General features: G+C 40.6%; 5 protein-coding genes across 7 annotated transcripts in view; 1 reads left to right on the top strand and 4 right to left on the bottom strand.

The window, feature by feature from the left end:
- The window catches only part of Frk (fyn related Src family tyrosine kinase), a 101,470-nt gene extending 6,061 nt beyond the window's left edge, over nt 1-95,409 (bottom strand). The window contains exons 1-5 of the mRNA XM_041654675.1: nt 94,510-95,409; nt 46,476-46,597; nt 11,285-11,448; nt 10,049-10,217; nt 4,174-4,332 (exon numbers count right to left, since the gene is read on the bottom strand). Coding sequence (XP_041510609.1) covers nt 4,174-4,332; nt 10,049-10,217; nt 11,285-11,448; nt 46,476-46,597; nt 94,510-94,874 — 979 coding nt within the window. The 5' untranslated portion in view covers nt 94,875-95,409. The remainder of the gene's footprint in view (nt 1-4,173; nt 4,333-10,048; nt 10,218-11,284; nt 11,449-46,475; nt 46,598-94,509) is intronic.
- Nucleotides 95,410-140,057: 44,648 nt separating this feature from the next.
- Nucleotides 140,058-252,849, top strand: Nt5dc1 (5'-nucleotidase domain containing 1). 3 transcript variants are annotated; one of them, XM_041654767.1, is made up of 12 exons: nt 140,058-140,245; nt 144,384-144,475; nt 147,310-147,381; nt 149,891-150,015; nt 153,122-153,201; nt 154,922-155,003; nt 220,526-220,700; nt 222,466-222,563; nt 239,675-239,793; nt 241,654-241,806; nt 245,226-245,394; nt 251,378-252,849. In XM_041654767.1, the coding sequence occupies exons 1-12, from the start codon at nt 140,153-140,155 to the stop codon at nt 251,506-251,508; spliced, it is 1,389 nt and encodes a 462-aa protein (XP_041510701.1). In that variant the 5' UTR covers nt 140,058-140,152; the 3' UTR covers nt 251,509-252,849. The 3 variants fall into 3 exon arrangements, with proteins under 3 accessions (XP_041510701.1, XP_041510700.1, XP_041510702.1); XM_041654766.1 differs by having other exon boundaries at nt 154,919-155,003; XM_041654768.1 differs by lacking the exon at nt 251,378-252,849 and adding an exon at nt 248,525-248,666 and having other exon boundaries at nt 154,919-155,003.
- On the bottom strand, nt 156,988-162,574 carry Col10a1 (collagen type X alpha 1 chain). Its single transcript, XM_041654765.1, has 2 exons — nt 162,421-162,574; nt 156,988-158,858 (listed from the first exon to the last, which is right to left on the bottom strand). The coding sequence occupies exons 1-2, from the start codon at nt 162,572-162,574 to the stop codon at nt 156,988-156,990; spliced, it is 2,025 nt and encodes a 674-aa protein (XP_041510699.1).
- A 2,705-nt stretch (nt 252,850-255,554) lies between the features above and the next one.
- On the bottom strand, nt 255,555-259,322 carry Tspyl4 (TSPY like 4). Its single transcript, XM_041654030.1, has one exon. The coding sequence runs from the start codon at nt 259,241-259,243 to the stop codon at nt 258,029-258,031; it is 1,215 nt and encodes a 404-aa protein (XP_041509964.1). The 5' UTR covers nt 259,244-259,322; the 3' UTR covers nt 255,555-258,028.
- Nucleotides 259,323-271,864: 12,542 nt separating this feature from the next.
- Tspyl1 (TSPY like 1) lies at nt 271,865-274,458 on the bottom strand. Its single transcript, XM_041654135.1, has one exon. The coding sequence runs from the start codon at nt 274,357-274,359 to the stop codon at nt 273,250-273,252; it is 1,110 nt and encodes a 369-aa protein (XP_041510069.1). The 5' UTR covers nt 274,360-274,458; the 3' UTR covers nt 271,865-273,249.
- Between the last annotated feature and the right edge of the window lie 13,900 nt (nt 274,459-288,358).

Raw genomic sequence — 288,358 nt, 5'->3', positions numbered from 1 at the left:
TGAGGAGCAACAGTTAAAGTGCTCCTGTTTGACTGAGCGGGGCACTGATGAAAATAATACACCCGCAGCTTCGATCCACTTCGGCAAACAGTGCATGAAAACCACAAACCAGGCATGGGAACCCAACTTATAAAAACAGAAAATGTTTGCTACTCCTTAAGGGGTACATAGATGTCTGATATTGCTAGGATTTTTGTAAATATTTATTGAGAAAAAAGGAAGCTCAACATACTAAATCAAATAATGATATTTCCTTCCCTCTAGTTTCAGAAAGATGTTATTAGTGAACTATGTATGTAAGTCCACATATTTCACTGTATTACCTGAATTGCCTGAAATATCCAGTTTTCTTAATTGCTTTTTATTAAAGGGCCAATAAATCAGTCGTTAAGTATTTATTTTGCCCCCACATGTCACATTATTCACTTTATGACTGTGCATACAGTTGTTTTTCACATGACTCACAAAAGCTGTGGCCGAACATTGGAAAGAACACCCCAGCTCACACCGATCCTGTTTGTCACATAAACTATCTAGTTTCAGTCTATAAGAAACCTGCGTAACTCAGAATATACTCAAAATATAACTTCAGTAGGAAGCAATATAAAGCTAATATCCATTATAGCTTCTTTTCCTCACAGCCTGTATAAATGCCCATGTTTGTTTAAGTTTCTCTTACTGGGTAGAGTAAAAGCAAGCGGTCGTTTTTTCCCCTGAGTTCTTATCAATAGAGCAACTCAGCTGCTCATACTTGAAACCAGAAATCCGCCTCCCCATCTTCCATTTCAGTGCCGTTACGCGACACTGTCACACAAGAGAAATGCTGTCACTTTGTCATTGTGTGAATGTGTAGTCTTCATCCTCCCCTTCCTTTGATTAAACGTGCAAGCTAAGAATGAGAATGTTCGTGTGTTTAGAGTTTTTTTTTTTTTAAACAAGCCAAGTAAAAAATGGAGTTCTGAAATACATTCTTCTACAACGGTGATTCCTTCCTCCTTTACGCTGATGGTCGTTTTCTCATACGAAGATGCAAGTGTGCCACTACTCTCTTGCATAAAAGGTTTTAATTTTGATTTCTTTCATTACTATGTTTATTGAGATATCTGACTGACATGAAATTTGGTACTTTAAGATATTCTTTTTTTACAAAGTATATTTAATAACAATGGCGTATATTTTAAAAATAACAACTATGAGAAAGATAGATATGTATATAGAGATATAAATACTCTCAATGCTAAAGTATTTTAATAGGCTGCTCCCATTTTGAATAAAGTCATTACCAAAACAAATCAACTAAGATTAGAGACTACAAAGATTATTATATAGAAAAAAAATGTGCATGTTTTTTCAAACATACTTTACACTGTGATCCTATTACAGAGGGCATGGGAAGTTTTCATCAACAATCCCAATACTGCAAGACTGGCTAATACGCTTTTCTATTGTGAAGGACTCACAGGCCTAAGAATCACCTAAGGTCATAGAACTTCCATAACCTCCATGCATCAAAACTAACGCAAAGTTCACAAACCTGCAGTAGTTTTCTTCTTCAGAGGAAATCTACTACATGCGATCACTGAAGAGTCTTTTGGCTCATCAAGAGGAGCCAAAATCCATTCAAGCTTATTTTATTGAGCTTTTACCTCTTTATTGGTAGAGACTTAGATGTAATAAATATACATCTATTATCCCTCCTATAAGCAAAATACCTTTGAACATGAAGGCCTTAGTAAATTTGCCCCTGATGGACTAATTCAGAAGACAAGATTCATAACCTTTAGTAAACCACATCAACAGGCACAAGAGATTCTTGAAGTCTGAATTTTCAGTTTACCAACTAGAGCTTTTCCAGTTGGTGCCTCAGCCTCAAAGCTAGGTGATCAACCTTATTAATTTACAGGTGACCTCAACTTAAGTCTTCAGACAGTAACCATGTGTTAGCAAACATGCCCCTATGCATCAGACATTGCTCCAACACTGAAATGGAGACAGTTTCCAGTCCTTGGGAGTTATGTGTAGGAGACACTGCACATAAGCTACATACACAAATCAGTCATGTGCTCAGATGATTAACAACTATGGAGTTAAAGCAGAGAAGAGGAACATGAAGAACCAAGAGAGAAATTAGGTTTCAGGACCTCACAGTTGGCCAGCCAGCACCTCACTTAGATAGAGACGACTGTGCAGATTTCCAGGAACAGAAAAGCAAGCATGGTCTAGTCCCATCCCCTGGAGGAACAGGCAGAGTACTTACTGTGCACCTCCTCCAGGCAGCCCTGTGCAACCATACTGGAATCCAGACTTCAGTCCTGGCCACTTAAGGGTCACAGCCTAGCGAGCCTCCCCCAGTGAGTAACACTCCTCCTGTCACAGTCCCAGCCCCTACCACCTGAGACTTGTATACCTCCCACAAGAAGCACCAACCACTCCCACTATGACTTAGCCCCTGCCACCTAAGGACCAGCTACATAATGGTACAAGTCTTCTATAGACTCCTGAATGTCTGCAGCAAGCACCTGCTATTTCTCTGGAAGGTCTGTTGCTTGCTATGTTCAGAAGCTTCAGCCAACCCTTGCTGAGCTAGCACTACTTCTGATACCTTACTTGCCTGTCACCTGAATGGCCCTGGGACTGAATCTCAGGCACCATTCAACTGGCCCATAACCTGACAAGTTTGGGTAACAGCAAACAGGAATCTAAACAGTCACTCAACAAAGTGGGACAGATACACACACCAAAAAACACTAACAACAACCTCCAAGTGCCCAGGTCCTACCCCAAAATAGAATGTGAAAAATTAACACAATATGTCTTCTGAAAATCGGGTCTATCTCAGTAGTGTTCCCCAGGAAAACAACTCACATGATATGCATGACAATGATTTCGAAATAACAATCATACATATGTTCAAGGAGATCAAGGGGCTACGGATGAACACGGGCATTTAAACACTGAGAATAGGTGACAGTTATAGGAAAATAAACTACAGGAGGAAAACATCTTAGAGGAAATCTCGTTTGCTGCAAAGTCACAGAATGAGATGAATCAAAAAGAAAAGATAAGGGAGACAAAATAAATTAAATATTTAAGTAGGCCTAAATACTGGGAATGCACAATTCCACATAATGTGGCTGTTATAAGCGACATTTGCAAAATACTTTCTTGGCTACCACAGAGAATTGTTCTTTTGCTCTGTTCTAGGAATAAGACAGCGGGCATCAGAGGCTGAAGCTGATTCTTCTGCAGTGGGCCCGCATTCTGAAGCTGCTAACTTTGGTCAGTGCATGCAAGGGAGCTGAGAATATTCTGTTTTTCACAGCACTGTGTAAGACACCTCATGATCTCTGTTCTCTTCTTGTTTCGCAATTTAGAATTCCCAGTTTCTCAAGTTCCTCTTGAAAGCAGAGGGTGCTCTTATCTTTCTGAGTCCTTGGTTCCACGGTTCTCACCTGCTCATAATCCTATCAATTTTACTGTGATATTGCAAAAAGTCAGAGGGAAGTCTCTGTTTTTAAGGCATAAATTATTCTTTCAGTACTTTTGAACAACTTGTTTCAACACTTACTATTTTATTTTTTATTGAATTATTTGTTAGTGATAAACATTGTGAAGCCCTTTTCTATGACTGTAGAAATCAAATGGAACAATACAACAGTACTATATTTCTTATTTTTAACCTGAAAATACTAATGGTGACTAGCCCTAGATGTAGTTTCAGACACACACACACACAACACACACACACTCACACATACATACAAACTTAAGAACAAAAAGCCTAGGGTACTTTTCTATCTTTCTCCAAAGCAACCCATGTCCACAAACTCTTCTCTACAGAAAATGTTGGTCCTTGACTAATAATATTCAATTAGTTGGTTGAAGCAAATACACAAAATATCCATTCACCAGTTTCCCCCACTATACGTAACACTCTGATATGTCTATTGTGAACGATTTCATCCTTCACTCAAATAGTTTCTCTCTTTTGAGTACACAGAACATATTCCATTACATTGTAGTTGAGCTGGTCAATGTTACAACATTCATCCTTATAGATAAACACATTGTAAACATCGTTTGGGTTATAGACGGCTTGCTAAATTGACATTTATGGGACACTAGCTAAACTAAATTCCTCCTTTTCTTTCCTTTATTAAATCTTCAGCTTACTTTGGAGATATTCCTGTAGACTTCCATTTCTCATCAACTCTGTAATAATATAAATTGGATCTTCTAAAGTGCAAACAGCATAGAGCTGGATAAGCTTTGGGTGTCTCAGGCTCTTCATTATCTGTGCCTCCCTCAGGAAGTCATTTGGGTCCATTGAACCTGAAACAAGAAGAGGAAGAAATCACTTTATGCCATTGAGGGCTTCCTATCCCCACAGCAGCCTGGTGGGTATCACCAAGGTTGCCTCCTGCCTCTCGGTAATATGAGGACATCAATGTCACAAATCTTCAGAGTTATCAGAGAATGGAATCAGTTCAGCCGGAGCAACCTAATTACTCCATGCACCATTGTGTCAGGGGTTTGCAGTTTATGTGTAGGTGAAGAGCAAGTGGAGTCAGGTCCATATGAAAAATGAGAAGACAAAGACACACTGACAGTGTAATTGACGGCATGAGGCGGGCATCTTCACAGGAAGAACGAGTGCCTAGTAACACAAACACAGGCAGATGTAGAATGCTTAATTACTCTAGGCGGGGCACTTGGTTTCAGATTCAGAGAAGACTGCACTGTCCTTGGTGTTCACTGTCCTCTCTGGAGACAGGTGGAAAACACCTTAATACCATGACTTTGCCATGTCCCATTTTGGAGTATGTCATTGTGAAAACATAAGGTATAAGCCAAGTAAGAAATATGTGTGGAGATTTCTAAAAGTGAACAGTTGTATTTTATCAGCTTCTATCTTTAGTGTGAAACTGATACCCAAACTTTTCTCTTGCATTACCCAGTTCCTCCATCGGAGCCCTAAAGGTTTGAGGGCCTAGAGCCTCCTTTGAAAACACATTAACAGTTAAATTGATTTTGAATGACCCAACTCTAACTCATATACAATGTATTAAGGAGTTAATATCAAATAAATTGGAGAAGGAAAGATGCCTGGAGTTTGCATTTCAACAGTCATTTTTAAATCTCTGATTTTTAAGCTATAACATTCCAGAAGTATTACTACAACTGATCACACCTTGATATCCACTCAGGACATCATTCCACTCATCATCTGCACCAGACAAAGATGTCATGATTGACATCTGAGGCCAGGCATAGATACATTTTGTAATGTACGTACTGGAAGGGTTGCACTGTGACTTGTTTGTCAATATGATGTTATTTCACACCAAGCAGAGAAACAGTCTACTCTTCCAAAGTCTAGTCAAGCATCCAGGCTCAAACTTGAGCTCTGAAACAATGTCAGCTCTACTACTAACTCGCTTTGTAGTCTTAAGCAGGTTGGCTGATCTCTCTAAACTTCAGGATAATAGCAGCGCCCAGCACAGTTGAACCCAATAGCTGCTGTTACTGCTGCTGCTGATGATGATAATGATGACGATGACGGTGGTGATGGTTTTACATACTCTTGGCAAAACCAAACACATCAACTATATTTATTGTTGGCTGAGGAGAAGAGGAAAGGTCTTAAAGAGGAAGAGAAAAGAATCTGTTCTCGTCTTATCACATATTTCTGAGCTACCTCAATGTCAGCATTACCACTGATCAAGAAGATTAAAATGTGGAATCATAGTAGAAAATGTAGCTCAGAATAAAAGAGACACATATGTCATAACAAATCACTTTGTTCTCAGTGGTTAAAAATAACCTATATCAAATATATAGATACAGTATGAACCTCTCTTCAAAAAAAATTAGGAAAAACATATCTGATTTGCGAAGGGTCAAGTGACAGCAGCGGTTATAATCATCATTTAGACAGTTTCTGCAGGACATCTAGACCATTCCCAAGTCAGACTATCTGCAGGAGCTGAAGTTGCTGCATTCTGGAAGCTGCTGCAGCCAAGGGTTGCTAAGATCACTCCTTCATGGCCAGGCTTGCTATAGCTGACCAGAAATGGAGTCAGGGAATCTCAATCACAAGTCAGCTAGTAATGCAACATTAAATATTAATTTTTGCCTGTCAAAGCCAGCGTGGGAGTTGATTTCAGGCTCATCTTTATTGCGTGGTAGTCTGCTAAGCAATAAGTAGCTGCTAAGATTGATTAATGGCCCCAGTAAAGTGAAGACATTTAACCAATCGCCAAAGCTGTTTGCTGCTATTAGACTGTAAATCAATAATAATTATTCCTGTTGGGGAGCAAACTATCGTGGCTGTTTTTGGCATAAGAAATATGACTTTTGTTGTTATTGCTCTCTTTTAACCTCAAGAAAGCCTTCTGTAGAGGGCAATGTTAGGAAGCATAACTTGCTGTTTACCTTTGGAAAAGAATAATTAGATTAGACAATAAAGTTTCAATCTCAGTTGCCAACAAGATTGGCATTGAGAAGTACATGTGCATGGTGACTCTGAAAGTATAAATGTTAGAATAGGTGTCCTTACTGACAGCCATTGGGTGCCATCTAGCCATGTACAAGTGTCTCTCGGATGTTTCACCTTGCAGAAGTGAACGCTGGAAATGAATTCTTTGTGTTCAAGCCTGAGCTTTGAGAGCAGCATCTGTCAGCAGCTGGAAGATAGCACTTTGTTAAGAACCTCTGCCTAACCATTGTGCCCACTGACTTAATCTGTCCTCTTTAAACTAGACCCAGAGGACCTGTTATGATTCCCAAATCCCAATGAGGAACTGTAGATAGTTTAGTGAACTGTGCAGAGGCATAGAGGGACAGAGGGACATAGCCAAGTTTGAACTCAGGTTACTTAACCTCAAAGTTCTTGCTCTTATCTGTTACACCATCATACCCCAACACTGTCAGTTCACATCACCCTTAGTATCACAGTTGGTTTCCTTCACAATGCCCCATGCCACAACCAATATTTAACACTTAATTTGATTGTCAAGTTAGATCCAAATAACTGCAAGTTATTTTCATAGGAAGCTGATAGCTATCTGAGATAGTGATGCAGGGGAATGAAAAGGAAAAGGGCAATCTATATTTCATTCTTTTTTTTTTTTTTTTTTTTTTTGGTTTTTCGAGACAGGGTTTCTCTGTGGTTTTGGAGCCTGTCCTGGAACTCGCTCTGTAGACCAGGCTGGTCTCGAACTCTTAACTACAATTACTTTCTAAAACGGCACAATCAACATAGGATACAACATAACTTCTTAAATGTTACAATAAGATTGGGTGATGTTACCCTTGTGCCTCAGTCCACGTTCATTTTTGTGTGGATTTTGCATTGGAAGATGGCAGTCATCAAAACCCAGCACACAGAAATAAAACTGGAACTAAGTTTCCTCCACTTGTTAGTTTTCAGAGTGTTGGGGATGGGAGAGGGTGCTGCAGTGCAGGCTGCTAGGGGAAAGAAGCTGCAGACTCAGTGTGCTACAATGCTGAGCTGCCAGGTAAGATGTCCCCACTACTGCAACAGTGGCCAGATTACTATGACGATAATAAGATACTCTTTAAAATTAGATTTGAGGCTGTCTCCATGGGAGAAAATCCATGGCTGTACTGGGTACTGGGTCATAGCCCTAGAGAGGAACCTACTGCTCTTGTTTACTAAATGAACATGCTGTCAGATTGCCTTCTAAATATTTACATCTGTGCCCCTAGATTAGTGCTGCTCCTAGATGCAGGGAAGCTTCTTCTTGCAGAGACTCATAGAATGTCAAAGGACTGAGAATTAGTGACTGTTGAGAGGTCACACCTAAACAGGACATCCATATTACCCTCCACACCAAGGCTCAGGGAGATTCGAGAAGAGGAAAGAAAGAGTGGATGGAGGCAGGAACCCTGTGAACCACTGCCTTATAAACATGGCTTGGCTGTTGCCTCACCCATGAACTCACAGTGACTATGGATACCTGTTTAAGACCTGCTCATGATTGGGCCTCTCAATATTCTATTATGTATGGAAAAGCTCACAAAGCTCCACCTCTTCCTGGGGAGCTACTACTGGCTTCTGGAGGAGAAAGAATCATTTTCTTCAGTGGTGTAACCACTGGTCCGTTTCCCGTGTTCCAGGAAACATCACCCTTACCAGTACTTTTGCTAACAATCCTGATTAAATGAGGCTGACCATCACTCACAGACACCAAAACATACACACACACACACACACACACACACACACACACACACAAAAGACTTGAAACTAGGAGAAGTGCTTGTGGAAAGAAGAAATGATTCAATGGGAGTAAAGAAGGAAATAAGAACTTAATGGAGGATGTGAATATGATAAAAATACTTTATGTACATGTATGAAATTACCAAAGAATATACCAAAAAAATGTTGTTTCACAAAAATGTAGTGTCAACAAAAGGAATATAACATTATCAAAAGCTGAAACTGAATTTCATAAATGCAACAATTTATTGTTATATTCAAGATGTTACTTCAAATGTCCCTCAGCTTCTCTGGTCAGTTACTTGGAGTTCTGCAAAGTGTCTTGGCACACAACTGGGGAAGCATGGCACTATACGAACTACCATCTGAGAAATGCCAAATGTTCGTGTCTAGCCACAAGGAGGCCTTTATTTTAAGCACTGTGGACTAGGCTATAGTGGAGGTCCACAGGGCACTGTAGTCTAGCCAGTAATTAGGATCCTTGCAGTGCTATTAGAGGTAGATATGAGGGGGCCAGAGCCTCGTGTTGTTCTTCCACAGAATGTCACTTCTATGGAGTGTGATACAATAACAAATATGGGTCAGAATTTCTACCATTTACTCATGTTATAGTAACAATAACAGTATATTTTTTTCATAATTGGCTTTGAACCAGGCATTATACAATGTGTCGCTGCTAATGACCCAATTTAGTTTTTGTAATAACTTTCTAAGAGTGGCCTTAGCACTATCTTAGCATTATAAAAAGAGAAAAGAAAAGAACAACTGCATGACTAAATATTGATCTTAGGGTATTCTCATTGCACTGCAGGGAAAGTAAAGGTGGAAGAAAAAGATGGTTTCTACACTTTCAAATATGAGGTCTTCTAAACCGTGCATAGAAGCAAATGCATGTAATCCAAGCACTCAGGAGGCAGAGGCATGCATATTTCTGAGTTTGAGGTCAGCCTGGCCTACAGAGTAAGTTCCAGGAAGTCAGAGCTACAAAGAGAAATGCAGTATCAAAAAAAAATTTTAAGGTCTTTTAGATGAACCATTTTTATTTTGTCCTTAATCATGTACAGTTTATCTTTAATAAAAAGTTCTTCTTTGAATAACACTGCTTTTCATCTGATTGTGTATATGCATGTATATCCCTATGCATGTGGGTGTGTTTGCGTGTGTGTATGTGTGTGTGTGTGTGTGTAAGTTGGAGGCCAATATCAAGTGCGTTCTTCTGTCACTCACACCTTGTTTTGTGAAACAAAACTTTCAGTGAACCTTGAGTTCACAGATTCAGCTAGACTGGCTGGCCACCAAGCTCCAAGCGTACTAATGTGTCCACCTACCCTGTGTACTGCCATACCTGACTTTACCCATGGGTACTGTGGGTGAAACGAAGGTTCTCATGCTTGTGTGACAGGTACTTCATCAACTGAGCAGTCTCCAGCCACCACATCCTGCTTGTAAAGTATGTCTAGTCAGAGATTTAAAAAATAAAATAAAATAAAAAAGGAAGATGAACTCCTAACTTTTCAAAAGACATACACTGTCAGGGTCTTAAGATGGAGGTGTTTTAAGCTTCAGTAGCATGAGAGCATGCCCTTGCCTTCCTATTTAAAAGCTATCTATACGTTACAGACGCCTAAGGTAGACTGATGACAGCATCTGCTTGCTGTCAGCACCGGCTGTCCTACGAAGTCTGTGGCATTTGCCAATGGGAATATCTCTCCCCCCCCCATCTCTCTCTCTCTCTCTCACACACACACACACACACACACACACACACCAGTGTATGCCATTTACTATTTGATGTTCTCATACCTGGTTTTAATGTTTTTACAGCCACTGGAGTGGTATTATTCCACAGGCCTTCCCAAACTTCTCCAAACTGGCCAGATCCCAGTCGCTTCAGAAGCTGTATGGAGTTGCGGTCTATCTCCCAATGGTCCGCAGTTTTATACGACAGATCAAAAGGAGTTGGGACCTGTATCTGTTTCAAAGAACAATGGGAATACTTGTCAAAACAAAAGATAAGGGACTGACTTAAAGGGTAAAGAGACTTCTCACGCAGTGTGATGACATGAGCTTGACTTGAATGCCTGCAGAGGTCTAAGGAGAGAAATGACTACACACAACTGTCTTCTGACTGCTGTAGGTACACTATCGTACTTAAAGTGTGTGTGTGTGAGAGAGAGCATGCGTGTCCACACACACACACAAATGCACCAAATATAGAGAACATTTGGATTGAAAACTATAGCTTTGGTTTTGGAATTTTAAAGAAAAATACTGATTCTTAAAACAAAACAAGGTAAATTAAAATCTGTACTGTTGACTCTTTAAACCAATCCTCTCTCCTATCCTACAGCCCTATGTCCATCCACCCCATGAGCACCCAGTTTCCTCCTCACAGGCGTCTGCAGTAACTTTTCTCTGCCTCACTGGAACCACTCAGTGGGAAGCTGAGCTAGAAATGCTGCCGCCCTCACCTGACTTTCCTGCACACTTGGCTGCAGTATTTATAATATACCTCAAATCTTTTTGCAAAGTGGAATCATCACTTTTCAAATACATTTTTATCATTTCCTTTTCCCCATTCACTCATTTACTTTAGTTAATTAGTAATTTTTGGGCTCAGACTAGGCACCATTCAGGAAATAAAACTGGCAAGGTCTCGGAGCACTGTGATGGTTTCTGGGTAGTCACAGGAACACTGTGGATAGTAAAACTCACTGTCAGGCTTACAGAATGCATTATATATATCTCTATTACAACTATCAAAGGCTATCTAACAAAAGGGAATGAAACAAGTAAAGATAGTAAATGAATTGGCATGGCTTCCTGTAAAGTAAACAAACAAATTTCCTTTAAAAAAATGAGGATGGATTAATAAAAAAAATTAAGGATGACTCACGGACCATAATTTCCTTGTTTCTGCTCTAAAGGAATCAAATGACTATTTTTTATGAACTGACAGCGAAGGACAAATGCTCAAATGTCTGAGAGGAAAATGCTAACTTTAAAGCTAAATAATGAATTTAGCTAAAATAATTTCACCTTTAAGCATGGTTTTTCCAGCTTGACACACAGGCCATCGCTTATTGTGGTGTAGTAGCTCACAAATTCATTCAAGGTTGAAAAGATTTTCCTTCTGGTAAGGAAAAAGCCACCTTCGTCCAGCCTTCTGATTCTGTAGTGTTTTACAACATTTTCATCTAAAACTGGAACACAAAGCAAACTCTGTCAACAAAGGTATCGACCCGCCCAAACCATTTTGCAGCCATTTACCAATGTTTGGAAAGAAATTTTCACAAAACAGTATCTTTCAACTTCACCACAAAAAATATGAAATTTACAAATGACACACACCCAAAATTTGTGGTAGAGACATAGGGGCACTCAGAGATCAGACTGAAGGAGAAAGAGGGCAAAAACTAAAGAGTGAGATTAACCCTAAACTATTCCAAGCTTGGAAGGCTGGCACACATCCCTGAGGGAAGCCATAAAATTAGGTCTGTCATTCTAGCCACAGAAGGAAGAAAATTCCAATCTAGCTCAGAAATCATAACATCCAGAAGATGTGTTTTCTACACAAGGTATGTAGAAAAGCTCAACTCATCCTGGTCTTTTGCCCCCAGGAAATCTCACAATGGGAAGACCGAAATAGAGTAGAATGAGCCTTTGGTATAATGTCTTACAATGTGTAAGGGACTCCACAGTGCTACTTGGTGTGTAGCCATGCTTCACTGTGGACTGATAGCAGAAAGTCCCAGAACAATGCACAAGAGCGGCTCCACCGAGCCTAATGTGAATTATGTGTGCAACTCTCCAGCAGTCCTGTTTCATCAATGGACCAATCCTACCATGTGTAACAATGAACTGCATTGCTTTCTGATAATCTGAGTTGCAAGGAAAGCATTGTTCTCTTGTTGGCCACTACCCACTGTCTCTTGCTAACATCACTCCTGTGTTTCCCAGGAAGTCCCTGCTCCTGGAGATCATGAGATGCAGAAAGAACCCAAGCCTATCCTGAGCTCAGGAATGCCAAGTCAGAGAGAGCTATCAAGGAGTTTCAATTCTGGAATATATAAAGGAGCCCAGTGGTGTGGAAGGTCCTTCTGTCTATGTGTTGCTTTTATTAGTTAATGAATAAAGAAACTGCCTTGACCTTTTAATAGGGCAGAACTTAGGTAGGTGGGGAAGATGGAACTGAATGCTGGGAGGAAGGAGGTAAAGTCAGAGCCACCATGAAGCTGCTGCCAGAATAAGACATGCTGAATCTTTACTGGTAAGCCTCTGCCACAGATTAATACAGATTAATAGAAATGGAATAAATTAATAGAAGAGTTAGCCAATAAGAAGCTAGAGCTAATGGGTCAAGCAATGTTTTAATGAGTATGGTTTCAGTGTAATTATTTCGGTTCTGGGCAGCCAGGACAAACAAGCGGCCATCCTCCTACAGCCCAGAAAGGCAAGATGGGTTTTGCAGTTTGATGGAGGAAGGTCATTGGCTAATAAAGGAACTGCCTTGGCCCATTTTATTGGTTAGAGGATAGGTGGGAGGAGTAAACAGAACAGAACACTGGGAGGAAGAGGAAGTGAGGTCAGAGACTCGAAGGCTCTCCTCTCAGGAGCAGACGCCTGAGAGAGACGCCATACCCTGCTCCCAGGATGAAGCTCCGACCCAGGATGGACTAGGCAAGAATCTCACCGGTAAGCGCACCTTGGGGTGCTACACACAGATGATTAGAAATGGGCTAAATTAATATGTGAGAATTAGCCTAGAAGAGAATGGGCCAAGCAGTGTTTAAAAGAATACAGTTTGTGTGTTGTTATTTCGGGGCATAAGCTAGCCGAGCAGGCAGCCAGGGTGCTGGGGGTGCAGCCCCGCCGCCGCCCCTACTATTACTACAGCAGTTACCATTTTTCTGGAGTTGTTTCTGTTTTATTTTTGCTAAGGAGGTTTTGAACTATTGATATAATTTGTATGTCCATCAGGAAAGAAGCTGACCTGAAAGAAGACGCCACCCAGTGGAAAGCAGTGTTGACTGAGAAAGTAAATCTTTGTCCTTGCAGTCAGCCACGCATGGCTTTTCAACCACAAAGGTAGGACACTTTGGGCTGAAATTAATTTGAGTCAGGTTTTCTACAATTGTGTTCAAAACATTGACCGATACAATTGCTTCTTCCTTGCACTTCTGACAGGTGTTGACAACCATTGAGGAGAGAAACACATAGCTTTCCTGAGTTTCTTCTAAGTACAGAAGCTAGGCTTTGAATAAATAATCAAGTAGCAGCAACGTTCTCATGATAGGACAGAGGCATGGAGGTGTGCTGGAGGTATGCAGTGCCTAGAAGATTTGTTCAGAAAACAATTGGCTCACACAAGATCACCTTTCAGTTCAAAGGTTTAAATTCAAACATATCAAATGTTGTCAAGGAGGTGATATATTTTCTCAGACACACTGATGAAAGTAGAATTTTTACAGCCATTTTGGAAACTGCTACTATCTAAGAAAAGCAACCATAGTTATAATTAACTTCTAAGCATCATATCAATAAAAATGTGAATGTTTGGAACTAAAAAACATCATTTTGAGTATCACCCAGACCCAGAAAGACAATATCACATGTACTCACTCATAAGTGGTTTTTAAACATAAAACAAAACAAAAAAAAAAAAAACAAAACCTAAAACAAAAAGACAGCCCACAAATCACATTTCCAGAGAACCTAGACAACAATGAGGACTCTAAAAGAGACATACATAGATCTAATCTACACGGGAAGTAGAAAAAGACAAGATCTCCTGAGTAAAATGGGATCATGGGGACCTTGGGAGAGGGCTGAAGGGGAAGGGAGAGTCAAAGAAGGGAGCAGAGAAAAATGTAGAGCTCAATAAAAAAATAAAAGAAAAATGTGGATGTTCTCACCCAAGCACATGTGTAAAAATTTTCTTGGTGCATCAAGAAGCAGCATTTGCTGCCTTTGCAGGACCAGAATTCAGTTCCCAGCAGCCCAAGTGGGCAGCTCACAACTGCTTCTAACAGCAGCTCCAGGGGTCCAATGCCTTCACCTACACCCGTGTGCATACACACACATATACACATAACTAAAAGTAACAAAAATAAATATTTTTAAAAGAGCCTATATCTCAAAATAATCCAAACAGCCTTCAACCAGTAATAGAATTAACTAAAAAAATATTGTATTCATTTTCCCAGTAGAATACATACAAATTTATAATTAAAGAAATAAGAACTATATATTCAATATAAGCAAATATCACAAACATAAAAAGTATGGTTCCATCCTGAAAAAGTCTAAAAACAAGGAAAATCCCTGAACGAGAAGTCAGAGTGGGAAATGAGGGTCAGCAAATTCCATCCTATGACCTGGTGTTGGTAACATAGATCTATTCTCTCTGACAAACTGATTTATTACTAATTATGTACTTTTATTATGTGTATCACACATTAATTTAAATGAAGTCAAGAAACGGTTATCTGTGCCTGTTCACATTCAAATATTCCAAACTACTGTGTTCTGGGCATGCTAAAATATCAAAGTCTGGAAATTTCACATAACAATGACCTAACTTTAACCTTAGATATAAAATTTCTCAGCAAAGTGCTTAGAGAACATTATTATTATGCAAATAAATTTTGTGGTAAACACTGAGGGAAGCTGGTTACAAAACATCCTCGTTGGTCACTGAAGGAGCTGGCTTGGAGTGTAGGGTCTTCATTATAAGTTAAAATTAGCAGAGGGACAATGACACAAAATGAAAGTGTATGAACACAATACTAGAGCTGAAGCTAACCCCTCCTATACTACCATTACCGGCAGTGATGTCACCAACACAGTGGACCAGCGCACCTGACAGAGATGTCACCAACATGCAGGTCAGCACAACTGACAGAGATGTCACCAATACAGCAGGTCAACGTAACTGACATAGATGTCACCAATACGGCCGACCAGAGCAAATGACAGAAATGTCACCAATACAGCAAGTCAGCATAACTGACAGAAATGTCACCAACACAGCAGGTCAGTGCAACTGACAGTGATGTCACCAACATAGCAAGTCATCACAACAGACAGTGATGTCACCAACACAGCAGGTCAGCGCAACTGATGCTTGTTCATATGCTTTCCATTTTCTTCCTAACACACTTAAATTTGTATTCAGCAAGGACTGCATGACTGAGTCCCTATGTAAAACTCTGGAAAGTCTCTCTGCTCATTTTTATTTGTCATAAAGTTCTACTTTCTACTTAAACACAGTTTTCATTCCTTGATGTCCATCTGTCTCCCCTCCCACCTCACAGGTCTACTTCAGGCTGAAAGCCAAGTGGAGTGGGAGTGGCTGCATTTCTCTTATTCTAGTTGGAGCGCCTCCCTCCTCCACCTCCGGGAGCTCCAATGGTCAGGTTGCAGGGAGTGGAGAAGGAGAGAGTGAAGGAGGACCCTGGGTACCACATCAAGGATGATGGGCTTCACAGTTAACCCAGTGGCTCATTCCTTGAACCATTCTCCTATGTCCTCTGAATGTCACTCCCCTTCATGCTACCTCACTGCAGCAGAAGGGCAGGCATTCCTTAGGCATCCCAGAGTCCATAGGCTCTCAGTTTCTTTCTTTGATCATCTCCTGAATGTGACCACCCATCTTTCAGGAAAATCCTATTTAGATGGAACTCCAAATTTCCTCCGGACCTATGGTCCCTGGAACCTTTATTCATGGAAGAAGATCATTTGTGTTTCTAAGAGAGTATTCTCAATAAATGAGGGGGTGCTTGTCTTAAGGGGGGCAGTAATGACACAAGGCACTTCTAACCATGGGAACAGCCTGTGTTCACTTCTCAGCCTGTGTTGTGAATCTGTGTTAGGCACTGCCAACTGTGCAGAACATGGAGAAGCTTCAGAGTAGCCTTTCGGAAGATCTGCCACTTGGTTTGGGATCTCCGTGTTCTCTGGAAAGAAAGGAAGAATGTATAAGGTACCCCTAGCTATCCCCACAGCTAACATGCCCTCATCAAATCTCTCTTTCACTCTGGGTACCATTTTTCAAGCCAAAGGGCCCAAGAGCAGCAATACCCATCTTTGTCTTTAGTCAATCCCTTTGTGAGGGCTGACTGGGAGTCTGACTTTTGAATTTTACTTCTATATTATCTGACAGCTTGTCAAAAATTTCATTATAAGAACATTCACTGAATCACTCACTAGGGTAAGTTCTATTTTACATCATGGGGTGTCTCCCTCACAGGCCTATCAGGTAGATTTCACTGTAAGTCATGAAAAAAAGCACAGCTAAGATTCAGATATGGGACCTTGACCCAAAGATCCAATATATTTGAATAGTAGGAAGGTTTCTCAACCTTCCTACGGCAGTGATATTTTAATACAGTTCTTCGTGTTGTGATCCCCAACCATATAATTATTTCATTGCTACTTTATAACTGTAACTTTGCTACTGCTGTGAATTATAATGCAAATATCTGATATACATGGTATTTGCTATGTGACTTCCCATAGAGGTCATGACCTACACATTGAGAACCACTGCTCCCATGCAGTATTCACCAGGCCCGTCCCTGCTTAGCTTCCAAGATCAGACGAGATCAGGCACGTTCAGGGTAGTATGGCCATAGACATTTCTCAGAAAACTAGGAAACAACCTACCTCAAGACCAGCAATACCACTTTTGCTCAATCATACCACAAGGACATGTGCTCAACTATGTTCATAGCAGCATTGTTTGTCATAGCTAGAACCTGGCAACACTCTAAATGCCTCTCAAACAAAAAAATGGATAAAGAAAACTTGGTATATTTACACAATGGAGTTCTACACAGCAGAAAAATAATGATATCTTGAAATTTGCGGACAAATGGGTGGATCTAGAAAACAACATATTGAGTGAGGTAACCCAGACCCAGAAAAACAAATATCACATGTACTCACTCATAAGTGGCTTTTAGACATAAACCAAAAAAACCTAACCAGCCTACAATTCACAATCCCAGAGAATCTAGACAACAAAGAGGACCCTAAGATAGATAGATAGATAGATATGTACATATATATATATATATATATATATATATATATATATATATATAATCTACATGGAAAATAGAAAAAGACAAGATCCCCAGAGTAAATTGGGAGCATGGGAATTATGGAAGAGGCTAGAAAGGAAAGAAGAGGGAGGGAAGTGTAAAAAGATATATGGCTCAATAAAATTAATTTTTTTTAAAAAAAGAGAGCCTCTACTCTACTCCTATAGGTTTCAAATAGAAGATATAATTGTCTAAGTCCATGATAATGAAAGGGCATCATCTGAATTTGGAGAAACTTGATTTCAATTCTTTTTATTAAAATACAAAAGGAAAGTGCACAATTAGCTCTCTTACAAGGAATATCAGTATATTAAATTACAATTTTTAAGTGTACATTATACATCCTTATACCATGATCTGTCAAATTACCAGTGCTACTGACTGACTCTTGGGTCAAAGTTAATTGTCCTGTATCATTGTCTCTGAGTAGAAAGCTTTTAATACCATGGAGAGCTTAGCTCATAATAGATTCCTGTATCTGGATTAAAAGGCTAACAAAAAAAAATCGAAAAGAGTTGTAAACAATACCACGTCAGTCCCAGTTCATTTCTCCACAGTGTAATAAAAAATATCAGAAGTGGAAGTAAAATATAAAGTATAGCTCCAATTTATAGAACTTATTGGCCTGCAAATTTAAGCTTTGCCATCTATCAAAAAGGAAAGTGCATCAATTATAGCTATGATGTCTAGCAAATCAACAGATCTGTAGCTGGAAATGATGAAAAGCAATTCTTTTAATTTCCACTTTTAAGCAAGATGGACCATCTCATGGCTCCAAGTTGAAGTGGACTATGTGTACATTAAATGCAAATTTATAGATTTCTCTTTAACGGGCCACAAAAGATCGAAAGGTTTCCAAGCAAGAAATTTAAATCAATAGATAAATAAAGACTTCAAATACTCTATTTTATTTTCTCAATCAAGGATGAAAATCACCATGATTGATACAGTTGAAACAAATTCTATTGATTATAAAGAGAGCCTAAGAAAATATTTGCCGGATTGTTGTTAATACAGGTTTGAACTCTTAGCTAACATAACCAAATACTAATATTTGTTAGTACAGGTTTGAACTCTTAACTAACATAACAAGATACTAATATATGGCAATACAAGCACAATGAGAATAATTTTATTTCATCATATAAATCATCACTTTAAAAGAAGGGAGATCCAGATTAAAATTCAGTACACAAGCAAGATGCATGCCAGTCCCCATGGACCTTGATGTCATCAACACTGAATTAAACATAGACTTTAGAGACCTCCAGGCTCCCAGATGTCTCTGCATTCATCTTCAAATCTTTCTGAGGCCGGTTGCTTTCTCTCCCTGGATATGTGCTTTTTTGTTTTTTAGCAGTCTTTTTGTGAAACTTAATTCATATCTTAAACTTTTTGAACTCGAATGCCTTTTTATATGAATGGCCTGACTGATGCTTCTCCCTCTAGACTCCATTTAAACCCCTCAGCAAGCCTGTCCTGCACACTCAAGCTCCTGGCTTGTGTCTGATAAGCTGTGTAAACGCAGTGCGTTGTATCCCAGGAAAGGCATTCCCTTACGGGCAGAGTCTCTGCTGCACATATCACCTAGCAGAGTTTGAGACGGAGTGACGACTCACATAAACATTTCTGAAATGAACAATGTCATCAACCTGTGAATCTAAAGTGAAATATAAGTGACCGAGAGGTCTGATGCAAGCTTAAATGGGAAAGCACACACATACTTTCAAAATATGAGAAAACTTTCCTAGAATCTTATTATGTGTGCATGGATGTGTATTGTCTGTCTGTGTGTGCAGATGCATTGGCCAATGTGTGCACATTGGCCTATCTTCCTCTTTCCCTCTTCATCTTATTTTTGAGATGTGTTAGGTTTGTTTATGCTGCGGAATATATTTTAATGATGCAAAGATGTGTTACATTCTTTTATTCTGCATTTAACTCTGTGAAACTGTGTTACTTTGCCATCTAAAACACCTGATGGCCTAATAAATAGCTGAATGGCCAATAGCAAGGCTGGAGAAATGATAGGCGGAGCTAGAAAGCAGAGAGAATAAATAGAAGGAGATGAAGAAGGAGCAAGAGAGATCATGGAGCGAGAAAAGAAGACTTCAGTCACCCAGCCATACAGTCAGTCACAAAGTGTGAAAGTAAATCACTGAAGTAAGAAAAGGGAAAGCACAAAGGCAAAGGGTAGATGGGATAACTTAGGCTAAGAAAAGCTGACTAGAAACAGGCCAAGCAAAGGCTGGGCATTTATAAGAAAGAATAAGACTCTGTGTATGATCTATTTGGGAGGAGGGCGGTGGGGTTCTCAACAAAGACAAGAGTCAAGAATGAAACAAACAACAACTTGATGTCTCTCACTGAGCCTGGAGTTTGTTGTTTCTGTTACATTGACCCGGGAGCAAAAAGGATCTCCCTGTATGTATCCTGCTCCACCCAGAACACACACACACACACACACACACACACACACACACACACACTGGGTGGGGAACAGATTCCACTGCCATCCCTGAGTTTTACACGGGTGCTAAGCATTGGAAACCCGACCTTCATACTCGTGCAGGGATCACTTTCCACGCTGCACTGGGACACCGTTCCAGCCCTGAAATCTTATTTTTAAAAGGAAAGAAAACAGACGAATAAAATGCCACTAAAAGAAAGTTATATTCAAGACAACATCTAATTTCGGGCTTTTTGAAAATCAGTGATGATGTATATTTATTCCTCTATTTTGAGGCAACATGGGCCATGTGACAACTCAGTGTGAACCTTAATTCAATCTGAGCAGAACTGAAAGACATATGCTATTTAAAATTCAGGCTACAGACATTGTAGCAGGGAAATTCAGTACATTGTAGTCAGAATGAAGGCACTTTTGATATTATATCATATATTCATATTCATGAGGAGTCAAAATGAATTAAGTATATATAACTGATTTCTATAAGTAATTTCAATTTGCTAGAGTTCCAACACTTACTAAATTTCATTCTAAATGACCATGAATCAGGGGTCTGAGAAATAGGGAGAAATTAATTTTATATTCCTTTTGTTTCCTATGATTTGTCTTATGGAATCTACTGTACTCTCAATTCCGGTGTCTATAAGTGGAGAATCATACTTGTGTTCTTTTCAGTGTGCGTTGCCGTGGATTCAAAAAATTAAGCACTCTAATAGGTGAACTGAGGAAAATATAAATAAGGCCAACTATAAAGTATAATGGAATCATCCATCAAAAAGTCAGTAGCATCATGATGGAGCAGAATGATTACAGATCCTGTGTTTACCACTTTGCTCTCATCTGTGCTACTAGACCTGGGGGGAATGTGCACCTGTCAACTGATTAATCTACCAGAACATGTCTAAGAACTGGGGTCCACTGACGTATGAGAGGTAAATGTATGAGAAGTATAGTGCAGACCGCTTAAAAAGTTTTATGTCTTTACCTTGCTACTGTGTGGACCACACCTCAGACTGCCCAGCTGCCCCCTTCCCCCTCAGAGCACCTGGCTCAGGTGTGTGGGGTATCCCTGTGATCTAGATCATTGTCAAGCCAGATTCATTGACGTGCAGTTGCTGACAGGTCCAGCTCCGTTCTGCCCTAGCAGTGTGGTCTTGTTTTACCAGTCACAAACAGAAAACAAGGGTAGTCTCATTCTAAAGGAATGTTTGGGGGTTGAATAACTTAAAACTTACAAAGAATAATCTGCCCCAACTCCGTCACACAGGTAACATGGTATTCGAATGTATCAAATAAGTATGAAAACCAAGATACTCCAAAACTAGGTTTTTTTAAAGATAGAAGCTCCAGAAATGAAATTTGGAGCAGAACATAGAAAGAGTTAGGGGCACAAAGACATCTTGTCATTTCAGCGAAAAATACCAGCGTAGAAAGCTGTTTGCTGTTTTATAGATAAACGAATGGGTGATTGAACAAATTCTTATTTTTCAGCCCATCTTCTGGCATCATGTGGGTGCAGCCTTATCCCTTCTGATGATAATAATCAGTTCCCACACTGAGTAAAACAATATGACTTCCTCGACTGAGCAGAGGATTGAAAATCAAGAACTCTCTGCCCTAATCTCATTCTGCCAATGATTTGTTCTCTGACCTTAGGCAAAAAATTTCATTTCAGTTTCCTTATCTATAAAATGAGAATAATGATCTTATCTCTATACCCCCACAGGGCTAGTTCTGGTGTCATTGTTCACAAAGAATGACAGATATTTGCAATGTGCAATGTATGGATACTGTATTACAGTATCAGTAATATTAAATCACCTTGTCAACATATGAGAGACACTTCTCGAGTCACGTTTTCTACCCTTTGCACAAGGATAGCTGCAAAGCACAGTGGCTACCAAACAGATTTGATGGAAAAAAAATGCTATTAATTCAAGGCGAAAGAATCCTGCACTTAGAAACTGTTTATTTAATTTGACTACAAAAGGCTTGTCTATGAATTTTCAAAACTATGCCAAAGGCAATCTTGATTACTCTCCCTGTAAGATTGCCTCAGAACTTAGGCTAAATTAGCTCTACAATAATAAGTAAATAGCATATAACTGAGTTATTGTGGTATATCTCCCATTAGACAGAAATCAAAATACACAGCCATTGCTCAGGGGACCTGAGTTTGGTTTTCAGAACCTATATTTGGTGACTCTCAGCTGCTTGTAACTCCAACTCCAGGCGATCTGACACCCACTTCAGGCCTCCGCCAATACTCCACGCGAGCGCACACAGACACACACACACACACATACACACATAGACACATAGATCAAAATAAATTTAAAAATAAAAATCACATTCATTGTATAGTGAATCCTTACTCTACAGAAAAGAGGGCTTGGGAATGGAAAAATATATTTGTCTTAAAATATTAAGTGGGATCATGTAAAATAATTTTTCTCTCTTTGGGGAAAAAAAATTATCAACCAAGACTGAATAGGATAGTGACAACGAGATTGTATTATGAATGTAACTTACTAGGTCCCCAAAACACACCTGAGCTAGGAATTCTCAGAATGGACTTTAATCCCGAAGTTGTCTGGCTCATCTGGTAGACTGAGTTAGGTGAAGATTCATTTTAAAAGCATCTGCATGAGGTGACCCAGAAAAGCTTGCTAAGAATGCTCTTTAAGGAAACAGGTAATCACTCAGACATCCGGGGACCCTCCAGGATTATTCTGGTCTATGGCCTTGCCTAGGTTGCTACTGATCTTCAAAGCCAGTGACCTAGTCAATTACATAGCCAATGACCAGTGCAGTCAAGCTCAGCTTCCTTTTCAAGATTGTGTAGCACAGAAATCATGATCCTAAGTCAACTCAGCTGCTCAAATGCTTTTCACATGTTGAGCCTTATGCTCGAGGCCCCTGTAGACCAACCCCCTAACAGAAACAGCCCAATTTCCCGCTTAATTTTCTGGCTCCTCAATTTAGCTGACTCTTCTACTTTAGAAGAGAATGCTAGTTTTATTGTTTGTATATCTTGCGTCTAAAATAAATGAGTATCTTTTTAATTACCAATGTATAATTTTAATATTCACTATTTAAGGTAATTTTAATGAAACTTATCTATTGCATAAAATGTCACACGACAGTAGCCTTTGTCATGTCTGGTATGGCAATGAAACCCTCTACAAAGCAATGTGATTCTTTATTTCTCTTGGGATTCTGACACTTCACTTGGTATTATATCTGCAATAAATCACCAGATATTAACATTCTTGCATTATATCACACCAGTTTCCTGCAGAAACTCTTTCACTAGGTTAAGATGTCATAGGACATAATAGCGAGTGCTTCTCCTTTTAAAAACTTACCCTAAGGAAATGATTCAAATATTGATATGCTTTTATGCAGTTATGTCTCTTTCTTGTTTCAAAAAGGGTCAAAGTTTTACATCTCAAAATAAAGCAAAATTTAAAATAAATGCATAGGGGCATAATATCTCTGTTGGTAAAGTACTTGCCTAGCAAGCATAAGCCCTGGGTTCAATCTCTATCACTGCCCCAAGATGAATAAAGAAATAAAGAGCATAATATTCCAATTACTAAAACAAATATGTAGGTGAAGGAAATGGGACAAACAAAAAGGAAATGCCATGATGACTCTGGGAAGAAAGTTGGTGTGGTACCTTCAATAGTCCATCCACATCCTTTAGTGGCCCTTCCACATTCTTCAGTGGCCCCGTCCACATCATCTTTCAGTGTCCCATCCACATCCTTCAGGGGCCCATTCATATCTTTCAGTGGCTCATCCACATCCTTCAGTGGACCATCCACATCCTTCAGTGAACCATCCACATCCTGCAGGGGCCCATCCACATCCTTCAGCGGCCCATCCACATCCTTCAGGGGCCCATCCACATCTTTCAGTGGTCCATCCACATCTTTCAGTGACCCATACACATCCTTCATTGGCCCCCATTCACATCCTTCAGGGGCCCATCCACATCCTTCAGTGGTCCCATCCATTCGTGAAATCTGGACCAGAGATCTCACTTTGTTCCTTTCATGCAGATTACACTAAAGGCAAAAACGCATCAGCTACATGATTCCCTAAAGTCTTAATAAACTATTAATCCAAAAGACAGACAGAGAGAGAATGAGCTAAATATTTCTGATATTAAAATGAGAAATCAGTTTCTAGTGCAGATCTCATAAAGCAAGCATGAAAAATATGACAATCAATAACATCAAAGACATCCTTAATAGTAAGTACAGCGACACACTGCAGAGGAAGTTCTTATAAATTCTATTATTGTGGACTATTTTGAAACCTGAAATCCAATAAAAGTATGTGTACGGGAAACCTAAACAACAGTTCATCACCCCAAAGAGGAAAACTAATATGAACGAGAATGTTGACTGCATCATTTTATAGGACTAGAAGGTTGTGAAATTGTAGTAAGTCTGGGAATTGAGACTTAGCTATAGAAACTGAATAACTGTAAAAGATATAGCGGGGGGAAGATATCTATGTACTGTAATAAGTGAAATAAATGGGATATACAATTAAGAGAAAATCATAATTACAAACATAAGGATACAGCTGGCAGCTCACATGTTCCAGAACTTCTCTACTGCTGAAGGAATCCAGCTGAGGTTTCTTGCAGAAATCATAATTGCATATGGACAAAGATGATTAAATTTGCCAACATGAAGATTACCCTTTGATTGGCAAATTCGTGGGTGTTTTAGTACATCTGTTTTTCATGTCAGCTATAATAACAGTACACAGCTTTTAAAATAAGAACATACACACAATGCTTCCAGACTCTTGGTTTTTTTTTTCTTTTTTAGAAAAACAATGTAAAAATTCATCGCCTAAAGCCAGTATCTATGTCTATTATTGTCTAGTGTGACATATAATGTTCTTTACAGAAAGAAACAATGAATCCATTTTTCTTTTACATTTAAAAGTCATAATCCGTTTTCACTTTAAAAAGCACAATATGTTTCCCTTTTCGTCTCATCTCCCAGAGACCCCCTGGCTAAACTGATTTCTAAATTCTTATAATTATCTCCCATTGGAGACTCAACAAGAGCCAGGTCTTGTTTCTTCTCCATTGATTTCATTCATATTTATCTGTATTTTAAACTGTTAAAGAACTATAGCTTAAATTTATGCTCTTTGGTAAGTCCTTGCACAAGTTAAATGATAAACAATTAAGTGGCCCAGTACACTTACTAATGTCAGGAAGAATTTCTTCTGGACCACAGTGTGCATCATCGTGCTCAACAAATGATTTTCTAATGAAGCAACTGCCTGGTGATTGAACAACGTGTTTATTTCTTTGTTTGTTTAGGATTTCTATTCGTGGAAGCTTTGACACTCCAAGGTATGAGTGAACCCTTAAAAAGACAACTTTAGCTAAATAAGTTTTGAAATTCTAGCATTCCATTAGAGATGAGACATTGGAGAAACAGAACCTAAAATGGGAAATAAATTTTTATTGCGTTAGTGGATTTTTAAACTTTTAATAGTGGAGGAAATGTCTAGATGTGTAAAGTAATGCCCAAATGTCTAGAGGAAAGTGTCAGTTGCTTGCAGGGCTGGGATCCAAGTCTACCCTACAGCATCGTCTACAAAGGTCAGCACAGGCAAATAAATCCACCAACCGTCTACCACCCATGTCCTGAGTGAAGAAACTGCAGTAACGTAGGAATTTCCAGACTGTGTTACATGTTCCGCAGCTCTCGGAGTGATTTCAGATCTCCCCCAGAACACTCAGAAAACTTTTCCCACGATGAGGAACTCAGACTAATTCTTATTTGCCTTTAGAACTCAAATTTTATTGCTACTTATTCCCTCGTTCCTTGCCATGATTCAGAAACAGAATGAACATAAAAATGTTGAGGGAAACGCAATCAATGAATAGTAAGAAAAATACTTGATCTCATTAATAAATGTTTCTATCCTTCTGGGTTTTGATATAAAATGTCCCCCAGCAACTCATGTATTAACACAACTGATTGGCAGGAGCACAATGTACAGAGGTGGAGACACTGGGTGGTAGCTGATCATGAGGGCCCAGACATCATCAGTGGATTAATCCTTGGTTAGCTATTCGGAGGAGGTAGTTGGATGGAGTAAGTCACCAAAGGTCAGACTTTGAAGGATGTTGTTCTGTCCCAGTCTGCTCCTGCCATTCTCTCTGATTCCTGAGGGCCAGGATGAGACCAGCTTTTCTCTCTCTTGTCTGTGGACCGCATGATCATGGGCTGCCTCACCACATCTGGCCTGAAAACTCTGACACCAGGAGCCAAAACAAGCCTGCCATCCATTGTGCTGTTTTTCTTGTGTGTTTTATCACAGCAGGAGAGCAAAGGCAATTTCTTTTCAAAGGATTCATTTGGTCACTTTAGCTCATTTACTTTCACACTAAACTATTGCCCTGCTCTATCTTCCAACCTTGATTTTTCTATAGTAAAGATAACTGCTGCTAATTTCCTAATTATACATCTAAAAGCATATATGTAAGACATTATTTATTATGGACCTTTTAGAGTCAAACCGAAGGAAGGCTCTGGGGCCCTTGAAAGATGCACTGGCTCCTGACCTATTCAGGGATCTCTTTGCTTCCCAGATGCTGTAAGGTGGGTGGCTTTGCCCCAGCACATGCTCCCCACAGTGATGCTCTGTCTTGTACAGGGCCCAAAAACAATAAGAAACAAACATCCACGATGAAAACACGTGAAACCATGAGGCAAAACAAACCTTACCTCTTTTAAGTTGATTTGTTTTCTATTGTTTTATGACAAAGACAGAAAAAGAATTCATACAGACAGTAAATAACTTGTTTCTGTATCCAGAGCAGATAAATTTTAATTTTTGTAAGTTTGGTTTAAAACCAGACAGGAAGACGCTGACACCCACAACCTTAATCTGCACTATTTTGCCCTCTTGGGAACGGTAAGGATTTTAACTTGCTCTCTCCCAGCATGACTCCAAGCTCAAAACAAGTATGAGTACTGCTTGAGAATCAGATGATGCCCAGGTGAGGTGGTGTTTACCCTTATTTCCAGCACTCAGGAGGCAGAGGTAGGCAGTCTACCTACCTCTGTGAGTTAGAGGCCAGCCTGCTCTACACAGTGAATTCCAAGATAGTTAGGGCTACACAGTGAAACTCTGTATTGAAAATTAAAAAAAGAAGGAGGAGGAGGAGATGGTGATAACGTCCATTTCTACAACTGGTAAAAATGTTTGTTTCCTAAAGGAAACAAAGGGGTATCAACTGAGCACTGTTTGAAACACTGCAACCATTTAATACCAGGATTCTACTCTTTGTTTAACATCTTCCGCCACTGAAAAGCAGACTTCATTCATCTTCTGTATTCTTTCCCGGAGCTCAAATAAAGCAGGTAAATGTTTAATGCAAAGGAAACAATCGGCTAAAGAGACAGCCTATAGAATGGGAAAAATTCCTGCCAACTGCACGTCTGACAGGGAATTAATATTGAGAGTACATAAAAAAACTGAACACCAAGTAAGCACATAATCCAGCCAATAAATGGACTAGTGAAATGTAAAAATAGCTCTCAAAGGATGGAATACAATATTTTCATGCCAATAAGCATGAAAAAAAAAGTATTCAACCTTAAGCAGCCATCAGGAAAATAGAAATTAAAACTGTATTGAGATTTAATTTCACCCACTCAGAATAGCTATCATTAAGAAAACAAATAAGAATACATTAGTGAGCACAGAGGTAAAAGGCCACGTGCGATGCTGGTAGTAATGTCAGCTAGACCAGCCGCTGGGGAGAGAAGGCATGCAAATGGGACTATCACACGACCAAAAGTAACACTGCTGGGTGACTTACCGTAATGACAGCAAGTCAACATATCACAGAAATATCTGTACATTGATGCTTACTACAGTTCTATTTCAGTTACACAGTCGGTCTATGTGTCTGCCAATGAGAAAAGGGTAAACAAGATGGGGCGTGTTCCATAATAGAGTTTTATTGAGTCGAAAAGAAGAATGAGGTTGTGTTGGAGTCAGGAAAACAGAAGCAATTCTACATTGTTTTGGTGAGTGAATGAGTCAGACTTGGGAAGGCAAATGTCACAGGTCTTTCTCACTGGTGGTTCAGGATTTTATAAGATACGTAAAACCTTGTGTGTACACAAGGCCTAAAAGCAGAAATTAAAAAGTCTAGAGGTATGAGTGAGGAGAGAGCAAACCAGGACAGTGGTATGGATAGGAATGTGGTCAATGTAGTTTATATACTTGTATGAAAACATCCTTTGAAATCCATTCTGGGGCCAGTATGTACCAACAAAAATTAATTCATATTTTCTTTTCTTTGGGGGGAGGGGGTTGAGACATGGTTTCTCTGTGTAGCTCTAGCTGTCCTAGAACTCATTTTGTAGACCAGATTATCTCCCACAAAGATCTACCTGCCTCTGCCTCCTGAGTGCTGGAATCTAAGGCATGCGCCACCATCTCCCGGCAAATCAGATTTTTTTATTCTCTAAGTTTCCTCTTAGCTGGATTTCCTCACAATCATTCTAAAAACTATACATTCAAGCTAGAGACATAGGGATGAAGGCTCAAGCTAAAGGCATGGCATCATCTTTGACTCCTGTCTCTTCCTGACCTTATAAATCCGTGGGCCCTCTGTTCCCTCAATCTGTCTTTCCTCCTCTCACAGTCTTGCTAAGGGCTCATCAGAACTTTGTTCCTGACTGTATCTGACAAAAGCAAGTTGTTTCCAGCCTCATTGCGCATCTTTCATTATCAACACAGTTGTCTTTCCAAATGCAAATATTAACTATTTGCTCTTGTCCACAATGCTCAACTGCTTCCCCATTGCTTGAAGTTGAAACCCTCCCCCTAACAGTAGTCTCTCCTGTGTTCTCCTTTCAAGGTTCTCTCCCTTCAAGGTTTAAATGCTTACTCAAAATTCCAGAAGATAGTGTTCTATGTAGTCTCCCTGTTCATATACATAAACTATTAGCTACAATTAGAATCTCTTTTATTTATACATTATATATTAACTAACTTTTCAAGGTGAGGTGCAGGAATCTCTTTCTTCCTTAAGTTCCCTAGCTGGCCTAAATTAACAGAGTGGCTCCCTTGACTCTGAGTCTTCCACTACACACCAGCCTCTAGGACCTAAAGGCTAGGCATTCCACAGTGTTGCTGTTATGTATTTTCACTGTATCTGTCCTGAAAGGCTCTGAGTCATTGGATTGCAAAAATCCTGTCTTCATTGCTTTATTGGCCTAGTACAAAGCACAGAACTCTCTCATCGTTACCACAATCAGTGTTTATTGGACTTTTACTATACATCTAACTTAGTGCTATGAGCTTTATGTATGTGCTCTCAATCAGCCCAGATGTGGAAAGATAAAGCTAAATTGGCTTTAAGGATGTGCTCAAGGTCACTCAGCAATTGCGTGCCAGACGTGAAACTTAAATCCAGATAGGTTCAGATTGGTTGATGTCTTAATCCTTGTACCTTAGACCAGTCAGATGTTGGAAAAATTCCTCTGGCTCAGATTCACAAAGACCAGAATTACAGGGGAGGGCACCACACCTAGGAACTTAAATCACGCTCTAAACTTGGGTTACTCTTTTACATTGTTTTTTTTCCCCAAAGTTACTGCAATTGCCTAATATAACAAACTTTCCAAGATATCTAAATAGCATTTAAAAAATCAATCAAATTAAACTGAATATTGGTGAAGTTTAAGTTACTTTAGGTAACTATGTAAACAAACGAGTTCTTAACCCAATTGAGAACTAGATAGGTGCAGAAATGATGAACTGATAAGAGACCCAAGTGACTTCTTATATTTATTATTCTTTGTTGCAGTCCAACTCAGACAAAGTCTAAGTGGCTAAATCCCCAAAAGCTGCTGACTCGTTCTTCAAACCACAGGGCCAGCATCCAATCCTACTGTGAATGCACCAAAGGCCAACAATGAGTCTACTTTTTGAAGAACATTGTTTTAATGTGTTGACTCTGACTCAGGGTAGTTTAGAGATCCTCGGAGAGATCACTCTGATACCTGGTAAACTCATGTATTGGGATCTGTGAACGGAAACTACTTGGTGAAGATGAGGAATTCACCCTGGCTTTGCATGCCTCTTCTTTATAAGGCAGTTTGGGGGTAAAGACAATCTTGGGCTTGGTCTCCAGAGCTAGGGTGGAAACCACCTCTCCATAAGCTTGTGGAGCTCTTCATTCATGTCTTCCAACTTCCGTTTCCTCCTCGCTAAAGTTAAAGATTCTCTGCAGGGCCATTGTGACCATTATAATAAAGACACAAATTGGACCATGTTTCTGTGCATAATGGCCACTGTATTGCTTCCAAAACCCCAGGCAGCTGACCCCACTCAGGCTGCCCGGTCAATGGGCACTCAAGTTGCTTCTCTTCAAGTCCCCTCCAGAAAAGGGGAATGGGGGTAGAAGTGATAAAACACTGATAAAACAGACATTGCTGCTCTGTTCATATTTGAAGAACAACAGATGGAATTCCTCACATTACAACTAAAAATGCATTTCTGCATCTTTTGTATTTTACTGTGGAATATATGTCATAGAAAGCTCTGAATTCGACTACCTGGCTATGTATACCATTGAGATTCTTGCCTTTCTAGCAGCGTGGCTGTGGACAGGCTACTTCCATCTCTCTATCCCTCAGTTTCTCCATCTGTGAATTGGTAACGAAGTGCGCTTCCCAGAGCTGTGAAGGCCAATGGTGTTCACACATGAAATATTAAAGATGTGTCTGCCATGTGGAAACTCCCATATAGCTCACTATCATGAAAGGCAAGGCAGGGGAAACCCAGCTGAGGCTCTAACAGCCTTCCCCTTCCAACCGGGAAGATTTGATCACACACTTCTGCTTTCCAGTTTCTTCCAGATTCCCAATGTAATGAAGCAATCTCCATTTCTCCTCCAGCTCAGTATTATGATGTAGAGAAAAATACCTTCCTTGACTCAGATGATTTGCTTACTGAGCTAAAAGCCCCGAGGAACTCAACAAATAAGGAGGTGCCTCTCCTACACGAACAAGCCTCTTCTGTTTATTGTGCATCTCACCTCGGTTGCCAACTAGGAAGTAAGCTCATGAGTCAGGGACGGTCTCACTTTCCATTGTTGCTCAACCCTCTTAATGCTTAGAGGGACATGAAAAGCTTTAAACAAATATTTGAAGAATGAAGCACAAGTTCTTTAAGACCTAAATCTTCTCTTCGCTCGGGATGACTTACAGTGCAGCTACAGAAAATGCCTCTCACTGGAATTACCTAAAAATGGAAGTATAATTTTTGCCTATTTATTCTTCTGTAATGCTTTTGCCTTCTCCGTGTTTTAGCTTTCATAAACTGTTTTTTTTATGAGCATCTGCAGGTGGTAAGAAGATAGCTCTGCAAGGAGCAGGGGCTGAATGGAAGCCCCTACCCTGCTAAACAATAAGGGAAGTAAATTTAGTCTGTCAGGAATAGGCTTTTAAGGCAACCAAAGGATATCTAAGAGCCTAGTTCCTGTGCCAAAAACTCTGATAGATGAATGCAAATCATGTTCTTAAAACGCATTAGGAATTACTTCCTGATTGATGGGTTGTTAATAAATAGCTATAAATTATCTGATATGCATGTATCACTTTAAATACACCACTTAAAATTAGAACTACTATATTATTAAATTGGATTGTTTTTATTTTGTTCCCTTTGGACATAATGAACATATGTTGCATAACAATCACAATCTAGACACTAGACGCCATAAGAAAATTTAAACTTTGGTCAGTCTTTTGAGATGAATAAAAGCAGCATTGCTACCAACCAGTTGTGTTTTCATTTACAGCATAAGTTTGTAGAAATATTTTTCTTTTTTTTTTTTTTTTTTTTTTTTTTTTTTTTTTCCATGAACATAGTATCTCTCTTTTTATTCTGTCATCCTCTCAGATTCTTTGATTTTTATTTTGTTACTGTTTTTCAGAGGAGTTTTCTATCTTTTGTTGGTTTTTTTTTTTTTATTTTAATTTATTTATTTATTAAGAATTTCTGCCTCGTCCCCACAACCGCTTCCCATTTCCCTCCCCCTCCCCCGATCAAGTCCCCCCCCCCATCTGCTCGAAGAGCAATCAGGGTTCCCTGACCTGTGGGAAGCCCAAGGACTGCCCACCTCTATCCAGGTCTCCTAAGGTGAGCATTACTGAGAACTCAAGAACAATTGCAGTGGGTTTTTGATCCTACTGCACGTACTGGCTTTGTGGGAGCCTAGGCAGTTTGAATGCTCACCTTAGAAATATTTTTCAAATAACACCAGGTAATTTTGACCTTCCGATAAACTACTGGGTCAGGAAGACTGAACATATAAATAAAACACTTAATAATAAAACATCCATGCACGAGCATAGGCGGCGGTTTATGAACGACACTAGGGGTGGCTTTTTTTGTAGCTATACCATGGAAGAAAATGACACTAACTCTGGTAATCAGTCACACACAAAAAGATATAAAAGTGGTAAGAGATTTGTGGGAAAGGGAAAAGAGGGGAATGGATAGAGTGATAGAGCTGAAAATAGTATACATACTTGTGAAAATAATTATTTTCAATGTCATCTGGGAATCTTATTACAATAGAGGTTCAGTAGCTTTTTTAATTTTGACAATTCTCTGTGTTTGTCAACTATCAGTGTGGCTATGTTTTCTCATTCTAAGAATAACGATAGCATTGCTGGAGTCGGGGTTAAAAATAAAATAAAATGTTTCCGTTTTCCATCTTCATAGCATGGTATTTCCTGACACACCACAAGAGGGAGTATGTGGTCAAAAATCGGCCAATGGCAGTTTCAGAGGGGGAGATGAGGAAGTTTGCAGAGTTTGGGAATTTTGTTGTCTTTCTGTTTCTTCCTTTTTTTTTTTTTCTTCTTTTTTTCTTTTTAATGAGGACTTCTCATTCGTAGACTGCATACAGATTAGAGGCGTAACTGGACAGCGTGCGGCTGTCATCTGCTTTGGCTGCTTGTCCTTCTCTTTGCCTCTGTCCGTCATTCACTGCTCAAAACTTAGATCCTCCAACTTTTCACCAACGCGAGATGGTTAAGCTTACAATGAGATGCAGGTCTCCAAACTAAGGAGACTGTTCGTTTCAATTTCCTCTTGTTGTTGACAAGTACAGGCCACACTGAACTCATCATGGCCACATTTATAATATGCATAATATAATATCTTTGTAGTTATTTAAATGTGTGGGTGGTAATGGATAAACAATACACTGATCTATATTTTCTTTTTTGAGGGTTTGAAATGGGTTGAAGAAATCATTTTTCCATTCTCAGTTTCATGAGTCTGATACATATTTCAATAGTAAAGAAGTTCTTAGGAATGAACATCATCTAAACAGAAAAATAACTTTTGTTTTTGTTTTGGTTTAGGGAATTTTGTTTGTTTTTGTTTGTATGTTTTTTTCTTTTAAGACAGAGACTCTTTACAGATGCCCTGCAGTCCTGAAACTCACTATGGCCTCAGACTCAAAGATTTGTCTGCCTAGTGCTATGTGCTTTGTTCAGAGAAAGTAAAAACATTGTGAAAACCAGACTAGAAAGTTTAATCACAGTAGAGGGTGTAACTCCGTCAGGAATCACAGGATAATTTAAGGTCACATGATGGATTACCCTAGAACTGTAAATACTTCTACAAAGGTGCAGCATCCTTATCCATCAGAGGATGGATGGAAATGCAAGAGAAAACTACTGTGGGATTTCTCCCCACCCTTGTCAGAATGGCTATAATCCGGAAAAGAGTCAAAGCAAACACTGGTGAACCCTTACTCACTGTTGCTGGGAATCAGTCTGGAGGTCTGTCAAAAAATGAAGAGTAAAGTTACTCCATGACAAGTTATGCCACTCTAGAGCACTGAGAGGGCCCAGTTCCACCATGGAGAGGCTCGCACATCCATGTTTATTGTGGCTTTATTCACAATAGCAAGCAAATAGAACCAGCCTAGACACCCCTAAACCAATGAGAGAATGATGAAAATGTCGTATATAACAGTGGTAGGTTATTCAGCTGTAAAGAAAAGTGAAACTTGGAGAGACATGGATGGATCAGTAAAGTATTCTATGTAGCAAAGGTGATTTAAACGCAGATACATAAAAATCACATGTTCTTGCTCACAGGCAAACTCTAACATATGGTGTTCATACTCATGTGTATAACTGGGGTGTGAGCACAGGCTGTGAAATGAGAGGGGGGGCACAGAGGTGGCAGGGGTGCAAAGCAGAGCTGTCGAAATAGAGACATGAAGGAGAAGAGCCGGCAAAGTACTGGGGTGGGTTGGTGAGATGAAGCGCAGGGGCGTGAGAATCAACACAACAAACTTCGTTTTGAAATGCTAGAACAGGACTGGAGATATGACTCAGCATTTAAGAGCACTGGCTATTGTCCCAGAGGACCTGGGTTCAATTCCCAGCACCCACATAGCAGTTCACAACTGTCTGTCAACTCCAGTTTTAGAGGATCCAATGCCCTCACAGAGATACCAATGCACATAACATAAACACTAAACTGCTAGAATGAAACCTGATATTGTCTGTGCTAGTTCAAAAGTAAAAAGCAACACAGTAATAATGAAAAATATCAAGTGTGAGATGCACTGCTTTCAGTGAGGCCATGAAAGGCAAGCTAAGTAGGATTGTGTGTGGCTGTAAAGTGGGGCTACTAAAGGCCTTTTGGGGTCCTAGACAAGATTTAATAATGCGGTAACATTCATAATGCTCTGTTGTATCCAAAGCAAGTAAAGAACTTAAGAAAACATTTGAAGATATCAGGATATGCATGCTATCATAGATGACATCATTTCGTCACTATAAAAACCCCAGAGTTAAATCAAAGCTTGCAGTAATGAGGAACCCTAAAGCTAAAGGGGGAAGAAACAGATACACGCAGATAGACACAGAAATGGGACAGGCAACTGTTTCAATGTCAACAGCTGGAGAACGAAGGTAAAACTATGCTGTTTATCAACTTTATTAATAAAATTGACCTGAAGAGTTATGTTTTTGAAATCAGAATTATATCTTTATAGTCATCCTTTCCATATTTAATGGTGAAAGGAGAATTCTGATTTTTTAATCTTTTGATATTATTTTTCTCCTAGATTTTCATGAATTTTTTTCACTTATTTTTGATATAAAGTATTTGGAAAGGGTATCATATCTAGAGAGATTTTCACATATTTTACATGTAATAGTCATTTCTCCCTGAAGACTAGGATTTTAGGCAGTGGGGTTTAAATGCTAGGGAATTTTTCTTCTGTTACTTACTTACGATCACATCCATTTACTCTAACAACTTCCGGAGATATACCTGCACTTAGGTGACATCTGTCCTCACGGCTTCCATCTGCTTCCTTTGCTTTCCTCTGAGCTCTTCAAGGAGACGCTTTACTCAGCAAATGCTAACCACAGGGGCAATTTCTGTCCACCATCCACCATCATTTCCTGGTGCTTTCTAGGCCTTGTTGCATAGAAGTTTCGCATTCTTGTATCCCAGGATTTCCAATCGAATGCTTTCAAATTTTTCTTCTTCTCCTTTTAGTAAATATTTTCTCTGTACCTTTACATCGTTACTCACCATCTCATATGCTACTATTTTTCTTCCTAAACCTTTTTTTTTACATAAAAAGAAATTATCCTATGGCCAAGAAATTTGAAAATCTTTACCCTGAAGAAGTTTCATTTTGTTGCTAGAGATTTCCCTTACCAAAAGCTCTCGTGTTTGTTTTAAATTGCTTTACTGCATGCTTATTGTCTTTCTCCTTTTAAAATATTTTCTATTTTAGAGATTACAATATTATCATATCATTTCTTTTTTTCCCTTCCTTTTTCCAAACTCTCCCACACATTCCTTCTTGCTCAATTTTAAATTCATGGCCTCCTTTTTCATTCATAGTTGTTATATACATATATGGCTATGTATGTCCATATATGTTCCTAAATATAACCCGCTTAGTCTTCTAAAGCTACTTGTATGTCCATTCCCAGTACCTTTTGGAAGTGGACAGCCAGTTTGTGTGCTCTTCCCCGAGGAAGACTGCTTCTTCCACTCCTGGCATTCCTTAGCTGTCTTTAGTTCTTTGGGTCGCGTTGTGGCCTTGTGTACTTTTCCCATCCACTTTGGCATGTCTATTGTAATCCTCCTTCAGCTTGTGTTTAGGCAGTCATGTTGGTGAGGCTTTATGGGCACAGCATCTGACGTTAGCAGGAGACACAGTAGCACAGCAAGCTCCCTGATCCTCTAGGTCCTACAATCATCCACCCCTCCTGTGCAATGTTCCCTGTGCCGTAGGTGCTAGAGCTGTTCTATAGACGGCTCCACTGGCACCGGGCTGAACGACTCTGAGTTTTGATTGATTGTGGTTTTCTGTCATTTTCTCCATCTCTTGCAAAAAGAAGTTTCCTTGACAAGAGATAAGGACTACTACACTTATCTGTGGGCCTAAGGACAAATATTTGGAGTGTAGTTTGGGATGCTCAGAAATTTGTGGTTTGGTATTCTCAGAAATTTCTAATATGATTTGTCTATCCAGTATAAAGGGAAATAACGCTGATCTGTGGCTCAATAAAAGTATTGGCTAATCAAATCTTAGGGCAGAATCTCAGGCAGCTGTTCCTATTGAGTGAATTAAAAAATCTGAAATTTAGACAAAAACATAGTCCTCTTCCCATGAGATGCGTGTACAGTTCCTCCATGAGCACAGGCAGCAGAGCACTAGAGCCCCCAACCTGCTGACATGTGTCAGAGGAGTAAACATCCAGTCTCACTTTGCTGGGCAGGCGGGTCTTCTACTCACTGCCATGACCACCAGCAATAAGAGGGGTTGAGGATGGAAGAACAGGATCAAACCACATTGTATGAAACTCTCAAAAACTAATGAAAAATTAAAGGGAAATATAATTCAATACTTGGCAACAAATATGACCCGAAGGTTTGCCTGTTCCAAATCAAAAATTTGTACTTTGCAGCTCTAATTCCCCAAGTGATGGATTTGGAGGTGAGGCCTTCAGGAGATAATTACATGAACTCATGAGCATGGAGTCCTCTAACCGCTGTGGTAAAAAGAACTTAAGGGCCTTGCCTCTGTCACATGAGACAACCATCTGTAAAGCCCTTTCTGGACAGTAAATATCCCAACACCTTTATATCAGATTTCCCAGCCACAAGAACATTGAGAAACAAATGCTTTGTGGTTTAAAACCACCTTAAACTGACTGTGAGAGCAATGCTCAAGGGTTAATGTTTAACCAGACGAATGTGTAAAAACAATCACCAGAGGCCGGAGCTCTTACTTGCTCTTTTCCTGAAGGGCAGCTCTGCAGACCGGTGTGCACAACACTAGTGCCACTTCTCTGTCTTGAACGGGAGTCCCGTTTGCTGGGATGAGAACTGCTGCACACGCAGACATAGGAAAGGAGGACACTACACATAGACAACACCAGGGTCATGGAGTCGCTGCAACTGAAGCAGAAAAGCAGCAGCTGCCTGGTCTTTGCAATGTGTTGTTCCTCTCTAAAGCAGGCAAGGGTACATGCGGACTGCAGGTTAAGCAATCCTCCCACCTTCGTCCTGCCTTGCCCTCATCTGCAGCCACTTACATAGCAACTTATCTACACTCTGGTAAAAAGGGGGTGGGTGGAATCTAGCTAATATAGTGACTCTCCCTAATCACTATGATTGGGCAGAGTTTACAGGGCTGCTAAGATTCTGTCACTCTTAATGTGTTCCTGAGTAGATGAATGGGAAGCAGGGCAGTGCTTCCTTCAGAACCCATTAGCTGGCTACTATCAACCTATGAAGGCAACACAAGACAAAACGTAATAAAGGAACAATTTAATTTTCCAGAAATAAACATTTTAAAGGAAAGAGGTTCATTGTATCATGACCTACAAGAGCATCAAATTCACTGAACTCCGTATGACATCAGTTTCTACTTAGTTAATAATGGAAGTTGTTTCTTGTAGAGTTCCATTCAAAGAGCAACAACGTGGAACATTTCTGACATTTTCCTTCAAGTAGCTCAAAATGACACCATGGAGAGTCTTTTCAATAAACATGACAGGGTATTCAAAACCTTCTGGTTTGAATCAATGAGTCAACTTTATGGCTTCAGAAAAAAGCGAGAGAAGGAAAGATAGAAAGTCCTGGAAAGAATGCTGCAGCATCCAGAAACACAAGAATGAGTCTCAGTAAGAACTTCTCCAGGAGCCAGCACTCTAGAGAGAAGCAGGGCGTTTTGCCTGTATATCTATATGTGGGTGCACACCCGCACAAGCACAGATCCATGGACGGCATAATAAAATGCCAATGTAGCTTTACAGAGTATTTAAAGCATTTGAAACACAACATAGCAGCAGTAACGTTCAGGGAAGGCAGCATGCAGCATAACTCACAGGAAAGTCACGAGCTATTACCGTCAATGATATTTGCAATTAAGCTGAACACAACTAAATTACGACTTTAATTAAAAGGCATTTTCTGAGATGGCACCAACACATTTAAAATTTAATACATTCTATATGAGATAGTGGAGTTATTAACAGAAGAGTCCCTTTCTGCAGCGCGTGCACTTTTTAAAAAGCAAAATATCTTTAAGCAGCATCAAACGCTCCTAGAATCCATAGAAGTTTCATTGCTTAATAAATTCAAGGAACAATTTTTTTTTCCAAGTCGTTTGAAACTTGCTCATGCTTGGTATATACAATTGTATTTACATTCGTGGTTAATAGTAATGGAATTAATGGCAAACTCTAGTGGCCATGGGGTTCACATTAATTTTCAATGAAGAATGAATAGATGACCCAGGAGACTGTTAATGAAACATGGAGCCTTTCACCGTGGGGCAAGAGTCAGTCTTGAGTGACTCAGCATATCTGGAAACTTTGGGAGTAATGACAGTGGCCAAGAAGGGTGTGTGAAGTGGGTTTGAGTCTGGACTCTGGCTCTGGCAGGGGTGGGAGGCAAGGCACCGGTCACACTAAGGAATTACATTTTCCATTTTTCTCTTATACCACAGCCACATTATTTGGAAAATGCTGACCTTTGGATATGAAACCATGTTTCTAAAATAATGTAAAGTATAAAAGGCAAGAGGATTAACTGTGATCTTACGAGACCCAGGCTTGCTGGCTTAAGGAAGGGTCGCTGGCCTTGTTTTTCATTATTCCCAGAGACTACAGCATGAAGAAGAGCGTACCTGAGTGTCTACTGACAGTTCTTTATAAACTATTAGGAAAGTGTGGAGGGACAGAAGGATCACGAAAAAGAAGCAACAACAAAGTTTCTCTGCCCTTAGAATTCACTGGGAAAAGTGTGGTTTTTTTTTACACATAGTGGAATGGCTGCTCATAAATAAGAAAGCCTTTATGTATGTAAATTCACTGTGAAGAATGCACACCAGGTCAACAGAAAAGATAAAGACAAGGTCAATGGGAATAAAACACACAAGGTCAAAATGAAGGATTCGCATAAGGTCAACATGAAGAACATGCAAGGTCCAGTCAAGGATATGTACAATGACAACATGGAGGCAACACAAAAGGTCAACATAAAGGATGTATATCTTTTCTAGAGGGATGCTGTTGTCTCAATTCTCTTTCAATCATCTTTAACATTAATGTGTAAGGTATGTATAAATGTATACTATGTTAGAATTCGAAAGCATCACTCCGATTATTCCCCTGTTTCAGTATTCAGGAACTCACTTCAGATCATGCTGGCCTCTTCCACGTGTGGACATTATTCTCAACGAACAGACATGAGGTGACACTCTTCTTGAAAAGGCAGTTTTGGCATTAATGTGATACTTCTAGCAATGACCACCAAATATTTTGGAGGATAAAACTATCTGGTTCTATGAATTCTACAATGTGTGTGTCTGTGTGTGTGTGTGTGTGTGTGTGTGTGTGTGTGTGAGAGAGAGAGAGAGAGAGAGAGAGAGAGAGAGAGAGAGAGTGTTTGTATTAAAAATAGGTAGGTCTCTGTAGAGCGGTTAGACCTTATAGTCTCACAAAATAGCTTCACAGTGACCATAAATAACTCTTGCATACTCCATGGGACCAACGTGACCAGAGGAACGACATTTTATCATTTTATCATAGAAAAATGACACTCAAAGTTTATTTTTTAAAAAAAAGTCTGAACCACTGTGGTTTTGAAAACTTCTCATTCTCAATTATTCTCTACTCAATTAAAATGACTTAGTTCTTTAGAGAAATAAGAAGAAGAAAGGAGGAGGAGATACTGTGAGCTGGAGAGACGACTCAGTGGTTAAGAGCATTGTCTGTTCTTCCCAAAGACCAGGCAGCAATTCCCAGCACACACAAAACAGCTCTTAGCTGTTTGCAACTCCAGTCCCAAAGGTCCAATGCCCTCTTCTGGCCCCCTCAGACATCAGACACACAAGTGGTGCACCAGTACAAATTCAGAAAGAAAGAAAAAACATGCCTACACATAAAATAAAATGAAAATGAAAAAAAAATTGAAGAAATGATGGTTATTACTAAGTTCACCCCAAATTGCCCACACTACCTATGAGGTTACCCTCCTTTTCTCTACTTTCTCCCTAAGAATCTGCCTTCCCAGATCAGGATGTGAAGGGGTAGCTTGGCAACCTAGGACTCTGCTACTCACAACCCTTTACCCAACACATTACTTAGAAACTTGGGACCAACACCTGCATCAAGCAAGCTTCACACACCCTGCTTTCCAAACAGTAACCGAGCACTCCCATTTAGAGCTGCTTATAAATCTTCAGTAATTCTCCTTTCATGGCCTATGTTGAAAGCATATCCTGGCTGTTGGACATATGTGAGCAGTACGGCAAGCTGTGTCCTCTGAGTGAACTCTTAGCTAAAATTTCCAATTTGCCATCTTATATTCTACACATGACTGGGTATACATGAGCATACATATCCTGAAGATCAGATGCATTGTGGGAAAGGAGATATTTGATGAACAAAGGCTTACACAATCCAAGTCTACCAATCAAAATACAAACAATCTAGCAATCAATTCTTCTTCCAAGACCTACAAAGGGAAGACACTCAGGACAGTGACCAGATTCTTGAACTGCTTGTTATGCTAAGGACCTGCAGTTCCCTTGCATAACATCTCCTCTGCACTTTGTTTTGCTTCTGGATAAAATCCTGGACTAGTCTTCTTTCTGTGTATGCTTCTTCAGTTGTTCAAGCAGAGCACAAAGAAACTACACTCAGCCCAGATGGAGACCACTGGACCACTCCTACAGAATTCACTTAGCTTGTCAGACATGGGACAGGCATCATTCTGCCTTTTTTCTCCATGTCTGATCAATCACCGATTCCTGTCAGCTCATGTATGGGTAGACCCATTTCTTTCTTTCTAGTTTTCCTAACTATCCTGGTTCAGGCTGGTATTTGTGGAAACAAAATAGGACTGCTTTGATTACATCACAAAGAGTCGACTGGGAAAGACTCAACATCAAGATGGGATACACTTTAACTCAGTTTTCTATAGCCCCATGGTTACCTCCTCTAAGCCAAAAGAAACTGAAGCATGGAAATAGTTGGCACTAAATCAGACTGCTTAATACCAAAGTATTTTCTAATCCCTACTTCTAGGTCCACACTCCTATACTCACCCTACAAAAAAAGAAAGGAACACTGGGAGATTGCTGTTTTGAGAGTGCAGCCTAGAGCTTAGTGTATTGTAGTAGAAGCTGCGGGCTACATTCCTGCCACCTGGCTGCCAGCCGCCTGGCTAGCTTATGCCCCGAAATAATTACACAGAAACTGTATTCTTTTAAACACTGCCTGGCCCATTATATCTAGCCTCTTCTTGGCTAACTCTCATATCTTGTTTAATCCATTTTTATTAATCTGTGTAGCACCACGAGGTGGTGGCTTACCAGGAAAATTCTTAACCTGCTTCCATCTCAAAGAGGAGAGGCATGGAGTCTGCTTCACTTCCCTTCTTCCCAGCATTCTGTTCTGTCTACTCTGCCTACCTAATTTTCTGTCCTATCAAAGGGCCAAGGCAGTTTCTTTATTAACCAATGAAAGCAACACATAGAAAGAAGACCCACCAACATCAGTGTATGTCACCCACATCCGCAAAATGCTAGTGGCCTTCCACCTGTGACTTCAGATAGCAGCAAATGATGCCACTGTGCTCACTTCTTTCATCTCCAGACTGCTATCTATTATAAACATTTCCTGCACACGTCTCACCAAATTCGCTGTGGAGGTTAATTTTCATCAGCCACTTAGCTGGATTCAGAGTCACCCAGCAGACATAGCTCTGGGTATATCTGTGAGGTCTTTTCTAGAGAGATACAAATGCAAAATAAAAACTTGTCCCGAAAGATGGGGCTGGAACCATCTCATAGGCTGAGATGACAGACTAGCTAAAAGGGAAAAGAAAGAGAGCTGAGGGGCAGCAATCATTTCCCTCTCGTGCAGACACAATATGAGCAGCTACCTCACACTCTGGCCACCAGGCCTTCCCCATCATGATGCACTGCCGTTTCAAACTATACAGCAAAACAAGCCCTCCCTTGCTTAAGTTGCTTCTTTTTATGTATTTTTGTCCTGGCAACAAATAAGAAGTAATATGCTCTCTACAACACAGATTGGGTCACTCATCTTCTACCTAAAATATCTCTCTATAGAGTAAGGTCCAGAAGTCCTCCGCATGCATACATGACCCTGAACAATATAGGTCCATCTACACACACACACACACATTCGACGCCTGTACTACTCACTCTCCCAAAAATAGAACTTTGGCATCTGGCAGTCCTTCCTCCATTGCCATCTTGTAATACAAACTGATAACGAGCACAAGGGCAGCCTCCGTGCATCAAACAAGACAATGAATGTTTTATAAGACACCAAACATCAAATTAATATTAATGGCAATAGCAATAATAATTTCCTTTTAAGTAATTGATTGATGTGAAGAAATAGCCAAGCCAGTTGACATGCAGTCAGAATTCTATATTTTTCTTCAGAAAAAAAATTCACCACCAATGACAAATAACAATAGAGCCACTAAAACTACCTGCCATGTGTCTAATGAAGACAGATTCTCTGGCTACCATGTATAATTTGTAATATCCAAAAGTGCTGTTATAATTCATAGCTAATTAGTGTCTCACTTTTATGAGAGGTGTCATGGCCCTAAGTCTCTTTTCTGATCTCCTCAGACCTCACAAGATCTGACAACCATGTGTAGATCACAACAACCCAATTAGCACCCACCCCAACCTTGGGCCACTGCTTCCCAGAGCTGCCCCAGCCTCAATAAATCATGCTCTGTCATGAAGCTCTTCTCTGACAGCTGCAAGCCATTGCTGCCCAAGGAATAAAGACAATGCTTGTAAAGAAAAGTCATACAGGGGAGAAAAAGATAGAAAAAGGAATGTTGTTTACCTTCTTTTAATGGCACAGCAGTCAGCAAAATTGAAGACCATCAATTCCCGCTGATTAAGAAGACAACTGCACTAAGAAATCAATCTATGAGTGGTCCATCTGACGTTCCTTAGTGATAATCAGCTGTCAGCAAATGGATGGTTTGTTTGTCTTATGTAGATCTATCGAAGCCCCTTTTCTTTCCATTTCTCCATTGCATAGCCTTCTAACTAATAAGAGAATTTCCCTTTCAGCAGAACATAATCAGATGCATTTACTTTATCCCGTGTGAATACACAGCAATCAGATAATTTGTTCAAAAGACTCTAAATTGTTTGACTTCATTGAAAAAGAATCTATAATGATTTGCTGGTCTCTAAAGCAGTTCTACAGTGCTTCCTAAGACCATAAGCAAGCTCTGGAGTATTCACGGCTTACAGCAGCCAATATCCTTCTAATTCTCTCCTAAGCCTCTCAAGCTGTTTTGTTCCAGAATACTCGCTGTAGAGAATATTCTGAAGAGTCACTGTAGCCCCAGTGTTATTCAAAGATATGTATGAGTCAGGTGACTCTACTTTCAGTTTGCTTTCCCCGTGGAAATATTCTTCTATATCTTATGCTTATATGAAGCATTTAATTTAAATTTAATAAGCAACTATGACCAAATTGGATATATAAATAATGAGAAAGTCAAATCAACAAATATGGATACACTTAAAGAGGGAATGCTCTTATAGCTCTTTTTATTCAATATCTAGATTTCAAAAAGATTTGATTTGTCCTACTGTGAAAATGGTATTTCAATGAAAACATTTAAATATTAATCTACAGAGACTCCATGTGAACCATTTTTATAATAGAAAAATAATTGAAAATAACAACAATGTATAGAATATGAAACAAGTCAAAAAATGATTTCCCTCATGCAAATGTAAAGTTATGTAACTTCTAAAATGTTAAGGCAGAGTAATAAGAGCATGCAGAAACATTCATAAAATATCACAAATCATAGATGACTTCACATCACACACATATAATTATATGTGTCCATATGTTTATCGTACACATACATGTTTGTGTTATAAATATAGATGTACATAGGTATGTATTTCATTGATTACATGATCATTTCTGTTTTATTTCCTGTGTATGGAAATTCCATGCATAAATATGTATACATAAATAAATATAGGTTAATTATAGAAAAAAACAGTAGAAAGAGTTTTTCAGTGTTGAAAATGTATCCCCAATAGGTAACATTCAAGACTGCTCTTTTAAATGTTTTTCTGTTTTTATATACATTTGCTTCATTACCAAGAGTAAAGCTATTATATAAAATATTGGCTTCTACTTCTACCACCTAGATTTACACAGGCATCTACTACTGTGAAGTCCCAACCTGCCAGGGTATCTCTTCTGAGTGAACAACCCCAATACTAAATGATTTTGTTACTGCTTTAAGAGTCAGCAACATCTCAAAAAAAAAAAATCTGGAATCATTACGCTTAGGGATATCTCAAGAATAAAAATCAGAAAAACCCTCATCCTCATCCATGGCGCTGAGCAGGAATAAGGCTCTGTTCAGCTGATCCTCCAATACCATATCAATTCAGTTCCAGATCCCTCTGGAACTAAGTACAGACCCAACACTGTGGGAGCCCACGGATGTGGATTCCTTCCACCTTGAGCGAAGGTCAGAAAGTTCGGGCCTATTCTTGCTTCTTCAGGGATATTGACAGGTGGTTTGACCCAAGGTGTGACTACTAACAGGATGTTCTGACCTAGGGTGAGGTTACGTGATGCTGTGGGTATTGAGAAGGTGATTACTTTGTTTGTTCCTTGTATCATGGTAAAGAAGCCTCTTGTCTTCCCCTTCCTCTTTGGATTGAGGTATATAAAGTCTATGAGACGTAAACAAGGAACAAATTTCAGTATTCACACTGGGTTGCCCTCCCGACTCTATCCTGTGTCTCTGTCTTTTATATCTTTAACTTTTGTACCTTCCATTTCTTAATCCTCATGCTTCCCTTCAAGCATGGACTAGGAAGCCAAGCAGGACCCAGCTGATGTGGTCGTCTGGATGGACACGGATACGGCACAACATAAAATCTGTGTCTGCATCACCTGTATCAATATATCAATGCCCATGAATCTTCCTAGTGCCAACCCGTGTTCCCAAACTTTGAGACCACAGGATTGTAGAAGGATGAAGGATGCCAAATTTACACAACGTGGCCAGAGTTCTTGTCTGAATTCTTAAAAGGTGACATTGTGAAGGTCACCGTAACTTCTAAGGAGCCAAGAAGACATCATGAAAAACACAAGATCATCATTAACATAAAACAGGGAAACAGACACAAAGGGAAACAAAATCTCTCTGAACCCCCCTAAATAGGTTTTATCTACTCAGAAAAACTGACCACATGCTTAAAAGGATAATGACATATACGTGTGTGTGTGTGTGTGTGTGTGTGTGTGTGTGTGTGTGTGTATTAGACATAAAGAGATCTAGACAAGGCAAGAGAGAGAGTTTCACACCCAGAGGCAAGTTGGTGTGGCAACTCTAAGTAAGGATACTCTGCATTGCTGCATCTGGCCTGGAACATAGTCTCATGAAAGCAGACATGTGTGTCTGCAGTTGTAAAGATGCATCTTAAGTCCCCTAAGTTTCTGTTTTTCCTTAGGGCATCACAGCGATGCATTTTGCCTTGAACTGAAAAACCATATTTGGCAAAATTATGCATCCAGTAGGTTGACTAAATGAATTTTCATCCAACATTTCAGTTTTTCCTACTTATCAGATAAAGACAAGTGAAAACATAGAAGGGAAAATAGGAAGGAGGAAAGAGAAAGAGAAATTAAGTTTTCACAAGGTTGGTTTGACAATTTTTCTTCCTTCTAGTCATTTCTCCAGAAGGATACTAGACAATGCGAACCCCAACCATGTGACTCTGGGCTTTTCATTTCTTATCAATGGTTCATATATTGGGAACTGTTTGTAGAAAGGTCTAGTCATAGGGGCTCTTATCTAATCCTCGTTACTCTTGAGCAGTTCAGCGGGTTTAATTTGGGTGAAATTGTGAATACGAGAAATCTTGAAAATCTATCATTAGCACACTCACGTTCACATAGAAAGCTCTTGACTGCAAACGTTCAAACTCCTATTCCACGCCGCAGAGCAATGCCCCTACCTGAGAGGGAAAAGTCCCCCTTCTGGCTTTCACTCTCTCTGATCAGAAAGGCGCCCGTCTGGTTTTCCGAATACAGTAGTTGCCTTTCTGCATCTGCCCTTTTGATTGCTCCAAAGAACCACCTGAAGAGGAGAGAGACATAAACCCCAATTAACCAATCAGTCATTTTAAAAACAAGAACAAGAAGTGAACATTGTAACTTCAGAAACATTTGCTATTCCTTCAGTGAAACCATCACACACACAAATGGTAGCTTTGGATATTTGAGTTGCTTTTTCAGATGGCAGCAACTCACTCCACGATTCTTAAAATGAGAGTAAAACACAGAAATTTGATTGATGCCTGCTCCATACCCTTCCTCACCCTTAAGCCTTCCTAAGATCTTATGCTCATATAAGCGTGGCCACAAAGGGCTGTGTGTTACACTCACTGTCACCACCAAACTTCCACCAACAGATGGGGAGGAGAATTAAACATCCTTTCTCCATTATTATGTCTTTTTTTCCCACCACCATCACTACCAAAGCTCATGGTAATATGGAATTATCTCATGCTTCTGGGAAACTTATTAACATAAGTGAAACTTTGATCAGTGAGCGGACTATATAAAGGTACATCTCTGGCAACATGGTCTCTGTGCTACACCCATCTCTGCCTTCGCACACACACATGTTCTCACAGATAGATACTGTGAGTCAGATACTAAATACACAAGCTTGTGAATGTGATCAAATCAAGAATTACAGATCTTCAGTGTCTCCATCAGTATAATTCTAAGTACAATTGTAAAATCTCAAATCCAAACACACAAATTGGTGCCAAGGATAAATGACTCGGTGAACATTGTAAAAAATCCATGTGAAATAAATTTATATATAGATATAAATTAATGTATGCTGCCTTCAGAATATATAATAATTTCACAAGAAGACCTACTAAAAAGTGAATTTTAAAACTTTCTGAGGCCATTGGGACAGAACAACAAACCCCCTCCAAAAACATCTACAGGAAAAGATAAGCTAGACTAATTGGAAAACCTAATATTATTTTGAATATTCATCACAACACATTTTAAACTTCAATTTAAAAAGTTACTATTAAATAAAATTAAGACACAAGTCATAAACCTTTTAAAATATTTGCAAAATATGTAACCAAAATATAAGCACTATTCAGATTTATTGAGGGGTCAATAATCAATATAAGACAAAGCAGGAGAAAATTGGCAAAGGCTATAGTGCATAACTCACAGAAATAAAAAACCCAAGAAACTAATAAAAATAAGCAGCATGGCCAGTGCCTATGCCACAGCTAGGTATTATAAACAAAATCAAAATGAAGTTTAAATTCACATTTTATAACTGGACACTTTACAGTCCTCCTATTGTCATGTGTGTAGGAAAATGTCAAACAACATTAATGTGGTTCTCGTGGCAATATAATTTGATATAACCTATTCAGAGACCAATCTGTCACCAGCTGGTGGAGTTAGGTATTTGTGTGCAGCTCAGATTCACTTCCTGACTCTGTGTTTAATGTGCTCAAGAAAATAGGCAACAAAAAAATTCACTGAAGAATTTTAGCATTGGCACACAGAAAACAAGTGCAGGGAGGGTTCCTCAGTGGTAGAGCATGGTCTTAGCATGCTCTGGGGCCTGGGATGGATCCCCAGCACCATCAACACAAAGGACAGAACCTGAATATCCATCCTAGAGAATTACCAGTTACAGGAATTGAGTGGAACTTTACACAGAGGTTGAAACAACTAAATCATAATGGCACAAAAGGAAGTTGAAGAACGATTCATACCATTATGATATCATTTGTATAAAACTTAAACAAGCATATTTTCAAAAACTGTACACATATTTATAAATATGTACGAGCTTATTGAAAATGAATTGTTCAAATAGTCAAGCATTTCCAGAAATGGTAAAAATTCTCCATATATTTCCAGCAAAGAAGCAGCACAAATGAAATATACTGATCAGCTCGGTGCATTTTCCTGATTCAAAGGGCATTGATCATGCATTAATTTATGTAGCAAGTTACATTTTTTTAATTATGGTATCTCCTGTATTTTATTTCCATGCATAAATACTTTATTATATAAAGTTTTATGTGCATACATTACGTTTGTATTTGGAATAATTATCTATTAGTGATGTGTATCTTCTACCCAAGATATATAGAAGTAAGCAGCTGGTATAAGCTCAGTGATTAAAGATAAGGCAATCTTCATTTGTAGAGAAACTATTTACTAATTTTCAGAAATTCTGTCTCAGAAATTCTGAACTTCTGTTTACTACATAGATACAATTTAAGTGTTTGACTGAATGTATCTGTTTATGTCATACTTAGAATTTTTCTTGGCTTCACTCCCATTAGGAAGGGAAGAATATAAATAAAAAGATATTTTCTGCCAGGAGTGGCATTATAGTGCCCTCCTTCAGTCTCAAAGATCACGCACCTGCTGGGGATTGTAATCTTTAGAGCGTGTGATGCCATTGAGTTTAACGGGGAAACAATAGCCCATCCTACCCTTTGCGCCTACGGAAACTCTTCCTTAGTTTGAGGTTGAAGCTCCTGGCAGGAGTATTGCTCTCATTGGCTCTTACTTTTAGAGACCCTGCTGGCACCATTTCTGGGAGGACATGAACATCAAAGCCATTGCAACCCTCTCCTCAGCTGCTGTTGTTCTTCTGAGCAGTGAACAGCAGGGACCAAGAAAAGATTCAGACATCATAGGACATGTGACCTGCATAGAGAGTCTACAGACCTCAACACGTGATCTCTAGGCTTTGCATGGAAACACTAAAATGAGAACTCTCCGGCCTCAGTCCAGACTTGCTCAAATAGAGAGTCTGAGGACTGTAACCCAGGAATCATGAACTTAAAAAAACCTTCCGAGTGATTTGACGTATCCTAAAACCTGGGAGCTCTGGATATATAGAAATAGTCAAGAAATTAAAAAATTGTACAAGATATCCAAAAATAAATCAAAGTTTGACACGTAGTCGTGAAAAGGGTTATTGTGTAAATGACCCCACATACATCCAAACACATACTCTGTGTTGACAATGAAATTACTGTTTTTATTTTAGCATACCATAACATGGAGAAGATACTAACAGTAGCCAAAAGAAGATATCAGATATCTAAGATACTTAGATACTAGGAGAAATAAGTGTTTCCTAGAGAAAACAAATGCCTGTTGTGGAGGTAAGACATACATGATCAAACCCTGAAATGTGTTATGTAAATATTCATCAGGTGTCTATCCTACTGACATGGGATATAGTGAGCCCACTGTTGCACAAAAAGGGTAAACTTCAGAGCAATAGGAATATTCTGTTTCTTTATATTATAAAAACCAGTGAGATGAGTATCCATCTCTGAGATTAATGAGAGATGGTGTAAATCATGACAGAGGACCCTCAGTTTTCACTCTGTATTCTCTATAATGGGAAGGTTGCTGATAAGATGTAATTTTGATAGACAATTAAAAGAAGTCACTTAAGAGTACACTGCAATAACTACACGTTACCAGGTCAAGGCTCAACTGTTGACAATCAAAACTGATACAGCCAGATGGTGGTGGTGGCCCAAACCCTTAATCCACTCGGGAGGCAGAGGCAGGTGTATCTTTATGAGCCTTAACAGCAACATCAACTGGTATAAAGTAGGCATCTTGGTCACTCCTAGTTCTAAACAGATGTATGTAATTTCCTCCTACAGTTTAAAGAGAAGCACCACTTGCAGTAAATGCTGAGCTAAGTGGATAAAAGCTGACCTATAATATCTTCTTCTGTCTCGCTAAAAGCGAAGGCAGCTGCAGCTGGTCTTCAATCACTATGGACTGATCCTGGAGGTGAGGGAGAGACTGTGTCTCATGAGCAAACAGGAAAAGAAAAGTACAGGTTGACTTGGCAAAATAACCTATGTGAAAGTCGGTTAGAAGAGCACATCAATGGAGTTGGTCTCCGGATGCCTGTGCAGCCGACATTCATCATGACACTGTTAGTACCTGGGTGGGTGGGGAGGCTTCATGGCACTGTGACAGAACACTTATGGTATTCAGGGTGCACTGATCCACATCGGGTCACTTATCATATCGAAACAAAACCCGCCCATCTAGAGTACCCTGGAGCTACTCTGTTTCTGTATCTATGTATCACTCACCCTCATTATGTTTAACAACACTGCCAGAAAGGCCTCTGTCAAGTTCCTGTTCCAAGTAATCCAACCAACTTGTCTCACCTACATCTGCTGTACCTAAATCTATACTTAAACTCACTTCCCCAAAAGGCTGACAGCATTCAGAGACTGCCCTTTAGGTTTGACCCAAAGTATGACAAATTAGTGCGCCAATTTTTTTTTATTTATTTTACATCCCAACCACGGTTTTCCCTCCCAGTTCACTCCACCTCCCCTCTACCTCCCCAATCCACTCTTCCTCTGTTTCTGTTCAAGCCTCCCACAGATATCAACTAAACATGGCATATCAAGTTACAGAAAGACTAAGCATCTCCCCATGTATTAAGGTTGGGCAAGGCAATCCAGTATGAGGAAGAGGGTCTGGAAAACCAACAAAAGAGTCAGAGACAGCCCCAGCTCCCACTCTCAAGACTCTCACAAAAAGACCAGGCTATACAACTGTCGGATATATGCAGAGGACCTAGGTCAGTTCCATTAGTGCACCAAATTTTAATTTACTTGTTTATTTTAAGTAAGTCATTTGTCGCTAAAGACCTATCTAGGCCAAGGACCACATATAATACCCTCAAAGATCTCTGGTAGAAAATAGTAGCCATACGTCCTTTGCAGTTATTAACTAAATGCTTGATAAAACTATTGATGCATTGAACTTTGGCATGGGATTTATAGTCATATTTATTCTGAACATTGAACTTCAGATAATGTATTTTCATGTAATCTTCCGTGCTTGTCGGAAAGCTTGAACTATAAAATGCCTCTGTGCTAGCATCCAGTTGCTGTGCAGTTCCCATGTTGATTAGCCTGGAGCATAGCTTCCTATTTGAACTCATTTTTCTTCAGAAAAACATAAAGCTGTTGTACAGGAGCATGAAGATAGACGTGAGGCTGACTTCTCCATTCTTCAAGAGGAGACTGCACACACCTAAGAATGTTGATCAGATGACGTCACTCAAGGTCAGCATCTGAAGTAGGACTTATTAGCAACTAGGAAGTTCACACTGGGACCACTGGATAAATCATTTTTTATTGCTGTTACACACCCCAGTCGTCACCATGAAGGGGGGAATTTTGAAGGAACTAACTGTGTTTCCTCCTTGGAGGAGGTGACTGTTTATTAAAGAATCTGCTTCTAACCCGAGCCCACTTCTCTCAGTGGTTTACAAGAGAACATGGGCTATTACACAGTTCACCATGGTAGAAAGTGCAGAGAATCCAGCAGGGTTCTGAGAAGCATTTTGGAAGGGAACTAGGAAACCAAGTGGTTCCAGAGTTTCAGAAAGTATTAACCCACACAGCCACTAAGAACTATACTGCTATGAAAAGGCCAACAAAGACAGCGAGAATAAACATTTGTGATACTTTGTGAAGCAATGCCTTGCTAGACCATCTTCAGGCCAGCTGTCTTTGTCCTTCATGGAACATGAGGAAGAAACTAGGTAAACGGGACCAGACATATACAACAATTAAGCAGATCATTAAAATTTGCATTTTATTTTGGAATTGGGGATTAGTGGTATCGTTATGGATGTGTACTTGACTAGTCAGATTTCTGGAAACATAGGCAAGCCACCTAACTTTTTCTGTAGGTTGTGGAAATCCAAACTCAGATCCTCATGCTCACACAGCAAGTGCTGCTTCAGCCACTGAACTTCCCCAGGCTCGCAAAAGAACGTTTGAATTTATTAATATACACATTAGAGTACTACTTGGAGGTAAAAAAAATAATGACATTTTGAATTTTTCATGCAAATGGATGGAAATAGAAAACACTATCCTGAGTGAGAAAACCCATACCCAAAAAGATGAATATGGTATGTACTCACTCATTAGTGGACTCTAGCCATAAACAAAGGACATTAAGCTTATAGTTGACAAGCCTGGAGAAGCCAAATAAAAAGATCAACCCAAAGAAAAACATATATAGATCCTCTTGAAAATTGGAAGCAAACAAGATTGCCAGGCAAAAGTTGGGAGCATGGGAGTGGGGGAAGGGGAGAGGGGGAGAGAGAAGGGAAAAGGGAAAGACTAGAGAGTGCTTGGGGAGTGGGAGGGTGGAGATGAAGGAAGGACAGATACAGGAGCAGGGAAGAAGATATCTACATTAAGGGAGCCATTTTAGGGTTGGCAAGAGACTTGGCTCTAGAGGGGATCCCATTTGTCCACGGGGATGTCCCCAGCTAGGTCGTTGGGCAGCAGAGTAGAGGGTGCCTGAACTGGCCTTGCCCCACTATCACACTCATGATTATCTCGAATATCACCATAGAGTCTCCGTCCGGCAAGGGATGGAGATAGAGACAAAGTCCCTCATCAGAGCAACGGACTGAGCCTCCAAGGTCCAGTTGAAGAGCAGAAGGAGGGAGAAGATGAGCAAGGAAGTCTGGACTGCGGGAGTGGGGGAGGGGGTTGATCCACCCACTGAGACAGTGTGCCTGTTCTAAGGGGAGCTCACCAAATCCAGCTGGACGAGGACTGAATGAGCATGTGATCAAACCGGACTCTCTGAATGTGGCTGTAAATGGGGGCTGACTGAGAAGCCATTGATAAAGGCACTGGGACTTATTTCTACTGCATGTACTGGCTTTTTGGGACCCTAGTCTATTTGTCTATTTGGATGCAAAGCTTCCTAGGACTGGAGGTGGGGGGGAGGTTGGACTTCCCACAGGGCAGGGTTGCCTGCCCCCTCTCTTAAGGTTGGAAGGGGAGGGTTGAGGGTGAGTGGGGGAGCGGAGGGGAATGGGAGGAGGAGAGAAAGTGTAAATTTTTTGAATGGAAAAATAAATTTTAAAAAAAAAGGAAAAAAAAAAGAATTCCCAGCAGTATGAATGCTATCATTCTGTCTTAGTTAAAACATTGAATATGTTGAAATGATATACAGAATATGCTTTCTTTTGGGAATTGCCATTAATTACCCTGGTCTAGATGTTGAGTTGAATGACCCAGCTTGCAAGCACACACCCACCATGAGTGCAGAAAAACCTGAGGCTTTGAGGTGCTGTATTGGTGCCTACTGTGTCAAAATTAGATGACAACATGAAATTTCTGATCCCACATGAAATACTGCAAACAGCTTGAAGACACTGTAACCACTTTTTAACCTAATACCACCTACATAACTAGTAATTTTATCATTTTTTATGTATTTATTATGTTGGAATTCATTGACATCAATTTCATACTAACTATACTGTGAAAAGATGAAAAAGCAGAAAACCTATTAACCATTTCTTTTCAGACTCCAAAAGACTCAAGAATGAGATAACAATTTAAGGTTTTTTTTTTTTTTTTTTTTTTTTGGTTTTTCGAGACAGGGTTTCTCTGTGGTTTTAGAGCCTGTCCTGGAACTAGCTCTTGTAGACCAGGCTGGTTTCGAACTCACAGAGATCCGCCTGCCTCTGCCTCCCAAGTGCTGGGATTAAAGGCGTGCGCCACCACCGCCCGGCTACAATTTAAGGTTTTAATGAAAAAGACAAGATCTCCTGAGAAAATTGGGGACCTTGGGAGAGGGTTGAAGGGGGAGGGGGAAGGCAGGGAAGGGAACAGAGAAAAATGTAGAGCTCAATAAAAATCAATAAAAAAATTAATTATTAAAACCTTAAATTGTTAATTTTTTTATTGATTTTTATTGAGCTCTACATTTTTCTCTGTTCCCTTCCCTGCCTTCCCCCTCCCCTTCAACCCTCTCCCAAGGTCCCCAATTTTCTCAGGAGATCTTGTCTTTTTCTACTTTCTATGGAGATTAGATCTATGTATGTCTCTCTTAGGATCCTCATTGTTGTCTAGGATTATGATTTGTAGGCTGGTTTTCTTTGCTTCATGTTTAAAAACCACTTATGAGTGAGTACATGTGATAATTGTATTTCTGGGTCTGGGTTACCTCACTCAAAATGATGTTTTCTAGCTCTATCCATTTGCCTGCAAAATTCAAGGTGTCGTTATCTCTTACAATTTAAATTTTGAGTTAAGTAGTAAGTCAAAATGGAGCATGCCGTTGTAAGGATGCATAGTTAGAAAAATTCACAGTGAGTGTGCAAGTCAAGATAGGAATACACTGGAAAAAGAGGACAGTTAAGACACTCTGGAATGATATAGGGCAGAATATTCATTTTCTATTCAGTGACCACCTGCCATTGATAAGGAGTTAAAGTTCGTGGAATAAATGAGAAGGAAGTAAGAACAGACGTAGGTGGTCGACTAGCTGGAGGACGCCAGGGGCGGGTGAACATAACACTGAGTGGACTGCACTGTGTATTGTGAAGGTGGTGGGTATGAAACAGAAAAAAAAACCGAGAAAGGAGGCAGAGCTTTTAAGTTCCTCTACATGTGCAGCAGAATAGGGCGGGAGGAATTCAGAGGGTCTTCTTGTGTGTTCTTGATGTCAAAGCAGCCAGATGAATAAAAGAGAATGAATAGACTTTCAGAGAATCACAAACGGATGCAGATTTTAGGACTGAAGCCAGTACCCAGATTCCTCAGACACAATTTGGCCAACATCTCTCAGCATTTGTTTCTCATTGAGAAATAAAGAATGCCACCACCTCATGTGTTTCTATCACTGATGTGGGTAGAAATGCAAGACAACAGAAGCCTTGAACATTCTCAGAGGAGTTCTTTGGGCTCTATGATTCTTTAACCAAGGGAAAAGAGGAATCTCTTTAAAAGGAAGAGGAATGCTTCATGAAAATTAACTGCACATATGAGATAAAGAATATGTTGAATTATAGTGGAATATTTGAAGTAGGATTTTTTCATACATCTGCCTTAAGCATATAAAAATCAAAATATGCAAACTAAACTTTGTATGTGAGTGTATGTGTGTGTGGTGTGTGTAAATAATATGTGTTATGTGTATATGTGTGTATGTCTATGTGAGTGGCATATGTGTATGTGTTTATATGTGTGTTCATGTATGTTTTTATGTATGTAGATGTGTGACATATGTATTCATGGTATGTGTGTATGAATTGCTTGTATGTGATTATATGTGTATATCTGTGTATCTGTATGTGTGGTGTCCATATATACATGGGTATTTGTTTGTATGTGATATGAGTATTGTGTGCATGTATGTATCTATATGTGTATGTATGGTGGATATATACATGGTTATGCATGATGTATGTATATGTATAAGCATGTATGTTTATGTATGTGTAATATATATATATATGTTTGTATGAATGTATTTGTTTGTGTGTATATATATGGGCACATACATGTGTGTGCAATGTGTGGTATATGTATGTGTGTCTGTATGTTTACATGTTTGTATGTATGGAGTATATATATTTGTATTTTTTATGTGATGTGATACAGTGTGTGTGTGTGTGTGTGTGTGTGTGTGTGTGTGTGTGTGTGTATGTGTGTGTGTGTGTGTCTCCCAGCATATGCACAGGTAATTTTTCACTGCCCTTTGGGAGTACATTAAAGCATGTTCCCCAGGCAGCCAAGAAGGCAGACACAGAGTCTATTAAAGGGCAGAACAGGTTTACCCATTCTCTCTTTTTAAAAAGTAATTTGGTACTGGACAGCCAGATGCTCACTGAACATCGCTTAAATAATAAGCACCAATCCTAGTTCTACCATCAGTAACTCAATATTGGTTACTTCCCTTGTAAATGCAGATCAGGGGACAGTAAAACGGCAGACCCTGTGCAGGTCCACAAAGTCACTTATCCCTGCTGGACCACAGCCAGAGCCAGTGCCAGAAAGTGCACCCTGTGTTTTTGGTGTCAACAAGCTGCTTGTCAGGACACAAAGGACAGCTCCCAAATGCTAGTGGTTTCTTTTTTCTGAAATCTAAAATTAGTTTCCTGGTTGGTTTTTTTTTTTTTTTCATAGAAACCATTGAAAAGGCAGTTTCACAAAAAAATAATCTGCACTTGTCATAGCTGCCATGGGAAAGCACACTGAAAAGTAGCCCCCTCGGGTCCCGAGTGCCCCGCAGTCAGGGCTAGTCAGAAAGGGCTAACTTCCTTCCCCCAGGTCTCAGTTCTCAAACTCCAGTTTCTAACCTTCGTCTCAGGAAGAATGTGTACGAGGCAAACATTGCCAACTGGTCTGGGGTGGGTGGCGCTCAGGGTACAGTACAGGTCCCAAGGGCAGTGGGGAATTCTAAACCAGATCACCCACCGGGCACATCTGACCAGCATAGGCCTGCATATGGAAAGAAGGGCCGTGGGAAGAATTTCAGGAAACTAAAAAGTGTCTCTCTACAGCTGTTATTAATTAACAAACCACAATAAAGTGTGATTTGATTCCACAGTTTTGGTAATTGATAGAAGAACTTTTCTGGGCACTAAAATGCCATGGTAACCTCTTCATCAAAGAATGAAGGGCAAAGGGTGGGCCCTCAGGAGCCTAGGCTTTGACCAACTGTTCTTCATGACCCATGAAAGAGATTTCTATATCTTAACAGTTTCAAATCCCCTGCTGTTGGAATGTGGGCATGCAGAAACCAAGGATCCAAGAGCTTTGGAAATGGGAATCAAACAGGCCAGGGGAACAGATTTCTGCAAGGTTGGGCGTGGTAGATTAATTACAAAAGAGCCCTTTCTTCCCATTGACTTCCACTCACTACAGGGCTACCATGTTTAGAAAGGAAGCCATCCTCTTCAGATCAAGCATGTCTGAGCACTGTGAGCCCTCTTTCCCTTTCATATGCTCTTTCTGGTTTACTCCAGTTTGGACATGTTTGGTAAAATCCCACTCTTTTCTACTATATTTGCAAGCTCTAAGCAGCTATGGCTTTAGCCTATCACTCTAATCCCCAGGCTCAGGACAACACCAGGCATTAAATACATTCTCCATACTGTAAAATGAATACATGAATGATGAGCAAATGGTTGTTTGGGGAAATAAATCTTGTAATCAAAACTGAAAGCTGTCGAAATCATTTAAGACTCGGAGAGAAGCATCTGAAGTATTCATATAGAACAAAGCAACAAATCAGATCTGCCAGTCATGAGTTATCCTTGGTCAGTCATGTGATCACAGCCATGCAGCAAGGTGACAAAAAATAGTCGCAGGAAGACTTCCTGTTCAATTCTACTTTAGACTTCACAGCGTCATCATCCACACTGCAGTCTCATTGTCGTGGTGAAGTACAGGTTGGTCAGATCAAGGGCCTCAATCGCAGATTGAGGGAAGCGGGGAAGGAATGAAAAGGAACCCAACTGTTTGTCATGGAAATAGTAAGCAGAGTCCATGCTGGCACGTGCACAAAGCGTTCCATGTGACCTATTTAAACTATGCAGACTGGGGACAAAGAAATGTGGATTTGCCCTCAAATCTTCCAGGGTATGTCTGAAACAACAAACAGTTATGAGCCGTGGAAAGTAACCCTTTGGGGTCTAAACATGTTCCTGGAGGAACACAGAAGGATTTTAGGATGCTGAATCATCTTTTGTTTAGATGTTGGTTTGGGTACATAAGAACATAAATGTGAAAATAGAAAGAAAATTATGGTGAATAAACATTTAAGCAATCTGAAACTTATAAATTCTGCAGCATATAATGAGTGCCAACATTACAAGCTTTTCAAAATAAAGCATTAGCAATGATTTAAAAAAAGATCAATCAAACATTTCAAAGGTAAAACCAAGCTGTTATTTAATTCTTTTGATAAAAAAAATATAATACTGTAAGGCTTGAGACATGGCTTAGTGGACTTGCCACCAAGCTGAATGACCTGAGTTTAATCCCCAGGACGTACATGGTGGGAGGAAAAAAAACTCATCCTATGAGTTGCCCTCTGACCTCCACACATGTGCCATAGCATGGCACACTCACATGCATACACTAGCACGTGCACACACACACACACATACATACACATAGACTAAATAAATAAATGCTAAATAAAGAAGAGTATTGCAAAACCATTATCATGTAAAGAGCCAAAAAGAATTAAATAAAAAAAAATGTATGGAAAAAAGTGTAGAGTGAAGTTAACCAAAACTTTCTAATTACTGTAATAAATGTTACTTATTATCTTCTCCAGATGATGTGGAATTATTTCTTCCATGAGTCTACTTAAATTATTCTCTTCTGTTATGGTTTGAGTATGAAATGCCCCCCACACTCATATTTTGACTGCTAGATCCCCCTTTCGTGGCCCTGTATTGCAAGCCATGAAGTCTTCAGAGTTGCTGTCTACCATCAGGGGCCGCTTACTAGCACAGGGCTTTCACGGCGGAACCCACTCCTAATTCTAGACATAGCCATGTGGGCAACCTACCCTACATCCTCCCCACTGCCACAGAGATGCTCGCACACGCATAACCCTTTCCTACTTACTTCTATGAAGTATTTTGGGTTGGGTAATATAAAAACAATACAACTTTTTAATCAAATTTTCAATAAATAAGATTCTATTATTTTTGATAAAGAGAATGCTCCCACGCCTTGTCGTCAGTTCTGTAGATCCATAAGATCTTTTGCTGTGGAGAAATACTTCAGATAGACAAAATAATCAGTGACAAGACATGGCTTCCCCAGTTCCCTGGGTTTCCATGTGTGCTTACCACAAGTATTTGCAAGCTTTGTGTCACAAGAACTTTTAAATATATTTCAAAGTTAATATCAATATAAACACGCTTGGGGCTGGAGAGATGGCTCCTCAGTCAACAGCACTTGCTGTCCTTGTACAGGACCAGGGTTCAGTTTCCAGTGCCCACATCAAATTGCTCACAGCTGCCTGTAACTCCAGTTCCATGGGATCCAACACTTGCATCTGTCTCTAGGGGATCTGTACATGCATGGCGTTCACTCAGACAGACACATGAAAACACACATGGTGTTCACTCACACAGGAACTCTTTCACACACATGGCGTTCACTCATACAAACATTCACATGGGAACTCTTGCACACACATGGCGTTCACTACACAGACATTCACATGGGAACACTTGCACACACATGGCGTTCACTACACAGACATTCACATGGGAACACTTGCACACACATGGCGTTCACTACACAGACATTCACATGGGAACACTTGCACACACATGGCGTTCACTCATACAGACACTCACATGGGAACACTTGCACACACATGGCATTCACTCACACAGACATTCACATGGGAACACTTGCACACACATGGCGTTCACTCACACAGACATTCACATGGGAACTCTTTCACACACATGGCGTTCACTCACATGGGAACACTTGCACACATATGAGGCATTAATTCTCACAGACACTAACATAGACACATAAATGAGAATAAATAACTCGGCTTTAAATATTATTTTCCCCAGCATCCAGATTCAACAATGATCTCTTTCTAATCTTACTTTTTATAAACATCTTATAAGTTTTATAAATATGAAAAATCTCCCAAAGAAAAGCGTAGTGTGGAGACAGCCCTGAGTGAATGTGTGTTATTGAAATGAGCTGGCCCATGTCAAGGATCTTTAGCGCCTCAGACCCATGGAAGAATGGCAGAGCTTTTCCCCAGGATGAGATTTATCTGGTCCAAATGTGGATGTTGACGGTGTGGGCAGGAAGCATCCACTGTAGATTCCTTTATCCTCCCTCCTTATTACCAGCCTGAATAATGCTCCCCGACAAAAGCTGCTTCTACCCAGATTAAAATTGTCTCCTTGATCCAGCTGCACATAAACCTGTCTCCTTATTTATCTATCTGTAATAACACGCCTCCTTGATTGAACTGTATCCAATAGTCGTGCCTCCCTGTTCAACTCTATAAAAAAAAAAAAGCGCACTAGGCTTTCAGAGCATTGTGTCTCTTCATCAGAGAAGCCGGAGCACTCAAGCCAAGCTTCTGTCCACATGTCCATCTCACTTTTCTTTATTTCCTTACCACTCTGAGACAGCTGCACACCTCTGGGAGCCATGCATGGACACTGCAGAACATATTATTAATATATAAATCCTCTCTCACGATGTAAAGACGAGACTGTGTTCACTTATACATCCACATGAATATTGGGAAAACACTCACATGGGCTGCTCTGAAAAGAAGGGCAAAAAAAGCACCTTAACTGTGCCATTCATCATCTTGATGTCAGATAATTGGAGAAATACACTTTCAGAGGAATGTGTCATGAGGAAATGTTTCATAATTGACGTGTGTGATCAATATGCCAACGGTGTGGCCAAAACCTCACACAGCGACTGGAAAAGCGGGGGCTGGGAGAAAGGCCCTGTGCAGGGCAACGGGCCAAGGTGCATAACTACGCTTCCTACTCCTACTGAAAATACTAGTTCTAGGGATCTAGTTTGGCAAGAAAGGAATAAGGGTTTTCTGCCTTGTGATCTTTCCGTGTTCCTTGCAATCTCCATTTCACTGCATGTCAGCAGTCAAAATTCAGTTGACCTTGATGGTCACATTACTTCCTATGAAGTTTTGAAAACAATGATAAGAAGGTTATGAAATTTGTGCAGCATCAATGGCCTAAGCCTACGATCATGCAACTATTACTGTTGCTTTTGAAAAGCTGTAACAGATATACTCCTTTGGACAAATTGAAGGGAAAAAGTAAAAGTTAAGTATAAAGCACAACTAAGATAGAAAAACTAAGATCATAATGAAAATGGTCATAGGAAAGAATAAAGGCCAGAGAACAGAAGGATGAAAAGCCAGAGCTAGAAAGTGAGGCTTTCATAGCAGCAAGCAGAAGACAGAAGCGGGGAAAGAAGCCCAGAGAGCGCCTGGGAAGACGGAAATGCTCTGCATGGAACTGTGCGTACTTCCACAGTAGATATTACAAAGCAACCTAAGATCTGTGTCTTTCACGATGATAGACTGTACTTCATCAAAGTTACTTTAGGAGGGTGGAGCACTAACACTGAGTGGCTCACAACTGTCTTTAACTCCAGTTTCAGGAGCTACGGTGACCTCATCTGGCCTTCACGGATACCAGGAATACCTGTGCTGTACATACACATATGCGAACACACAAACACATACAGAAAGTCAATCTTTTTGATGATTTATTTATTTCTATTTTATGTGTTTTGGTGTTTTGCCTGCATTTATGTCTCTGTGAGACTGTCGGATAGCAGGATGTGGAGTTACAGACAGTTGTGAGCTGCCCTGTGGGTGCTGGGAATTGATCCCAGGTCCTCTGGAAGAACAGTCAGTTCTCTTAACTGCTGAGCCATCTCTCCAGCCCTAAAAGTAAATCTTGTTTCAACTTTCTTTAGAAAACTGATTTGAGGGGTCACTTTTTTATATGCAGCTTCCATCTGGTTGAGTACAGCTGTTGTAACAACTGTAGGTTTGGTCGCATTCTCTCAAAAACTATTGTGCTTTTTTTAAAATTGGACAATGACATTGACTAGATTTGAAATACAATTTTTTTTGCCTTCATCAAAGTCTATAATGACAAGTATCTCTCTTCTATCCTTAGTTCATATGAACAAGAGGGTCATGAAATATGTTAAAAGCATACTGTACTTTATATGTTATAATCATAGGTTAAAATGTCACATCGAAACTTATCCTTTTTGTACATTTATTATACACTAATAAAAAATTTAAAGCAATAATATTCTGCTGTGGTAGGTTTCTTATTAACCTTATGTTTCCTTAGTTTAGACTTAAAAATAGCAAGACTGGTTTTGTAAACATATCCAATCAGTGTCTGATCCAAGAAAGCCTCTTCCTGTAGCTGTGTCTACAGGAAGCCGTGAGCATCTGAAAACCTAACGCACACACCACCAGTAAAACAGCATCATGTACACATGCACTGTCTTATTTAAGGTTTCTGCTGTTGTGATAAAACATTAATGTCAAACAACCTGGAGAAGAACAGGTTTATCTTGCTGTCACTTCCACATCACAGTTCATCAAAGGAATTTGGGGCAGGAACCTGGAAGCAGGAACTGAAGTAGACCGTCACGCACAGAGAGACACTGCTCACCCACACCACCACACATACCATCAGACTCCTTATTGTCCTGTCTTTTGCTGAGTTAAGATCTTATTCTCATCAAAGGACTAGATATGGAAATGTGAGCTGGTTGGACATAATATCTACTTCCTGTTAAATTGGTTACCTTTAAAATAAAACAAAAAAAAAATGGCTTCTGGAGGGAGGGAGGGCATTAAATCAAAGAACTGCAAGAATTTTAGACTCCAGGAATGGAAGGAATTGGAACCAGTGAGGTCGGAAAATATGCCTCAAGGATCTCATTCCAGCTTCTGCTGCTCCTTTCTTTAGGAAGCTACAGAAACTTTCACCATGCTCAAAAGTCCAGCAGGAGCCAGGCCCAGTGTCAGGACAGCAGCTCATCTACGAGTGCTGGAGCAAAATAAGCTTCTAACTGGCTGGGGAGTCTGAGCATGCATAGTAAGAAAGAAACTTAAACAGAAATGTATTTTTTCACTTTTATTAGAAAACTGAATAAAACCTTATCTTTAAAATCTACATGGGAACCTCTGCTGTAATCAACTAAAACCCCTGCCTGAGTGTAAACTCATCTTTGGCTTTTGTCTGGTTCACAAGCGTACCTTTCCACATAACTTAAGTTTTTATAATCAAGATTGTAAATGCGTACTTATACATTTGACCTTTTCAACAACCCAACCTATTCTAAGACCCTAGTGCTAAATGTACATGGTTATATTCTCCTTTGTTATACTCTGCCAGGCCTCCTTAGCCTTATTCCCCAGGAAAAGGTGAGTGCGCTATCCGCTCATTCCACAGCCCCGTGATGCAGGACAATCAGACACGATAGGGAGTCAAGTCAAAGCACAAACTCAGTGAGGTCATTTAATATAGGTTAAGTGACATCATGGGATGTGGAGTAACTCCAGCCAATGACAGACAGCCAACCCCTCCCTCTGGCTGGAGGGGCGTCTACCTAGATTTTGCTGTCTCATGCCCCCTCAGTAGCTTTGAGACTATCCTTCAAATTTGTTATATAATCTCTGATTCTAGTTTCTTTGTAAAAATAATGCTACTAATTCTGTTTATTTTTCCTTTTTTACTATTCTGTCTATTGAATGCAGAGCCTTGTCTGGGTGAGGCAATCATTCTCTATTTCCAGTGTCGTCTTCTTACACAACAACTGCAAAGAGGAAAGTTGAGTTCAATATGGTGTCTTCATCTCTTCTTGATATTTCTGTTGAAGGGCCTTCATTCTAATAACCCACCAATGACCATACAATGCTCAGAGAACAGTAGCCCTGTCTTTCTGCCCCTTCCTTTTTTTTTAATTGACCACCCCTACAGAAGAAGTACTTTGTCATTCTTCACAATGTTCAACACCGTCAAAAATATTTTTAAGCTGGGCAGTTGTGGTACATGTCTTTAATCTAAAGCATTTGGGAGGCAGAAGCAGGTAGATCTCTGTGAGTTCGAGGCCAGCCTAATCTACAAGAGATATTTTTGGGTCAGGCACCAAAGCTACACAGAGAAACACTATCTCAAAAAACTAAAAAAAAAAAAAAAAAAAAAAAAAAGAAAAAAAAGAAAAGAAAAGAAAGAAAGAAAGAATGAAGGAAGGAAGGGCTCCAACTGGTAAACTATGCTTTTCATAGTCTTTCCTTCATTTATTCATTGACACAGGTTTCAAATCTAGGACCAAGAATATTGGCTTCTATTGATAAGTACTTAGTGGGCTAAGACTGCTTGTCACAGATCAGGGAAGACCTATTTGACACCCAGCATGTGTGCTAGGCATGTCAAGCTATATCTGTAATTTCTACAATGGGGAAGGTAGATTCCTAGAGATTATTGGCTGCTCAGCCTGGCCAACTTGGTGAACTCTACATTCAGTTAGAGATCCTGTCAAAAAACAATGTGAAAGGGGCTGGAGAGATGGCTCAGAGGTTAAGAGCACTGACTGCTTTTCCAGAGGTCCTGAGTTCAATTCCCAGCAACCACATGGTGGCTTACAACCATCTATAATGAGACCTGGTGCCCCCTTCTGGCTTGCAGGCACACGTGGAAGGAATGCTATACACATAATATAATAAATAAATTTAAAAAAAAAAACAATGTGAAAAAATGCTTGAGGAAGACACCCAGCATTGACCTCTGGCCTATAGATAGAAAGGGAGGCATAAGACTATTGAGGAAACAATTAGTTTATTAAAATGAAAAAAGTTAGAACAAATTCTTCAGAAACCAGGACTAGGCAAATAATTCTATTTCTCTTTGGGAAATACTTCAGGAGTATTTCCCAAAGGCCTGTGTGTTAAAGGTTCAGATTCTGGTCTCTGGGAAATGGCGGAGCCTTTAAAAGGCTGAGCCTCCTGGGAGGAAACTGGGTCACTGGGGGTGTGTCCCTGAAGGAAGTACCAGCACTTCTCTCTCTGCTTCCTGGACACTGAGAATAAGTCTCACTCACTGACCACTTCCACCATCATGTTGTTTGTGTCATGGAGCCAAGGCAGCAGAGCCAGGAACCTGACTCTAGTCTCTGGCTAAAAACCCCCATCTCTTTCGTCTCTGGATACCAAATAACACTGTTCATTGTAAGTTGTTCATCTCAAGATTTTGCCTCCCTAACAGAAAAGTATCACAAAGGAAAGTGTGAGATATTAAATCCCAACACAGAGAAAAGTTTTGGTTGTCTAAATGCTTCTGCTAAAGGAGACAATGTTCAGATTGATAAACAATGGATAATGTGCTTATAGATTATATATCTGATAGAAGATTACTATCTAGAATTATGAGAAAATTCTTCAAAGATGATAGTAGGAAAAATTCATCCTAAAAGTTTAGACAAAAACATTCAGAGAGATTTCTTAGAAGTTAGAATGTGGAAGTATAAACTTGGAAAGATGCTCAACATCATTAATCATGAGGGGAACAAATTAAAATCAAACAATACCATTACTACAAGAATGACTAATGCAAAAACTAATAACTATTAAATGATGATATGGATTAAAGAAGCTGTGCCATTCACACATTGTTGGTAGGAATAAAATGACAGAGCCATTTGTAATAATAGTATAGCAGATTTTTACTAAAATGAAACATGCAGTACCATATGGTCTAGCAATTACACACATGGGCATTTATCCCAGAGAAATTGCAATTTATGCTCACACCAAAATCTGTAGAAAAAATATATTTGCAGTGTCTTCATTCATAAAAACCAGAGACTAGGAACAACTCAGATCTTTTTCAGTGGATAAATGATAATTCATTCTATGTACATTCAAGTCATTGAAAATTATGAAACAATTAAAAGGAAGATATACATACCTAGAAGTCTATATAATATCCAGGAACTTTTGTTTGATGAAAAAATACTCACTCATATTTGGTTTCTAGCCATAAATAAAGGACATTGAGCATATAATTCATGTTCCTAGAGAAGCTAAATAAGAAGGTGAATCCAAAGACAAACACATAGGCATCCTCATGAATATTAACCTTCATCAGGCGATGAAAGGAGACAGAGACAGAGACCCACATGGGAGCACCGGACAGAAATCTCAAGGTCCAAATCAGGAGCAGAAGGAGACAGAGCACGAGCAAGGAACTCAGGACCACGAGGGGTGCACCCACACACTAAGACAATGGGGATGTTCTATTGGGATCTCACCAAGGCCAGCTGGCCTAGGTCTGAAAAAGCATGGGATAAATCCGGACTAGCTGAACATAGCGGACAATGAGGAATACTGAGAATTCAAGAACAATTGCAGTGGGTTTTTGATCCTACTGCACGTACTGGCTTTGTGGGAGCCTAGGCAGTTTGGATGCTCACCTTACGAGACCTGGATAGAGGTGGGCAGTCCTTGGGCTTCCCACAGGTCAGGGAACCCTGATTGCTCTTCGAGCAGATGAGGGAGGGGGTCTTGATCGGGGGAGGGGGAGGGAAATGGGAAGCGGTTGCGGGGACGAGGCAGAAATCCTTAATAAATAAATAAATTTAAATAAAAAAATAAATTACATGATGCTGTGGGACAATGATTTAATTGTTGGAGAGATCTGCTTGTTTGTTCTGGCCACTTAGCCCCAAAATAATCACACAGGAATTGTATTTATTAAATCAATGCTTGGCCCATTAGCTCTAGCTGATTATTGGCTAACTCTTACATGATAATTTAACACATTTCTATTAATCTGTATATCACTACGAGGCTGTGACCTACCAGAAAAGTTTCAGCACATCTATCTCTAGCAGTGGCTCTGATGTGGGAAGGTCTTTGGTTAATCAATAAAAAACTGCTTGGCCTCATAGGTTAGAACATAGGTGGGTGGAGTAAACAGAACAGAATGCTGGGAGGAAGAGGAAGTGAGGTAAGACACCATTTCCTCTCCTCTCTGGGGTAGACGCAATGAAACTCCAACCCAGGATGGATGTAGGCTAGAATCTTCCCGGTAAGCGCACCTTGGGGTGCTACACACATAAATAGAAATGGGAAATCAAGATGTAAGAATTAGCCAGTAAGAAGCTAGAGAAAATGGGCCAGGCAGTGTTTAAATGAATACAATTTGTGTGTTGTTATTTCTGGTGTAAAGCTAGCCGTGCAGGAGCCGGGCAGGACGAAAAGCAGGCCCGCAGCTCCCACAACAGTGGCTCCATAGAATCTCCCTAAGTCTACCCGCCATTTTCCCAGAATTCAGCCCAGCCTTCCCCTCCTACCTAAGCTCTGCCCTGCTATAGGTCCAAAACAGTTTTTTTTATTCACTAATGGTAATCACAGCACACAGAGGGGACTCCCACATTAACCCTTTAAAAAATTGTCAGTTGTATTGTTTTAATATAATCTAATTTTATAAAATACTGATTGGCCAGTAGCCAGACAGGAAATAGAAGCAGGGCATTAAGAACAGGAGAATTCTGGGAAGAGGAAAGTCAGTCTTCAGCCATCACCCAGATTCCGGGAAAGCAAGATGAGAATGCCTCGCTGATAAAGGGGCCAAGCCACATGGATAACACAGACAAGAATTATGGATTAATATGTAAGATATAAAAGTTAATAAGAAGCCTGAGCTAATAGGCCAACAAGTTTGTAATAATGTAGTAGACCACTGTGTGTTTCTTTGGGACAAACGGCTGTGGGACTGGGTGGGAGAAAACCTCTGTCAACAACATGATATTCCTGAAATTGAGTTAAATAAGTAAACACTTGTGTTTGCTAGTACCAACGATGGAGACTGTAAGCAAGACAGAGGAGGCCAGGTGAGAAGCAGAAATGCGGCAGGGCTGCTGTTTCTAAGCAGAAGGCAGCCCAGTGTGAATATAGCATCTGTATCTTCACCTGGTTGTGATGTTGTAGTGTAACTTTGAAAGCTGTTCACCATTAGCAAAATGGAATCATTTCTTTCACCTGGAGCGAAATCTACGATCATCTCCAAGGAAGATAAAAGAGCAGCTAGACAGCTCAGCAGATAAGGACACTTGCCACAAGCCTGAGGACCTGAGTTTAGGTAGGAGAGAAGCCACGCCTGCAAGTTGTTCTCGCAGATCTTTGTGTGCACCATGGCAGGCATGTGCATGACAGAGAGAGAGAAAGAGAGAGAGAGAGAATTAAATAAATAAATAATGAATGCAATTTAAAATTTTTTAAATGAAAATAAAAAAAATAAGCTGATTAAAAATTGTAAAATCTACGAGATCTTGAGATGTGGTAGAAACTTGCTAGCATGTGCAAAGCCCTGGGCTCTGGCACCAACCAGGACCACAAAATAGGCACGGATATTTACAAATTACTCTTCTACTAAAAACTGCGGTACAATTAAAAGAGCTGGAAAGAAAAAATGAATTTACTTGTACTATACATATTAATGCTTAGAGTATTACAAATTATTGTTATGCAAGATTTCAAAATATTTATGTGCTATGTAGGCAAAGTATTCAAATGAAGGAGTGAATTTGATCAAAGTTTGTTATACATATGAATAAAAATATCACAACAAAGCCCATTATTTTATCCAATGACCAGAGGCTAATAATAAGATGAAAAAAATGTTCACATCATTATTCAAAGTTCAGTTTCCATTTATCTACAAGGAATAAAATAAAAGGCAAAAAATTATTTAGGTTTGTAAGGCTTAGGAAAAGTGCTAAATGTTTGTGCTCAAGAAAATGTCAAAGGAAAAAAGTCCCAAAGTGCTAACATGCATGCCACAGCTTAAAGCCAGCGAGATGGCAAATGTCAGGCTGAGAAGAGGAAATTCAGTGTTGAGGTCAGCCTCCAGCAATCCTTGACATATAGTGCTCAGAAACTACGTGCCCAGGACTTTGCATATGTGACAAGAACACAATAAGGACAATTAATTAGAGGGCCAATGATCAAAAGGCTCAGGACTTTGAGTATCCTTGGAGGAAATGGGTCATTGTGGACAGATCTGGGGAATTTATAGCCTAGTCCCTCTTTCTGGCTGGAGTGTGTTTCCTGATTGCAGAAGCAATGTAATCAGTCACCTCACTCTGCTGAGGCTGTACTTTCCCTTTTGAGGCTGACTGTATCACCTAAAACTGTAAGACAAACAAACCCTTCCTCATGTACGTGCTTCTTCTCAGATATTTAGTTACCGAGACATGAAATGGTGCACGTATATAGGTACCTGTCTAACTACATAGCCAGACCATTTTGTTTACTCCTATTGATAAAGTGTCGGAAATATGGATAAGTTGTATTTCAAATAATCAAATTCTTTCAAGAGAGCTGGTTTCTCTCTCCATCAAAATGACCAATAAAGGAAAAGTTTTAAAAAGAAAAAAGATAAATAGAGTAATTATTCTACAAATGACTTTCCAGAAGGGAAAAAATGTTCTCTAACAAGTGAATAATGATGTTCAATTGAAGATCAAAACTCTAAACCTTTAACAGTAGAGAAAGATGAATCAAAGGGGACACAAAACAAGATCATGGAGCAAGGAAGAGATGGTAAGGGGTTCACAGCGTATTCCCGAAACAATGGACACTGGCCATAACATTTGTTTAAGATTCAAGGTGGTATATTGCTGTTCGGCCAGAATCAAGTCTTAAAGAGTTGAGTGTGGAGCAGTACAAGCTCTCAAATATACCAATAAAATTTTGTTAGATGTGTTGGAGACGTACCTGGGGTGAATGCAATAGTCACTAACTTTTTCACATGGCGATTTTATAGACAAATGAGAGAACACAGTTCTATCACTGAGCAGTGTCCAGATAAGCAATGTTTAGAGCTGAAGTGTGCTTCCCCCTTCCTGAAAAGTTCATAGGTTAAGTTGCTAGGCACCACTACCTCAGAATGTGACCCAACTTGCAATGACGTGATTACAAATTTAATTAAGATAAAGTTATCTCAGAGTATGATGGATCCCTGACCTAATACGAGATAATAGATTACCTTGGTACAGTACCATAGCAGTCTACTGAACTTGCCATTCTCTTTAGCAGAGGTAGTAGTGAAAGAAATTCCAAGTTTATAATTAGTCAAAGTCTAAATGTAATTAGGAGCTATGCAGTTCTAAGAAGTACATTCAGAGCTCGAGATATGGCTAAGTCAGTGAGGTTCTTGCCAACCAAGCATGAAGATGTGAGGTCTATCCCACGTGATCACACCGAAAGGCCTGATGCAGAGCATCACATGGTGATCCCAAAGGTAAGGCGGCAGAGGTGGGGGCTTGATTGCCAGTCAGGCCCACATATTTGCAAGCTACAGGAAGACCGTAGCCTCAAAACCATGGAAGACAGAGCCTGAAGAACAATTGCCTTTGGCCTCCACACACGCAAGTACACATACGGGCACATACACCATCACATCCATGAGCATGTACACATATGCATACACAAAAACACACATGGGGAAATTCAAATTGATTAATATTGAAAGGTTTCCTGCTATTAGAAAAAGTATGATAATTCCAAATAGCAAAAAGAATTTTATGAGCATAAAATCATAAAGGAATTTTATGAACAAAAAAAAACAAATATGGCAAAAGCAGTAAGTTACTGAAAACTAGCTGTATATACATTTGGCTTGTTCATTCTGATTCTAGGAATAAATCCTACCAAACTCCTACAAAATATGAGGGAAATCTTTATGTAGGAAGATAGTTACTGTTATATTAATCAAAACATTGTAAATAATAAATAATACCCTGGAGCTTAAATGCTGATTGCAGAAACAAGCTCCAATAAGCTACGGTACATTCACTTGACAGGATTAAAATGAAAATTATAAAAACTAAAATGAAGACAAAGCAGCAGCTTAAAATAAGATGAGAAAAAAAGTAGACTATTTATTCAAGCCACTTTGATGTAGCAGACACCCGCACACAAACATCAAAAAAAATGTTCTTTTGTCTGTGTAGTATTCTTGATGCAAAACACCTGAAGATGTCTTAATAATTCTTTTAAATGTCACCATAGGCAATATGGAATAAAGAATGCAAAACATTTCAGTCAGTTTCTGAAAAGCAGAAAACCGTGTGTAGAGGCTGTGGCTGAAGGAAGACAACTCGAATTTAAACTTGAACTTTTAACAATTTAAATATCAGAGAAGCCAGAGCAAGCATGCTCACAACTGTTCTTTTCATCTCTTTCTAGCTGCCATTTCAGTGTGAGTAATAAGAACTCACAGTAGTGGATTTAAATCCATGCAGGTTAAATCTGGGCGCCAGGGAGGGTCCTACAGTCCTGAAACCTACACCTACAACATCAAAACACCTTAAAGTCAGCTACAAATACATACAGCCTATTGTTTTTAGGATGAAACTTGGTCATACCTTAAGTGACTTTAGTTCTAAAATAAGATCCAGTGAATTGAGGATAAAATTCATTTTAAAAAATGAAATGATTTTTTAAAGGACATTGTATCAGGTATCCAGCTATTCTGAATTCCTGCAGTGGTCACATTTCTCAGTGTTTTCTGAAACTCGGTACTGGGCATCTTTTAGTGTTTATCATCAGGAAAAAGAAAATACTTCTATGTTTTAAAGACACACTATTAGCATAAGTGACAACAACACAGGAAGGCAGCTTCCCAAGCACCATCCCTCCAAGCTATCCTTGAGAAGGACTTTCTACAAACCCTGCAGACTGAAATCCCATGACAGAGCCTGTCCCCAGTGCCACGATATTCCAAGGAAGCAACAATGACTACAGACCACATGAGCATAGCAGAACATTCACATCCATGTGATAATTTAACGAACTCAATGGTTCAGCATTCAAAGAGAAAGCTTCAATAAACATGAGATAAGCTGATGAACGTTCAGGATCCACTTCCACTAAGCATAGTTATTACACTCTGTGTTTAAACACTTTACAATGCCAATTAAAGCTGGCTCATACCAGAGGTTCTGTTAATTACAACTGAAATGTCAAGTGACAATAGAGCAAGCTCATATCCATTTCTATTTCATGACCGTCTTTAGTTTTTTAGGGGAGGGAAGCACATCTTTCAAGCTATGAATTTTGTAGTGGCACCGTGAAGTATTCAGGTTATTTTTGCCTTATTCAAACCTCTTTTAGGAATATGCATATTGAAATGAAGTCACTAAAAAAAATTAAACCTCTGAACATATAACTATTTTTAAATGTCTGGTGTGGGATATATTGATAACATAGAATTTCATCTTGTTAGAAACACTAAAGACTATTGTTAGACACTCAAAAGTTCCCCTTTTTGACTCAAAAATTAATGTGTCAGAAATGCTGCTTTTGTGAGACTGAGACTGGGCAGCCAGTTTTGGATAGAAATCTGTCTGAAGTCTCAACACAAGCTAATTAAAAATATTCGTGAGAATAGTGGACCTTCCCCACAATATCTATAAAACTTAAAACTGTTTTCCAGTATTTCAGGGTGATTGTATGCATAAAAAGACAAAGAAGATAATGTCTTTTGTCATCAAGCATTTGCAGTCATTTGGCACCTACCACTGTAGGTCAGTGGCTTAAGATAAGCAAGGTCCCTTTGTCTCCAAGACCACGCACAAAAAAACTCCAAAGGTCAAATTGTATTTGCACCGCTTGCTCTTCTCCCTAGCTCTTTATAATTTACTGAACAAGAGAAATCAAACATGAGGCTCCAAACAAGAAGGTACAAAATAAATTTGTAACTTCTCTTCCACCACTGGATTTGCGGAAGAAATAGAAGTCAAGCCTGAGCTGTGAGAATGGAACTCAAAGAGGTAAATGGAAACAGAGGATCTTTGGGTTCTGATAAGTCACCACAGAGAAATTCGGGGTTCACCTGCATAGAGAATTTGGAATAGAAAATAACTTTTAGTTTTCTGACATCTCATCTTAGGTTTGGTATAGATTTTTGCAGAGCATGAGCTGAATCAAGAAAAACTTGGTGAAAAACTACCACACCAAACCAGACTGAAAGATCAAAGGGGTTCTTAAAATATATCGTGGTAGATGGTGGGTAACAAGTACACAATACAGGAAAAGCAAGATGGCATACAGTGATTGGCTGGAAATGAAACAGGGAAGGGAAATGGGAGTCAGAATGGTTCTGTGATACCCATCCTTTCTTAGCAAGTGTCCTAAGACAGAGCTGAGCAAGTTCATGGAACTCTCTCATTAGAGGCTAATAGACGGCAGAAGAGTATTTTAAGTTTTAGAAGTATTTGCTATTTTGTAATTGTGTTTATTTGATTATTAGCCTTTCGTATCTCCGAGAGGCACAAAAAGTTAATGAGTAGAATTATATTTACATATGTCTAGGATTTGCTTCAAAACACTGCAGGGGCAGAGGTGAGAAGTAAAAGGACGAGACAAGATGCCCTCGAGTTGTGAGTTTCTGCCCTAACCATAGTCCACTGCGTGAAGAGGCAAGTGCCTGTGGAGTGATCAGTAATAAATGGGATATCTATATCACATCCTTTCCCTCAAAGGTTTAGGGTACAGGAGAGGTGTGGAAAGATAAGTGTCAGAAGACAGGCAGGACTTGAACAAAACAGTGCCTCCTGTAAACAACAGGTCTGCTGCTTTCCTGAACTCACAGTGGAAGACCTGGCCACGTGAAGCCAGGAGCTATTTCAGCACAGAGGTAGAAAAGAGCCATGAGTCCCTACCCATAGCTAGGGAGCTATTGACCATTGATGGTTATTAGAATGGGGAGAGTCAGTTTGAATTAAGGGTGTGTGGGCCCTGGTAGGTGACTGTGCTCCAGTAGATGGCCAGACACCATACATATATGCACAGCACAAACAGAAATAGTGCATAGGTTATAATAAAAAAAAAGCCATGATGGTGGGAGGGGAGGGGTAGAAGGGAAGAGGTAGAAGGAGGAGAGTAGGGGCTGAATGTGATCAACATACACAATATACATGTATGAAATGTGCTGACTAATTCTATGTCAACTTGACACAAGCTATAGCCATCTGAGAAGAAAGAACCTTGAGAAAATGCCTCTGTAAGATTGGTCTGGAGGCAAGCCTGCACAGCATTTCCTTAATTGGTGATTAATGAAGGAGAGCCCAGCCCATTGAGGGTGGCACCACCTCTAGGCTGGTGGTCCTGGGTTTTATAAGCAAGCAGACTGAGCAAGTCATGAGGGACAAGCCAGTAAGCAGCACTCCTCCATGGCCTCTGCTTGAGTTTCTACCTTAACTTCTCTCAGTGGATTGTGACTGAGGCTGTATAAGTCAAATAAACCTTTTCCTCCTCAAGTTGCTTTGGTATATTTTTTCATCACAGAAAAAAAAAAACCTAAGACAATGTTTGAAGAATTACTACAAATAATATACTTCAAAAGATTTCCATGTTTGGTCAATTTTGAAGTTAAAGTGATGGATTAGAGGCACTGTTTCTGTAATTTTGCAAGTGTTTTATATCTTCATTGTAAAAAAATAAAGGTGGCATCATGGAGATGTCTTGTGGGTCAAGGCAATTATCCAGACTGACAGCCTTGGGTAATTATAGTTTAATACCTATAACCCATGTGGAGGAAAGAGAAAACTGACTCGCATAAGTTGTCCTATTACCCCCCACAGATGCACCCTGTGGCATCGCATCCCCCTCCCTCAAAATATTTTTAAGTTAAAACTAAAAGAAAGACAGAAAGAAAGAAAAAGAAAGAAAGAAAGAAAGAAAAGAAAAGAAAAGAAAAGAAATAGGGCTCCTTGTTCAGACAAGTTTTTCAAAGAGCTCTGTTGCTGAAGACAGCAGCTTCACAAGCAGTAGCCAGAGGGGAAATGGAGTCAAGAATTATTTCCTAAGAAGTGAGAATATTGATTTTGTTTGTCTGCTTCTGAGTGGCCTTCCCACCAGAATTTAAATTACAGTGGTGAGCATAAGAGCAGTCTAGAACTTTTTTTAATTTATTTATTTATTAAAGATTTCTGTCTCTTCCCCGCCACCGCCTCCCATTTCCCTCCCCCTCCCCCAATAAAGTCCCCCTCCCTCATCAGCCCAAAGAGCAATCAGGGTTCCCTGACCTGTGGGAAGTCCAAGGACCACCCACCTCCATCCAGGTCTAGTAAGGTGAGCATCCAAACTGCCTAGGCTCCCACAAAGCCAGTACATGCAGTAGGATCAAAAACCCATTGCCATTGTTCTTGAGTTCTCAGTAGTCCTCATTGTCCCCTATGTTCAGCGAGTCCGGTTTTATCCCAGGCTTTTTCAGACCCAGGCCAGCTGGCCTTGGTGAGTTCCCGATAGAACATCCCCATTGTCTCAGTGTGTGGGTGCACCCCTCGCGGTCCTGAGTTCCTTGCTCAGTCTAGAATTTTTACAAGAAATCAATACCCACATATCACACTTCTGTTAAGCTCAGAGAATACATGAAAATCATGTACACTCTAAAATGCACTAACCACCTTATTCTTCTCCAACTGAACCACACCTAGGAAGACGTCCTATCCATCCATTTACAGCACACTTTCAGCACCCTCTAACAACTGGTTGAAGCTTTTTTCCAAAGGGATAACATACTATTATATTTGACTAGCAAAGTGTTGGTGCTCGATAGCTAGAGTACTTAGACTAAATGTCACAAGGTGCCTCAATCAAGAGGGGACAAGACACAAGAAATGTTATATGTCAAATGTCATATGTCATGAGCTACTTCATAGAATTAAATACACGACCCACTCAGCTCTTAAGAGAGTTACTGTTAGATGTTTCCTATAATGCCTCTTGTACTTATTTTTTTTTTCAATATTGTTGGCTGAACTAACCTGTCTGGAGTTTCTATGTTGTAACAACTACCCGTGAATAAGTAGCGAGCAGGTGAACATCAGTTCCTATGGTTTCTGTTTACAATAGAGCACATTCATGGTTCATGGACGCTTGCCACTTTGTAATAGATATTTGAACACTGTCTTCCCCTCCCTTAGTTCTTCCTGGTTTCTTAAAATTCTCAGGTTTATGTCCTCATTCCATCTACTTGCTCTCTCCCTCTGGATTCCTTTCTCTATTGCCACTACCTGTAAATTCCACTAAATGTGATTTAATCTTGCTCTTCAATCCCAGGACAAAATTTGGACAGGAAAGAAACCGCAGAGTGAGGGCCAGTTTGCTATTTTTAGAGGAAGTTTGAACATAAGTTTGTTTCTTTTTTTTTTTCTGAAAATTAGATCCGTTTGCTCCCTTGGCTGGACAAAACCTCTTTCCAGGACAAATTACCAGCAGTGAACTACTTGGCCCTCCTCTCCCAGCACAGGCTTAACTCCACAAGCTAGAGAAAGTTCCTCGAGTCAGCAAAGCAGGAGCAGCCCATTCCTGCTGCCTCCAGCAAACACATTGGTTGTCTGTTGGACCAAATTAAACCGTTTGTCACTTATGCTACCCTTGCTTTCTGGTGGCACACAAACATGGCAGCCAAAATTTGCTAAAATATGTAAAATAGCTAACAAAACATAGGTTGTGGTGGGGGGGAGGAGAGTTGAGATCATTCTGTTCATAATGCCCTCTGTTCAAAACTCAACCACTGCGCCTGCCCAGTGGTCCACTAGGATGCCATGACGCAGTTAGCAATGTCAAAAACAGTGTGTTTTGGTGAGGGCCTTATCTTCACAGAACTGTTGAGCAAATGGAATCTCGAGGAGACATTGTCCCTTTGTATATGAGGAAGACCAACTTCTGTGGGGTTGCAAGTCCCATCATCTGAAAACGTTTCTTTGAGAAAGGAGAAAATTGTATTTTACCCATTAAATAAGTACGAGAGCCTTATAAAATAAATATCCATCTACATAAAAGTAAACAAGTGTGTGGACATGTTGCATGGAGGATTGAGCAGAACTGTGTTATAAACCCTCTCCAATCCAGGTATAACTCCTCAAAAAGCAATTTCCTGCCCTACTTATGTGTTTTTCTTAGTATTTACATAGCATTCTTTTGAGCATTTAATCATTGAATGACATGTGTTTCACGTCTTTCCTGGTGGCAATAATCAGGCCCATGTTAGTGTGTTGGTGCCTTCCTCTTCTGATTCCTTGAATCCTTGGGTACCAAAGTAAGGCTATTAAGTTATGTTAATTCCCAACAGAAGTCTTTTGTTTTTAATAGCATGGCTCTACAATCAATTTTTCATTAGTCAATATAAAAGAGTTCATATATCAATACCAACTTGCATTAACCAGTGTGCACACTGTATAGGCCAATGCACTTCTAAGTATGTCATGCCACCTGCTATCATCGTCTGCATAATAGGGTTGTATGTTGCTGTAGGTTTTCTTTCTACTCTGTGAAAGGCTGCCAACACCCAGGCTAACAGACAAACTGAATGGTATAAAGATGGAGGAACCAAGAGGCAAATGAGCTTTGCTATGTCAGCATCAATAACCAGTATTATACTTACTTCACTTCTGATGGAGTAAGCAAGCACGGATTAAAATTTGCTCATCTCCTTGATAGAAAAGCTCCAGAGGTATTCATAAACGCAGTTACAATAACATGACCATCAAATCCTGGGCCTCCCTGGATGTCAGCATCCTCCGAATAGCCACCAGCATTCGTCAGCATTTGGCACAGATTCCTGGGCGGGTCTTCTCAGCCACAAACCAGTTAGTGCTTTTATCTGCTTATCAATCCTTCTTCTAATCTCTCTGCCTCTCATACACTCCACCTTTATTTGTCTAGCTTAAATGTTAACTTATCCTTCTTTAATTTGATTACACCGCTGTTGAACAGAGTCCTTTCTTTACTCTCATCCCTTCCCATCAACCCTTCTCTTCACCTACGTTTCAATCCACCGTGCTCCCTTCTTGTCTTCTCCTCCTGATTTCTTCATGTTTTGTGTTTCTTTTGTAATGGACCCGGCTCTCAGTGAGGGTCAGCATCCCTCTGAAGGGATATTAAACTTCCCTACCTGGTCCTGTTGATAAGCGACAAGCCAAAGGAGTTCAACACACAGGCGCACAAAGAAAACAAAGAGAATGGTAAGGAGCTCATGTCAAATGTCCAATAGACAAGGGTGCTCCCAGCTGACTTTGAAAAGGGAATGAAAGAAGCAAAGAAAGAGGCAGGGGAGGCAGAGTTAAGCTGCTCAGTGTCCAGGAAAACCAGTCATAGAGAGAGGAGGCTAGAGTTGCAGCCCATAGTCAAACAACCTGTCCTCAATGGTTCAGTAGTAGTCTCTTAAAAAAACTAAGAATGCCAGTTGTTTAATTGTATACTTCGGTTACTACATACATTAGCATATAAAATTTGTTTTGGTTTATGTTTTTGTTTTAAAATATAAATTATGTTTATACTAATAATTGTTTTTACTTATTTATTAAAGTAGATTACAATGTGAAACCCCACTCCAGAAGAAAACCTCAAAATATATTGATGAGGAATTGTACACATGTTTTTAAAAGGAACCAAGCGAGACCAAGAATAAAGCGTATTAAGGTCAGATAAAGTTATGACTAATAGGCATATAACTGGACTCTGAACTTCTGGGCAACACAGAAAAACACGGGAGGCAATAAAGTTCTAGTTCCTGATATAATAAAGCAAATCAAGTTTTCCAGGGAAACAAACTTTAAACTTGAGTCACATTAATTTCAGAATGCAAGATCTTGTACTTTTAAAATACGGTTTCTTGAGTGTCTTGTCCTCAACATACCACACAAATCGTATGCAAAATTTCAGAGGTTCGTGAACTATTTCAAGGTATGCAACTGAGCCTTAGAACCCAGAGCAATCATGGTCAAAGGGATGAGGAGCCTTGGCATCAGGATGCAAACAGAGGAATCCTTGAAGTCATGTTGTATGAAGAGATCAGAAAGGGCAAAGCCGTTCTGTTTTAGATCTTCCCAACTCATGTTAGGAATGAAGCATTAAAGAATAATTAGGTTAAACCAGTATTGTAACAAAGTTAGCCTCTTCTGCTGCCTCTGTGGTTGCAATGTCTGTTTAGCTTCATGGTTGACAGACTTGCCACCTTTGGATTTTGGTTTTGTTGTTGTTTTTGTTTTTCCAGACGGGGTTTCTCTGTAGCTTTGGAGTCTGTTCTGAAACTAGCTCTTATAGACCAGCTTGGCCTCGAACTCACAGAGATCCACCTGCCTCTGCCTTCCCTGTCCTGAGATTAAATGCATGTGCCACCACTGCCTGTCTCATCCTTTGGTTTAATGCTTAAGCTACTTTTAGTTGTTGTTGGCTTCATTTTTCAGAGCTATGGATTGAACTCAGGACCACAGACTTGCAAAACAAGGACACTACCACTGCGCCACACACCTGACTCCAATATCTAATTATTATTTTTAAATCTACAATACTCAAATGAATACATTAAACAGCAATCTACTCATCTGCTCATTGTTCCTTTAGTTTTATTTGTAGTTTTCCAAAATACACAAACCTAAAGAATATATTATTTAACTTATTTGATGACATTAAAAATACAAACTTTTTTATTTTAAATACATATGTATAGTATAGTCTTGAAAATTTTTCTCACAGGTATATATGTTGATACAAGTGCATGTGTGTGTAAACATAGATGCACAAATATATGTGTGTTTGCATGTATGTGGACACACACATGTGGGTGCATACTACATGTGTGAGTATGTATGGAGAGCCCAGGACTAACACTACATATTTTCCTCACCTACGCTCCTTCAAATTCACTGAGGCAGGGTCTCCCAATCAAATTCAGAACCCATAAACTAACCATGTTGCCCTGGAGATCCCTTCTCTGCCTTCCTCACCCTAGAATTACAAGGGGGTCATCACGCTCGTGTGTTTGCGTGGCAAGTCTTTTCTCTGCTTTCCCATCTTCTGAAACATGGTACATTTCCAAACTCCACCCCTGTTGTTGCATGTCATGTTTCATTGACCAAATAAACCAAAATCAGTGGGCATTTGGATTTACCTGGCCATTTCCTTTCAAAAACTGAGCTACTACCAGTTTTTTCTAGGGAAAACGGGTTTTGTTCTGAGTCTCGGAGGCAGAGAAACCACTGTTAGGACTTGCTTGTTAGACAAGCTGGTAATGATGCTTGTCAATCATAACTTCAAAATTTCCCTAAAAGCTATACATACTTCTTAACATTCATCAGATTTATCTTAAAAGATAAAAAAAAGTTATTGATAAGCTAAAATATTGTATAGTACTACATAACTTTGGAAATGAACTTTGGGGCTTTAAAAAGGATCAGGACTTTCTTTAAGCTCCCAAATTTTCTTTCAAAAGTGAAAAATCACTTAGTGTGATTCTTTAGCCTCCATGAATGGTCACTCACATCTTCTGCCTCCTGTTATTTGACCGGAACTTATCACTTCTGTGACCTCTCATTTTCCTAAACCATTGCTTCCCTGAGGCAACCCTCCCTCTGCTAAAACAGAGCCCAGAGCCCAGTGAGTCAACCTCCAAACCAGTTGGACCTGTTTTGCAGTCAGCTTTTGTATAACACAGGGATAGAAGCTACTGGGTCACTTTTATATTGTTTTTATCAGAAACATCACTGCATCCACTGCATCATAACCACAGAGGCAAAGACAGCATGCCAGAACAGAAAAGAAGGTGGACTCAGTCCCCAGGGATTTCCAGAAAGCATGGTGGCTCTTGTATTGCTCCGATGTATAGAAGGTTCCTAGAATAAGTGGCTCTGAAGGCATTCTTTTTATTTCATAACGTAACTAATATTATCTTAGAGAACGACTTGTTCCAGTGCACGGGCAAGGTACATTCCTACACATTGAATCATTTTTAAAGTTATTAATCTGACTCAGTTATTTCCAAGCAAACTCCAATTGTGTCATCACCTTAATCTAGTGCCAATCAAACTTCCTTCAAAGAAACATCTGGGTCCTGCTTCTGTTCAAGATCTAGTACTGAGCGCATTCTTCCAACAGTATGGCCCCTAAAAGGGGGTTATACATTCAGAATACTCTATTGCATTTTCAAAGTGTTTGAGGACAGTCAATAAGATTGAGGCTCAGTCCAGCCACACCTGGAATCTGTGTTGATGTCTGTGGCCAGCATCACCTCAGAAGGCCTTAGAAACCATATGAGATGAAATCAGAGGACTTTGTTGAGCTGGCCCCACCCTTCAGTGCCTTGAGAAAGTTGGCCTTGCCTCTAGCTAGCCACTACAATAAGAGAGCTGGCCTTTTCACTTGGGAGAGAAGGCCCCCAACCCTCACCACAGATTAGGATGAACCTACTCTGAGGGCTTGCATGTAGGGGAACTGACTCTCCTACCCCCACCCAAGGCAGGAGGCCTCCTTGGCTCCATCTGACCTGCCTGGCTAATACCCAGGCCCACAATTGGGCCTTGGGTTGACTCACCCTAGTATCTAATCCATCTAGGTTTTACTGGAGCTCATAAAGAGATTGGTCCTGTAGAATGATACCCACAAGATCTCCACAATGTGGGGTGGCCATGGAATACTGCAGAGGAGCTCTGGTGAGAATCCAGTGAGGATGGTATACCAAAAACCAGAGGCCTTGAAACATACTTATTGCAATGAACATTCACCAGTCAAGCTGATGGGACAAAGGGGTATACTATATGACACACAGAAGCCTCTAATGTCACCAGGATAGATAAAGAAGAGAGGGAGAGGCAGGAGAGAAGGAGAAGAGTTTTTTCTATTCCTGGTGTGGATTTTGTTCTGGTTTGGTTTATTGAGTTGTTGTTTTTTTTTTTTGGGGGGGGGGGGGGAGGTTGTCTGTTTTTGCTTACTCTTGTCTGCTTGCTTGCTAACCTTGTTTTGTTCCCTTCATGGAGGATGGGGGTACAAAAGGAATGGGGGGCGCAGCAGGAATGGGGGCAGCTAGAAGACCAGGAAGTAAACAGAAGTGGGGTACATGACATGAAACCTTAAGGATTCAATAAAATTTTAAAAAGATTAAATCCTAAGTCTGTTCTCATTCTATCTCAACCACTAAATAATCAGTCCACTAGACACTAATGAATATAGCTCCCCACCGATTCCCTAGAGACAAGATATAGACTATAAACCCTAACCAAACAGTCCTGTAAGACACTCCAGACTCTGATTAGAGGTGGAGGCAGCTGATTCCCCTGACCCTGTGGCTTTTGTGTTCCCTAATGCTGACCCTCTGGATTGACCTAGGTCTCATACAAATACTTTTACTGTGAGTCAACAGAACTAAGTCGCCCAGTGCAGAGTCTCAGGCAGAAAAAAAAAGCAGTGCTCCTTTGTAAATCTATATCTTTATTACATGCTGTCACCAGCCTGTGGCCATTACCTCTTTCTTGTTCCCTTAGCCTTTCTCTAGCAACTAACCCAAAACCTTCTGTTTGCATGCTATTAACTTGTTTTGAAAAAGATGCCTTTGGTTTTTGTCTACTTTTTTGAGTCCATTGTTTCCTTTGTTGCCTCTTCTTGTATTAATCACATTTGGTTCATAAACATCTATAAGCTCATAAACTAAAGGTGAGTTATGTAGAATGGGCTCCACTCATCTTAAACAGGCTTAATCATTTAAACTAGCAAAACAGGTTGACCAGAAGGAGCTCTTCATAGTTTTGTACCCACCTGCCAATTGACTTACGTTTTGTGCATGATAGCTGGAGAACTCTAAGAGCAGAAAGCAAATACCAACTTATAAATACTTGTCTCTACTCTTACCACATTTGCTACTATACTATTGAGCAAAACAAATCAACTCATCCTGATTGTGGTAGCTGTCAGAGAGGCAGGAGATTGCTTAAGAATGTTGACATATACTACACAACCCAAAATGGGATTTTACCAAAATGTACAGATCATTCTTCCTCATCTGACTACAAATATTGCTAAAGATTTGATCTTTTCCTCCCTTCTCTCTTTGGGGGCCTTTAATCTATGGATCCTCATAATATTTATAAATGCTACAGGACTACATGATTTCTATATTTCTGTGACATGTGACAGAACTAACTTGCCCCTCTGTCTGGATATTTTTGTGTCTATATTTCTTCTAAATATTTTCATTGAGATATTTTATTATGACTTGAAAGTTGGCATGTCAAAGGAGGGGAGAGTGATATAATTATGTCTAAATTGAAAGCATATTTTTAAAAAGTAAAAGAAAAATGCTGTCCCCAAAATAAAATTACTGTAGGAAATGAATATTTCATTTAATGTTTTAAAATGACTGTTCCATTCCAGCCCCTTTCTCTTTTTCTCATCTAACTTAGCTCCACCTCTACCACTCACAAGATAAGACAACTCTAGAATCTATTTAATTTTAGTCTCAATTTTCCAGCCCTACAAACAGTGATATGAAAACTTGCCAGACAGAGCTATCATGTAAGAATTAAATTGGTTTTGTATGTGCTTACTACTTTGAAGATGCACAAAAATGTTTGTATTTCCTTTGCCCTCAAGTCCTACATTGGCCCACAGCATTGCTCACCTCTCTACTCTTATATTTTATTCGGCCCTAGAAATCAAAATTAAGTCCTAATAGAATCCTGTTGAGCAGTTTACTTGGCTTCTTCCTCCACATTTATGAATGGTTACAATGAAAACGCCTGCCTCATGAGGATGTTCTGTGACAAAAGACAATGTCAGCTAATTTATGTGCATTTGGGGCTAGACAATGGTAACCCTTCTCAAATGACAGTCATTATAACTTCTTGCTCTACTAGCATTCAATACAAAATTATAGAAAAAACAGATTATGAATCCTTTCAATAAAGAGTTCCTTCTAGAAAGATTGTGTGAGTTGAGCCTTCAAAGAAAGGTCTGATTTTCTCCAACTCAAAACTGATCTCTTCAACCTCTACCTATTCACCCATGTATTGCTTTCTTCATTAAACAGTAAATAATTATTTTCATATATGTATGACATGACAGTTTGTGCTGCTCCTACAGCATAAATCATCATCTGTCTATCCCAGGAAATTAAAAAGAAGCCCTTAAGTGCAGAAGCAGGCACAGCACTTAAGGCTAGGTCTTGGTGTTCCCTATTAAACGTAAACAGTCTCATAGGTCATCAACATCAGACAAGATCACTTTATGATCATGACAGATCATGATAATCAAGGCCAACCCACCATAATACCATCTGTGAGCATCCACAAAAGCATATACACTATCTAATGACAAAAACAACCAGGTATTCATCTAGCCTGGCTCACTCGGGTGACTGCTGCTTCTTTGCCAATTGCACCTTCAGTCTCTTAATAGTCTTGCTTTCTCAAGATTTACTGATGTTCAACTATATGTGCATCTCTGCTTCCAGGCAGAATCTAATCCAGAGCAAAGCCTCTCTTCCCTACACCCTCCCCAGAACTGCACTCTCAAATATCACAGCCTTTTCTAATGCTGTATTTCTGAGAAGATCCTATCTTCTCTGTGCCATGTTCCTTCTCTGCAAATCGCTACAGTTGTGCTCCTGGAGAGCTTTTGCTAAAAAACATTGACACAATATTCTCTATATATTCCTATGACTTCCTAAGACTGCAAAGTTCTCCACAGAAGAAGCATTGTCTCAATAATTTATACAGCATCCATGATAGAAATTTTTAATACAGTAAGCACACAAGCAAAATGTTTGTTGAGTCCCTCGAAATCATTTCTTTCATTGATCAGACGTGGTGCAGAGACTGAGGAGAAAGAATTTTAATCACAGCACTCAGAACTACCAAAGCCCCACCTCCCTCCCCTGAGATGATTCCTGAGCAGCAGTGGGAAGAAAAAAAAGTAGTGTCAGTCTCATGGCATAGCATCTCAATATGTTATAATTAAAATTCAGAAATGTGAGACCAGAATATCATTATAATGACCTGATATCTGTCAATAATACTGCTTCATCAGAAGAACTATATAAGATTCCTATGAACCATTCAAATCAAGCTCCCAGTGACCTATGCAACATTTGTGTTGGTGGAAATATTTTTCAATAAGATTCTAAATTCCTTTCAAATTACTATGTGCGTGAAGTTCAGAAGTTCCTAGTAATTGCATTTCTTGAATTATTCTTTTCATTTTACCCTCAAAAAGGCAGAGGAATCATGAAAAATTCTCATTAAAATTGTCCCAAAACTTGAAGGCTTTATAAACCATCATATAAATTATAAAAATACATATAAACATTAGAGACTTTGACATGCTAATTAACTCAATTTTTAAATAGGAAAACATCTTACTGAAAAAGCATCTCTGTAGAAAAAGCATGACATAACAGAATGATCTTACACCAAGGTAGTATCTGAATTGAATTAAATAAACAATAACGTGGGGAATAGAGGTCACATGGTCTATATTTGCATCTATGCATTTTTGAAAAATTCTGATGTTCCATTAATCTTCAAAGAAACAGCCACATAAACTAATACTAAAGTTGCAGGCTTTGGAAAATAGCTTGAAGGAGCCCCAAAACACCATTACAGCTGCTATTAATCTGCATAACTACCTTCCCTGGAGAAAGCAGCTCAGTGTTTTCAGTGCTAAGAAGTGCTAAGGACCCCATTAAAAATGGAAATCAGAGAGAAGGCTGTAGAGAAAGTAGCAGCTAATTAGCAAGGAAATTAGCAAAAAGAAGCTAGAATTATTTTGTTTGGTAATGTTTAGAATGTAACAGTCAAACTCTATTAATATCCACTCCAGTCAACTTTCAGCACATATAAGCTGAAAATATTTCAAAACATACTAATTTGAAATTATATATGTTGACTATAAAAACTGAAATTACAAGCCTGGCCCACAATATTAATTTTGCAAATTAGGTTTTGGCTTGCTTCCCATTTTTAAGCTCTACCCAGTAATTGATTTACTTTGAATATAATCAAGGTATAGTTTAGAGTCTGTGTATATGACTTTTAGACACCATCTCCATGAGAGTTATCATTTTTCTTGGCTTCATATTCATTCTGTGTTGTAAAAAACAACTCTGTCACTTCTGGGGTTAGAGTATAGAAATTTATTCTTTTGGAGTTTGGAGATTATGGTACTATGACTGTGACTCTAACAAAAAATTAAGGTATGAGCAACTCACAGAGACAATGCATAATGGTTAATACCATTAATATAGATCCCCTAATAATTTTTTTTAAAAAAAGGAACTCAGAGAGTTCAGTCTATTAGCTGCTTTTTATTTATTTATTCATTTTTTTTTTTTTTTTAATTTTTGAGACAGGGTTTCTCCGTAGCTTTTGGTTCCTGTCCTGGAACTAGCTCTTGTAGACCAGGCTGGCCTCGAACTCACAGAGATCCGCCTGCCTCTGCCTCCCGAGTGCTGGGATTAAAGGCGTGCGCCACCACCGCCCGGCTATTAGCTGCTTTTTAAACACACCTGAGAACGACAGTAGTATTGCACTGAATTTCTCTTTTACCCAGCTAGTCTTATTACACATACACCAAGCTCAGGACAGAGGCAAGACAATGGCTCTATTTCTTACCACCCGTGTACCCAGTTTACAGTTCTGCAGAAAACAAAGTTTCCATAACAACAAAGGATGCTAAAACCCGTAAGCAGAAAGTCTTAGTGTACCCTAGAAGCTAGAGTAGGACTAAGAGGGAGAGACCAACGGTAAGTTCCACCACATCAGGTAATGAAGACGAAAGGGAGTTCCAGGAAAACCAAATGGAATAGTCTGTTGGAACAGTCTATCCGAAGACAGTAGTCTAGGTCTCCAGTGTAGGACTCAGGCTGTAGAAAAAAAAATATTATGAACATAGCCTAAAATGGTGCTATACTATACAATTGATGGGGGGGGGGGGTGCCAAGTAAATAATACGTAACATTTATTAAACCCTTACAATGGAGTGGCTCTTTACACTGAATCTTTTTGGACAGTATCATGTCATAGAATAAATCCTGAGGAAAAGGTGCCATTATTAGTTCCATGTTTTATATGAGAAAGTGAGATGGGGTGTCAATAATTTGCCCAGAGTTCCACAGGTAAGTGATAGCAGCCATAATGAAATCCAGATCCTGTGTCATAAAGCATGCAAGAGTGTAGACGAAAAAGAACAACCAGTATTATATTCCCATTAAATTTCCATTCCATCAATGCTTGAGCATCGCTCGGGTATTCGCTGAAAGAACTGAAGTATTGTGCTCTAAGTTACTGTAACATTGGAAGCTGGATGAACCAAAAGGAATCTTTTCAGTCAGTTGAGGCAAATTATTGTTTGATTTTCTTTTCTTGGTAGTCACAAGACAAACCAAAACGCACGAAAGAAAGTTAGCTTTTATCTTACAGTGCACAACATTGTGTACAAGTGACATGTTTGCCTTTTATTTGTTAAAAAAAAGAAAGAAAAGAAAGAAAGAAAAAGAAAAAAAAGAAAACCACAAGATCCCAAAACACAACACATCAACAAAAGCAATCTAAACTCTCAAATGAACTCATCTGAACAAAAACAAAAACAAAAACAAAAAAACAAAAAAAAAGCTATCTGGGGGTCCGCTAAACTATTGCAATTAAAAAACAAGTTCAATAAAGGTGAAGTTTAAGTTCTGCTCTTTAAGACTCCTCTTCAGGTAGTTTGGGATTCATCTCATACACATGGAATTTCTCCACTGTCTGTAATCTGTTGAAAATCTGAAAAGAGAAAAATCAGTACTTTCTCTAGAAAGAAATTTGTCCTGAATGAAATACTCTAAGTGAAATTTCCAAAGCATTATCAATTATACTACTTTTTGTAGAAAAGATAACTTCCAGCTCAACTTAGTGATTCCGAACGATGATTGATCAAGGTTTCTCAAAGGTGTAATGAGATGCATGGAATGAAGTCTTTCCTCTGTTAATTATTTAAGACCCTATTAACTCAATTTTTAACTGTGATTTCAATGCAGTTTAATTGATACTGCTCCTTATTATTTCATTATGCCTCTGTGGTTTTTTTTTTAATTTGGAGAGTGCCTAATCAAGAACATTTCTCATAGTTTTAGATATTTAGCCATCCTTCCAATACAGATAAAACCAGTAGTTGTCATTTTCCTTAGAGTGATGGCAATTATATGAACATTTATTCTATAAAATAATATAGATACATTTATATTCTATAAAATAATAGACTTAATATAAACAGTTTGTGTACATGAACATAGTACAATGTTAACATGAAAATAACGTTAACGATGAGATAAAATTCTGATAAGCTAATTTCTTCAGCAACACATTTACTATACTCTTGATTCAAACCACAGCAAAAACCAGATAATAACAAAGAATTCAAAGAAAATGAAAAGTATGAATCTATAGGTAATACAATCGTCAAGTGATATATAGTCCCAATTGATTTCATGATGTCTAACTCTTCATTTGTCTGATTTGAACTGTTGGTCCTACATTCTTATCTTTGATCAAACACACATTATTTCCTAGATAACCATATGTGTATTTAAGATGTACTTCACTTTCATGACTATAAACCACTTTTTAGTTGATTTCTGGAATTATAATATTTAGATATGTTTTATCTTGGGGAAAAACTATAAATCCATTATTTTCATCTCTACACACGAACATTTAATATTCCTTGAGAATAACCACAAAAGAAAAGAAAGAACCTACACAAAGAAACACCCAGATGATTGGCTGCCCATGGGGATTTTCTAGTGACTTAACTACTTAGTAAAGGTAAAATCTATTATGCCAGTGTAGTTTACAAATATTTTGAAGCTCTTTTTTCATTCATTTGTTAATAAACTTTTTATTTTGAAACTACAGTGCTTATCTTCAACTAATATAATTTTTAAAACTTGGCTTTATATCCCTGCTGAGAAATTGCCTGACACCTAGGTTGAAAATGACTGAGATCACTGACGTTATTGATAATTTCTAAATTCAATAATATTTGATGCACCAAGCAGTAAAGCCTAACTCTGTTCTAAAATGACATGAGACAATTTCTAAAAGTATCTATTTTATTTCTCCAGGCTACTATCTTCAAGCCAGACAATGGCAATGACCTTGAATTGTATAATATTTTAAAAGAACTCTCATTTAACACTTTAAAAGGATTACAAGAAGAAATAGATACCCTAAAAGGACAGGGGAAAGTTCCATTATTTTGGGCTGGAGAGATGGCTCAGCCGTTAAAGGCTAGGCTCACAACCAAAAATATTTTCATACTTCAAAACATTCTAATATTTTTATCCTGTAAGCCTCAATTGCTAATAATCGAGAATTACGATACTGGACCGGAGAGATGACTCACTGCTATTCCAGAGGACCAGGGTTCCACCCCCAGCACCCACATGGCAGCTCACAACCGTCTGTAATTCCAATTCCAGAGGATCCCATGCCCTTTTCTGATTGACAAAGGCATCAGGCATGCTCATAGTGGACTTGCATACAATGCAGGCAAAACACTCATCAGCATTACAAATAAGCATTATTTGCCATAGCCAGAACCTGGAAACAACCTAAATGTCCCTCGACTGAACAATGGATAAAGAAAATGTGTTACGTTTACACAGTGAAGTACTACACAGCAGAAAAAAATAATGGCATCTTGAAATTTGCATGCAAATGGACAGATCTAGAAAACATCATATTGAGTGAGGTAACCTAGACCCAGAAAGACAAATACAATATGTATTCACTCATAAGTGGCCTTTAGGCATAAAGCAAAGAAAAACCAGTCTACAAGTCATAACCCCAGAGAACATAGACAACAAAGAGGACATGAATTTAATCTACATGTAGAAAAAGACAAGCTCTCCTGAGTAAATTGGGAAAGTGGAGATCATGGGAGAGGGTAAAAGGGAGGGAGGATGGAAGGGGAGAAGAGAAAAATATATAGCTTAATGAAAAAATTAAAAATTAATAAATATTAAAAAGCTACAAATCCTGAATCTTACTGTCCTTTTCAAGGTAGACTCTAAAATAGTATGTAGACAACAAAAAAAGGTGAGGAGGAGGAATGGAGGGGAAAAGGGGAGGGAGGGATGGATGGAGGAAAAGAATGTACCTTTATTAAGGAGGGAAGCAAAGGAGAGGGCAAAGTTTCCCAAACAACGTTTTGCTTCTTGTCCAAGAGGTACAGGACTCTCCCTATGCACCAAAATCAGCTATCATTGAACTTAGGGGGCAAAGAGAAACTTCATACGCTTTAGAGTTTGACTCATAAGTGCCAAGACACTAAAGAACATAAAGCCAAGTTATACAGCTAGCAAAGCAAATAACTGATTCTCTGACTGCTGATTCATTCTCCTAGCTAATTGGATAGTCACAGAATGCAGCAGTTGATTCTTAAGCAAGAACACACACACACACACACACACACACACAAAATGCGACAAAAGAATGGGTTTTAATTTTAAAATAAATAACACTCAGAAGTTACTGTGAGGATTTGATTTTTGTTTGTTTGTTTTGTTGCTGTTGACTTTGTTGTTGGCAGTACCCATGGACCCAGACCTTGCAAGATCTAAGGATCTAAGTTCCATCCCCAGTACCTGTGTGAAAAATGGTAGCATTGAATGATAACCCAAGTGCTCAGGAGGCAGAGGAGGCAGCTCCCTTGCACTTAGTGGACAGCTAGCATAGCCTATTTGGTGAATCCCAGATCATTGTAGGATCTGTCTTAAAAACCAAGTATACAGTAGCTGAGGACATGGAAGTTGTCTTCTGGCCTCCACATACAGATACATACATGCACATCACACAGTATGCATACACATGCACACAAGAAAAGGAAACATTTTGGTCATCTCATGCTTTTGTAGGTTCCAGACCAACACCAAGTTCACCCCAGTGCTGTGGACCTCGGATACAGCAATACAGTCCAAGTCAGGGCATAGTAGGAAAAAACGCTCACATGGTGAAAGAAAAGAGGGGGCATAGACTAAGGTCCCACAGTCTTGGGGGACACAGTTCCGGTGACCTAAGGACTTCCCAGCAGTGCTCCCCTCCCCAGGACCAAGTCTTTAACACATAGTAATCAGTATATTAGCTATCTTTAAAAACACCAAATAATATCTTCTAAAGGAGCTCTGAGTAAGAAAAGTTTCTGATGGATTCTGAATTGAAAATGTTGAAGAAAAACACTCATCTATAAGAGGATCTAGGAATAAATTCAAATTGAAGAAAATATAAATATAAGGGTTCTTCACAGAAGCAAAATTCCTTAAGAACTGGGTCATTATCACTTAATGTAAGATACTCAGGGAACTTCAAGCATGTCCAAGTACGGTAATAATCCATTAGCACAGTGGTTCGTTTTAACAATAGTGTGGTTCTTGTGACATCTCTACTTCCAGGTATCAAAAAAAAATTGGGGGTGGATTTCAGCCAACTAAAACCTTCAATTGATTTGCCCTAGTAGTAATAACAGCAGAAGTACTTACATTGTTTTCCTGCTGATAAAAGTCAAGATAAAGACATAAACAAGTAAATACTAATATGTTGAACTAAGTAATTAGAAATTCAATGAATCCTCTTACACTGGCTTCCCATAACCTATTCTTACTACTTCAGTGAATCCAGGCAACAATCTCTTCAGGTCTATTGACTTAACTTGACAGCCACATTAACTGTTTTACAGTCTTCAAAAGGAAAACTGGAAGATGGGCTGCAAATCTCAATGAAACTATTTAAATTTGTAGATGATTCCTTTGATAATAAAGCACTGTATGAGTCTCTTGAACATCCTCATTCTAAAACCTGCTAAGTTACAATCACTTTTGGTGGTGGAATGGAAACACTTCTGGCAACCTGTAGAAATTCAGCCACGAGATGGCAAGAAACCAGGGATCTAAGTGAAACTTCTGTGTGTGTCTAGAAAGAAACAAGTATCCTATCCTGGCTGAGGCAGCACAGCAGCACCTGCCAACATCCTGTTACCACTGAAAAGGGTAGGAGGAAACACTCTGGAGACCTGAGTTGGCCATGATGGTAGCACAGTTGACAACCAATTCCAAGAGTTGGTCTTGAGTTAAGTGGAAAGTGGAAAAGAGTGCTCTTGGCTACAAACCATCCCTGTGAACTGAAGAACCATGCCAGTGAGTTGAAAAAGAACCACGATACTTAGTACAGCGGCTTTGGTTTGTATTCATAGGCAGACAATTTAAATTAGTCCAGACACTGTGTCCAGTCTTTTAACCAGTGTGCATTCCCTTTGGGGCAGCTCATCTTCTTCCAGTGCCCTGGCTGGCAGCATTTGTAATCTAATAAGGATAAATGTAGCTAATGTACCACATGAAAGTACATAAGAGCTTTCATTCATACACAGTCACGAAATGAGGGCGGCTAGGCCGCCCCAGAGATCGTACAGAGGAATCGCTAAACTGCAATGAGTCTAATATGCTTAAACAGTCGTATGTCATGAATTCAAGGCACTAAATATTAACATCCAAGTGTTTGTTCTGATAAGGTTACACTGAATATAAAATATGCATAATGCCTGACACAGAAACAAAGTAGCAGGAAAGGCATGTAACTAAGCATTTAGTAGGTGAGAAAAAGATACCTGGTATGCTTCAGATATTACTCAGTTTCATGAGAAATTAGTTGGGAGAAGATCTAGACTACCACAGAAAATAAGAGTTTGTTCAGGTCTTTCTCTTTCTTTCTTCCTTCCTTCCTTTCTTTCTTTCTCTCTTTCTTTCTTTCTTTCTTTCTTTCTTTCTCTTGAAGCAAGGTTCTTAGGCTGGCCTTGTAGTCACTGTGTAGCTCGAACTGCTCTCAAACATGTAGCAATCCTCCTGTCTCAGTCCCCTGAGTTGCTGAGATTACAGGGGTGCATCACCATGCCCAGCCAGGCATCTTATCATTGGTTTATTTATCATTTCTGCCCACCAAAAGTCTATGTCAATTAATAGCTAGTTAAGCATAAATTATAGCCTTCTTAATTTTAAAGATTCTTGATGTTGGTAAAAAAAAAAAATCTCAACAATCACTAAACCATCCTTCTTTTGGAATATCCAGTTGGGAAACCACAGCAGCCCATGGCTGTCCTAGCCATCCTGTTTTCTGCAGCAATAAGAGATGTGCAGCTCGCAAAGAAGCAAAAACTATGTGGAAACGGGAATGAATGTGATCATATTGCACATGTGATTCTCAAAGAATTAATAAAGATTTTATCTAAAAATAATAATAAAAGCAATCAGAAAGAAAAATCCCCAGATAAGAATATGAGAGGATTTCCAGTGACCTCCCGTGTAAGGAACCGTTTCTACCATGAGCCCATTTCCTGAATTAGATTTCATTGTAACTCCTCACCAACATTGGATCTCCTCAACATGCTTCCTAGTCCTCTAGAGTCTATATACCCATGTCAAGACTACATTCTATCCCCTTTCTAACCAAACACCAAGCACACTGCCAACTATGCCTGCTGTTTGAAAGGGTGGATGGATGGATGACTGTGGCTTAATAAATTCATAAATCATTCTTCTTTTATGGTTTTATTACAAACCATAGGAATTATTCAAATACTAGGATAAGTTCTCTCTCTCTCTCTCTCTCTCTCTCTCTCTCTCTCTCTCTCCCACCCCTGAGGAAGAAAATATTTATTTTGGCCCACGGCTTCTGAAGGTTTTCATCTATCCTAGGAAAGCAGGTACGGTGACTAAGCTCAGGTGGAAAGAACTGGTCATATTATGGTGGAGCAGTAAACACAGAGAGAGATGGAGAGTAAAGGTTGGGCACACTCTTCAAAGGCATGTCCTAATGATGGACTTCCATCACCTAGGCACAGCCTCTGAAAGCTTCCAGACTTCAAAAGCAGCACCACCTGCTGGAGAAAATATTCAAAACCTGAGTATGCAGGGTGGAGGGGTATATTTCAGATTTAGACCATAAGATATGGTAATCAGATTTATTCAGGAACCGGTTGAAATCCATTTTTACAAGGCTAGATAATTGTTTAACCACTACAATCAGAGATAAATAACTGGAACTAAATCTGCTCATCATCAACCCCCCCCCATTAAGTCATTTTGTTTTGTTTTGTTTTTTTTTTTCATGATGAAATCTTTATCTACTGTTCTGAAGAAATATTTCCGTGACTTTTCTTTTTAAAATTTGTTGTCTATACCTGGCCAGCTTTTAATCCTAACAACCAAAATCTACCATACTATGAAAAGTACACCTAAGAAGAATCCAGGAATTCCAAACTAGTACTGCGCAGTTGTGTTATCCTCTGGGTAAGTTAGCCCACTTGTGAGCCTACCAGAATAGAAATGGCTGTGGATAGCTGTAAGGTCTGTAGTATTAGTCTGGAATGATTGGAAAGTTAACACTAAACCAGAAGCCTCAAATTTTAGATTTAAAACTATGTTTAGGGGAGATTATGGTTCTCCGTAAATGAAAACATCATTCTATTTAAAGTGAGACAGGGTGAGAGTATTAAATGGACCGGAGATGTGCACACCGTAATCAAAGTCGCTTTAACAGTGATCACCACATGCCTGTCGCTTCTTGGAAAAAGGCATGTTTCAATTAGTGGCTTCTGACCAGTGCTTCCCCACATGGGACCGATCTGTGGATCAGGGGTCAGTGGACAGGTAAGAGGGAGCACTCCGTATCCAGCCCCCGGAGATTCAAGAAACAAAATGTGGTCAGTGCTACTCACGGCTCTGCCTGGAGACTCCGGTCCTCTGCCACGTAATTGGAAGGAATGTAGCCCTGCAGCTGCTGTCCCAAGCCGGCTCCCTTCTGCTCCAAATGTCTGGCCAACCACCAGCCCTCATGCGAAGTGTCCAAAACTTGGAGTTTGTCGCCAGCACGGAAGCTCAGGTCCTCTGCGGTACGGGCTTGGTAGTCAAACAGAGCCACAAAGTAGTGGCCATGGCTCCTCTCGGGCTCCTGTGACCTGGGAGTCTCTGGGGGACAGCAGGCCCCTGGATTCTCAATCACCACTGACTTGTCTGCCTCGTGGGACCAGCAGGGGAGAAGGCGCTGCATGTATGCCCGGAGCCTCACACAGATGCTGCCCATGGTGCCCTGGCTGGGAGTAGGGGAGAGGGACAACCTCTCCCCACAGGCTGTCCAGATTCACCGTCTTCCTCCGAGACCAAGCAGTTTCCAGATCAGCCGCCACTCACCATACTGTGCAGAGCGGATAGAGTCCTGCTTCAGATCACTCCGGCAGATCTGGGTTTGGCTAAGACAGACTCACAGCTGACTTTCTGTTTGTAGCAGCTGCCCTGGGGCAAAATCAAGAGGGGACTTCTGGGCAGGAGGTCCAGTGGGAAGGTACTTCTTCCTGACCGCTTAGGTACCCCACAATAAATAAAATAGAAGGGGGTCGATTTAAGCAGACATCTGAGAACAAAGAACAGCCACCTTTCCCTCTGTCCCAAGAAAAAGTTATCAAGAGATTGCTACTAACTCGGGGCCAAAGCTCCCGACCTGGCCTGCTCCAGCTGCTCTCACCCAGCCTCAACCCTGCAGCTGCACCGGCGCTGCTCTCCCTGGAGCTTTCCTTTTTGCTAATGAATAACCAGGCCGTGGAGGTTATCGCCTTTAACATCCTGAGCTGGACAGACTGTAATAATTCCTCCTAACTTCCTGGTTTCTTTTTGTCTGATCTAAAAGGAACTCCCAGGCCAGCTTTACCCTCCCCTCCTCCCACACCTAGGATAGACCAGCCCCCTAACCAGGGAACCAGACTCTTAAAGCAGCCTAAACCCAACTCTAGAGAACTGGGCTAGTCCGGGCGGTTCTCTCTCCCTGTGTCTTGCTATAAACCCTACACAGAATGAAGGGCAGAGATTTATTTCCCCATAAATATGTGCAGGACTGTTTTGATACTGGTAGAGAAAATTAAAAAAAGAGAAAACTGGGTGTTTAGGTATTTGCTGCCAAACAAGGAGCAATTGGGAAAGAGCCATTGAGTCCCTATCATTTTTTTTTAATCACTGGGAATAGATTTTAATAGCCTCAATCATTTCTGAAAAAGTAGAAAAGCAGCCGGGTAAAATGCTGAGAACCTGAAAGGCAGCTTTTTCCCATAGAAACATCTCATTCCCCATCCTTTAGGTAGCTATTTCTGTGGCCAGTGCTCCGGAGCACACACACAGACTGATGAGGGCATTTGTGAAGATTGGGTCTGTTGGAAGTTGAGCCTCGGGTCCATAAGAATTCTGACTCCGTTGGTGGTAGTTGTGGCAGGACCTCAGAACAACTGAGGCTGGGATTGCCTTAGCCAAACTGGGCCTGCCCTGCTTCTCCTGATTCAGGGCTGCTGCCTCCCTGGAAGTCAAGAGCAACTGTGCAAACTATCTACATAGACTTTGGGCTGAGGGACGGCATCGCAAAATTTCTCACTGTGTGTCATTGTTTGAAAATAAAACATTTTTTTTGTTGTTTTGTGCAAGGTGTTTTTTTAAAATTCTTTCTGGAACCTGGAAACAACCTAGATGTCCATTAACTGAAGAATGAATAAAGAAAATGTAGTACATTTACACATTGGAGTATTACTCAGCAGGAAAAAATGACATCATGAAATTCGCAGGCAAATGGATGGAAATAGAAAAAAAATCATCCTGAGTGAGGTAACTCAGACTAGAAAGACAAACATGGTACATACTCATCCATAAGTGGATATTAGCTATAAACTAAAGGATAATCAGACTACAATCCACAGGCTCAGAGAAGCTAGGTAACATGGAAGGCCCAAAGAGAAACACATTGATGTCCCTGGGAAGGGGAACTAGAAGAGATCTCTTGTGTAAACTGGGGTATGCAGGTATGGGAACACGAGGGATCAGCTTGGGAGGGTTGGGGACTGGACAGATGGGGAGAATAATGAAAGCGATATCATGATGGGGAGTCATTTTTGGGTTAGGACAGAACCTGGTGCCAGGGAAACTCCCAGGAATCCACAAGGATGACCCCAACTAAGACTCCTAGCAATAATGGAGAGGGCGCCTGAACTGACCTTCTCCTGTAATCAGATTGGTGACTATCCTAATCGTCATCAGAAAGCATTCATCCAGTAACTGATGGGAGCAGATGCATAGATCCACAGCCAAGCACTGGGCTGAACTCTTGGAGTTCAGTTGAAGAGAGTAAGGAGGGATTGTATGAGCCAAAGTCAAGATCATGATAAGGAACCCACAGAGACAGCTGATCTGAGCTCATGGGAGCTACTGACTCTGGATCAACAGCTAGGGAGCCTGCATGGGACCAATCTAGGCCCTCTGCATGTGTATGACAGTTGTGTAGTGTTTGTGGGGCTCCTAGCAGTGGGATCAGGACCTGTCCCTGACTCTTGAGCTGACATTTTGGAACTTATTCCCCATTGTGAGATGCCTTGCCCAGTCTTGATGCAGTGGGAGAGGGAAAGCTAGGTCCTGCCTCAACTTGATGTGTCATGCCCTGTTGACTCCCCTGAAAGGCCTGCCCCTTTCTGAATGGAGACAGAGAAGGAGTGGATGTATATGTTGTGGGGGAGAGGTAGAAGGGAGGTGTGGGGAGGGAACCTGAGGAAAGGTGGGAGAGGAAACTGTGGTTGGTGTGTAAAATAAATGAAAGAAAAATTTAACAAAAAAAAATTATTTAAATTCTTACTTGGGATTTGGGAAGTGCTTAGTAATTGACAATCTTTGGCTTTAACCCACCAATACACCTCAAAAATGTCTCTCCTGAAACAATCATTCAACTTATTCACAGAGTCTTGAACATGGCTAGCCTAGTCCTTAGACAATTTCAAAACTCCTGTTCCTCATCAACTAGCACTCAGGTGGCAAAGGCAGGCAGATCTCTGTGAGTCTTCGAGGCCAGCCTGGTCTACATAGCGAGTTCCAGGACAGCCAGAGCTAAGTAGAGAGATCCTGTCTAAATAAGAAATTAAATAGAGTATCCAACTCAAATATAAAAAAGAAAAGAAAAACAAGCAAACTAACAAAAACAAAAACAGAGAAGGATGGTATCAGTCCCATATACTGTTACTTATTCCAAAGCCAGGCTTTAGTTAACAGAACATCTTGTATAGAGTGGAGGTAACATTTTGCAGGAACAGAAAAACCACAGGTAGGATTGCAGAGATGACCTGATGGGTAAGATGCTAGCTACGTGAAGAGGAGAACCTGAATTTAGATCCTAACACCCACGTAAAAACAGCAGGTATGATTACAACCTTGTAACCCCAGTGCTTGGGAGACAGAGGCAGGAGGCGGCTGCCAGCCTCTCTCCAAGTACAATGAGAAACCATGCCCGAAGGCAAGAAGATAGAGAATGACAGAGTAGGATACCCAAAGCCCTCCTCACACATGTACCCACATATATAGGCACCATTATGTCAAAGAGAGAGAGAGAGAGAGAGAGAGAGAGAGAGAGAGAGAGAGATCAAATCCTGGGCCATATTTCGTTTTATCCTAATAGCATGAGACCTAAAGTAGAATGCCCATAAAATTCCATATTTTATACAGAAATGAAAATAAGACCATGTGATACCAATAAATCATAACAAATATTCTATGCAAAACACTAGGAACAGTGACGGTGTGGTATTCTCTTAATGCCTTTAAGGAAGGCTGCAGAATAAAAGTCTTTCTGGAGACATGATCTAGAGACAGGAAAGGGTTTGAAGGGTCCACCGAACAGAGGTGGTGTAAACCCAACTAGAAGAGGGTTCAAGATTCCAAACCTTTTGCTATTATAAATTTAAATATGACCTCGCTGTGACTAGGTCAAAACATTGTAGAAAAAGACAAAGCAAGAAGCAGCATGGCACAACCACTAAGGAGCTGAATCAAACTGAAAAGGCACCAACCATCCAAGGATGTCGGGAGAGCAGGAGCCTGAGAGGCTGAGCTCAGTGTGGAAGATTTTTCTCATGTCCACAACACAGGTGCTCTCCCAGGCACCCAAGCTTGAAGCCTAGCTGGCGGTTTTTACTCACTCTGCTGGTTCCTTCCAGCTAGTCAATCACCTACGTCTACTCAGCCTTTCTTTACATTTATTCAACAGACTTTTTTTTAACTCTATATAATGACAGTTGGTCACTGACGAGAAAATAGAATCTTCTCCTCTGCATTGCTCCAGTGGTGTCTTAACTGCCCTCCCTTTGCCCAGTTTATTCTTATCTCCAGCTTGCCTTCCACCCTGAGATGAATGGCATTTACAGCAGAGGGGTCTTTATCGTAGTGGCAATGACCGTAGCAAGAGGAACACAAAGAGCTGCATCAGTGTTGAAGGGTTTCTATGTATGGAGAACCATACTAGGGATGCTGCAAATGGTTTGACATTTCAAGAGCAGTGTCTATGAAGAAGGTACATGTTATTCTTCTGTTTCTTGATGAAATTGAGGCTCCAAGAGCTTAGGTAGCTTGTCCAAGGGCCCAGAGCCACCAAGTGGTTGAATTAGGAGTTGCACCCTGACTCAATCATAGCATACTCAAAATGAAAATCCTCAGCTTTGCAAACTCAAATAATTAAAAATTTAAAAAAATAAAAAAAACAAATCTGATGCCACTGTTCAAGGCTGAGTTTTCCAACAGCCTTCCAGAATACTTGGAATGAAACCTAAATTCTGAAGCATGACACACAAAGTCCTGGTAACTGGTACTTCACAGTCCCTCACTCTTACCCCAAAGACCTGTCACTCAGTTCTCAAAACTACCAGTTACTAGTCAGCCACCCCGAGGACAGAATCCATCTTCCCCACTATGCCGCAGTATCCCTTCTTCTTACTCCACCAATGGCTGCCTTGCCATTTCTGCATGTTGGCTTCAGCATCGCCTTCTCTGACATAATAGAGCAGTACTTTGTAAACCCCTGAAGCCTGGTGCAAACTTCTGCTCGGTAGCTCTTGGAGCCACTCTTGCTTCCCTTATTGTTTGCTTTTCTGAGGAGAACAGAACCGGATTCTTTGAATCTTTGGGGTTCCCTGAAATTTTGGTGCCTCGGATGGTAGCCAGAATGTAAGTAGTAGATAATAAGTATTCGTGAATGACTTAGTTAACAAAGACAGAACATGGGAGACACAGATGGGGGGAGGATAGGGCAGAGAAGGTGAGGAAAGAAAGGGAAGTGAGGGAGAGAGAGAAAGGAAAAAGGGTTGAGTGGGTAGGAGGTGAGACTACCCTTAGGAAATACCCACACAGTGAAAGTCTAGATGGGAAAAATGGCCTCAAGTGCAGAGTGCAAAGAGGGTTTTCGGCAGGAGCTTTCCAAGCCCTTATTGCTTTATTGAACCAGAGCCCAGACTAGCAATCCTTGCTCTGGTCACTGTCCCTTCTTATCCCTGTACCAAAGTTCCAGGATACATCAGTGATATCACTCTCTCGCACAATAACCTTCAGCAGATCCTCCTTGCTGGAAAATATGTCTTAGAATCAAAGCTGAGGACTGTACACCTAATCCAGGCATTATCAGACAGGGCCTTTAACCATCCCATTCCACTGTGGCCTTGTATTAGCCTTCCAGCTCAATCAAATTGGTTTATTGAGGCTCCCAGTAAGCCGTGTCTGTTCCCACATCTGGTTCTGTCTCCTCTGACATCCTTTTGCTCAGCATCCCTTCTCCTCCCCAAAGATTCTGGCCTGCATTTCAAAGTCTGAATGAAATTCCTATTACCTCCTCTAGGCCTTCCTCTGTGCCTCCCTGCCAAAAACAATTTCCCTTCCTCTAACAGTTTTCTAGCTCTGTACTCCCTGCTCTCGGTACCCATGACCTTAAGTGAATTTACCCCTCCTCCTCTATCTGGTTTTCAGAGTGCTGGGACATCAAATCCCACTGCTGTTCAGTTTTACGTGAGGCTTCAGTTCTCATCGCTCGTTTCCGCACCAGCTGGTCAGCATGTCGGTTCCTTTCCGTCTCTGACCGCACTGTTAAGTCTCTCGCTGATCTGCTGGGCTCGGTGGAGTCCACCTTCCCTGCTGACCTCGTCACCGAAATGCACTGGCATTCGCCGTCTGACTGACGCCATTTCCTTTGCTCCCATTAAAAACAATAATGAAATATCACCTGGCTAACACATGGCCGTTCCTCCCGGGACAGGCATTTCTACTGCTTACTCAATGTCCATTTTCTTTCTTTACTGACAATGACACTTTTTCAAGGGCAAAAGCTATAGGATACATTTTCTTTAAAAACTCCTCAAAGTCATAAGTGACTGAAGGAAAAATAAGTAGAGCTCCTTAGGTGAAAAAGTCTCTTACGTGAGTGGACTCAGATGGATAACCTATTCCTTTCTTCCTCACCAGTCTCTTCCTTTCTGTGTAGAACTCAGTTGATATGAGTTATAATTGAAAAAAAAAAAGACTCCTGGCCAAGAGAATAAAATCTTTGGCCTGGGTGGATGAGGACCAGACATTGCAGGTGGGCTGAGTCAATTGCTTTGACTGGGGGACCACTCCTAAGAAGACAGATTCACTTTAAGCAATGCTAAAGTGGTAGTTAAATAGCTAAAGAATAACTAGTTGTTTAACTACTCCTGTTTTCCCCCACAGAATCCCTGCTCCTAGCAAGCAACTGGGAGACAAACAGGGAGAGCTGCCATAACTAGGTAATAAAGATGGTCTATCTCCAAGATGGCTACCTTCCTCTTTTCTAAGATGGCTTCTTCCTCAGCCTCCAGACCTAGAGTAAAAATAAAAGCCTTGCAGCCTAAAAGAAAGGCCTGGGGAACTATTTTTTCTTCCACCCATATGGATCTCCTGCTGATGGACCCACCTGACTAGCTCACTGCCGGACTGAGACATGTTTACACAACAGTTGTGTTCCAGTCAGCCATCCTGTCTTTTTTCAAATTAACCAGCCCTTAACTGGGGAAGAAAGACCCTACAAAGACTTTTACAACCCCATCCCTCAAGGAGAGACTGGATTTAGAGCCATCTTTGTCTCCGTGTATTTGCTGTGTGTATTTATATATTTTCTCACTTCTAATTAAAGTTTTTCTTCAACAGCTGGTTCTGTCTGCTATGTTAGAGAATGTCCCCAACCTTTTCCTGCCCTTTAATTCTTGAACTGGCTGAGAAAACAAACCCAATCAGGACCCATAAGCAGTGACATTCGTGCAAAAGGTTATGATCCACAGCCTTGTGGGGTTGTAAGTCTGTCCATTTTTCTGATTAACTCATAATTGTGTAACTTTCTTTTCTTTTATGTCTTTCCTAAGGAAACTTTTCTTAACATTTAGGCTCCCCACCCCCTGACATTTTGGATTTCTTCATCCTTCTCTAAAGCCCCCACCACCAACAACAACAAAGTGTGACTGGTCTCCATGCCGTATTCCATGCCATATTAAATAGCATAGCTTTGTCCTTCTTTCTTCCACCCTCTCTTCCAAAAGCAGCTGCTGAGGTCTATAGTTTATCTGACCTGAGTTCTTTCTTTTAAACCCTAATGAAATTTTCATTGAACTTACATGAATCTATTCTTAAATTCTCTCATTAATAAAACTAAGAACCCTGAGAGGGGACACTAATTTCTTCTGGATCAATTGCAGAGTAAAATAAGATGCAACGAACCATCTGGTCACCTTAAAATATTGAACCAGCAATTGGAGGGTAGTGATGTATAGATGAAATTGCAGAATTCAGAAGGCAGAAACAAGAGAATATGGAGTTTAAGTCCAGCCTCAGTTACCCAGTAGTTCAAGACCGGCTTGGCCTACATGAAACCTTATCTCAGAACACACACACACACACACACACACACACACACAGAGAGAGAGAGAGAGAGAGAGAGAGAGAGAGAGAGAGAGAGAGATTAATAAAGTATCAAAGAAATCTATGCTACTAATGTCTAGGAATATCTATATTCAAGATTCTTTGCAATATTAAGCAAAATCATCTTCTATCACCATAAAGAATACTTATTCTAAAATTTTGGTATGCAATAAGACTCATCTTACCTGTTTTTGATGACAGAAGACATGCCTAGATCTTGTACCTCTGTTCTTAATCCCCTTGTGAACTTGATTTCATTAAATAGCTCTCATCATTCTTAAAACACTGCAATCAATTTCAAGTCTATTGATCAATAACAAAGAATATATACAAAGGAAAAATACATAAAACAAAATGAGGCATGGGGGAGAAATGTTTAAACCCCTTTTCCAGCTGAAGCAATCACCCCAACTCTCTCTGCCTTTTATCTCTGGGGAATCCTGAGCGTTCCCTTCCAGACTTCTTTGAAGATCTTTGAATGAAATTCGATTTCACCGGAGGCATTGAGATGAACTCACATAATATTATAAGTAGCATGCCACTAGCCAACATCTGTCCTCAGTCTCCTTCCTGTAGCTGACCCTCACTAGCTGATAAAAGCAGATGCTTGAAGCTTCACGGAAAGCTTAAAGCCGTCTTTGTTTGCTGTATGACCTGCCACACAGGTGTGCATTACCACCCCGTTTCTCTGTGCTGAAATGCTTTGTTGGGGCTTGTCTTCCTCTGATACATGCTGGACACACATGCAGTTTGCATTGCCACTTTCATTTCTGATGCTTCCCACAGCTACATTTCTATCTGCACTGACCTGCTGCGGTTCCAACCCACTAAGCCATAGCCTGTGTAATCGGATCTCACCTTGTAGATTACCACACAAGCGCACCTCAAGTTGAAGTTCAGCAGATTCAAAGTAACCCTGTTTATCATTCTTTCAAATACTTCATTGTCATGTCCTCTGCCTTGGAGAACAGCATTCTAAACATCAGCCTTAAGAAACATCCTGGATGAAGGCAGAAGACTTGAGACTTTGCATCACTCAGCAATTCAATGCTCCAGTTTGCTTCTAGATAATACTCATAATGATGCTTTAGGTTGAAACCTGCAGAGTTCCTGGGGGTGCTCCATCTGTTTCTTATCTTACCAGCTCCTTGTTTAATTGTCTTCTGTGGGTCTAGACATCAGTCTGGCACCAGAATCTGTTAGAATGAGCTGAAGGGTGTGAAATATGTTATGGAAAGGTCGAATTATATTCAGAGGAAAATTATGATGGCGATGAGGAGAAAGAATAGCCTTAGCATTCTAAGCACATAAGAACTTATTTCAAAATTTGTCCTTGTTTTCTTGATCATAGGGCATAATACCCAGACTAGAAAAAGATCTGATGTATCTGAGTGACATTTGGATTTAAGGGAAAGCAGTAATTGCTGGGAACCAACATGGGCTGAAAAAGGAAAGAAGGATGCCAAATTAAACTTAATTAATTTTTCCACACAGAAGTTCTATTATATAGAGCATGTTTAATGATGAGAGCACTTGGGAGATATGAAAATTGAATGCTATTTTTGCCATAACTGCTTCTATCTGATCAGCTAACCATTGAAGGGCATGAGTTTTTAGGTAGTTTAGCAGTCCAGAGCTCTCCTGTCCATAACCATGGTATCTTTTGTGGTCAGTGACAACACTGGACAATCAATACTCAACCAGCACTTGGTACGAATGTGGTCTGTGCTTTAATACTTCGAACCTGTATTAGTTAAAGTTTCTATCGCTGTGAAGAGACACCATGATCACGGTAACTCTTATAAAGGAAAGCATTTTATTGAGACTGGTTAACAATTTCAGAGGTTTAGTCCCTTACTTCATGGAGGAAGTACGGCAAAGTGCAGGCAGACATAGTGCTAGAGAAGGCACTGAGAGTCCTCCATCTTCATCCATAAGCAGCAGGAAGAGACAGTGACACACTTCCCCCCTCCCTACCACACTTACTCCAACAAGGCCACACCTCCAAATAGCGCCACTCCTTGTGGATCTTTGGGGCCATTTTCATTCAAACCACTGGAGAACCTCACCATAAAACTTCATTTTTAAAACTTGAAAGCACATGAATTTTTCCCATAGTGACTATTCAGTGAATTTATGTACTTATAGGAGTTTCCTTGATTGCCAGTAAATAATTCAGTTTAAATAAGGAAAAGAATAAAGACAAAAGCGCAACGCTTTACTGAAGTCTTTGTTACAGCCCTTTACAATGTGAAAGGCACGGACTAGGAACAGGCATATCTAGTCTCTAGTCTTGCATAAGGTTTTGAAAACAATATTCTATAGCTATTTACACAGGATAATGAATGGAGAACTTATTTCCAATAGGATTAATGAAAAATCTTCTATGTAGAATGCTCCAGAGACAGTTGATTGTTTTCCCAAAATGAAGACTGAGCTTCCAGGTAGTTTAGGTGTAGAACACACACTGAACATGTATGAAACCCTGCCTGGACTCTATACCTAGTGTACCAAAAAATAAATAAAATTTTAAAAAGAAAAGCCAGACAGAATGGCATGTATCTATCATGCCAGCATTTAGGAGACAAAGGCAGGATGATCAGAATTTCAAGGTCATTCTCAGATACAGGCCAGCCTATGGTATACAATAAACTGAATAGGGATGGGAGTTTATAGTCCACTCAAGTGTGATTTGTTCTTGGCCCTTATACAGACACTTCCTCTATCAGGGTGCACATTTCTCTAGCAGCAAAGTTACTTAATACTCAGCAGTTACTGTGGTAGGCATTACCACACTTTTCTCAAATGATAGAAAACTAAAGCTCCTGGAGAGTTCTGCGCTATTGCTCTGTCTCCGCCGCTCCCCCCCCCCCCCCCGCCCCACTCTCTCTCATTCTCACTCTGTTTCTCTCTGATGTTGTGACATAGAAAATGGGTGATTGGACAGACCTCACATGAGCCTATGTGGGACTATTAAGGACTCAGGGGTATTCTAAACCCTGTGGAAAGCAAGGTCCACAGAGCCTTGCCTCTTGTAGTTGAACTCCTGACAGAAGATTAACTTTAACTATCTACTATATAAAATATTTAAAACATGTATTAGACACTAGTAAAATAAGATAGAATCACAACTAGTAAGAAAAGGACCCTCCTGTTGTTTGATGTCCATGAATAAAATGGGGTAGTCATGTACCAACATGAGGAGGCAGAATGACTAGTGAATATGATGCTCTTCTCCACTTTTTTGTGTAGCCCTGGGTTACAAGAGGCTGCTTGGCCTCTGTTACTTTATCTATAAAATGCTGTCAATTTCTTTTCAATAACATATACTGCATTACTTTATTGTGAGAATTAATGGGAAACCTACATTAAGAGATATATTCCCACTCTTAGTGCACATTCATTCCTTAGAGACTCAGCCAGTTGGTGCAGACCCATGATCCCTGAAGTTCTCCCTGGATGCTCCTTTCAGTCTTTCTTCTAGTCCATCTCTCTCCCTTTGCAACCCCTCCCACCTGTAGGACAGGTCTCTACCAGGGACCCCACACTTGGCTAAGACCCAAAGTGAGCAAAAGCAACCAAGAAACAAAACACCCACCAAAGAAAGACAAGACCAAATAGCCACACCAAGAAATCCTTAAAATGTCATAACTCCAGACACTAAGCTCCCTGTGCAAAAAGCCAAATATAAACAACCAAGACAATCTGCGTCCTCCAGAAGCAAGCAACCCTATTGTGTTAAGCCCAGACAAAAGCAATTTAGCTGAGGCAGAAGACAAGGACTTCAAAACTAGCAATTATGAGCATGTTCAAAGGCCTTAAAGAGGATATGAATAAATGCTTTAACAAAGCCCATGAAAGCAAACAATTGAATGAGTTGATGAAAACAATTTGAGATGTGAAAGGAGACTTTAACAGGGAAACAGAATCACTTAAGACAACTCGAAGTACAATAAAACTGGAGATGAAAAACTCAAGACACCAAACCAGAATCCATGAGGGAAGCCTCATTAACAGATTAAAAGGCATAAAAAAAAGAAAATTTGAGGCCTTGAAGACAAGATTGAAGAAACTGGTAGCTCAGCCTGAGGGAATGCTACAATTTTTAAAATCTAGGTGCAACAAAACATCCAGGAAATGTGGGATGCCATAAAAAGTCCAAACCTATAAATAATGAGTGTAGAGGGTAAAAAGGGAAAAAAGCGCTAGGTCAAAGGCACAGAAAAAAAGAGGAAAATTTCCCAAATCTTTAGAGGGAAAATGCCTATCAGGTACGAGAGGTATACAGAACACAAATAGACAAGATCAGAAAAGAAACTCCCCACAACACAAAAAAATCAAAACTTACTGTACAGAACAAAGCAAGCTAAAAGAGAAAGACCAAGTCCATACAAAGGCAGACCCATTAGAATGACACAGACTTCTCAACAGAGACTCTGAAAGTCAGAGGAGCCTAGATAGATAGAGAAAGATAAGCTCTAAGAGATAACAGATGCCTGTCCAGACTGCTACATCCAGAAAAATTACCAATCTCAATTGCTATAGAAAAAAAGTACTTCATGATAAAAACAAATTTAAGCAATTTCTCTTCACAAATTAGCTTGTCAGAAGGCACTGGAAGCAAACTTCAGTCTGAAGGTTAACTACACCCAAGAGGATACAAGGAATAAATAATTCCAGAACTATTAGTCTAAAAAGGGGTGGGGACTCTGTAGCACAACAGCAAAATAGCAGGGATTAACAAACACTTCTCATTAATAACTTTCAGTATTAATGGTCTCAACTTCATAATAAAAAATCTAACATATTAGATTAGAAAATAAGATCCATCTTTCTGATGCATCCAAGAAACACGCCTCATCATAAAAGATATACATCACCTTGGGGTAAAGGAAGGAAAAAGATATTCCAAGTAAATGAAACCAAGAAACAAGAAAGTATAGTTGTCTTAATAGCTGACAAAATAGGTGTCAAACCAAAGTCAGAAGAAACAGGAAATTACACTTCATACTCATTTAGGGAAATATCCACCAAAAAGTTATCACAATTTTAAACATTAATGCTCCAAACACAAGGGCATCCAAGTTCATAGAAGAAACAGTACTATAGCTAAGATTGCATATTGACCCTCACAGCATAGAAATGGGTTACTTCAATGCCCCACTCCCACTAACAGACAGGCCATCCAGACAAAAACTAACAGACTTGCTAGATGATGTCAGAACATTCTACCCAAAGACTAAAGAATAGAAAATACTTGATTTCAGCAGCCAACAGAACTTTCTCCAAAATTGACCACATATTTTCACACAAAGGATGTCTTAATGATATAAAAAAAAACTTGAAATAATACCCTGCACCCTATCTAACCATCATGGATTAAAGGTGAATATCAACAATAGAAATGAGAGAAAGTATACAAACTCATGGAAGATGAACAACTCACTACTGAATGGAACCTGGATCAAGGAAAATCACGAAGGAAATTAAAAACTTTAGAGTTGAATTAGTGTGAAAATACAAAATAGTCAAACCTCTAAGACACAATGAAAGCAGTTCGAGGAGCAAGTCCCTAGCACTAAGTGCATATAGAACATGAACTCTATGGAGATTTTTGCTTCCTTGTGTTCTGTTTTGGTATTTTTTTTATCTTATTAGTTTTGTGTTTGTTCTCTCTCTCTCTCTCTCTCTCTCTCTCTCTCTCTCTCTCTGTGTGTGTGTGTGTGTTTGTGTGTCTGTGTGTGTCTGTGTGTGTGTGTGTGTGTGTATGTGGGTATGTAAGAGAGAGAGAAAGAACAGAAAGTTGTGTGGGTAGAAAGATGGGGAGGATCTGGAAGGAAGTGGGAGAGGAAAAAGAATAAGATTAAAGAATATTGTATGAACTTTTAAGAAGATATAAAAAATTATATATACATATATATATATATGCATACATACATACTTTCTAGGACTTGGTCAATGCTAGATATATATTATTAATCATTACCATTTATTGAAAAAGTAAAAAACAGACAACTAAGAGGCATGGGGTACCCCATATACCACTAGTAATAGTCATAAAATTATTTCATTTCTATATGATGTATAGAATTTTCCTCCAAAACAAACATTCCCTCTAGGAGGAGAGGGAAGCTCTTGAGATTTAGGAATAAACAAAACATCAGGTGTCTAGGACAGGAGAAACTTTCTCACCCTACCCCCTCCCCCCACACACACATACTTTAGAAGGTGTAAACAGCTGCTGGGGAAAGATACTGAGCAGCTGGGCTGCAGGGGAGAGGTTTCCTGGCTGCTGAGCCATCTGCAGAGAGCTCCAGGGCTGGAGTGTTCATGAGTCATCAGCTTTGTTGAAATGGGCTTTTCCGTGAGGCAGCTGACGTGTTTTGAGTCATTTTTGTCTGCCCCTGTAGTAACCTCTTACCCATATTTCCACTAATTCCCATAATAAAATCTCATCACTAACCGAGTTCGACTTGGTGCAGTAATTACTTTGATCTGGAGCATGTTCCCAATCTGAGGTGAGTAGGGGTGTGAGCATGTGAGTGTGTATGTGTGTGTGTTTCTTCCCAGCAAATGTCTATCACATAGTATCATAAAATCTCCCCCTATACACATAAAAAGAAAACCCGTACCATGCATCCAGTTCCTAAAACATTGCCAAGTATTGCTAGTCTTTGGCTCTGTTATACTGTAGTCTGTAGAGGACAACATTCCTGACAGACATACTTTAAACCTTTCTGCTTTCCCCAGAATTTATCTGTGCATTAATAATAGTTCTTCTATCACTTCTTAATTTTCAACCTCTCCAGCTATATTCCTCCCTCCATTTCTTCTCACCTCATTTATATATTCCTTTCAGCAGAATGCCAATATATAAGCTTATATAAACTAAGTAAAAATTTTATCCTGTATTATTTGATAATGCAATTTAGTGTAAAGATCCCGAAATGCATTACAAAAATGTAAAGACTAAAGCGGTTTTCTTTGGCACTAAGATGTACCTATTCATGTCTGAGAATGCCTATTGAATAGCAAATCAGCAAACCAACCACGACAGATGTTGGTCACCTGTTGTCCTCTGTAGGGCCAATTAATCTACCACTCTACGCCAAGGCAACCAAAAGCTCTAGTGATAGGAAAGTGCTTTAATACAGTATTCTTGCCTTTTCACGGTGCTAGAAACTCGGATAAGAAAAACACTAGACAAGTTTCCTTCTTCCCAGCACTCTCTGGCTTCGAAGTAGTAGGATATGCACTAACCCCAAGGGGTGGGAGGATGTCTTTCCTGCTTTGGTGTCTACACATCAGGGAAGTCTGGGAACATGTCTGGATGAGCCACATGAGTTGGTGGCATAATTAGCAAACGGATTATGGATAAGTTTGTGTACAATCCGTAATTTCTCTATTAATGCAAAGGGGGCCCTTTTATTGGTATACTTTGGAACATATGGAGGGAAAGCTTCCCAAGACAGTCATGTGGCAACAAGTAAGTAGCTAGAGGGTATGAGGGGTAATGGTAAAGAGAAATTATGAGCTACCCAAGTTAAAACAAACAAACAATGCAAGATGCAAAGGATACCAGAAAGAACTAAAGCAAGAAGAAAACAAATAGCAACCAAAAAACCGGCATGTTTCAGTGATTGAGGTCAATTTCACTGGGTATTAGATATAAAACTAGCTCGACGCTGCACAGTTTTGCAGATGGATAAGAAAGGATTCAGATAGTCATGGAAAATGTGCTGGGAATCTAAGCTTCCTCGCCTTTGAAAATGTCCCTGGGTGGACATCGACATCCACAAATTTGATCCAGCCTAGATTTTTCTCAAACTTTAACAAACATATGAACCACCTAGACATCTTGTAAAACAGATTCTGATTACGAGCTCTGGGTGAGGTCTGGGGGTCTGTACTTTGAGCCTCCAAGTACTTGGGGTGGAAGAAAGAAGTGATATGTCTAAGGAGAAGAGTGAGGTTGATGTAGAAATGGCTATATAAAGGGTCAAGGCTAGAACCTCTCATTTTTCTTTTCTCGTTTATGCTTTTATTGTAGCAATAGCAATTTACTTAACTTCCTTCTAATTAGGACTGCCATCAATCATATAACCTGAAGCTAGGGCTTCCTTTCCCTGTTGTGTGTCTTTGGCAAAATCCCCATGAAATGAAAATAATCTTAACCTAAAGGAGAAAAAGAATGTTGATATAAACCTAGTAGATATCTTCAAACTTTAAAAGATATATAATAGGGTTTTCTCTAAGGCACAAGTTTCCATGTGTCTAGTCATTAGCAACAATATCAGCAACAAACACAGATTCCTTTTTTATAAATATGTGAATTTATGTGGAAACAAATAATAGAATGCTTATACTTAACTTCCCAGATTCAGAATTTTCCAGTGTCCATGCCAAGCCATTGGGCAGGGCTCCAGGAGCTGCCCAGCTGAGGCCTTCCCTTAGACTCTTAATGAACTAGCAATATGCTCAGCATTTCTTTTTCTTTTGATGATGGACTATCTCTAAGTAGCCACATTGAGGTCTAACTGCTTGCATTATTGCTTAAATGTTTGCATGTCTTTCAGCGTTTCTTTCCATTTGTTCCTTAATTTTTTTTTAAAAAAAAAAAAGGTCTACTTTTCTTCTTAATTTCTGTCACAGAATGTCAAGGTTAAAGATAATGCTTAGATACAGTAGATATTTTTAATACTTCAAACCTAATAAAAAGCTCTCTAGAATGTTATGTGCCTAAGATGTTATTAGCTAAGTTCATAGTAATTTTTGCAAAGTTTATATTGAAAAATATCTATTAAGCTGTTTTATGTGGACTGCTGTGTATGGCACAGCCATATGGAGATTGGCAGTTGGTGTCTGGGGCCTTCAAAGTTGAAGCTGCTCATTTTGGAAAAGAAACAAAATCTCCAAGGTTTGATGTGCCTTGGGGAATAACCAAAGTAGACATGTTCATATGTAACAAAATCTTACAAAAGGTAGTTTGCTTTTCCTGAGTTAGAGAAACCATAGCATGCTCTGTCACTGTGTGTTTGGTTCAATGTAAGTGCAGAAAGAGCCTGTAACCTGTGTCATGTGCTCCTCTTTGTAAGAAAATTACCCCATTGGCTGTGCATGTCTATCTGTATGGTTAAGAGACGTTTCGTAGTATAAAGCCTTAGGAATATGTGTGAGCTGTACAATAAATCCACCCCACTCTTCCAGACCCACATGGGTGAATGATGGAATAGAGGCCTCTTCTTTCTCATTCTCCACTTTTTCCCCCAGCAGAGGGACCATTGCCAGCTCCTAGAGGTCATTTGCTGAAACATCTTTTCCTAGTTAGTGTCAGAGACAATTAGAATTTCCCCAGTGACAGAAATGCTTACCTGGCGGTCTATCAAAAGCAGTTGTGCTTAATACAACTCCCTTAGAAGACTGTCGTATAATGTCGCAGTTGAAGGAAATGGACTCCAGTCACCATTATGAAGTGCTGGCCTTTTTTACCTGCGTCTATTTCCATCCTCCTTGAAGCTTATTTCCCTTGCTTCACTGACTCGACAAATACTTACTGGGCTTCTACAATGTATTCGACACTGCGTTGGTGTTGGGAGAATAAAATTAAATAAAATTACCAAAATATCCTCCATACAAAGGGTAGCATCAAAAAACAAGCATGCAAATAAATAAATACTATTAATGTAAAGGGTTATTTCTATCTTAATAAGGCATAAATTTGTTTAGAAGTAATATCTTCCTCTTTTCCCTCCATCATTTATTTAATACATGGTTATCAAATATCACCTATTAGATATAACTCACAGTATTTGACGTTCATTATGTAAACATAAAAAGGTGAGATCAGTACTCTATATAGAAGATATAGAACAGGGGAAGAGATGGGACTAAACAATTTTTTTCAGAAATAATACCCACCTAAGAGCTATGAAACAAAATTGTCAATTACTATTAGAAAGCTATAAATCTCTGTGTTGCACAAAAGTCTTCCTTCAGACTAGGACATAATTCAACTTTTGCCATCTCCAGAACTTGGAATTGAGCACTAAAAATATGTATTTGTTGAGTTATTGAACTCTAAACATGAGGCTAAGTCCAAGGAGTATAAATATTTAAAAATTAAAATATTGCACCAAATAAAAAGGAAAATTTAGAGGAAATGCATTTGTGAATAAATGCAATCTACCAAAATCAATCCATAAAGTCACAGAAAACCTGAAAAGAGCAATGGGAATTAAATTGCTAAGAAAATGTCTTTCAACCAGATGGTCCTAGATCCAGGTGGCTTCACTACTGAAATCTTGGACACACTTGAACCTGCAGCAGGTTGGAAGTACTCTCCAACAACACAGCACTTGTCTGCTGTGTAAGAGGCCATGGGTTCAATGATCAGCAAGAGAAAATGAAACAAAAGCCTAAAGAACAAACTAACCTATCTCAGAATATATAAAAACTGTAAAGGAAATTAGCATTTCTATATTCATTATGAGCTAACATTAATCTAAAACCAAAACCAGCCAAGAACATAACAAAACAAGGAAACCAGAAGTCTGGGTGTATAGCTTAGTGGTAGAGCACTTATCTGATACGGACAAGACCTTGGGGTCAGTTTATAGTCACAGAAAAAAAAGAGACTAAGGCCAATCCCTGACATACGTTAATGCAAAAAATCTTAGCTAGAATCCTGGCAAACAAAGCCCATTATACACTTCAAAGAGAGTATACAAAATGGCCTAGTGGGATTTACCTCAGGGATATAGCATACATCAACCATAACTATACCATATTAATAAAATGAAGGACAAGATCCACTTCTTTATCTCAAGAGATACAAAAACCATTCAATAAAATTTAATATTTTTTGTAACTAACATCAATGAGTTAGGTATACAAGAAACAAATAATAAAGGACAGACTCCATAGTTAGAGTGAATAGCAAATAGTTCTTCAAAGAAACAGAAGCAAAAAAATGGTGACCACATTCACCACTTTTACATAACATGGTATTATGAGTCATGGCCAAAGCATTAGGACAAGAGATAAATAATCAAAAAAATAAATAAATAGCATCTAAATGGAAAAAGAATTAAAATTACAATACTGTTATTTTTATACGTTGGAAGCCCCAATTGCTCTGTAGAAATCTGGCAAAAATTATGAATAAATTCAGTTTTCAGTAATATTGCAAGATACAGAATCAAAATACTTTAGTAGCTTTTTATACCATTTTATACCAGTGGTGAGCTCTCTGAAAAGGAAATCAAGAAAGCAATCTAATTCAAAAAAGCTACAAAATAAATAAGTCTGTGTCTATGAACAAATTTTATCAAAATAGTAATGAATCTAAACAATAAGAATTATAAACCACTGATGGAAAAGTTGGATAAAATAACTGGAAATAATACAAGATTCATAGATCAAAATAATCAATATTATTTAAATTTTCAGATTACCTAAGTAATTTATGGTCATTTTGCCAATTTGACAAATTGTCATTTGGTTATTATAAATTGGCAATGGAATTCTCCTCAGAAATAGAAGAACAATCCAAAAACTTACATGTAAAAGCAAAATACTCCAAGTAATCAAAACAATCTTGATCAGTAAAAGCAAAACTAGGAACATCCTACCTAACCACAAAACAATTTTTAAAAAGCCTAGCAGCATGCCATTGGCATAAAACAGGGAAGCAGAATAGAGAGTCCAGAAAGAAATGAATCCATTAGCAGCCAACTCACCTTTGATAACTGAAAAGCATAAGAATAAATGAAACAAACACATACAAACACAGCCCTTTCAATAAATAATCCTGGAAAAGCTAGAAAGCTGGATGCATGAGACTCCTGCCTCTCACTATAAAAATCAAGTACTGTGGATCAAAGACCTAAAATTGCTAGAATAAAACCATTAGAAACTACAAAGTCATGAGAAATAAAAACAGAGAGAAGAGCTTTCATGACATCACAACAGTCAATGACATCTTTGAAAAAGATCTCTAAGTCACAAACAACAAAAGCAGAACTAGACATATGGAGCTGGATACGAAGAAACATCTGAAAAGCCAAGAATATGACCAACAGAGTGGAGAGAAAGCCTACAGAATGGGAGGAAATATTGCAAACTGTTCACCTGAAAGGGATTAACTCCAGAACAGGCCAGCAACAACAAGAGGAATGTATCAACAGTAAACACTGAATAATCCAATTTTAAAATGACCATACTGGATTTTCTTAAAGGCCATTTCTAGAAGAAAAAAAAAACTAGGGGAATAATATAAATAGATAGTACTCAAAAGAAGACAGACACAAGGTTAACAAGTATGAAAAAATGTTTAACATCAGTAAGCATCAGAAAAATGTAAATCAAAATCCCAACATCATTTCACTGCAATTAGATGGCTGAGTCAAGAAAAAAAAACATAGCAGATGCAGATATGCCAAAAGAATGTGGTAGTGTATACACTGCACTAAAAAATGATGAGCTGGGATATACAGTGTGTCAAAAGGGATGTGGGGAAATGTACATTGGAAGAGCTAGTGTAGACAGTACTATGACAGTTCCTCAGAAGACTAAACTTAGAGCTAGCTGTCTACTCTCCTTGCTCAAAGGTATGCAATGAGGAAAGCAAAGAGATCCACACATTCCAAGCTTATCCCAGCACTATTCACAACGGCCATAATTTGGAACCACCACAGTGTTGAAGGATCGAGAAATCACATGTATACAAATGTGGACTATTCTTCAGACACACAAAAAATAATGAGATGAACATCAGTGTGATCAGAAAACTTTATGCTAAATAAAATAAAAATAAGCAGTTCACTGAAAGGACCATTCTGTATTCTGTTAATTGTATTTTAAATAAACGCTGATTGGTCAGTAGCCAGGCAGGAAGTATAGGCAAGACAACCAGACAGGAAGTAGAGGCAGGTCAAGGAGAACAGGAGAATTCTGGGAAGGAGGAAGCCCATTCTTCCCCAGTCCTGTCCCAACCACAGAAGAAGGAAAATGTAATTGCCCCGCTGAAAAAGGTACCAAACCTTGTAGCTAACATAGAAAAGAATAATGGGTTAATATAAGTTATAAGAGTTAATAAAAAGCCTGAGCTAATGGACCAATCAGTTTATCATTAATAGAGACCTCTGTGTGATTTCTGTGGGGCTAAACGACTGTGGGACCTGGTGAGAGGACAGAAACCAGGCAAGACTGAAACCCAGACAACAAAATACCACATCTTTTTGTTCATACACAGAAGCTTAGAAAGCAGATTTTTAAGAGTGGGAGAGTGATTCACAAGATAGAATTAGAGGAATGGGAAAGGACAGTTGAAAATGGATACCACCTGTAGCGTTGACGAAGGAGGGATGCACAGTACAGAGGGTTGACTGCAGTGCACAGTGATCTACCCTTGGACATTTTCTAAGAGAGGTGGAGGGAGGCACTCAGAGGTTCTTGCCACACAGAGGTGCTAAATGGCTAGTGAGGTTCAGGTATTGACTCTGGTGTGATCACATGTGTGTGTTGCGTTGTCACATTATGCTCATTCAGATGTGTGATTATGGTGTAAGTGAAAATATATTTTAAAATAAAGAGATGCATCTAACTAGATACAATACGTATTATCATGGTTTACAGTATTTCCAGTTTTCCCCTTTCAAGGCAGTATTATCCTTTTCTGTTTGTGAAAGGAGTATAGCGATGTGATATATTTGGGCCAATGTAATGCAATTACAAGAGATGTCTATCGCGTCCAGGTAAAAGCCTTCCAGAGGAAAGAAATGTGCTCTTGAATGTCTTTCCTTTCAATCATGGCAGTGAAGAGTGATGTATTCACCTGTGTCCATGTTTAAGCAGACCCCGAGAAGTCCCGCTAAGAAATCAAAGACTTAATCAAGAAATAACCTGATGTTTTCAGCCTCATAGATTTATAAGTTGTTTTTTGAAAGAGTTGAACCTAACACTGTTGTTAATATAGATGAGGTTAGATATCTATGGCAAGCAGGAGAAAAAAATATTTTAGGATTTTAAATAAACAGATAATTCCAGTAAGACTAGTGCTTCCTAAATCTCTGCAAAAAGCATAGGGCATCCCTAAAAATAAATGAAATATCTCTATGAAGCTGGGCCTAAAGTGGAATCTATTTGTCATAAGGAAGTTTATTAGGAAATAAAACAGGATTTTGTGTGAACAATTAACAAATATTGAAAAAAAGAAGAGTTGTGTCAAAATAGCATACCAATGTGTCTCTAATGCCTTCTGATTTCAATTACCAGAGCTTCTGTGGCATTTTGGTAATAATGAGAAGGATTATTAGGATGAGATTATCAGCACTTGGTAATATTTATTTTCCCTGTCAGAGTCTCTCCTCATTAAGCAACTTTTGTTCTGTGTTAGACTTCTGAATACGTCTACTAGTTCTGCCTAGTATATGCTTGTTGTTGTTAGCAATTAATGCCTTAAAATTGTGTTTAATCATCATCTTATGAACTTTATTATTGAGACTATATTTTATAAATATGGCAATTTCTGAGAAATCTAATTTTCACCAAGATTTTAAACATGCATGACTGAGGATCAGGTCCAGCATCAGGACTGATTCTACCAAAGTAGAACACAGTAGGGCACTAGATCTGAAAGAGCTATCAGCCCTGTGTGGCATATTTTATGGGGAAACACAGCATAAAAGAGCATGGAACGCTCTCTACTAATGTAACCAAAGTGTGGAAACAGTTTAGTTTTGGGAAAATATGTACAATAGACATGGTAGATGTGATGGTTTGAAAGAAAATGGTCCCAAAAAAGATTGGCACTCTTAGTAATTATGGCCTTGTTGGAGGAAGTGTATCACTGTGGGGGTGGACTTTGAGGTCTCTTTGCTCAGAGTGATGCTCAGATCACTTCCTGTTGCCTGTAAGATGTAGGATTCTCAGCTACTGCTCCAGTACTATATCTACCTGAACACTGCAATGCCCTATCACAATGATAATAGACTGAACATCTGAACTGTAAGCCACCCTTTATATTTTCCTTTATAAAGGTTGCCATGGTCATGGTGTTTCTTCATAGCAACAGAAACCCTAACTAAGACAGTATGGATGTTACTAAATATTAAAATACTAAAAATGACAATTATTTCACCACTATAACAGCATGAATTTTCTAAGTCATATTTCTAGTCAGGCATGATCATGAATATCTGTAATCACAACTCTGAATACGTGAAGACAGGTGAGTCAGTAGTTCAAGGTCATCCTTGAGGACGTGGTAAATTCAGGCTAATATGGTCTTCATGAGAACCCATCTCAAAACAAAACAAAAATGGTCTTGATCTGTGCTAGTTTAGCATTTAGCATTATTGTTGTCGAGGCTTCCACTAACGTGGTTCATGATTTATGAGAAATGTATTATTTCTCTTTTACATGAATTGCAAACTTAACCAAATACTTCAGGGTAATTTTCTTCTCAAAATCCTCAGAATTCCATTTTTTCAATCAAATCTACTTCAAATTTTCTGCTTAAAATTTAAGAACACAGCAAGAATTTATATCACATGGAATTTTTATGCAATAAAGCTAACTAGAGGAATGTCTGTTCTCTTCAGCAAAGCGGTTCCATACCCATCCTTAAGTATACGAATATCCCGAGTATGCTGGACACATTTCAAATAGGGAAAATCGCAGTCAATGATTTACAAATTGTAACTGGAAATAGAAAGATGTATTGAACTTAACAGGAAACAAAATGCATCGATGCATGACAACAATAAAAAAATAAATTTAGCAGAAATCATTGTTGAAAACATTAAATCACAAAGCACTAAATGTATAAAAGATGGAAGGGGGAACACAGATAACTGATCACCACTTAAAAATTGTTCCAAGAATATTACAGTCCGTGGCTTATTTTCTTTGTGCATAATACTATGTAGGAAACAATTTTTCAAAGCATGTAGTAATATTTATACTGCACTTTTCCACTTAAAAGTGTTCATAAATATTAATCAATTCCCACCACAACCCTATGACATAGCTAAGAAGTATCCAGAGTCGACAGACTGAGAGCTTAAAATTACATTTGGCTAAGATGTCAAGGACATGAGGAAATTCCCAAGAAGGCTAGCAGCAGAGTTTAAGTCTGGGCTCCGGCCCGCCACAGGGGTGAGGGGAGCTGTCTGAGAATCTGCTTGTCTCTGTCCTCCATACCAACACACAAGGAGCCTAGAGCAGAACATTTGCTGATCTGCTTAGACATGCCTGGTCAGCTTGGTTATATTGCAGAGAACTTGTACAAGCTAGGTAGGCATCTGGCTTCTCCTTAGGATCAGCAACTTTTCAAACCAACAGTTTGGAGATCTGATGTACAAGGTCTTCTCTAGATTCCCCAAAGACAAATCAACTCAGAGTTTAAGAACTAACTGAAAAAGCAAAATCCAGATCCACATGAACTCTTAAAATAGAGAGGTACCCCTACTTAAATGCTTTTTATGCTAACAGGCTTATGATCTGTATTGACAGCATAAACAGCTGGCCTACTAGTAAACAGGGGGCTTTCAGTATTAAAACTGGGTGAGGCTCAGGCAGATTCAGATGGTGGGTTACTGAACTGACCTCTGGAAAATGAGAAATGCCTTTATGTAACTGGCAAAATGAATCCAGCCGATTGTATTGTCTCAAGTATTCAGATACACATGAATCAAAATTAAATTTGAGCTTAACTTTTGAAGTGTTTATTTTTTATATTTTATTGGATTTAATATATAAAAACTTCCCATATGTTATTAAGACTTCCGTCATTCATCCCTTCATATCCATGAGTTCCACGTAGGAGGATCCAATCAAGTGCCAAGGTGGTCTCTACTCTTCCTTTCTGTTGATGTCTTTTCTCCTTCACAGCAAGAGACTGTCTCATTTACACCAACAGCCACTGGTTTTTTCACCATGAAGCCACTCTGTGTTGGGTCCTCCAGAAATTACCTTCACCATATCTACTTCCTGTCATCAATGTGTTTGAAGTGCTTTTTTTTCTTTTGATCCTATCATGCTCAATTTTTCTTCAGCCAAAATAAAGAAAACAAAAGAATCTACACCACAAAGATCATTGTTATGAATAAATGAGGTAGTAGTTGTAAAATGCATTTAAAGGATGGCACAAAATTAGTTAATGTTTTTTCTTTATTTGATCTACTTTGAACATCTTGGGGTTCTTTCGTACCTAATTTTCCTGGGGACTTAGATGTTAATCTTTTGCTTTACCATTAGCAATTAGAGAGAGGACCCCACCTTCAGATAAAGAAGAACAGTAGTGATACAGTATTCTTCATCAGCTCTGTGTCAGTAGCAAATGGCTTCACTTCTGAGCCTATGACATAGGAATAATAATCCCAAATAGCTTAAAATATTTATCTGTATACATGTGAGTGCTTTGCCTGCATATATGCATGTGCATTATGGGTGTGCTTGGTGGCTGCAGAGTCCCTGGAACTGAAGTAAGTTTACAGTGGGTGCTAAGAACTGATCCCAGGTTCCAAGAACTGAATCCAGGTACTAGGACCTGAACTCAGGTCCTCTACAAGAACAGCAAGTGCTGAATCACTGAACGGTCTTTCCAATCCCAGCAAAACCAATCATTTTAAGTTGAGTAAAATACATTGCCTTAGCTATTTTTTCTACTGCTGTGACAAAACACTGTGACCTGGGAACCCACGGAAGTCTTCCTTTTATAGGTTTATAAGGGCATATAGCAGCAGAGGGAGACTGAAATAATCAACACGAGATAGTTATTGACAACCATGTTGATTGAGCATTGCAAGGAGGAGAGCCTGCTTGTCCGTCCCGGCCGCCCGGCTAGCTTAACTCCAAAATAACCACACAGAAATTGTATTAATTAATCACTGGTTGGCCCATTAGCTCTAACTTCTTATTGGCTAACCCTTACAACTTAATTTAATCCATCTCCATTAATCTGTTTATCGCCATGTGGCTGTGGCTTACCAGCAAAATTCTAACCAGAGTCTGTCTCAGGCAGAGGATCCATTACTTCTCTCTGACTCTGCCTTTTTCCTCCCAGCATTCCATTTTATTTTCCCTACTTACCTAAGTTCTGCCCTATCAACAGGCCCAGAGCAGTTTCTTTATTAACCAATGAAAGCAACACATAGGCAGAAGGACCTCCCACACCAATTGAGCTAATTAAAAGTTTTAAGGCCTTTTTATTGATAGCCAGATGAAGATTAGGCTTATGTTTTTGAAAAGGTTCTTGGTACCCAAGCTCAGGGGTACAAAGATTTTAAAGGCAAAACCACAAAGACCATAATTTACATCAAAGTTAGATGAGGGTCAAACTAACCTTGAAATGTTCACTCCTGGCCGAGTATAGTAATTATTCTGGATACAGCATGACATGACAATTATTTTTTACTTATAGATTTTCTCTTTATTTTAGATTAATTATTTGGTTATTACAGCTGGATCAGGGTCAAGGTCAAAGAAAATTCAAATGTGTTGCCAAGACAAACATGACCACGGTGGTGGTGTTAGGCTGGGGGCAATGAGAACTGTCTAAGCCAAGACAAAATGGAGCCAGAACAAGATGAGGTTACTTTATTCATTTCAGACAGTTCATGGTGGTGATGCCAAGGACAGCATGGAAGCAGGAAACAGGCATGGTGTCAGGAACAGCAAGCTGGGATTCACATCTTTAACCATAGGACATAGCAGAAAGAGAAACACAAGTCTTCAAAGTTTCAAAGCCTCCTTCCTATGGCATAATTCCTCCACCAAGGCCACACCTCCTAAACCTCAAACAGCACCAACTGGGACTAAATGTTCAAATCTCATTTAGACCACCACAGTGCCCTTATCACTCCCTACCCATCTTTAACTTTATTTGTTTGCTTGCTTTGGAGCAAGCTCCCTGAGTTCAGCAAGCCTAGATAGCCAGTGAGACCCTGAGATCCTCTTGTGTCTATTACCCCAAATCAACTGGATGAATGCCTTACAGACCTGCTCCAATGCCGAAGAAGGAGACATATGTACAAACATATATATGCATTTTTTTATTTGAACATGTAAGTACTTTTTTTTTTTCAGAGTTACAGATGTAGGACACTATGGCCTGCTTTTCATGAGGGTGCTGGGAATCCAGAATCAGATCCCCATGCTTCCCCTGAAGTCACTTTAAACAGCTAAATCTATCCAAATTTTATGTCAACTCTCATTGCTTTTCTCTGCCTGCTATGGTACTATGATCTGGCTACACAAATGGCCCACAGAAAAGGCAGTGTTTATACTCCTGTTGTCTTATGAGTTTTCTCTAAATTAAAATAATAATAATAAACAAGAACCATTGAGTGCTTTTTTATGACAGTTTTAATCTGAATTTCTCATTAAAAAACAATGGGAAAGTCAAGAAAAGGAGGGTCATAATAATGTAAATTATTTTTTATGCTGCATCCACACTTTTAAACGGGTGGTGGTGATGTACACCTTTAATCCCTGCACTCGGAAGGAAGAGGCAGGTGGATTTTTGTGAGTTCGAGGCCAACCTGGTCTACAATAGCTAGTTCCAGGACAGGCTCCAAAGCTACAGAGAAACCCTGTCTCAAAAAACCAAAAAAAAAAAAATATCTCCCAAATAATATACATTTCAGTAACTCAAGGATAATTCCAAATCATCTATATATTCATATTTTCTTTTTTTAATTTTATTTATTTACTATGTATACAACATTCCTTCCAAGTATGCTTGCATGCCAGAAGAGGGCACCAGATCTCATTATAGATGGCTGTGAGCCACAATGTGGTTGCTTGGAACTGAACTCAGGATCTCTGGAAGAGCAGTCAGTACTCTTAACCTCTAAGCCATCTCTCCAGCCCCCTATATTCATATTTTCTACCACAAAAGGAATGAAAAAAATTTTAGGTGATTTCCACATTTAAATTAATAAGGGAATTCATACAAAAGAAGACGCAAGTTACACATTCCATTTTCTGTGTTTTCATGTGAAATACCATGACTCACCTTATCATAAAAGTAAGCCTTGATTAGTTTCCCCCAGGATCCTAGGTAAGGGGCATTCCCAAGGCATCTAAAGCAGAAAGATTGTAAGTCTCTATGGCACTGTTGGTGCAGTGTTTTCCATGGAGCTCTCTCATGCCTATGAAAGAATTCCCTGACTTCAGAGCCCTCAGTACCTCGGGTGCCCAGGGTTCCTTTTCCCTTTATGAAAACTACCCCTTAGTACATCATACAGAAAACAGATAGTTCAGCACCATAGCTTGCCTCCCAAGTCATTCATCTTAAAACTTCTGTGGAATGATTTTTCTCTAAATGACCTCTAATGCAAGTAAGCACTCCTTTGACTTATTTATATGTAATTGCCCTTTAATCTCTTTCTTGATCCTTATATCCATACATATATTCCCTTGCTTCTGGAAGAGACAGAGTCCAGTCTCATTTACATGACAGTAGAGAGTACCCAGAGAAAAGTGTAGAATCCCAGATGTCTTGTGACTTATGCTCAGAATTGGTAAAATGTCATTTTTTGCAGCATACTATCAGCTAAAGTAAATCACAAGGCTAGATCGATTTAAAAAAAAAAACAAGTGGAGAAACAAGTTCTCTTTCAATGAGAAGGGTTGCAGAGCTATAGTGTACATAGAAACAGGAAGAAAGAATAAAGGCCAATTTTTAAAAATCACCACTACCAGGATTGTGGTTTTCTATAAAAGGTGAGAAATATACAAACATTAAGCATGTGTCAATAAAGTGGTCATAATGGGTCCCATGAATATTCAAAAAGAAGTGAGAACATAATATAATAGAAGTGAAAAATGGTTTTTAAAGGTAAGAATTAATTAATTAATATTAGAGACACCACTGGCTTCAAAAGAATGGTTGAGTGCTTGAAAATATGGAAAAATGAAAGAGTATTAAGATAAATTGTTTTTCATAGGAAGTAGAACTAAGAATGTTGATGTTTACACTGCTTAACTGAATAATTTCCAATGGGTACCTAAAGTAGTGTGGGCAGCAAGATCATCCTAGAGAGAGGGGTAAAGGAACTGAGAAGAAAGATTACTGGAACCATTAAAACTTAAGAGTTATGGGAAATGCTAGGATAGTTAGCTTTAAATGTCAACTTGACAAAACGTAAAATCACCCCAAAAGATAGCCTCAATTAAGGATCTGTCTAGATCATAGTCTATGGGAAATTGTCTTCAGTGTAAGTTGGTGTAGAAAGATCCATTGTGGGAAGCACCATTCCCTAGGAGGAGACCTTACATAAGATGGGGAAAGGCTAGATGATAGCTACAAGCAAGTGGCAAGCAGGCAGCATGGATGTATATCACCTCTCTCCGCTCTTGAATGTGGATGTGAAGAGGTTAGTCTGTACCTGGACTTTCACTGGATGACAGATCATAGCCTAGAACTTTACACCAAATTTACTTTACTGTCTAAGTCATTCTTGGTTGGGGTATTTTGTCACAGCAACAGAAATGAAACTTGAATGGGAAAATTGCAATGAGAAGCTAAAAACTTCAATGAATGGGGTAAATCGATGGATATATGCAATATGCAACACACACACATCAAACGTAAAGGAAGTATTTGCATGTTCAAATTTTAAAAATATGCATATATATGCTTGAGCATACATTTGTATTTTATGCATTGGAAAAGGTCTATAGAGCATTCATCCAATTGTCAGTAACAGTTACTGAAAACAAGAATGATAAATGTGTAAAATAGTAAAAGGGGATTTGCACGTTCATTTTCTTTGCTCTTTCTGTGTCTCATGAAATGATTATATGTGCATAAATACTTTTTAAAAAGAAAGCTCAAATTAAAAAAGGAAAAAGCCTTTAAGAAAGTATCAGATGTTTCAACAGAGCAGAACATCAGTTCATCTGTGCCCTGTTTATTTCCACAGCGTAATAATGAAGTCATTATCTACTATTCTTTGTTAAATTAATAATTGCATTTATGTGTACCAGTGTTTTGCCTAAATGCAACCCTCTGAACCAGGTGTGCAACATCCAGGATCCCCCAGATTGGAGTTATGAATGGTTCTGAGCCCCCATGTGGGTACTAGGAATAAAACCTAGATTTTTGACAGTGTAGCTAGTGCTCTTAACTGCTAGTTATCTTTCCAGGCCCTTCTAATGTTCTTAATATGATTCCTTCTATATGGGAGGAGCTAAATAATCTTTATTATCCCTCCACTCATTTCCAAGCTCCACCTCCATGCAATATAGTGTGTTTGAGGGAATGTGTGTGTCACAGAGATATAAGCAGAGAAGGAAAACTAAATTCAGCAATCCTGTAGCTCTTAAATTCTTTCCTAAAGTGATCTATTTGGTTGAAAGGGGGAGAAAATGAACATGTTTGTATTTAAATTGCCTGTCTAATTTTCTGGACCATGACTAGAAATTCTGCATGTATCAATACCTGCTGTAAACAGTTTTTATTCAACCATTCTCTTTACGGAAGTTTCAACAGAACTATAAGAGTCTCCGCACGCAATGAAGACAGTTTAACCAGGCACTGTCATCCCCACAGGGGCAAAATGCACTCCAAGAAACCAAGGGAATGCTATGAGACATGATAAAATATATAAACCTAAGTTAATAAAATATTTATTGTTCCTCTGGTAAGTACTATTTTTAAAGTAAGTGAACTATTGTGCTCCAACTGTGCTACACCAGCCATCGTAATAACACCTGTATGTGAGTTCTTGATGTGGACAACAAAATCTACTAACAGTTAAATGAAAAGGTAGGAGCTGATGCCCTTAGGCTAGAACTTAACAGGCTGAAAAATTAGTGGTTGTCAAAACTCTGCCTGCTTTGTGGCTGTACACAATTAACATCCTTCTTGCCTGTAACGTGCAAACCCCGATTGATTACTGGAAACATAGGCTGTGGAGCTTCCGTAAAATATGGCACCTCTCCCCCTAAGTAATGGCCTTTTGCAGCCATTCTAGACTCAGAATGGCTAGGACAGAAATGAAGAAATGGTCGATACTTCATCCAGTGGGCACTGTGAGCCAGGATGCACAGCTAGTCACTGAAGCGCAAAGATGAACGAGGCAAAGTACCTAGTCCAAAATAACTTAGAGCCGGTAGAGAAGGCTGTCTTAAAAACAGATGCCTATGCAGCAACTTAGAAGTAGAGACATCTTCAGGTTCCCACAGCTAGATCTTCCTTGACTTTTAAGAGTAACATGAGGGATGGAAATAAAGGAATAAAAATAAAGGGACGGGATATGTTGGAATGACCAATCAAAGATTGGCCGGCCTCATTGTTTCTTCTAGTTTACTCATTTGAATGTATGTATGCATGTGTACGTGCATATGCATGAACACCAATGTGGAGACCAGAGGCTAATATTCAGAGTCTTCCTGTTGTTTAGCCTTCATTACATAGGCTGGGCTTTAAACTACTAGTGGTCTGACTGCCCAGGCCATAGCTAGCAGGGAATTCTGTTCCCCCAGACAATGGCTCTGTAGGTGACATTGGAGGTAGTTCTAATTTAATCATGGAGTCCTAGTAAGACTCGAGATTCAAGGGCTAGGGTGAAAACCTTCACGCTTAGAGAGTTAGAGCAGCAACTCTTTGCTGGAGTCTGGAAGCCGCTGTCTTCCATATCACCCCAACTACAAAAACCCACAAGAAGCATCTCCCTGCTACTTCCAGTCAACCAGTTGCTAACCCTGCCTTTTTGAGCCCACTTTAATTTTATTTAATTTATGCAAAGGCAACACATCTTTACATAGTTAACAAATGCAACCTGAACAATTGTAACACGTCTTTGCCTGGTTAAACAAATACTCCACAACATCTCCCTCTCTCCATCTTTCACTGAACTCGGAGTTCACTGACTGGCTAGCTAGCTAGTAAAAGCCCATCTATCTGTCTTTGTCTTAGTGTTTGGGTTATAAGCACCACACTTGTTTCTTTATGTGGTGGCTGGGGATCTGAATATGGGTTCTCATACTTGACTGGCTGGCACTTCATCCACTGAGCCAGCTTCGCAGCCTCTTTTACTCTCTATTTTATGTGCAGTGTTTCATTGGGTTTGCCAAATCATGCAACCTTTCCTCCTTGAACTACAGACTCATGTTGTCTGCTGTTATAGCCCTGTAGCTCTTGCATGTTCTAGCACATAATTGAGATGCAGTAAACATTTTCTCATTTGAATTAATAAGTTAAAACTCAAGAATTCACTAGTAATTAAAAAGGAAAGAAAAATAAACAATGAGTTCAATAGAGTATTTCAAACAGCATGCCCTATCAAAATTCAGTTATATTTATGATATTTACTTATTTACTTATTGGCTCTTTCCAAGGGTCTAAACAGGATGAGCGTTGGTTGCCTCATGTAGCTGGACTCGGTTTTCTACTGGCCCCACCATATTAAATAAACACTACCAGTTTCTTTGGACCCACAATGCAAACACATTTGGAAAGCAGTGGGCTAAAACATTTGTGGTATCTCCCATTACATTTTATTACTTTTTATTTAGAAAGAGAACACAGAGTAAATCACAGATGGACATGAAAAGTGGGTTGCAAACAGACTGACCAACAGATGGAGACACCTATCCCAGATAAATTCTTAGCAAAATAAATTTTCACAAATGATGTTGAAGTGATTAAGGTTTAAAGAATAGCAGGTATACCAGATGCACTGGTGCCCCATCCTCAACCTCTCAAACCAGTTCTAATTTCAGGCACAGTTGAGACTCAGCTATTTGTATATAAGTTCAGATTCACAGCACACTGGCAATAACCCACCCCAATAGATCTCTGAGAGGTCCTTATTCTTGGTACCCAGGGGCTAGGCCGTAGGAACCCAAGGTCATGTACAAACTGGAAAACTGGAGGGTAGGTAACTCTCAGTCAAGACAGAAAAGGAGCTAATAGATAAATATTCAGTCTTTCCTCATTCCAGTGACAGTCCTGAGGACCTTCTGCGTTTCATGGGACATCCTAGCAGGATTGAACCATTGCTAGCTACAGTGACCTTGATGCTAGCCTTATATTGTATTCATGTCCCTTTTCCCTCTCCCCTGATTTGTTGCTGATTTCTGGGATCACTCTTCCAAATATACCACTCCTAGCCGTGTCTTTCTTCAAACACTTGGCAAGGGAAGCCCACCTGCGAAAGTGACACAAATCCCAGTTCAGTATGAATTGTACGCAACTCTCCATAAAGCAGACTTGAGAAGCGAGCCCTTTGGTTCATGATGATGGGGCGAAAAGCCTTCAGATTCGCCCAGGCAGAAGATAACATTGTATGTAAATAAGAGCTTCCTATAAAGTGTCCTGTAAAGAACACTCCCCAGCAGTTTCTGAGTGAGGAGGGAGTTAGGAGCAAAGGTTGCAAACCACCATACAGCTTTCTGTTTCGTTTTAGGAGACCATGCATGCTGATTGTGTGCCATAAGCACTTGGCATCGGTTATGACATTTTAGACTCGACCTGTACTGGCACCCTCAAGACGGCAGCTCAGCTTTCCTCTTGGATGTGGCAGCTCTGAGAGGAATTCACGTCTCAGCTTTAGCTAACATGGAAGGTGGGATCCATGTGCTCAGAGTAGGCAAAGTCGGGGGTAATTCTTGAAAATTTTGGTAAAAATTTATAAATAAATAATTGATCCTTAAACGGGGTCACTCCCCTATCATGCATTCAGTCACCTATGTTATGAGACTGAAGTTTCTGCTCAAGAGGGTTGGATACAAGAAGCTAAAGATTCAAGACTGGGTCACAAGAAAACAGTTTATTTATTTTTGTTTGTTTGTTTTTCGAGACAGGGTTTCTCTGTGGCTTTGGAGCCTGTCCTGGATCTAGCTCTGTAGAACAGGCTGGTCTCGAACTCCCAGAGATCAGCCTGCCTCTGCCTCCCAAGTGCTGGGATTAAAGGCATGCGTCACCATCGCCCGGCTTAAGAAAACAGTTTATAACAGATTTTAAAATACGTTCATTTTCTGGTTACACTTAAAGTCTCTAAATTTCAGCTCACTTAAACATTGGAAATTTTTTTTTATTGAGAAAAGGGAAAAAAAAAAGTATCTGCTTCCTCCCAGCCTCCCATTTCCCTCCCCCTCCTCCCACCCTTCTCCCCCTCCCCCAAATTCCTCTCCCCCTCCCTCTCCAGTCCATAGAGCAGTCAGGTTTCCATGCCCTGTGGAAAGTCCAAGGCCTGCCCTGTGGAAAGTCCAAGGTCCACCCACCTCCGTCCATGTCTAGGAAGGTGAACATCCAAACTGGCTAGGCTCCCACAAAGCCAGAACATGAAGTAGGGTCAAAACCCCGTGCCATTGTCCTTGGCTTCTCATCAGCCCTCATTGTTCGCCATGTTCAGAGAGTCCGGTTATATCCCATGCTTTTTCAGTCACAGTCCAGCTGGCCTTGGCGAGCTCCCACTAGATCAGCCCACTTGTCTCAGTGGGTGGGTGCGCCCCTCGTGGTTCTGACTTCCTTGCTCATGTTCTCCCTCCTTCTGCTCCTCATTGGGTCCTTGGGAGCTCAGACCAGTGCTCCAGTGTGGGTCTCTGTCTCTATCTCCATCCATCACCAGATGAAGGTTCATAGCCAAGAGGACAACTATATGTTTTTCCTTGGGTTCACCTTCTTATTTAGTTTCTTTAGGTTCACCAATTGTAGACTCCATGACCCTTATTTATGGCTAGAAACCAATTATGAGTGAGTACATACCATGTTCATCTTTTTGGGTCTGGCTTACCTCACTCAGGATAGTGTTTTCTATTTCCATCCATTTGCATGCAAAATTCGAGAAGTCATTGTTTTTTAACGCAGCGTAGTACTCTAATGTGTATATATTCCATACTTTCTTCATCCATTCTTCCATTGAAGGGTATCTAGGTTGTTTCCAGGTTCTGGCTATTACAAATAATACTGCTATGAACATAGTTGAACATATGCTTTTGTCATATGATAGGGCATCTCTTCGGTATATTCCCAAGAGTGGTATTGCTGGGTCCAGGGGTAGGTTGATCCCGAATTTCCTGAGAAACTGAAACACTGATTTCCACAGTGGTTGCACAAGATTGTATTCCCACCAGCAATGGATGAGGGTACCACTTTCTCCACAACCTCTCCAGCAAAGGCTATCATTGGTGTTATTGATTTTAGCCATTCTGACAGGTGTAAGATGATATCTCAAAGTTGTTTTGATTTGCATTTCCCTGATTGCTAAGGAGGTTGAGCATGACCTTAAGTGTCTTTTGGCCATTTGAACTTCTTCTGTTGAGAATTCTCTGTTCAGTTCAGTGCCCCATTTTTTAATTGGGTTAATTAGCATTTTAAAGTCTAGTTTCTTGAGTTCTTTATATATTTTGGAGATCAGACCTTTGTCTGTTGCGGGGTTGGTGAAGATCTTCTCCCAGTCAGTAGGTTGCCTTTGTGTCTTAGTGACAGTGTCCTTTGCTTTGCAGAAGCTTCTCAGTTTTAGTAGGTCCCATTTATTCAATGTTGCCCTTAATGTCTGTGCTTCTGGGGTTATACATAGGAAGCGATCTCCTGTGCCCATCTGTTGTAGGGTACTTCCCACTTTCTCTTCTATCAGGTTCAGTGTGTTCGGGATGATTTTGACGTCTTTAATCCATTTGGACTTGAGTTTTGTGCATGGTGATAGATATGGGTCTATTTTCCTTCTTCTACAGGTTGACATCCAGTTGTGCCAGCACCATTTGTTGAAGATGCTTTCTTTCTTCCATTGTATACTTTTAGCTCCTTTATCAAAAATGAGGTGTTCATAGGTTTGTGGGTTAAAATCCAGGTCTTCTATACAATTCCATTGGTCGACTTCTCTGTTTTTATGCCAGTACCACAATGTTTTCATTACTGTAGCTCTGTAAAAGAGTTTGAAGTCAGGGATGGTAATGCCTCCAGAAGAACCTTTATTGTATAGGATTGTTTTGGCTATCCTAGGTTTTTTGTTTTTCTATATAAAGTTGATTATTGTCTTCTCCATATCTGTGAAGAATTTTGATGGGATCTTGATGGGGATTGCATTGAATCTATAAATTGCCTTTGGTAGAATTGCCATTTTTACTATGTTGATCCTCCCAATCCAAGAGCAAGGGAGGTCCATCCATTTTTTTGGTATCCTCTTCAATTTCTTTCTTCAGTGCCTTAAAGTTCTTGTCAAATAGATCTTTCACTACCTTGGTTAGATTTACCCCAAGATATTTTATGCTGTTTGTGGCAATCGTGAAAGGTGAATCTTCTCTGATTTCCCTCTCTGCTTCCATATCCTTTGTGTATAAGAGGGCGACTGATTTTTTGGAGTTGATCTTGTATCCTGCCACATTACTAAAGCTGTTTATCAGCTGTAAAAGTTCTTTGGTGGAGTTTTGGGGTTCACTTATGTACACTATCATATCATCTGCAAATAATGAAAGTTTAACTTCATCCTTTCCAATTCGAATCCCCTTGATCCCATTATGTTGTCTTATTGCTATTGCTAGAACTTCAAGCACTATATTGAAGAGGTATGGCAAGAGTGGACAGCGATGTCGTGTTCCTGAGTTTAGCGGGATGGCTTTGAGTTTCTCTCCGTTTAATTTGATGTTAGCTGTTGGCTTGCTGTATATAGCTTTTATTATATTTAGGTATGACCCTTGTATCCCTAATCTCTCCAAGACTTTTATCATAAAGGGATGTTGAATTTTGTCAAATGCTTTTTCATCATCTAATGAAATGATCATATGGTTTTTTTCTTTCAGTTTATTTATATGATGGATTACATTGATAGATTTTCGTATGTTGAACCAGCCCTGCATCTCTGGAATGAAGAAGCCTACTTGATCATAATGGATAATTTTTCGGGTGTGTTCTTGGATTTGGTTTGCTAGTGTTTTGTTGAGGATTTTTGCGTCGATGTTCATGAGTGAGATTGGCCTGTAATTCTCTTTCCTGGTTGAGTCTTTGTGTGGTTTTGGTATCAGAGTAACTGTAGCTTCATAAAAGGAATTTGGTAATGACCCTTCTGTTTCTATATTGTGGAATACATTAAGGAGTATAGGTAATAGCTCTTCTTGGAAGTTCTGGTAGAATTCTGCATTGAAACCATCTGGTCCTGGGCTTTTTTCGGTAGGGAGGTTTTTGATAACAGCTTCTAATTCTTCGCGACCAACAGGTCTGTTTAGATTGTTCACCTGGTCCTGGTTTAACTTTGATATATGGTATTTATCTAAAAAAGTGTCCATTTCTTTTACATTTTCCAGTTTTGTGTTATACAGGCTTTTGTAGTAAGATCTAATGATTCTCTGAATTTCCTCTGTGTCTGTGGTTATGTCCCCCTTTTCATTTCTGATCTTATTAATTTGTGTATTCTCTCTCTGCCATTTGATTAGTTTGGATAGGGGTTTATCAATCTTGTTGATTTTCTCCAGGAACCAGCTTTTTGTTTCATTGATTCTTTGGATTGTTTTCTGTGTTTCTATTTTGTTGATTTCAGCCCTCAGTTTGATTATTTCCAGTCTTCTACTCCTCCTAGGTGAGTCTGCTTCTTTTTTTTCAAGAGCTTTCAGGTGGGCTGTTAAGTCTTCAATGTGAGCTTTCTCTGTTTTCTTTAAGTGGGTACTTAGTGCGATGAACTTTCCTCTTAGGACTGCTTTCATAGTGTCCCATAAGTTCGAGTATGTTGTTTCTTTATTTTTGTTGAATCAAGGAAGATTTTAATTTCTTTCTTTATTTCTTCCTTAATCCAGGTATGGTTCAGTAGTTGATCAGTTTCCATGAATTTGTAGGCTTTCTGGGGGTAGCATTGTTGTTGAATTCTAACTTTAATCCATGGTGATCTGATAAGACACAGGTGGTTACTAATATTTTTTTGTAACTGTGTAAGTTAGCTTTGCTACCGAGTATGTGGTCAGTTTTCGAGAAGGTTCCATGAGCTGCAGAGAAGAAGGTATATTCTTTCCTATTTGGGTGGAATAATCTATAGATGTCTGTTAAGTCCATTTGCTTCATTACCTCCATTAATTCTCTAATTTCTCTGTTAGGTTTCTGTTTGATTGACCTGTCCATTGGTGAGAGAGGAGTGTTGAAGTCTCCTACTATTAGTGTGTGTGGTTTGATGGCTGCCTTGTGTTTTAGTAATGTTTCTTTTATGTACGTGGGCGCTTTTATATTAGGGGCGTAGATATTCAGGATTGAGACTTCATCCTGATGAATTGTTCCTGTTATGAGTATAAAATGTCCCTCTCCATCTCTTCTGATTGATTTAAGTTTGAAGTCAACTTTGTTAGAAATTAGTATGGCCACACCTGCTTGTTTCTTAGGTCCATTTGCTTGATAAGCCTTTTCCCAGCCCTTTACTCTGAGTAGGTGCCTGTCTTTGTGGTTCAGGTGTGTTTCTTGTAAACTGCAGAATGTTGGATCCTGTTTTCATATCCAATCTCTTAGCCTTTGCCTTTTTATAGGTGAGTTGAGCCCATTAACATTAAGTGATATTAATGACCAGTGGTTGTTAACTCCGGTCACTATTTTAGTAGTAGGGTTTGTGTGTTTCCCTTCTTTGAGTTTTGCTGGTGAAGGGTCTCTAGATGTCTGAGTTATTGTGGTCATTGTTGGACTCCTTGGTTAGTGATTTTCCTTCTATTATTTTCTGTAAGGCTGGATTTGTGGCTACGTATTTTTTAAATTTGTTTTTATCCTGGAAAATTTTGTTTTCTCCATTTATAGTGAACAAAAGCTTGGCTGGGTATAGTAGTCTGGGCTTGCATCCATGGTCTCTTTGTTTTTGCAGTACATCTATCCAGGACCTTCTGGCTTTCATGGTTTCCATAGAGAAGTCAGGTGTAAGTCTGATAGGTTTACCTTTATAAGTAACTTGGCCTTTTTCCTTTGCAGCTCTTAATATTCTTTCTTTATTCTGTATATTTTGTGTTTTGATTATTATATGGCGAGGGGATGTTTTTTTTTTATCCAGCCTATTTGGTGTTCTGTATGCTTCTTGAACCTTCATAGGTACATCTTTCTTCAGGTTGGGAATGTTTTCTTCTATAATTTTATTAAGTATATTTTCTGGACCATCGAGCTGCACTTCTCCTTCTTCTACTCCAATTATTCTTAGATTTGGTCTTTTTATTGTGTCCCATATTTCCTGAATGTTTTGTGATGAGAGTTTGTTGGACTTGCTGTTTTCTTTGATCAGTGCATTTATTTTCTCTATGTTATCTTCAGAATCTGAGATTCTTTCTTCTATCTCTTGTATTCTGCTGGTTATGCTTGTTTCTGTAGTCTCTATTCGTTTACCTCGATTTTCCATGTCCAGCCGGCCCTCTGTTTGTGTTTTTTTCTTTGCCTCCATTTCAGTTTTCAAGTCATGAACTGTTTCCATTATCTGCTTGATTGTTTTTCCTTGGTTTCCTAGGGTATCATTCACTGATTTACTCAATTCCTCAAACTTTCTGTTATACTTCTCATCCATTTCTATAAGGGCGTTTTTTATATGTTGTTTAAGGGCCTCTATCACTTTCATAAAGTCAGTTTTTTCTGCTTCTTCTTGATTAAGGTGTTCATGTCCTCCTGTTGTGAGGCCGCTGGGTTCTGGTGGTTTCATGTTGTTTTTCAGATTGTTGGGTGAATTCTTGCCTTGGTGCCTGCCCATCTTTTCCTCCGAATGCTCCCCTATGGATCTACTTTTACAGGATCAGGTCTTCTTGCCCACTGATGTACCTTCCCAGTGATGTCACTCCCCAGTGATGTTTCTCCTGGTGTCCAGATCGGATCTCTGTGCTGCTTGGGTAGCTAGCAAACAAAGGGCCCACCCTGCTTGCTGCAGGCAGGCTATGGAGACAAAGGAACTACCGCCCCCCCCCCTTTGCCCTCCCGATTGGGGTTCGGTCCCAGCGCCCAAGCAGGCTGAGCTGGGAGGTGCTATGCCGCCAAAGAAGGGAGGTCAACATTGGAAATTTTCAAATCAAGAAGTAACTGGAAGAAGAATGCAGAGCCATGAGCTAAGAACCATCCCGTCTCTCTCATTTTATCTGCTACTGTTACTGAAAAGATTCACCAGACTCCAAAACCATCTCACAAATCTCCCATAACCTCTCAGGAGTGCCAATCCCACATAAGAATGTCAGGTGTGTTTCCATTATAGTTTTGTTTATTATTTGCTCCCAATAGCGAACGAGATTAAAGAATTCAGTGAACTCTTAGTACCATTTAGGAAACAGCCAATAGTGTCTTTTCAGCCTAGCCCTTAAAGGGGGATTTCCTGTAACCGAAAAGTTTGATGATTTTTGGGTTTTGTGTTTCAGAATGGACTCTTAGAGTAGAATAGTATTGGAAGCTGCATTGTTTAGCTAGACTTAAATTCCAAAGATGAGGCAACTTAAAAACAAAACACATTTCTAAGGCTCTTGGAGACTGGGAGTCAGAGTGCCATGATGTTCTTTCTTCTGAGGCCAGCATAGCTGACAGATGTCACTCTCCTTCTGTCTCTTTACTTAACTTAGCCTTCCTTTCCTGCAGTGTCTTCATGTGGTCTTTTCCTTTATATGCATGTGTCTCTTTACTTGTATAAATTTCATCTTATAAAGATACCAACAAGACTAGATTTGAGGCCACCTAAGCCCCCATTTTTGCCCACCCAACTCCTACAAGGAGTTATCTTCAACTACATTGACATTATAAACTCATAAAGGTTAAGGTTCCATCACATAGAACAACTCAGTTCATAACAAACACTAAAGCATTACTAATTTTAAATTCTGTATTTTGTAAAAGAAAGTGAATTTTAAGTTTTTTGGGGGGCTGACAAGATGTCTCAGCAGGCAAAGCACTTGCCAATTGAGCCTGGTAACCTAAGTTTAACTCCTGGAATCCAAGCAAAGGTGGGATACTCCATAGAGTTGTCCCCAAACCTCCATGTGCATCCTGTCACACACACAAACACACACACACACACACACACACACACACCATAGGGTCTGGAGAGATGGCTCATGGGGAAGGGGTTAAGAGGTTAAGAGCACTTGCTGCTCTTCCAGAAGACCCAAGTTCAGTTGTAAGCACCACATTTAACAGTTTACAACCACCTACATAATTCCAGCTCCAAGGATCTAATGTCCCCTTCTGATCTCTAAGAGTTCCCGCACTTCCATATGCATACGCACAAGAAGAAGATACATACATAGACACATAAATAAAAACAAATCCAACAAATTAAAAAAACCCACTTCCCTATCAAAAATTTGATCATGAAATTGACTGAAGTTGCCAGATTCTGTAAATAATAGCACAAAATAATAATTTCAGTTGAAAGTTCAAGAAGAACAGAATAGGTAATATTTAGTATTCACTTGCCCTGTGGAATATTTGGGACGAATATAATTAGGGATGATACACTCGCTCTGGCAATACAGTCTCAGGGAAGCAGGCTAGAGAACAGCAGTGAGCTTTTTGAGGAGTGCTACCCTCTGCCCACTCGAGGTTTTCCCCACATGGGAAACAAGAGCACCTTCCATAGGAGCTTAGGAGCCCAGAGCAGGGGGAATTGGATCTTTATTTTTGGAATCTAAGAGGAGATGGTCTTCCACAGTGCCCTGTGACAAAGAGGAAAGTGACTGGAGGTCTGAGAGTGGCCCTGCAGTAGCTGTCCCACCACAGTGTTTCCCTTCTCCTCCCCCCCCCCACAGTGTTCTATCATCGAGGGCTTACTCTGTGTGGATGAGAGAGCAGCAGTTGGCTGTGTGTGGAGTGGCATGCCTGAAGTGCTCTCCTGAGTTGAATTAAATTTGGACTTTTGTGGTTTACAGAACAGGATTGCTACTGATGGCCAGCCTGGCCAACAGCAACAAATTATACCCAGGGCATATAAAGTTCAGTAAGAGCTGTGTGCATGGATGTCATTGACGTTTCCCCAAGCCCGATGACAATATCTCATTAGCTGTCATGTAATTCAGAAGCCTCGTGTCTGACAAAGAAGCCAGAAGCAAAGTATTGTGAAGTTGCTGTCTGTTCAAGAGAGACTCAGTTCCCCTTGAGGTTATTGACATGTCTTTTCCAACTTTACTGCTAGTGAATCAAGATTCTGTGTGATGTCGTTAAAGTTGGTCTCTTGAACCTATAAGGAAAACTTAATATTTACCTTTCAATCAATTGCTTCACCTTTTGGGATTGTTTTGAAACACAGTTCTGTCTTTTAGTGTTTTGTCTTGCTCCTCAAAAATAGGCTCATTCCCTATTTTAAACACCACCATCAAAAGTAAGTAGAAACACGAAAACCTCAGTGAAATTTCTATGTAAGTTTCTCTTTTTGCTGCAATATCAGAACTAGAGTCCCCAAGATAAAATGGTTTTTAATTAAGAAATGTAAATCTAAAAAGAGCACAAAGACCATGGGGAAAAAATCCCATGCAGAACTACTGCCACCTAAAGGCTTTGCTCAGTATCACAAGAATGCCTTTTCTTAGCTGAGTAGCTAGTATTGAGATGTCATAAAGATTAAGAAGTAGTTGTAAATTTTATCATTCTTTCTAAATAAAGTCTGTTAATACAGTTTAATCAAGCTCTGTATGGCAGAGACTACGTGGGTTAGCTTAAGGGATATAAAATGTTCAGTGTTCCTGTGTTTAAATAGGAGTACTGAGAAAAAAAAAGTACATTTTAAACGAATGAAAGAAAGACTATGTACCTCTCTGTGTAAAAGAATACTTGCACAAATTATGTTTGCAATTCACATGTTAAGAGAAAGTTGCAAACCCATAAAGGGACATTTTAATGAGTTGTTTCACAATCTAAAACTTAAGCCAAATAATCAGAGTTCTGTTTAGGTAAATACCGACAAGTAGGTAACAGCTACAGATCACAATGACTAAATAATATTCTTATTAATAGGCCAGGTGGGGTGTGAGGCTTTAATTACTGGCCTGCAATTCCAGCACTTGGAATCAGGTAGGGGGATTACACATTTGAGACCAGCCCGAGCTGCATAGCAAGACAGTGTCAGGAAGAAAGAGGAAAGGAGTGAGATTTCATGATGAAAATCGGCTCTAGAGGATCAGCAACATTACATACTATTTCTGACTATCTCTGAATTGTTCTGTGACGGTAGTTACAAATCTCAGTGAATGGAATATTTTAGAAGCACCTGAATTTGTAAAAAAAAAAAAATGACAAATGGCATAATGTTCCTTTTCTTGATGGATCTTTGAAATTGCAAACAATGCTCATTATACTTAACATATCAATATTGACTAGAGACCAATTGCATTATTGACTGTCTTAGTTAGGCTGTCTTAGGAAAACCACATACTAGGAGGCTCCTACCAACAGGACTCTCTGGGTAGACACGAGGAATATGAGAAATAAAATGTTGGCTGATCTGCAGGATCAGATTGTTACTGAACACGACTAATGGCCGCCTCCAGCTTGGAGTCACCTGGTTACAGATTGGGATCTTTTCCTTCAAGAATGACTTATGTTTCCTCCTCCCCTAAAGAATTTCCTGTCTCTGGTTCAGAACATCCAGCAGAGTTTATAAAGGGAAGCTTCGGCTAAATCATCAAGAAACCAACCTTTAAAAACTTTTAGCCATGAGTGCTGGTATACAGACCACAGTTAAGAGAATCTCTAAAGTACCTATTAACTCTCTCACACATACAATACACACACATACACACATACATACACACACACACAAAATCTCTTCTAAGGAGAACTTTGGCCTTCAAGTTTAAACTAAAATGGAAGTCAGAATGCGTAGGCCTTCCCCTGAAGATACAGAGAAGCATATGCAGGTCAATGCTTCTAGTAATAACTCATGAGGGAATTTTGGCTGATAAGAACAAGAAATAGAAACTAGTTCAGCAAAGGCCTAAAACAATTTTTTGTCCCTAGCCAGATGTAAAAAGAAAAGAAAATAAAAATAAAAAGTGTCTTTTGAGCCGGGCGGTGGTGGCGCACGCCTTTAATCCCAGCACTCGGGAGGCAGAGGCAGGCGGATCTCTGTGAGTTCGAGACCAGCCTGGTCTACAAGAGCTAGTTCCAGGGCAGGCTCCAAAGCCACAAAGAAACCCTGTCTCGAAAAACCAAAAAAAAAAAAAAAAAAGTGTTTTGTTCAGTAGCAGTCAGAGGCCAGGAATGCACAAGGGCCTCTGGTTCCGGCTCTGACTTATCTCTGAACTATCTGGATAAGCACAACTGCCTGCACACTATAAATGAAGAGATGACTTGAAGAGAGCCGCAGATGCAGAGGACAAGGGTGAGCCAAGTGGACAGAGCAACTCGCCTTCCCAGGCCTCTGCCATCAGTCCTATGAAAACTGCCTAGACTAGCAGCTTGGTGGAGCTCCATCCCTGGAACCCACTCCTGTGACATGGTAGCTCTGCCTTCTTCCTTTCTGTTGAAGTCCCATCTTCAGCTCCCATCTCCTTTAACAGAATCTGAAAGACAAGAACCCAGAGCCTATTAATTCAGTAGAAGTTCTGTTTGACTGTGACCTTGTGGCATCCTAACTCCTCAGTTAAAGCCCACGTGAAGCTAAGATGCCTCTGTCCTACTCAAGGACCCCCCACCCCCACTTTTTCTGTATCAGTGTGATACAAAGCAACCTTCCCCCTTGTCTTCACAGACTGTAAAGACTGGAGGGTCTCAGTGGTCCTTATGCTCTTACCGGTGAGCTGCTCGATTTTCTAGAGGATTTCCTCCTGTCCCTAGTCCAGATTTGTTTGAGGCTCATTATGGCAGAAAAGTTAATTATTAGTTTTCAAATGAGTCCACTAGGTGCTATAAGCATCCTAACCAACTGCACTGTCTATCGGGCTAAATTAATCCCTGGATTGGTCTAGCCACCTCCTAAGAGTACCTGTGGGACTTAAATGTAATTCTCAATCAGTTGTATCATTATATTATATCAATTGTTCTTTCTCATTAGATGAAGCGCTCTTTTAAATTTAGAGAAACAGTATAAAGACGATAGATATGTGTTTTTTCTTTTAAACGAAGGGCTGTGCGGTAAAGATCTTAATATACTAATTTTTCACACACAGAGACTGGAAGAGCTAAACGTCTCTGGCATCTTTTGACACAATTGGATTACTTTTTGCTTTTTGCGCATAATGTTTTCTTTATCTCACACTATTCCACACTCAAAAATAAAGATACAATAGGATCGCTTAGTTGTGTGGCGCCTGAAAGATGATCAGGAGTTCCGGTTAGTTCTGAATAACCTTAAGCAAGGGACATTTGCTAGTAGGGTCCTAGACAGACAATTCAGCTCAGGCAGTACTGGCTCCACCGGAAGCAAGCCCTGGAGGCGGCTTGCAGGAGCCTGCAAAAAAGCCACTGTACCAGAAGGTGGGCGGGCCGCAGACGGGTGCTGCGGGAGGGGCGGGGCCTGGGGCGGGGCCGCCCTCGGGTCGCCGGAGTTTAGGCCCCGCCCCATGGACGGCCCCGCCCTGGCAGACCACGCCCCGCCCGTCCAGTAAGGCCCCGCCCCTTCAGGGCCCATCCCGCTCCGCCTCCTCCGTGCGATCCTGGGTAGTTGGGTCTCGGCAATTTCACCACGCACGCTCTTCCAGTCTTCCGGTCTCGGAACCCTCCGCTGCGCAGCCATGGCTCAGCACTTCTCCCTGGCCGCTTGCGACGTGGTGGGCTTCGACCTTGACCACACGCTGTGCCGCTATAACCTGCCCGAGAGCGCCCGGGTGAGTGGCGCGGGTGACACCAGGCGCACGGCCTCTGGGGCGTTGGGCGGAAGTGTGGTTTTAGGCCCCTGAAGGGGCTGAAGAAGAAACCTGGGGCAGAAGACAGAGCAAGATGGAGCTTGGGAGCCGGCTTTTAGGGCATTGGAAAGGCTGGGTCGGGAGTCTGGGGTGTGATTTGCTGATCCTAGGCCCTGGTATTTCTTTCCTACTCCTCTGCGCTCCAGCAGAGTGGGTATAGCCACTTGTTTTGGACTTCTAGAATGTGTGGCTGCATCTTTCCTGTTGCACGGCCAAGTAATCACCTGTCAGAGTTGAGGCGCTGCGCTTAGGGAGAGATTGTGTAACAGTATTGCGAAAAACACCGATCGAAAAGTCATTAAAGTCTTAGCCGTCCTCTTGTTTTTACCAAGAAGAAAACGAGCCTTCATTTTGCACCTCCTACTTGCTCTGTGCATTTTAAATAAAGTTGTAGTCTCAATGGAATCTGGGCCCTCGCTGCCCTGAAGGCTGTGTTTGTAGACTGGTACCCTCTGACCCTTTGGACCCTTCCGAAGCAACTGAAGAATTAACAGTATTGCAGTGAAAGGTCTAAGCTAGACTGCAGCTGGATGACCTAGTTCGGGACGCCAGCTCCAAGTGTCTGGCTCTGTGACGCTAGGGAAATAACCTGGCTTCCTTCTCAGTTTCCCTTGCCTATATTCAGTGGATAGTGGATGTGTGGTGCTGAGAGCTTGTCCCTGGTTAAAAAACAATTGTGTGTTATGGTTGCACCCGGAGTATTTGGGTCGAGGTGTGGATCCCTAGTGCCGAGAACAGCCAGGGCCGTTCTGTTGTAGTCCTGCCAGTGCTCCAGTGGGCCGGGTACTCAAAAATCAAAAATGAGGCGCCCGAATCGCTGGTGTGTGTTTTTTTGCATAAGGATTTTTTTTTTTTTTCAAATGTGAGTTCCCTGCTGGTGAACTGTTCTTGCCAGTGACACAGACCTCACATCCTTTCTCATGGTGACAGTTGGAAGGCATTTTTTTTTAAGTCTTGGTCCTTTGGCTACCCCTTCACATAGACCTTTGGGTGTTATTTTCGTTCCTTTCATGCCTTTCAAATCCCTGTCCGGTTTGTATTTCCTGTAGTCAACATCGTTTATGGGGAATGTTGTTTAAGTGCCAATTTGGTGGATGTGTGGGCATAAAAATTCCAGAGTATAAGAGCCACAAGATACTCTATTGTGAATTTTGAAACTCTGTGCAGTTTTAAGACTGAAAACTAAACCCTGGTGAGGCTCAGATTGTTTGTTGTAGAAATCCTAAGTCTGCCAGCATGTTGGCGCTGGGATGTAGTTAGGGACAGAGATGAACCACACACAGGTAGCAGCCTGTTAGCAGAAAGATGGCGTAAAGCTCTTTTTGGAGCTTTACTCATGGTGGAGGGTAGTCTTTTCTGTCTTGATACGTGCTACTGCCTGTCCTTTAGGCTCAGTGTCCCTCTTCTTCATGTGGGCTCTCAGGTTGAGTACTGTTCCCTTATGAAGCCTTCCCTTCCCACCTATGAAGTGTATCATGTCACCACCGTTAGTTTTCCACAGAAACTAACTCCACCATAAAGTTTCAGTGTTTCACAGTTACCTTTTGAAATCCTCCCCCAGAGGCCCAGTCTTCTTAGCATCAGACTGATTGACAGGGTTCCTTGCATCCTGAGCGTTAGTACTGAGTGTACCGGGCTCAGAAAGTTACAATGTGGATGAAATTAAAGGACTTTAGTAGCTGAGTATACACAGCCACTTTTTTTTCTATTTTGGTGTGTGTCTCTGTGTGTGTGGTATATGCATGTATGTATGTGTATATGTGGGGGGTATGCTTCATACGTGGAAGTCAGAGGTCACTGTTTTGTGTCTTCCTCTCCTGCTCTCCACCTTATCTTTTGAGAAAGTGTCTCAGTGAACATGGAGTTGGAGTTGGAAAGTGACGGGCGAAAGGAGCATGCAATGGACAGCGGAGGCAGGTGTTCAGAAAGTGGAAACTGCAGACACTTGTAGAGAAATCGGGGATTTTCTCAGTGAGGGCATTTATCAAGTCATGGGGTCATGCAAATATGGATGTATATGTGTCCCTTCTGCCAGAACCTCAGGAACAGCATCCCAGAGGACATGACACTGACACCTGTGTTCTTTGGGCATGCGGACTGAGAATATGTGCCCATTCTGAAGGAGTGGCCACACATCAGTCTTTGCCATGTTAACAAGAGGGGCTCCGTCCTACCAGGTCTTCTGATTCATTTTTGTAAGCTGGAAATCTCAACTAATTTGAAACCTTTCCATTTTGAGGCATTGCCTCATTTTCCAACACAGCAGGATTATAAGGTTGCCAGGTTTAGCAAATTAAAACACAGGACACAAAGTTCTGACTTTCAAATTATAGAAGCATTCCTGGTTTTTGTGAACACCCGAACTATTACATGGAACATGCTTATCAGAAAAAAAATCCACCCAACTATTTGCTATTAATCTAACATTTGGATTGACCTCATCTTTATTTGGCAGATTCTGGTGGAGGCCAAACCTGTGTTGTGGGCTGGCAGGATAGGAATATTTATACAGTGGAAACGGGCAGAGGTTATCGTCAGTCGTGGTTTTGGTGCATAACTAGCCCAGGACTGATAACAATAGCTAATGCTTCTGTTGAATTTACCTTTGTAAGCGCCACATCTGTTAACCCCAGACTAGCAATAGACTTTGCAGGCAGGATCATGACAGATACTCTCTACTGTTCGCAGAAGTTACTTTGAACCTTTGTGTGACTCAGTACGTTTAAAAAAACATTCTTTGAACTTTGCCTGTCTGTTGTTCCTAGGCTTCAAGAATCCTGTAGGAGCTGGGCATGGTCGGGTATATATCCCTTTAATCCCAGCATTAGAGAGGCCGAGGCAGGTGGGTCTTTTAGCTTCAGGCCAGCCAGGGCTACATAATGAGTTCCTGTTTCAAGAGAGAAACAAAAAATCATATAGGAGGCCACCAGGGCCTCTCTCTTCCCTGAAAGTCTAATGACTTTAAGAGGCAGCATCCATTCTGAATCATCTGCATGATGCAGGACTGTTGATAGATCGTGTAACCCGGGTGAGGATCACACTGCACCAGGCAGGAGTCACACTAAGGTTTTCCAGTCGGCTTTAGGCAGAGGGCAGCTCTATTTGATGGGAGTCTGTTTTCTCCATTCTCATTTCCTAGTACCCAGCTCCCACCACCCCAGGTGCAGCAGAGCTCAGGCCCCTGTCTACACGTGCCTGGTTCTCCATGGCCCTAGATTCCCCAGCTCTGCCATATCTTCTAGGTGGTGCTGCTGTATCAGGGAACTTGGCTCGCAGATTCAGCTGGACTAGCTGAACAGCGAGCTCTGGAGAGCCCCGTTTCTCCGACACCCCCCAGTGCTCGGGTTACAAGTGTGTGCTATGTCCAGATTTTACATGGGTGCCGGGGATCTGACTTGGGTCCTCATGCTTGTGCAGCAGGCACTTTACCCACTGAGTCATCTCTCCAGCATTAGGCTGCTTGTGAAATGTGGGTATTTAGATGAAAAACAACAACTGTTGAGATTCAGGTCTGTCAACAATCAGCGTTGGTTTATCCTATGCTGGCTTCCAAAGGCTTCCCTCCTCCATGCTTAGTTGTTCTCTTTGCATAGACAAATGAGAGGCTCCTTGTGTCTGATAGAGGCTTCATGTTTCCTCCTAACTCATCTGCCTGGCCGGATGTGTCTCACTGAGTCTCCTCTCTCCCAGGCCTGTGTAGCACTGGTGGACCAAAGTGAGAGAATATGATAGAGTGGCCAGCATGCTCACTGTCCTGGTGCCTGTCTAGTAGCTACAGAGCATTGTCAGGTCTTAATGATGAGTGCCAACCCATTAGGACCTGGCTGTCCGATTAATACCTGCCTTTGGTTTTATAGTTGTGTACTGGTGATATAGTTTCGGGACCCTTTGGGGATGACAAATCACCTGGAAAGGAGGTTCAATGGCAGAACGTCACAGTTGTGTGTATTGCTCCGCTGCTAGCCCCATCGGTGATTCCATTAGGTTGTCGGGTGAATGAAATGAAGGGTGAATAGTGAACTTTAGAGTTGATCTCTCTTTGTGCTTTCCTTATTTGCAGCTCATTTACAACAGCTTTGCTCAGTTCTTAGTCCAGGAGAAGGGGTATGATAAGGAGTTGCTCACTCTGACGCCCGAGGACTGGGATTTCTGGTAAGTCCCCTAGCCCCTCTGGCCGCTCCATCCCCAGTGACTCATGATTGTTGCTGATGAAATCTTAACGCTTTCTCTTCTGTGAAGGTGGACAGTGAAATGTAAAACTGAGTCAAAGGGCAGAATAACTTCTATACTAGAAGTTTTGTGTTTAATGAGTTAAAGTCTTGTACTTGAAACATGTCTAGACTTTAATATAAGTAAGCTCTCAGCTTGTGACTACTTTTAGGATATTTATATGTAGTTTCAGACAGTCACAGAAGTATTAAAAGCTAAAATTTGCATCTATGGGAAAAAGTTTGTTATTCAGAGCCATGAAAGAGGGGTCAGCATGTTAAGTAAGTGGCTGAATTAGGCCATCTGAATAAATATTCCTTTCTGGTTCTTGTTGTTCATTCCCTTCCTGCTTTATGATTCATTTAAACAAGAAAAAGAAGCAAAAAAAGAAAACCCTTAATCAATGTAAATTGTTCAGTTTAGACAGTTGTGGCAGGGTGTGCATGCTAGTGTGAATATGGTGCCAGCCACCTGAGGCCTGAGGATGCCATTCAGGGTTAGCTGGGCAGCATAGAAAGTCCTTGTCTCTTAAAGTAAATTAGGACTGGGAAGGTGGATTCAGAGCCCATGTAAGGAAAAGGAGCTGCTGCCTCCCAAGGCTCAGGGATCATTGCAAAAGGAGGAAGGAAAGATTATAAGAGGTAAAGGTGATGATTGGCTACAAGGGAACTTTCCAGTACACAACAGGGTGGTTGCAGATATGAACTCATGGAAGTTGTGACGGCATGCACAAATCTGGGGTAAGCTTAAACTCGGTAAGACCAAGTATGGAGCAGGATGATGGACACCACATCCCACCCTTAGCTGGGGCACTATTAACAATTCATGGTGACTGGGAAGAGGGAAAATCAGATTTCTTCAAAGATGGGACCTCTGAGCAGCTACCTGTTTACAAGTAGATGGCCCTCTACACATACAAATAGTGGATTTGGGGCAACAACAACAACAAAACAAAAAACATACAGATGAAGTTGGGAGGAAATGATAGAGAGGATGGGGGAAGACTTGGAGCAGTTGGAATGGCGAGCATCATCAAAGCACACCATACACATACACAAAGTTCTCAAAAGGGAAAGGGGCATGGAAGGAGGGAAGAATGGATCTGAGTGCAGTGGCTTCTCTAGAACCGCAGCATTAGGGAGGCAGACACAGGAGGATCCTGGGAGCTTGCTGTCCAGTCCGCCTAACCAACTGGTGAGCTCCAGCCAGCTTCAGTGAGAAATACTGTGTTGAAAAGTAGGGTGGAGAGATGGGAGGGATTCTGGTGTCAGCCTCTGGCTGCCTCTACACACAGGCACACACGTGTGAACACAGGAAAACGTATACAAACATACACACAAATTAAGACTAAGAAAATGACCATTTAGTTTGTAATTAATAATCATTAAAAATACATGCACAGCGATCATGCATTGTGCATACCTCTGAAATTTGTTTGTCTTTTGATCTGTCCTTTCTGTCCTGGGAAGGAATGGAAAGCTCTTACCACGTGACATTATTGTTTCTAGGAGTTTTACTGTGAATGCAAGGAAATAATGCCCACAAGAGCCCTTTTATGTTCCTTTAACCTTGCTGTTTGTCAGCCCTTGTGCTGCTTCACTGTTACTATTCGTAATAGAGAATCTAAACATTTTATCCAGAGCCTACAAGGTTTTTAAAGAACCTAGAGCCGGGCAGTGGTGGCACACACCTTTAATCTCAGCACTTGGGAGGCAGAGACAGGTGAATCTCTGTGAGTTCAAGGCCAGCCTGGTCTACAGGAGCTAGTTCCAAGACAGCTACAGAGAGATCCTGTCTCAAAAAACAACAACAAAAAAAAAAAACAAAAACAAAACAAAACAAAAAAGCCCTTGAACTTAGTATTTGACCTTCTTTTGCTGGTTTTCAATAATATACCTTGCCCAGAAGGTAAGTTTTTCTAAGTAGAACTATATGGAGGTCATTTTAAAATAGTGCAAAAAACACCCTGGCAAAGAAGCTAGCTTGTGTGTTGTAAGTGTGTGTGGATATTCATGTGCATCTTTCTGTTTGTATCTGTTCTAATCTTGTGTGTGCACGCATGTGCACAGGCACACATGTGTGACGGTCTGGGGTCAACTTTCAGGAGTCTGTTTTCTCTTCCAACATGGATCTGGGGATTGAGCACAGGTTGTCAGCTTTGCTCAACAGCTACTTTTACCCACTAAACCATGCCACCTTCCTATGTGCTGTAGATAATGGAAAACTATTGTATATAGTAACAAGGTACAGAATCTTCGTTTTGTATTTTCTCTTTTGAGTTGTGTCTGTTTTCACACACACACACACACACACACATACATACACATACACACACAATCCTGAAGACTTTATAAGCTGAACATGCTACTCCTTCCCCTGGCAATTTCCCTTATGTGCCTGCTTTTCAGCGATACTCAATTTTATCATTCCTGGATGTTCTCTCTCATTGAGAAATATATTCTTGCTGGGCAGTGGTGGCGCACGCCTTTAATCCCAGCACTCGGGAGGCAGAGGCAGGCGGATCTCTGGGAGTTCGAGGCCAGCCTGGTCTACAAGAGCTAGTTCCAGGACAGGAACCAAAAAAGCTACGGAGAAACCCTGTCTCGAAAAATAAAAAAAAAAAAAAAAAAAAAAAAAAAAAGAGAGAGAGAGAAATATATTCTTCATTTAGGTGAGGAGGAAATCTCTTCACATTGTAACATTTAATAATGGAGATTTTTGTCTCTGAGGTTAACAAAGTATATAAGCTGGTCGATAATCAGACTTTTCTATTTTAGTTGCAAGGGTTTGGCGTTGGATCTGGAAGATGGGACCTTCATTAAACTCGCAGCTGACGGCACTGTGCTCAGGTAACCTGATGGAATTGTGGTCAGCGTCTCACTCCTGTAGTACTAGTGAACAGTCCTTAAGCCACAAGATGCGGTTAATATTTAAGTCAACCAGATGACAGGTAGCACTCTATACTACTTTTAACTTCTTAGAAATATTTTCAGGAAATATAGTAGAAAATAACATACCCCTTGACATTTCCTATCCTTTTCTTTTTTCAAAAGATCATGGATATTATGCTGTTTGCCTTTTATTAGGTAATTAGAATAGTATCAGGGACTCTTTGATTAAAGAAGGTGCAGATGGGTACTGGGTAGGAGTTGATGGTCTCTGTATATCCCATTAGGCTGTGGTCTTTGTATACCTGTATACCCTGTTAGGTCATGGTCTGTGTACACCCTGTTAGGCCATGGTTTGTGTACACCCTGTTAGGTCATGGTCTTTGTACATCCCGTTTGGCCATGATCTGTCTGTGTATACCCTATTAGGCCATGGTTTGTATACACCGTGTTAAGCCATGGTCTGTGTACGCCCTGTGTTAAGCCATGGTCTGTGTACACCCTGTTAAGCCATGGTCTGTGTACACCCCATTAGGCCATACTTATTTCCCTTATGCAGGCTCCTTATGGACCTTGTCAGCCTCATGCTCTGGTTTCCTTCCTGTTCCTCTTCTCTTGAGTACACACAGACCTCTCGGGTTGACCAGGGTATGGGAAACAATCAGTAAGTAGCTGCTGTCACTACTGAGTCTGCAGGAAAGCACCATGGAGTAAAGATCTATTTCCCACCTCATGCTAATAGTATAGTCACAGCAATATGGCCATGCGGGTGTCTTTTACTATTATACCCAGCTGGTCAACGACAAGAAGACTCAATACAGGACTCCTGCATTCCTACTTTTGATACTTTGTAGTCAGGTTACTTTCATACTTCCCCCAGACTCTCCTCTAAAGTACTTCTAAAAGGAGCAGGTATGGCCTTATCTCTTATTTTGGAATTTATTTTCCTATTTCTTTTTCAGGCAACTAGGGAGTGTATTTATCTGAATGCAAATACTATATAAGTTTCCTTTAACCCCGTACATCTGTGGTTTGCTTAGTGGTGTTCTTGGCAGTCTTCACTCATTCTCTAGTTGTTAAAATCTGCCTGTCTGCCTGTCTGCCTGGTCTCTGTCGCTCTCAATTCAACTTCTGAATAACCTGAAGTTTCTCTTGCACACTTTTTCCCCTTGATGACTTCTTTCATTCTGCGCAGAAGATTCTGGTCTACTCAGGTGTGCCTGCAGAACGCCTCTCTCGACACAGTATTCTGAAGGGTCAGCCTCTAAAGAAAAGAACTCCATGTGTGTTCTTAGTTCTTCTTCATTTCTTCATTTTCCCCTTCAGATTATTTCCCCACCAAAATGAAATACACTGTATGTTCTCGTAATGAACGATTTAAAATATCAACTATCTACTTATCTACATGGTGAGAGTCCCCTGACAAGGCTCTAGTAAAGGAAAAGCAGATTTCTGAGCACAGAACCTAGCTATTTCTTCATTGTCTTCTGTTTGGCACATTCCTGTGTCCTTCCAAAGTGTTTGTTGATAAAATGTATGTGTTGTGTGGTCAGGTTGTCCAGTCTCATCTCCGCAGGTCCTTGGTACCAGGTGCCCACCACTCCCTGGTACCTGATGTTATTCATCTTCTAACCTGCTCTTCCTCATGGCTGCCTAAGTTATCCTTCCCACTCTGTCTATATAGTTGTCTCCTAATTGTTCTGGCTGAATATGTATTTTGCTCTTGCTTTGTGTGCATGCTACTGGGGATAGAATCCAGGGCCCGCACACATGTTAGATGAGTTCCCTACCACCAATATCCATCCCCAATGCTTTCCTTTTCCTTTTATGTCTGAGACAAGGTCTCTCTTAAGTTTTCCAGAATGGCTTTGAACTTGTTTGTGGTCCCCTGGCCTTATCATCCTGAGGAGTTGGGATTCCGAGCAGGTGTTACAACACCAGCTTTGTCTCATCTTTTGATGACACCACAGCTTCTCTAGGAAAGGCCAGGAGCTGCTGCAGCAGTGGCCTCACGTGGCAGCTCCTCATCACTTGCTAGTGGATGGACTTAAACGCGGAAGAGCCACAGCTGTGGTAGAAACCCCAGAGCATCCAGACAACAATCTTTGAACTGACCTACATTACTTGTGTAGTTTAGACAAGCGTTTAGTGTCTCATGTGCCTAGAATCTTGGTTGCTATACAATAACCATAAAGTGCTTCTAGAATCCCAGACCCAACCCAGTGAAAACCAATATACAGTATATAAAAGAAAAACAATGGTTGGTCATGTGCCCATGGGTAGCACTCAGGTGGCTGAGGTAGGAGGATCACAATTTTGAAGATATCCTGGGCTATATAACAAGATCCTGTCTAAGAAAAAACCAAAGCAAAGCTATGTTAACTCCAGTGGGATGGGGATCAGTGTTCTCAGTGTTGTCACAGAGGCAATCATGGGAACTTTCAGCCAACACTACAGTCCTCCCCAACAGGGCAAGCCATGGCACCAGGATGATGACTCCGGAGGCGCTGGCAGAGACCTATGGCAAGAAGGGCTGGAGGCACTGTGTGACGGACAAACACTGTGCTTCGAGCGTCGACATCCCTTGCTGCTCAGGTAGGTCTCCTCTGCCACCCACTCTGCCTCACTTTTGGACTGTCACCTGCAGTGCAAGGAGACAAAGAAGAAGCTCGGCCCTGTAGCCAAGCAAAGTGTCCGGAGGAATGGCTTTGGCAGTAGTATTTACTTTTCAGGTGTGTGTGGTTTCTGCTTGGCGTTGATTGGGTTAGCAGTGTTTTCACTGCTATACGGAAGGCTTCATTTAATGTCCTTTTACCCGTCTTTATTCTGGAGTAAAAAGATTACCCTGAAGATGACACACCCCTTAGCTGGGCTGTGTGCTTTATGCAGCAGTTCCATGCTCCATTCTCAGTTTCTCTGTCTCCCTGGTCTTCTCATTCCCATTGCCTGCCACTCCCGTGGTCCTGGACCCTGCTTTCTTGCTGACGGCCCTATGTCCTGCCACTGGTTTTTACTTTAAAATGATTCCATACAGTCTTATCAAGTCTGGGTAAAGACCTTTACCAAAGTGAAACATGAAGCAATATTTCAGAAATTCTTTACTGACATAGGTGTGCGTGGATTGGTTTTGGAGTGGTTAAAGCCCTTTTTATGGATGGGAAGTGCTCATTACAATTACGCTGTTTCTCTGCTCTCTCTGTGCGAGCCCTCTGCTGTTTCTACCTCACTGTAGTGTTAGGCCACGCCCTTCCCCTTCAGACATTTGGTAGCCTGAAAAGAGTTAATGTTTATTTGCTACTATTGTGTGGCCTTGTGGTAGTTGTTTTTTGGGGGCATGTTCGTTTAAGTCTTTCTGGTGAGTTGAAAGTATTAGAAGATATGAGTATTTTTGACAAAATAAGTGTGTAAGAAAAAGACAGAACCTGAGAGTTCGGTGAGGATGCTTTTGTGCATCTCAGCCGAGCGCTTTCTTCCCAAGTAATGATAACTGTAGTCTTGGGCTGGGATTATCACCCACTGGTAAAGTGTGCCTAGTATGTGTCAAATTGTACATTCAAATCCCAGGGACAAAAAGCCCTGTTGAGTAAGTTCTTCCCTCATCCAAGGAAAGCTAGGCTCATAGCTAAGTGCTTCCTTTGGAAATTCATTCATAATTTGGAATATTTTTTTAAAAGGTAAACTATTTCCTGACTATGAGAAAGAGCGGGTACCCAGTTATGACAGACTTGTTTGTCCACTACTTTCCCACCAGAGGGCACTGTTTCTTTGAAGTGACAGCTCCTGGTGCTTCAGCATCTTGGTGATGATTTTGGAATTGGTCTCAATCTTATCTAGTTCGTTGGGCACAGTTGCCGTCCAGCAGTACAGAGCCTGGGATGTCAGGCTGAGCTACACAGTGAAGGCCTGTCCCTTTTAAAATCTTTCAAGTGCAGGCATGCACAGAGGCCAGAGGAGAGGGTGTCTGATCCCCTGGAGCTGGAGTTGCAGGTGTTCTGTTGGAACCACCGTGAGTGCTGCGACCTGAACTCTGGTCCTCTGGAAGAACAGTGCTTGCTCTTACCACTGAGCCTTCTTTCACCTTACAAATAAAATTGTGTATGTGTAGAGAAGGCTGAGGGAAGAAAGGCCCAGTGGTTCCAAAACGCAATTAGATGATGCTTACATTAAAATGCAATCAAAGCCTATGGTTGGTAAAGTTAAATACTATAAGAATAGGGAGCAACGTGCTCTGGATTTCACTGAGATTTCTGAGGAGAAAGGAGGTCAAGGTATCTGCTTCCCTTGCTTGTTCGTCCGGTTGACCAGCTGGGCCATGTGGCTCCAGCGCCTTCTGTGCGATGCTGCTGAGCAGCACAGCTAGAGTCAGAGGTGACTTGGACCAGCAGAAGTGTTGTGTCCAGAGGCTACACATGTGCCAAGGAAGGGCTTGGATTTAATTTAGCCCCAAGACCATCTATAATAAACTTTAGTCCTTTTCTCCCTGGAGACCCTGGAATGCCCTTGCCCCATACTCTTGAGATTTTCTGATCCACACCACCATACACTCACATGACAGGATTTTTATTCCTGTCATTACCCTGGTTGGTCTCAACTTTTCCTATTCATCTGAAATGGCGTCAACGTTGAGTGCAGTATTCTACATGGCTTTATCAGCACAGGCGTCCGGGCAGTTTATAGGGAGAATTTCGTGGAACTTTAATGTTAGATTATTTAGCTATTTTGGAATTTGGTGGCATTAATAATAAATTGTGACTCCTTCACATTGCATTTTATAGTAATAATATATTGTCTTGAGGTTATATATTATTTTGCAATTGAGATGTGTTTTAATAAAATTCTTAACTTGCAGATGTCTGTTTCAGCTTTCTTTTAGGGTCATTAGAGCTTAAACATTCCTCAAAAGATAAGGCTGGGACCGGAGAGGTGGCTCAGCAGTTAGGAGTCTTTATTCTAGCCCATGACCTGGCTTCAGTTTTCTGCACCCACATGGTAGGTCACAGCTGTCTGTATTAACTCCAGTTCCAAGGGCTCTGACACCTGTACTGGCCACCAACAGGTACCAGGCACTGACACCCATGTAGTGCATATATACATGCAGATTAAATACTCAGACACACTCAAAAAAAAGATAAAATTAACAAAATAAATCTTTAAAATTAGAAAAAAGAGAGCCTGTAGTAATGCTAGTTTGAATTGAAATGGTCTTTTCACTGAAATTGCTATGGAAAGTTCTCTCCATATCCAGCTAACAGTGCCAATGTGTGCTGCATTGATCAAGGATATGTGTAACACAAATAAAACATCCACAAAATAAAACATTAAAACGGCTAGGGAAGACCTGCGTTCAACCCCCAGAACTCTCACTTAAAAACCACGGCACAGCGCCACCTACACTCGTTATCCCAGTGCTTGAGATGGAAACACGTGGAATCCTGGTGTTCCCTGGCCAGTCAGCCTGGCCTCCGTGACAAGTCCCAGGCCAGTGACTGACACTGTCTTACAAACAGATGGTATGAGGAGTGGCACCGGCTGTCATCTGACCTCCACTTGCCGACACGTCACTTGCCCCACCTCCAACACCCAGGGTAACATAAAGTGCAGGCTTTTCAGATAGTTAGATGAACATCCAGGCTCCCTTCAGGCAGTTTCTCTCTTTTCCACGAGGAGGAGGTGTTGATTCTTTTCTGTTTGTTTGTTCTAGGAAAGTGTTACTTCTATGATAACTACTTTGACCTGCCTGGGGCTCTTCTGTGTGCCAGGGTGGTGGACTCCTTAACAAAGGTGAGTGGGCACTCGCGTTTAAACAACTGCATTTAGTCATAAGTAAGAGGCATTAACTGCGTGTCCCTTTTCAGTTGAGATCTCACTCTGTTTTCTTTGGATGGTTTCAGAGGTAACTGAGGAAGCAAACATGATAAATTTGGTCAAAAATGTTTTTGGAAAATTAAATAACAGTACCCTTTAAAAAATGTTTGATTAGGCAAAAGTTCTCCTCTTCTCCAGTTCTCCAGTAGGGGGAGTAAAGGTCTAGAGAAAGGGAACAGAAGACAGGCTCTGGACAAATACTTTTTTGCTTTCATTAGCAGATAAAAAAGTACAGGTAGTTAAGAAAATTTCCATGTATCTTTATGCATTTGAAATATCAAACCAGGAAAATGAAGCATTTTTTGTGACTTTTCAGGTGAAATCTCTAGTTTTGATAATTTAACAGAAGATTTATGGATGTAGCTTGGTCTGTATGCCAGTATTACTTTTCTTTTTGCATCCATTGTATTTTAAAACCATAATTAATTGGCTTATTATTGAAATGAGAATTAATTCATGCATTTGTGAAAGTTTCTATTGAGCAGGAGAGATTGTTGGTTTTGTTTTGTTTGGGTGCTAGGAATTTTACCTGGGGCCTACGTATATCCCCATCACACTGACATATAGGCCCACCACCACTGAGCTGTATCCCCATCACACTGATGTATATGCCCCATCACACTGAGCTGTATCCCCATCACACTGAGCTGTATCCCCATCACACTGATGTATATCCCCATCACACTGAGCTGTATCCCCATCACACTGAGCTGTATCCCCATCACATTGAGCTGTATCCCCATCACACTGAGCTGTATCCCCATCACACTGAGCTGTATCCCCATCACACTGACATATATGCCCATCACCACTGAACTGTATCCCCAGCTCCACTGAGCTGTATCCCCATCACCACTGAGGTATATCGCAGCATTGTAGTTTTTATCAGAATGAGTGGAGTCTGTTTCTTATCATACACCAGTGGGAGAAAAAGTATCAAGTCTTCCCCTCCCCTCCAGATCTGGGGATCAAACCCAGGTCCTTACGCTTCTAGTCAAGGACTCTACTGCTGAATTTCACCCCCATTTATCAGCCTGTAGTATCTTGTAGTGTGCATAATTACATATAAAGATTTAGTAGGCTTCTGTATAGAAAGTAGACACTGCCTGTTCCTATGAAGCAAAGAGCTGTAGAGTTGTGTAGTTGAATGTGAATTGCTTTGCCAGCTTGGAAAGTTCTCCTTGTAGTGATTTACATTTTAGACTTAGTGCTGTCGCCGTGAGTTACTGCTTTGTATGTGGAAGTGCAGGCTTACTGGACAGTGAATGCTGAGCTACTCTGATTTGGGCCTTGTTGGTGCCATCATGTCTGAAGTAGGACATTTTATTGCTTCAGAAGCTATAGAACTTGGTAAATTTCTTGTATGTTTAAATATTCTATAACTTTAGGCTGTGTGAGTGGAAATTTTTACCTTATTTGGGATATATGAACTGCATTAATACTTAGTGATGTTTATTTATGTGTTGACTTGTAGCAGTGATGTTTGAGGAATATTTCTGTATCAATCTGTCGTGTTTTCTATAACCTGAATTCTGACCTTAGAGTCAGTACACGTAATTATTTGCTATAGCTTACCACTATGCTTACAAACAGAATTACTGCACTTGTTACATTTGGAAATTTCTTTTTTTAGCAGAACAGAGGTCAAAAAACATTTGATTTTTGGAAGGATGTAGTTGCTGGTATACAACACAATTTTAAAATGTCAGCCTTTAAGGGTGAGTAACATGAAGAGGGGCTTCCTGATAGAGGTTTGTTAAACGCCCCGTGTCTACTGAATTCGGTAGATGCTACCTCTTTTGCTCTACTCTTTACTTGGGATTTACTCTGATAAAAATGTTTGCTATAAAATTAGTTCTGGTACCTGTATTCATTTTGCTCTGTGGTTGTAGTTGTCAGGACTCTGAACCAGTCGGTTCCACTGTCTTCCCATGTGCCTACCAATTCAGCTCTCCTGGGCCGGGGGATGTTCCGTGCAACAAAAGTCTCAGTCCTTGTGTCGTGGCTTAGGAATGGGATGACACCTGTAGCCCTCAGGACAGTAGTGACAGACAGACAGACAGGCAGACAGACAAAGTACCTGCTGATGGAATTTCCATTCTCTTTGTTTAAGGAATAGGAGTGGATGACCCATAGTGGGGGCTAATCCTGCCAACCTCATGCTAGGGTTGCTTTCCTCTTCAGGTTTACAGAGAGAATCTTATCCCAAGGAGTCAACAACCTTTATGCTACATTGCCCTAGTGACTGAGTCAGAATGGCTTCATTAACAAGTGGGCTGATGGAGTCAGCAGGATTTTAAGTTTTGAAATATGTTGCCTTTTGATTGACAACAAAAAATTATATGCCTTCCTTTTAGTAAATCAAGCCATCAGAATAATTCTAAATATTATGACTAAAAATGTCCTAAGCTCATAAATAATAATTGTAGGATATTTGTTCCAATTTGATATTTCTCTGACATCTTCTGCCAAGATAAACCCCGTGTTCTAAAGTGTTGTTTATATATTTTTATTTTCTTGTATCTATTCATCAGCCTTGATCCTGGCTCATAGAGGCTATCCTTTACCTCCTCATTGTCCATGGTGTGTGCCATGCCAGTCTTGACAGAAGGACAAACCCATGACAGCAGGGAACTCACCCATTATTCTCTCATTATCCAAGGAAAAGCATGGTTGAGAAAACCCAGCTGTTGCTTGGAAATAAATTCAAGCATAGAAAGCAAGATCTATTCATGTCATTTTATTGCTTTGTAATAACAAGTAGATTAAATACTCCATGCTTCAATAAGTGAGGTACAGCTTAACAGTTTTAAACAGTAATATAAAAATACAGTACAGAGCATAAATAAATAATGTCTTTTTATTTCTATCTGATTTTGAAATCTTTAATGTTAACTTTCCTTTCACTGGAATGGAAGGCAGTCTGTGCTAATATTCTCTAAGCCCATGACATCCTATTATAAAGACACAGCAGAATTAATTCAGAGTGTTCACACTGTGTGACAAACTTAAGACTAGGTCAGACACCTGCTTCCAAGTTGCACCAGGTATGTGGACTTTCTTCAGTTGCAGGAAAGCTTGAAAAGGTTTGTGACAAAGCACCTTGTAATTCAAAGTAATTGTAATACAGTATTTTGGTTTCTCATAAGAGCTTGAACCAGTGTGTATGCACCTGTGCATTTTAATTTATCTTGATGAAAGGGGCTACATGAGCCATAGTGATGCACCATCAGAAACATCCTAGGGTATACAGTGTCTTTTAAATTTGAATATTCAAGTATTTAAATAATACAACATTATGGGATACTTCCTGCATGTTTCTTAGACATTTTCATGTTAATTATTAAAAACAGGCTTTTTAAAAAAGAAACGCTGCATTTCTGAAAGGAAATGTATGGTGAGTTAGAACCTTATTTCTGTTTTTGTGATAGCTTTTTTAACTTACAGTAAAATTTTTAAATATTAAGGGAATTCACAGAAACCCCCCAGGGCTTTACGACTGCTGGGTGCTCAGGAGAGGCCGCACGTAGTCACCTTGGTGCTCACGTTACAGAGGAAATGTGGTCTCGGAGTGCATTTAGAAGATTCAAGGTGCTCACCTTACTTTTAGCCGACCTCCACGTGCATCTCCAAGGTGGGCGCGATGAAGTTGGGGAAAAGCCTTTCCAAGCAGAGCGTTTAGAAGAGCTTGGTATTGCATGCTCACATGGGAGCCACTAGAAATCCTGAGAAGGAGGAGTGGACATATTCAGAGGAGTAGAGGCCATTTGACTCTGCATTGGGCAGCTGGAGCCACACCTGGTCGTTTTCTGTGAGCTCCATGATTGCACTCCCTGAAGCCTGGTCCAGGTAGCCCTTGCTGTACTCTTCGTATGTGTACATTGTGGGGGTGCCGTTCTTATACAGCCCTACCCAAACGTGAGTCCCCTTCACGTGCACGTGGTAGGAGAAGTAGTATATTCCTGGGATCTTACAGGTAAAGATTCCAGTTCTTGGGTCATAATGCTGCTGCCTATTGTACAAAATCTCATCAAATGGGATGGGGGCACCTATTGCTGGGTAAGCTTTGGAGAGGACAACAGTAAAAGCAGACACAGGCATTCCTGTTACTCCCTGGTTAGCACTGACAAGAGGCCTTTGGCCTGCCTTTATGAAGCCATCAGGCATGACTCCTTGGCCAGGGGGTCCTGGGGGACCTGGGGGACCTGGGAGACCAGGCTCTCCACTGTGTCCTTTTGGACCAGGGGGACCTGGAGGACCAGTGGGCCCACTGAGGCCCTTAGTTGCTATGCCAGCTGGGCCAGGAGGACCTGGGTTTCCAGGGACACCCTTAGCCCCAGGGAATCCTGGGATACCTGGTGGCCCAATGGGGCCCCTGCCACCTGGTCTTCCAGGTTCACCTCTTGGACCTGCCTCACCATTGTGTCCAGGCACGCCCTTAGGTCCTGCAGGGCCAATAGGACCTTGGAGACCAGGGGGTCCTCCCTCTCCAGGATCGCCTTTTGGGCCCGGTAACCCTGGGTTGCCCTTAGGACCATTCAGACCTGGCTCCCCAGGGTACCCTGTTTTTCCATCTACCCCAGGGGGACCCCTTGCTCCTCTAGCCCCAGGTGGTCCTACAGGCCCAACTGGACCTGTCTCACCTTTAGCACCTGGGATACCATGGTTCCCTGGGATTCCTTTAGGTCCTTGGGGTCCCATATTCCCAGGAGATCCAGTCAAACCCACCTCCCCAGGATGACCCGCTGGCCCTTGTTCACCTTTGGCTCCTGGGGCCCCAGGAAGACCAACAGGTCCCCTTTGTCCTCTCAATCCTGGCAAGCCTGGCTTTCCAAAGCCTGGAGCTCCTGGAGGTCCAGCTATTCCTGGAGCTCCTGGGTGACCTTTTTCTCCTGGGATACCTGGCTGACCAGGGGCTCCAGCAGCTCCTGGCTTCCCAATACCTTCCTGTCCTTGTTTCCCAGGAGGACCTTGGGGACCCGGTGGACCTGATGGTCCTCTTTCTCCAGGGAAACCCCGATCACCTTTGATGCCTGGCTGTCCTGGAATACCATTTTCACCTCTTCTTCCAATTCCAGGAGGGCCAGGCGGTCCTACGGGACCCTGAGGGCCTGGAAGACCCCTCTCACCTGGACGGCCAGGAGCACCATATCCTGTTTCCCCTTTCTGTCCATTCACACCAGGGGCTCCTCGTGCCCCCTTTTCTCCAGGAAAGCCCCTGGGTCCTGGGGCACCTGTAGGTCCCTGCTGTCCAGGTTTTCCTGACACAGAAATTCCAGCGGGGCCGGGGATTCCAGGTGGTCCTGGAGGGCCCCGAGGGCCTGGTAAGCCAGCTGGTCCAATATCTCCCTTGTGTCCATGTGGTCCTCTCTCCCCTGGTTTGCCTGGCACACCTGGCAGGCCTGGCTTCCCAGTGGCTGATATTCCTGGTGGTCCTGGCAACCCTGGCTCTCCTTGGAGCCCGGGGCTTCCATAACCTGGCTTTCCTGGAGGTCCTGAGGGACCTGGGTGTCCTCGGGGTCCAGCTGGGCCTGGTGGACCAGGAACACCTTGATCTCCTCTTACCGGGATTCCTATAAGACACACCAACATACCACTCAATATAAGCAGCATAAAAGCAACCAGAGATTCTCAAAGCACAATAAGGGCAGAGTGTGGTAGTCCCTGCATTCCCGGTAAATCTTCCACACAACCGTCTTCAATGGGGTTGGATGGTATATGTGTTATATTTGTTCAGAAACTTCTGGAGAAGGTGGTTTCACAAAGCCACAGCTACGATGACTGTAGAGTCATCCTAATGAGGCAATGAAAAACTAGAATCCCTCTAATGTAAACATCGCATGGAAGAGAGTTTGATGACATTTGTCTTAAGATCATGTAGTCAGGAAGGGAAGGGAAAAAAAGGAAGAGTTACACAGTCTAGCCTCAAGCAGGTGATTTTCTAAGGCATCGATGCAAGACTTAAAGCTGATCAGTGTGTCCTACCAAACTGCTTAGATTTAGACTTTTGTTTCAGCCTCAGTGTATACTTGGGCTTTTGTTCTCCTTCACTGAGTTAAAATTGAAGGAAAGAATGACAGGACTAGGCATAATACATTGATAAGGCACATAGAATCACTTCAAAATGATGATAAAGATACAATAAATGTTCTTAACCTCAATGCTGTGGATTCGTCTAACCAAAACAATTTTCTGCTATGCCAAACATCTTCAGTAACCCTTATTCAGTGCCTGTGACAGGACATGCTCTTGGACCAGACATGGGGGTGAAACCTAAAGCCTCGGGGATAAAGTTGCTTTAAGAAGCCTCTCAGAGGTGGGATATAGCCTGCGGTGTAAACATTACTATGTGCCATGAAAACCGTGCTTGTTCCTATGTGCTGACAGTCGTCATTGTAAATGTTGCACAAAGTGGTTTTTCTCAGAGAAGTTATATGTAACTAGTAAAGACAACAGTAAAATTGCAGATGATTTTTAAATACTTGTACAATTTTCATTTACTAAGTTTTCAGAAGCCTTTATGTTTGTATACTGTTGGAAAGCAGTTCATAGTAATGCAACTTTAGCAGATGTGGGAGTAGATACCTCAAAACTGTAAAATAATGTTTAACTATAATCTGTTTATTGTGTGTGTGTGTGTGTGTGTGTGTGTGTGTGTGTATATTAGTCCTAGATCTCAAAAACAGTACCTTACACATGCTTGGCGAATGCTCTACCACTGAGCTAATAAACTCTTAACTATGTACCTATAATTTTTAGCTAACTATTAATATGATAAACTTTTAAGATTAATGGTTTGAAAAGTCAAAATGTAGACTAGGGGATATTTATTCACAATTGTAAATTATTTTAATAACATTTTTAAGAATATTCCCTTTAGCCAATAGTTGTTTGTATGCAGGTACATTAATTTTTAAAAAATATCTCTTATTAAATATCTGGCACTTAAAGAGTAGTCAGCCAACAGTAGTTACTAATATTCTCGAAGATAACTCCTGATATCAACATTGGTGTACATCCATGATATGTGTGTATAAACTTTGACACACAAAATAAAATTGATTAGTAAATAAGGAATTTTTAATGGCTTAGAGTAAAATAGCTTCGTTTTCAAATGCAGAATTTACTTCAGCATCCAATTATAAGGATCATGTTTATACAAAAAATAATTGTCATAGAATTATGGAAATGTTTTACTGTTAAAACAAAGAGAGGAACACATCTTACTGGAAGGGGTAGCATCAGACTCTGCTGGAAGCTTGCCCTCCAGTGATGATCTTTGTAGCCTGGACTGGTACTCTTAGGATCCTAAACCTCTCAGTGCAAGAAAGAGTCTGGCTTCTGTGCATATTTGGGAGGCTAGTTATCAGCTCCTAGTCTACAAAAGGAAGATCAGGGTTCACTGTCCCTCAAGAATAGCTGCTCCCTTCTGTGCAGGTTAAGTGTCGGCAGGCTGCACTGCTGGAGGAGTCGCTTCCCTCCAGCACAGTTAGTGTTCTTGCACTGTTCTCCCTGTCAGCCTGTGTGTTCCTTATAGGACCCTGACGTCTGGCAGTGGGCGGGATTTCTATTCATTCTCAGAAAGAGACCCGGGTAGGTTTACTAATTAAAACACAGCTTCTCCACTTTGTGTGTGCTAAGAAGATATTTCCGTGTGTTCTGCATGTCTCAGAAGTGAAGACAGAAGCACGTCTAACCTTCTAGCAGTGGTGTGTTCTCCTTTTAATCCAACACTTTTTGGAATATTAGTAGTATACTAAAAGATCTGACTTTGGTCAAAGTGCCACGCTCGTTTCTGCCTGTTGGCACTCCAAACTACGCTCACTGCCTTAAGGTGGAGTAAGTTTGGCTTCTAGTCTTTCCTTCCAGCTTTTCTCTTTTCCTCAGTTGATATGTGTTATGGACAGTCAAGAGTATCTCTCGGATCTTTTCACTATAAAAAGAAACAAGTTGCAGAGCCCCGCCCCCCCTTCTCTGCCCTTGCCATCCCTTCCTGAACCCACTGAGATATTTGCCAAGGCAGTTTAAGCTGCATCTCGAGCCCCTCATCTGTGGAGTCTCTGAAGCATCTCACTGGAGGGTTCTACTCTTCATGGTAATAAAACCATGAAAATTCAAGTTTATAAAAAAAAAGAGTATCTAATATTTTTTAAACATTAAGGTGCCTTCATGAAATATTTAATTCTTTTAAAAAACATTCTTAAACATTCAGTTTTTTCAACGTATCTTTCTAAAACTGTACCACTTAAAGATTACAACACACATTTTGCTCTATGCAGAACAAAACATATGAATAAGGTGAAAAATACTGTGGGAAGTGGAATCCGGAGAGTTTGTTTTATCAGTGGTCATCGTGTCTGAATCTGTTAAGTGGAATTAGCAAAGACACGACTGGATTGTTGCCCTTCTTTGACGATCTCATGTTATTTCACATGGACTGTCTTGGCATCCTTCATAGTAACACAGCTAGACACGAGAGCATTAGATTCCAGAGGAAAGATAAAATGTCTCAGGCTATCCCCATGGAGAAGTAGAAGAGGAGGCAGTGCATGGATACGGTAATAGCCAGACATACACACTTGGCAAACTTCACAGCAGCCCTTGGCAGTTAGTTATGTCTGTACATTTAACCAGTGTACTGTATATGAATATATAAATGATTATGAGAATTACTACTTCCTTTGCCCATTAGGTTTATTGAGGGCTATCTGGTTTTATTTGATACCAGTTTTCTTTAATATCTGCAGCCTTGAGTTTTTGAAACAAATGTTTAAGTAATTAGATACATAAAATTCCTAGTCTATGAAATTGTTTTTAGTTTAAATTAACTTAATTTTATTGGATTGATTTTTCTAGATTCTGGGTAAATGGTTAATTGTATGAAACCATCATTTGAAAGGAAGAAAAATCCAGCTCCATAGTCTTTGGTATTCCTCAAATGTGTCTTTCTCTTCTACCACCTTCTCCAGGATTATTATATTCCTGTACAGACCTCTTCTTTACACACATCATTTCAACCAAGAATTGGAAATAGAGTAAGAACAGATTGGAAAATATTTTGTTAAGGAGTTCATCATCAATATTTGACAACACCAGCCCTCTGGTTAGTAGAGCAGAATGTGCAGCTGACTTTACCTTTACTCTTTATGGCATATGGGATGAAGTACTGTGTCTTGGTGTTGGGAAGCGGGCCCTTTATGCCTGTGGGCGTTTGGTATCTCTCGGCATAAAACACTCCATGAACCAAGGTCAAGGACATGACCAGCAAAAAGGCTATTTGTGACAGCATAGTTTCAGATGAATTCTGAAAAACAGAAGAGAATATTTACATGTAACTTCATGACTTATCTGTTTTATTTTTGTGATTCTCTACAAATTGATTCATTATATAGTTATCTCGTTTTTTATGACTGACCTTTTATATCTTGAATATATTCCATAAAATAATAGGTAATTTTTATTATGTGAATATATGTCTTATTAGTTTTGAGAAGTTTCATTCAAATACTGCTTTACAAATAAAATGACCCTCACCAAATAATCCCATTACTAGATGACTATATTAAACAATCCAGAATATTTGATATAACCTGAAATAACTAGAAATTTCAAGATACATTGAAATTCATATTAAGGCAAATTTGTACAGTCCTTTTTATTAAGAATATCTTAAATAGGTAACTACAAATGAACCTGTCTGGGTGCGTTGGTAGAAAGCCACTTTTTAAAATCATGCACACATACAAAGATGTCTATAACTGACTGAAGTTTGTTTCTAAGCTACCTGACCGGGATGCCTTCCAGTGATCCTCGGTCCAGACTTACCTGGTGCTGGGAGTTCCTGGCGATGTGTGGGCAGCTTTCCTGGCTTCCTCTGCCCAGTGAGCAGTGAATGATGCCCTCCCACAGCTGCCCTGGGGTATTTATACTGTTTTATCCTCTTATTGCATGAGGTTACGCTGTTTAAGCTCCACCCCTCGTGGTAAACACTAATTACAGTGGAAAGTCCTGTTGGGCAGGCACACAAAATCACCCTGGGTTCTCTTTTCCTTGTTTTCTTATTAAAAAATAAAGTCTTTGTCTTCAATATATATTAATAGCTTTAGCTGTGTACTTTTTTTTTCTATATTTCATTTTAGGAGTTCTAACGCCAGTGTGGGTTAATGATGGAATGATGATTTGCCCTTATTTTTAAAAAGTACATTCTTGTATTATTTGATTGAAAATATTTGGTAGAAAATTATGAGAGTTATTTTAGGTAGAATATGAATCTAAGTCATCATGTTAATCCATCAGTTATTAAAAAAAGTTTCATAGAAGTATCTGACCCAAATTTTTGCTAATTTTGAGAGCTTAAACTAAAGGGAAAAACAGTGAAAATGTAGGTGCATTATTTTGCAAATCAGAATTTTAGAGCAAGCTTTTAGAGGCTAACATAGGGGAAAGATAGCATTAAATATTTCATATTTTCATATTAAATATTTTTAAATTTTGAGACAAGTGCAAGACATCTTGAACTTGTGCAGTTAGCTGTTTAACTTCGCTGAATGGTTTAAATTTTTTGTTCATAACTACACAAAAGTCAATAAGTGGATTTAGATTTTCCTCCTTAACTTTTCATTATACCTTATAGTTGAAAAGCCTGCTAACTTGATAACTCTACGATATGTTTATTTACATCAGATTGCTATATTTATTTTAAAGGGAAATATCCTCAGACTTTGCTTTTTAAAAATAAGATTGACTGATGCTACAGGGATCTTGAAGAATCCAGATGAGAAACATTTTTCTCCCAGAGAAATAAACATTATCACCGTCAGTTCCAGTCGGTAGTTTTTTCTTTTACAACCTTAGAGACCTTATTATCAGCTTTCAGGATCTGGAGGAATGTAATAGTAAGGAGTTGAGAGACCAAGCTTCGCATGCCGTTTATTGTCATCATTTGGTTCTGAGACAAATGAGTTGTGCCGGTGAGCAGGCTTGGAGCAGGTTTGGTGCACAGCATGAATACATCTTGCTAGCACTAGAGCACTGCGGGCTCAGGATTGATCGGTAACTAAAATACTGGCTGTTGATGAAATAAAAATTTGTTCTTTTCATATTGCTCTTCCTCTTGCAGGTCCTTTCCTGTGTGTGTTTGAACAAATCCTTGTGCAGTTGTTGAAATATAAATGCGTAATTCCTTCTTCCTCTCACGTCTTTTAAATGTTTTGCTTGCTGCCACATTTAACAGTCTATGTTATTGAGATACTGAGAGAGGGCTCAGTGCTTAAGATTTCTCACTGCCTTCCAAAAGAATGGGTCTGGTTCCCAACACCCACATGATGACTCAAGTTCCCAGGGATCTGACCCTGTCTTCTCACCTGTACTGCTATTGTATGTATGAATTGCACATACATCCACTCAGGCACACACACATACACATAAATAAGTAAAAAAGAATTTAAACTATATTATTATGTATATTTCTGTGTAATGCTCAGGTATATATATTAAATACCACTTTTAGAAGTTTTGTTTTTGTTTGTCAGGGTCCTAGGATAAAGCCCTAGCTAACCTGATCCTTGTGTATAGCCCAGATACCTCTTAAGTCACAGCAGTCCTCCTGTCTCAGCCTCACAAGTACTGGGAAAACAGAAATATAACACCATACTTGGTTTTAAATATGGCTTTTTTAAAAAATTAGTTTAGATTATCAGGAGACCCAGAGAGTAGTTATTCTAGTGTGCACATTATCATTTAGAAATGATATAAAAACCAGCTCTTTTAGTAATACAAGCTGCACTGCATCTGAGAGACTACAAAGGACAAGTGACAGGTCAAGCCAGCCTCCTTTGCACATGCTCAGTAGAGACCATTCTGAACTAGGAGGAACATGCCTGCTCCTCAGTGCTGGAAGGAAGACTGTAGAAAGGCATTCTTAGTAAGTGTGTGTGTGTGTGTGTGTGTGTGTGTGTGTGTGTGTGGTCAAATCTACACCTGTGCGTATGCTTGCTCCTGAGGCTCTATCTGCTTAGGTCTCATTCCTGTGACCACTCAGCAGAGTCGTTCTCAGCTGTAGACGCCAAAATCTGCCCCTGTGCAGTTTGTCCAGCTGTGGCTTCTGCTGATATTTTCAGAAGCTTCCTCAGCATTTATACCCATCTGGCTTTTCAGCAACACAGTGAAACATATTAGACCAAGAGATTTCTAGTCCCCTCCTCCTGCCCCCTATAGTCAGAACCCATTTCATATTTGAGAGGAGTAGAAATAGGGTTCACGCTGGGTGGTTGTGTGCCGCCTTTGGGGTGTGTGTGTGAACACGTGTGAGTGTCTCAGTCTGTTCCCCAGCTTTGGGGAGTGTGCGTTACTGGCAGGCTGGCTCTTCAGCCCTTTTGGCAAATACTGTGCTTATTTCAGCACACGGGCTCTGCCAACCGTTTGCTTTGTTAGTCACATTCTAAGTACTGCCTTGTCCAAAACAGATTGTAGAATCAGAGTGTTTGCTGGCCACACCCACACCTAGTCGTGTGTATAAAACTATTTTTATTCTGGGTGTTTACTTGTAGGTGTTCGGACTGACTGGCCTGTGGCTTTATGAAGGAAATCCATTCTACTTGAAACGGGGCCCTGCCCTCTCGGGCCAGTGAGCTCAGAGGTTTCAATATCAAATATGACTTACTGTTTTTGCACATGTACAGTTAGCTGCCATTACATACCTTGGGTCAGTCACTCATTCACCAAATATTTCCTGAGTGCCTCTTAGACACTAGACATTTAAGACACTGGGCCAACACCCTGTGGATAACGCACATTCCTGTGCGTGAGGTGTTTGCACAGTGCTTCTCAGCTTCTTCCCACTGCTCAGTCCTGCGGGCTCTGACACAGACTGCTTGGTGTTTGGGGTCTATTAAGGTGGCAAAAGCCCTCAACGTGGTCTTGATATACTCTGAGATGGAAGATATAGTCTAGTAGCATTTTCAAAATCTTTCTAATGTTAGATACCTAAGTTTTTGTTATTTGTGCTCATATTTTAAGCTTTATTATAGAAAAATTTGATCTTACCTATAAGCAAGGAACAGCCCATCACCTAGCCTTAACTCACTATCACTCAGTCTCCTTTCCACCCATCCCTTCCACTACAAATTTTGAAACAAGTCACATGTATGATGCTAATTCATCTATTCATATCTTAATAGATGTCTACACAAAATAAATTTTTTTAAAAAAAATTCATGTCTTAAAAATTAGTTGTTTCGCCGGGCGATGGTGGCGCACGCCTTTAATCCCAGCACTCGGGAGGCAGAGGCAGGCGGATCTCTGTGAGTTCGAGACCAGCCTGGTCTACAGAGCTAGTTCCAGGACAGGCTCCAAGGCCACAGAGAAACCCTGTCTCGAAAAACTAAAAAAAAAAAAAAAAATTATTTGTTTCTCAATATTGTCAATCACTTTAGTACCTGTTCATGTTTCCCCAGTTTACCTCTTAGATACAATATGTACATGTAGAGACATATGTATACATATATGTGTGAATATATACACATATATATGTGTTATAGACATGTGTAAATATATATATATATTCTCATGTAATTTTTAGAGCTTGGTTTATTGTTTGTTCCAATAGTGTTCATAAGGTGCCATTGACTACTAGGTTGCTTACCCCATCTCTTGTTTCCCACTAGAAGTTTATTTGTTGAAAACCTGGGTCATCTATCCTGTACACCTACCTGCCATCTGCCTCTGCTGGTTCCACATTAGATTTAGAGTGTCGATATGGCGGTTTTGAGATAAATGCATTCACAAACAGAACTCTTCTTTGTCAAGAACACTTTGCTGCTTTAGGAAGAGTGGTCTGGTGTCTTTGTTGAAAGCCCTCGGTTGATCGTTTTCTCTGGTATTATTGGATATGGATGATTACCCTGGTTCATTATTTCATTATAGGTTTAAAATGCTGGTATGTATGTAACTTTTATGCTTCGTCATTTATTACATCAGCCAAGATATTTGTATGAAGGAAAAAATATCTTTCCCAAATTTTTATCCTGTTTATATAGAGAGAAAAAAGAAAAAGGGAATTGGATTCACCAGCATGTAAAGTAGTGAGCTTTCTTGTCAGCATCCTAATGTAGAGGGGCCTGGATGAGCCAGCTCAGGTACATGCTGCTAGCTTCCAAGCTCAGATATGTAAAACAAAGACTATTAGAGGCATTCCAGCCTCTGGGGCCCACCTAGTAAGTGTGTGTGTGTGTGTGTGTGTGTGTGTATCTGTGTGTGTATCTGTGTGTGCATCTGTGTGTGCATCTGTGTGTGTGCATCTGTGTGTGTATCTGTGTGTGCATCTGTGTGTGCGCATCTGTGTGTGCATCTGTGTGTGCATCTGTGTGTGCATCTGTGTGTGTGCATCTGTGTGTGCATCTGTGTGTGTGCTCACTCTCACCCATGTGTGCATGCAGAGGTCAGGAGTTCACAGCAAATGTCATCTTCTGCTACTCCATCTTATTTTTTTGAGTTGAGGTCTTTGAGCCTACTACAGTTAGCTCAGGCAATTAAGCCTCAGTGACTTGCCTGTTTCTGTCCAACACACACAGACACAGACACACACACACACACACACACACACACACACACACACGTGTGCTCAGGAATCATAGACTGGTCTCTCCCCACTAGACTTTTTTATGAGGATACTGGGGATCCCAGCTCAGGTCTTCATGTTTGAGAGGCAAATCTTTATCAAGTGAACCATCTCTGTGGGCCTTTTAAAAAGCTACTTTGTCCTCTTATAAATAATTTGTTCCTGTTTTTTTCTCTTTTCCTTAGATAAATGTCATTGCACTTTCCACCTTATTTTTTTAATGTAACTCTTCATCATGAAAACCCTATATATGCAGAGATGATCTTGGCTCTGTTTTTGTAGCTTCATCGTACTCCACTATATAGATGAACCAGTGTGTTTTCCGCCACTGTCCAGCTTATTATCCTTTTCATCTATATTTTTCTACTAAAACAAATATTCTACAGTGAGCAACTTTATATATATATATATATATATATATATATATATATATATATATATATACTAATATCTTTGGAAGAGACTCTTAAAACTTGGATTCATGGGTCAGAAAGAAGGTATACACAGAAATGTAATCTCTGATATCATCACATTCCCTTCCATCAACACTAGATCATTTTACATATTCCCTCAAATATTATTTCTGCTTCTTCATAGCCTTACAAACAGAATGTGTTTGTAATTTTATTATTGACTCTTTAGGTTTAGACCCACCTTAGAGGTAAAAATGGCAGTTGGACCGAGTTGTATCTGCATACATCTTACAGGGAGAGCATCTTTGCATATGGCTAAGATGCACGCACTTAAGAGCCATATCTCAGGCGCACTCTTCTTATGCTTAGGGATGTAAATCCGGGCCTTTGATAAGAGCTTCCTTCCATGTATCTCTCCCCTCTGTGATGCATTTTTGTGTTTGCTTAGGAGGTTCCCTTGATGCATAGAGCTTTCTTTTAAGGGATATAGCATTTTGATTCCAAACATTTTGATTCTCTTATAAACTACAAGTTGTGAAGCTCATGGGGAGCAAAGTTCTGGGGAGGGGGTGTTCCGTTCATTAGGCGGGAAAACTAGCTTCCCTGTTCCTCGTCTATGGGTCTGCTTTCTAAAGGGAGCACTGGGGTGACAGGGCCCACTGAGGGAAAGGGCTAGTGACTCAGCTTGTGCCTCATATTCTTACTCATCAGGATACTGTTGTCCCTCTACCTCTCTTACTTCATCTTTTTTTTTTTTCAGTGAAAGTGGTAAATTCATCCAAAAGTTCAGTTAGGGCCCTCTAGGACCCACAGCTTCCAGTGCCACCGTGCCATGCCTCATTCCTCCTTAGAAAAATGTGAAGGGACATTTGTTGGTGCTGTGACAGAGTCAAAAGCTAGGCATGATCTGTTTGTGTAAACAGTCTAATGTGGTTTTGTGGTTAGATAGCTTCTGAGGGCTTGGAAAGAGATGCTCATGCAGAAAAACAGGTGTTTATGAAAATCTCCTGCAACTTCGGGTCAGGTCAAAAGACACAGAGTCACTTGAGAAGTTTAGACAAAGGCTTTATGTTTTATTTTATTTTATTTTCTGTTACACAGAAATTGCTTCGTTATTTATGGTAAGCTTACGGTTTTTGTACCTGGCACTTAATGACATCACCTTCTTTCCATGGCGACTTGATTGAGTTAAAAATATAGAGCTTTCTGGCCCCTCACCTCAGATCCTCCGTCTGCCCAGTGGCTTCACAGCCACACAAATTCTCCTCAGTGCCTGCCAACTTGTGAGGAGAAATAAGTTAGAGTTACAGTGTTGTAGAAGTCATAGTGTGGCCTTTAATTAACTCTTCGTATCCCTGTATTTATTATGTTTCAGAACAACTCTGTAGTCATGGCCTATGGGGAACAAAATGCATGACTTGCCATAGGCTATAAAGTATCTATCTGTTGGTACATGATGCCTGTAGACTTTGCATGGCAAAACAGACCAAGAAATCCACCCTGGAGACTCAAATAATTGTTGAACTTACAAATATGAACAAAGCCATTTCAGAGATTTTTTTTAATGTCATTAATGCTAGTATCGTGTCACATCTTTAGCTTTTAATCAAGCAACCTTGTTGCCTGGGTAACAGACCTCTGCCCTTGAATGTGGGTGACTGTAAGTCAGTGGTTCTCAACCTTTCCCAGGGGTCTCATGTCAGATATCCTGCATATTTGCATTACAATTCATAGCAGGAGCAAAATTGAAGTTGTGAACTAGCAGTGAAGATAATTTTATGGTTGTGGGTCACCTCAACATGAGGAACTGTGTTAAGGGGTTGCAGCCAGAAGGTTGAGAACCACTGCTGTAGGTGAAATCTCCTGCAGCCTCTGGCCCATTACTAACTCTGAGAGTCACCTAGTCTTCTCGTGTCTGATTTCCTCACTGGAAAATCCATGAACATCTACTTGTTTTACTTTGCATTTTAAAGGTAATTCCTACATAGAGAAAAAGAGCAAAGAAAATAAAATTTGTATGTCACAGAGATGTACTGATTGTTAACAATAATGACTTTACCCTAATGATCTTGTTAAACATTCTATCAATTATCTCTAGCCCCTTGAAAGTCAGAATAACCCAACCCTTTTGATACCAAGAAGACTGAGAAACAGTAAACAGTGTGTTGTCCTAATCTTGCTTTCTCTTAATTTTACTGGTAAAATACCTTAAAATGCAAAATGAGATGTGAAAAATGGTAGGATTGGTTTTCTCGGACATTTGCCAGTTCTTTAACTTTCTGCTGCATTCCACTCGACGGACAGCCAAGGAGCACCTTCTGCTATAGACACAAGTCTCCCAGAGCTTACACCCAACACAGCCTCTTACAGGCTCTGCTCTGGCTTTGTCAGTGGGAACCCGCCTTCCAGGCCATGGAATGGTGTCTTGTCGTCATTCTCATGAGTGGGACTCAAAGATGATTGCCCATTGCTCATTGGAGCACTGTCCTCCACAAGTACAGAACTGAGGAATGGTGCTGGCGGGATGCTCCTGGAGAGGAACTAAGAGCTTTAGACCAGATTTCAGCATTTACAAGGTGTGGGTAGTTTCTCTCATATTTGTAGGCATTCAGAGGTGGAGTCATTTGCACAGTGCTGCTTTGTACTGTTCAACGATGTCAGACCTTAAAATAGTGGAATTATAAGTGTCAATAACTGCTTCCAAAAGCAGTTTTCACATATAAACAAATAAATAACAACTGTTATGTGACGGAGCCCCTCGGATTGCTCTCTTGGCCACCAGGTTACAGTTTCAGTGTTCAATTTTCCAATGATAGTTAATAATCAGCTAATTATGATATGAAATTTGATGTAAGAGACTTGGTGGAGGCTGGGAGCTAAAATAGAATCAGACAAAGAAACAAAAACAAGGAAAGGAAAGGAAGGGATTCAGGGACCAGAGAGATGGCTCATACAAGGCCTGCGGTCAGACTCCCAGCACCCACTTAAGCCTGCTGTGGTCTGTTTTCCCGGTGCTAAGGAGTGGTGAAGATCCCTGGGGCTTGCCTGCTAGTCAGACTAACCAAAATGGCAAGCACCAGGGTCAGTGAGAAATGCTATCTCAGAGAAAAAGAGATTGAGAAAAGCAGCCGCCATGGGCCTCTGACTTCACATGCACATGAACACACATGTACACAAAGAACAGAGCTCGGTCTTCGGTATGTAAAGGAATTTCTTTCAACATCTTAGAAACCTAACTGCCATTAAAGATTAACAAATAACTTTTTAGACATGGCTGTACTTCACTTCCCAATTTTTTTTTGTTTTCGTTTGCTCTTTTGTTTTTTGATTACTTTTTGAGACAGGGGTTCTCTTATAGCCCTGGCTGTCATGGAACTCACTCTGTAAACCAGGCTAGCATTGCCTCTGCCTCCGAAGTGCTGGGATTAAAGGTGTGCACCACCATGCCTGGCAGATTCTCTGCTTTCTTATACTTCATTTAAACTGAAAAGAAATCTACAATTAAAATGCTTTAGCATGGCCAGACAATAGTGGCACACACCTTTAATCCCACTACTCAGGAGGCAGAGATGGATCTCTATTAGTTCGAGTCCAGCCTGGTCTACAAAGCAAGTTTCAGTACAGCCAGACCTGTTATATAGAGAAACCCTATCTTAAAAACCAAATAATGATAATAATAAATGAAATAAAATGTTGTAGGACATTTAACCAGTAGATCAGTCAGTATATATACTCCTTGTGATACTTTTATTAATACTTTCTTTAAAAAGAATTCCAGAACTATTGAAACCCAAACCTGTATATTCTTTATATTTCTTTTTTTTTTTTTTTTTTTTTTTTTTTTTTTTTTTTTTTTTTTTTTTTTTTGGTTTTTCGAGACAGGGTTTCTCTGTGGCTTTGGAGCCTGTCCTGGAACTAGCTCTGTAGACCAGGATTAAAGGCGTGCGCCACCATCGCCCGGCCCTATTCTTTATACTTCTAAGGCATACAATGGTCTTTTGATTTAGGTATGTTTTGTGAAATGATCATGAATGAAGTCAATTAAAGATATCTATCACATTGTGTCTGTGAATGTGGTAAGAAGACATAAAGTTGACTTTGTTAGTTTATTTTAAAACAATATAGTCTTCCTTTAGTAGTCACGCCCCCATGTCAGAATCTACAGAAGTTCAGGGCTCTTACATGAATGGCATAAGATTTACATGTGATGTGTGAGTGTCCTCCTGTGTACTTTCAGGAAATGTGTGTGTGTGCGTCTGTGTGTGTATATACACATGGGGGCGAGGGCTGTTGCTAGAAATCAAACAGGGCTCCCATGTTTTATCAGCATACCTTGCACCTCTGTGCTGCATCTCTGTCTTTTTCATTTATCTTGTCTAATCGTCTCTATAGTACTTAAGATGCCTACCATGTAAATGCTATGTGATAATTGCTGTACTCTCTCATATAGAGAATAATGACATGGAAAAACACAGCCCACTGTTTAGGACAGACACAGAGTTTCCCAAAATATTTGATTCACAACTGAATCTACAGATGGTATGGGCCAAACACACAGTAAAATGCTGATAGCCATAGACATCGTTGCTAGCCATTTAACCTCAGGACCCTATTCATGCTGCATATCTGTAGTTCTGTGTACTTTAGTCTGCACCTCTTCATTTCCCACCTTCCGGGCACTGGGCGCTTCCACTCTAGTCTGTTTCCCTGGGTTTTACATCTTTAAATTCCACAGGTAAGTGACGTTATGCAGTGTCTATCTGTGTGTGTGCCATGGCTTATTTTCTTAACATGATGCCCCCCCCCAGGATTGACTATGTTAATGAAAATGATAGAATGTTCTTCCTCTTTAAGAAAGTAAAAAATATAGATGTTTTTCAACTTACAAAAGGAGTAAAACACAACCCCAAGACCTTTGCGTACATTGAAAGTAATATAAACCTTGATGGGAGGCTGGAGAGATGGCTCAGTGGTTAAGAGCATTGCCTGCTCTTCCAAATGTCCTGAGTTCAATTCCCAGCAACCACATGGTGGCTCACAACCATCTGTAATGAGGTCTGGTGCCCTCTTCTGGCATGCAGGCATACACGCAGAAAGAATATTGTATACATAATAAATAAATAAGTATTGAAAAAATATATAAACCATGATGTGGAATTCCCCTCTGTATCCTGTGAATATCATTGGGTAATAAAGGAACTGCTTTGGGCCTATAGCAGAGCTATAGGGGAACAGAGCTAGGTGGGGAAAACTAAAGGGAATTCTGGGAGATAGGAGGCAGAGTCAGAGATCACAGCCACGTGGCTATATACAGATTAATAGAAATGGGCTAAATTAATATGTAAGAGTTAGCCAATAAGAAGACAGAGCTAATGGATCAAGCAGTGGTTTAATTAATTTAGTTTCTGTGTGATTATTTTAGGGATAAGCGGCCTCCTTGCAACAAAGCCTAAGTGTGTTTTACAGTTTTATCATCAAAAGTGTGTGTAGGCATACATGTGCCATGATACATGGGTTGAAGCTACCTTGCCTGAGTTGGTTCCATCTTCCTCCTTGCTGAGGTGGGTTCTGTCTCGCTGGTCTATGAGCTTCTGAGCAGCTCTCTGGAGTGATGGGACTGCTTGCACGCCACCATATTCTTCACTTTTATGTGGTCTCACAGCAGCAAATGCAGACTTTATTGGAAAATGCTTTTAGCTACTGAGCCATCTGTCACCCCCCACAAATACATTTCATATACTTGGCCTACCAGACAGCATAGCATCAACATATAATACATAGTAATCCCTCCTATTTTTGTCTGACTATAAACTGCTGCTCCCTAGCTTTACCCAGCATCTTAAGACAGCACTGAATCATATACCCCTGGCCCAGGGAACTGTAGCTCAGGGAAATGTAAAAATTCAAGTTGCAGTTTCTACTCAATGCCTTTGCCTTCACACCATCATGGAGTTGAAAAATCTTGAATTGAACTGTCATCAGTCTTTCTTGCTGATAGTTTAGCATCTTGTGCTGCTTATTTTGGTGTTTGGTACATAATATTTTTAAGACAACTGATAATTTTATGGATCATCTTAGGAATTCAGTTACTCAATAAAATTAACTATAGAAATTTGTTTCACTATAATCAAATAAAAAAGACGAAACCAATTGTTTCACCTAAATGTCACCAGTTGAGGCAGCTGCCATTATGGTGCCTGGTTGAAGATTTTCTCTAGCAAACTCTAACCTGCTATAGTTAGTTGCGCTCCTGTAACCTGTAAAGTGGAGGTGTGCGTGAACCGTCTCAAGTCCTTTTGCAGTTTGTCTAAAAATGAAAGCAGAGATTAAGAGGGTTTTTGTTTTATTTGGTTTGGCTTTTATCATTAGGATGTTTTTGCTATGACTTTTGCATTCATGGACAGGTGCATATCATCATTATGACAATAATACGTAATGGCCATATGTTAGTTAAATCAGCCATTTTTCATTTAAATACTTGGTCTTATGTAACTACAATCCTTTTTATAACAGAATATATAAAAAGCAAGTACATTTTTGTAATGTTAGCATGTGAACTTTAAAAACATCAGCTTTTCTTTGTAGATACCAAGGTGCTAAATATATTCATTTGTTTATTTATTGAACTTGTTTGTCCTGGTTTTCTATATTACCTAAATAGACTCTAAATGTAGAACTCAAATATTTGTGTGTATTTATATTACCCTTGACTTCCAATAAGGTAGTGACTAGGTTCTTAGGATTTTATTTGTAATCTACAACTAGAACTTGGAGCAACTGTACAGTTCGTAGGACTATACACAAGAATGGTGAACTAGTGACATTGTCCTCCAATGACTTACAGCTCTTTCTCCATGTCACAGCCAAAATGTGTGCTAGGAGTATGAAACCTCAAAATGACATGAACTATACTCTGTGCCACTTTTTGTTAACGTTGCTGGATTTACTGCTAGTGGAGAGGTGCAGAGGAAAAGAGCTCACCTAGGAAGGAATGCTGAAGTCATCTCAGGGTCAGTGAGTATGCCATGGACAGATTTGGCTGGCTAGGTGCTTGTTAAATTTAATACACCAGGAAAGATATGATTATTCACATGTGAAGCATTGCACTGGATTATAAATTTTATAATATATAAAACTTTCCTCTTGCTCTTTGAAATTTCATGCTCTACAAAATGCTGTATTCTACAGAACAAATAATAACCACTGACTTTGTACAAATGTAGCCAAATGCATTTGACTGGAAAGGTGAGCTAGGGTGGAATATTTGGTTTTCCAACATCACCCGGCCCAAGTTAGGTATTCTCCACTGTGTCAGGACAGGCTCCAAAGCTACAGAGAAACCCTGTCTCAAAAAAAAAAAAAAAGAAAGAAAGAAAGAAAGAAAGAAAAAAACAAAAGAAAAAAACAAAAGAAAAATTAGTGACATTAAATTAATGGAAAATAGAAATGCTGATTTTCAAAACAGGACTTCCTCTATTCTTTTCTGATCTCTTAACCCAGAGCTTGTTAGATCACTGTTTCAGGACAGTCACAAGCTATATATTCATTGAAGATTATAACATGGGCCCTGCTAGTTTATTAGAAGTCCTGCTACTGAGATCATTCTTGCTTTAGCTCTTTTCCATTATCTGTTTATCTACTGTGTTGTGTCTTTTCTGTCAATATTGTAGATTTATCATTGAGTTCCAGCTATCTAAATACAAAATTTGTATCATCTCATTGAAATGCAAAGATTATTTGTTTTTGCTTTTATGCTTAACAGTAATTTTATGGCTGAGTTGAAAATTGTTGACCAATCACATGTAATTTTTTGTAGCTTAACTTTTTTTTAACATGTGTGTGATGATATTTAAAAGTACCATACACCTTCCCAGGGCTTTGCTTTTGGTTATTTTTGTTGCTCTGTCAGACAGTCAGTCAGTCAGTCAGTCAGTCACTCAGTTGTCTTGTTTTGCTGTGGCAAGCACTGAACCTAGGGCTTCAGTACACCAGGCAAACACTCCATCACTAAGCTATACTCCCAGTCCACATTTAATAGTTGTTTTAATTTGGTATGAAGTCAAGCCCCTCTGCTGAGTGTCAGGGCAGACCTGGTCCTCCCTTTCCTGTCCCTGAGAGCAGCAGAGAACAGAGGAACATTCGTCTCCAATTCCCTCTCATATCACAGTTACTTGGCGCACTGTGCCCCACCTTGTCATTTACATTTGTAGTTAGAACTGATTGGGGGACCGTCTGTATTTCATATTGAGAGTCTTTGGGGCAGAATATGAGGCAATGGAAATCCCTGGGACATGATAAGTGAACCTAGAGAATCTTAAAATTTGACTCTAGAATGTAATTAAAAAATTAATCAAATAAAAATTGTGCAATCCATCAAGGTATGTTGGCTGTTTACTCTTTGGGGGTGGGTGTGTAAATTTGTAGTGTGTAGGCCCCAGAACACATGGAGATTTGAGTACCCACTATGCAGCTGGTATATTCAGGCTGTCACATCTCATATGCTGAAATACTATACATACATGTTAGCATATATATTATAGCTCATGTAATATACATACAGTTGTATCTCAGAGGACAGAAACTAGGGAAAAAGTTGGCTTTTAGGAGGGCACTTGGATGAATTGAGGCAGAGGCAAGATACTTTGGCATACGCCAGTCTTTACCATGTGAGTATTGCCTGAGAAAAATATAATCTATGCCCACTATCATCATATTTTAAAAAATTTTTTAAACCAAAAAGCTAAAAAAATTGCATGTTTTGTTGCTATTTGATACACATGCCATTCAAATATTAGCTTCTTTTATAGCATTTAAGTACAATAATAAACAATGTTCCTATAATTATATTTAACATGTATTTTCACACTAATCCAGCTCCACCTTGCGTTGTCTTGGACAATTGTTGTGAATCTTTGCTTTCATTTCCTGTCTGTGGTCATATTAACAAGTAAAAGTATACTAGTTTATGTTGCATCTTTTTTCAGCACATTGGCTTTTGGCTGGGAAGAAGTAACTGGCAATGAAGTTGGTGTGCTAAACTAAGCAGTAACTAAGTTGAATTGCTGAGAAATGTTTGGTTTCCTTTTTGGCTTATATGAAATAAGATGGAAAAAGTGATATTTAATACTGAAATTTACTTAAGTGCACTGACTCTTTTAAAACTATATTTTGAGTGATTTGCTTCATTAATAATTATTGTTAAGTTAAATCAAAAGTAAATAAAAGTGGGAAAAAATAGGGATGTAGCCAATGGAATACATTCAGTAAACATATAGTATATGACCTGGGTGTTTTAGTTACCATTCCCACTAAAGAGCCAATTCGTGCTTTCTGTAACTGAAGGACACTGAGTATCTCAGTGCTGAGAAGCGACTCTACTTCTTGAACTTGATTTGACTTTTGGGCTTTTAGCTGACTTTTTACATTTCTCAGATTTTGCTTTCTTTAGGACAGGTGTGTGAACCATGGATAAATACAGTGGACATTAAGTCAAGAAGGTCCTCAGAAGTATATTTTACCTGGCAGGATATTTAGGGTAATTATACATTTGGTTCACAATTTAGAGGTGTAGATGATATTATTAGCAAATTCCACACAATTTTAAATTTTAAATGAAGAACTTCTCTATAATTAATAACTTAAACCTCTTTCCATCACTGCAGTTTTTCAGCTATTTTAATGTGCTGATTTATGCTTCTTCCCACTGTGTGTGACAGGAAGTCAAGTAGACACTGGGTTGACTGCATTTTTAGGATTAGAGTCTTCTAAATTATTTCCGTGCCAGTGTTAACAGAACACTGACCTAGTCAAGGCTCCTTTAGTCGGTAATAAGTTGAGTCTGAAGTGGAGCTTTCAAAACACTGTGATGTTTGAAGAGTGGAGAGCATATCCGTGCTGCCATTAACCAAGGTGAACCAAAGGAGAGCTGTCATGAGTATCTAGACTCCAGAGAAATAGTTATTTTCCAGAAGAGTCTAAATGAGTAGTGCTGACGCAGAAATGAAAAGGGACAAGTGGAAATTGTTGATCTGACAAATCAGACTAGAGACTAATGAGAGCCTGTGCTGTGGCGTCTGCATGTAAAATAAGTGGGGGAAGAGTCTGGGGATCAAACTGGAGAGTCTCTTGACCCAGCTCTTTACTGTAGAGCTGAAGACACTTAGAAAGTGTTTGACTTAGACAGAGACTCAGGATTTAGACTCCAGGGTTTTACCTTCTGTTCAGTGTCCTTTCCTGTCCCACTGCCAAACAGTTGAGGGAATTGGCACATTGTTAAACCATTGTTCCCTCTGGTGTCTTTCCTCAGTGAATACCTCCATACAGGGAGACATGACAGAAAGCCTGTGGGCCTTGTGCACTGAAGCCCAGACGATTTGAGCTACAAGGAACAGTTTTGTTGGGCCTGTTAAAAAAGACTAGTCTTTAGAAAAACCCTATCAGGCTGGGTATAAAAGAGTTTATTTACAAGAGTGGCCCAATTAGATGGGTGTTTGATTGTTTTTAAAAAACCCTGTGGCTGCAATATGGAGAACATTCTGAGGAAATCAGTGCCCACTGAGAAATCGGTTGAAAGAATGGTGTGTTAGAAGAGAATTGTGCAGTGGAAGCTGATGAAGTCTGGAGAGGAGTTGCTCTTAGGTCTTTTTTCTTTTCTGTACAGTGATGTGGGAGTGATTTCTTATTAATAAAGAAACTGCCTAGACCCATTTGATAGGCCAACCCTTAGGTAGGCGGAGTAAACAGAACGGAATGCTGGGAGAAAGAAGCTGAGTCAGGGAGTCGCCATGATTCTCCCACTCCAGACAGACGCAGGTTAAGATCATTCCTGGTAAGCCAGCTCGTGGGCTACACAGATTAATAGAAATGGGTTAGATCAATATGTAAAAGCTAGCCAATAAGAAACTGAAACTAATGGGTCAGGCAGTGTTTAAAAGAATACAGTTTCCGTGTAATTATTTTGGGTAAAGCTAGCCGGGTGGCGGGACACAGCCCGCCGCTCCGTACTACAACAGAGTGGTACCCAACGTGCTAATGAACTCCACGTAAAACCTGAGAGGGCTTAAAAAGGAGAGAGAGAGAATTTAAGACAGCTTTTTGCTGTTTATGGGTTGCGTGCCGCAAAGAAATTGTCCTGACTCAACAGCAGGAAAAAACTGGCTGTTTTAAAATGCCGGCTTTCTGGGCTGTGCCGCCATTACGATCTCTGTCTGGCTCCTGTGGGAGACAGAGCTTTTGAATGGAGCATTTGGAGTAAAGCTCTATGGCTTGCTTGATGGCAATGTGAACTGCTGTGTGCCTGGAACTGTGTGTTGCTCAGGGGCACCAAATGGCTCTGAGGCAGGAGCAGCTTGGCTCAGCTCTGCCATGCTGAACTGTGCTGGTCTCAGGCAGGAACTACCGTAATTACCATAATAACAGCACAGTTAAGGTTTAGACTGGGCAGGACACAGGTGGTACCGTATTACCTATACATGGTGCAACTTAAGTTTTTAAGAAGTGCTTAACATTTTAAGAAATTCTCCTGGATAGTAAAAAAGTATTACAGATTCACAATAAAACAGATTCAGACATAAAAGACCACACTGTTGGATGAATGTACATAGGCTTGAGAGAGAGAAGAAAAAGAATATAGAGAATAAAGTTAATGGTTTAAAAAAAAAAAGGTAAAGTCTTTAAAGAGACAGAGTACAGATAGTTAAGAGATTAAAAGAAATAAAGAAAAATAAGCCACGTAAAAATGGAAAATTCACAGAGAGTCTGGATTATGTACATTGTGCTTTCTTTAAAATTTTTGACTGTGAAGGAGCTAAGTACAGAGAGACATTTCATTACATGGGCTGCCAAGCTAAACCAGAATGGATATAAGGGTATTACGATTTCAAAATTTGGGTTTAAGAATATGATGCTTTGGAGAGGGTCTTCTTTTGTTTTCACAGAGGACCAAACCCTGTGGATTTCTTCTATTACAATTTGGTATGATAGACCACGCCCTCCTGAAAGGTTGTTGTGAACATCTTCAGAAAATTGCTCCGCTCAACTGCCAACTGAGATGAAACTAGCACACAGGTTATACCATGAAAGACCTAATTAACGACGCCCCCATTCAGCAGGAAGCAGTTTGGAGAGAAAAAACTGCGCCCATGTTCCCAAAATATTGTTTATAAATGTTCTTTTACATTTAAAGGGGGATATGATATAGGTATGAATAATTTGCATTGGTATGGATTTTAAGGTCAATTTTATTATATGTATATGTATTTCTGATCTTAAATAAGGTTGATTGTGTAGTTCATTTTTAAAATGTAATGTATAATTAAGAAATATAGGTTAATGGTTAATCATCAATAATAGTCAATCTTGTAGTCATGTTAGTTAGATTTTCTAGATATATAGAGATACATTTCAGTTAGATAGACATTCTTCATATCTTTCAAAGACTGCAGAATATGGCATTTAATGTTTTAATAACTTAGGACTTTTCATGACAATGAGACACGTCTGCTCCTGGCAGCACCAATCTACTTTGAGAGGAAGATGGGCATCGAAGAGGATCCTTATGGAGTTGGATAGCCATTTGGGCAAGAAACTGCTCTTGCCTGGACTGTTGCATAAAATGGACACAGAGAACCCGCAGAGAGAGGACTGCTGAACTTGCCTAAAGGTGAGACGGTCTTTTGGGGTTCATGACTCATGAAAGAGTCTGCGAGACATTCTGCAGGACACAGCAGATAGTGACTGAACTGTCTTTGAAATTTCCTGCTTCATGGAAATGTCTGCTGGATACTATGGGCCTGAAGGCTGAAGATGGATGCCCCAACGGTACAGAGGAACTTTGGGTGACTGTCCAGGCAGCAAGATGTCTCTGTCATTTCTAGAGTTTTCTTATTTCTTGTTTACTCAGGTAGTATTATATCCTTCTGGAGTCTTTGATGGAGTTGAAGAATGAATAGATAGTTATAGTTTTCCTTAGTTATGATAAAAGATAAAATAGATATAAATATTGTAACTGTAATTCTTGCTTGATAACTGTTTTGCTATATGTAATTTTACTATGTTAAAGTTAAAGCCTTTCTTTTTTGTTTAAACAGAAAAAGGGGAAATGATGTGGGAGTGATTTCTTATTAATAAAGAAACTGCCTAGACCCATTTGATAGGCCAACCCTTAGGTAGGCGGAGTAAACAGAACGGAATGCTGGGAGAAAGAAGCTGAGTCAGGGAGTCGCCATGATTCTCCCACTCCAGACAGACGCAGGTTAAGATCATTCCTGGTAAGCCAGCTCGTGGGCTACACAGATTAATAGAAATGGGTTAGATCAATATGTAAAAGCTAGCCAATAAGAAACTGAAACTAATGGGTCAGGCAGTGTTTAAAAGAATACAGTTTCCGTGTAATTATTTTGGGTAAAGCTAGCCGGGTGGCGGGACACAGCCCGCCGCTCCGTACTACAACAGTACAGATTGAAGCATTAATTGGATAGTATTTGCTAAGCTTATTTTAATTTCAAGTATTAGCTCTTGTTGCTGCCTGCCCTTACTCCTCTAACAGATTGTCTGGTGTGAATCTGAAGAGACTTGGTGTATTTTATGTCTTGTGATTACCAAGTGTTTGCTTAAATTAAATATTACTTAACTTTCTGTGTAATATTTACAAATTCATATTTAGCATTGCATAAGATGGCTTAAGTGCTGTATCAACATTTAAATTTATAATCAGAAATATTTCATGGTATGTAGGTTTTGTTTGTTTGTTTTTGTGTGACTGGAGGTCCCTCATGAACCCAGAAGTTTATTAGCATTCAGCAAATGAAATATACATTGTAACATACAGGCAGTGTATCATGATAGCCAGATTCTAGTGAGTGCTAGGGATGGAGAGGCCACAATCTCCATCCTATAATCATTCCAAAGAAGAAAATACACATGGCATGTATATTTGTGAGGTTGGGTTTATTAAGAGGGGGCATTAATTATTCCTGTTACTATTGGTGTTTATTTTCCTTGCTATATGTGGGGTGGGGTAAACCAGGAATGTATATTTAGGTCATGTTAAATAAAATGGCCGGGGAAGGAGAAAGTTTTTAGGAACTGCAGTACATCCTCACTCTGTGGGTGAGAGTTCTCTCTTCCAGTAGGAAGGGGAGCTCTTTGCTGTGCCTGACCTTCCCTCTCCATTCCTGAGACATCGCGGTATATAGTTTTATGGCTTAATAAATAAGGTAATAATAATATGGTATTTGAAGGCCCTTTGGCATTTAAAGTGTTATCGTGTAGATTGAATTTTGACATCTCCAGGCTTATATAATTTTCTGGATTTGCTTGGGTATTTGAATTTACAGCTCATAATTGCAATATTTTCAACCTGCTCAGCCCCCTGTTGACCTCTAACAGAGGTGGTCATCCCAGCCTCAGTGTCTGCACCACCTTCCCCAACTTGTGCCTCATCTTCAAGGACTCTGTGGCTTTCTCATAATCGTGGCATTCATATTGGATCTTGTACATAAGCGTAAATTCAGTGCATGTTTTTCTTAGATGACTTCTTTTCGAAATATATTACAGAGGAAGTAAAATCCTTTTAACATTTACACTGGTTTTGATTTTCATAGACTGTGATCATATGGTTAAAAGCATTTGTGGATAAAAATTGTATTCCATTCATTCACTATTAAGATATATTGAGCTCTTTCATACTATTCTGTATTTAAGTTCATTTACATAAAGTTAATGATCTGTATGTGATCTGTTGGTATGCATTTAAAATTCAGTGTTGTCGAACATGCAATAAGGAAAAACATAATTATTGGGTCATTAACTTTAGAGTTCGGTTAATAGACAGAGTGATTGAAACCTTATTTTATATTCTTCTCAATTATTTTGGGGGTAAGGCATCTATCTCAGTTTGTCCATATTAAGTACTGACTTAGATTCCCACAGCAAATATACCTTAAATTTAAAAATAAGCAACAACAAAGCAATTCTCCTCAGTGGGTGAAGAATAGCAACTTTTTTCTCGGTTGTTGAGAGGTTTATGAACTGATAGTTGTGTGTCATCAAGTATTCTTTTGTTTCTGGAACACCAAAGTGTTTATTCTGGCTTATGAACCCTTATAAAGACGTGCTATTAGGAGAGTAGTTGGTGCCAACTTTATTGAAAACAGCTATTTTATTTTGCTAAGGCACTTCCCTTGACGAAGATGCAGGATTACAGTGACTTGCTTGATTCTGCTACCTTCCGCCTTCCAAAAGAGAGACATGGAAATTTTTTGAGATGGTAGAACTTGTTGTATTTCAGAGTCTGTTTTCAAAGAACACACTGTGTCCTTTTTTCATTTTTATTATACTCTACAATTAACATCAGAAATGCAAGTGTTGCGCTAATGAAAGCTTCAGAGTTTTCAGTGATTGTAGAGAACTGAAGATTATAGAGGTTAGTTGACAGTTTTTTACCTAATCATTATAACGGTTTTTGTGTAAGCGGGGAAGTGTATGCATATGAGGGCACACCTGTATGTGTGTGGAAATGGAGGCCAAAGCAAGATGCTTCTTTGCCTCCTGTGTGGGAGTTACATGCGTGTGCAGCACAACCATGCTTGGCATTTTTATGTAGGTGGCTGCCAGGGATTGGAACTCAGAGTGGGCAGTCTACACTGAGCCGTCTCCTCAGCCCATGAGTAGGGTCTTAATGGTGTGTGTGCATGTGCTCACGTGTGTGTGTGTGTGTGTGTGTGTGCGCATGCGTGCACACAAGTGCAGGATAGGAGGCTAGAGAGCAATAGCAGGTATCATTACGTAAGGGCCATCCATCGTGTTTTTTGAGACAAGGAAGCCCCAAGGAGCTACCAGTCTCTGATTCCCCAGCTCTGGGATTACAATTAGACATCACCATGCTTGGCTTGTCCATTCTGGGCTCAAACTTGGGTTCTCATGCTTTCACAGCAGCACTGTCCCAGCCGAGCTTTCTCCCCAGACCCCAGCTGTTCGGTTTCTGTTACACTTTTACACTGTCCTCTTCTTACTGATGGAGATCCTTTTGCCTCTTGTTTCAAAATTCAGGAAAGGAAACATTAGCTGTCTCATTCACCTCTTCTTTTTACCTGTGAACTCAACCATCATAGTGACAGGCACACAGCTGGTCACAGAGCTGAGTGTCTCTTTCTTCACTGCAGTTTGGTGCTTGAGTACTGGGTTCATGTCCCTGAGACTCCCCCAAGACTTTCAGTCACTGTCTTTTTTGTAGGTCTTTATTTGAACTTTTAACGTATTTGAGACATTAATGTCTGACGGGGCTGCGTCCCCCGCACCCCAGCCGCCTGCTAGCTTATGCCCCGAAATAATTACACGAACACTGTATTCTTTTAAACACTGCTTGGCCCATTTCTATCTAGCCTCTTCTAGGCTAATTTTCACATATTAATTTAGCCCATTTCTAATCATCTGTGTAGCACCCATCTTACCGGGAAGATTCTAGCCTATGTCCATCCTGGGTCAGAGCTTCATCACATGCGTCTGCCCGGGAGAGGGGAGCATGGTGTCTCTGCTCCAGAGAGCAGAGCTGTCGAGTCTGAGCTCACTTCCTCTTCCTCCCAGCATTCTGTTCTGTTTACTCCTCCCACCTATGTTTTAACCTATGAGGCCAAGCAATTTCTTTATTACTTAACCAATGACCTTCCTCCATCAAATGTCTATAGTCCCACAGTTCCTTCTCTTTCCTCCTGGCCTCCCTCCCATCATAGCTATACTGCATGGACTAACCTACACTTTTCCATTTCTTTAGCCATGCTGCCATTCTTGTAAATACCTAACTTTATGAATTAGCCTGTCACAAAGCTCTCTCTTCTGTTTTTCCTACCAACCGTGAGTTTCCTTTGTCTGGTATCCTGACTTCTGATTTGGCCATCTCATGAGTGTTAGGATTCCTAAACGTCATATATCTGGACCACTTTTCCCACCCTTGCATAACTTCTTTCACCATTTCCTTTCTTGCTTTTTTCTCCTGTAGCCTCTTTGTAGGAATGCTCGCCTCCTTTCCACAGCCTTATTTGAACACTGTTTGAAGCTTAATAGATACAGGGAGTCAGGAGTCAGGACCATATTACAGCTAACCTGATGAAAAGTACTATATTGCTACACTCAGGATAAGAGAAGTTAGGTATTTCTAGAATATAGTAAGAGAGGTAGACTGTACAATATCAAGCATTCTGGTTGGTGAAAAGACTGAGGAAATGACTTTGAGATTTATAGTTGAGTCATTTGAAGATTTCTAACTTAGAGAATGAAAAAAAATGAGGGAACTTCCAAAGATGACAGTTCTATCTTTGAACATGCAGAGTTGGAAGGATTTGTTGGTCTCTAACTGTTCATTTGGATGTGTGAAGTCCAGAAAGAGAGAGCTCACATGCCCATGACGAATTTGAAAGGAATAGTTGTGCAAATAGGCATGAGAGCATACAGCACAGCAGACGAGAAAGGCTAGGTATCCAATGTGTTTCCCATCCTTTCTGTATGTTTTGCATATCAACTTGGTTATAACCAGGACAGATTATGTAGAGGCCTTTCATGTGCTGTGTTCCATTTCCTTGGCCATTATTCACATGGGTTATAATGTCTGGAGTACCCCACTCCTCTTATGGTGAATTCCACTTTTTATACTCCATTATTTACGTACACACACAAACACTTATATGTGCATGTACACAGAATCTTCTCCAAGATGCTGCAATGAGGTGTGTTCCTTCTTTTTTGTTTCTGTAGCACCCTACAGTGGCACCTTTTGGCTCTGTGACATTTATATCTAGCCCCATTCCTGTAGACAGTATCCCCTGTAGACTTACAGCGTGTGGTGACAAGTCTGATGCCAAATCTACTTCCTTATCAAGGTAAATGGAATTTTTGTGAGTTGCTTTATAATTAAAGTGCACTGAAAAATTAACTTGGACCTAATACTTGGCTATATTCATATTTAAACATGACTTTTTAAAAGTCTGGGAAGAAAATCCATCAGGACTTTTTTTGTTATTCTCGGTAAGTTCACCAAAGGAAAGAAACAGTAAATTTAAACCAGCTGTGCCACTCTGGGCTGCTGCTTATTTTCTTACATAATAGGAAGTAGGAAAGGTGTCACTTTGTGCTTTACCACTAGGTGGCTGAACTGCATTGCTTTGGAAAAGAACTAAAATCACTTGAAGTAGTTCAGTGTTCAACATTTAACAATATGTTTTTCACTTGCAAACTGTGCATGTGCCTTTGTATACACATAAACGTACATATTTATGTATGTACACATACATACAAATGTGCATGTATAAATAGTTTTGAGTAGTAGAGTTAATTAGATTTAAGAATTGTTTCTTTAAAACTCATCAAAACTTTGACCTTGCATGCTTTTAACTCCATTTGTAAGATTTGTTGCATGCAACATGAAGATTAGTACAGCTTAAAAAGATGGTCTTGCACAGAACAGAGTTTCACAACCATAAGCTCTAAAGTTTTCACAAACGGCTTGAGATGCGTGTGTAGCCCTGTTGTAACCCTACCGATTGTCTGGTGAGAACAATCACTTACTTTAAACATCTCTTCAGTCTCTTTCGGTCAAATCACGCATAAATACCTCTACCTTTGTTCAGGTTTTTTGTTGGTTACCCATGTGGTATCGCCATTTACCTCCAGGTGTCAAAAGCACTCAAATAACAGCAGTTTTGTGTGATTCAGTGTAATGATTCCTTATTGGTAGTGATTTTCACTTCTGTGTTCCCTGGATAGTACCACGGAGAAGGCTCTCAACTTGACCTTGATACTTGTCCCTCTGTCTTCTGTAAAACTCTGTGGGCAATATGTATACAGAATTGTAATTTGATAAAAAATAAGTTGGAGGATAGGCCATTTGACATACCAAATGTTTTCCAACTGCCTTTACTTATACAGTGACACGCGCACACTGTTTGGGAAACTGAACATGATCTATGTGTATCTAAAGGGGTTATTTCTAGACTTGCTTTGATGATGTGCTAGTTGAGATGGTAGAACAAGGAGGTGTTAAAGCATAGCTTTCAAGTCAGCACAGATTTATAATGTGTCTTGTCTTTTTCTGGGCCAGCATTTTTGTATTTTTGTTTAATTTCTTATTGTGTGTGTGTGTGGTCATGCACATGCACACACACATAAATATATACATATGTGTATGTTTTTATAGGTATGTGTATGTATGTGTGCAGGTACCTGTGTACATGTGCATGGGTGTCAGAAGTCAACCTCAGGTGTGTTCCTTAATCCCTCTCTACCATGCTTTTAGAGATAGGGTCTCTGCATCTGGAGCTCACAGACAGGTGTGCACCACTGCCTTTGGTCCTTCTGTGAGTGTCAGGGATCCAAACTCAGATCCCCCTGCTTGTGTAACACTTTACTGCTAGGGCATCTCCCAAGACCAGCAATTACTTTTGATTATGTACTGGTAATGTTATAATGAAAATGTGTAAAATTTTGAAATTAGTGGTATGGCAAACATGTTTAATATTGGAAAAACAATAAAATATCTGAAGTGATAGTTTTGGCTAAACTAAAATATTGTCACTGAGCCTCGATCCTCTTCTATTCCATTCCAAACACTGCCCCTGGTGACTGGCTTTCTTCTCCAAAGCAGACATGGCCTTGACTCGTTTTCCTTCTTGAACACTGACAGCAGATTTACCCAACACCTAGGCTCTTTGCTACATGTGATCGTGTTCATGGTTTGGAGTGCTCATGTAACCTTAAGTCTCCTAGCAAAATGCTAATTAGAAAAATACACAGAACTTTGTGTTTGCTTTAAAAGATGCCAGCACAGTGAGGCAGTGTTAAACAGTTTGAAAGTTCACCGTTCATGTGTTTATTTGGTAAATTTGCAGGTTGATTTAATTATGGAAGGGAGAGGTTCTCCCTGAGAAATTATGGGTGTTTCTGATGGTGAATTAAATAATTCCTTATTTGCTCTGTTTTATTTCACCCATCAGTCTAAAAATAAAGCCACATCTAACTTGTTTATGCCTCAGGATTATTAAAGAGATTCTTCTCTTACCAGAGATACCATACTACATTCCTCAGCTTGTGGTGATGCATTGAAGATGAGGAAAATTAATGACTTCGAAAAGAAAATACCATTTTTCTTGAGTAAGCAATATAAACACAAAACAACAGTCAGGATTTTTCAAACCTGAAAACAACCTTTAGCAACTACATTGTTCTTTTCATTTTCTTTACCCCCTGTTGATTAGGAAAGGGACTGACAGAATAGAACTTAATTTTGTCCTTGACTGGATATGTACAAATTTCCTGTATTGGCAGCTGTCTGTGATGTGGCCTTGGACCGTCTTTTTCATTTGGATATGTTGTAGGTTATAGAGTTTTCATGGCTTTAGAGCTGAAAGGACAAACAGACTTGGATATTGTACAATTTCCTAAAATTTTCAGTCTACTCCAAACATGGGACAGTCTGAAAGACTACCTTTCTTACTATGCATGGCAAACTCCTTTAGCCCTCTCCATGGGTATTTCTTGTCCCTCACAGTACCAGGCACTGTTAGACCCTCTGAATGACCAGACTGACTCGCCATCTGTGCAAAACCATCTTTTTAAAATAAATAATATACTAAATCAATTTAAGAAGCTTGAAATGGCCTTTTCAAAGATAAAGTAGCATTAGAAACAATTTAAAACAATTTTGAATCAATAAAAAAAAATCCCGAATGCATTTACCTATCAATAATCCAATCCATCAATGAAATAACATGTGAATGGTGATCCGTTACCACATGGGCCCATTATATTAGAGCAAGGCGTATGCTCCTCTAGGAGGTAATGGGTAGAAAAACCAACTTGTGCCTATGCAAAGGAAATCAAGTGGTTCTCCTCGAAAGCAAAGAAAATAAAAGTAGTTTCTTCTGTAGGTAAGGTAATGTAAGGATTCCCAAGAGATATAAGTTATAAAACCTCAGAATGCACAGATATATTTATTGATGCTATCTTCTATAAAAATTGAGTGAGGTTTGGTAAGTATGCTATGAAATGCTGGAAACATATGCAAAAAATTGAAAGATTTTAGATCTAAAAATGAGCCAGAAAGAAATTGCATTCATTTTAGCAAAATTCAAAAATAACATTTTATCTCCTGTGATAAAATGTCATAATAATAACCAATCTACTTAGTGCATAATTGTTCACAGTTCTTTAACTTGTTTGAATATAAGTATTGGTTTAATTTGAAAACAACAGCATCATTGCTATCCTGTTCATCAGGAAAACCGTAAAGCATTTTCTCTTTGAGTCCTGGTTTTGGTCTTGAATTTATGGAGCTGTTTTTTTGTTTTGTTTTTTATTTGTTTTCTTTCTAAGTCTATCTGATTTTCTTTCAAAAATTTCTCATTTAACTGGTTGGGGATTTTGTTTGTTTGGGTTTTTTTTAATACTAGATTGAAACTTTGATTTTAATACTATATTGTATGATCCCTACTTTTGAGATTATCATATTATCTATAGTCTTATCTATTAATATATGGTGTGTATAATGCAAAGTAGAATGAAATCTGCTTTTAAAGAGGCATGAGTACCGTGTGAGAACAGAAAATTAAATGTTAACTGAATGTAGATGGAGGAGTCTATGGAAACCTTCTGCCCAGAAACATGAATGTGGTCATTGAAAGAGACAGGAGGTAGGTCAGACGGGATGACACTAAAGATTGTCTTATTATGCCTCCATAGTGTTTCCTTTTAAATCACATTGAATTTCATTCAAATTTAAATTAATAAGAATTTCACTTCAGAGTAAAGTCAAATACATCTATAGCTAGAAGAAGATGTCGGTCAGATGCAGTAATGCCTGGCTTTCAATCCTCCCTCCCTTTGTAGCCTATCACAGCACCCCTCTCACAGTCCCGGGTTCCCTCCCAGACTGCAGTTTGTGTGTAACAGCTGCTGCAGGACTGAGCTGCTGGTTCCTCAACAGGAAGCCCTGCTGCACTGCCTCATCTCCAGCTGCATTCTGGGCCTGCTCTGTTTTGTTTCTTTCTGACTCTGGTATATCCATGATACACCACCACCTCCCTTCCACCCCAAACGGGAGGGGAGTACTAGTATTGGGCACAGTGACCTAGGTTGTTTAGGAGAAAGTAGAAGACAAGAACAAAGCTAAGCTTTACTTATAGGCACCTAGATTTTGCCCCCCGCCCCGCACCCCAGTTCCCTTCACCTGGCTTCTTGAATAATTTGGTTTAGAAACAAGTTCAAGTTTCCTTTGAACTAACTGTTGCTCACCAGCCAGACTTTAAAATGCCTGACGGTGTCAGAACAGACAGTTGTGAGAGTAATGTGTTTAGTGGAGTGCCAGCCAGCCTCGTGGGCTTCCTCCTCGTTTCCATTCTTTGGCTGCGGCTGCTTGGAAGCTTGGGCAGTAGGAAAATAGTGTGGCGACAGGTTCAAAGAGCTGAAACTGTTGAAAGGAGTGTCTGCCAAAATCTAATATTGAAATATTAAAACCAAATAGTTTTTAAATTCAAAATATATTAGCATGCATTGTTGAAGAGATTTGATTCCAGTAGGGGATCAGGTATATGTGATATTGCAGTTTTTAAAAATTTTCAGTAGACTAACAAGACAGTGTGTGAAGGGAGAGCCATCTCCCTGCCCTCCTGGAACTTGGAACTCTTTCTCTCAGCCAAACAGATGGATGAAGAAAAGGGGAGAAGCATTGATGTAGATGAAGATGTTGGAGCCATGAGGATGGAGGAAGGTCAGGAGCCACATCAGTCTCTAGAACTGAATCGCACAGGGCCATATGACTCTGTCCTGATCCAGCTGCTGAGGCTCCTTCCCAAAGACTTTCCATCCTTGACTTTCACATCTTTTAGCCTACCAAAAGGGCTAGCTCTGAGGCTGGTTGGAAAAATGAAAAGCACATCTTCTGTGGGTAGTTTTTATATTTTCACTTCCAGTCTTGACATTTCCCACCTCGTTTTTTTTTTAAGCACATCTCGTTGACAACTTGAGACTCAGAAGAAAGCAATTCTTCTAAAATGGCAAGAACTTTTATTCTCGATATCTATGACAAATTCAGATTACTCTACCACAAGTCATGTTACCTAATGTCTAGAAGTCATGATACATGCAATCCCTCGTTACTGGGAGACATGGATTCCAAAAGTAGATGCAGATACTGAAGTGCTTAAAGGAAAACCTTGTTGAGAGGGCCAGACACTCAGACACCAGCTTCTCACTTGGCCTGCACATCTGCACCAATGCTTTCTCCCTCCTATTTCAATTGCTGCTCCAACTTCTCTTCCAATCCAGAAAAAAAAACAAAAACAAAAAAAAAACACATTATCGGTAAATGATCTGATTTCTTATTTAATCATTACTTGATAAAGGCAAAAAGGTACAACTACAGTAGTCTTACCAGACAGAGAAAAATATTCCACTTTTTAAAAAGACATGTGCCCTGTCTCCTCTCTGAAATTGTTTAAATTGTCACAGTTGACATTCAAGCTCTGTTTTTTATCTGTTCACATTGTAATCATGTGAACTAGTTGTGACGTTTGCATTTTCTCCTACCTGTATCTGCTGAGAGTCCCTGCGTGCTTGGCCACTTCCCTTATAGTAAGTGGCCCTCTGCCATGCTGCCGTGGGCTTCTGTTTCAGTCAGGAGTAAGGATGGTGATGGCAGGGGTTCCAGGAAAGGCCAGCACCATCCACTCTTGCAGAACCCCACAGTTGTTTCTGAGCTTTGGGCTTTTTATACAAAGCCCTGCTGAATCCTGTGCTGGCTACTGAGCTATGGTCTGCCTTCTGATTCACTTCCAGGAGAGAATCAGTTCTGTTGTTTTCCAGCAGCCAGTAACTCTTTGAGACATGGCTGAGGACTGGGGAGTCTCCCTTGCTCGTTCCCATGTGTTACTGTAAGGATGGAATGACAGCCTGGCATAGACTCTTAGTATGGGTGGTTAAAAACAAGACTTGAGCAATTTTAATTGTTAGATCTAAAGGATATTCCTGTTTTAAAGAGGGAGTTACTTTTTATATCTGCCTACTAGTCAGTGATGCTGGCCAGTTTCCACAGATGAATGCTTTCTTATGCCACCCCTGCCATCAATGCCGTTTTCGAGGTATTTGATGAAATGTGACTATTTTGTAGTTTTATTGATTTTTTCCTACATTACTCTCTTTTAAAATTAGCACAGCTTTGAATTTACTCAAAGCAAAAATCAGAAAATGCGATTTTCTTTCATACAGAGAGAAAAGGCGTTTATTACAAAATCTTCAGTCCTATTCTTTTCCTTCATCCTTCTTTCCGCTTACTTAACAATGTCCTCATCTGTGAGTATCCACATTTCTGGCCATTCCTCTGTCCTGTGTGTGCAGTAGTCAGAAAGGACTAAGCATCCCCAAATGCCAGAATACCAGAGATGACTAACATCATGGCTGCCTGGCTACTTTTATTATACCATATGAGTAGTTAATTTACCAGCTTAATTCATCTCTGTCTACGGTTCCAGCCCATGTATTTTTTTATGCTTTCTAGAGCACACCTAACACTAATATTCTTTTCTCCATGAATAAATACGAAACTCTCATTTGGAAAATAGTTCAGTAATAGTCTAAATCCATGGGAAATTTATACCAAATATTCATTTTTGCCTTTTTTGAGACAAAATCTCATTCTAGCACAGGCTGACCTTGAACTCACAGAGCTGTTCGCGCCTCAGCCTCCCAAGTGCCTGGATCACAGTCATGAGCTAACCATCCAGCTTCATACTGAATTCACAGGAATTTCCTCCCAATCTGCATCTCGTAGTTAGAGTAGGCGATAATGTGATTTCCCACAGTCAGCTTCATCACCCCACCTTCTGTTGACAGGAAAGTGCTTGGGCTTGGGGGGCCACGGTACTTGGGATTTCTCTGCAGAGTTCTCATGATGGGGGAGAGGAGAAGCGGCTACAGTGCTGTCCTCTGACCACACATGGGCCATGGCATGCATGCAGTCATACACTCACACGTGTATATGATAAGAATAACCTTTTTCGAGATGAAGGAGCTGAAATGCATGTGTGGCCCTGATCCTGAATTGAGAATTATTTTTTCTTATATTAGTTGAGCCTTTTTTTCCTGTCTGAATGTTGTTTAACTGTGCTTGACTCTGCATGTACTGGAATCTGCTATGTATGAGGCTTGCTGTAGAACTTACAAAAGTGAATGAGAAAATGCTTGCTTTCAAGATTAAATCACACCTGGATCAATCAGAACATTCCGTTATCCTTGAGTCAGCATTTGCACACCATATGTAATAGTGCCATATATAATGAAGCACATATTGAAAACTTTTTAAAATTAAAAAATACATAATTTTAGCTTCACTTAATTGTAAAATTTCATGTGATGAAATTCAGATATTTCAGGACTTAATATTCTTTCCATCCTTTTGTTCTTAGCCCTCTCCTTTCCATTGGTGATTTAATTCTTTTCAAAGACTTGCAAAGTAAGACTTACTTAGAAATTGCAAAGATTTTGGCCTTTTTTGTTTGTTTGCTTGTTTTGAGACAGGATGTCTCTATTATGTAGCTCTGGCTGTGCTGGACTGGCTATGTAAACCAGGCTGGCCTCAAACTCACACAGATCTACTTGCCTCTGCCTCCTAAGGGCTAGGGTTAAAGGCATATGCCACTAACACCTGCTGGCCATTGTTAATTACTTCTCAAAACTGCCAAGCTGTGATAATGAAGATAATATTTAGTTCAATTGAAATATGAAAATTATAGTGTGGATTATTTAGTTTTTCAGCAATTTTTTATTGTTTGTAATCATAAAATATTACATCATTTCCTCCTTTTCTTTGCTCCCTTCTGCCCTCCCGTGCACATTGCTGTCTTTCAAATTCACAACTTCTTTTTCTTTAATTGTATGTGTGTATGAATGTATATATACATATATATATATATATATTCTTAAATAATACATACTACCTGATAAGTGTTTATTTTTAAGGACTATTTTTCTTCTGGCTTTTTTCTTGAAGAATATTTTCTCTAGGGAGAGAAGTTTAATTGTTCTTTGTGCACTGTCTTCTTTTTCTATGTGCTTGTTCGCAAGCCCATAGTCTAGCTAATTGTTTTTAAAACCATGCTCTGTTTTTCTCAGATAACTTATTTATCTGCTTTAGGTTTTTACTCTGATATACATTAATATTGTTGATTTTCGTTGTCTTCCTTGGTATTCTCAGAACTTTTCAGATGTGTATGTGTATGCAGTTGGGTAGTTTTGGTAATTTTCAGGCTGTTGTCTCTAAGGATCCTGCATCTGTCTCCTTTCATTAAGCTGAAATAGCCTTAGAATGGGGGATTTCTTTTATGCCCCAGTACAGTCCTAGACCTGCAGTAGGCATTTAAGAGATTATTGAATGAAAGTTAATTTAAATGCAAATTACCTATTATATAACTGTTGCCCTGTTACAGCTTTGCATATTTTAAAATTGTAATCACTAGGCTTATTTGGCAATTATTTACCAAGATTATTTTAAGAAGAATGCAAATCTGAAATCAAATAAATAGGTGGTTTTTTGCTCAGGCTTTAAGAGCTTTATTTTGTGCGTAGACTTTGAGCTCAGGAATTAGGACTTGACACTATTCCAAAAGACCATTTGTAATCTAGTTACCAGAAATTTAGAATATTCTTTGTAAAGCCGGTTATGCTGTAGTTAGTGCTGGTGAACGGATTACTGTGGTGATAATCAGAATTCAGAGTAGATTTTAGAGGAGGCTCTAGGATTGGAGAATGGCCTAACATTATTCAGGGAGGTGGAGAGTGGCCTGGCATTGTGCAGGGGTGGTGGAGAGGGGCCTGGCATTATGAATACTGGGAGGTCCTGGCGAGGGAGAGAGTAGACTGACATCATACAGTATGTGAGGTGGTCTGAGCAGCAAAGACAGGGATGCTTTAGTCCAGTGATTCCCAACCTTCCTAATGCTGTAATCCTTCAGTGCAGTTCGTCTTGTTATGGTGACCCAACCATTGCTACGTCATAGCTGTAACTTTGCTATTCCTATGAATTGTTATGCGACTCCTGTGAAAAGATTATCCAATCTCCAAAAGGGGTCGCAACCCACAGATTGAAAACCACTGCTTTAGTCCATGTTTGATTGTGCTGAATTCTAGCCAGTATCCCCTGTACTTTTCCACTCTGCTCTACTGTTGCTGGTGTACATGTGAGTTTGAAAATGAATGGAATGCATAACTTTTTCTCATGGTGAGAGCACGCGGTTGGAGGAGGGGGCCTCGTGGGCAACTGGGGACCGAGACTCCTTCCTTGGACAGTGCTTGTGTGAAGATGTGACTTCTCAGTCGAGTGTGCTAATGTTGAAGAGGATAGTGAGAGCTGATTCTTGCCCCAGTACTATCCCTTCACTTCATAAATCTTGAGCTCCTGCCCCCTGAGCCACCCCTCCTGCCTGCTAAGTTACCTCTCCAACCCTTATTAATTTTCTTTTCTTTTTTTTATTTATTTATTTATTAAGGATTTCTGCCTCCTCCCCGCAACCGCTTCCCATTTCCCTCCCCCTCCCTCTATCAAGTCCCCCTCCCTCATCTGCTTGAAGAGCAATCAGGGTTCCCTGACCTGTGGGAAGCCCAAGGACTGCCCACCTCTATCCACGTCTCATAAGGTGAGCATCCAAACTGCCTAGGCTCCCACAAAGCCAGTATGTGCAGTAGGATCGAAAACCCACTGCGATTGTTCTTGAATTCTCAGTATTCCTCATTGTCCGCTATGTTCAGCTAGTCCGGATTTATCCCATGCTTTTTCAGACCTAGGCCAGCTGGCCTTGGTGAGATCCCAATAGAACATCCCCATTGTCTTAGTGTCTGGGTGCACCCCTCGTGGTCCTGAGTTCCTTGCTCGTGCTCCGTCTCCTTCTGCTCCTGATTTGGACCTTGAGATTTCTGTCCGGTGCTCCCGTGTGGGTCTCTGTCTCTGTCTCCTTTCATCGCCTGATGAAGGTTAATATTCCTGAGGATGCCTATGTGTTTGTCTTTGGATTCACCTTCTTATTTAGCTTCTCCAGCAATACCACTCTTGGAAATATACCCAAGAGAGGCCCTATCATACAACAAAAGTATATGCTCAACTATGTTCATGGCAGCATTGTTTGTAATAGCCAGAACCTGGAAACAACCTAGATGCCCTTCAACGGAAGAATGGATGAAGAAAATATGGAATATATACATATTAGAGTATTACTCAGCAGTAAAAAACAAGGACTTCTTGAATTTTGCATACAAATGGATGGAAGTAGAAAACACTATCCTGAGTGAGGTAAGCCAGACCCAAAAAGAGGAACATGGGATGTACTCACTCATATTTGGTTTCTAGCCATAAATAAAGGACATTGAGCTTATAATTCATGTTCCTAGAGAAGCTAAATAAGGTGAATCCTTCCTAATTTTCTAAGTGAGATCAACTGAGCGATTTCAGGCTTTAGCTCGCAGCCACTTTGTCTGCAGGGTCGGAGGCCAGTTAGGGTGAAGTTCATCTTTATGTCTTGAAATATCCTGCAGTTTCATTAGACAAACTCAGTTCACAAATATAATTGTCTGGGGCGAGCCTATAGAATTAATTATTTTTAATGTTCCTCCTTAGTTTTTAAAGTCCAGATTTTATGTTCCTTTACTTTCTTTTGGGGTTTTAATCTATAATTCATTATGGGGATAAGTTAAATGCAGTGTAGTAAAATTAGTACCTGAAAACACTATATACATGTCTAAGCCCCAGCCCCCAGCAGTGTACTCTGAAAGTGAACTGGGCATGCCCCTGACTTCATCGGGACTGCTTACCACTCACTTGCAGTTCTTAACAAGGCTCCCAGATTGTATTTTAAAGCGCAGCAAAATTTTAATATTAGATGTTCTAATGAGAAATTAGAACATCTGCATTTTATGAAAGTGAAAGAGCTTCAGCCCCCTGGGTTAGGACACACTGACAATTCTTCCAGGCCGAGATAGTTTTGGACAATGGAGTAAAATATAAAATACTGCTGTGCTGTGTTGTGAGAGGGCAGAGCAGTGAGCTGCTTTCACACTGAGTGCTCTAGAGGGCGGTGAAGGTGAGCGAGCACCTCGGTGTTTGGTAGAATTCAGACACTGGGAAAGCACCACACATACTGTTTTTGTGGTTACATAAAATGCCTGTTTTGAGGTAACCCCTGGATTGACAGGAGAAGATAATCCCGAGAGATCCCATCTTGGTACATGCACACTGGATGCTACTGTGAACGACCCTGCAGAGCCCTTCGGATTCCACTGGCTTTTCCCCTGAGTGGCTTTTCTGCTCCAGAATCCAACATTACCTTTAGTCATCACATCACGTTAGTCTCTTCTCGTCCGTGGCAGTCTCCCATTCATTTCTGATTTCTCATGACCTTGATGGTCTAGAGTACTAGCCAGGTATTTTGTAAAATATGCCTGTGTTTGGGTTTGTCTGATGTTTTTTCCCATGACTAGACTGGAGTTGTTGATTTGAAGGAAGACATCCCCAGAGGTAGCGTGCCTTTCTCATCACCTCGTACCCGGGATCCCAGCTGTCAGCATGTCTCTGGTAATGCAAATATTGATGGTCTAACCAACAGAGCCTCTACTGGGGTACTCAACTGTGAAGTTAGTGTTTTCTGGGCAAGAGAGATTGCCTAGTGGTTACGGGTACTTGCTGCTTCGAGAAGATCCCAACTCAATTTCAAGCAGCCACCTCAGATGACTCACAACTGCCCATCTCTCCAGCTCCAGGAGTTCAGACAGCCTCTTCTGACTCCTGCGGATACCTGCACACATAGGGCATATACTCACAGACCATGGCACGTGCATATAAATAGAAACAAAAGAAACCTCAAAGTTACAATTTTTCACTTCCCAGACTCTGCTCTTAGAAAGCGAGTTACCAGGTTCAGTCACATTGGGAAACTGGAATGGACCTGCTGCCTGGAGTGGGGAAAATAAAATTATTTGGAAAACTTATAGGAAACATTGTGGATTTATTGCTTTTACCTCCTTTATTTTAGACACAGCCTCATGTATCCCAGGCTGACCTCCATCTTCCTAATGCTAGGCATTCAGAATTAGCCTGGATTGATTAGTGCTGGGGAGCAGACCCAGGGCTTCGTGTGTTCTGGGTAGGCACTCTTCCAGGATAAATCTCCAGCTGTTTTGACCCTACCAATAAAACTGTTGACCAGAATTAATTCTTTTCCTTCATTTTCAGGCAAAAAAACTAAGCATATTTAGTGAAACAAGAAACATAAAAATATATCTATGATTGCTGATTTGGTGGTGCATACCTAAGATTTGCTGAAGGAGGCAGAGGCAGGAGGATCACAAGTTCAAGGCCAACTAGGCATAAAAATTTTAAAAAAGAAAAAGAAAAAATATCTGTGACTAAATGTAATGATTATAAAACTCAAATTGCAAGTATTAAGTAAACAAACATTCTCTATTTTCACTGTTATTCACAGTAATGCTAATGACGAAGACCTCCCTTGAAGACAAAGTCGACCACGTGTTTCAGTCATTCCCCTCTCCTGTGCAGTGTTTCTAAGCCTCCTTCTGTTTTTAGCTGCATAATAATTTTAATCTTTTTCTAATCTCATGAATTTACTTTGCATTTGTCTTTTGCTTTGCTTTGGTCCTAACTCTACCATATCTATTTTAATTGGTAGCATAATGTGTGGTTAACTCATTCTAGCTTTAGGTTTTTTGACAGTCTGTTCAGTAACTACTATGTAAGTCTTCCTTAAATGTCAAGAGTTTCTTACCATTTTAAATCTAATCTAAAAAATATTGCAAAATCATGTTTTGTAAAAAAAAATTAACCTTTTGATTCCTATTTCAAATGGTAGGTTATGAACATGATAATCACTTATAAGGATCATAAAAGAGTCTGTGAAAATTAGGAAACCAGGCTGGCTTCTACATGTAACAGATTTAAGCTTATGGAAGCCTGGCATTGACGCTGCATGTGCTTCCTACAGTGTGAAATCCGGCTGTGTTTACACACTGTCAGGATTGCTACCCCATCAGGATACCCAGTGTTTCCAGGAGGTTCCTCCCACTTCCATTCCCACAGCCATCGATGCCAATTCTCTGACAATCTAGATAAGTTTTAGAAAAACTGGTATTTATGATTTTCTTTGCTGCCTTTGTGGTTTTCTTCTTACAGTCGCTTCCAGTAGCTTGTCTTTACCGTGGTAGAGATTGAGAGATTGAGCAGAGTGATGTTTAGCTCTCCAGGAGTTCTCTGGACATCTTGGGTCTATTGCTGATATTATTCATTATATTTTTGGAAAATTCTTGGTTATTGTGTCTTTGGATACTTGCTCCCTAATCCTTCAGCGTCCTAACAGTACATGTGTTAGGCCATTTGATGATGTCCTTTCGCATCTGAAAGACCTCTTATTTCTCCTGTGCTGTTTTCTTCACTTTGTGCTTCGGTTTAGGAAACTTTGACTCCTCTTCACAGTCCTTGATAGGAAGCCACCGAAGAGAGTGTCCTCATCCCTGATATCTGTCTCTCTTTGTTGTTGGTACTTCCTGTTTCTATACTAAAATAAGCTATCTCAGTCATGTTCACACTTTCTATTAGAGCACTGAACACTTTAATCCTGTCTCTTCCCAGTAGCATGCATCCAAAGACAGGCGCCACTGTAAGATCTAAACTTCATTGTTTTTGCCAGGAGAGCTCACTGTGCTAAATGTTGTAAATGACTTCCATCTGTTTCATTTCTGTGTGGGTTGGACAGTAATCATGGGCTTTTCCTTTTTAGTGATGTGGATTTTCTTCTCAAATATTTAACTACATTGTTAAAATATTGTTTACATAAATAGATCATGTTTTGTTTTGAAACATGCCCCCATCATGAATCTCAGGTTGGCCTGCAACACACTATCCAAACAGGCCTCCAAATCTTTGCAATCCTGCTACCTCAGCCTGAGTGCTAGATTTACAGATGTGAGCCAGTAATAAAGTATATCTGTAAGTTAGTAATTAGCTTCTCTTCTTTTCTTTAGGATTTTTGGTCTTATTCTATAGCCATGACTGTCCTCCAGCTCATGACTCTCCTCTTGCTTATACCTCCTAAGTCCTGAGATTTTAAGTGTGCATTACTCCAGTCATCTGTGACTCACCTCTCAAACTGATTATTCCATCTCTAAGTTGACCCAAATCCTTGTTACTTTTTGCCAGGGGGTGTGTGTGTGTGTGTGTGTGTGTGTGTGTGTGTGTACGCACACACAGGTGTGCATTTATGTATGTATGTGTGTATGCGAGTGTGTATATGTGTGTGTATGTGTTATGCAACTTCTTATAGAATTCTATCCAGACAAACCTTTCATAAAGAACATAAAGTTTAAACTCTGAGACTCAGTTATCTTTTGCCTAGGCAATTTTATTTACTTTTTAAATAATACACATTTTAGTTAAGCCTATGCTTTCTAATACTCCTAAACTTACTGGCTAAAGTATATTCAGAAATTTATAGAAATGGGAATTGTGATATATAAAAATGCAGCCATTTATATAAACGTTTATTATTAAATTTGAGCACAATCAAAATCCAGTAGAAGCTAAAATTTAAGTAAGTACCATTTGTTAGTGGTATTACAAAATACCAAGTAGTTAAGGACATTTACTTTAAAGAAAAAAAAACTGTTAAGTGGAAAAATATAAAATAATGAGAGAACATATAAAAGGATATAAATGAAGCAATTTATCATTTTATATATTGGAAAGCTCAATATTTAGGCATACCGTCTCTTCAAAATAGTTGTATGAGTAGAGTACACTTTTAATCAAAAGTTCAGCAGATTCTTTGTAGAACTGAAGCTGATGCCAAAACATGGAGGGGTATGAAGTGCTCCTGAAGAAAAGCCAGGTTAAAGAGCCTGTTCTTCAAGAGCAAGGATTCTTGTAGTTGTAGTAATAAGACAAGGTGAACTGAGGCTGAGAGGTAGATGAGTGACCCAGAGATGCTTGCGGCAACCTGTGCAGATCCAGGCTAGTGTGCGGCCTCACGCAACAACCATAAAACTTCATCATACTAAAAAAAAAATACTTCCTATGGATTATAGACTTAAGCATGAATACAACTCAGTAAAGCTTAGGAAAAAAAACATGAGAAAAGAACTTAATGATTAAAGGTAGTACAAAAATTTCTTTAGTGCCAAATAGTATTGATCTGTAAAGAAAAGTAAACAAGTTAAAACCCAGTGAAACCCAGTATCTCCATTTGTCAAAAAAGAGTAAATGATGGATGGGTGGATGGATGGATGGATGGATGGATGGATGGATGGATGGTTGGACGGACGGACTGACAGACAGACAGACAGACAGACCAATTGGAATAGGGAAGAAGTCTGGAATGTGTGTTGTCACAAAAGCTTTAAATCTAGGATTAGGAAGGAGTTCTGTAAGGCAGTCAGTAACAAGAAACCATCAGGCAGTAAGGAACTGAGAAGAAGAACACGCATGAATAGCGACTCTGCATGGAATAAGGGAAAGCATGTTTTTATGTTCCTGAGAAGTGAGGGAAATGTTCACTAGATCTCAGTTGCTCACAGCACCTCAAAGAGCCCAGTGCATCAGTACCTCTTGAAGATGGAACCATGGATCTGCTCATGGGAATGTAAATTGGTTGGTTTTAAAGTACAGTATCTTTGTTTATAGTTGTGATAAGATAAATAAAATACAAACCTTTGCTGTGTTAGAATATTATTGTATTTGAAACAGAGTCTATAAATCTTAGAAGTGGTAACTTTGCATATTCTCAGTTACAGGAGTCTTTGTAGTCTGCTCATCATTACAGTTGGTGTGTGTGTTGGGTGTGGGAGGGTGGGTGGTAATTACTTATTCTTGAATGCATATTGATGCAGAGGCCAGAGGTGCTCTTACAGCATCATCCTCCACTCTGTGTGCCTCACTGCTTTAGACAGAGTTTCTCACTGACCCTGGAGGTTACTGGTTGTGTGAGGCTGGCTGGCCAATGAACTTCAGCAGTCCACTCTCTCTATCTAGTTCAACCTGTCCCTCCTAGCAGTGGTAGGGTTACCCATGTGCCACCATATCCATTGGTCTTGGGGATATGAATTCAGGTCCTCAGGTCCACAGTCAGCACTTTCACTACCCGACTGTCTCCTAGCCTACCACAAGTGCTGTTCCAAGCGTACAGTGAAACAAGGTGCAGGGGCCAGTGTTCATAAGGAAACATTTCCTCTTAGAATTTTGGGCATTTTTAAAATGTACAACTCTTGAGAAATTTCTTTTGTGAGTAAATTCTTGTAAAAGCTTTACCTCTGTTAGTTTGTACATATTTTCCTGGCTGTTAGAATTATGTAGCTGTCTGTGTAGTTGTAACTATGTCCCTCATGTTGAGTACTAGTGAGCTCAGAGTCCAGTTTGTGAGACGCATGGTGCCAATATCACTATAGGCTTGCATTTTGCCTTTTCTCTTTCTAATATTTCATGATGATCAATGTATTTCTTCTTTATGCATGTTTGTCTTATTTCTAAGCATCCTGTCCCAGTAACTGCGATTTTTTTCCATGAACGAGGAAGACATGAATGGATGGTCCTATGTAGGAGTTGTGCCTGACACTAGATGCTATTCCTGATCCCCGTGGTTTTCTGCAGTTCTCGCTGCTGAGTGAAGTTCAGCTGATGCTATTTTTTTCTCCTTTAAAACGTTCCTACCTGTCAGGAGAGTAAATATTTACAGTAGGCTATGGCAAGATGGGGGTGAAGAAAATGATTTTAATAGAACCACGTCCTTAGTGGGCGAAGGAGACAAAAATCCATCCATATGCAGAAGGGAGGGAACGTGAAGTAACATGAACAGGCAGGCTTAAGACATGTGCACGGTTCTCATTAGCATCCTGTCAGAGAAAGTGCAGCACTCTTTCATTGTGTGCTATACACTATGTGCACGTTTGCCTTTGGGGAGTTTGTAAACCCAATTCAATAAGTAACGAGATGTACATCATTTTCTTCAGTAGTTTTTAGGTGGTGACAGTGCGGTGATAGGATGGAAACTCCGTGGACTTTGTTGAGATGAGAGTAAACAATTTCCTCCTCTGAATTAGCCTCAGGACTCTGCTCAGCCTAACACAAATACAGCAGGATCTCTCTAGAGGGAGTAGTGGGTATTATGCGATACATGTGTATAAAATGCTTAGCACATTTAGCATATGTTCACTTTCCTCTTGTACGCACACCTTTCTACATTAGAAATTTAATATTCCCTGAGCTAAAATAGTATTTTTTACTAATCTAACTAATTTTCATTTTATTATGCTGTGAAATACTGTGTTGTCCCTTGGAAAATAAGATTATTTTCACAGGATAAAAGAAGTTAAATTGTCGTTAGTTCTTATTTTGAAAAAGGGGATACATTGGGTTGTTATTCAGTGTATGACTCAAGGAAAGATGTATAGTCATTAACTGGAGACTGGGTGTCAAGAGGACAATAGGTTAAAAGGGTTTGGGATGGTTGGTATCTTGACAAAACAAAACACTCACAGCTAAACTTTCTGGGAGGCATCAAAATGATAATGGCTGTAGGATAGCCGCCCCCCAAGGGGAAGAGGAGCCATTGCTATTGCCCAGCTCTGCTTTAGTAAAATCAAACAGGAAAGACTTCAGACCTGCAAAGCTGCCAAAAATGTAGTAGTATCTGGATTCTTGACAGCTGAGCGGCCAGAACCATGTGATATGTAAAAGGGCTAGGAAGAACCAATCTTGCCTCAAGAGTAAGTGGCAGGCCTGCTAGAGTTTAGAAACCTACCGGGCATAAGACATGCTCCTGATTTCACTGGGCCTGGGCCTGTGTGGCACTTATGTATGGTCCGCTTGAGCAGACTCGCCTATTTGTATAGAAAAATAGAGGGAAATCTTAGGATTCCATCACTAGAAGGTCTTAAGAAATTACCTCTAGATATCTTATTTCAATAAAGATACTGATGAAGAAGAAACATGAGTGAGCTCCTACAGTTCTTATCCCTTGTGGTGATGATTCTTGAAAATAACAATCACAAGTGGCGTGATAGCAGCTTCTCATATGGAAGCCTTGAATCCAGATCAGTGGTAAAGTGATTGTCTAGCACATGTGAGGACCCAGGTTCCATCCCTGGCACCACACACAAGGACAACACCAGTAGATAGATAATGCTGTTGTGCATATGACGTTGTGAAGTCCCTAACTGTGGTTTCAGCAGGTTAGTTACAGCTCCTTGCTATATACACAGTTATAGTAACTCCTGTTACTCCTAGTTAAAACTTAAGATGAACTTTAATATTAAAAGGGAGATTTCATATAATATATATAATGTGTGGGACACAGTGCCTCATACATAGTGGACTCTCATTAAATATTATGTAATATTTATAATTTGTTATTGCATTGTAATTATGGGTTTTTCGAGACAGGGTTTCTCTGTGTAACAGCTCTGTTCTGGAACTCACTTTGTAGATCAGGCTGGCCTTGAACTTGCAGGAATCTACTGCCTGTGCCTTCTGAGTACTGGGATTCAAAGCATGTGCCACCATCGCCCGGCTTCAGTCTTGGCAAAAAGTGCCTTACCCACTGAGGTATGGTGCCTACCTGCAGAATGTTCTGTTTGGGGATGGGCTGCGGTAAAGTGCTTGCTTACAGTAGTAAGACCCTCAGCTTGACTGCAGTGGCTAAAAGCAAAGGGCATATCCTTGCTTTTGTTTTTGATTTATAACCACATAATCTTTTTAAAAATATTTATTATCTTTTAATTATGTGCACAATGTGTATGACTCTGTGTGGGTTCCTGCAGTCCTATCCCTGAAGGCATGCCTTCTAGTCTCCAGTTCCGTGTGTCCTGGCACAACACCTTCAGCAGACCCTGTATTTCCTCCCGAAGGACCTCTTTGACCTTTCTGAGCCAATCCATGGAGCTGTTGGTATGGTGAAAGGCTATCTGTGAGACCTCTGTGCTGGTTAGTGTGTGGCTAGGACTGTGCCCCTCTTAGGAAACGTTTGCATCATTGCATCATTAGACGCTACCGGAGTCCTAGTGTTGTAGACCCACAGGCGTTCCTCAGAAGGCACTCGGGAATTCTTGGCCTTTCTGGACTGTGTAGTCTGTCACTGTAGCAAATCTCTGATGGTCTTCTCATGTATTTATGTTTTCCTGTGTGTTCTTCTCACTTTCTAATTGTTTATTGACTGAAGTCCTCTTCATAATATCCTGTACTAAGTGAGCTCTGCGGGTACTGTCTTGATTCCTGTAGCAGTGCTATAGTTATAACAAAACCCATAACCACCCAAGTGCAGAGCTGCATCTGGCAGCTACGCTGGGAGCAGAGAAAACCCTGCTGGGCTTTGAAAAGCAAAACAGACTCCTAATGTGCCACATTAACTAAGTTTCTGTGTTATGGCTAAATCGTCTTATCTCCCTGACCCTGAATTTTGGTGTACCTGTTAAATGAAGAAAATACTGACTTTATGGACTCAGAGCATAAAATAGGCAATCAGTGTTTTAAAAGACATTGACTTTATCTTAGGTTCTAAGACACAAGAATGATCAGTTGTCTTTGTTTTGATTTTGAAAACAAGTATTTCAAAAAAGTCTGTTTTTATTATTTTTCTATAATTAATTTTCCATCTTTATTAGATTACGATGTATAATTATAATAAGTTTAGGATTTGGTATATAATATGAAGGTAAAGACAACTAAAACTCCAGGCAACATAGAAAGCTGAACACAGTCATACAACAAAACATGGAATTTTGAGATTTTGAAAAATAATAAAAATTAAGAAAAATAAAGCTGGGGCTGGAAATTTATCTCAATGGTTAAGAACACTTGCTTTTCAACTAATCTTTCCATACTCAATCTACAACTTGTTTCTAAAACCTGAAGTCAAGTCTCAAACAAAAGCATGTGGATTACTGATGCATTCCTGTACTAGACTAGAGTTTATGATGCTGAGAATATTTATCAGTGCAACAAGTAAGAATGTCCTAGAATTATATTTCTATGGAAATAATCCATTTTAATAATCCACTTTTATTTCTTCTCCAGTGCTTATTCTTAGCTGTTTGAAACAGCATGTTACTAAAATGAAGCCAAACAGATTGTTTTCTTTTAAAAATATTTATTTATGTGCATGCCTGCATATGTGCATCATATGTGTGCAGGTACTCTCAGAGACCAGAAGAAAAAAAGCAATAGACCCTGTGAACTGGAGCTATGGACTAAATGTCACTCCTGAATCAGAGAGTCATCACAATTTGTTGGCACCATTCCATTTCTTGAAGCCATGTGACAGTTATATCTGAACCTTTTAGAAAACACACAAAGCCTTGCCCTTATAGATCGCTTGATTACCATCTTATTGGATTTGAAAATCTAAGAGATTGTATCATTATAAAATTGATGTGGGAGTAATTTCTTATTAATAAAGAAACTGCCTAGACCCATTTGATAGGCCAACCCTTAGGTAGGCGGAGTAAACAGAACAGAATGCTGGGAGAAAGAAGCTGAGTCAGGGAGTCGCCATGGTTCTCCCACTCCAGACAGACGCAGGTTAAGATCATTCCTGGTAAGCCAGCTCGTGGGCTACACAGATTAATAGAAATGGGTTAGATCAATATGTAAAAGCTAGCCAATAAGAAACTGAAACTAATGGGTCAGGCAGTGTTTAAAAGAATACAGTTTCCGTGTAATTATTTCGGGTAAAGCTAGCCGGGTGGCGGGACACAGCCCACCGCTCATATTTCAACATAAAATATTGAGTGGATGAGTTTCTAACAGTCATAACCCTCACCATCTACCACTCAAGACTTAAGAACAAAAGTTAGGCAGTGGTGGCACATGGAGGCAGAGACAGGAGGATCTCTGTGAGTTCAAGGCCAGCCTGGTCTACAGAGTGAGTTCCAAGATAGCCAGAGCTGTTACACAGAGAATTCCTGTCTCAAAAAAAACAAAAACAAATAAACAAACAAACCAAAAAAACGAACTTAAAAACCAATAGGCAGATGCAGTGACTAGTATCTTCAGGAGCTGTAATAGGGCCTTGAACAGTCTAAGCCAATAATAAATATAATCCAACTCATTGAAATGTCAGCTCTACTGCTTTTAAAAATTGTTTTTTATTGGCCTTTTGACAGAATTACTTTTGAATTTCACATATGTAAATTAGTCTGATAATGGTCTGATAATAGGGGAGTTGTGAGGATTCAACGAGACAACATGCAAAGCACTTAGCACAGAGTCTGACACATGGGAGGTCTTAAGTAAGCCTTTGTTTGGTATTGTTACCACTGGTGTACATTTGCGTCCTGGACATTGTGGTGCATTGAGTTCTCCTTCTCATGTTGACTGTATCCAAAGCTTAAGAGGCAATGGCAACTAACAGCTCCCGGATCCGGAGCTTTGCTCAGAAAATGGCCTTTACTAACTGTTTAGTACCAGGAGTGAACAAGCTTTTCCTAAAGCTTGCAAGAGAGAGACTAGTAAACAGAAGGGTTCTTTCTCCTGTCCAGCTACTGGGTGGCCGATGACTACATCAACAAACAGGGATTTGGTCACTCACTTCCTTCCAAGTTGAGGTCATCAGGTAGTGAGCAACAGTTTCTGGATAGCATCCATCTCTTTAGTATGGGTTCTTCATTCACTGGCAGATTTTCCAGCCATGTCACTTTTGGGAACTACTCATTCTTGAAGCAGAAGATGACAGATGGCATGCTCACTAGCTGATGGTTGATGCACAGGTATAGGTTCCTCTGTTCGCAAGACCATTCACCCTAACTGTCCACACCTGAGGGAAGTTACTGTGTTGCTCATGACCTGCTAGACTTACACAACTCATTTTAAAGACTGTTCCTCCTTCTGTCTGTCCAGAGAGCCTTGTCAGCTAAGGTTCACGTAGTTTAGCTGTTTTGGTTTCTTCTTTTCTGATAGACAAACTCATGAAGTCATACACACAGAAACAGTCTTTTAGATTTGTTTTTGATGAACCAACAATTGAAGAATAATTTATCAAGAATAAAAGTAGTATGAAATTGGGTGAATTTTTCTAGCAGTCAATTCTTTTGGCCAACTTACCACTTAACATTTGGGACTGGATTATTCTTTCTAAGAAATGGTCTATATATTATAGACTCGGTTTTGTCGTAAGAGATGTTTCATATACTGTAGGACATTTAGCAAGAGGTCTGACTTCTGGCTTCAAGATATCAGTAGCAATGACCTTTACAAACAAAAAGTTCCCAGATACTACCAAATGTACCAAATTGAGGAGTAGGGATGAGAAAGACAAAAGCTACCCCCCAGTTGAGAAAAATTGCTGGAATATAACTAACAGGTCCTTCCCTTAAAAGACAAACCTGCAGTTGTCTTTGTAAACAGATAAGAGAGTCTGTGCCACAACCCTAACAGGTCCTTCCCTTAAAAGACAAACCTGAAGTTGTCTTTGTAAACAGATAAGAGAGTCTGTGCCACAACTGTGGGGAGCTTCCCTTTCTGAGAGGACTATTTCTTGGAAGTACCCTTTTCCTTTCTCCATTTTCCTTTAGGTTGTTAGTCGAGTCTTCAGTGCTTATCTTAGTTATCAGGTGGTGGAATGAACATGGAATTCTCATCAAAAGTCTGTTCTTGGCCTTCTGTTGGGTCCTTCTTCTGCTGTTCTGTGCCTCTGTTTACCCATTTGTCAGGGAGGGTTGTGTAAAGGAAGAGATTGTTGTGTTACATCACTAAAACCGAAGAATTCACTAAATCTTGTTGATTAATAGCATGCTCCAGTATTAGGAACTGGCTTCTTGCAGGCATTCCTGATCTAGGCCTGGGGCAGAAAATGCACAGGGTGGTCAAAGCATTTTAAATATTGGCAACTAATGAAGTGCTAAAACTTCCAAAAATAAACTTTTTAAAATGTAATTATGTCAGAGGGACACGGGAGTGGCAGCTTTTGTTTACAAAGGCTGAAATAATTTAAGAACAAAACTAGATTGGTTTGGATTCTAACCCAGAGTATAAAGAGAATAAGGAGTTTGATATAAATAAACAATTATACAAATAAATCAACAAAAAATTACCCATACAGAGAATTTAAAGTATTTGTTGTGAACATTTTACCCTCAAGAGGTGGAGCATAACCCCCACTTTTTAAATGCAAGCTGTGCATCACAGCTTTGTTACAAAGAGTATAGTGTGGAGCACAGCAGGAGGGCTGTGATTACAGTGGACGCTTCTGGCAAGTGCTGGCAAGGTTAGCATCAACAGCAATGAGTCATGGTGACAGTGTGCACTGAACATCAGGCAAATCCCAACCAAGGGATACTCTACAAATTACCTAACCAGATATTGGTGGTATGGTGGTGAGCATAGCTGCCTTCCATGATACCTTACCAGAATGCCTCAGGACTGTCAAGATTATCAAAAAAATCCTAGGAAATGAGACCACTGTATTAGTTACTTTCTGCTGCTGTGATAACATATGACCAAGGCAATTTACAGAAGGAAGTGCTAGCTTGGGTTTATTGTCTTAGAGGGAGCATTCATAATGACTGGAGAGGCATGGCACCATGCTGCCAGCACAGGAAGCTGAGAGAGCACACTTCAGCTGAAACCACAAAGCAGAGAAACCCAAACCCCACAAAGGCTTTCCCCAGTGATGTACTTATTCCAGCAGGGGACTAAGTGTCCAATACCCATGTCTATGAGGGAAGTTTCTCATTCAAACCACCACGCTAGCTGCGCCATGAGATCGTGGAACATAAATAAGGTGTCGACTTTATCATGTGTCCATATTGTGTCATTAACTGTGACCGGTCTACCAGAATACTGTAAGATGTTGAAAAGAAAATTGAGTATGAAATATGTAGAAATGTGCCATTTTTATCATTTTTCTGTAAATATAAAACTACTCTAAATTTAAAAGTTTACTAAAGTATAATGAAATATACCCAAAACACTATTGTATACAATGGTTATCTTATCCTGGAAGGCATCATCCGGCTTTGGTTTGAATTTCCTTAGTATTACAAGGTCATACATGAAGTGTCCCCACAACTCTTTTTCAATGGCACTTCATGTCCTTACCAATCACCTTCCATTTCTCCCTTCACCGGTTTGGAGCAGCTTTTGGTTTACAACTAAATAAAAAGGCCAAAGATATCTCCTTGAAGCTATTCACCTTCTTGCCACTTTGACTTTAAGGAAGTCCATGGGCACCTCCATCCTCCCCTCACTTGGTCAGAAATACCATTGCCCTGGCTATTTATATGTGTCTCTTTCTTGCTAAATTAAAAAAATATATATATTTGTTTATTTGTTTCTAAGAAGAAATGGAAAAGTTGGGGAGCACCATTGATGGTTTCCTTTTATACCTAAACTGTGAGGTACAGTCCTGGAAAGTGGCCTGAGTAATGTGGACAGAACAGGAAAGTAAGGGGGAAGGTTTGTTCAGGGTGGGTTGTCAGTATGAAGTTCTGGGAGGACGGTACGTCAGAGCATAAAAACTTAAAGTCGGTAGTTAGAATTCATTATTTACTTGATATTTTTGCCTTTCTGGCTATGGCTGTAATATCTAAATATCTAAAAGAAATTATTCTACCATATGTATTTTCAGGAATGGTTTTGTTTATAGATTCTATCCACAAAGCACCATATAAAGTATAGATTTTTAATGGTGTTCTTTGTAGAAGTTGATCCAGAATTATTATATAGAGAATAGGTTCTCTAACATTGGTGAGTGATTGACCAGTGACTTGTGGCATCATCTCCATCGGCCTTTCAGCTCTGAGCAACACAGTGAAGGAAATGTTTGCGAGAGTTGGGTTTAGTGGTTGTATTAGTTACTGTGTTGCTGCTGTGATAAAATCCCTGACCAAAGCCACTTATAGAATAAAGGATCTGTTTTGTTTTATTTATTCATTTATTTATTTATTTATTTATTTTTTCGAGACAGGGTTTTCCTGTAGCTTTGGAGCCTGTCCTGGAACTAGCTCTTGTAGACCAGGCTGGTCTCGAACTCACAGAGATCCACCTGCCTCTGCCTCCCAAGTGCTGGGATTAAAGGCGTGTACCACCACTGCCCAGCTTGAAGGATTTGTTTTAACTCACCCTTCAGAGGTCCCCTGTAGCGGGGAAGTCATGGCAGCAGTAGCATGAGATGGCTGGTCACATTGCAGCCACATTCAAGAAGCAGCAAATGATGAACTCTTGAGCTCCTCTTTTATATTTAGTCTAGGATCCCACCATATGGAATAACACTGCCCATGTTGTAGATAAGTCTTTCCTTTTCGATGAATGGAGTCTAGAAAATCCCTGACAGACTTACCCAGGGACTGTCTCCATGGTGATTCTAAATCCTATCAAGTTGACAAGATTAACTCTCAGAATGATGAATTAGGATTGACATTTAATACACAAATGCTCTCTGGAATTCTTGTTGTGTAAGCTTATTTGACATCCCATCCCTACCCTTGATGTGGCTGCTTCTGGGAGAGGGACCAGAGTTGGGGCAGGGAAAGTACTGTGGCCACTTAGGGTGCAGGTGTAAAGACACCACCCACCACCCGTTCTGGAAATAGTTCCCTACTAACCTGTGCTGAAGTTTTGAAATAGTTTCAGGATTATAATTATTCCTTCTATTTTTTAAAATTCTCTATTTCTGGACCAGGTCAATTCATTTATTATTCTACTCCAAGTACTACACTGTCATATGTAGCCACAGTTGATCATTTTGGGAACAGTGAACTGAAGTTAACTTACCCCTGAGGGAGAGCTGGTCAACCCAACTTCCTGCCATGATGAAATGACCTATAACTGTGCTGCCCAATGTGGTAGCCACTAAACCACACATGGCTTTCAAGCACTTAAAATATGGCTACAGTGTCGCCAGGAACTGACTTTCCAATTTTATTTACTTCTACTTAATTTTAAGTAGCCACCTTTGACAAACCTCATCGAGCTTAGGCCTAGATAGGTCATGAGTCCTCCATCATTACATGGGCCCTGTATGTCAACTCTTTGAATACTTTCTGCACCCTAGTCATCTTCTTGAGGAAACAGTGGTCATTCTGGAGACCCTATTATTTTTAGAATATTTGATATATAGATCATAGGAAGAACAGAGTTTAGGTTACATTTGACCCATTTCAGTCTGAAGCTGAAAAGTCTTGAGCTCATCTCTTTAAAAATGGGATTTGGTGAAATGATGGAGAAATATGATCAAAATATATGTGTGCATATACTTATATAAAATTCTGAAAGAATATGTATTTTTAAAAGAAATGAAGGTTACTGAACTTAGTTCTCACAGTCTTTTGGGGAGTGAGGGTTAGAGCCCATTTGTTCTTAATTCTATCTTCAAGAGTCTGAACCTTTAGAAAATTATTATTGGCAAGAGGTTATTTCTTTAATTCTAAAAACAAAGAACTATTTTCTTTTACAGATACAAGTCTGTTATTTGATACCTATAAAGTTCAATGACACTTTAAATTCAGATTGAGTGTTATTTACAGAGCCAGACAAAAATCCAGTCTCATGATATTTTCATTAGGCTAAGAATGGAATTCAGAGATTATGGTCTGGAAAAGGGGAAGTGTGGTTTATGAATTCATAAATACTTTGCAGATAAGCATCCAACTCTTAAAGCAGTGACAGCTGTTTCCACCACCCCTGCTAAATTAGATTAATAGATTCAGGAACTCGATGGAAGAAACAGGGAAGGTGAGAGTTCTCAGTGACTTACTTCCTCTGGCGAGGGTGTCCTCCAGTAGTGAGGAAGTGCAGTGGCAGCAGGTAGTGCAGGGGTAACGGGGCAGAACAAACGAGGAAAGGGGGCCTGTCTCCTAAGAAAACTGCATCTGACGTGAATTTTATCTTCTTAACACACATGGCTTTCATTATTTAATACACAACTCTCTCCCATAGATTATAAAACTCAAAAACACCTCTTAAGTTTGAAAACAGGTATGGTTGTGTTTCCTTATGAACAAATTTACAGTATCACATGGATCGTTTTATGTGGCTTATTTTTACACTGGCTCTTCCCATGTGAGCCTTTCGGGACTGGTTTAGCGCTTGCTTTCCATCTCTCTCTCAAACCCATTCTCCAGGTCGTAATACTATGGAGTCCATTTCCTCTCGCTGCACTTGTTAAATTCTGTCAGTAAGGGTGAACGTGGTTTTAGCTAATAAAACTTGCATTGTCCTCCGAAGCCCTGTCATCTTCTTTCTAGCCTGGAGATTTTCCCCTGAGAGACATCTAAGCCCACTGGGACATATTTTACCTGCTTTTGTATGTTTCCGTGTTTTTATCCCTGTGCTGCAGTTTGTCCTCTCTACAGGTGGGAGACGTGGGATAATGGAGTTGCTTCGTGATAATCATTCACATGTAGTTTATGTCGGGTGGCTGTTCCAGTCTCTTCCTATGTACGGAGTCCCTGCACTCTAGAATCAATGTGCATGTGAGCATCCAGCCCAACAGTGACTCCTCCTCCTTCCCCAGGTATTCTTCGGTACAGGCGTGGTTAGGATACTTCATGCTGCCAGGTTTATTTTCCTTTTTCAGGGTCCATGATGATAATCACAGTTTAACTTTTGGAGAAAGCCTGTAGTGGCTAGTTCTTTCGCTGTTTTAGGGTGAGGCTCCTATACAATGAACCTCAAATGTACTTATTCCCAGTTTTCAGATTGGCACCTCCAAACACTGCCTCTTTAATAAAAAAAAAAAATGCTCTTGAAGTTCAATTTTGTCAAAATAACTTGCATTTTGCTCCTGCAGTAGAGTCATTGGGGAAGGGAAAGGTTGGTGCAATGTGTCTGTGTGTGTGTGTGTGTCTGTCTCTGTGTGTGTCTGTCTCTGTGTGTTTGTATGTCTACAGTACTTGAAGAGGTAATAAAATTGGATGTCAGATGTTCCAAAGTATGGTCAGTGAGTATACAAGAATATGTTCCTTGTCCAGAATGAGATCGGTCACTATTTTCCAACAGCTTTCGTGGAGCATAAGTGAGATGCAAAAGTATGTTGCTCAGTTTAGGAACAGTACCAGAAAATAAATGAAGAAACTCTGGATATTATTAGATTGGAAAGAGTCAGTGTGGGAAAGGTAAAAGGGGTTAGGCCAGAGAAGAAAAATAAGAAGTGAAATGGGGAAAGGAGCTGACTAGAAGCCCTGCCTGAGGCAGGCTGTTCCCAGGAAGCTGACCCTACTTAACCACTGCAAGTGCCTGCTATTCTCTAGTCCGGGCTTGACATAGGCTCCGAGATGGGGTAGCCTTAAGACAGTAAAACTAAAGATTGTAAAGGAAAATGCTGTGACCACCCCATCCACCCTGTTGTCCTCCACTCTGTGCCTCACACGTGATCAGTGTGGACTCATTTTTGTTGTTTATGTTCTCTGGGAGCTTTATTATCAGCATGTATAGACTAAAGGGCTGTCTTTGCATTCTGTCAGGCTACATACCACAGGAGAAAAGTCGGGTTGTAAAAACCATAGTAACCATACTGCTCAGGTATTTTGTTGGTTAAATAATTGAGCACTTGAGTCCTCAATAGGAGGCAATTTTCCTTTGAAAATTTATAGTAAGTGAACTGTAATATCTAGAATGTGATTCTTTTGTTCCTGTTATTGTTTCTGATTCCTTTGTGCTTGGGAGATGAAGAAATCAACTAGACTCTTTCTTTAGGGACCAGAATTAGCACACTCAGGTCCACTGTGCCCAGAGGCACTCTGTTACAGTTCACCTGTTTTTTTCAGATCCTTTCTTCTGAAGGACCTGGTAGATTTCAAATCAGGATTTCAAGTCAGTGACCTGATTCTTTTGAAAACAACACCCTCCAGGAGGTTTTATGTGTCTCACAAATGAAGACTGTTGGACATGAAACCCACAGAGCTCTTGAAGGCGGTTCCTAAACCTGTCCCATTTTTTATCTGCAGGCATCATTAGACCCTTGTTCCAGGGTGAGAGGGGAGAACCCCACTTCATGTACAGGTGATATTTATGGTGGTATTTATGCACAAGACTTTCTTCATAGCACTGAGCTCTCTAGTCCTTCTCATGATGTCCACATGGACTGTCTGGAGCGTTCCACTTTAGCCCTGAGCTTACATTGTCTTGCTGTGGCTCCTACTATTCTTTTATTACCAAGTACACCGAGTGAACTTGAAAACATGTCATTAGACTTGAAAAGTAAAGTATATCAGAATTCTGAAGGCAACAGTAAAGGCAAAATTAGGTTTATCTTAAAAAAAAAAAAAACTCCTGAGATGTTTAAGAAAGTGGTGGAGTGAAGTGATTGTTCCTGAACCATAGAATGTACTGTTGACAGATGATCCCAGAGACAACTGAGGGCAGTAGCATCATGCCTGGGTCTACACATGAGGACATATGTATTACCTTGTCATCAAGTTAGTTTTGTTTATAAATACTGAGCATGGTTGATTACTAGTAAGAAACTGTATTTGTGAGACATTGAAGACACTCAAGTACAATAAGTAAAGAAACAATGCAACTCTTGCTATTTCATCTGGAAAATGAGTTGAGTTTTGAAGATGATGAAATGATGTTGACTCATCCCTCAACAAATGACATTAACTATGCTTCCTTTAGTGTCCCACTTAGATGATCACATTCTCTTAGGGAAGTTGTTCACTTGCTGTCTGGATTTATGTGTGTTCTAATGCTTGCAGCCATTCTTAACATAAGGGCTTAGATAACTGCACCAGAGACTCTAAAAGTATACCCTCTAGTGGTCTCTTATTTGTCCCTAACTTTGAGAACCACTAGTGTATAGAAATCCTTCCTCTGAAAGCTTGAGTGTATAAAACAAAGAACCATCTTAGAGGAGAAGCAGTAAGGAAGGGTTGTATCCTTTGCCCTTTATAAATACACAAAGAAATGTACCTCTTTCATCCTCTGATGAATACCTCAACCTTTTGTAGACAACATTTTTTTCGGAAAATAATTAATTGGGTCGTCTCTATGGCATACACATTTTAACATTCCATGGGAAATATTTCAGCTGTTTCTTAATATGCTCTTATCTAACCGGTAGCATTGCCATTTTCAGTGTCCTCAATTATGTTCTGCAGTGGCAGCGGCAGCAGCAGAGCTTAGCTGGAAGCTGATGGTGGAGGTGTTAGCACCCTAGCATCTCCAGTCCCCTTCCCAGCACAGGCTGCGCTTTCCCCAGCTCGCAGACCAATGGTGGCAGCTGGGTAGCAGACGTGCCTGCTTCCTCGGGGATGAAGGAAGTAGTGGCGTGGCTCAGGGTCTGTGGAACTGACAGTGTAGTGCTGGAGTTGTACCAGTTTGCTTTGGCCACGAGAGGTCTCCCGACTCTGCTTGATGGTCCTTCAGGCTTTCTGTACACAGCCGACCGTTCCAGCGTGCCGGCTTTCCCATGATGCTGTATCAACCAAATTTTTAGCATGAGAGAGCTAAGCTTCTTTAAAGCCAGCTTTTTGAAATTTCACTTTTCTTTCCATCTGCACACAGAAAACAGCCACCTAGGCTAAGAAGGGCGGTGGAAGAGCCAGGAAAATGAGTTCCACAGAGTGGCAGTGAAGAAGGATTCCTTCAGAGGTTAAGTGAAAACGCAGACTTCTTTGCAAGTTGAGAACAAGCAGGGCCATTGCGTTCCACCTAGATCTGAGTTCCCTTGCGCGTCGGTGGTAATCTGTTGATATTGTATTAAGCATGGTCTTTTTATTTTTATTTATTTATTTTGGTTTTTCAAGGCAGGCTTTCTCTATGTAGACCAGGCTAGCCTTTAACTCACAAAGATCCACCTGCCGCTGCCTCCCAAGTGCTGGGATTGAAGACGTGCGCCACCACCCAACTTAAACATGATTTTATAGTGGTGAAAGAACACAGATGACATTGACAGCACATAGTGAATATAAACTTCATTTGTTATGTACATTTTGGCAGCATGCCACAGTTTTATTGTTAATCGGAATATAAAGATATAAATATTCTTGTACTTTTTTCTGTACTAATCCAGCATTCAAGCATTGATTGTAAGCTTCATGCCAAGCCGAAAGGTACATTTATTGCCTTGAAAGTTTAGTCTCTTGGAAAAATCACTTAATAGAAAACTAATTCTCCCTTAATAAGAATATTGTTTGAAATCTGTAGAGAGGGCAGATAATGGCTCTAGTCACCAGTGCTGACAACCTGAGTTCAATTCCTGGGACCCACAGCTGTGGAAAGAGAGACTTCCTGGGAGCTGCCTCTGACCGCCACATGTGTGCCATGATAAGTGTATGCACACATACAATAAATTAATCTAATATTAAAATTTGTTGAATAATATGATTTTGGGGGGTCCAAAGGAGATGACTTGGTAAATCCTTGTCTTGCAAGCATCAGAACATAAGTTCAGTCCCTGCACCCCACATCCCGCATCCTTACACAGAAAGCCAGACCCAGTGGTACCGGCTTACAAGTACAGCACTGGTGGAATGGAGAAAAGTGGTCCCTGGGGTTCCCTGGCCACCAGCCTAATGTACCTGTGGGTCTCCAGGCTGGCAAATGATGCTGAAAATTGTGTCTGAGTGTGTCTCCTGCCTCCCACATCACACAGGTACAGGACATGCATGCACGCACGCACATGCGCACACATATACACAAACACATACACAATGAGGTTATGTAGTGTGTCAATCTGTGATCTTTTGTAGTTCATACAACTTGGAAGCTACCACTGGCTTCTGTTCAAACAGTGCTATGTTTTTAGGTCTGTCCCATAGGTGGCTTGTGAAAGGTAACCCAAGTATTATTGCTCCTCCCTGATTAAGTTAGTGTACTTGCCTTCTTGGGTTAGACTCACTAAGAGTTACTAATAAAATTAATCTAGATAATGAATTTAAATTGTGGTATTTAAATATATATCCCTTTGTAATATGAACACTAATTTTAATAGCAATTTGGATTTTGATCACTAGAGGGCAGTAGGCACACATAGCCAAGAAAAACCTTGTCTAAAGACAGAAAGATTGTAATGTCTTCAGCATCATGCATTATGCATCTTTGTTTTCCAGATGTAAAATTAGCTGCAAACGTGCATGCCGCTCTTAGTGTGTAAAAGCCTCTGGAATTACTTAGTGCCCAACACCTGCTAACTGTCGTGTTCTTAGCTGTTTGCATTTGTTCTTTTCCTTAACATCTTTTTTATTGTCAGAACCTTCTCTTCACTGAAAAACAGGAAATATATTTTCATTTCTACGGGTCATTGAGTAACTTCTGAAACATTCGTGCTCTAGAGGACTATACATGTCCTTGTGGGACCAAATACAAAGAGAACTGTGTAATAGCTGTCTTTACACTCGGTCTTCTGATATCTGATTGTTTTCTCGCTATAACATATTCTCTCTCATGCTAAGCTCAAGTCTGCTTGCGATGTCTGTATGATGTATTGCTTTCCTCGTCAATATGCTCAAGGATGCCCATAAGGTGTTCTTAATGTGTAATTGAGTTTCTTTCACCTGAACAAATTTCATCTAGAGCTTTGTTGTCTCAGTGACTTGTCCTGAGGCCCACTGATGTTATCTAGAGCCTAAGTGTACCTCGTATGTCTTTCCTCCCAATCCTAACTTGAGCTTTGTGTTGAAGGCACTGCTACAAGTCTATGTAGAATTTGTAATCATGGCAAAGTCGAGTGGCAGACTTTTTTTCAGTGGTATGCATTACTCCAGGGTCTCCTACTCCTGTGGGGCTTTCCTCGGTACTCAGTGGCCACATGCGGGGCAGGGCACCTCTCTAAGAAATGCACTGATGAGTGGGGGAAAGTCTCACTGTGTGTGTGGGCAGGCACGGAACAGTATTCGCTTCTGTTTCAGCTTCAGCTTTGTTTGTTGGTTTCGCATAGACTCTTCCAGCCTGGTGTGCAGATATTCTTAAAATATCTTCATTTCTGCTATTTCATGTGCATTGCTGTGGACAGAGTGTCAGGAGTAGCCTAGACTTACGGAGTCAGTACAGTTTAACGTCTTGTTTTGGTCTCCTAGCATTAAAGACACTAAGAATTTGGATTTCCTTCTCTGATTATTAGTACTACCGCACGTAGAAAACAGTCTTTCCAAAGTGCTCCTCAAATCTGGTAGCCTTTGAACAAAACCTGCTGTCGCCCGATGCTACGAGGACTGGGGCCAGCAGCTTGTTAGCCACTCCAGCCTTTGAGTGCCTTGCCGCCTTCCCTGGCAGCTCTGCTCTGGAACCTTTAAGTAGCTGTAACCTAGCAATAGAGGTTTGTATTCCATCCGAAATGACACGACTGTCCCTCGGAAGGACACAGACAGCTGAATAGCTGCTCCTTGACAAAGACGGTCTCCTGGTGCACTAGCTGAAAGTTTGGGTCTTATCTGATTTCATTAAGTATTTGTTCAGTATTTATTAATCAGCTCACTTAAAACAGTAAGGTTTTCTCTTTTGAAATGTGATGTTGCTTACATTATTTTAATAACATTGACTCTCATGAAATTGTATTATCAGTTATCGTTTTGTTGTTTGTTTTTCAAGACGGTTTCTCTGTAGGTTTGGAGCCTATCATGGAACTAGCTCTTATAGACCAGGCTGGGTTCGAACTCACAGAGATCCACCTGCCTCTGTCTCCCAAGATTAAAGGCATGAGCCACCACCATCTGGCTAATTATCATTATTTTTTAAAGTAAACAAATAATGTGTTTTTGATATTTGTTTTGATTTTCCATTTTGTTTGTGTCTGTCTGTGTCCGAGTGGAGGCACTGAGAACAACAGAAGACACTGGGCCCTGAGCTGGAATTACAGGCAGTTTGTGAGCTGCCGAACCTGCCTAAGAGCTGGTAGCTGAATACAAATCCTCTGCAAGACAGTACACACTCTTAGCAACTTAGCCATCTCTATAGCCCCAGAAATACTACTTCTAAAAGTAGTTAGGCCAGTCGGTGCACGCCTTTAATCCCCACACTGGGAGGCATAGACAGGCAGATCTCTGTGAGTTCCAGAATAGCAGGGACTACATAGAGAGATCCTATCTCCAAAACAAGCAAACAAATAGTAGTTGGTATTGGCATAATGGCTAGATTGTTTGACCCTGGTCTTTGATTTTTCTGCAGCTTTGAAAGACATATACTTGTCTGAGAGTAAACTAAGTTTAAAAGCATTTTTATTAAAGATATTGCCTTTCTGTTTTTATTTTTCAGAAAATTGTGGATTCTTCTTTCCAGAAATAAAAAGAAATCTAGGCAAGTATGTGTACCGCTGTCCTGAGTCTGTAAGAAGGTGGCTTCGACAGCTGAAAGATGCTGGGAAAGTTACTATGTTGATCACCAGTTCTCACAGTGATTACTGTAAACTTCTTGGCACTTATATCCTTGGGTAAGCGACCAGGCGTTCTTCATGGATTTCCATGCTCTGCCTTATGCAATTGCTGAGGACTGACTTTAAAATCTTTCCTGGAATTCTGGGGCTGCTCATGCAAGATCACAAGCCACGTGTTTTCACTTCTGTAAAAAAGGTTGGCTGCCTGAGCTGCACAGGATGTGTTTGGTCACACATGGACAGGGGGTATGTAGACAGGATGTATGCTCGTCCCCGGGAGACAGAGGCAGAAGTAGGTAGCCTTGTGGGGTTTGCCTTTATGATAGGTAACTTAATTCACAGCCAGTATCTGGGAATCCCAGCCAGTGTCCATCATCCTGACCAGTATTTAATAAATTTTGTTTCAAATTTGACTTTAAAAAAGAAAAGAATATACTTCCTGACAGATCGTAGGATGTAGCCCCTGTATCCATTTCAGTACAGATACATGTGCTGTGCCATTTGGCAAAGCCAGGGGTGGAATTAACATAAAATCAAGGTAATAGATTTTGAAAAGGGACCTGTGTGGCCTGGGATACAGTTTATAACTTCTTTGAGCCTTAAATCCACTGTCTTAATCTAGGACAACACTTCTTTATGAATATAAGGGCATATTTAAATAGTGCAATACATGCTACCCATACATAATGTACAGAACAGCTGATAACTAATATATGTCGTTCTTGGCGATACGAGGGAAGACCCATAGTCAAAGCAGGATTCCACAGAGGGTTGTTAGATTTCTTCTAAGATTTCAAGTCTCAACGAACACAATTGCCCTAAATGTGAACCAAGCCCTAGCCCTCTGCTTCCCTCCATTAATTATCTTTAGTTCCAGGAGCTCTGTGTTCTATAGCATGTGAATTTAGTCTATTCTGTGGCGTACTTACCTGGCAATGGGTTGGTTTTCTGCTTCCTGAGAATATGTAGGCAGCTATCCTTGAAGTGAATTAAGGCTCGTGTCCAGGGTACCTGGTGAGGTCACCTCTTCAGGAGAACTTTGCATCAGAATACCTGGGGCTTTCCGTTTCCTTTTCCACCTTGATAACCAAAATCCTACTTCTCATCTCAATTTCAACTCTCAACACATTTCATTTGTTAACACAGCCTGAAGCACTGTTTCTCCAAGATAATGGTGAGCCCTAGAGAGAACCACTGTTTATCAGATAGACCTTAGCTGGCATAGCACTCCACGTACACTGATGCTGTCATCCACAAACTGTTACAGGACTTCACTGGTTTTCGAAATAAAATCACCTCCTTGTGTTTTGAACACTCTAAGAACTGTCACTGGGCTTGTTGTAGTGCTGCATTCTGGGGGCCCTGTATAGACCCAAGCCTATTGTCTCTTCAGCTGATAAGTGCAGATGAATTCCAGTCCTCGTGTTTGAACGTATGGACTACTTCTGGCTACTAGAGCTTTTCTTGCTTGCCAAGGTGTTTTCACGAGAGAGTGGGTCCCACGTCTGCGTCAGCACGGCTTCTGTGCTCTTGCTTGCTTTCCCCTCTCTCCTTTCATTCCTTCTTTACTTGCTTTGCTTTTCTGTTATGTTGGTGCTTTTAGTAATTGTGGTATTTTTAGAAGAATTGTCTAGTACCTAACTACCTTCTCTTTCCTGTGTAGCTTCCAACTTAAAGTGTATGAGATAAATGTTTGCATGTTACGTGCATGTGAGAGTTGATAGGAAGGTGAACATTGATGCCATGATAAAATACATAGGTTTAGTTCTGTTTTCTGTGGAACTTTTATGATTCCTTAAGGGAAATTTACTTTGCTTTTTAGGAAAGATTTTGCAGACCTTTTTGACATTGTGATTACAAATGCATTAAAGCCTGGATTCTTCTCACATTTCCCAAGCCAGAGGCCTTTCCACACACTCGGTAAGTTGTATTTTGCTGTTTGTCATGTGTATCTTTGACTAACACCAAGTGCAAGACACTGTGTTATGGGGAACATCATGTCTCCTCAAGAAGAAAAGGGAAATATAAACCTGTGCTTACATTAAATTTGACTCAGCTTTGCTTTGTAGCTCAGGTAATATGGAAATTATTTCTTTACATGTCAGCCTCTCCCTCTTTTCGGACAGAGGGTGTGGATCTCACCTGAAATTTTATGGTATAAGGAATGCACTGTAGGTGCTTGGAGAATACATTAATAAGTCAGAGTCAGCCATTTCGGGCTCAGAAGTCCCTACAGAATCACAAAGATGAAAACAACACAAGTACATATGCGTGCATGTACACAGACATACAAACACATATACACATGCACACAGACGCAGGCTTTCTCTACAACAGATTAGCCCTTCAGAGAAGGCTACTGAGAATATGGACATGTGTGGAGAAAGAATGGTGGACGTGAGCTGCCCCTCAGAGTGTGGAGAAAGAATGGTGGACGTGAGCTGCCCCTCAACGGTGCTCAGAGCTTCTTGTACAAGCATTTGAAAGAAGCAGAAGGTGGTCAGAATAGAGCAACTATAGGACTGGGCAAGATGAATGGCAGAAAGTTTCACTGTCATCTCTGTGTCTATTGTTTAGCTAAATCTCAAGAGAACAGTTACCCCTCCCTCCACTTCTCCCAGTCTCCTCCCCCTTCTCGCCCCAGATCCACTGTTCCTAGGTTTCCCTTCAGGAAAGAGTAGGCCTCTCAGGTATATCAGCCAAACACTACATAACAAGGTACAATAAGACTCAGTGGGGCAGTCACACAAACCCTCATATCAAGGCTGGGAGAGGCAACCAACTAGGAAGGAAAGGGTCCCAAAAGCAGGGGAAAGAGTCAGTGACATCCCCACTCCCACTGTTAGGAATCTCACAAAAAACACCAAAGAACCATAACATATAATGCAGATCCAAGCAGGCTCTATGATTGCTGCCTCAGTCTCTGTGAGCCCCTGTGGACCTTACTGAGTTGATGTCCATGAGCCATGTTCTCCTGGTGTCCTTGACCCCCTGGCTCTTACAGTCCTTTCTCCCCCTCTTCTGAGGCTTACCCGAGCTCCAAGGGGAGGAACCTGATGGAGATCTCCAACTTGGGCTCTCTCTCTGCCTAATGTTTGGCTATGGGTCTCTGCACACACTCCTGTTGTAATATGAGTGGCGGACTGTGTTCCCACTGCCCAGCTCCCGGCTAGCTTTACCCAAAATAATTACATGGAAACTGTATTCATTTAAACACTGCCTGGACCATTATATCTAGCCTCTTCTTGGCTAACTCTCACATCTTAATTAACCCCTTTTCTAATAATCTGTAATATCACCACATGACTGTGGCTTACCGGGATGAGTCTAACCTACATCCGTCTTGGAGAGGAGAGCCATGGCATCTGCCTGATTCTGCTTTCTTTCTCCCAGCATTCTGTTCAGTCTACTCTGCCTATCTAAGCTGCTGTCCTGTCAAAAGACCAAGGCAGTCTCTTTATTTAACCAATGAAATAAACACAAAACAGAAGGTCCTCCTACATCACACTCCCATAGGCTGCTAAAGGAAGCCTCTCTGACGACAGTTGGGCTAGGCACTGATCTATGAGTAGAGCAGAATATCATTAAGAATCATTTTAATAATTTTTTCTATTATAGGTCTCTGACAAAATCTTAAAAGGAGAAAATGTTTATTTTTGTTGATACTTTCAGCCCATGTGACTAAGCCTTGTTATTTTGGGCCTATGAGAAAGTAGACCATCATGGAAGGGGGTTTATGTGACAAAAACAAAACAAAACAGAAACAAAAGCAAAAAAAACAAAGAAAGCCCAAAAAACAACAACAACAACAACAAAAAAACCCAGTCCATTGTGGAAGGACATGTGGGAGAATGGATCTACTCATCTTGTGGCTGCCAGAAAGGGGAGTTGGGGGGGGGGGTGGCTAAGCCCCACCTTCAAAAACCTCCTCGCCTCCTAGAAGCATGACTAGCTTCAACACAAGCTCTTGGTAGCATTTAAGATCCAGACCATAATATTCAGTGGCATATTAACTTTTGAGAGGCTTTCAATGTTGCTCTGTTTAATTGATGAGTATCCAGAGAGAAAAGAGAGGCTGTTTAACAACCCTCCTGGTCGGACTTGTCTGGGTGTCTTCTCTAGTTGTACGATACCACAAGATGATGATGTGAACTGTGCTGTCAGGTATGTTTATCAGCTGACTTCAGAGTCTCTTTCATTGCACATATGGTACGAAAGTATTACAGATCTGAAAATACACACATGCTGGGGCTGGAGAGGAGGCTCATTTGCTGCTCTTGCTGAGGACTGGGTTCAGTTCCCAGGCTCCCTGCTGACAACTCTAGTTCCAGGGGATCCAACGCCGTTTTCTTTTCTAGCTCTATGGGCACTGTGTGCATGCATCCACTTAAGCATACATATATTCATAAAGTCATAACAATGTGTGTATATATATAAAATACTGAAAATAAATATAACCTATATTGTTTGCTTGCTTTTTTTTAAATAGAGACTCAGTATGTAGCCCTGATTGGTCTGGAACTCACACAGTAGATCGGGATAGTCTCTAACCTATGGCAATCTTCCTGCCTAAATATAACATTTTTCAAAATTATCATATTTGTAGTTCTAGTAAAACTTTTTTAAAAATTATACTTCCTCTATAGTTTTTATTTTATTTATTAACAACTGAAATTACATATTTATGATAGACACCATGGTACTTTAACATCTGTGTGCACTGAGTAATGGACAACTCATGCATTCATCCTTACGGTTCACCTTTCTCTTCTATCTCCCCAACCTCCCCTCTCTCATGGCTTTCATCTGTTTCCAGGTCAGGTGTTGTGGGATCGTATAGCATTATTCTCTCTGTGCCTGGCTTATCTCACTTAACCTTGTCTCCTCTAGATTAACTGACAATGTTACAAATAAGATTGTTTTCTTCCTAAGGCTAAGGAGTATTTCACTGTGTGTATGCCTGGCCGTCTACACCTGCAGATTCAACCAACCTCAGATCTAAACTATTCAAAGCAAGTGCATAGGCACTGAGCACAACAAGTGCAGATGTGTTTGTTGTCATTCTCTAGATAACACATGATGGCTATTCATGTTGCCTTTACATCACATTAGGTAATGTAAGGAACTAGAAAAGACAGTATGAAAGCAGGTAGGTAAGGAGGATTTGCAAGTATAATGGTTTTCTATGCTAGAGACTCTGGGGGGTGGAGTTTGCAGGAGAGTAAGTTTATTACTGGGAAAAATACAGTGTAAGCAGAATCAGAAGCAATGTTTAAGGGTTTATGAATTAACCATAATAAGTGAATCAAAACAACCAGGTCCACCTATTAGGTTGAGGAAAAAGAAGTATTAATAGATTGATAACATCTGGACCATAAATTCTTCCTGTATCATTAGATGAACCGTCAGTACACTAAGCATTTGCCTGTGCAATGGGAGAAGGCTGGTGTAAAGTAAGCAGTTGTATTTTCCAGGCCTTGTGGTGTGACAAACCATTCCAAGGGTTTGTCCTCTTGTGCTGTAATACCTGTAGGAAACAATTTAGTGGGGAAAATAAGTAAGTTTAAGTAAAGGAGCCACACAATATACAGAGGCCTCTTTTAGACTGGATTCAAATAGCTGTAGTTCTTTTCTTGCTTCTAGAGATAATATACAGTCTATCCAATGCCACCACTCCTTCTAACACTTTAAATTGATTGGTTAGTGCACGAGAAACACCAAGCACAATTCTTGAGGAATTGGGAGAAAAAAAATCCATTTCCCTTCCATACCCTAGCTTGTCTAGGCTATAAAATTAGCTTTTTCATAGGCTCTCCTAAGTCCTCATCAAAAACTTGTTTATCGCTGAGCGGTTGTATCGCCGGGCGGTTGTGGCTCATGCCTTTAATCCCAGCACTCAGGAGGTAGAGGCAGGCGGATCTCTGAGTTCGAGGCCAGTCTGGTCTACAAGAGCTAGTTCCAGGACAGCCAGGGCTACACAGAGAAACCATTTGGGGGAGGGGGCGGTGATTATCAAATTTCTCACCCAGTTCTTCAGGGTCATTTTCAGCGATGGAGGCTGTCTGTTTAAAGAGGGCTCCAGTAAAGGAACGGAGAGAATTGTCACCAGTACAGTTATGGGTAGTGCTGTTTGTACTTTCGATTTTGCTTTTTTTTTAACCAGTTTTAAAGTTTGGTCATCTAGTATCCATTCATTCAAGGAATTAGCCATCTCTTCCTCATGATTAATGTCTTCCTTATCACCCTTAAATATTTTAATAATAGTCCAAATTAATCCCCAAGTGACCCAAAATTGAACAGGGATCTTTTCCCGTAGGATATATGTCTTTTCAATGTAATTTTGGATTCTGTCCCATGCTCTTTCATCTAAAATTTGTATTCTGGAAACTAGGGATTGCAATCATTAACAATTTGCAAGCAATCTAATCATTGTAACTTTAATCCTTGTGCTTTCCTTTCTTTAAATACAAGCTAAACACATGGCAAGGCCTTCCCTGGTTTCTGCCCCTTCATGCTCACTCCCCTCCTCTTCTCAGGAGATGGCCTCTGAGACTGAGAGTCCCCACTCTCAGCTCTTGGCTGACTGCAGGGCCCTGATTCGCACACCCCCTCCTTGTTTACTACTCCAAAGACAGTGGGACATGGGGAAAGGAGCCTAAAAATGCAGTGGACTGCATAAATAATAAATGCAATAGCCAACCGTGTTCAAAGTCTCAGACAATTTATATTCTGGGAGTTAGAAAGAATCACATGAGTAAAGTTCTTGTGAGTTCAAGCTCTATACAATCACAAGGACAAGCCACATATGGCAAAAACACGTTTTTCCATAGAAGTATATAAAGAATAGCTTACACCTGGGCATCCGGGAGCCACTCCAGGCTCAAGTCTCCCGCCAACCCCAAGGTGGCTCCCTCAACCAAGAACCGTGCCTCCGTGCTCCCCCATCCAACCATCCTTCACCCCAACCCTCCCCCCTCCCAAGCTCCCCCCCATCCTCCCCCTCTCCCCCCCCTCTCCCCATCTCCTCTTACCCCCATCCCACCCCACCCCCAAGATCTCAATTTTCTCCCCGGCAATTTTGTCTACTTCCCATAGCCAAGAGGACAACTATATGCTTTTCCTTTGGTTCACCTTCTTACTTAGCTTCTTTGGGATCACCAAGTGTAGACTCCCGTGACCCTTGTTTATGGCTAGAAACCAATTATGAGTGAGTACATCCCATGTTCATCTTTTTGGCTCTGGGATACCTCACTCAGGCCGAGGTCCCCAGTTGGTTCCTTGGGCAGCTGAGGATGGGGAGCCTGAAGTGACCCTGTCCTAGAGCAATACTGGCGAGTATCTTGCATGTCATCATGGAGCCTTCATCTGGTGATGGATGGAGAAGGAGACGGGGACCCACACTGGAGCACTGGACTGAGCTCCCAGGGTCCCGATGGGGAGCGGAAGGAGGGAGAACATGAGCAGAGAGGTCGGGACCACGAGGGGAGTGCCCACCCGCTGAGACGGTGGAGCTGGTCTATTGGGAGCTCGCCAGGGCCGGCTGGACTGTGACTGAAGAAGCATGGGATGGAGCTGGACTCTCTGAGCTTGGCCAGCGATGCGGGCTGATGGGAGCCCAGGGACGGTGGCACGGGGTTTTGAGCCTGTGTAATGTGCTGGCTTTGTGGGAGCCTAGCCAGTTTGGATGTTCACCTTCCTGGGGATGCACGGTGGGGGGGGGGGGGGGGGACCTGGGACTTGCCGCAGGGCGGGGAAATCTGACTGCTCTTTGGGCTGGGGAGGGAGGGGAGGGGGGAGGGGGGAGGCTGGGAGGAGGAGGAAATTTGTTTTTTTTTTCTCTTTTCTCAATAAAAAAAAATAAAAAAAAAACAAAACAACAACAAAAAAGAATAGCTTACACATTTAATTGAATAACAGCAGCAATAGTGAGTAATCTAAAGTAAACTCCTGTCCACTACACCTGGGAGGAGCAGGTAAACACACTCCCAAAACAATTCCATGTTTCGAAGACATGGAGGTCGGAAGACTCCTGTCTTGTTTTCTTGGAGTGTTCTCACAAGCATTCAGAATTCTCCTCACACAGCTCCATTCCTGGAGTGTGTTTGAATGCTTATGCATTTTGGAGAGTAACCCCTTATTTGGGGCTTGCAGATATAGTCACCCTCCTACACGTTGTCTTTTTACTCCTCTGACTGTCTCACTTGCTGTGCAGAAGGCAGCTTTTCAGTGTGCCATAACCCATTTGACCATTTTTACTATATTACCCCTGGCGTGGAATCCAGAAAGTCTTAGGAACCTAACTTTGTAATTCTACTCTGCTGTTTACAAGCCTACATCGTCGTAGAGCTATGCCCTGTTGTGACTTCTGTACGATGCCTAAAAAAACCCATAGGAATGTGTCTTCATGCTCGCAATAGAGAGGGTTAGAAATGTCTCAGTGTCCGAGTGTGTCTAAGGTTCTTTTCTTTGCTGGACTAATGATATAAAACGTTTAAATAGAAGATATAAAGAATCCTCAAATTGGGGGCTTTAGCTCGAATAGATGACTTTGGGAGTGCAAGAGGAGGTACGGAGATCTGTGTTCATCAGAGCATGGCATGGCTCTTCCCAGACAGTTGTGCGGTGGCTCTTGCCCTGTGGCTGTATTTAATTCCTGTAATCTCCCTCTCCAGCCCACCGTCTGTGTCAGTGCCCCACCCCCTTCTCCAGTTCCATTGTCTTGCTAATGATCCCAGCCTTCTGTGTGTGCACCTCCACCCCTCTGTTGGCCTTCTGATTCTGTGGGTGCTTTTGTTCTCACTTGTGCATTGAGGGGGTTCCAATTTTTTGTTCTCTGACCTACAGAGATATAGTTCGTCTTTTACACTTTCTACACGCCGGAATAGGTCTGGAAACTGGGATTGCTCATTGGAGCTCATCAGCCCCCCCGCCAGATAGCACACTGTCATTTCAACAATCCAGAAATCCACGATCTCTTAGGAATTTTGCCAACCACGGATCTTATGAAAATGATGATAACTTAGCACTTTTCTGGGTCACCCTGCTCTACATCTGTCCTTCGTCTGGCCTCTACCTTCCTGCCTTTGCCATCATCTTCTCTCTGGTGACTTGATGCATGCAGCACTGCCGTATGCTTGGGTCACTATAATCAGTCACCACCAAGCCCCAGCCCACGTCAGCCTTGTAACCCTCAAGCCATAGTCCCTGTTAACAATGCCCATCAGATCAGGCTTCTGCTCTGACTGCCAGAGGTAAATTAAATCTTTGTTCCAAACAGTTAAAAGCAGAAATAAAATGAAGACAGCGACCTTGATGAAATAGAAAATTCCAGGAGCCAATCTCTGTGTTCAGTGTGTCCTTGATCAGTGGCATGTGCCTGACGTCAGTAGTTGTCATGGTAACTAGAAAAGAGCTGATGTGCTGTAGCCAATGGGGGCCCAGCAACTCTTTCAGCCTGATCCCTGCTGACCTAAAGGAAAGTGTGGGGGTGAGAGAATCATTCTGTAGGCAGAATCTGCCTCTTTCCAGCGTCCTTTCCTGCACTATGCAAAGGGAGACCCCAGCCCTAACCAGTGCTAGGGTTTTCAGGAGAGAAGGGGAGTCTCTGCCTTATGAGATTAGAAATGTCGCATGAACCCAGCTCTTATCTGGCCACTACACTGCCAACTCACTCCTCTCCACATTCTGGAAATTCAACATGCATCTCTGGTCCCTTGGCCTCAGCTGTTGTCAACATGTGGACGCCCCCATCATTCCCTAGCTGAGTCTCCTTTCCTGACTCTCACGGGTATTTTTCCCTGCGCAACACTTGCTGTTTTCAACATTTATTTTCCCTTCCAGCTAGAAAACAAAGACAACCAAGCATGCTGATGAATCACCTTGTGTGATTGCCATGCTGACTTAACCATGAAACTGCCAGAGAGCCAGAGCCCCCTATCTTCACCCTTTCCCATCACCGTGCAATCCTTACGTAACTTCTCACCCCAGGGCTCTCCTCCTACCTCTTCTAGGGCTTGTCAATCACACTGGCATCAGTTTGTCGTTTGCTGTTAAGCAGGTCAGTAGCTTTCCAGTTCCTCACTTATTGGCAGGCACAGTATTTAACTCATTCATACAGTCACGTAGATCATATAAGCATCCTTTGGCTAGTAAGTTCTCCTTCTCTTCCCTAATATGTACTGCTTACAGTATCTCTGCAGGAACATGGCCTTTTACTTGTCATCCAGGTCGTTGTCCTGACTGTTCTCTCTGTCCCTGATTCTGAGACTAGTGTATGCACAGAACCACCTAAGGCTCTTGTTAAAATGGAGACTGGTTCGGTAGGCCCGGTGAAGCCTTGGTTTCTGCATTTCTAAGCTCAGAAGATGACACTCTCAGGGACAAGGAAATACTCGGGATGTGTCCCCCGTCCTCTGGTGACCCCCTGACCTTGCCTTGTGGCACTCACAGGTAGTGGCACCCTTCTGGTCCTTCTCTAGAGCTCCAGGTCATTCCCTCCTCGGCATCATAGGGAAGCTGCCTGCTGCGACGTCTTGCCCACTGAGATGTGCCTCCTATGGGTAGCAGCCTTGTTTAGGAAGCAGTCCTTAGCACTGTGCCCAGAAAACTGAAACATTACTGAATGAAAGTGGCTGAATCTGGAATCTCTCACTGTGGCAGTTACAGTTCCTTAGGCACACTGGGATTACAGATGTGTGCTAACCACACTGGGCCTTATGTGGGCTCACAGATCCTCAGGAAGCACTTTTTCCAGTAAGGCATCTCTCCACAGGTCCTCTTCTGTTTCTGTTCTATTGAATTTGCTCTAACTTACTAGCAAACTGTTTGTTTCCTTTCCTAGTATAATTTTAGTAGTATAGCCCATTTTTTTAAATTTTCCTAAGGACACACAATTAAAAATCAGCTCACCCTAGTCAGGATGCCAACAGAAACAAAGAAATAATTTCACCAATGATTTAGTGAGATGATTAGGTTAGTAATGGGAACATGGGCTCCTGTCAGTAAACCACTAAAAGAAAAAGAGTTTTCTATCAGTTAAGTGGCTAACTATGAATCCTCAGGAAGGAGTGGCATGTCATGAGCCTTTCCCACAGAGAAAGGGACAGTCAATGGAACAAATCTTGTGCAGGACCCAATCCTGTCTCTCACTTACACCCACAGTTACTAAGGATTCAAAAGGCAATAGCCATGTCACCCTGGAAAAGGAGTCATTAGTAGAATAATTGCTGTGTCATAACCCCCAACACAAATTAGCATTTTAATAAATATTTTTGTTTGAACTTTTTCTGTCTATTCATGGCAAGAAATATGCATAGACTGTATGAAAATGTACAATTGGGGGATTCCGGCTCACATTGTGGGAAAGTTACATGACCCTAAGTAGGAACCATTCATCAAGGTTCACATATAGGAAGGAATCCTAAAGGCAGTAAGGCTTCCAATCCATCACTTAGTAATATTAGAAACAGAGGAAGGATAATCTCAGTGTTACACAAAGGAACACAGCGAGCAAGGTAAAACATCTATATAAAAAAAGGGGACATTAAGGCTCAAAGCAGGCTAGCAAGCACGTGGGTGACTCTTGGGATGGCTCTGATCCTTTATCCTTGCCCGATGGTGACTGTATCTCATCCTGTTGGCTGGTGGTTGAGAGGATGATTTCATACTCTGCCACAATTGGCTAATTGGAGCAAAGGAGAAAGGGAGACTCAGGAAATAAGAGTCCTTGCCAGGCTAACTACACATCCACCATGGCCCTTACCTTTCACATGTAATGAGAACACCCTTCATGGTGTTCTTCAGACTTCTTTATTAAAAACATTTCATTTATACTAGCTATGATTTTGTCCTGCTACATTTTTTAGTTTCACTATTTTTTATTGATTTTATTGAGCTATACATTTTTCTCTGCTCCACTCTCTGCCTCTCCCCTACACTTTAACCCTCTCCCATGGTCTTCATGCTCCCAATTTACTCAGGAGATCTTGTCTTTTTCTACTTCCCATGTAGATTAGATCTATGTATTTCTCTCTTAGGGTCCTCATTGTTGTCTAAGTTCTCTGCGATTGTTATTTGTAGGCTGGTCTTCTTTGCTTTATGTTTAAAAACCATCTATGAGTGAGAACATCTGATAATTGTCTTTCTGGGTCTGGGTTACCTCACTCAATATAATGTTTTCTAGCTCCATCCATTTGCCTGCAAATTTCAAGATGTCGTTTGTTTCTGTTTTTTTCTGCTGTGTATACTCCGTTGTATAAATGTACCATATTTTCCTTATTTCCATTTTTTTGGTTGAGGGGCATTTAGGTTGTTTCTAGGTTCTGGCTATGACAAACAATGATGCTATGAATATAGTTGTGTACATGTCCTTGTGGCATGATTGAGCATCCTTTGGATATATACCCAAGAATGGTATTGGCTGGGTCTTGAGGAAGGTTGTTTTCTAATTTTCTGAGAAATCACCATACTGATATCCAAAGGGGCTATAGTAGCTTGCATTCTAGCAGCAATGCAGAAGTGTTCCCTTTACCCCACAACCTCTCCAACATAAGTGCTCATCAGTGTTTTTGATCTTGGCCATTCTTACAGGTGCAAGTTAAAATCTCAGAGTTGTTTTTATTTGCATGTTGAACATTTCCTTAAGTGTCTTTCAGCCATTTTAGATTCCTCTGTTGAGAGTTCTCTGTTTAGGTCTGTATTCCATTTTTTTATTGGATTATTTGTTCTTTTGATGACCAATTTCTTGACTTCTTTGTATATTTTAGAGATCAGACTCTGTCTGATGTGGAGTTAGTGAAAATCTTTTCCCATTCTGTAGGCTCTCGTTTTGTCCTGTTGACCGTGTCCTTTGCTTTACAGAAGTTTCTCAGTTTCAGGTGGTCCCATTTATTAATTGTTTCTCTCAGAGTCTGTGCTACTGGGGTTATATTTAGAAAGTGATCTCCTGTGCTAATGTGTTCAGACGTACTTCCCACTTTCTCTTCTATAAGGTTTAGTGTGACTGGTTTTATGTTGAGGTCTTTGATCCATTTGGACTTGAGTTTTGTGCATGGTGCTAGATATGGGTCTATTTTCATTCTTCTACATGTTGATATCCAGTTGTGCCAGCACCATTTGTTAAATATGCTTTTTTTCCATTTAATATTTTTTGCTTTTTTTGTTAAAAATCAGGTCTTAGATTCAGTTACATTGGTCCTCCTGTATTTTTATGTCAATACCAGGCTGTTTTCAGTACTGTAGCTATATAGTAGAGTTTGATGTCAGGGATTTTGGATGCCTGCAGAAATTCTTTTATTGTCCAGTACTGTTTTGGCTATCCTGGGTTTTTTGCTTTTCCGTATGAAGTTGAGTACAGTTCTTTTGAGGTCTGTAAAATTTTGCTGGGATTTTGATGGGCATTGCATTGGATCGGTAGACTGATTTTGGTAAGCTTGCCATTTTTACTATGTTAATTCTGCCTCCTCAAGAGCATGGGAGATCTTTCCACTTTCTGGTGTCTTCTTCAATTTCTTTCTTCAAAGATTTAAAGTTCTTGTCATACATGTCTTCCACTTGTTTGGTTAGAGTTACTCTGAGATATTTTATGCTATTTGTGGCTATTTGTGAAGGGTGATACTTCTCTGATTTCTTTCTCAGCCCATTTATCAGCTGGGTACAGGATGGCTACTGATTTTCTTTTTTCTTTTTTTTTTTTTAGTTAATCTTGTATCCTGCTGCATTACTGAAAGTGTTTATGAGTTGTAGAAGTTTCTTGGTAGAATTTTTGAGGTCGCTTATGTAAAATATTATATCATCAGCAAATAGTGAGAGGTTGACTTCTTTTCCGATTTATATTCCCTTGATCTCCTTTTGTTGTCTTATTGCTCTAGCTAGGATCTCAAGAACTATATTGAATAGATATGGAGAGAGTGGGCAACCTTGTCTTGTTCCTGATTTTAGTGGGATCGCTGGAGTTTCCCTCCATTTAGTTTGATGTTGGCTGTTGCTTTGCTGTATATTGCCTTCATTATGTTTAGGTATGTTCCTTGTATCCCTGCTCTCTCCAAGACCTTTATCATGAAAAGATGTTGTATTTTGTTGAAAGCTTTTTCAGTATCTACTGAGATGATCATGTGGTTTTCATTTTTCAGTTTATTTATGTGGTGGATTACATTGACAGATTTTCATATGTTGAACTATCCCTGCATCTCTGGGATGAAGCTGATTTGATCATGGTGGATGATGGTTCTGATGTGTTCTTGGATTCAATTTGCCAGTATTTTATTTAGTATTTTTGTGTCAATGTTCATGGGTGAGATTGGTCTATAATTCTCTTTCTTAGTAATGTCTTTATGTGGTTTGGGTATCAGGGTAATTGTATCCTCATAAAAAGAGGTTGGCAATATTCCTTCTGTTTTTAATTGTGTGGAACAATTTGAGGAATCTTGTAGAATTCTGAGCTGAAATTATCTTGTTCTGGGCTTTTTTCGGTTGGGAAATTTTAATGACTGTTTCTATTCTTCAGCAGTTATAGGTCTGTTTAATTTGCTTATCTGGTCTAGATTTAATTTTGGTAAGTGATATTTATCGAGAAAGTTGTCCATTTCCTTTAAGTTTTTCAATTTTGTGGAGTACAGATTTTCGAAATATGACCTGATGATTCTCTGGATTTCCTTCGAGTCTGTTGTTATGTCCCCCTTTTTATTTCTGATTTTGTTAATTTGGATATTCTCTCTCTGCCTTTTGGTTAGTTTGAATAAAGGTTTGTCTAATTTTGTTACTTTTCTCAAAAAACCAACTCTTTGTCTCATTGATTCTTTGTATTGTTTTGTTTCTATTTTGTTGATTTCAAGCTCTCAATTTGATTATTTCCTGCCATCTAGTTCTCTTGAGTGAGTTTGCTTCTTTTTGTTAAAGTTTTCAAATGTTCTGTTAATTCACTAGTGTGGGATTTTTCCAGCTTCTTTATGTAGGCCTTTAGTGCTATGAACATTCCTCTTAAAACTGCTTTCATTGTGTCCCATAAATTTGGGTATGTTGTGTGGTCATCTTCATTGAATTTTAGGAAGTCTTTAATTTCTCCCTTTATTTCTTCCTTGACCCATTTGATTATTCAGGTGAACATTGTTTAATTTCCATGTGTTGTGGGCTTTCTGGAATTAGCGTTGTTGTTGAATTCTAGTTTTAAGCCATTTTGATCCAATAAGATACATGGGGTTATTCCAATTTTTTTTGTATCTTTTTAGGTTTGTTTTGTTATAGAGTATGTGGTCAATCTTTGAAAAGGTTCCATGAGGTGCTGAGAAGTTATTCTTTCATGTTTGGATGGAATATTCCATAGATGTCTGTTATGTCCATTTGAGTCCTAACATCTGTTAACCTTATTTCTCTGTTCATTTTTTGTCTGACTGACCTTTCCACTTGGTGAGAGTGGAGTGTTAAAGTCTCCCACTATTAGTATATGGGGTTTAATGTGTGATTTAAGCTTTAGAAGTGTTTCTTTTACATATGAGGGTGTCCTTATATTTGGGGCATAGATGTTCAGTATTGAGATTTCCTCTAGATGGATTTTTCCTGTGACTAATATGAAATGTCCTTCTTTGTCTCTTTTGTTTGATTTTGGTTTGAAGTCTATTTTGTTAGATGTTAATCGAGGTTTCTGTCCCACCAGGTCCCTCAGTCCTTAAGTCCCAAAGAAATACACAGAGGTTTACATTAATCATAAACTGATTGGCCTATTGGTTCAGGCTTCTTATTAACTCTTTCTCACATCTTAGCCCATTATTCTTTTATGTGTTAGCAATGTAGCTTGGTACCTTTTTTGGCAAGGCAGTCACATCTTCCTTGCTTTGTGTCTGGCTTCCTCTGTGTCTGGGTGATGACTGCAGAGTACCTCTTTCCTCTTCCCAGGATTCGCTTTTTCTCCTTGCCCTGCCTCTACTTCCTGCCTGGTCACCTCAGCTATACTTCCTGCCTGGCTACTGGCAAATCAGCATTCATTTAAAATACAAGTGACAGGGTACAGACCATTGTTCCACAGCACTTAGATATTAGGATAGCTACACCAGCTTGCTTCTTAGGTCCATTTGACTGGGAAAAAAATTTTCCCAACCCTTTACTCTGAGGCAATGTCTGTCTTTGATGTTGAAGTGTGTATTTTGTATGCAGCAGAAAAATGGATTCTGTTTTTGTATCCAGTCTGTTAGCCTGTCTCTTTTTATAAGTGAGTTGAGTCCATTTATATTAAGGGATATTAATGACCGGTGATTGCTATCCTCTGTTCATTTAGTTTTCCTTGTTGGTGATAGTAATTTATGTGTTTTTCCTTTCTTTGGGATTTGCTGCTGTGAGATCATCAATTCTCTGTGTTTTTATTGATGTAGCCAACTTTCTTGGGTTGGAGTTTTCTTTCTAGTACTTCGTGTAGGGCTGGGTTTGTGGCTAGGTATTATTTAAATGTGGTTTTATTGTGGAATATCTTGTTTTGTCCTTCTATGGTGATTGAAAGTTTTGCTGGGTATACTAATCTAGGCTGGCATCCATGGTCTCTTAATGTATGTCTGCATAACATTTGATCAGGATCTTCTGGCTTTCATTGTCTTTGTCCTACTACTTTTATAGTGATTTGAATCCTTCACTCTTATAAGGAAAAAGCTATAGATAGATTCTGCATACCCTGTATAATGAATTAGAATCTTAACTGGAAACAGAAATCAATTACTTTCTTACCTCACTTTTTTTAGATTATGGGGTCTCTACATTTGAATCAGAAATTTTTTGGGGGGGGGTCAGAAAACAAACCCAGAACCTTATACAAGTTGTCCACAGCCTGCATTATACACCAAGTAAGATATTTGGTACTAAATAAAAATAGATGAGGGATGGATCACTTTCCATGTATGTCTCCAAGAAGCAGGCTGGATCTTCTTAGTGTTTGAATGTTGAGCTGTTAGGTGGTCTGGTCTTCAAACTATTCTTTTGAAAGTAGGATTTTCACTGGGTTGTGTAGAAAAATTTAAAAAAAAAAAACAGATTCTATACTCACAGCAAGACTGGGCTAAAGAGTCTTTGACCATGAACTGACAGTTGTATATGAAACTTTAATCATCTATATATGTACTTTCAGCTGTGTTCAAAATAGTTTAGATTGACTAGACATTTATCTCATGTTATAGTAAAATATATTTCACTTATTGTTGTAAGGTTATGCTGCAGTAGCCTACATTTACTCGACAAATACACATATAAGGTGATTGGTATTACAGGCTGAACACACATTTAGGGAGCCTGCTTATGGCTTTTACATGTAGAAGTTAAATTTTAGCTTAAGGTACAATACCAGAGATATGATTTTAATACCTGACTTATGTAACTTTTCCCCTTCTGTGTAAACTCTTGTCCTGTTCCAAGGCTGATTTTATAGCAAAGCTAAAATCTTTAGGACCTCTCAGTTGTCCTTCTCAGATCGTAGTAGAGACCGTTTCATTCCCTAACGAGGGCCCTTTGTATATAGCATATGGCTGTGTCTTATGGAGGCCCTTTGACAGCAAAGAGGTCAAAGGTAACAAAAAACAAAAGAAAGAAAAGGTGAACTGTTTTTGAAATCTAAACTCATTGCAGTCCTGGGAAAGGGGTGTCTTCCTCCCATGTAGTTTCCACGGCTGTACTAATGACTACCAGAGTCTTTGATGGCATAGCATAGCACCTTTTTATTAAACTTTATTAAACAGGCAGGTCATCTCCAGCTCTCAGCCAGTGTATAAGGCATATAATAGCAGGCACAATCCAGAGTGTCAAATACACTTAACTTATTTCACTAGCCCTGTTTTCTCGGGGGAAAGGCTCAGGGACAGTCGTGAAGAAGGCAGAGACCGAGTAGCATGGAGGGAGGGAGAAGACAGTTTGGACCGGCTAAAACTCGTGCTTTGTTATCAGGTGGTCCTCCACTACTCCCTCTTCCTGCCCTAAGCTAGGGGTACTTGAAGTAATTGAATCCTTTAAGGTGCTATTGTGTTCTATTTTGTTTTGTTTTGCTTTTGAGACAGGATTTCTGTGTAACAGTCCTGGCTGATCTGGAACTTCCTTTGTAGGCCACATTGACCTTGAACTCACTGAGATCTACCAGCCTCTGCCTCCCAAGTGCTGGGATTAAAATCATGTGCTACCACTGCCTGGCTGCAATATTTTTAACTAAAAACACTTATACAATATTTTCTGATCACATTTTTCCTCCTTTTTAACCCCTCCCAAACCATCCCTAGTTCCTCATCTGTATAAGTCCATACCCTTTCTTTCTCTCTCTCTCTAGGAAAACAAACAGGAAAAAAAAAAAAAAAACAAAGACTATACACACCACACTATACAAGCAAAAGATCAATAAGACAAAAAAAAAGTTTTTTGGTAGAGAAAAGACATCTACCAAAATACCATCGTGTTTGTTTTGTGTTGGCCAACTACTCCTGGGTATGGGGCTTACCCTGGTCTGGTTAATATACCCAGTGAGACTCCATTAAAGACTACTAAATTTTTCTTTGTAAGCAGGTACCAAGTGCACATAGCTTATTTGTTAGGGGTGGGACCCATGTCTACCTCCCCCTCTCAGTGCTGAGACAGGGTGCAAGTTTTAAGCCTGGATTTAAATGGCTACCAATAAAAGTCTGTTCCTTCTCACCTGCTTTCCGAAAGACAGGATTTAATTGGGTTTCCTTGATGATGCTTACTAAGGGAACCATCTCATTAAAGTAGAGGCAGGGTAGCAAGATGGCTCAGCAGGTGAGGGTGCTTCCTGCCAAGACAGAGTACCCAACAACCTGAGTTTAATCTGTAGAACCCATGTAGTTGAAGGACAGAACCAACTGCTGAGATTTGTCCTCTGACCTCCAAATGTACATCATTGCATACCTGCACCCATGTCTGCATAAATAAATTAACAAATGTGAACACACACAGAGCTTACTGCATGCACGTGTCCTTCCCACTTGGTTTCTTTCTGTACATGGTCTATAGCCCTGGGTGTAGCCCAAATAACAAGTGTTTGTCACCCATGTTTGCAGAGAATGATGAGGAGCAAGAGGAGCTGCCCTCTCTGGATAAACCTGGCTGGTACTCCCAAGGCAATGCGGCCCACCTTTATGAGCTTCTGAAGAAAATGACCGGCAAGCCTGAACCCAAGGTAATTTCTGATTGAGGCAGAGTCCTTGATATCCACATGCAAATACAAATGGTTGTATATCAGGGACCTCTGAGTGCCAGCCTCAGTGTCCCCTCAGGGTTCAGAAGAAGATTCACAGCAAGTGCAGGACCTAGAAGGATCTGAGGGTGCAGTGAACTCTCCACTGCATACTTTTCTGTATCAGTTTCTTTATTCTTCTCCTGCTGTTCTCCTCCTGTTCTGTAAAGTTTCCAGTTTAGATACACACGCAGAACAAAGGCAATTTTCTGAGCTTGGATGCCCCTTTTTCTTTGAAAGTCCCAAATATAATCTATATGAAAGACTCCTTTCCTGACTGCATGTCCTGTCAAATGGAAAACAATTGCAGGGAGGTGACCTCTAATATATCTCAGGGAACAGAACAGAGATATGGCTTTGGGAACCAAGGTTTCTGGCTACATGACCAAATTCTCTCACTGGAAGTCTCATGGGAGGGGGAAGTCATCCAGTAAGCAAAAGAACAAGGCGGATTTTCAGTATTCACAGTCCTGGTAGGACAAATAGATCCAGTTATGGAGCAAGTCCCAGTATATATTCTATATATCAAAACTATATAGCGAAATGAAAAGTCATCTTTGTGACTACCCACAGATATATGTGCCCGTAAGATTGAGATGCAATCATGGGATTACATATACACATCACATGAGATTATACATTACAATGCAGGTATAGGGAAGACACCAAGCTGCTTCAGCAAAAGAGAACAACAGCTTTCAGAATCGGTGGTGCTGCAGACCTTGTCTGGACAGGCTTAGTCCTCCATGAGATAACCACGCCTCTGGTGGGTTGACATCTGAACACCAGTTACCTCCTACTTCTCATGACTGTGACAGTTATGAAGAGATTAAATGGTTAAAGTTAAGTATCTCGGTGGGTCATATGCCTCTGAACATCTGCTCCATCTCTTCCTCTTCTTCTTCTGACTAGATACACTTTGATACTGATCTTATCTGTGTCAGAAAAGCAAGGATTCCCAAGGGGCCATCTATGTAGGAGGTACATGATTCAGACATGGGATGCCTAAGAAATGGCTTTCTGATAATGACTAATCAAAGAATATTTCATATACAAAACAGGCAGTGACTGAAATGACAGTGACTTAGCAGCTTTCCCTTAAAGAACTGCTTGCATTTGACCCCTTGATCACATTGTCAGCGTTAGACACTGGTACGTGTTTACCCACAATACTTTCCTCTACATGATGTATACCGTAAGGAGCAGGAGAAATCATCGGATAGAGAAGGGATCAGGGATTGAGTGGACAAAGAACCTGGATGAGGAGCCTCTGCTTCTTACCCCTTAACCTCACACCATCTTGTGTAGATTGAAGGCTGTGGTAGGGCTTTGCCTCAGAATGCCTGGGGAACTTTCAAACTTTACATGCTGGAACTGTATATCCATGAGTTCTGTTTCAGCAGATCCAGGGCACCCAGGGTTTTGGGTAAGCAGGTCCAAGGCGAGTTCAGGGTGTATAAACTCTTGAACAGTGGTTATGATATGTGTTTATTATAGGCAATCCCTATATGTTGTCAGTTTTAGTTCTAGAGGCAGATTTAATTACAGATGTGTGAAAATACACAGACTCGCTTCTTTGTTATGAAAATGAAATAAAATTGTTACCTGCCTTCCATCTTCAACAAAGCTGTCACTCAGATAGGACAAATACCTGCTCATCTGTGAAATTACCTACCGAAGTTTAAGTTGCTTGTGCCTTTTCTGGTTCTAGTGCTCCGGTGCATGTTGAGGGCATTTTTTGTATTTTCGGTGGTCACCACTCTCACACCCATGCCTCATCAGGATTTTCCTCCTGAATCATAGGTCGTTTACTTTGGTGACAGCATGCACTCAGATATTTTCCCAGCCCATCACTATAGTAACTGGGAGACAGTCCTCATTCTCGAGGAGCTTCGGGGGCAGGACATGGAGAAGGCTGAGGAAGCAGAGCCTCTGGAGAAGAGAGGAAAATATGAGGTAAGGATCCTGTCTGTCCATTTCTTAGGTGGCTGAAAGCTGAAGTCTCCTTAGGCTTCCTGACTTTACAATGAGCTGGGAATGGTGGCATAGACACTAGTCCCACCAAATAATAAATGGAACAAGAGGATCAGGATCTCAGGACTGGCCGTGGCTTCATAAGACCCTGTTTCCCCCACTCCCTCCAAAAATGTTCTGGTTTGAGTGAATACTTTCATGTTTCTGTAGTTTGTTTGAATAACTGTTACTTAACAGCTTCCGCCTAAGCAGACAGCTGTAGCCAACTTAGTTGTATCGTCTGCTTTTAAGTATGTGCCGTCATCATTATATCACGGATGGGGAGAACTGCATAACGTCGCCCCTCCCGCAACTGCGGAGCTATAGGCTGTAAGGGAAGAGGAGTTGTTGTTTCCAGTGGTATAGCTGTTGTTCATGTTCCAGTGAACAAACCCACACCCTTGCTCATGTAAGCAGCCCTAATTAAACTCAGTCATTTTTCAAAAAGACATGGAGGTCTGAGGGGACTTGATGGGAAGGGGGAGTTCAAAGGCCAGTGGAGGGGGAGAGGGATAAAGAGGTGATTATTATCCAAATCCATAATATACATGTGTGAAACCATCGAGGACAAAATACCAAAAGAAAAAAAAAAATGTGATCTATCACATCTCTCTCTGCCTACATTTAAGAGTATCACAAATATCATTTGACATAAACCTGAGCCCCCTGACCTCAATACAGTCCTATTGTAGTGAACAGACTGTTGCGGTGGTTAAATGTAGTTTTTCTACCAAGTGTCAAGCATGAACTATATGAGAGACTTTCTATTCAGAAAGTTCAAAACTACCCACAGAAGGATTGAATTTTCTATCTGTGATGACTTTATGCAGTCTAAATGAGCTTTCAAAAATAAAGTTGGTTAAAAGCGGAGTCATTTCAAAGTGGCTGCCGCAACCTGGAGCACAGGCTGTTACTGCGGTGGCGCATTCTGCGATGGAGTGCGTTGTTCGCATACAATTTCTGTGACAGTTTGCAGTGCTTTCCAAAGTGGAGTCCATCTGGAATTTGAAGATCACTTTTATCTCCCTTGATTTGTGGCAGGAAGCATAAGGACCGAGGACATCTCAAATGGAACTTGACAAGCTTTTACACAAAACTTGTGATTCTATATAATCTTGGTACATCAGCTAATTACCGCTCCTCTGTTAGACCTGGGTGACAGAAGAGCAAAAATGGCAGATGTTCGTGACTAGCAAGACAGAGTAGGCAGGGAATAATTTTCTTCGCCTTATAAACCAAAACGAATCAGTGGTCAGAAGTCTGTTGTTGAAACTAGGAATTACTTGCAGAGTGTTGGTGCCATGCAGCCAGCCTTGTCTTTAAGGGGCGAGGAACTCGCTTCTGCAGCTTCCTTTCTTACTGTCCTAATTTGTTTCTTAATTTAACTAAAAACAAATTTAAAAGAAATTGCATACTTTTTAGAATATTGTGTCTTTAAATTTAGGTTAAAAATAAGTTAATAGTGAACATTTTTAACAAATAAAAAAAAGTTACTGTCGTTTAATTAGGAAAAGCCTGTCCACTAAATCCGTAGTAGGAATGTAATATATTTGAAGAAAATGAAGAAAGAGAAACAGTGCATATGTGTGTGTATGTGTGTGTATTACATGGAGACCTGAGCAGGTCCCAGTAGGGTCTCCTTCCAAGTTCTGAGCTAGACAGGATACTTATTAATTCCACCATGTAACAGAACTGGCTGTGAGAAAAGAGAAAAAATGTGGAATAAAATTAAAAGGCAATTTAGCAAATTGTCATATTTTATTGTTATATGACCATCACGATAGAATGAATCAAGATATCAAAATTAATAGGAAGTTTCAGTCAGTCAAAATTAATAGGAAAGTTTGAAAATATTTTTGTAAGTGTCGTGGTTTGAATGAGAATGACCCCCATAGACTCATCTAGTTCAATACTTGATCCAAGCTGCTGAAACTGGGAGATTAGGAGGTGTGGCCTTATTAGAGGAAGCATGTCACTGCAGGTGGGTTTTGAGGTTTCAAGAGCCAGAGCTCTCTGTGTCCTCATTGCAGACAAGAATATAATCTCTTAGCTACTGCTGCAGCATCTTGCCTGCCTGCTACCATAGTCCCCACCATGATGATCTTGGACTTGAACGTTAACTATGAGCCCCTAATCAAACTCTTCTGTAAATTGCCACGGTCATGGTGTCTCTTCACATCAGTAGAAAAGCAGCTATGAGGTAACTACATTGTAAGGAATGATTTCTCAAGTTAGAACTTGAAGGATATAAGCAGATTACAGAGCTGGCATGACGGCTCAGTCAGTACAGTGCTTGCCTCAAAATCATAAAGACCTGAGTTCAGTCCTCAGAACCCAAGTTCCTAAAAAGCCAGACTTGGTGACATGTGTTTATAATGCCTGCAGGAGGTAGGAGGTTGAGGCAGGAAGGTCCCCAGCGTTTTCTGGCAAGACACTCTAGCCAAATCAGTGAGCACCAGGTTCAGTGAGGGAACCTATCTCAAAAAATAAGGTTTAGAGAGAGCCAGTCCAGTAAGACATTCAACATCGACCTCTGGCCTGCACACACATCCACATGCACACAGAAATAACTGTCTACCCTTCGGAAAACCCATGCATAAAGAGTCTACCTGTGAAAGAGCCTATGGCTAGCCCCAGAAATGAAAGTATTTATCTCAGTCTTCTCAGTGAAGACTTGAAAATACTCTTTTAGAGAAAAAAAAAGAAGTAATATTCAAGGCATGGTAATACATACCTTTAATCCCAGCACTTGGGAGGCAGAAGCTGGCAGATCTCTGTAATATAGTCTGCAGCCAGTCTGGTCTACATAGTAACTTCTAGGCCAGCCAGGGATATACAGTGAGACTAAAGATAGGTAGATAGATAGATAGATAGATAGATAGATAGATAGATAGATAGATAGATTCTAGTAATTTTAAACTATTATTGAGGTATTGGCTTCATGTTTAAGATATACTGAAAGTGATAAATAAATTTTCATGTCCTCATTCTCTTCTAAAAGGAACAATACTGGGAAAATTCCAATGAAGTTTTTTTTAATTATCCTTCAGTGTAATAATAGTAATAATAATAATAGTAATACGAATTATTTTAATCATAGAGAAAATATCTTACTATATACTGTAGGATAGTTTTCAGATTGTGACAACTGGCCATTTAAAGAGCCAATTCAGGGTCATGTTAAGGGGCACTCATCATAAGGAAATGTTATTTTCTTTGCAAAACTAAAATGGGTTCCCAAACTGGGCTTGTGGGTTCCTATAGCATTTCCCTACTTCCATTTGTTTACTGAGTGAAAACACTCTTACAAGACCAGTTCACTGCAGAGATCATTCTGATCACAGCTGTTCTTCCTCTTTCAGGCACCAAAGGTAAAGCCTCTATATTCATTATCTAATAAATGGGGCTCATATTTTATTGACTCAGTCTCCAGACAAGGGAATGCAGAAGACTCCTTGGTTTATACGTGGTCCTCGAGGAGAATCAGCACCTACAGCACTATTGCAATTCCAAGCATTGAAACAATTGCAGGTAATGGGGATACCTGGGAAGCCTCCCTGTTAGAGGCATTGTCTTAAAAGAAGGGTTCTCAAGACATTATTATTTTTGTCCTTTATTTTTGAGATTATAATTTAATTACATCATTTCTCACTTCCTTTTCCTTCCTATCACATACCCCTGGTTCTCTTCCAAATTCATGGTGTCTTTTTTCATTAATTGTTGCATGCATATATGTACACACACACACACACACACACACACACACACACCGAAATATATCCTATTCAGTCTGTATAATGAGTTATTTTTTAGTGAAAAGAGCTTCTAGATATACAGCCTAGGTTAGGACCATACATATACACACACACATACACACACACACTTAACTTTTCTGGAACCAATTACTAAGGGTGGACACTTTAAAAAAAAATCTGTTTGGAGGAATAGGGTACTGGTTGGGAGAATTACCAGGACAAGATGCTTAGGAAGCCCAGTAAGATGAACCTGGCTTTGGGCTGCTTCCCCACCACCACTCCAAAGAGTCCACTGAGGTTGAGTAAACATTTCAGTAATTCGTGTAACTTATAAGATAGGAACTAGAAGAGATAATGGGCCTGGTGAGCTCCTTCAGTTCCTGTGGTAAGGATGAATTAAGGTAGGGTCCATATTTTCAGAGGCTAAAGCTCAGCTTCAGACAGCTGAACAGCAACAAGTCATTAGTTCCTCCATCCATGGTGAATACCTCCACATACACTTGGTTGAAATGAGTGCCCATTCTCTTTTGAGAAATACAATATTCTGGGACTCAAATGCTTCCCTAATACAACCCATGTTGTAGTAAGGAGCTGCAGGCCGCTTCCCAGCCACCGGCTAGCTTAGCCCAGAATAATTACTCGGAAACTGTATTCTTTTAAACACTGCTTGGCCTATTAGTTTTAGCCTCTTACTGGCTAAATCTTACATCTTGCTTTAACCCATTTTTAATATTCTGTGTAGCCCCACAAGGTGGCTTACCAGGAAAGATCTTAACCTGCATCTGTGTCGGGTGGGAGAATCATGGCGACTGCCTGACTCGGCTTCTTTCTCCCAGCATTCTGTTCTGTCTACTCCGCCTACCTAAGGGCTGGCCTATCAAAGGCCAAGCAGTTTCTTTATTAATTAACCAATGATAGCAACAGATAGATGACCAGCACCAGGTAGTGGTGGCACATGCCTGTAATCCCAGCACTCTGGAAGTAGAGGCAGGCAGATCTCTGTGAGCTCAAAGCCAGCCTGGTCTAAAAGAGCTAGTCCTAGGACAGGCCCCAAAGCTACAGAGAAACCCTGTCTTGAAAAAATAAAATAAAATAAAATAAAATAGCAGCCAGGCAGTGGTGGTGCACACCTTTAATCCCAGTGCTTGGGAGGCAGAGGCAGGCGGATCTCTATGAGTTCGAGGCCAGCCTGGTCTACAAGTGCTAGTTCCAGGACAGGCTCCAAAGCTACACAGAAGAACCTTGTCTCAATCCTCCCCCCCCCAATAAAAGAACACAAATCATTAAATATGATGGGAAAGCAAAAGAAAGCAAAGCAAAACAAACAAACAAACAAAAAACCCAACAGAAAAACTCATATAATGTATAGCCCAGAGTGAACAATTCCAGGAATATGGTCTCCTAAGAGCACAAAAAATACAGCAAACTCAACCAACTATAGGAAACAAAGAAATGAGACATTTTGTAGAGATGTAAAAGCTAAGAGGATGCAAATTTTTAGTTAAACCTTCCCAAATCAAAATTGATTTGTAATGAATAGGCTTCATAGCTGTTTAGACACAGTAGAAGGTGAACTGGTGTCCCGTGAAATAGCTCAGAGGAGGTGTGCAGCACCTGGCAGTGCAGCTCCATCTGAGGGAGGTTGCGTGGCATGTACTGGAGCCTGGGTTCGATCCCCAGCACTGTGGGAGGGAGCTAGGCAGGAAGGAAGGTGGGGTGCAGAATAAAGCACCCCCAGGTAAAACCACAGGAGACTCAAAAAAGCCTAAAGGAGACATAAAAGATAAAATGGAAAGGGATGAAGATTTTTGTAACTGGGGAATCCAAGAGTAGCTATAGCCATATGGAACAAACTAGACCCCTGGGGAAACATTCATTATTAATATGAGAGGCAACCACTTCTTGCTGATGTCTCAGTTCTCATGAAAATACAAAGTAACTGAAAGTCTGCAGCACTCGGAAGTCTTTCCCTGTTTAATTGAGAAGCTGCTCAGGAGCCCACCTGCTGTAGAGTTTTATGCTCTCTATGTGGAATCTCAGAGTCCAGTCCCCTTCTGAACTAGGCAAAGGGAGAAAACAGTAGAATCCAGTCTCTGTCCTTCTTTTGCAGTGGGCTCCTAGGCACTCAGTTCTGTCTCTGTAACACTGCAGGACTGCCCAAAGTCCCCGGCTTTCCTGCTGCTGGCAGCCAGCCCAGCCTCCAGCATGAATGCATGGCAGAACATGGGCTTTCCTCGTCTCTCATTGATCTTCCTGTGTATCATGTGTCCCTTCCGGGCCCCCGTGACTCCACTCTGGCGTTGAAGCTTGGATACAGGTCTGAGCTTCGCATTCCTGGATTAGAGCTGATAGCGCCAATGCACATGTCCCCCCTACAGGATGATATGAGGCAGAAAGAAGGTGTTTACCTGAATTGTCAGTAGGATGATGGTGCTGGCCCTAAGATAAGCTTGACCTTCTAAAAGATCCATCTGTGTGTCTGTGCAAACCCGGTGTGTCAGTCTGTCCTTCTGAAAGGGTATTTTGCCGTGTTCCTTTTACTTGTTCAACTACTAACACACAAAATTAAAGACAGCCTTAAAATCTTCCTACAAAAAAAAATCTGTTATAGAAACTATTTTCTTTCAAAATAATTCAGAATTTTATTGGGGTAGTAGAATAATAGAAGCCATGAGACTATTCTAAGATACCTGCATGGTTATGAAAATTGTCAGGATGTGGTTATGAATAGTTAACCTAAGAAACCCTAAGAAAGTTGAAAAATGAATTTCAAGTTCACTTCTAAAATTCACTTCTAAAAAAAAAATGGAAAATTACCCCTCAGCTGTCACCTCAGTGTACCTCTCTTTTTCTTTTTTAATGTATTTAATTGTGTTGGTTTGTTTCTGTCTGTCCCGTGCCTGTAGGTGCCTGTGAAGGCCACCTGGTGTATGTGCTTGGACTGAACTAGGGTCCTCTGGACGAACAATGGAAGCTTTTAATCACTGAGCCTGCTCTCTATCCCTGCCTTTCTTATTCCAAAAGCTTTTCCTATGTACCCTAGGAGAGAACTTCTGTCTGAGGAGCTAGTAAGCAGATCAAACAAAGCTGAAAGGAGCTCTGTTTCATTGCTGGGAAAGGGGAAGAGGGTTGTTTGTATCTTATTTTTCTGATGTTGGAGAAGCCTCCTTACAATGTAACACAGTAATCACATTCTTCGGAACAAGTTGGGTCTCCTACAGAACCCTAGCTTGATTATGTCAGCCACAGACTCTGTAGTTAAGACACCATTGCTTTGCTTACCTCAGAATGAAAAAGGCAACTCAAAATAAAGTGTAATGGTCCTAAAATTTTTTAGGACTCAAATCCTGCTAGTTTCTCTTGAAGTCCCCAGAGCCGTTCTGTTTCTCTGTGTTATTTTACAATATAGGAATGTGTTCATTTGTTCCCTGCATTTTATTGTTCCGCAGTTGGAATAATAGAGCTGATATAGTGGACTCATGACAGAATGTAAGAGAAAACTGCTATAATAAGCGAGAATCAGGAGAAGGGAGTTCTTTTCTATTTTGTTCCGAGTAGTCAGCTACCACCAGTGACTTCTTACCACAGAGATGGAACAGTTTCCTTCTCGCTGACTCGACAATCTCATGAATCACTAGTTTGATGATCTTTGGTTTTGGCCTTAGCTTGCCTATTCTATACCCAGATGCGTGCATGACTTGGGAGGGCTGCAGGCGTGCGTGCATGCGCGTGAGTGCGTGTGTGTGTGTGTGTGTGTGTGTGTGTGTGTGTGTGTGTACACTTGCACAGCCGCACGTGATTGCTTCAGGCAGCATCCACCTTTCCCTTTCACAGGGCTGGAACTCACCAAGTAACCAAGAAAGAAAAGCTGGCTAGCTAGTGAACGAGCTAGAGAGCCTGACCTCCCCAACAGTGGGATATACAGCTGTGTACCGCTGCACCCAGTTCTTCATTGTAGGTTCTGGGGATCCAGCTAGGGTCCTTGTATATATGACAAGTACTTTACCAAATGGGCCACCTCCCGAGCCAGAGGTTTATTTTTTTTATTTCTGTTATTTTTAGTGAGGTGTGTATAACTATGTGCGCACACATATGTGTGGGTCCCATAGAGGCCAGAAGAGGGCTTCAGATACCATGGAGCTGGAGGCATAGGTGTTGGTGAGCTGCCTAATATTAATGCCAGGATCTAGATGCGGATCCCCTTGATGAAGCAGCAAGCATTGTTAGCCCCTGAGTCATCTCCCCTGTTTTCTTTTTCTATTTCTTTTTCTTTTATAAGGTTTATTTTTGTACTTTAAATGATGTGTGTCTGTGTATATCTGTGCCTCTGCTGGTGTGTGCAGTGGAATGCAGGGGTCCACATGGGCATCAGATCCCCTTGGAGCTGTAGTTACCATCAGTGTGAGCCAGTTAATGTGGACTCTGGAAATCACACTCGACTCCTTTTTGAGACCAGTACATGTTCCCAACCACTGAGCTATCTCTCCAATCAATGCTACTTTTTAAGGTGTTTGTGGATTAGGGAATAGAGGCCAGAAGAGGGCATCAGATCCCTGAAATGGAGTCACGGGTGTTTCTGAAAAACATGAAGTGGATGCTGAGAAACAAATTCAGATCCTCAAGAAGAGCAGCAAGTGCTTTTAACTGTGAAGCCATCTTATGGGCACCCATATTTCTTTATTTTTTTAAGATTTATTTATTCCTAATGTATACAGTGTCCCACCTGCATGTATGTGTACAAGCCAGAAGAGGGCACCAGATCTCATAGATGGTTGGGAGACACCATGTGGTTGCTGGTAATTGACCTCAGGACCTCTGGAAGAACAGCCAGTGTTCTTAACCGCTGAGCCATCTCTCCAGATCAAGCCCCCATATTTCTTAATAACCAGTCTTTGTTGTTACATAAGCAGCATAGCTGTTGCACGTTACTTAGTTAATGTCACTCATATTAAATATCTAGAATCCAGGCGCCCAACGCTGACGAGTGCTGCATCTTTTTCCCTTCGCAGTACATGTGACTTTTCTGACATCAGGAGAGCAAGGTTCCTTCTTCCTATCCAGCAGTAGGTTTTTTCTGGTAAAGACTGACTGCTTGAGTCTTGATGCTTCTCAGTGGCACCTTATGTAAAGTATAATTTGGGCAGAGTTCTGGGGATTATGTGTAGTATGTGTAAATATAAATCATATTGTAAATTTTATGTATTCACTCAATACTCTGTGCCAACCTATCTGTAGCACAAGTATCAAAATTATTGATAAAATAGAAAGGCTGATTTGCTTTATTACTCTTTTTGTTTTCATGACACTATATTATAATTACTTCATTTCCCCCCTTCCTTTTCTCCTCCCAGATCCTCCCATCTATCCCTCCTTGCTCTAGAATCCATGGCCTCTTTTTTCATTAATTATTGTTATATTCATATATGTATATACATATGTATTCCTGAATACATAGCTACAAACTACTCAGTCTGTATAACATGCTTGTATGTGCCTGTTCTCAAGGTTAACCTCATGGCACTGGATAATCAATGGTATGCTCTTCCCTGGGGAAAACCATGTCTTCCACTCCCAGAATTCCTTAGGCATCTAGTTATTCATGTAGTGTAGAAGCTTCATGGTCATTCCCCATCCACAGCAATAATGTTACTATTATTACTGTTCTTGTTCTGCTCATGAACACTGAATTTTAATCTGTTTGTATTTATGAAAGGAGTTTGGTGTCTTATAAAACAGTCTTTCTTTTCCTTCCCTCCCAGAGTTACCCCTGGACTACAAATTTACAAGATTCTCTACAAACAATTCAAAGACAGCTGGTTACTATCCACCAGTCCATTATACCTTGGGTTCTCAAGACACAGACAGCAAAATAATATTTACTGAAAAATGAACCAACCATATGTGCAGCAGACATATTGCTAAAAAATGATAAATTTCAAAAAATGCAAACAATTGATAGGAACAATTTTTCAATGAAAATTGACCAAATGGGTCCTTGCTAATCTATCTTTTTAAAATATATATAATTTTATATAAATCATTTTAATGTTTAACAGTTGTTATAGAAAAATTTTAGTGCCCTAAACTAAAAAAGAACATGAATTAATATTTTCTATACTAGTAGTTTTGTGGATTCTCCCAAGATGATAACAAACACATATTCAAGCATATATTTATATATCTACCTAGTCCAGCACTTTCCAAAGCCTGGTTCACAGACTGATACAGAGAAACCTAGATCTTAAAAATGCAAATTTGAATGCCTTGTTCCAAATCTAAAATCAGAAACTTTAGGAGTAGGACCCAGCAATGACTTTTAAACAAGCCTTCGAATGAATGTGATTCTCAACTGTAATTTGAGACCTAGTGAGTAAATCCTGTACTCCAAAATAGATTTGTTTGGATAAATACAGCTGAATCTTCACATCTCTCCTATGTCCATATTAAAAATGTAACCAGAATTCATAGTGAATATCAGAGTCTAGTGAAACTCAATTCTTCTTCCAAGCTATCAAGCTTTTTGCTCTTTTCCCAAAATACATAAGTAAAAAGACATGATTTCTTCAAATAACGTAGCCTTACTTCTTAGTAATGTCTCCCGTTAGGAAGAAGTTAAACTTACACCTATTCAGCTCAGTTCCAGCTTTGTCCTTGGGAAGAGAAAGTAACGGCTGAAAGAAGCCCAAGTTTATTCATCCGCTCCAGGTCAGGGGAGGTGTTCTGTGCAGTTTCGATTGGTTATGTTAGTAACTTTGCTTCAGATCATGTTCACACAAGATGTTTAGATTCAGTTGATATTTTTGTAAGTTCCTGGGACCCCTTTTGCCAGTTAACCTCCCTGTCTATAATAGACAGGACTACAAAACATTATCATTATTTTTTCTTGGAATTTAGCATATTAACATATGCATTAAAAATCTATTTTCTTAAAATTTGTAAATGTTCAGATGAATTCCAAAGTGTACTATGAGGATGCATTTCTCAGGGTAATTAAAAGGATAACTTTTTTCTTTATCATCTGCATCTTTGATGTTGATCGATAAGTATACATATATATACTTGATATATATATATGTATGTATGATATATATGTATTTGATATCCAAAATGTCATTTGAGTGTTATATTAAGCATGCACAATCAAGCTTAGGGCCAAATGAAAGATGCTATCTATTGTAGGCTTTAAGTAGAGAGTTCACTTTGCTTTAAAATAAAGCTATTTTCCCTTCTAGATGTTTCTTGTGTTACTGGACAGGAATGCTTATTACTTTGTATGCGTGTGTGTGTGTGTGTGTGTGTGTGTGTGTGTGTGTGTGCTTTCCCTCTGCCCTGTATGTCCCATGAATTAAACTGAGCTCACCACACTTGGAGCAAGTGCCTTTACCCACTGAGCCATCTGTGGCCTAAAAATTGAGAAGCCCCAAATTTGAAAATTAATTTTTTGATCACTAAAAAGTAGAGGAAAGTAACTTCAAGTGAAAAGTCCTTTGCCAGCTCCCACTTGACGACCTTGACTGAGGCACCCTCTTACCTGACCTCACCTTTTTTCCCTCACAAAGAAGAGTCGAGTTCAGAGAATACTCTCCTCACACCACTGACTTGTCACAGCCAGCTCTAGTGAGTGAGTGTTTATTAAGCTACATTTCAGTTTTATTTCATGGTTCATAAAAAGTGCCAGTGTTTCTAAATGGATAGGAAAGGTAAACACGGGGCTGAGGAGCTGGCTTTGGGATAAAAGTGCTCGTTGCCCAAGTCTGAGGACCTGAAACCCAGGTGCAGGCGGAAAGAAAGAACTGGCCCCACTGCCTTGTTCTCTGACTTCTGCACACACGCTGTGCCAGTCTCGTGCCCAAATAGGCACAATGATAAAAAAATAAAATTTAAAATAGGGGGGGAAGTAATGTAAAAATTAAAAAGAGGGAGCTGGAGAGGCGGATGACTCAGCATTGAAGATAGCTTTCTGCTCTTGCAGAAAACCTGGGCACCTCACAGCTGTCTGTAGCTCCAGTTCCAAGGAATCAAAGCCCTCTTCTGACCTCCTGGTCTCTATATGCACCAGGCACCCACACACAATTTTTTTTAATTAAAAATATTAATAAAATCAGTTTATATCATTATTTATGTGTATGCTTGCTTGTCTGTATGAACACATGCATGCAACTGCCCGTGGAGGCCAGGAGAAAGCATTAGATCCCCTGAAGCTGGTCTGTAAATGGTTGTGAGCCACTAGATGTGGATGCCAGGAAGCAAACAAGACTCTTCTGCAAGAGTAACAGGTGCTCTTAACCACAGAGCTATCTTTCAAGCCTGGGTTTCTTCTTTCCTAGTTACATGCACTAAAAAGCAGGGTACTTTCTAACATAACCAGTGGGTTTTTCCATGATAATTTAAAGACCTATAGTGATCTTTATCACTTATATACTGTTGTCATTGGAAAGATGATACTCTTTGTGAACCATCCTTGTTTTCGTTTATGCTAACAGCGCCTCCTTTGGTCTAAGTCTTAAGGGGCTTAAAATATCCTCTGATATCCTCTGTAAGAAACATCATGGAATGTGTGAATGTTAAATGATTTCCCTCCAACGGTGTGGTGCTTTGAAAGTAGCACTCAAAGCCGGGCGGTGGTGGCACATGCCATTAATCCCAGCACTCGGGAGGCAGAGGCAGGCTGCTCTGTGAGTTCTAGGCCAGCTTGCTCTATAGAGCGAGTTCCAGAACAGGCTGCAAAGCAACACAAACCCTGTCTCTAAATAAATAAATAAATAGTGAGGGAGTGCTCAGGCGCACATACCTGTAACCCTGGCACGTAGGGAACAGAAGCAGGGCAGTCAAGAGTTGGAAACCAGCCTGGGCTGCACACACGGTGACACCATCTTCAAAAGACAAAACCGTTAACAGGAATACCCAAAGTATGAGTATGTGACTGAAATATACCTAGACACATTGAAAAGATTTCACAACTTCAGTTATGAGCGATAGTTTCCCCAGACACTGCTCCAGAAAGGTCTAGAGGCTAAATACATCCACATTATCTATATATGGGTTATAAAAATGAATAACCAAGTATTTTAGCCATCTAAGCAAAAATTTGACAATGTACCAAGATTTCTGCTGAGTTACAAACTATCAGGTTGCTGGCTAGTCGTTGAGGTTGCTGGCACCTGATGCATTTCCTACGTGCAGGCCTTGCTGGTATGATTTCTGAGTTCGGAAATTTGCAGGTTAACTATCTGTTGCAGCCTCTGCCTTTTTCCTATCCTAGATGTAGTCTGAGCACCACTGTACTCTGCCTTTCCTTTTTTAGCTTTAATCTAACAAAGGTGTTCCTCCTGATGACACAATGCCACCCACTCACTGCAGGTTAACATGGCTTCCGTGCTGCATAATCTGCTGTGAATGTTAGACACCGACATCCTGTCGACGTCACTGCCAAACAGCTGGCTCATTCCTACAGCCCTGTGCCTGCTCCATTCCCTTGAATTTCTTTTTCTTTCGCAGTTTTAGAACTTAATTTCCTTCCTTTGATATAGCCTTAATACAAGATATATAGAGAAATATATAAACATGTGTATATGGCATATATTCCATATATATCTTGTATTAAAACTGGATCAAAGGATATATATGTGTGTGTTTATATAAATACATACGTGTGTGTGTGTGTGTGTGTGTGTGTGTGTGTGTGTGTGTGTGTCAGCCCAGCTGCCTCTGAATTGCTTTGTAGCCCACTCTGGCCTCAGACTCCACCTCCTCCTTCCTCAGGCTCCCAAGAGCTGCAGTCACATTCATGTGCTACCACACCCAGGTTCTCTAGTTATTCTCTGTGCAGCTTCAGAACCAGCTCACACAATCTCTTACCTGCTGGCCCTGTGAATAGGAGTGAAGCGGCTCATCATTGCCCAGCCTGTGTTATCCCAGACAGCACAGAGCTTTTTATTCATCTTTATTCATTTATTTCTTTTTGGTGAAGACAAGAAACATAACAGTAACATGTTTTTCCTTCAAGCACACAGGAGAAGACAAAGGACTAAGTCTCATTTAGTGTGGTGGCCGTTCTGGTCCCACACTGGTAAAACATAGTGTCAAGTATTACTACAGCAGGAAATATCAGTACGACAAGTTACGTTTTTTTTTTCTTTTGAAATCACTTTTACAAGACATAGCAACAGTTTTCAAAATCTTCGGACTTCAAAGATCACATTATGCGGATTGTGTTTCTAAGAATACAGCTATATAGGAATAGACACCAGAATAAGTTAATCTAGTAATGAATATTCACGGAGGCTTCGTACTGCAAAGGACAGATATTCAAATGTTTGCACTTGTTCTCAATGATAAGCAAAAGGCAGGCTTGTAAACATCAATTCTGCCAGTCAGCTGACAGGGAGTAATAGGGTTTGGTCAAGCACAGTGGGATAAGGAGTGCACACCGTTGATCTCCCACAAAGGTCACTCCCAGAATCTGAAGAAGAAAACACCCAGACTTACATCAGTTCACAAAAGATCTATTGGAGAGTTGAGAATTAGGAAAAACTCCTCCAAGCATTCCTTTTAAATCCCAACCCATCTGATCTCCCCATTCTGCACTAGAAACTTGCCTCAGTGACCACTGCCCCCAGCCATGCTCCTGCAAGACATCAATCATCACAGCAGGCCTAGAACTCACTCTGCAGTAGGCTCCCCTTTCACTCTAGTCCTTCTCTAGGGCTCGACTGAAGGTATCCAGACCTCCAGAGCTCTGGGGAAGCTTCTAACAAGTTCTTTAAATCAGAAAGAGGATGGTGAGGGCCACAGCTGCAGGCTCAGAACTAAGAGCTGTCACTGCACAACTGCGTGCACACAGGAGCAAGCCCTGCAAATCCAGACTCCTTACATCCCCCATCCCTCAGAAGAGGCTTGGAGTCTCCCACAATGCACTCGACAGCCCGCTTCCTCCTTTGTTAGGATGGAAACAAGGAAGGAAATTCAGAAGCTGATAAGTAAGGACCAAGGTCAGACAAGCCGAACAGGGATGACGCACATAGCTACTCTCTAGTCATTCTACAGGCTGCGCCCCGAAAAATGCCCGCTCGTCTTTAGGAACAGGTGCAGTTTCAGTTGTGTTTGTTCACATCTCGCTCAGGGGCTGCAGTCAGTCGTTGAGATTCTTCTTTCTCAACATCTGGTGGAACGGAGGAGGAGGGAGGAATGGAGGTGGCCTCCATTGAAATTTTCAGACGTGACTAAGAGGAGGGTGAAATAGGAAGGACAGCAAGAGATTTCGAGACTACAGTACCTTTTTCTGCCTGGGCAGAACTGGGGAACGGGGAGGAAAGGAAAAACAAACCTGTAGCCAGTTTTGTTTTTCTGCCTTTAGGCTGTAACTGCTTCAAAGAGAAGGGAACAGGAAGAAAGAAGAGTCAGTGAGAAAAAAAACACAGCAAACCCTGTGTGGAGTGCCACAAATGATTTCCAACCACCCCAACCTAGGCAGCTATGACTTAATAATCAGTGTGGGTGTGGACACAGGAGTAGGGGGCGTTACCTAACAAAGTTGCCTGGATTCCGAATAATTTGCTGGCTAGGGCTCAGAAGGGAGGCACTCAGGCTTTGCTTTGGGCACTGCCTATGAGACTGCACATCCTGCCCAATGGCCAACGGAGTCACGGGTAATAGTCGGGGGTCCTGTGTGCTGCCTAGGAGCTTGGGTCCTTAGTTCCTGAGGAACAGTGTTGGCCTGTGCCCAGCTCAACCAGGAGAGAACTAGTGGGCAATTGCACAGGCCTTCATACTCACCAGTAGCTGATCACAATGCACAGTAACCAAAGGTACAAGACCGATGTGGTAACATAAAACACTCCCGGCCTGTTACTTTACTCATGCCTAGTAGTCACCCACCAGCCACCTGCTTCAGTGGTAAATAGCAAAGGCCCAGGAAGACAGCTCGGATCAGTTGGAATGTCCTGATGGGCTGATGGCTGGGTTGGGATACAGTTCCATCTTGCAGTGGTGAAAGTCACAGTTCATCACAGTCCATAGAAAATAAGAAACACGACAGGAAGAATGAGACCTGGCAAATTCTTGATTAAGGATAATGTCAAGCTTTCTTATGGTAGCGAACCACTTTTAAAAAACTGGAAGAAGACGTGGTCACAGACAAGAACCAAGCCATGCAAAGGAAGGCAGTACAAACTACAGCACTGTGAGCCTGGCTTAGAAGCAGTTTGGAGGCCATGCACTTGGAACACCATTAACACTATGCAGGACACGGTGATGGCCAAGAGAAAGAGCATAGACTTGGAAGCCACGATCTTGAAACTACTAGAGACTGAGAAGAACCAAAGGACACAATCCTACAGGAAGAGAAAGCAGACGAGAGGCTGCATGCTGCTGGCCAAACCGAGGAGGTGGGAGGACTCTCCTGCAGGAGCTTAGCCAGACTGGAACCTGAAGGACCTGGGACTCTCCACTGGCTGTCTTGGTGGGACGCGAACTCCTCTGCGTGGCCCATCGCCCATCAGGTAGTATTGTAGAGGATTGGACCACAGCTCCCCTTTGATAATTTCAGCTATTCTGTCGAATTCTAGGAGGCTGTGGTCTGAGAACCAATTGAAGAAACTGGGAATCGTGTTCCCCTCCCGATTCCTGTGGATATGGGCCTGGGGTTCTTGGCCCCGGTGCCAGCGGATCGGAGTAGAGAGGGATACCACTCTACCAGAGGATCTGCGCTCATATTCCTTGACCAGCCCCTCATTTCGGAAGTAGGGGTTGCTTTGGAAGATGAACTTAAATTTGCAGCCTGCTCTTGGGTGCTTAAGCTCCTCCACTTCTAAATTGATCATGTACCTCATCATGTCTTCGTCTTGGCCGCTGATCATTGGTGACAGCTGAGGGTGGTTCCGAAAAGCGGTGACCCAGAAACCTGGGATGTTTTGGATGATGAAACTTCTGCGCTGCATGTGGAGCCTTCTCATCCGCCCAAATTTGCGTTCCAACTGGAGGAAGGCCCTGTCGGCCTGCGCATTTACGTTTGACAGCTCTTGATCGATGGCCTCTAGCGAGTCCATGCAATTATTGATCTTCGGGGCTCTGGGACGAGTCTCCTCCTTTCCTCCTCCGGCTACCTTTTTTTCCTTCTGTACCCCCTTCTTTTCCTGCATCGCCGCCCCTGCTTCTCCCTCCTTTTCAGCGGCCACAAAGGTGGCGCACTTGGTCGCCGTCATTTCCTTGGTCTTCTTTGCCCCCAGCACCATCTGGGACCCCAGGCCCACCGCACCACAGGCTTCCAGAGCTTTCGGTCCAGCTGGGCTGCGCGGCCCTTCAGGCTGACAGCCATTTTTATTACTGTCGTTGGCTGCCACAGGGACTGGGGCTGCGTCCCCGCCCTTTGATGGAGACAGAGCATCCTCCAGCCCCTCTCCGCCTGCCGCATCACCGCAATTTTCAGCCACTGCAAGGCAAAGCGCAGGTCCGCCGCTGTGCTGGGAATCCGGGGGCGCGCCTCCCTCCGCACCGGCCTCACCTGCATCCTCCATCGCCCTCGCCGCCTCGGTTTCCTCACGGTTCAGATTCAGATCTTCCGGGGCATGGGCGGGGGTCGTGGTGTTAGCGAGAGGGAGCTCATTGCCCTCATCCAGGCCGCTCATTTTGGCAGATGTCAGCCCTGCAGAGGAGCCTTCCTCGTCCTCTGCAGACGCAGCGCAGCACCGCAGTGAGTGCTTAGCTCCACCCCTTTTCCTTCGGGGCTGTTGCTACCATGGCAACCTGTGACGTCAGGGTAGCAGCTGCATCTAACCATAGCGCGAGAACTGGCTACCCAGGTAATTAAGCTTGTCAGTCAATGTATTCTTTTTGTCTTTTTACACGATGCTGTAAATTGAATCTTATCTGGAAATTGCGTTTGTTTACACAAACGGATGCAAAATTATATTAATGTGTATTCGCAAATCTCTAAATTAATTTCAACATTCTATAAACCATTGTCTTAAAATACATTTATAAATAGAAGCTATTGTCTAATAAAATCAGATCTCATCGAGCTTCTCAGAAATAGAAAAACGAATTCCCCAGCTCACAGGCCTTTCTTATTTCGTCCACAAATTCATGGCGGTTACTGAGGAATTGCGCAGAATCCGATTTTGAAAGACAAGTGTCGTTGCTGTTTTTATTTTTATGCAAAGGAGACATTCAAAATCATTTCAGCTTCTGTTAGAATTTTAATGTTTGTATATATTAGCCGATGTCTGTGACGCGATTGGATATTTATTCACTTTCAAATGAATAGTAAACTGCTCCTTATAGGTGGCCACACGAATACCATATGCACAAACTTAGCCCTTCGGTATTACTGGAGGAAACATAATCTCAGAGGATTTTGAACGTTCCTTTGCCTTGGGTTATAATCTTGGTTTCTGCTTCATGCCTGTGAGTATGAAGCCAACAAACATTTGCCCGAATTTGCTTTTGTGAAGGCAGAAACAATTACCAGCTTTTCCAGACAGCTAAGTTACTGTCTCTAAAATAGCTGCTTAGAAAGAAGAAAGGTCATCCATTCAAGTCAGCTTAGAGAAAGTATTTGTAATCACCACTGTCTCTTAGCTTCCTACAGTCAGAATAATGAGGTTAATTCTTGGGTCGGTAAGACTAAAAAGAGACTGAAATTCTGCATATTTAATGTTTCGGGTCCTATTAGAACAAAGTGTTACAGCTCTTTGCATTGGGAAATTAATTGACTCTCACCCAGAGTATGGTTATGCTCAAATACTCGGCTGGGAATTAGAGTTTAAAGAAAAGCAGCACTACCCCAAGACCTCTAGTGAGGAAGGGGTAGTGCCTGCTTCAGCTAAGACTGGGAGGTGATGAGAGACATCACTGGCCAACAACGAAGGGCATACCATGCAGTCTGGTGTCCCCACCCAGAGCTGGTATATCCAGACTGACCTCTCCCTGCTGGAAAATAGATCAGTTCTCCAAATAAAATAAAAAGGTGCAAAAAGGTTAAATCCAGAAACAGCAATTATTTTTCTGGGCCCTTTCCTTTTTCTCCGAACAAATGTTCTTTTTGCCTTACTGAGCAGAAATCAGTGTATTGCTTCACTTCCTTGGTAAACGAATAGACATTGAACTGCAACTGGCTTTGTGACTTCTGGGCTATTCTTTGGCATCCCACTGTTTCTCTACCTAAAGACTCTCCCCACTGCTGCAGAAGCAGCAAACACTCTTGGGCTTTAGCCTAAGTCACGATGCAGAGAAACATCAAATGCCGAACCAATTTACAGGGCAGTTCAGGCGGAAGGAAAAAGTTCGTTATTACATCACTTCATAAAAGTGAGAAAATTACATGTGGACTTTTCCCCCTTGTATTTACCCATGTTTTAAAGATTAATTTCTCTACCGATGAAACAACCCAGCCTTCCATCATCTTTGATTTGATTATACCTGCCACCTAAATCATTTGTTTACCCTCACAGCCGGCCCTTTATTTAAATGTCTACGGGAATCTCACAGGACATTTAAATCACATTGGTTCATATCCAGGAACCCAGGAAGCACTGAGAAATCAATTGTCCATACTGGGATTAATGACAAATCGCCTCTTCCCATCTCTACCTTCCGTACTGCTTACCACATTAGCATTGTTAATCCTTTAAATTCCTATAGCTCTCATGGCTTTTACACCCAATTTAGAACTTACCTGGGCTTAACTTTTTAGCATTCCTGATTGTGATGACCGTTTTCCTCATCCCAGCAAGATAATAATGTGGTGTAGCAAGCAACTCCATTGACATTTAATACAGTACAGGCCAGTATCTCACAGAGTGTTTTCATGAAACCTGATTGTGTAAGTGAGAATTTAAATTTAAATGAAAACTTTTAATATGACTTTCCTAGTGTTTGAGTTGTTTAGATAAAGCTATAAATCATACCTTAAGTTTTTGGTATGTTAGAAGATTGAATGTTTCCTATATAATGGAGCATATTCTGTTGGTAATTGGCAATGAAACTCAGTCTCATTGAAAACAATATGTCAATAACATGATGCTATGGAAAGATAGGCATGGAAAATTCTGTGAAAATCTACAATATAATTTTCATTTACTGGGAAATCAGAAGATCAAACATAGCAATCAAATGGAAATGATTTTACCCAGTATATATAAATATTAAAAAAATTATGAAATATGCCCTATTATTCTTCTTGACTTTTTTCAGAATAATAATATTTCTAATTATATGATTAATGGGGGTTATATTCAGTTGTACCTTTGTATACTGTATACTTTTACATACTTCAATATATAACCTCTACTTGGCTTCAGATGGAACTGAAGAATTGATTTACAGTCATACAGCAAACAGGGAAGCGACGCTCTGCTCCTCCATAGTCTGGCTCAGAAGCCTGTGTGCTCACTAATGGTACTTCCCAAACAATTGAAACCCTCTCTCTAGCCCTCCTAACCCCACTAGTCATTTCAGGGTGCTACATCAGCACACCCTAGGCAGGATGAATTACAAACAGTAGAAATGTATTTCTTGGAGTTCTGGACACTATGAAATCAAAGACCAAGGAGACAGTAGAGTTGCTGTCTGATGAGGCCCTGCTGTTTGGCCGGAAGTAGCACTTTTGTTGTGTCCTCACATGAGGAGGGCCTTTTAGGAATCTAATCCAGTTAAGACCCTCAACTGAGCCCTCAATAAGCAAATTAGTAGTTTCTCAAAGACTCCACCTTGATCCTCACACCAGGGATTATCTTTCCACATATTATTGGAGGGGCATAAACATCTACAGCATCTATTTTCCTCACAATTAATAATTGTTGGGGATGTACCTAGTTCTTAAAGAAGAAAAGAGTGAGTGATCCTCTAGTTCAATACCTTCGTAGTTACCAATCGATTTGATATTAATTTTTGAAATAAATATTATGACTTTTCCTTATTTGAAATTCACATGCTATACTATAATGTTTACAGAGGGGGTGGGGAGAGGGGAGACAGAAAAGAGATGGGAGACTAATTAAGACTCTATGTAGCTCTTGCTGTCCTGGAACTCATTATGTAGACTAGCAAACTGTCCTCAAATTCAGATTCATGTGCCTCTGTTTCCAGAGTGCTGGGATGCACCTCCACACCCAGCTTTTTTTTTCTAGTTTATTTTTTTAATTTCATTTTACATTCCAGCCACAGTTCTCTCTCCTATCCCACTCCTCCTCCAGCCCCTTCCTGTCTCCCCCCCTTAGCCTCCCACCCACTCCTCCCAAAGGGTAAGGGCTCCCATGGGGAGACAACAAAGTCTGGCACATTAAGTTGGGGCAGGATAAAGTCCCCCCACCCCTGCATTAAGGCTGAGCATGGCATCCCACCATAGGGAATAGACTCCAGTAAGCTAGCTCGTGCATCAGGAATAGATCCTGGTCCTACTGGCAGGTGCCTCACAGATAGAAGCTTCACCCCTGTCTCCCACATATGGAGGGCCTAGTTTGGTCCCATGAAGGCTCCACAGCTGTCAGTCTAGACTTCATGAGTTTCTAGAAGCTTGATTCAACTGCAGTTTTTTTGTGTGTTTTTTTTTCCAAATATAAGTTTTAATCAATGCAAGATCATAGTAGTAGCTTAAAAATAAATGAAAGAAATATTTAAGATCTGTATTTCAATATGTAGATGCTGTGGCATGCATAGCCTTCACGCTAAAGTGAGGTAGTTGGATGGGTTATGTATGGCATCACCAGTGTATGGAGCTACCATTACCACCGAGTTCCATGGATGTGAGTGGTGGATGTTCTGAACCGAAGATCAATGTCATGGATAGATGAAGTGTCCACAATTTATGTGGTCCATATCCGTAGTCCTAAGGTACGCTGTTTTTGTTTGTTTGTTTGTTTGTTTTGTTTTGTTTTTTGACACAATCAATGAAACGTTGCTACTGTTATCAAAAGAATAGCACTCACAATGCAGTTGTCCTTGTCTGGGCACACGAGAACTTGGTTGTTAGTTTCACTGCCATAATTAGACAACAGCAGCCTCTTGACGTTTCATCTTCAAACTCTTTAGAATTATGAAAGGGAAAAATGTGGGGTTACATGTTCTCTGGGTGCCTTCTGCTGACATCGCCTGGCAAGAGCAAGAGAGCACCAGGGTCAAATTGGCAGGTGTACAGTGATTTGGAAAACATGTCTCAGAGGAACACTTACATTAAGTATTGGGACAGCTTACTAAGAGTGCCAAGTGTTTAGACTTCAAAAGCATTTTTTTATTATTATTATTATCTGGTTATAATCATGCATGCCTGAGCTCGAGAGGCAGAGACTGGAAGATTGCCACAATTTGAGATCCGCCCCCAAGTCCCAGTCACCACACAGGGGTACCAATGGTGACATGGGCTTGGGAGAGTTAGCCCCAACCACTTGGGTGCAGGAAAGCTAGCCCTGCCCCTTGCATGGGTGGCACAGCAGAGCTGGCCTCATTGGCTTGGATGCTAGTGAGCTGGCCCCACCTCTTGTTCATGCTACTGATGGGAGAGCTGGTCCTGCCCCTTGTCTGGGCAGTGTGGGAGAACTGCTCTTGGTGGCAAAACACTGGAAGGCCAGCCCCTACGACATGGACATGGGAGAGCTGGCCCTAGCTCTTTCCTGGGTAGAGGGGATGCTGGCTCTGGTAGTGTGAACGAGGAAAAACCTGACTGACCAATCAACTACCACCCAGGCCCAGATCCAGGGTTTTGGCCCACTCTAACTTCGCTGGAGCATGTCAGGGTCCTCTCTGCCGATCTATAACTGTAGGATCACCTCAGGACTCAGGGCAACAGCAGGATATCTGAGAGCTTCTCCGGGGGTCCAGTATTGATGATGCAGCAGAAGTCAAAGGCCTTGAACTAGCCTAATGACTAGTTGCAATGGACACTCCAAAGAAAAGCTATATGGGCTGACCCATGGCAACTTCAAATGCCACTGTAATGAATGAAAATTTGAATTTTTTTTTTTTGGTTCATTCTGTTGTGAGGGAAAGTGCAGCCAAGCAACTTAGTCTGCCCAGTAAAGGTCAGAAGTGACATTTGTAGTGACAAGAAGCAGTTACAGTCCGCTAGGGTCTGGAAACACTCCAATTTCTTTATAAACATATTCCTTTTTTAAAGAAGCTATTCATAAGCAGATTTGGAAACAATGAACTGAAATCAAGCTATACATTTAAAGTTTTATATATATTTTATGACAAAAGTAGAAGCAACCACAACAGAGCACAAGTATCTGTTTGAAATGAAAAATGATGCAGCTCATGTTACTTACATCTTGGGTAATAGACTTTTTTTGCTGAACCTATACTGGAGATATGAACCTATATAGGGAAATGATGACATAGATATTATGGAGTTACAAAATCAAAGTGTACACTAAATTGTTAATGCAGCTCTGAATGTGTTTAGAATGGTTTCAGTTTTACGGTGGTGAGCATTTCCAGCATGTTCTCTAGATGCAGACAGTTGAAGCGGTACGACCGTATGCTACATGTGCTCATAGTGACCTGGTGAGTGAGACACCGTGGTTATCAATGGTGTTGCAGTTTACTAGTGTAGACAATAGGCTTGTCGTGCTGTTTAGAAGACAGGAAATTCCCATATGTTTTATTAGGGTTACCTGACACCTTGCTGAGCTTCACATTTCACCCCCCATGCTCTACAGTCGGCCCACATCCACGGGTGAGAAGTGGAAGGGCCCAAACCTTCCTACCTTCCTGTCAATTACTTTTCATGAACGAAGCAAACTTAACCCACTGTCAATTATTTTTTCAATTCCAACACAGCCCCTACAATATCAAAAAAAGAAAAGTCATGAATGAAGGAGGATTGTTACACAAATTAAAAAGATGATTTTGAGGCACTCTGCTTAAACCTCAGGGAACTGGGGCAAGTTTTTAAAGACTGAATTTGAGAAGACATCCACAGTGTGCAAAAACAAGCTGCCAAAGTCAGTCTTCCACAGACTGTCAGAAGGACAAAATAGCTGAACTGAAAAAGCTAAAACTGTCTTTTCAACAGAAAAATTGTCGAAGCTCAGATGGATTCTACTGCAAAGTCTATGTAAGTATTAGCATATTTAATGGCAACAATATCAGGACCATTTACTGGTGGTAAGTTTATTAAATTGTGAGTGGAACATGGTTTGATATCCCCTCTGAGAGGAATATTTCTAAAATCAGGTTGTCTCACCACACTATAAGCATGCAGTTTGAGGAACCTGGGTGGAATGAATGAGGAGTAGACTTTACACTTTATTCTTTAATGGCAGGTCACGACACTGATGCTACAAACACAGCCCACCTTGCCATTGTCGTTGAAGGTATTTATAATCATCGTGTTCCTGAAGAAATGCTTCTTTTGTGCGCTTAGAAGACAACTAGAACAAAAGATTTATGCCAAGTAGTAAAAAAGAAGTTAAGGAGATTTTCTTTGTCCATTGTCAACATATTTAGACTAGATCCTGATAATGCCTTGGAGACAGAAGACAAAGGATGGGGGTTGTAATGTAACAGAAGACAATGCAACCACTGTCCCACATTCATGTCTGAGGAAGCATCATTGCAAAACACAACAGCAAAATGTATGCACAAAACCCTTAAAGACTGATAATATCATGTGTATTGTCACCAACTTGTGAATCATGCAAGAGCCAAGGAACTAATCATAACCAATTCAAGAATTCCTCTGAAGTACTGATGTGACTATGGAGACATCATTTACTTTTCAAAACTAAGAAGGCTAAATTAAGACCAAATGTTGAAAATATTGTATGGTTTGGGACATGTTATCAAGTTGTTTGTAAAATCAGAAGCTAAATTTATGCCAGAACTTAATAATAAAAATGGCCTGAAGATTTAATATTTTAATATTAAAATGGGTTAAGCCTGTGCATTCAAAATGAAAAGTAACTACTCATCAATGAAATGTTTCCAATTATAATAGAAATCCTAATGAAACTGGAATTAGGACAAGCTCAAATTGAAACAAACAATTTTATGTATCTCCAGACATTGGCTGAACTGTTCCGTGCACAGAAAAAAAACAACAAAACAAACAAACAAACAAACATGTAGCCTTGCTTTTCAGTTTGATATAGTTTGAAAAGTTTTCAAAATTTCTTGGAAAAATGTATTTTGGTAAACTTACAACTCTTTTTAATCAGCAAATATGTTACTTGACAGTTTTCAAAGGGTACACATAAAGCTTCAATCTAATCCTCAATTTAAGACAATTCTTCTTTGTCTAATATGACCCAGAGAAGCTAAAATGGTTGAACACCTCCAGCCTAGAGCATGAGCAAACATGGTTTCTAAATGCTACTTCCAGAGTCTCTCTCTCTCTCAGTTAGCCTACAGTGGGGCATTTCTAGTAAGATCCACACACTGTTCACACTGCTAGCCTAGAGCTACCCATAAAAATTCATTGCTTTAGGGTGATGGACAGGAACAGATCTGAACTGAAGCTGACGGCCAGCTTGTGAGCGCTGTAATGTTCAAAAACGGTCCACATTCTTGACAGCACCCTAGGGAAAGTACATCGGAGTATATCAGCACTTTTTACAAGGCAGTGGATCCCAGGCAGACCCCCTTGACAGTGACCAGGTTATTGCACGTCTCTTAGTCGTAAGTTAAAACACACTTCAGTAAGATCAGTTTTGGCCTGGTACTAATAAGTGGCATTTTAAAGCTAACACAGCTATTATTCCTCTGGTTCTTTTGTCTTTTTAAAAAAAAACTTTTAATTTGTTCTTTGTGTCTTTCACATCATGCATTCCCATCCCATCCATCTCCAAATAAAACAAAATATAATTTAAAAGAAAAAAGGGGGGAGAAAGAAAGAAAGAAAGGGAAAATTGTGTCATGGAAGCTGCCATGTGACACAGGGAGTCGCCGAGTAAACCTTTATCCATATATCTTAACATGCAGGTGCTCATCACAAAGAATCATTGGTCTGGTTGGAGGTCCCTCGTCTCTGCTCCACCGTAGATTCTGGGCCCCCACTGGGACTCTTCCTGCACATCCTATTGCTGCCCTGTGTTGTGGGGGTCCTGCAGCCCTGGGTTCACAGGACCGGCTCCCCACCTATGCACCCCCTCTGTGCTTCAGCAGATGGGATAGATGTTGGGATGGGTCAACACAGAACCCTGGTTCTGATCCTGGGTAGTTGCAGGGTTGGTCAGCCCTCCTGCTCTCCCCAGTCTTTACCACAAGAGTGATTTCCTCATCATTTCCCAGACTAGTTCATCCCTTGCAGTGATGGGGCAGGACCAGTTCTCCAGCTTTCAGTTCTCAGAGTTGGTTCTCCCATATCTACACCTTCAGGGCCAGCTCTTCCATGTTGCCCAGGTAAAGTGTAGTGGCCATTTTCCCAAGTCTGCTGCTGCTGCAGCTGAGGGGCAGGAAGGCTCTCCCACTCTTATGACCTCAGGGCCACCTCTCCCACCTGCCTCAGTTGTTGATGGGAGGGGCGGGGGGGGGGAGGTGGACAGGATGGGGGAGGGGAACTGACTGCATTTCTCCCCACCCACACCATCACCTGACAGATGAAAAATGGGAACAGCTCTCCGGTGCTCACAACTTCAGGGCTGGCTCACCCCACCTTCACCAACCTTAGCTCTATTGTGCTGCCAAGGCGAGGGGCAGGACCTGCTTTCCTGACTGCTGCAACTAGTAAGGGGGAAGGTCAGTTCCCTCATCTGTCACAAGAGGTAAGGGGTGAGGTTGGTAAGGAGAGTCATCTCTCCCCCACCCACACCATTGCATGACTGATGCATAGTGAGGATAGCTCTCCCATGCTCCCTCACAGCCTGGCTCAGCCACACCTCCACCAAGGGGATTGGCTCTATTGTGCTGCCCAGGTGAGGTGCAGGGGCCTGCCCTCCTTAGCCTTGCTGGTGGAGGGCAGGTGATGTGGGAGGTGATGTATGCTGTGAACGTGTTTTATTGCCATTGGTTAATAAAGAAACTGCTTTCAGCCAATGGCTTAACAGTAAAGCCAGGCTGAGAGAGATATATAGAGAGAGTAAACAGAGTCAGGGTGATGCCATGTAGCCGCTGCAGGAGACAAATGCTTCCACTGGAGCCCGCTGAAACTTTGCCGATAAGCCACGACCTCGTGGTGATGCACAGATTAATGGAGATAGGTTAGTTTAGGATATAAGAGCTAGGTAGCAATATGCTTAAGCTATTGGCCAAATAGTATTAGTTTCTGAGTGATTATTTCGGGTTTAAGCGGCTGGGAACGAATAAGCAGCCTCCAACAGGCAGGGACAGCTATCCTGCTCTTATTACCTCAGGGCCAGTTCTCCCACCTACCTCAGCTGTTGACGGGGGCCATCTCTCCCCATCCATGCCTCCTTACGGCAGATGAGGGGCTGGGCCAGGTCTCCCATGTCACGTTCTTGAGCCAGCTCTCCTGCACCCACATCAACAGGGGCAGCTCTAATGTGCTGCCCAGATGAGGTGTAGGGTCCACTTTCCCCAGTGTTGCAGCTGGCAAAGGGAAAGGTCGGTTTCCTTGCCAGCTGGAGGCTGTAGAAGCAAGGTAGGAGGGCATCTTTCTCTCAACCCACCCCACCACTGCAGACGAGGAAGACAGTACCATCTATGCCCCTCTCATGCCCTATGGACTGGCTCATCTGTACCTGTCTACAGGGTCAACTCTACTGTGCTGCGCAGGGCCCATTCTTCTGAGTGCTACAGCTGGTGAGGGGTTGGGTCAAGTTCCCCACCTGCTGCAGGTGTCCAGGGGTGAGGGGAGGAGGGCATCTTTCCTTGACCCACACTACCATATGGCATGCAAGAGGGGCCTGATTTGCTCTGCCATTCTCACACCCTCAGGGTCAGCCGGCCCACACCTCTGTGAACAGGGTCAGCTTTATTATGCTGCCTAGGTGAGGTATAGGACCCTCTTCCCTTAACGCTTCAGCTGGTGAGGGGCAGAACCAGCTCTCCCTAATGTTACAGCCAGTGAGGGGCAGGACCAACCCTTACCCTCTCTGCCTTTGGTGGTATCAGGAGCCTCGGACATCAACCCAGACAGTGGCTGCATGAGAGCCATGAACCTAGACATGGGCCCCTGTATCAGCCCAGGCCCAGACATCACTCTGGCCCTGGGTGGCAATGAAGCCACCCACCTCAGCCCAGTCCTCACCCCTTTCACCTCTTCAGAAAACCTCTGTCCACAGGAAATGAATCTCTCTCCCCCATCCCCATAACACACCATACATTTGCTCACCATAATAGTGCCTCATGTTGCCTCCTCAAAGCCCAGGCAGGCCTGGATGTGGGTCTCTTGGCCCAGCTCAGTCCATCATGGCATTGGACAGAAGCATGCTTGTTTTGTTTTGTTTTTTTTTTTTAATATTTTTTGAGTGTTTCATCTGCGTTTGTTATGTGCATCTTTTGCACAGGCTTGGGGCCCTCAGAGGTAACAAGATAGCATCAGATGCCCTGGAGCTTACAAGTTTGTGCTGTTGCTACCCTCTCAGCAACCTTATGATGTGTTGTCTGAAGCATCGATCTTATAATGCAGATCTCTATAAAGGTAAGGAAACTGAGCTGCAAAGAAGTAGATCACTTTGGTTAATATTGTACATAATAATTTAAAATGTTACTCAGTCCCCATGTAAAGCTAGTATCCCGTGGATCCATCATGCTATTGCTGAGTAATCTAAGTATTCATAAAAATTAGTAACTTATCTTTGTGATCCATTTCATTTTTAATTGACCCCAAGTCCTCCCATGTGTTAACAAGGAAATTTCTTTAAATAAAAATGGAGCTAGGAGGAAACACCCACATTTCTTAGTGTGGTATTCTTGTTTGCTTTTCCTGTTGCTATGATAAAAAGCAAAAGGCTTATTTCAGCTTATAGATCCACCACCAGGGGCACAAACTCGGAGGCAGGAACTAAAGCAGGGACCATGGAAGAATGTTATTTATTGTCTAGCTCCTAGTACCTTTCTTACATGGTCAGGCCTAACCTGCCTAGGGATGCTGCTGCCCAGTGGGCCAGGCCCTTCTACATCAATTATCAGTTTAGAAAATGACCCATGGACATGCCCCAGGCTAATCTGACATGAGCAAGTTTTCAAGTGAGGTTTCTTCTTGCCAGCTGACTCCAGGTTTTTGTCAAGTTGACAGCTAAAGCTATGACAGGTGGCTAGGTGGAAACTTTCTGTAGGTCTTCAGAGTCTCTGAGGTCAGAGGAAATGGACAGAGGCAGACCAGTAGATGAAATTAGCCCCTCAGAGCTCAAAGCACTTAGCCATGAAGAAAGTACTGCTCCAAAGTTATTTATTTTTTATAGGATGCTTATACAACTGTGACTTCTGTAATCTAGGACTCAACAGTAAAAGGAGTAGTCTCCACCATCTTTAATGGCTCCCCCTTATCAGTTTAGCCCCCCCTAAATTTGCTTGAGTGTATTCTTTAGGGATGAGCAATAGTTGTTTTAAGGAGGAAAACATCAAATAAATGATTCCACCTTCATGGAGTGAGCTCCTTCATTGCAAAGAAAGTCTTTACCATCTCATCTCATTTAATCCTTACCACAGATATAATGGTTGAGTTATTAGGTAATTAACCACTAAACAATTAGTGATTAAGATTGCTAGTATTGCGATACACTACTTTCCAAAAGCAAAGTATGCACCTTCAAGTGGTAAGCACTAGTGAAAGTGACTGATATAATGTCAAGCTCAGATTTGTGGCTAAACAATTGTTAAAATAGAGAGCCCATGTAACATATATATGAAAAATTCAATGTCTAAGTATTTTCTCAATATTGTGTATATCTCTAAATTAGATGACACAGAGCCATTTATTCTAGAAGAATATGAATCTACACTAATCTTTATGGCACACACCTTTAATCCCAGCACTGAAGTAGAGAGGCAGGTGGATCTCTGTGAGTTTGAGACCAGCTTAGTTGACACAGAGGAACAATATCTCACCTTTTTTTTAACTTACTATTCTTTACTGATCTTGAGTTTTAGCCCAGATAACCCTTGACTTACACACAAACACATCCAGTTTATGGGAAGAAAGTGATACTGTTTAACTTTAAAATATCATGTATGATTTGAGATTCACTGAGTACTGTCCTGTGTAGTTACTACTGGCCACATTAAACAATAAAGGAAAACTGATTTTATTAATATGTTTATCCCTGTTCAGCTCACATTCCCTGCTTAGGGTACCCATCACAATCTCTAGTTCTTCCATACATTATAAGGGTGAAAAATAAAACATCTGACAGAGTGCCATGCCTTTATTTACCATCTTGCATATAAATGACAACAAATATCCTCACAGTACAGCTCTAATTGTCAGCGTACTTTCACAACTATTGTGCAATTTAAGAGGCTACCAAGACAATCAAATCACATAAATTTTTCCATGAAGACAATAATTTGACAGACTTGATAAAGACCAGATTATCTAAACTGCTTCTAAGAATTTAGATTAATATTGAAAACTGTTATGAATACTCAAGACTATTGTTCTTCCAAATACTTTCAAATAAATGAAAAGAAAGTATTTAAACTTTTCCAGTAAATAAAAACAAGTAGCAGTTTACTAAATGCTGGCAAAACAGGAGCACAATATTATCCTTTCAGCTCTATCAGGTCACAAGTAAGAGGAGGAAAATAACCCAAACTTGTACTGTAAAGAAGCCCTGTGTAGATTTAAATCATTAACTTGGAACTTCCCAAACACTTCCTATTGCAATCCTGAGAAAGCATTTCTCCTCACAGCACCATTGGCCAACCAGGACTTGAAAACTCTGTCAGCCTGGTCTTCATCTTCAGTCCAATGTTTATCTGACTTAATTTGATCCTAACCCTTTCCAGTTTACAGGGGTACCCATCACAACCTCTTTAGCTCTTCCGTATGTTACAAGGAAGATCTCACCTGTTTCTATCCAGCGCCATCTCCCTATAAGCCTGTTAGAACTGCTAACCAGCTAAGGACTTGGGAGGAGAGCAGATGAGGCAGCCAGAGTTCTGCAGCCTCTCTGACAGAGCATCCTCCCTGGAAACGCTACAGGTCTAAATGGACTGCTGATCTTGCAGAGGTTTCTGAACTACTACTTTTCACTGAAATAACAGGAGGAAGGTGGGGTGGCAGATTGAGGGTGAGGAGCCTTGGCAAGTGCCAGTGGAGCTCGGTATAGGCAACAGCAAGCAGTATAGGTGCTGGTGCAGAAAAGGAATCACAAAAACCACACACAAGGAGGCCCACTCCTGTTCTCCTACAACATCATTAATGCCCAGTAATTGCAAACTTGGTGCCCATAATGTCACATGCTCAACAGGTAAATAGAAAGGGCCCCTAGACAAAGAAAGGAAGTCCAGGTGGCAGTAAACAGGTGACAGAAGGAAAACAACAGAGTCCAAGCAGTGCAAACTTCAGTATCACGTGTTAAGCTCTGAAGGATATGAACTAGCAGATACGAATACAGCCAGCATCAAAGCAGGAGCATGTCCGTAGTCTCTTAATCTTGAGGTTGAGACACTGTCCAAAGAGAAGATGCAGAAGTCAGGAGGAAAAAAAAATCAAAATCACTGCATACTCGCTGCATTTGCTCAAGCACAGGTGAGAAGGGGCATGTTTCAGCTGTATTTTCTAAGGCAAAGGTTAGCCGGACTGGAAGCCAAAGGGCCTGGGAATCTCCACAGGCTCTCTTACTGGGCGACGCCTGGGTCTACGGATTCCATCCCGGGACAGGTAGTACTGCAGTGGATTTGGCCACAAGTCCTCTTTGATAATCTCAGCAATTCTGTCGGATTCTGGAAGGCTGTGGTCTGAAAACCAGGTGAAGAAGCTGCAGATGAGGTTTTGGTTTCTGCGAATGAAGGACTGGGGCTCATGTCCCCTCCGCCATACGATCGGAGTGGAAAGAGACACCACTCGACCGGAAGATCTCACTTCATATTCCTTGACGATCAGCTTGTTTCTGAAGTAGGGGTTTCTCCGAAAAAAGAACTTGAATTTGCAGCCAGTCTTAGGGTGTCTGAGTTCCTTCACCTCCAGGTTGGTTACGTACCTTAACATATCTGCATCCTGACCCCTAATCATGGCGGACAACTGAGGGTGGTTCCGGAAGGCAGTCATCCAGAAGCCTGGGATATTCTGAATGATGTAGTTCCTCCGTTCCAGATAGTGTCGCCGCATCCGCCCAAACTTCTGCTCCAGATGTTGGAAGGCCCTGTCAGCCTGAGCATTCACAGTGTCCAGTTCCTGCTGGATGGCCTCCAAGGGGTTCATGCGGAGATTTATGCCCAGATGCCAGGGCCCTGCCTCCTCCTCCATCTCCCTCATCCTTCCACTCGCCTCCAGCATCTCCATCTCTTCACCCAGGGGCTTCTGCTCCACCTCCATCACCTCCTCCTTTCCTTCCATCGCCACTAGAAACGGTTCAGCTGCTGCAACCACTGCGACGTCGTCGGCCTTGACCGTCTCTCCGTCTTCCGGAGCCACGGGCGCAGCGGCCTGGAGACTCGAGGCGGGAGGCGGAGTCTCTCCCTGCCCGGCTGCGGTCACCCACATCTGGGGCTCAAGCCCCACGACACCCCGCGGCGCCGGGCTCGTCACGGTCTCCGCTAGGCCCTCACCTGTCAGCACGGTGGCCGAGCTGCCCTCGCCGAGCAGCGGACGCCTGCCTGGGCTTCCCGAGACACTGTCAGCATCGCAGAGGCCGTGGCTGGGGGGCACAGGGGTCCCCTCGTCCTGCTCCGGGCCGCTCATGCCGGGTCCGGTCGCGTCACCCTCGGTGTACACACAACTCCCCTCAGAGCGCACGCAGCTCCCGCTACGCCCCTTCTCTGTCTCCAGGGCGGTGACGTCAGAGCCGCAGCCCGCAAAGATCGCGAGAGCTTGCTGCGCAAGGCATCTCGGTCATCCTAGGAGACCGAAGGCGGGGATGGGGAGGGGGGAGGGGGGGTGATGCTTGCAGGGCTTCTGGAAAAATCTCGGCTGCAGCCGTTGTGGCTGAACACACTTTACACTGCCCACTGTGGCTGAAGGTCTGCCAATGAGTGCATCCGCTTTTTAGTTATGTAAGAAGATAAAAATATAACCTGGCATTCGAAAAAGCTCGGAGCAAAAATTTCCGTATCTAATGCCACAGTGCCCCCACCCCCATTGTTAGAAATGAGAACTATGAATTCTAGTCTCGTAGGACGGGTTCTTGCCTGTGGTTTCGGAGGAGGATCGCGACCTCTACGCTAATCTGGGCTACAGAGGGAGACGCCGCCGTCTCAAAACAATAATAAAAACGCAATTCCCTTCTAATCTCTGTTACTGGGGGACAAAGCTCTGGGTTTGTTTAGGAATTCCTATTTTTCTGGAAGATGCTTGCTTTGTGGTTATAATTAATGATTGTTCTTACTGGTGCATCTACCGCTGTCATAAACGCGACATCGTATAGCTCTTACAAGAATCCTGTGAACGACATTCATTTTACTCCCCGTGGAGCTGAGATGAGGAGAAACTGAGTCGTTTACCAAAGTAGCATAGAAAATGACAGAGGAATGATCTGAGCCCAAGAGATTTGATTCTTATGCTCTCTGAACAGAATGTGACGTCACTTTAACATAAAAGCATGAAGGCGGAGTCAAGTTGATAAATATTTTCTCCCTCCTCATCCACAAACAGATTAATATTTAAGGACCGGTTCATTATTTTCCTTTCTGTTTTGAGAAAAAGCAAGTAGTTATGCCTGGTCCTCAAATTCAGTATTTTGCCAAAATTATCAGAACAAATGTCATTTTTTGTATGACAAATATTTCTATAACATGATTTACCTTCTTGCAATGAAGTTCATAGCAACATATATAAATAGAAAGACTTAATATAAATTTTTTCCAATAAAAGTTATTGTAGGAGTGGTGATTTTAGTATAGCAAACGAGTCACCGGCTTGCTCTGTGATGAATGGCGTAGTTAGAAAGTTAGACTTCTCTTAAAAGACACTATGGGTTAAGCTTGACCAGGATGTCTATGTCTATATCAAGTCTTCTGAAATTGAGTTCTGGGTTTTAAAAAATGCCCCCCCCCACACACACACACCCCGTGCACTGTGTTTCGCACCAAGAAACGTTAGTTTCACTTTTAAATATTTGCTAGCTCTGTTATTTCCATCAACGCTCACTAGAGGGAGCCACTTGTCCTTTGGAAAGTGATGGTGAACCTATGATAGAACTGGATTCTGGTAAATTGACCCACAATCTTGTATTCCCATTAAACTATGATTGTTAACAGATGCATCTCAGAGAGGATTAGTTTTATTTTGATTTTCCAGAGACCATCAGTTTGAAGTGTCCCATTTGATTCTGCCTAGTCTGACAAGGTCCCCACCAGTCATGGACTTGGTGCAGATTGTAGCTTCATCATTCACTGGCTGTTTGACCTGAACCAGTCACCTCTCTAGGTCACAATTTTTTTTAATAAAAAACGAATTACGGGCTGGCAAGATGTCGCAGGAGGGGAAGGTGCCAAAGACCAACATGAAAAAAAGAAAATGGGGGCTGGAGAGATGGCTCAGTGGTTAAGAGCACTGCCTGCTCTTCCAAAGGTCTTGAGTTCAATTCCCAGCAACCACATGGTGGCTCACAACCATCTGTAATGAGGCCTGGTGCCCTCTTCTGGCCTGTAAGCATACACACAGACAGAATATTGTATACATAATAAATATTTTAAAAAAAGAAAAGAAAAAAAGAAAATGATTCCTGCAAGTTTTCCTCTGAGCAACACAAGTACTTCCATGTCACACACTATACACCCCCCCACACGCACAAAACCAATCAATAAATCAATGATTTTAAAGTAATATTTATACTTGAAATGAAAATTATTTATATTTTAGAATTGTAATATGAAGATGACACAAGATGTATAAAATAAATAAAAATGATGTATAAAGTATGTAGGATTATAAGCTTTCAATTCATAGAAAATAGCAATATTACATTTATTTATGCCAAAGCTTACATACATTTTAATTAAAATTTTGTAGACTAACTTAATGATTTCCTTTAGAGTGTTAAGAGCATGGAGTTCAAAGACAAAGTCATTCATGCAGGTGAGAGTATTCTCTATAGAGGAAATGAAATTTGACTTGGTTCCTACTTTGGATAAAGGCTGACCAGCTGGAGAAATAGGTGGAGCCTGGGAACAGGAAGCATATTTGCACCCTACATCAGCTACTTAGTCGTTCATTCTACACTTGTATAATATAATAACCACCATTCCCATGTGGCTATTATTTTTATATCAATCTAAGAGAAATTAAAAGTCTAGCTCATCAGTCACATCCACTTCCTTTAAGGTGCTGAATGGTGACATCTGAGTAGTGGCTGCTCAACTGAAGAGCACACAACGTTCCATTGTGGGACAGTTTAGACATTTTTCTAAGCAGCATCATGTAGGGGGGAGTAGGCCTTTCTGGAACTAAAATGATATACAAAGAATCAGCAGGGACACAACTTACAAATGCTTTATAGAGACAGAACAATGGAATTCATCCTTTTAGTTTTCATATATATATATATATATATATATATATATATATATATATTTGTGAAGGAACAGTATTACTAGAAGTATTGACTGCCTCACATATCAAAAAGATGATCTAAAAAAAAAAAGATGATCTAGCATTTTAGGTGGAGAGGTAGGATTGGGTCGAGAGACTGGGGATGGGAACAGGAGAGATCAGGTGTGGAAGAAGGCAATTAGAGTTGGGGGCATCTCAAGGACAATCTAGAAACCTAATGTAATGAAAACTACCAGGAATTTTGAGGGTGACCCTGGCTAAGACTCATAGCAATGGCGGATAAGGAGCCTGAACAGCCCATCTCTTGTAACCAGGCATGTCTTCCAGTGGAGGGATTGGGACCCCAACCCAGTCGCATAACCTCTGACCTTCTATTTGTCCTGCCTACAAGATGTGCTGGGGCAAAGGTGGTGTAGAAATTGTGCAAGTGGTCAACCAATAACTGGTCCAGCTTGAGACCTACACCACAAGAAGGAGCTCACCCCTGACACTGTCTGGAGGGCCAGAACCCAGAGACTGGGTACCTTAGAGATCTAGGATAGAACAAAACATGTCTGACAGAAAAAAAAATGAAATGATTCCTATCAATATTCTGCTATACTCATAAAATAGTGCCTAGCCCAATAGTTAACAGAGAGTCTTCATCCAGCAACTGGAAGAAACAGATGCAAAGACCCACAGTCAAACATTAGGCAGAGTTCAGGGAGTCTTATGAAAGAGGAATGGAAGTATTGTAGGAGCGAGAGAAATCAAGGACACCACAAGAAAATCCACAGAATCAACTAACCTGAGCACACAGGGGCTCACAGAGACTGAACCAACAATCAGGAAGCCTACATGGACTAACCCAGGCCTTCTGCATATATGTGACAGTTGTGTAACTTTGTCTTCTTGTGAGAATTCTAACAGTGGCTGGGGGCAGGGGCTGTCTCTGACTCTTTTGCTGGCTTTTGGGACTCTTTTCTTCATACTGGGTTGCCTCTACCAACTGAAACTTGATAGGCTGTGTTACGGCTGATACCCATAGGAGGCCTGCCCTTTTCTTGAGAAAAACGGAGTAGTAGTGGATGGGGGTGAAGCAGAAAAGAATTGGAGGGGGGGACTGGGAGAAGAGGAGGGAGGGGAAATTGTGGTCAGGAAGTAAAAATATAAAAAAGATAAGATAAAGACGATCCAGATGTTATGCACCATCACTAAGAAGCTCAGAGATGTAAAACAGATTACAAACTGGCTAAGCCATCACACCTGGAAAGAAGAGTGGAGGTGTGCAGCAGTGCCCAAGTGTCACTTGCACAAAATTAAACGGCTGCTGAGTTACCTACCACATTGTTAATAAAGTAACAGTGTAAAGACATTGGTACCTTACATAGGTATTTTAAAGTCACTGTGAACCATAGAGACTTAGAAGGTATAATACCTGAATTTAACAGTGAAGCCACTTCATAAATAATGGTTTTTGTATTTGAAACATTTCAAATTCCTAAGGCTCAGAAATTTCATACAAGGGGAAGTGTTCCTGAGTATTTTCTGTATATGAGATGGAGATGAGTAGCCAAAGTCCTTCCAAGATTGTCCCCATGAATTTGTGTTAGTTACCATTTATTAAAACTCCAGACCTCATATATAATCTTACAAAAACACGAGCAACTTTGAAAAATAAAAGTACAGTCCCAGGGTTAAAGAACCTTTTTTAGAACAACCAGACCTTTATAATTAAAACAACAACCAAATAAATAAAGACAAAGAGCTCTTCTGTCTGAAAGGAAAGTTCACTGAGGTCATTCATTTTTCAAATAAAAATTAACTCAAAATGAAAAGCTGATATTTTGATACCTAATTTAATACCTTAGTTGTCATAACTCCTCATTTTTAAACTGAAAACTCTGCCTTGTGTTATCATTGATACTAAGATTATACGGTAACTTCCTTTGGTTTGTAAGCAAACATTCCAAGCATATCTATTTTGAAAATGTGAAGGCTGATTTGGACAGAGATTGTCATTCAGTCCTTCAATTATCAGTGGGAAGGTTCATAGTTATTGAACTTATGCCAAATAATACATACTATGCTAAATATATCCATGACTAGAAGTAAATTCATTTTGTTGCAAAGATTAATGTGCTTCTGTATGTTTTCTTAACTAATTCGTAGTGAAACATAGCTATAACCCCCTTTACCTGACGTCAGAGCTCTTCCTGCAAATGCCATGTTGCTTTTAAGATTTCTTGAAATACTTAAGCAACATAGAGAAACCTGAGAGTGATTGTTGCTGTTTCTTATTGACATTTTCCAGGATCTGTATCCTGAATAATAGCACCTCAAGGATCCCTGAGCAGTGTTTTCTTCACTGACTGAATAAATGATTCTACCCCTGTCCTAATTAGGGTTTCTAGTGCTGAGATGAAATATCATAACTAAAAGCAAGTTGGGGAGGAAGGGTTTATTTGTCTTGTGCTTATACAGCCTTTGTACTCCATCATAGAAGTCAGGATAAGAACTCAAATACAGCAGGAATCTGGAGGCAGGAGCTCATGCAGAGGACATGTTAGAGTGCTGCTTACTGGCTTGCTCCTCATGGCTTGCTCAGCCTGCTTTCTTATAGAACACAGGACCACCTGCTTAGGGTCCACAATGGGCTGAACCCTCTCTCATCACTCACTAATTAAGAAAATACCCTACAGACTTACCTACAGTTCTATCTTACGGAAGTTTTCTTTTTCCATTGAGGCTTCCTCCTTCAATGACTCTACCTTGGGTCAAGTTGACATAAAAATAGCCAGCAAATCCCTGAAGGCTAACATAAGCAACTATGAAAACTTCAATGTCAGTTACAATATGCTAATCTAAATATAACATATAGCTTTAGGAGGTAAGTACCTTTCAGCAAAAGCAATTATTAAATGTGGAACAGATTTAAAATCTAAGTGCTGGAGGTTGGGGATGTAGCTCAATAATACAGTGTTCTCCTGGTATAAGAGCGGACTTGGCTTCAGTCTTCAATCTTTACCTTCAGGGTCCATACCACTGAAGAGATGAACAAAGGGAGGCAGGAAGGAAGTGATCCTTTGCTAAAATGAATTTTATAACTCTTAATATTTCTAGAGTCTCATACTTGAGATTCAGGTACTACAATTGCTGATAAATTAACACAATAACAAAAAGAGAGTTTGTCATGCCTTTTGTTGTGTTATTAATAAGTGTGTGAAGCTCAATTTGGAGTTATCTAGCTCCTCAAAAAAGAATGCGACCTAAATCCTTCCCATTCAGGATATTATGTACTTACATGTAATCCTCATTATTGGAAGATTTTCCATAACCCCCAAACTGGGAGGGACCAGCTCAGTCCTCTCCCAAAGGGAGTAACTTTTCCTAGCGGTTCCCTTTGAGTGTTCATTAAATTCTCTTTCCAGAATTGCACCTCTAACACAAAAAGTAGAGGGAGCACCTAAATATGCATAGCCACTTTGTTTTCTGTAACATGCTGTGGAATAATCCTTCTGTATATTGTGACTATATATTACTCTCATTGGTTGATAATAAAGCTTATTAGGCCTATAGCAAGGCAGGATAAGGCTAGGTGGGAAAGCCAAAGTGAAAATACAGAGAGGAGAAAGGGCGGAGTCAGGGAGAGATGCAAACCAGTTGCTAAGGGAACAAGACATGCTAGAGGATGGGGAAAGCCATGAGATTAATAAAAATGGGTTAATTTAAGTTGTAAGAGATAGTTAATAATAAGTCTGAGCTATAGGCTGAGCATTTTGTAAATAATGTAAGTTTTTGTGTGTTTATTTGAGACCCAGCAGTTGCACAAAAGAAAAGCTCTGCCTCCAATCATAGTAAGATCCAAGACTAGAGGTACAAACTATTTGTTCTTTCTAGACACTATAAACTCGAAATATATTTGTTAATTTTTACTGCACACAGGATACTGTGTATGTGATGCCATACATCCCCAGTAAACACAGACTACTGTGGTAAAGATAGAGAAATAATTAAAACACCACATGATAAATGTATCAAGAGATAAGAGCAAAGAATTTTGGGTAAGCAGGGGAGGATGTTTCTATGATTGTAATTGATAGTAGAACTGACTCAGAATTCACAGAGGAGATAAATTTGAGATAAATCCTAATAAGAACACTAAAATTATAACAGGAAAATGAAGTCAAACAAATTCTAGGCTGAGAAAACACCCTTAATATAAAAACCAAATTATGAGCAGGGGTCAATCCAACCTGGGAGGGAAAGATGGTTGATTTCTTGGGTGCAGGGCTTTTAGCAAAATGGAATGTGACAGCCAAGAACCTTCTCTTCTATGCTGCTCCATGTGTATATTAAATGATAGTGGGCTAACTCTAATGACTATAGTGCCTTTATTAGTCCTGGAGTGTTAGAGTATTGAGGTAAGGTTTAAAATAAAGTCACATGAATGGAGTCAGGAAAAAAATCATCATCATATGGAAGGTTGTACAATTAAAAGCTGGGATATCAGCTGTGAAATGCTCTTTAAAATCTAGGCAGCATCAAGGGGGTATCTTTAGGGATACGATGAGCAATAACAAAAGACTTAAGAAAAAGCATAAAACAAATGATTAAAACATCAGTATTAGCTTGAACAGCGATTTAAAATAACTAGCTAAAACTCAGCCCAAATCTTATTTTATAGCAGTAGGACTTCGTGATTTGAAGCATGTTAGTTGCGTTAATAAGTAAGTTAGACACTGTTTTTTTTTGCTAGATTTGATACTATTTCTTTTATGTAAAGTATATTTTAAAATATGCAAACTAATAATTATCTCACAATTAATAAAATGTCTATTCTTTATGTAAATTTAGCATCGGAAAGTCTAGTTTATATAAAAGGCCTAGGTGCTAAAATTAGCTCCAAATGTCAACTATCAGCCAAGTTAAAAATAATTTGTGGACTACATTTTTATTGCTGTCAGCACATTCCTTTTAAAATAGAAATGTCCCTATGTTCATATGTTAGTATAAATAGCTTGAATAACCTGCAAACCAGGTTTTGATTGAACTCTGGGGTTTACGTATAAACAAAAAGGATCCAAAAGTCCTTCGTATGGTTCCTGAAAAGACTGAGGAGATGGGGTCTCTTGGAATAGGAAGTAAATGGTAGATATATTTGTAAAGGGATATGAAAGAAACTATATCAGAATAGCCCTAAAATCAGAAGCTGATTCCAAATCTCATCATCTCATTTTGTTTTCATCCTTCAACTGGGAGTCCAAAAATAAAACTTCTTGAATAACAAATCCTTTCCCCCATCCTCCTCTGAGAGATCCTAAAACCAGAGCATTTTCAGCAAATGTTGACAGTACAAAATAAAATAATCCGCTCCTGACCTTCACAGACCCACAGAGCATAAGAGGCTAATCAGAAAATCACATTCCATTCCACGAAGGGTAAGCGGAACAGAATAATGTTCCTTTCGCCCCTCGCCAAAACAGCAATGACCTAATCTTCATAACCTGTGAGTAAGTTACCTTCACAGGGAAGTAAAGTTGCAGAAAGAAGTACACCAATCAGCTGACTTTGAAGTAGGGTTGGGCTACTTCTGGTGGGCCCAAAGATGTAATGCAAAGTTCCTTTAAAGTAGAAAAGGCTGGCAGAAGAACTCAGAGTGATCTAATAGGTAAAGAATTCTACCTTCCATTGCCTCCTCTGAAGAGGGAAGAAGGCATCATTAGTCAAAGAATGTGCCATCAGCTTACTGGAAAGATCAAGGGAATAGCTTCATCTTTAGAGGTCCTGAAAAGACTGCAGCCCTGATGATGAATTCCTCCAGTTTAGTCCACTGGAACCCTCTGGGCTCCTGATCTCAAAGCTGCATATGATGAATTTGTGTTCTTCTAAGTTACTAAATTTGTTTCAACTTGTTATAGCAGTTACAGATAACAATTTGAAAAACAGTTAATAAATTATTGCATTTATAATATTCATACAAACTTTTGTCTCATGCTATTTTGGGTCTCACATGAAGCATTTGACCTTTCTGCATTTTGCCAAATGATCCAGAGAAAAGTGAAAGTCCTTTCCTCCTCTACCCATTCATTGAACCCCAAATCAAACCGAAACAAAACAAAACAAAACCCTGGTCTAGATATATTCTTTTTTGTGTGTGCCTTAGGTATTGCTTACATATCTGCTATGTTTTATTTGATCTTGTTTTGAGTTATTCATTATTTGATTTATCCCTTCTAGTTTGGAAACAAACTGAATCTGAGAAAGATTCTCCTGAGGCTTACTCTTCCCAGGATAGCATCAATTAGCACGAGGAAGGCAGCACATGCCAGGTAATAAGTATAAAGAAGAACATAAAGCTTAGAGAGTATATGAGCCAGGGGCAAACTTCATTTGCAAGAGAGACAGAGAAATTAGTCCCCATTATTATAGTTGTGTGCTGCTTAAACTCTCCAGGAAAGAGAGGTCTGACTCTTGAGGATCAGTGAGAAGTTTCTTTCTCTTCTGGTTTTGACCATAAACTGAACTAATTCTCTATAATTATAGCTTTAGGAACTGTGAGCATAAAGTACCCAAAGGTATTATAAACTGGAAATGTAAGTCAATTCTTACCCTGAGAAGCTTCTAAGATTCAAAAAAGAAAGGAAGGAAGGAATGAAGAAAGGAGGGAGGGAGAAAGGGAGGGAGGGAGAGAGGAAGGGAGAAAAGGAAGGAGGGAGGGAGGGAAGGAGGGAGGGAGGGAGGGAAAAAGGAAGCACAATCCAAACATGTATGTGTATAGGGCAATTAGATATGTGTTAGATACTGGTAGAAATACAGGTTTGGGTCAAGATAAAAATGAAGCTAGAAGTGATGATGGAGGCAAAGAGAGAATGGGGGGTAGCGACAAAGTGAGCAGGAGCTTCTTCTGTGTTCAACTTCACCAAATAATAGCTCCAAAACTTCAAAGAAACTGTGGTGTCCTTTTATTTCTTATCCAAAAGGGATAAACTAATCTTGGCATGCATATTATAAAATTACTATGATTAAATCTGATGAGACAACCTAGAGGGTAAACACATTTGCCTCTCAAGCCTGGTGATCTTTGTTGAGTCCCTGAAACCCTTGTGTAGATGGAAGTCCAATGTTGTCCTCTGGCCTTCACGTGCACACCATGGTGATGTGGGAGTGATTTCTTATTAATAAAGAAACTGCCTAGGCCCATTTGATAGGCCAACCCTTAGGTAGGCGGAGAAAACAGAACAGAATGCTGGGAGAAAGAAGCTGAATCAGAGAGTCACCATGATTCTCCCACTCCAGACAAACGCAGGTTAAGATCTTCCCTGGTAAGCCACCTTGTGGGCTACACAGATTATTAAAAATGAGTTAGATCAATATGTAAGAGCTAGCCAATAAGAGGCTGGAACTAATGGTCCAGGCAGTGTTTAAAAGAATACAGTTTCCGTGTAATTATTTCGGGTCTAAAGCTAGCCGGGTGGCGGGAAGCGGCCCGCTGCTCCTATTACAACACCATGGTACTCATTCCTGCATTCACACATCATGCACACACAATAACCACTAAAATAAAAAAAATCCAAAACTTTGTACATATATTTTCTTTTATGATCATGAATGTTTTGCCTGCATAAATATATGTGAACCGCATTTATGGCTGGTGCCTACAGAAGCATAGCATCCCATAGAACTGCAGTTATAGATGATTATGAGCCACCAGGTGGGTACTGAGAACTGAACCCAGGTTCTTTGCAAGAACATCACATACTTTTAACTGCTAAATCATCTCTTCAACCCCATCCCTCAAAAATTATTATCAAAGTGTTTAATTCTAGACTGTGAATTGAACTTGGGAAAATAAAATCAGCACAGGATAATCTAAAACATTGCCCTGTTTTCTAAGATTACTAGTGTTTCAGCGAAGGATAATTTGAAATAGTAAATAGAAATAAAGTTTTGAAATTTTAACAAGCTGATGACCTGCTGATAATTTACTATTATTCAAGTAATTTTTAAATTTGGGAATTATTCATAAAGTCTTACAGAAATATGTGCAAATGTTTAGGAAATTTCCGCCATAGAAGAGAGCAAATGAGGACAGACTTCCTAGAGAGGACAGACCTCCTGGTCTTGCACAGAGCCTTTGTCCTCTTAGTATTTAGTTCCGAGCATCAAGGTTGTACTTTGAAAGGACACCATAGCACTGCAGGATCCAAAGTCACAATAACAGTAGTAAGAGAGTCATATTGGAATAGCGTGTTTCAAATAGTATATTTTTCATGGGTGTTACTATTTTTGGAATATGAAATAATCTTTAGGAATGTGATACTCATTTCCTACCATATTTGGGCATTCATATAAACGTGAAAATTAAAGAAACGAGGCTGTGTCAGCTGTGTAATTTACTTTAACTTCTGAGTATATAGTTCCATTGCCTTTATTGATAATACTTCACAATAGGGAGGAGTTGAGAATTTGGAGACTTTGGAAGATGATGCATTTGGCAGTGTCCTGATGTGCTTCGCGACACATTGTTACCTTCTCTGCCCGCAGAAGATCTGCTTTGCATGATTATTTTCATGACTATGCTAGCTCAGACCATGAAGTCAAGTGAGGCTTGTTTAGCCTTAGACCAGCTTACTGATATAAGTGTAAAGAGCTATTGTTCTCCCCTCCCTCCTCCCGGTCTGTGCATCTAAGTCCAAAATAAATGAATGGGAGCAAGTTTCCTTTATAGCTTGTAGCGTAGAATTTCAGTCAGGAAAAAATTCTGCTCAAGAATGAATCCCGGCAGTGTTCCTGGGGCCAGCAGGCAGCAGAGAGCCTTGGAGTATGGAAGAAAGCCAAGATAAATTCTGCTGCATGCTAGTGGAGTCGTTTATATACAGTAACATATGATTACAGTTTTCATTCAATTTCACAGTCATCTTTTCCTCCCATTTAATTGACAGCATTTGTAGGCAACAGTCTCATAGGTGAAATCATCCCTGATGTGATTTTAATTTGGATATTAGTCAGATATAAAACATAAAGAAACGTCAAGAAGATTCTAGGAAGTCGAGAGGTGGTGGATTCCTGAGGCAGTCAGACTGAAGTCTTTGGTGTGGCTGTGTACATAGGACTGCAGAGAGAGGGAAAGAGAATGGGCTTCAGCAGCCTCATCTCCACAAGCTTCTCACAGGTGAACGATCCTGCAGACCCACGGAGAAACTCTTGTTCCTCTCTTTGAACATGGCTAGACCTTTTCTGGAAGTCCGGACCTTACCCCTGTGAATCCAGATTGTGTAGCCCACTCTGCGATAATCAGCATTATCTTTCACATGGTCTGTTCCTGTGTTATCTCTTCTATGCCTGAGTACAAAGAGGGCCATTTTATCTTTAGTTCGTTCTTCTCACAGTTGCTCTGGAGCCTCCAGTCCCTCTGTATATCACGGCTGGAGTAATCAGATAAGTACTGCTTGGTTAAGATTAAAATCAGCTCAGTGGTTGATTGGTGCTTTGGGATAAAGACTAGAGTTCTCTTTTTGAGATCAACTTTGCTCTTTCTTCCACTCCTCTGGCTACTGTTAAGCTTTCGATTCTATATTCAGCAAATCCCCTTGGGGCTACTTTTGTATTGCCTGAGCTTCTCTCTGCTAGTACCATTTCCCCCAGTTCAGCCTTACTAGCCACCTTCTCATCTTTATCTCAACTTGAAAGTCGCATTCCCTAGGATACCCTTTTGATTGACTACCGGGCTAGGCCCCTCTGCTTTTATACATTTGTAGTGCGTATCACAGCCTTCTTTTTAGCACGTGCTATAATTGTAGTTGTTTGATACCTTGCAAACTAAGTGAGGACACAGATTATTTCTGATAATGAGATAGTATCTCATGCAATCTATGGCACTTTATGAAATGGCCATTGTAAACTTCCTGAATGGATGAATAAAAGACTAAGAACAGAAGAGGGGTGGTGGATTTCTGAGGCAGTCAGACTTTGGTGTGGCTGTGTACGTAGGACTGCAGAGAGAGGGAAAGAGAATGGGCTTCGGCAGCCTCATCTCCACAAGCTTCTCACAGGTGAAAGATCCTGCAGACCCACGGAGAAACTCTTGTTCCTCTCTTTGAACTTGGCTAGACCTTTTCTGGTAGCCCTGACCTTACCCCTGTGAATCCAGATTGTGTAGCTCCCACAGTCCTCCCCAACTCTCTCAGTTCCTTTGGGCAGACACCCCCTGCCCAACCACAGACCACACCTGCCAGAGACCAGCCCTTAACTCAGAGGGAAACTTCCTGCTGGATCAGAAGCAACACAGGTCACCAGAACTCCAACTGCTCTACCACAGACCACACAGGCCAGAGGGCTAGAGAGGAAACAGAAGCAAAGGAACAAAACACCCATCTAAGAAAGACAAAGGCAGAAATCGGCACCTAGACCTATAATATTCCAAACCCTGATGCCTAGACACCAGTGTGAGAACACAATCAACAATAGCCAGAGCAATATGTCACCACCAGAGCCCAGCTATCCTACTACAGGAAGTCCCAAATATTTCAATACATCTGAAGCACAAGAAAAAGACCTTAAAACCAACTTTATGGAGATGATAGATGCTCTTAAAGAAGAAATGAATAAATCACTTAAACAAAGCAAGGAAAAGACAAAGTATCGCTATTTGCATATGATCTAATAATATGTATAAGTGACCCCCAAAATTCCACCAGCAAACTCTTACAGCTGATAAACACTTTTAGTAATGTGACTGGATATAAGATTAACTCAAAAAAAAAGAAAAGAAAGAAAGAAAATCAGTGGTCCTCCTATATACAAATAACAAACAGACTGAAAAAAATCTGGGAAAAACACCCTTTACAATAGCTACAGACAATATAAAAAAACCTTGGAATAACTCTAGCCAAGCAAAGGAAAGAACTGTATGACAAAAACTTCAAGTCTGAAAAGAAAATTGAGGAAAATGTGGAAAAACAGTGGAAATGGGGGTGTCTCTGACTCTTGCCTGCTCTCAGAAGCTTTTCCTCTACTAGGTTGTCTCTCCTAGTCTTGATAAAAGGGTTTGTGTCTAGCCTTATTGAACTTGTTATGCCTTGTTGAGTTGATATCACTGGGAAAATGGAGCTGAGAGTTCTACAGCTTGATCCACAGGCAACAGAAAGTGAACTTTATTTCACATTGGAAATAGATTGATCATAGGAGAACTCAAAGTACCCCCTCCCCA

This window comes from Microtus oregoni, unplaced genomic scaffold, assembly GCF_018167655.1.
Source record: "Microtus oregoni isolate MIOR12 unplaced genomic scaffold, Mior012 000006F_ref0000085, whole genome shotgun sequence".
Classification (NCBI taxonomy): Eukaryota; Metazoa; Chordata; class Mammalia; order Rodentia; family Cricetidae; genus Microtus; species Microtus oregoni.
Note: the sequence above shows the minus strand (reverse complement) of the source record. Positions and strands in the feature narration are given on the sequence as shown.

What these genes read in the sequence shown, in the direction of transcription:
- Nt5dc1 (XM_041654766.1), top strand. Translation starts at nt 140,153, where the DNA reads ATGGCTCAGCACTTCTCCCTGGCCGCTTGCGACGTGGTGGGCTTCGAC. An exon ending in CGACATCCCTTGCTGCTCAG is followed by an intron (nt 150,016 to 153,121) that starts GTAGGTCTCCTC and finishes TGTTTGTTCTAG; the next exon opens with GAAAGTGTTACTTCTATGAT. An exon ending in AGAAGAGAGGAAAATATGAG is followed by an intron (nt 241,807 to 245,225) that starts GTAAGGATCCTG and finishes TTCCTCTTTCAG; the next exon opens with GCACCAAAGGTAAAGCCTCT.
- Col10a1 (XM_041654765.1), bottom strand. Translation starts at nt 162,574, where the DNA reads ATGCTGTCACAAATAGCCTTTTTGCTGGTCATGTCCTTGACCTTGGTT. An exon ending in ATATGCCATAAAGAGTAAAG is followed by an intron (nt 158,859 to 162,420) that starts GTAAAGTCAGCT and finishes TGTGTCTTATAG; the next exon opens with GAATCCCGGTAAGAGGAGAT.
- Tspyl4 (XM_041654030.1), bottom strand. Translation starts at nt 259,243, where the DNA reads ATGAGCGGCCTGGATGAGGGCAATGAGCTCCCTCTCGCTAACACCACG.
- Tspyl1 (XM_041654135.1), bottom strand. Translation starts at nt 274,359, where the DNA reads ATGAGCGGCCCGGAGCAGGACGAGGGGACCCCTGTGCCCCCCAGCCAC.